The following is a 251,272-nucleotide window of genomic DNA, read 5'->3' as shown; positions in this document are numbered from 1 at the left end:
AGATGTGTCTTTGTCTATTAGAAACACCACTGCCTCTGAGAGAAAAACTCTATCCGGCTTTCTTTTTGTCTTTGTAGAATTTGTTTACTGTCATGCACATGCACAATTGTTCTCACACGAGGCATTGCATAAGGTCACAGTCATGGTTAATGGGTTTTGCTTGAGTGTGTCATTGGTCTAAATCAAAAATGTTTGTCGTATTGAAGATGTTTCTGTGGGTGTTGTAAGTGTATTTAAACAGAAATCTGACAGGATCAGCAGTGTACTGACATGATCATATGGTGCACACACATCTTCCCTGTGCAGTCCAATGAGCACAGCTCATAATTAAACATCAGGCCACTAATCTATTTTAATGGCCACCTATTACTTTTGAGACTGAGAAAATTGTGCTAATGTATGTCTCCAGTAGGGGGGAGAGGGGTAAGATGAGCCAGTGGGTAAACTGACACGTCCCTTGTTTCTGGGCAACTGTGAACATTTGTTGCGTTTGCTGTAACTTAGCTATCCAGCTAGCTGTGTTAGCAAAGCTGTCGACTCATGAAATCAGAAAAAAGCACACAGCTGTTTCAGTGAACTGCACTCTTAAACTGGGGCCACCAAATCACAAAAAACAACACATCTTACACAGAAATATGACTCTTTGAAAAGGGAGAATGTATTAATTAATTGCTTTGTTTTAAGTTAAATTTGCCCCCAGATGGCTCAACTTACCCACTGACTTGGGCAAGTTGATGAAATTCTTATTACTTCAATCGATAGGAGACATCCTGAAATAATAACAAAGCTTTTCATTGTCTCATTTTTCCTTGCCTAGAGGACAACATAAATAAAAGTTTACCTCACTCTTCCGTTGTTATGGTTCTTCTTTTTTTGCCCTTCATCTCAGACAATGTGACTCAGTTGTGTAAAGGTCTTGTTCTCCTCCAGCGTGTCCTTAACATGTGTCAGTTCCCCCAAAGACTAACAACATTCGTCTGTGCTTAAGGATGAAAGTGGGACACCTAACTCGAGTCCTGTAGAGTCAAATAAACATCCAGCCAAGGAGTCGTGACTGGCTTAGTGGGGGAGGGTATGAAAACAATGACTGACTGTCGCTGAAGTGATGAGCTCATGGATGTTTCAGTTGTCCTGTGAAAAAAATCTGTACATCTGTTTAACGGGTAAATAAAAACTACATGAGAAAGAATCTAATTAAATCAGTTTATTGAATTATTCTGCACTGTAAAAATATATAATTTCTCTTTAACCTTAAAAGGTTTTGGGGCTGTCTTAAAATTTTTAATTTCTGACTCAAATAAACTTAAACTTGATTCACTTGTACACTCCTTGAGAAAACATGTTTGCAGCGTTTTCATGATTGTGAGAACAAGCAACCATGACTTTTCTTAAAGTGTGTAAGAGGTAATGCATGCTGGGAAATCATGTTTCTTTAGAAACTTAACGAGTTTAATGAGTCAGAAGAATTCAAGACAGAAAAGTCATGATTGAAAGTTCTGAAGTGTTCTGAAATAAATACTAGAGATTTCAAGTTTGAAAAATAAATAAATAAGATGACTTGATTCCACTAAATTCCTATATGTATATATATATATATATATATATATATATATATATATATGTATATATGTATATATATACATACATATATTTTACAGTGTGTGTATTTTCCATTCATTTTGTTATGCATCTTCATACTCTTTGTTTTATATTCATGGAAATGTGTGCCAACTGAGGACTGGGGAGAGTTTTGTGTGGAGGGTTACCAATACAGTTTTGTGATTGCTAAACTCATTAACTAGAATGAGGTGGTCTTGACCACGACCATGTCTGCTGACAGTGCAAAAAACTGTTTTGGTTTTCCAACATGAAAAAGTCAGAAAGCAACCCACATCATGATGTTTACATACACAGCAGCGGGAGAGAATGGTGATCTGTTGGGGGCTGATTGGTGTCTTGATGAGGTTAGCTGAACTCCAAAAGGAGTGAAGGCAACACCAATAAAAAGCTGTTAATCTGGATGGAGTTTTCATAAACCACACACAGACCCAAGATAATCTACTTCAGACGAGAATGAGATGTTCAATTTTGTACCCCAGCTGTTTATGACGGGTAGTAAGTTGTCTGACGAAATGAAAAAAGTTTCTGAGTTTCAAAGTGGTGTTCAATAGCGCCTGAAATGTTTTGGATTCTGTGGTTGTTTCATAGATACCATCAGATACAGACAAATTCTAAGATTATTTTTAGAGCAATGTTTAGTCACAGCCTGTCCACAGTAACTCTACAGGGATCACAGTAATCATACTTTGTGCTCCAAAAAAAAAAAAAAAAGAAGAAAACTTCCATCTATTTCCACAAGTAACCAAATGAAAGAAATCTCCAACAAAAGTTGCATTTTTTAGAACAAGGACAAAAAGACAAATTACTACTGTGCAAGTCAGTTGTGCAGTCAACAGTGATCTACAAAAGAACAGTCAGACCAGACAAAATACACCCCTGCAGTGTCCATCTGCTGACCAAAACAAAGCTTTTAGAGAAATAATAGCTTAACAGGATTATCTGCTGATTATCGTCCGGACAGGTCATGAAAAAGGGCTGCACATGTTGTACATGTATAGAAAACATGTATGTGATGCCTGCATGCATAGAAACACACACCTTCCTCTCCTCCTCGGTCATATTTTACTTTCTCATTCACTCCATGCCTATGGTTTGATGAACACAGTCTAACTCCTCTAACTTGCTTCTATCTGCACTGCTGCTGCTGCGGGAAACAGGTAACATGCAGTGAAATGGTCTCACTGTCCGTCCTGCAGAAGTCTCTGCGTCTGAGTCTGTACACACTCCCACACACTCACACTAACAGTTGGCTGACTGCTCCTGCCAGAGCTGCATTCTGCTGCTGCTGACCGAGGCTGTGGTCTGCAGGGCAGCAGTGCAGAGAGATCCAGTGTCCGCCAGCAGGGATTAACGCTGTCAGATGATCAGCTGTGGTATACTGGGTAGCTTTATAAAGTTTAACAAAATACCTCTGTGACAAACAAAATACCCGAACCTGAACAACTACTAGGCATAGTGCGCTGACAGTGGTGAAAAGCACTGTTCTCAAAGGCATAATATGCAATGTTTTCAACCCCCAAAAACAGCAAAATATAAGCTCAGAAAAATAATCCCCATATTGACCCATACTGTGTGGTTGTGTCTGTATTTGCAGATACCCTGCCCTACCTTTATTTTCCTTATTTTCTCATTATTTTGCTGTGCTCTGGATATTTTGCCAACCCAAATAACTCAAACAACTATTGATTTTACGTTTAAAGTTTGTGTAAAGAAATAGTAAATGTGTGTTTGAGCTTGTCACACCAACAAACTGACAAGTTGTCAACCAGAAACAGGAGAAAGTACCCAAATGCAGACAGCATCCGGACTGGTTGCCTTCAAAAGATTAATACAAAAACAAACACAAAAAAAACATGCAGGGAAAAACACAAAACAACAAAAATCCACAAGATAGAATACTGACAAATTAACAAGGACGAACTAGCAACTAAGCAGGTAAAGGCACAGGTTTAAATACACTATGGAGGGGGAGGATAACAAGACACAGGTGAGGGCAGTCAAGAACAGGTGAAAATAATCAGTGATCAAAAAGAGCGGGAAAACAGACAAGGAGAGGAAGTAAAGACAACAAAGATAGACAACAGAAAACAAAATAAAACAGGAAGTGACTAAGAAAAACCTAAACCATGACAGAAACATGTTATTAACCACCCAGGCAAATTTGAATGGTTTAAAAAAATCTTCAAGTATATAAAATTAGGCCTCAAAATCATAAAAAATGAGCAGCTTTCCCTGCTCTGAAATGCTGGGGGTGTGTCTGCTTCACTGTCTCAGTGTCAAACACTACGACCTAAAAATGACTTGAAACGCGGAGCTCTGTCTAGCAACTTAATTGGACATGTCCAGACATGTTTGCACCACCAGAGCCACATAAGGCTGACGGTATGGTATGGTTTTTTTTCATCTGTTTCAGATTGTTGGAACTGAAGTGAGCTGAAGTGAACTGCTGGGATGTATTTGATTGAAGTTGTTGAAGTTTCTAATGGACCACTGGGGAGGACGAGGGGGACACGGTGTCATTTGTGTGTGGGGCTCATAACAGTTTAACAGTCTAACTCCACAACTCAGTACCACACAGTTCTCAGTCTTTTCATATGTTTTCAGAAAGAACTCTCCTCTACACAGACTTTAAGTAGATTTTACTTGTATATTTCCATTTTCTGCTACTTTATACTTCTACTCCACTACAGTTCAGAGGCAAATATTGTACTTCTTTACTTCATGACATTTATCTTACAGTATCATTTAATTTAATGTCTAGCAACATTAATGTGATGCATTAAAGTATCAATAATTTTAATCCAATACACATTGTTGTGAAACTGACCATACTGCATGATGAATGATTTACTTTGGTTTGATAGTCTGTACCATACTTTTCCTTTAAGGACCAGTGTGTAAGATTTTGTGGCATTTAGTGGTGAGGCTAGATATTGCAACTATATACTCCTGACCTCACCCTCCCCTTCCAAGTGTGTCGGAGAGCCTACAGCAGCCTCGAAACACAAAAAGCTGTATCTAGAGCCTGTGTTTGGTTTGTCCATTCTGGGCTACTATAGAGGCATGGTGGCCTCCATGGAAGAGGATCTGCACCTTCACCATGGCTCACTCTAATATAGCTAAAACACAACAATTCTTATTTTCAGGTGATTGTACACCAATGAAAACACAACTTCTGCCATATTCTGTCATTAAATCCCCATAAATCTTGCAGACTGGACCTTTAATCCCATTTGTCACTCCACCACGCCTCTTATCAAGCCCAATACAAATGCTTAATGTGTCAAACTCCCTGACCGAGGGGACAACAGTTTGGCTGTGGAAAAGAGTTAGGCAGCAGCTGACAGGCAGGATCGGTGTCTGAAGTCAGATAGGAGGGCAGCTGCCGAGCAAACGGGCGCTCTCCTATGAATGACAGCTATTCACCTCCCCCTTGAACATCACATGAGCGCTGCCTCCTACTCAGCACAGCGCAGCAGCACAATATCACATTGTGTCTTCTGATACAGTAGAGCCTGGTGGGCAGGCGGGGAGGGAGACGGAGATAACCTGCGCTGTGACCTTGAGGACGGGGATCGTCCACTGGCGACAAAGAGTTTGTGTAAACATGAGTTACCTGACCTGACACCACCACAGCGTAATGGTGCAGTGAAAGAAAAACAGCTACTTTTGGTCCTAACCTCAGAGAAAATAGAGCTCTGTGTCATGCAGCAGCAAGTAGGGCATCACTCGCCACTGGCATAACAGAAAACATCATACTCTTTCCCTCTCTAACCTTCACTCCCACAGATGCTTGTTCATGTGTTATAAACAGAGACAATGCCTGTCCGTGCCTCCTCTTTGTTACGTCACATGTGTCTGCTCACACACACATGTGCAAAATCGAACCTCTTCCTCACAACCCTTTTGTTTCTGCACCTCTACCTCGGAAAAATCAGGCCCTCACGACCTCACAACTGCCTCCCACTCTCGCTGTGTGTCCTGACGCCAGCGTCAGACAGAGAAATGAGAAAATGACCCAATTACAGAGCAAAGATAACCTGCGCTGAGAGGGAGAGAGGACGTAGAGGAGGAGGAGGATGGGGAAGAGAAGAGGGGGGGGCAAAGGAGCTGCAGTGACACCATCACCACTCACAACAAGAGAAGAAAGAGATGATAACTGTGACAGAAGCATGGGTAACACTTTATTTGAAGGGGTGTGCATATGACTCCTAATCATGTCATGACACCTGCCTGGTGCATGAAGCGTCTTTATGAATGTTTATGACTGTTGTAATTCAGTGTCATTTGGCCACTTATGTCATTTTTAATGCAAAGTTGACATTGCTTAACAAGTCTTTCTTGACATTTATCAACTTGACACTAATCAAGCAGATAATGACTTTGTTATGACAACTTGACATTAATACAACTTAACCTGTCAGTGTCTTTGTCATAACAACTTGACTTTATCAGACTTAGAGAAAGTGTTCAGCTTTATGTTTTAACGTGACATTATAATGTCATATGTTATTGGTTTTGACACTGGCTGTCATGAGATGATTATAGGTGTGTCATGAATGTTTTCCCTGACCTGACTGACCTACTTTAAAGATGTTATTAATTAACTTTTTATTTCGCTGTCAAATGGATTTGTAACAGTGTAATTAACAATTTGCCATAAATGTCACTAAATATTATAAGGCCACTTGTGGTGTTAAAAGCTTAACGGTTTCTTTACATCTGATAACAAAGACATCTGAAACAATGTCAACTTGGCATTAAAAATAACATAACTGACCAAATGACACATTATGACAACAGTCATAAAGACTCCTCCTTGTTAATAACAGGTGTCATGACATGGTTATGACAATCTTATGCTCACGTTGATTGTTACCGCATGTGCCAGCTGGCACATCGCTGGATGCTGCAGAAGATGCCTGTCTGCTGCTGCTGCAGTGTCTCTGTCAGCCAACCGATCCTGCTGCTGCTGCTGCTGTCATTGATTCACAGGCAGCAGCAGCAGCTCTGATGCTGTGTAACGACACGGCATGCGGAGCGTTTCATAATAAAAGAGCCATGCATGCTGGTAAACAAGGAGGGCGAGGACCACATACATCCTCCCACTGCAACACCACTGCAACTGCCATCGTCATCAAACCACAGGAATGTCTGTTTCTGACAGGCAGCTGGACGGACGACATGTGCTGTGGAGTCAGAGCGTACACACTGACAGACACTGTGCATACAGCACACACATGTCAACAAACATATACCTTGGTTACAATAACAAACAGTGTGGAAAGACATCCTCGGGAAATTCCTTCCTATTGCATCCATAAATTCCTGAGATGTGACTCTCATTACAGAACACACAGCTAGAAACACACACAGTCTACTCACAAGTGCTTCTGAAGGATCAGTGACAAGGCAGATATCTTCTTTTTCTCATCTGTCAAAGGATTTGTTTCACACTTCTTGTCCTCCTCCCTGCCCTGCTCTGTCTTTCTTGTCTTTCTTGTCTTTCGCCAGCTGACTAAAAAGCGAGAGTGTCTGAAGACAGAAGAGAGAGATCTGCAGTGCTGGAATTCTGTCAGTATGCTAATGCCTGGATCTGCTCTGCCTCCCTCTCTGTTTCTCTCCTCCCTCCCTCCCTCCCTCCCTCCCTCATACTTTTCTCCAAGGTCAGTGGGTAGAACTGCTTGTTTGACTCCTCCCTTTAGTGGACAATTGCCCCCCCCGCTCTCCATAACCTCCTACAGGCTGGACACCCGGGCAGTAATTACCGTCATGATCCAGATTAACTCCTGGGTGTGCTCTTGTTGTGCTACCCTGGGCTGGGTTAGACTTGGGACAGCACACAGACAGGATTACTCTGTGTCTGTGTGTGTGTGTGTGTGTGTGTGTGTGTGTATGTGGGGTTAGACCCCACAAGGAGGGCCAGGGGCAGCCAGACTCAATGGGATGGGACACTCTTAAACCCTGCAGAGGACAAGAGAGAGACAGAATGAGAAAAAGACACTGAGCTGGCAGCATGAATACAACAATACAAATGCATTTAGAAGGACAGAAACACACAGGCATGAGAAATAATACTGATAAATCAATAACACACAGAGGTGGCAAAAGTACAGACATTTTTTACTCAAGCAGAAGTTACTTGAGAAGATACCGTTCTATGTCTTTCACATTGTTTTTGTCTTGTTGCGTAGTTTTCATTTTGTCTTTTGTTGTTTTTTTGTCTTATGTTGTTTTTGTCTGATTGCGTCATTTGCATCTTGTTACCTTGCATTCGTCTTATGATGTTGTTTTCACATTGTTATGTCTTGTTTCGTCTTTTATGTTGTTTTTGTTTTGTTGTGTTGTTTTCATCTTGATGAGTCATTTGCGTCTTGTTATGTTGCTTTCGTCTTGTTGTGTAATTCATCCATGTTGTTACATCTTCTCTGTAACATTGTTTCTGTCTCGTTACACTTTTATGTTGTTTGCATCTTGTTAAGTCATTTTATGTTATTTTACATAATTTTTGTCCTGTCATATCTTATTAAATCATTTTTTAAATCTTTTTACTGTATTTTCATATTACATCGTCTTGTTATGTCTTTTTCATTTTGTTGTGTTGTTTTCATTGTCATGTCTTGTTATGTCTTATATTGTTTTCATCTTGTTAAGTCTTTTATGTCATTTAATGTCCTTTTCATCATTTTTGTCTTGTTAAATCTTGTTACATCCTTTTCATCTTGTCACGTTGTTGTCATATTTTGTTTTGTTACAACTTTTATGTAATTTTCATCTTATGTCCTTTACGTTGTTTTTTCTTGTTACATCATTCATCTTCTTATGTTGTTTTCATATTGTTATGTCCTGTTACGTCTTTCACGCTGCTTTTGTCTTGTTGCGTCATTTGCATCTTGTTACCTTGCATTTGTCTTGTGACGTCATTGTCATTTTGTTATGTCTTGTTACAGCTTTTTTTGTTGTTGCTGTTTTTGTCGTGTTGCGTTGTTTTCATCTTGATGAGTCATTTGCATCTTGTTACATTCTTCTGTCTGGTTGTGTAATTTGTCTATATTGTTATGTCTTGACTTCAACATAGTTTCTTCTTGTTTTTATCTTGTTATGACTTTTAGGTCATTTTGGTCTTGTTTCATCTGTCATGTGTGATATGCACTTGATATGTAGTCTTGATGAAAATAAAGTGCATTAAAACTATAGTAGAAAGTACACATATTTGTGTTAAAATGTTTTCAGATACCTTAAGTAGAGAAACAAAGTATTGTACTAAGTTACTCCCCACCTTTGATGACACATATGTAGATTAAAGCAGCAGTATTTATGAAGGTAAAGTAAAGCCTGAAGTTAAAGATGATTTGACACTGATCTGCTCATATTTACAGTTGATGATGCAGACTAAAATGTGAACACTACGTAAAATTTCATCTCTAGCTGCAGTTCTGTCCTGTGTGCATGGACCAAGAGTCGTGGAAGACACCAGAGTTAAATAGCTTAAGACCAGCAGGAGATCAGACCTGAGGGGACACAGCTGCAGTAGGAGGTAATCACCCGAAAAGTCAACAGTCCTTTCTTTCCTCTGATTCAAAGACTATACAAATTACAGTCAGGATGTGAAAAGATCAATGCAGTCACTGCTCTGTCTCATACTTGCTGACTTGTGTGCAGTCCACCCCCCTCCTACACCCTGCAGTTGGAGTTCAGGAGCTTTGCTGGCCGCTTAGCTGCTTCACTCAGTGGCTTTAGATCCTGTGATGGGATTAGAGGAGAGAAGCGTCTGATGGGATGAGACGGAACTCAATGCATGAGCAGGAAGTACTCCTTCACCACAAGAGGAGGCATAAACCCACAACAGGGCTCGTAGCTAATGACCTTGATTGACACCAAAGTAGTGACAGCTGATCCAATTCATTAGTCTGGGGAAAATGCGTCCTTGTTCCCAGCAGAAGTGCAAATTTCCATTTATATTTTATGATACTACCTAGTGAGCATCTCTGTTTCCTTATTTTCTGACTATTGTTCATAAGAAAATGACCAACTCATACCCAGAGAATATCAGAAGCATTGCTGATCAACATGGAATCACTCATCCGTCACAAACACGGTGATTCAACATTACATAATTATACACATCCCCCTTCATTATTCCATGACACTTTCAAAATTCCTCACTAAAGACCACATAAAACACTACAAAGATCCTTGGGAAGGGATTACGTCATCCAAAGTCAGGAGAGCAGCCTTTGTTGCGGAGGAAGCAGATCTGGTTTTCTTGTACTGTACTGACACCGTCTGGTTGCTTGTGGTAAGTACAACACCCGCAACAGTGCTTTGGATGTTGAATAAACAACATAATGATGAGTGCATATGATGTGTTTTAACTATTCAGCCAAGTGAAAATGTATTTGAAAAGGGCTCACTGACCATTTCTGAGAACTCAAAGAGAATTAAAGAGAAAAAAAAAGAAAAAAAAAGGAGAAATATGTAAAACGCTGGTATTCAAAAATGAGCACTACAGTCCAAATAACGAGTTGGAGCAACAGACAGTACATTAAATAGGTTAAATCCCTATTTAAAGGAGAAATCTGTACTATATTTAGTGTAATAAAATGACCATTATATGTCATCAGAGATCAAGAAAACATGTTAAGTTGAATTACTGGCTTCTCTGTCACTACAGCTGCTGCGTCTGCCTTTGAAACTTCTATTCTAATTCTGCTAATTTCAAACTAATGTTTACTGGAGGAAAAGTGTCTGTTCATGAGTCAGAAGAAATCATTAATAATCTTGTAGATGGAGTAGATGTTTGTAATGGTTAAACTGAGCAGTATGTTAATGGGGGTTGGTAGGCAGTAAACTCAAAGTCCAGAGTGTGTATGTTCGGCGCAGTGGGGTTTTTGTTTTTAGGATAATGGGCTTAGCTTTACATCAACAGACAACTGAAAGTTATCAAGTTCAGTCCTTGCTTGTTACTGTCAATTTACAATGTTGCACCCATCTTGCGCTCCTGCAGTGTCCCTGCAGCCTGCCTGAGCTTTCTTGGATCTGGGGAGGAGAGGGTGGGGGAAACAACTCGCTGTCATGATTGTACATTAAATTAGATTTCAACCTATTCCAACATACTGTCTCTGGCTCCAACTTAGTATTTGGACTGAAGTAATAATTTTTGAATGCGCAGTAGCTACATATTCCTCCTTTCTCTTCCAACCACTCCTCCCCAAACCTGAAGCTCAGGCAGGCTGCAGGTTACAGTTACACCGAAAATACAAGAGTCCAAGATGAGCTGAACCTTATATTTTGACCATGACAAATGATGAAGAGTCGACACCCTGTACATACACCCTGTGGACTCTGAGTTCAGTGACAGCCTGTTTCACTGCCTGCCAGACTCCATTAACATATTGCTCAATTTAAGCATCACAAGCATCTACTCCTTCTAAAACATTATGAATGATTTCTTATGACTCATAAAAAGACGCTCACTCATTTGGCGAACATTTGGCATTAATTTGAACTCTAATAACTGTGAATCATTGTTGGAGAAAACAATATTACAATTTACCATGTTTCCTTAATCTCTGATGACACATCATTGCCATTTTTTGATTTAGTACAGTACATGTATTATGTATTTCTCTTTTAAAAACAAGTTTCACAGTGTCAACACATCAAACCACCCAAGACTTTAAATCTGATGACACATTCTCTTTTTTTTTTTTTTTTGTATTTCAAGAAGTTTGGAACAGCATGCGCAAAAAACAAACAAAAGAAAAGAAAGAAACAAAAGAAGAACAATAATTAAGCATGCAACATCAATCAAACATAAAGTTGGGCCAGCCAACAGATCATTTTCACAAATTACATGACACAGAAATAGATGAACAAAAGGAACACCACTAAAAAAATAATAATAATAAAAAAAAGAACTGAGGATGAGCACAAAAGGATGGGCTGTTGTTACAGTACAGAACCAGCAGATGGAGGCATACAGTGTGAGAATGGTAACACAAACTGTAAACATGAGAGGTGAAATGCACAACCAGAGATTACGTCAGGGAAACTTCATGCAATGACAATGTTTGATTATGGTTACCTGGATGACTTTTCAACAGATCAACAGCCATAATGTCATATATACGTATTTTATAGGACTGCTTGTTGTGATGTAGACTGGAAATTACAGCTTTGGATACTATGTGACAAAATGAATGACAGTATGAAGAATTTCTGTCATCCTCATTGTATCTTCATCTGCTTAGATGAGTCCAAAAGGCACGTCACATTGCAAGCAAAAAAAAAAAAAAAAAATGTACGCTCTGGTAACATCTTTAGAGTGTTTCAGCTCACTGCCAAACATGGGTGCTTGTATAGGGAAGATTTATATTCCACCGCATAATACTGGTACACACTCCGAGACATATTTTAAAGCTCTGCTTTTAAAATCCATAATTTTTCTCTTTTATTTCATTTAAATAAAATATCACTTCAGGCCCCAAAACATCACAACATATCGGGGGAGGAGTCATGTTAAAAAAAACAAAACAAAAAAACCCCAACCTAGAATGATTTCAAACCAGTACAGTGACTAAGAGACATTTAAGGTGAGCAAAATTACATGAGGCAAGGTAAAAGAAATTTTAAAAAAGCACATAGCCATGACTGGTTGAAGTAAACCATAAATGACAACAAATACAGAACACATTTTTTCCTTACTGTGCTAACAAAAAGGCAAAGCAAACTTTGAATACTGCATGAAACACAGATTGTTGTTCAATACGTAGTCAATAATACAGGTTCATGTTAAAACAGATCACTGGTCTCTGTGACTTCCTCATTAACACTTCTTCCTCCACTGTCTTAACACTGATTTGTCCGCAAGGAATCTCTTTTAAATGACCTGAGCTGTACCAAGTAGTCTGCATGCAGTGCATCAAATCATACCAAATACTGAGTACATACAATACGCCCTAACTGTCGAGTACATACTCAAATTCTTCATTCATTATTTGTACCTCTGTTTTTAACATCTGCCTCTGAAGTCATGTTTGAAGATTAAAGTAATTTCAAGGCCATTTTTTCCACATTTCTTTAGCTGACTGTTAGCTACTAAACATAAATAAATAAAAACACAGGACATGAATGCAAGTTGTCGTCAAAAAACAGCATGTACTGTAAGTCAAGAGGTCAAAAAAATATCAACTCAGACTAACTCTGCTACTGCAGTAAGTACAGAAAGAATAGGTAGTGTTTATAAGTGTTGTTAGTCTCTACGGATGCCCCCTTGTGCCTACTGTCTGAACTGGCTCGCTGGCTGTGAACTATGACCTCACTCTAGGCTCGTACAGTAGATTGGGTCAGGTGAACCACAGACATATACATGTAGACGCTGCATTGGCCTTTGGATTGTATGTCAACGTCGCCACCCTGTAGGGCAAGACTGGCCTGTTAACAAATGCAAGTGAAACAGGGAGCTGTGTTTTTTCTGGTTAAAAAATACAAAAACTTTTACACTAAACTGATTTCAATGAGTCATGATATATTTAAGGGTTTAAGTGGGGAAAAAGGTTTTTTCTAACAGACCCCTTGTCTAGACTCATCTGTCCATATAGGATCGGTCTTGTCTGTGCATTTCAAAGCATCAGCAGCAAATGAGCAGCCAAACTTTATGTGCAGTTTGCAGTTTTCTTTCAATAAGTGTGAACTGTCCTGATCTCTTTTCTACATTCTCAACATGACGCATATGACTGTAGCATAAGCACAGCAGTGTGTGTGTGTGTGCAGTGAGTGTGGATTTGAGTTTATGCACTAAAGCTGTCTAGTGGCAGTAAATATACAGTTTGCTGTAGGGTTGCAAATTGTATACTGTCTTTCATCAATCATTGTAATTGGTTAATTGTTATTTTTAAAAAAATAACGTAAACATTTTGCTTATATCAAATACCAAATGTGTTTTTTCCTCCCTCAGCCAAGGTTTTATTTTCACAGCAACAGATGGAATATTCTCTGACAGTGTTAAATAGCCCATGTAGTGTTTTGATAGATGAACTAAATTTTACTTAATCAATCAAATTCTTAACAACTGATTAATCTACTATCATTTAACTGTCATCATCCCTAGTTTGCTCACAAAATAAAGAAGATGCTGTGTGTTGTTTCCTAGCTGCTGGGTTAAATGAAGGGAGTCTGTGGGATGACAGACTGGAGCAGAGTGAGCGGCTCAGTGGCTCTGGAGTGCACTCTGTTCTACGTTACAAAATGTGAATAAAATATGTTTTCAGTGCCTTTTTACTGGGCATCAATCTCTGGGTATCTGACTCGCTTACAGTGAAAACAGGGGGTTACTCCGTGTAAATCATGAACCGTTGAATTGAAGTGTTAAAGTGCTTTTTCCAGGAAAAAACGCAGCTCTCCTGTTGTCTTGTATTTATTAACAGACCAGTCTTGTCCTGTCCAATATGGAGACAATGTTGACGTATTGCAGCAGTGGGCTGAAGCGGTCAATGAGGCATCTAAATATATACGTCTATGAGGCGATCTACATCACAGTGTCAAGGCATAGCATGGCTCATCATGGCAGAAAACAGGAAGTAGCACCTGATGGTGATGAAGAGGTTAAGGGCCTGCATCGGAAAACAACAAATACCTGTATGGTAGTTAAAATAATGTAAGAAAAAAGTTTCTTAAAATGACGTGTGTCTCAGGGAGTATTTTTGTTTCGTGAAGGCAGCATGAGAATGAAACGATGACACAGAATACTGGGTCTGGAGAAATGCAGCAAAATCTCAAAGAAGTCCAGATTGTGGATCCACAGTGGCCAGAACTTGGCATGATCCTTCCCTGATCCACAATGAAGTGCAGGACAGACACATGGACAGTCCAGACATGTCATGTCATCTCATTTTGAAAGGTCCAGCATATACTGTTCATATAGTTCTTCATTTCATTACACTGTCTCTGATTGGACATACTGCAGCTGATCTGATTCTCAGGGCTGTATCAACCATCCTGTCGTTCAGGGCAGCCTCTTCAGGTAGAAATCTCTATTAGCCACCTTTTCACTTCACTTTAGCAGGACTATCTCTCTGCTGTACACCCTCAGGGACTTCCATGGGAAGTATTGTCAGATTAGGCGAAGCAGGCAGGCAGGGTCAGTGGCATGACTGGTTAGAGGCCGGGGCTTCAGCTGTGGTAGCTGGGTACAGCTGCTTGTTTCTGGGAGAGGCGCAACAGCTCCTCCCTGATGGCCTTGATCAGGGAGGCGGAGGAGTGGGTAGGAGGAGACGTATCCAGCGGCGGTGGGGCTGAGAGATAGCCCATCCCCGGGGTGTCTAGGTGGACAGGTGGCGCCGAGGGCTCCCTGATACCACTTCTGGGTGTCTGGAAGATAGAGGAGGGCGAGTAGTCAGGAAGACAGTCCAGGAACTGAAAGGCAGGAGGGAAGAGCAAGCAGCCGGAGAAAAAGGGAGAGGAGGAGGGAAAAAATAGATAAGAAAATATAGGAAACAAGTAAAGAGCCTATCAAGTGACAGAACCAAAGACTGAGAAACTGGAAGGAGCTAGAAAAGATTTTCAAAGCAGCATAGCACTTTGAGAAAAGCACACAGATATACTCACAAAAATATAACATTTGTATTTGCTCCCATTTTTCGTGGGTAGAAGAAAAGTTGTATTCACACAAAAGGTTTATTTTTCTCTGCATGGAAACAGGCTTACACTCCTCTCAGGTGCAGCACGTCTTTGTGTTTGGGATGGAGGAAAAGCAGCAACAGTTAGCTCTTATTTCCAAAAGATAAGTAATAATTTTTTGTGCACATATAATGGAATGACAACAAAACAAAAGAAGAAGAAGCATGGGAGCGAGTTATTGACCCCATGCAGTGTCACGCTCATCACAGTGGGAGGCACAGGGGGCTACAGATTTTTTTTCCCGGGAGAGCAAAGTGCTGACCCATCCTTCTCTGCCAGTCCAAGGCAATAATCCTGCTGTTTGATCAGCATGTCTATATGCCACACCTGTCAGGTGGATGGATTATCTTGGCAAAGGAGAGGTGCTCACTAAAACAGATCTGAACAAATTTGTGACCAAAGTTTGAGAGAAACAAACCTCTTGTGTGCACAGAAGAACCATTTTTTTTTACTTCAAACCATGAAAAACTGGAGAAAAAACTCAAGTGTTAGATTTATATTTTACATAAGGATAAAGCTGGCCTTATTTTAAATTTCCAAGAAAAGATCAAAACCAGCAATATCTTTCTCTTAATACTTTCTGCTCTCTCTAGCCTGGCTGTCACTCACAGCCCCAAGAACATTTGTTCCTAAGTTTATATTTGAAATTGGGTCACAAATATATAGCTTTATTTTTATAAAAAAGCACTGTAATTTCCTTAAATGGATGGGCACCAGTGCTTTTAGCAAACATTACTCAAACCAGATTAAATAGTAAATTTGGGACTATTTTTAACCACGGATTGATAAACATTTGGAAATCTAGTGAGTATTTCTTTACAGCAGCATGGTGTGTACTCAATGTGAGATCCACCCAAGATAAACTACAGTAACCATGTTGATGATAATTAAGAAACATGCCACCCAGTGGCTCACTGATGTGTTTTTAATAGTTTTTGGACAACAACAGAACTGCACGGCACAGGAGTACAGCTAAAAAAGCAGATTTCATATTGTTTATTGTTGATTTTTATTGAATTTGTTGACAATAATAAAAGTAAAGTATAAGACAAAAAAATGCTCTTGGCAAAACCAAAAACATAAAGTTTAGAATTTCATTTTCTTTCAGGTTTTGATGGATAGAAGACAAGACCCTGATCTGAACAAAATGAAATCTGTGATTCACTCACTGCATCTTTTTCAGGCTCTGTCCTGGAGAAATTGTCGTCATGGTAGTGGTTCCAGCCAATGCCTCCATTGTGGCCTGGAGCAGCCCTGACCCCTGCTGGGTAACCATTCATCCGGCTGGACAATCCCACCTGTGTAAGATGATGGAGCTGGGCGCCTACACACACACACACACATCACATCAGAGCTACAGTTCCTGACACTCAATCCTCAGCAGCTCCTTTAATATACTTTGATGCAATCGCTGAAGGTGAAAGTCTGAAAAGCACTCTGTGTCTCTGCTGTGCTGCACTCTGTATGGTAAATGCCAGAATCCATTTCTATTAGTGTAAGTCACATGACGGCAGCAGCATCACGCCAGCTCCCTCAATAATTTAAGAGAGAGACAAGGCTCTTTCAGGTTGACAAGTTCATGGGGTGGAGGTGTGTGTCTGTGCTGTGGCCCAGATCCTGAAGTGATCTCAAATAAACCGTCGCCACAGACAAACACAAAAGAAATAATTCAGATGTGTGGTTTTGTCTTTTCATATGAAAATAGTACTTACATGACACTGCAAGAAGTGGACCTTACATTAAGACATATGCATATAATGTGTTTGCAGCTTATTGCAACATCTGAACCCCACAGTATTAGCAGGCGTGAAAACAAGTCCATGTTTGTTTCCACTTGTACCTGTAGTTCCCCCTACTGGCCGCGGTCTGGCAGATGAGGGGAGCTCATCAGCGTAGAGGCCCCTGCTGGAGTACAGGCTGTCCGGCTGGAGCTGCTCACACTGCCCCGCTGTTTCTCCTGGTGGCAGGTAGCTCGAGCCAAGACCCTGCCTGAAAACACAAAGAAATGCATTTTCGTTCACGCGGTTGCGATTTAATTAAAAATGTATTGTGACAAATTGATATGAATTCTTCTCAGCTTCTGCCATATCGACAAATCCTTTAAAACAGTGTCCTACTCAGCATTTTCTTTTTTTTATCACTTAATTTTTTACTGTCATTTATACATATACAAGTACAACAAAAAACACTGAAACATGCTGCAAAGAGTGGGTTACAGTTCACAACTAATAATGAAGGTTACTTTATTGTTTGCTTATTAAGGAATGATAAAATGACTTACATTATTGTCAAAGAAATTATATGCCGCCAATATCTGATTTTTGTGAACCTAATCCATGTTTCTCATTTTCTGTTTAAAACATCTTCTTTCTCACTGAGAGAATAACTCATTGTTTTCATCACATATATTTCCTGTATTAAACCATTATTACCACTAATCCCTCATTCCATACTGAATTCACTCTATCAGAAAATGTGGTTGGCATCTGTATGGCCACACTGCCTCCAGCCTGTTTGTTGCATTCAAGGTTGATTGTTCGTTATGTTAGGTGTAATAATAAAAAAAACAAAAAACGTATGAATTCTATCCCTTTTTTCGGCATTTTTGTGTTTATTAGATAGGACAGCTGAAAACCTGGCAGGAAAGTTGGGGGAGCGAAGGGGGACGACATGCAGCAAAGGGCCACAAGCCAGAATCTAACCACGGCCACAGAAGAGGACTTCACCAGCAGAGCCACCCTATCGCACCATAAATTCACTCCATTTATTTTAATTTGTGGATGCCTGTAGTGTTACACATATGATGCCATCCTTCCTTCCTTCCTTCCTTTTAGAGAGAACAGTCCTAAGGGAAAGTTCACACAGTGCATATATTTGTGTGGGTGTTTGAAAGTCTGGCCATGTTAACAACAGGGTTATCAGTCATCCTGATATTTCCAGTGTCTTTTATTGTAAGATATAACTCAAAGGACAAGTGTGTAGCATTTAGTGACATCTAGCAGTGAGCTTGCAGATTGTAAACAACTCATCTCACTCTCTACTTCCAAGCATGTAGGAGGCACCTGCAGTGCCTTAAAAAACTTACGGTACAAACATGGCGGTGAAACATAACAGCCTCTGTGTAAGAGGACCCTCTGTATATTTTCTATATATATGTAAACAGCTCATTCTTATGAATATTATATTCAATATCTGCCATATATCCTCTGTAAATCTAACAAACTCCTCCTTTAAAATTATAAATTACAACCAAGGGGCTAAGAGTTACCAAATTTCAAGTGATGATAAGTTGTTTGACCCCAAATACATCATTTAGGCTGCTCTGTTTTCTACAAAATTACCTGATTTGATGTAAAAATCTGCTCAAAAATGCAGCACTGTGTTATGACATGAATGTGTCAGCGTGTATAGGCCTTTTTGGAGCCAGTTAAGAGACCAGGCTTGGGCCTGATCCATTAAACCAATAAAATAAAGATGACTCCTCTTTCATTATTCATGAGGCCCGACTCACTGGATGCACCTAAAGGAAAACATTCCCACCGGCAAAGTGGTGGAAATCAGGTCGTACTGATCAATAAGAAATCGTTTTGGTGTGGGAAGATGTGAACGTCAAATAAGCATATTACTTATTGATTTATACATGAATGCTCAATTTTCATCGACTGCTCTACTGACCTTGTTATCAGGCCTTGGACAGGAGGAGGGGACATGCCCAGCTCAGTGAACCTCTGGGGAAGACAAGGAAAGACAGACAGTGCTTAGGAGAGAGTGAGTAACAACGGTAATGAAATAAAACAGAAAACAAGTAACAGAACTACATTATATGTTTGTAATTGTGGCTCTCATGTGTTATCAATGTTCAAAATAGTCAATATACAAACTTAACATGTAACAGCATTAATTAATACAAAGAAAACTCACAGTGGATGTTGATGTTTCTTATAAATGCAAAGCAGTAGTGTGCCTTCATACACTGTAGGATACAGTACATTGTTGTTTTTACCAAGCATGATTTCTTGGATATCCTTCTTTTCACAGCTGACCTTTTAAAGCATATTAAAGCACTGAACCTGCAAAAGCAGAGCTAGCAAATACCATTTTTATGGCTCTACTGACTCTTTCTATATATGTCACCTGGGGTGAATAACGTTACTGGACAATAGGAGAGAGAGTAGTGATTAATGTATATTAGTAGCTGTAAAAAGCATTTAAGTATTAATATGAAAGAACCCATGTGAGAAGTTATCCCAATGATAATTAAGCTATAGTCAACCTATGAATGTGCTTAATTTTAGTTCCATAAAACAACATAACCATGAAATACTACACAAACCCCAATTCCAGAAAAGTTGGGAAAAGTGGGTAAACTGTAAAAAAAACAGAATGCAATTATTTTTTAACTTGTATTCAACTAACTGCTATACAAAGACACGATATTTAATGTTTATGGTTTTTAGTAAATACACACTGACTCTGATTTGATGCCTGCAACATGTTTAAAAAAGTTGGGACACACGCAACAAGAGACTGAGAAAGTTGTGGAACGCTCAAAAACACCTGTTTCAAACATTCAACAAGGTTAATTGGTAAAAGGTGATAATATCATGTTTGGGTATCAAAGGGACATCCTAAAAAGGCTCATCCATTCACAGGCATGGATGTGGTGACAAACAGTGTGGGAAAATAGTCCAGCAATTTAAGAACAATGTTTCTCAACACATAATTGCAAGGACTTTGAGGATTTCACTGTCTACAACCAAATCTCAAGAAGTCTTTGCACGTAAAGGGCAATGCCAGAAACCAACACTGAATGCCTGTGATCTTTTATCACTCAAGCGGCACTGTATTAAAAAGCCACATAATTGTACAAAGGATTCTACACACACTTGGGATCACTACGGAAAATCGTTGTTGGCAAACACAGCTTGTTGTTGCATCCACAAATGCAAGTTAAGACTCTACCATGCAAAGTGAAAGACATGCAGTATATCATATATATGTTGTGGAGTCTTTTTCACCTCTGCTTATTTCAGCAAGACCTGTCTCCCATCTAAAATGTTTGGTGCATTATGAAACGCAAATTACAACAACAGATACCGTGGACTGGAAGGAATTTCACTGTCAAAATTTCAACAGTTAGAGTCCTCAGTTCTCAATTGCTTAGTGAGTGTTGGAAAAAGAAAAGGTGATGTATCACAGTGGTAAACACGACCCTGTGCCAGCTTTTTTAGACCATGTTGCAGGCATCAAATTCAGAATGAGTGTGTATTTACAAAGAATACTAAAACAAAGTCAATCAGTTTGAACATTAAAGATCTTGTCTCTGTACTGTATTCAGTTGAATATAGGTCAAGAAGTATTTGCATTCGATTTCTATTTACAGCATCCAACACATGGTTGTATTTGCAAAACAATGATGAAGGTTTTAATCATAATGCTGCCAACATAGGCGTCACTGCCCATCTAATCTCAGTGGTTTAATGGGCAAAAATCTTTACAGCCTCCTGTAACTCTAATATAATGCTCTGCCATCTCTAATTTCTTTCTCATGTAATGCCCATGGGCACTGAAAACCGTTCTTTGATTTTAACTCAGCTTTACCCTTCAGAATTCCAAAGAAGGGGATATGCTATAGATAACTCCCCACACAACACGAAACATTACGGACACAGTATGCACAGTATTATGGACCCCTGGCTTAATGTGTTAACAAACTGTGGCATAGACCGACCTATGTATGGCGCTGCTTGGCACAGACCTCGCTACAATAAATATAAGTACAAAAACAACTACAAAAGCTTACGCTGAGCTTATTATTCAGAGCTGTTATATGACTGCACCTTCTTTGAAACCAGCCTGCACTGACAGGAGCTAATGCCGATCAAGCATATGCAGGGTATATTACTGTAGAGTCTTAGGAGCTGTAGATAGCTGACAGGGGCTGTAAGGTCGCAGCTCCATGGGGGTGACAGATGGAGGAATACTTAACTGATTAGTTTCCTAAGAGGACACGATTAAACTCGAAGCTATAGGCTTCATGCTGGGAATGAGCAGAGAAAAACTCGAGAAAGGGAAGAGATAGTGAATACAAGGGATTTTACATGTGTCTGTTTGCTTTTTTTTGCTGCTCTGCTTTTACAAACGTAAACAGGGAGCCTATTTCTCTCAGCATGACTCCTGTTTAGTGAAATGAACAGATGCATGACAGAATACAGCTTACTGGAACTTAAACTAGTAAAAGCTTTAGCTGCCATGGAGAACCAGGAAAGCCCTTTGATTTGATATTGACTGAATGGTTGACACTATTAAAAATATCCTGTAGATATAAGTACCAGCGATGGCTACTTACACCATTGAAAGGGCCAAGCGCTGGATAGGAGGGCCCCCAGGGTCTGGGGCCACGGCCCGGGGGGCTGGAGGCAGGGGGGTTGGTGTTGACCCCCGGGAGAGTGATCCCTGCCGTGCTGCCCTGAGAAGTGGGCGACACTAGGGCGAAGGCATCGTCCAGCAGGGAGTGCATCTGCTGCCGCGCTTCCTCAATGGAGGGCTGTGGAGGCATGTAGGGAGGTGGGGGAGGGGCATGGCCTGGAGGAGAGGAAGCGGGACCCATGAAGACGTCATCGGTGGGGGAGGGGCTCCTGTGAGGGGATGCTGGGCCTTGGTCAGGATCCGACTGGAATGAACACAGTGTATTTATGAACAGTTAGGTTACAGTAGATGCAGGGGTTATATAGTGGTATTCTCCTGTCCTACTCACCACATAGGCCACGTTGTTGACTCCAGGACACTTTCTGTAACCAGCGTCACTGTCTTCATTGATGAGGTGGTCCTTGTCTGCTTCCGTCATGCCTCCATTCAGCTGCTCCTTCATCCTCTGTTTGGGAGAGCGCCTTCCTCGACCACTGAGAAATAAATTGAGAAATTTTAATGAATCTATTTATGACTTTTTTTTTTCATTTAAACCAGCCAAGAGAAATGTATACAGTCCTGCACACCCGTATGCACAGATCAAGTGCAATGACCTAAAACAGAGTCTTAACCTTTTCTTCGATCCCATGAAGACTGGGGCCATCTGGGCGTCTGGATCCAGGATCTTATCGATCTGTATCTGTGCTTTCTGATAGATGCGATCCTGGTCCTTCGCATCTGCAATGCTGCTTGTCATGTCATCCATGGCAGGGAAGTCGTAGTGGCCCTTCCTCTTGGCACGCAGACGTATCTTGTTACGATGATGCTCAATCTCTGACTTGTGCCTCAGTGCTACCTGGATCTGGGGAGAAAATAATCTAATTAGACAACAATCTGAAAAACTGTAGATTAATGACAGAGTGAATTAAAACTTTATTGCCTTGTTATGCAGAAGGAGCATAGAAATACATTAACAACCATACATGACAGCACATAATACAACATAATGCACTGTAAGCAACATTATGGGAACTCTATAAAGGCCATCAAGTACAATTCAAGGAGGCACCAAATTCAGACTATGTGAACAGCGCTTATTAAGCAGCTGAATGCTGAAAGACATGATGCCTCTTTTAGTCCATATTCTGGCCATGCTGTATCTTTGTCCTGAAGATAAATGTATGTATTCAAACCACAGAGGGTGCAGTGGGTCTGCTATGATCTTGTGAGCTAAATTCACGGTGTACTGGTCTGTCATGTAAGTAATACTGCAAACTGGTTCCTTAGATAACTTGCCATATTGTCCAGCTTGTTTTTGTTTTGTACAGACAATGCTCCCTGCCAACACAGAGTAAAAAAGGTCAATGAATGTAGGTTAGACAGTAGATGAGACCTAAGACTTCTGCAAGCAGGATGAATGCTTTTACATTACACACTGTTTGTGAAGAATTAAAACAGCAGTACCAGAGAATACATAATATTATGTCTATCTTAACCAGTAAATTAGTGAATTACACCTCCCAATAGACTTGCAAGACAGTCATCTGCTTCTATTACATCTTCTTTATTACACTGATAAAATAATTTTTGGTTTTTGATTCTTCTGTACCTGGAAAAAGCCAGTGTGGGCTCAGGACTTTGTAGGAGCAGATAACAGTGTTGCCAGTCCTTCAGGGGATAATTCAAAGTGTGTTTGTTTTCTCTGGTTGAGCAAGTAAATTACTCACCTTTTTAATCCAAAACATTAGTTACACACTACACTAGTTAGATGAATTTACGAGATAGTTACGAGGGCCATTAGTGCTATTGTGCTCCACCAGTATCAACAAAAGTCATCAACTCAACCGTACCCTCCCTGTTAGTGGATGGTCTTTCATATGTGAGGAAAAAATACAGCGTTTGCACTTTTGGATGTGAAAAACAGATTTGTTTATTGTCAAGCATGAAAATCATAAGAGCCCTGACCTCTTTGTTGATTTGGTTGGTGTCAGACAGTTTGTCATTGATCAGGGGGCTGTGCAGCGGTGGAACAGGCATGGGCTGCATGGCGATGAGCTGGACTTTGTTGGGGAGTCTCCTGCTTGCATCTGTGGCACGAGACATCCGGTCAACATGTTCGAAGATGGAGGCTGAGGACAGCGGCTCAACTGTACCGTTCATAGGAGGAGGACCTGTGGAAGGAGGCAACAAAGTAGAAAAATATTCACAACTCAGCACAGTGTAGTCATTGCCAGTCTAAATGCTGATGTTGACTCAAACTAGGGGACACAGCACAGACAACTACTGCATAAGGATCTCTCATATTTAAGTGACATGATTTGAAGTTTGACTCATAACAAAAGCGTGGAGCAAATGTTTCCGGCCGTGACATGAGATGAAGACTGATTTCTATTTGCAAAAGCTGCACTTCATTTCAAACAATGGTTTCGCCTTTGTTTGTGAAGTGGATTGTCTCTACACTGTGACTGACAGCTCAGCAGACAGTGATGGATGGTGAGAACAAGCCGAGCACAAAACTACTACAGAAACAAACACACAGACACAGCTGCTGGAGGTCAAGCCTGGGGTCTACGGAGACACGGACAGAGAGGGGACAAATTCTTACCAATTCTATTCTTGCCTGCAAACAGCAGAAAAGAAAAAGAGTTTTACTGAGGCAAAGGAGATCAAATAAAAGCACCTAAGACAGAAGTGATGACTCTATGCTGACAATAAAAAAGCCTAGTCAGTCCCTCCAGGAAGCTGAAATGGAACACTTTACAACAAATAACACCAAATCCCTGTGAATTCTGCACAACATGGAAATTCTGTCCAATCACTGCAGCTTTTCTGAAAATTTGACCAATCATGGTAGCTTCCACCAATCACAGCAGCCCCTGCACAAACACTGTACATGTACATCTCAATGAATTGATTCAATGTTTTATTATTTACTGTTTTGATTTATTTTGTCAAATTTTGTCTAAAAAGAGCACAGTGTTTGTCATTGTTACTAACATCTAACAATGCTCTGTGCACATTTATATTTAATCATTTTATGCTTGTTGTTTTGATTGACTTTGAGCTAGAGCTGCAATAACTAATCAATTATCAATCGACTATTAAATTAATCACCAACTATTTTGATAATCAAGTTATTGTTCTAAGTGTCCAAAATTGAATTGTAAATTAAATGTCTTTCAGTTGTGGACAAAGCAAGAATTTGACGTCTTGGGCTTTAAGAAAAACTGATAAACATTTTACACTATTTTGTAACATTTTATGGACCAAACAACTAATTGATTAACTGAGAAAATAACTGATAGATTTAGTGTTACTGAAAATAATTGTTAGGTATATATATAAAAAACACAACTTTTTTTTTGCAATTTTCACTTGCTCCCCCAATTTCATTGCAAAAAATGCCTAAAAATGTTGCAAAAAGCATCACAATAAAAAAAAAAATCAGAATGCACAGAAATCAGGCATTTTAGGCCACAACAATCCCAAAACCAGCCCGCAAAAATACTGGAGGGACTGCCTAGTGAATTGAAGTCTGGCCACCATGAATGCTGTTTAAAACTTTAGAAATGAAAAGAAAAATAAAGGGGAGACAAAGACAAGTGAGTCATCTGGGAGTATACATTTCCACAGCTGATAAAAGCTTCTCATCTGGCCTTGTTAAGTTCATTAATCAGAGAAAAGAAAAGAAGGAGCTGCCACTGATGAGCAGAAAGTATACGCTGATCAAAATAGAAAGCTGAAAGAGCAACAAGAAAGGCAGTGCATTACATAATACTGAGCAGGTCTCATACACAACCTACTTCTAAACATTGTGGCAGAGCATATACAGTCCCAGGCAGAGATTTATCAATAACAAAACAGAGGCCATTCCTGTGTGGGTGAGTCAGGCTGCAGTCTGTGTGCCTGACTGCCTCTGGCTCCAGCACGTAGCCTCTGAGTGACGTTGCAGGCTTGAATCTATCAACAAGCTGTCAGATAGAGTAACTTCAGTTATTTTTTTTCCCTCCTATTCCTTTCTCCCCCTTCTGTCTGGACGTCTTTCGGCCACTGAGTAGACTTCCTACCAGGTGTTTCTTTTACCTTCACTGTTCCCCTCTGTAATCATTATGTCATTGCTTGTGTTGGATGGACACTGCTCTTTTCCTCAGTCTTTCTCTGTTTTGTCTCCCCCCCCCTGCCCTCAATCTGGCCCTCTTGTCAATCAAACCATGCTCAGCTTTAGTTGCTCTTTCTTTATCTCTTTACGTCTCCAAATCCCTTCAGTTTCTTCCATCCCCTCCCCCGCTCTCGCATTCGCTCTCTTGTGTTTGGAGGAGTGATGTGAGTGTTGCCAAGGCCACTTGCCATTTAAAACATTGATGGGGAGCTTACGGGTCTGCTTGCTGTCGCTGGGCGTGGCGTGGGCTCTCAGGTTCTCCTCGGTTGATTCCCGCTCGCTGGAATGGTCACTTACCACCGAGTCACCGTCAGATGGCGAGATCCTACCCGGAGAAGACACACATGAATAATAGAAGGCCAAGAACAAAATAACATGCTGAAAAGCCATGCATAAACAAAAAAGTGTTTTTCCCAGAAAGATAAAAGCTGGGAAACAATAATATGAATTAAAGCTTGTAGTGGTAAATGCACAAGAGTATTTCCACAAAAACAATGGTTAATGTGTCCCTCACATATATCAAGTCAGGAGACACAACAAATATCAATCCAACACTTAAAAAACAACAAGTGCAATGGACTATACTGGCATTTTTTTTCATATGTCTATCAGCCAGAGCAGTTAGTGAGCCGGGAGATGTTAGTAATGGTTCCCTCTAAATGTATTATTATTATGAAAACCTGAAAATAAAACACATGAAACACAGCTATGATAAAAATCATTTAATTGAACTAGTAAATGTAGGATGTGCATGTTATCATAACTTAATATAAATGATTATATACAGTGGACAAACTGACAGAATGTGAGAGTAAAGATCCCTCACTGTCTAGTGTATAAATAATTGATCTGAGGATCTGTCAAAAGCTTTTTGTCTGGTTGACTGGGTGTCCTAGATGAGTATCAGGTAGAGCATTAAAACTAACTTTAAGTAAATAGTGTTGAGACCAGATTCTGCATAAAGAAAAAATAACCAAAGCCTAAACATAACCTATATAGACAACTTGATGTAATAAAAGGGATAGTTCAGATTATTTGAAGTGGGGTTATATGAGGTACGTATCAATGATCAGTGTATTATCTGCAGTAGATGTTGGTCGACATGCCCCCAGTTTGGAGAAGCAGAGAGGAGCACCAGCACTGAAGCTAACTATGTACAATTGTGGACAGGATCAGCAACAAGAGGTATTTTAGCCACTTAAAAAAGGTCCACCTAAAACAATCTGAAGAATATTTTCACTGCTTTAACTTTGACAGCCTTTTCTAACAGGAAACCACCATTATATAAGCCAAACATTGCTGTCTCCAAACCAACCAGACACCATGGGCAAAATCAGTGATTTTGGCAGATCACGGGAGCTGCCGGTCTACTGACTGCCTCCATCTTTTAGTTTGCCTGTATTATCGTGTGACTAAGGCAAGTATTGCTCTTTCCAAAGCCACCAAATTCCATGGGTGAAATCGGTCATTTTATCTCGCAAAACACATGACTTTCTGGTCTACAACTGAACAATCAGTTAGTTTGTTTGGTGTTGTTGTGTGACTTTGGTGTTTTAAATGGTTGGTTTGGATTCGCTGAAGTCACCCAATAACACAAACAAGCTAACAGATGGAGGCAGCTGTAAACCAGCAACTCCTGTGTTCTGAAAGGCAAAAAACACCGATTTCATCCATGAAGTTAGGTGGCTTTGGCGAGAACAACATCTGGCTTATAAAATGGCAGTTTCTTGTCAGACAAGGCTGTCTGATAGCAAAGTAAAGTGGTGGAAATACTTGAAATACAGTGTACACTCAAACTGATGTTGACTTTTTTAAAATACCTTTTGTTGCTGACCCTGTCCACAGCAGTACTCAAGCTAATACACTGACTGTTAATAATAACTTCCTACAATTCCACTTCAAATTCTCCAAACTATCCCTTTAAATGTTTTCATTTCTTCATATTTATTTGAGCTCATCATGAACAGTTGGCCCTGTACTGTTAAGGAGCACTGACCTCTCTCGCCTTCCTCGACCGCTGCGTGACGCCTTGGTTGAGGAGCCTGAGTTTTTGGAAATGGGAGTGGGGATCTCCCCGTTCTCAGATGGACTGAGGCCATCTTTAATGGACATGGGCAGAGGTCCAGGGCCAGGCCCTGGCGGGACAGGCTCCTGAATCACCATGACATCATCCTTACTCTGCTGGCCAAGGTGCAGCTTGGCAAAGTCAAAGCCTTTCACACTGGGAGCCTGTAACTGAGGACAGGGTCAGAAGAGAGGCAAAGAGAGGAGGAATATATTAAGGGAACAAGGAAAGGAAAAAAAGGTGGAAAGAAGAGTTTCACAGTGATGTCGTTACTTCTATCTGTTCAACTAACAAGTTATCTGTCTCTGTATTTCTGCCTATAGTCAGTTAGACCAAAAAGCATTGGTCAATTGTCAATGATTTAATACTGGCATACAATTAATTGTGAAATACATTTCCACATCCTCTTACTGTGCTTTTCATCTCTTTTTAGCTAAGCAAAGTTTCATGAATTGTCTGAAGGCCACCACCAACTCCCCTTTAACTGTGGGATATTGTAAAATCAGAAACTGAAAAAAATGTTCTATGAATCAAAAGATTCTGTTTAGCATCAGAAATACAACATCTACAAGTATATGCAAATAACCTTCAGTTGAAGGGATTAGTTTTGATGGATTAAATCAGTGATTGATTAAAGTGGATGCAGCTTTCTTTAACTGTGCAGACGTAATCAGGGAGTTGACTTTTTTTTAATAATATCGAGCAACTTGTTTCCATCGCGTCATTTGTGCTTTCCTGAATGACGTATTCAGATTTGGGTGCATCCCTAGTGGAAAGATGTGGCAGAAGTTACAGAGGTCAGAGAGGGTGTGTGAAAAGATGAATACAGTCAATATTTAATGACAAGGACATATTTAATAATGTAGTGCTCATTATCTTCACTTTTAAATCATTAATTTCCAGTTTAAAGCTACTCCAAGGAGTTTTTAACTGGTATGAAACAGTCTCAATTTAATAGTGAGGAGTTTTTATGACCTACATAAAGAAACAAGACCATCTGTGAGCAGATTGGCTATTTCTATAGAGTTACTTGTAATGGTTTACACCAGGTTGGATTCTACTTAAATCAGATGAAAGAAGTGTTTACATTTTCCCAGGCAAAGTACAAAGAGTAGATGCTACCCAGTGAAAAAGAAGCGGGAGGAGATTTTTATGTAGATAATTTTTTATGTTAGATTTTGTGGTCATGGCAGTGGAAGTACTACTGCTTTTGTCCACAGGGGCCTCCAAAATCATCAAAATAGGAAATTTCATTGTAGTAGCTTTAAACCTCGGAGGCAAATATGCATTGAGTTTAAACTGTGACCAGCCAAGTGTGGTGTGCTGCAGTTCTCCCCAGACCAAGAGCTGTGTGTGAGTGAAGTGACATCCAGACAGACAGACAGGTTTGGAGTACATAATTAGGCTGAACGTCCGATGGATGGGTGTCCAGGAGGGAGACTCAGACAGACATTAATGAATAAAGTATATGAGAAAGAGGGACAGAGAGAGATGTGGGGAAACACTGAGCTGCTTCCTTCCCTTTGCGGTGGTGGTGGTGGGGGATGGAGGCAGTGAGACTATTTGAGTGTAAAGCCCTCGGGACTTTCCAACAGCAAAGGAGTAAACAGAGGATGTCAGATCTCGGCTCAAAACTCTGGTCCTGTGACACTGAAATGTTTATACAAGAGAGAGGCTAAGAGTGATGTGACGTGTTCCTGCTAATTCACTGAATTATACGTACACTCGCTGACTTTACTGATGCAAAATGTCTGGCTTAGGAGAGGTTTGTTGGTATAAAACTGCTAATCCAGTGTGATGCTTGCCAGTATAAAACTGCTAATCCAAGGAGAGAGAGAGAGAGTGTGTGTGTGTGTGTGTTTGTGTGTGCTGCTCTCCACGGCATATAAACAAGGCCAGTCTTTGAAAAGGAAAGCACTGAAAAAGCTGCAGCTGAAATAGCTGTTTCATTATAATTAACACTGAGGCTGAATGAAAGAAAACACACAGCTACTGATATCTCCCACACATTATACTCACTAATTACTACTTAGCCTCGTCTAATGGTAAACTGGGGAATCACAGCAAACAGCTGACACATGGAAAATGACATCTATAAATCTACTACTTCACAGCACAGTGATGCTGTACGTTCCACAGGATCAACAAACTATAAAACACACCAATACTTCAGTCCACACTGAAATCCACGATAACACTTCATGAATAAACGGTTAATTGATAGTTAATTAAACTTTAGTTTATATATTTTACTGTTGACAAACAGTCAAATACTGTTTAGATGCGCTTCATAATATATTTTATATATTTTTAATGTGTGCATCAATAAACTGTTAGTTTACTAATTTAATCACTAATTAATATATAATCTATAAACTAATTATTTCATATTACACAAACTAATGATGAAAATTATTGCATTACCAATATTTAGCAAATAAAATTCTTATTTAATTTTTTTTATTAACAGCTAAATAAATATGAAATGCACAAGATAAGTATTCAGACACTCAGGGTCTTTCTCACAGTAAAACAATAACAGACGTGGTTTGATGATGTCATAAAGCAGTATGGGATCATGGGAGTTGTTATGTTCACATCGTGCATCTGAACATTGTTGGCAACATTTGGGATAATTTCAGTACACGACTTAACGAAATAAATAATATATGTCAAGTGTTTTTAGACACTTTTATTCTAAAATGTTACATATTATGTATTTAAACTATACTAAAGTTTAAACTATCAATTTACCATTTATTAATGATGGTTATTATAAAGTGTTAATAAAATCAGCCATGATGTGTAACACTGGATTTTCTGTGTCTTGACAACAACCAGGTACAGGAGGATCCTAATGTCTATTAATACAGACAGACACTAGTCACTATGGCTACTGAACAATATACCTCATGCTTGGCTCTCCTCCCTTTAGTTAACCCTTTCATTCTGTCTTCTTTCTTCATCTCCCCTGTTTTCTTTATCATTGTTTTGCTCCCTTGTCTTCTTTGCTCCTCTGGTTTAATGCCTTTCTTTTTTAAGCTCTCCTTTGCATCATCTTTGTCTTCGTCTTCGTCTTCCTCCTCCTCCTCCTCCTCTTCTTCCTCTTCTTCTTCTTCTTCCTCATCCTCTTCTTCTTCCTCCTCACTGCTCATACTCTTTTTGCTCTTGGGCAGAGCTACTGGTGTCTAAGCAGAAGTATAATTACTTAGAGATGCTATTGTATCTTGGACAATTAACTATTCACTACTTTATATAACTGCAACATTTGAACAGCTGCTGTTCAGAAAGCGAATCTACACATAAACTAGGTCTCATCTACATCTAAACCACCAGACACTGCTCTGTACCTTCCCTCTTTTAACCTCTTTCTTCTCCTCCTCCTCCTCCTCTTCCTCTTCTTCTTCTTCCTCCTCTTCTTCATACTCATCTTCTTCTTCCTCATACTCCCCATCACTATAATCTAAACCCTTTTTAGTTGGAGGGAGTGTCTGGAGAAGGGAGGTCCTTGATTCTCTGAATGAGGTAGTAGACTGAGAGAGGGGGAGTGGTGTTAAGTGACAGATGATTGTGTTAAGCAGAGAGGGCAGCCTAAGTGGTAGTTACTTCAGCACATTAGAGTCACTGCCTTAACCCAATGCGGAGGGATTAGCTCAACTCAACAGAAGAAAAAAAAAACACACACACAAGTACAGAGAAATTAAAGCCAGACACAGACAGACAAAAAACAGTATTTCAGGAGGCTGAAAAAACACAAACCTCCAAAACAGGCAACATGCAAACAATCTGTTTTAGAATTCGAGTAAAGTATTCCTTTGTCAGTGACGTGTGACATGAGAAAGAGCAATGCAGGTGTTTGGTACTTCGACAGAGATCCGGTTATTGCTGGACCACAGAGAGCAGAAAGCTCTTTGCTATTGTTGTTGTTCATGGCAGCACAGTAGAGAAGCCTCGCATGTGCATAAAGTCCTACATTTCTCCTTGACATTAGACTTCACAAGGGATAGTCTGGACTATTTAATGTTGGGTTGTTTGAGGTACTTATCCATAGTCAGTGTATTACCTACAGTAGATGCTGGCCAGCATACCTCCAGTTTGGAGAAGCAGAGAGGGACACCAGTATGGAAGCTAAGCAAAGTTTTGCTGTGGACGGGGACAGCAATAAAAGGCATTTTAGCCACTTGAAAAAGGTCCACCTAAAAAATTTGATATCATTTTAAGTGTGCATTATAGTTGCAGTATTTTCACTTTTTTACTTTTCTGCCAGACAATTTTTTCCAAAGGGAAACCATTGTTATATAAACCAAACACTGTTCTCTCCAAAGCCACTTAACTCCATGGATGAAATCAATACTTTTACCTTTCAGAACACAGGAGTTACTGGTTTACCGCTGCCTCAATCTGTTAGTTTGTTCGTGTTATGGTGTAACTTTGGTGAATCTGAACTATCCTTTTAAAACACCAAAGTCCCACAATAACACCAAACAAAGCAACTGATTATGACAATGGTAAACCAGAAATTCATGTGTTTTGCGAGGTAAAATGACTGATTTCACCCATGGAGTCTGGTGGCTTTGGAGAGAGCGATATTTGGCTTACATAACAGCAGTTTCCCTGAAACTGATATTGATTGTTTTTTTTTAAGTGGACCTTTTTTGACATGGCTAAAAAACATTTTGTTGCTGACCCGGTCCACTGCAGTTCATTGCTTAACTCCCTGCTTCTCCAAAGCGAAGGTGTGCCAACTAGCATCTACTCTAGGTAATATGCTGTCTATCGAAAGGTACCTCACAACAACAACCCCATGTTAAATAATCCAAACTGTCCCTTTAATGTAGCTATCACAAACAAACTCCACTTTTAAACAGCATCACAAATGTTGAACTTGGGTCTGAAACAAAAGTTTGCATGAAAGACAAAAACACTGCATGAAAGCTGTCCTTGCTTTGAGCATCAGTATTGCTTTGATTAAGTTATCACAATAAATTAGCAATACTATGCAGTAGACTGTATGCCAGATACATAGCACTCCAGAGAGTGATTCAGGATCACACAACCCTTTCTTGGTCTCTGATCTTCTGGTAAACTTGATCCTGTTTCTCTCAAAGTGAACTGAAGTGTTTGCAGCAGACTATATAGTCATTTCATTATTGTTTAAACATATTTTGTTCATCTGAATATACATTATCTCAAACAGAGATCCCCAAGAGCAGAAAATATAGGGGGAAATGTGCTTTAAAGAGAGCAAGATAATACTGAGGCAGAAAGCAACTTCAATGCAGCCCAACGTCATGATTTATATTTGAAGTGAAGTGAAGAGAGCAAGGACAAGACTTTCAGTTGTCACAAACTGAAAATAAATGAGACAAAGGGGAAATGAAGGACTAGGCTGTTGATGCTTTAAGCGAAAGAGTATGTAAGAAAACATCAAAATAGTTTTAAATAAAATAAAAGACCAGCCCGTTTCATGTACCGGCAGCATCATGACGTCTAATCCAGCTCATGTCCTTTAATGAGACTCTCTACAGGGATCATTAAAGTTTTACTAACCCCGTCTAAAAGAAGAAATGATGAAGCCCAGAATCTGTGCAGTCCTACAGCACATCCATGGCAATGACAGATACACCTAATTAATTAGCAGTTCAATTGGATTTAGAAGTGGTCTCATCTTTCTGGCTTTCCACATCAGCTGCCTTGAATCTTTCTCTGTAGACCGCAGTAATGTTTGGAAAACTGGTTAGACCATTAGTAAATCAGGATAATGTAACCTTAAATAATTACAGAGGAGAGCTGTTTATGTACTTATGTGATTATCACTGTCCATCAACTGTAGCTGTACTTTTTGATTAAGTTTTTAACTGCTCTTAAATTTGATGTGCCAATGATTTTAAGGAGAAGTCTGACGTTTTGGGACATAACCTCATTCCTTTTATGCTGAGAGTTAGATGAGAAGATCAACAGCACTTTAAGCATTGCAGGGGGACAATTCTAGTTGTCTCCAAAGCTTAAAAATGCCATCATCTCTATGGCTTGTTATATCTCGTTTGTTTAACCTGAAAGCACAATAAAATTAAAAAATACAAGGTGTGGTTTTACAAGGTGTTATATGATGGAGCTACCACTGTAAAAGTGAAGAAAACTAATAATTTCAAGGCCAGAGTTTTGAATCAAACTCAAACTCTTAAGTTTAGAAACAAACTTAAAAAAAAGTTTGGTTGACCTATAATGTTTTAAGATAATTTCTTCTTAAAAAAAATGGAATATTTTAATTATAGTTAACAGTTTATCATTTTCAATTAACCATGTAATTGTACCCAAGTAATGACAAGTTAGGTTCATAGCTCACTGTGAACAATTTTTGAAATACAGAAGTATTTGGGTTTGGGAAAATTAAATTATCACAAAAAAGTTTATAGGTTGACAAAACTTCTTAAGTTCATTTCAAAACCTAAGAGATAGAGTTTCATTTAAAACAAAAAAAAAAATAATGGTTGCATTAAAATTATGAATTTCTAAAATGTCATATAATAACATCATTTTTAATACCTACTGAAGTATTCATTTTTCTTCTTGATTATAGTTGTGACTGTGGTGTCAATTACTGTCAGTTAACATAATCCAATATGCCATTTAAAGAATGAACTGTCCTGAAATATCTTTGGAGCCCTGACACAACACTGATGGGACTCTACCTTCTGCCTCTGCTGGATGGAGGTCATTGCGTCCGGCTGGAACTCCAGCTTGTCCGTCCGACACAGTTTCCAGTACAGGATGGAAATGATGACGATGACCACGAGGAGAGGAATCACCACCCCGATGACGATCCACATGTTGGTTTTCTCATCGTCAGAGGGTGAATATGTCACTTTCTCCACCGCTGTAGAGGAAGACATTGAGACAGTTTTTAGTTGAGCTACAGGCAGAAATACTCACCATGTTGAGTCATTTCATTTTGCACATGTGGCTCAAAATTTCAAGCATATCCTTTTATTCCCTTTAAGGATATTCCCAAACACATTGAAATGCAAAGCTAAACATGGCATCGCTGGAGTGCCAGCTCTTGTCTTACTGCTGTAATCTTCAATGCAGACCTTCATTAGTTTTAATTAACACTCATTTCATCCCTTGGGAAAGCACTGAAAGAGAACACAGTCAGTGCAGACACAGAACTCCCTTGAGCGGCTCTTGTTAGGCCTTCATCCCTTGTTTAGATTCTTAATGAGGAAGACAGGCTTTTGGAACAATGTGTACAGGAGAAGATAATTAGCTACTGTACTGTTACTATAAACATACAAAGAAACACAGAGTCAACAGTTAGCTTGTATCTTTTTTTATTTCTTATTAGGATCTAAGAAACAATTTTCCTACTGTTGTGTCCTTTCTTTCTGCATCCCTCTGTTCCAACACTTATTTAGCTCTACTTAGTCAAGAGTGACTAGACCTTGAAAAGTTATGCAACGAAACAACAAGGTAACCATATTCATGTGTAATAACTTGCAGCAGAGAGAGAGCACTCAGAAAGAGGATGAGAAAGGCAAAGTGCGAATATGGACAAAAGTGTTGACGTGTTAGCCTGATGTTACTTGACATTTCTGTGTTTTAGACTGCAGACTCTTTTAAAAGTGACAAAGAGCTAGATTTGTGTTATACGCTAGTCTCCTCTTCATAGCAGTGCTGGATGCACTGTCTCTGACTGCGGAAGCCCATTATATGTAATTAAAAATAAAAGATCCTGTAAGTCTTTAAAATGAGAAACTTTCTCGAAAAGGTTACTTATATCAAATAATGAGTTAGTATCTCAAAATAATTATTTAGTATGAGTTAAGTATCTCAAAATAATGACTTATTCAGAATTGACTTATTGTGAGTTAAGTTCTCAAAACAATGACTTAATGTCTCGAAATAATAACTTCATGTCTAAAAATAATTAGAGATGCACTGGTTTCAAAGTTCTTGGCCAATTCTGAGTTCCCATTTTTTTTAAGGGTCTGACCTGCTGATTCCAATTTTTAGTCTTTCTAAGAACTATAACTGACAGCACTTTTTGCAGCTTTTCTTGTAAAAATTAAATTGGATGTTCAAAATAAAACATTGACTGTTAAATATTCATTAAATACTATTTTACATTTTCTCCGAAGTCCTCCAGGTTACAGCCAGGCCTTATTATAGTTTTACATTAAGATTATAAATAGGGGGAACGCAATCTTAGGAGATCAATCAATCTGAGATTGAAATGGGATTTCACGGGACACGATTTCATGTGATCTCATCTGGAAGCAGATGTAAACAAACCTGAGACTGACGTGGTGCAACAGTTTGCTGCATTAAACTTTGCCAATGAGAAACACAGGTGCAGAAGTTAAATGAGTCTGGATGAGAAAATGTTTGAGGAGACACATCAATTTTTATTCTTCAGCCAGAACAGGAGGTGAGATTTTAACTGTCCCTCTGTGAACAGCAGTCTGCTGCTGGCTAACATTAGCCTGAAGAGCTACAAAGTTTTACGGCTGTTCTGCGACATTGTCAGCTGCTCTGTCACGTTCCTGTTCTTTCAATCTATCCATGATGCCGACTTCATGCAAGCATGTGTCTGAGTGTGTGTAGCTGTGATCAGCACTGTGGTGGGTCTGATATCACGGTCACGCTGAAAACCAGCCGGTTCCGGTCTCTGGCCAGTCGATCGGTGCATCCCTAAAATAAATGACTTATTAGGAGTTAGTTTCTTGAAATAATGACTTAATGTCTTAAAATAATGATTTACTGTCTCAGAATAATGAGTTAGTATCTCAAAGTAATTAGTTAGCATCTCAAAATAATGACTTAATATCTCAAAATAATGCATTGTTATTTCAAATTAATGACTACAAAAAATGAGAAGCCTTCTTATTATCATTTAGTGACTATTTCGAGAATGTTTAAATTATCTAGAATACTAACTCATTATTTTGCGATAATAACTAATTGTATATCACACACTATTTAGTATCATGTCATTATATAAACTGACCTCTGACTGATTTCCAGTGTCGCTGTAGCCTTAACAAATTCAGAAAAAACTGAATAAGAATAAAGTCAGTTAGACTTAAAATCATTGTATTATTTAATGGCCTTGCTGCCCTGACATTTGGCCTCTGTGCCTTCAAAAAATCGACAACACCAAAGGCCAAGAGGCCCTGCTCCCAAAATGATGAAATCCCAGGCCTGCTGGTAATAGTAACAACAACAAGAGTAAGAGAATAAAAAGAAAAGTCCTGTTTTTTTTGTCTATATCTACAGGTAAAGAAAACATTATTTCAACTCCATGCCAGCACCCAGGAAAACAGCAATGACTCAGTGTCTAGCTCTAAGATACTTCAGCAATGTCAGCAATGTTTAACTGAGTTCATGTTGAGCACCATATTGTTTTTTGAATTATGCTTTTTATTGTTTCGTGAAGAAAATATCAGAAATATCAAAATACAGCAACCTTAAACGTAGCAAATAGAGCAATATGTGCATATAATAACAGATTACAAGACAACAGATGGAATGAAAAATGGAATGCAAAATAATCTGAAGAGGACAATCTTGTTAATCACTGCATCACTCTGCTGTCCTTGAGTAACAGATATCTACTGTGCAAGAGGTACTCACGCTGTGCCAAAATGCCCTGGACACGATAACCCAAGACGATGGCAGCCCTTTGAACATCCAGGCTGTTGAGTAGGTTGGCTGCTTCAACTGCAGGCATCCTCCGACCACTGGGACCCTCCACAAAATACACCACCTCCAAGGGGTGGTCCCCACCCTCCAGCTGGCTTGCACTTACAATCTGGAAGGGGAAAAAAGCAGAATGATACTGTATGTCATTCGCCCAACAAAAGCATATAAACACATGACAAGACTAACATAACAGGTTTCTGAACAAATATCCAATATAATATATAATGTAAGACCAGCTTTCATCATCAGAGCAACTTTTATTGAGTTCTTTTTTGTAGAGTTACTGGAGTATAAATATTTCTTTAAGGGATGCAAGGAATAGAAATCTGTTTCCCATAAAAGTTCAGGAAGTTCGAATCTGGCAGATCATAGGAGGGTCTGAATGTGTCTAAGACTTAAAAAAAACTCCTCAGTATGTTTACCCATGTGTTTGGGAGCATTAGTGTGTTGGAATAATGTAGGAACATGCACTGTTCCACAGCACAGGACAGGTCTTGTATGTGGGAATAATGCCAGAGCCCTCTATTCCTTTGCTGTCAATTACACAGAGCAATCACAAGGTCTTCTAACTACTACAAGATGGCTGCTGGTAATGTCCGCCACTCCCTTAAACAGTTGGTAGACAACACGGCATCTTATGTCTTTATGCCAAACTTAAACATGCCCAGATGTAGGAAAAATGCTGAGGGACACTCAATAAACCTTATTACCTATTCACATTGCTCAGGGACACTGGCTTGTAATCCCCTGCTTTGTGGTTTTTAGCAATCATCTCATTAAGTCTTTTCTTTGTTTGTTCCCTTTTGTGTCTAACTTTGAGAACCCACTCACAATGAGATGTAGATTAGTGTGACTTTTAATTCAGGTCAAGCAACATTAGTTGTGTTTTAATTTGTCTGTAAATGTTTGCCCAGTGCAGCATTTGTGCATAGACAGTCCCCGAGTAACTGGAAAAGAAGTGCTTCCAAAAATGAACATAGGATCCATTGGAAGATGAAGCAAAACAGTCCCTATATTAAAAATGGAATGTCTAATGAAGACCCTAATGAGCAAAGTGTCACAATTTCAATAGTAAAAATGACTTTTTAATGGAGAGTGTGATACCTCATTTTCTATAAAACCCTGCAACATTAATCATTTCTGAGTTTTTGTGACCGCAGAAACTGCAATTCAGGCACCAACTATGACCTCTTTAGCTTCCATTTGCTGTATTAAAACTTGCCATTGCATGGTAATGGGAGTGACCTATTACCAAAAAGTGCATGACTTAAATGGATTCACATAATATGACCAACTTAAGAACTGTCTGCTGTAGACTTTTGTGGAAGGCATTATTGCACTCAGCAGATTTCCTTTCTCATTAGTGCCCTCACACATTAGCTCCGCCCCTTTCATAACGCATGAACCGTTTGTTATAGAGCCTTGTGGCAGGCATCGCTGGGCTTGGCAGAGTTCGGTGTCATTAAGTCCCACTCCTTATACTTAAGCCACAGAAGTCAAGTGTATGTGTGTGTCTCTGTGTGTGTGAGAGTGTGTATGTGAATGCATGAACATGTGGATGCATGGAACTATTCCAAATTAGTGCTTGTTTTTAAATAGCAGTACACATTCACATTCACTTATTGTCTTTAGAATCAGAAATAACACATGAAATATTTTAATTGTATTGTATATAGGGCTGCAGTTACATACAACACAATCTACTGACCATTTTCTTGATTAACTGATTAATTGTTTGGTCCATAAAATGTCAACAAATGGTGAAAAATGTTGATTGTAAAGCCCTTGGTAACCTTCTCAAATGTCTTGTTTTGCCTACAGCCTAAAGATATTCAGTTTACTGTCACAGAGGAGGAAAGAAACCTGAAAATATTCACATTTCTGAAGCTGAAATCAGAGAATTTCGACATTTCGTCTTAAAAATGACTCCAAATGATTAATCAATTATCAAAATAGTTGGTGAATAGTTGAATAGTTTGACAATAGCACTGTCACACACACACACAAACATACAGAAAAATATATAATGATAACACACTCATGATATATCAACTCACGTTCTGTATTCCCATTAGAGTATTCATTGTTTAAATATTTCTCCATGTTGTCTAATATGTCTGTGTGTGTGTGTGTGTGTGTGTGTGTGTGTGTGTGTGTGTGTGTGTGTGTGTGTGTGTGTGCAGTCTCCCTCTGGGTGCCCTGAGGCACAGTGCAGTCTGCTGTCTGCATTACTGGAAAGAGTAAAGCGCAGGTCATGCCTGGGTTGACACAGAAAAACGGCTGGGCAGGCTCCCTCATCCAGAGTCTAATCCAGTCCATGCACAGTTATTAGAGTGGAAAGATGGTAGCGTGAATGTGTGTGTTACTGCGCGACCCCAATTCAACCTCCTCTTTTATCTGTCTGTGCAGACTCATAAGGTATTCTCATAGGTGACAGCACCACACTGATTCTGTCATGACGGTCTGGGGCATCTGTCTGAGATATGTGTCTGTGCAAGAGAGCGAGACAAAGGATGCTTCTGAAGTTCAGGCTCTCAGTCTGAGTCACTTCATTCTCATTATCCAACAGACACTCAAAGATGAGTCTTTGAAATGTAAAAAAAAAAACTAGTCCACACTAGTCTCTGTAATCATAGCATCCTATCAAAGCTGGAAGCAAAACAACACAAGCACATAATAGAGCTTCTATATACAATCCATATTCATATCTGTGACTGTGAAAAATATAGCTAGAAATGGTGCCAGAGCCTAAAATTAGTGATGCCATTTTAGCAAAGACACAGAGACTGAGGGACTGGGTTGCATCAACAAAGATGAATTAAGTCTAAGATTAGTTCTAATCAGGCAAAACCAGGCTTAAAGTGAGTAAATCCAGGTTTTAAATTAAGCACACCTCTTGTGCACAAGTAAAATTATTATTACTAATAATAAGAGTAATTATTATTACGATTGCTATTCTATTATTACTGCTGCTATTATATATTCACACTGTCTATAATAACTATATTATTATTATTATTATCATTATAATTATATTACATAGTCACTGGGCATACCTTGTGTATTTTTCATGTACTTTTGGGAAAAAACTTGTTGACCAAATAAATGGAGCAACTTGATAATTTTGCTCAATCCTTCTCAAAAGCCTGTCAATTTAAAAGTTAAACCTCCTAAAGTGTAAGTTTAAAGATCACACTGGAACACATTTTAAATTGGAGATTAATATTTCTTTATTTTAAGATAGTTTAAAAGTTTGGTGAAACATAATTCAAAGTTAAACCATGATTTAATTGAGTTTAAAAAATAATCCTTGTTGGTGCAACCAGCCTAAAGGTTCAACATCAATGTGGTCATCTGTTTTCCTAAATTGCCCTGTGGGTTTATGGAGACAACAATGCAGGAGGCTGAAAGGTCAGAAAGAGTGAGGCTTCTCCTCATCCATGGATGATATTTATCACTCTGACAGCCTCCCTGTTTAAAGACCACCATACACACTCAGACTTCATGAGGTCGGATCAAATATGCATCTCCCCTCTCCCATAACAAGTCTCTTTTATCTGAGTGTTCTACCCTCCCTGTTCCTCTGATTTCTGAATCCTTTACAACCCCTTGCCTCTGTATCTCTCCCTCCATAATGTCTACCCTCACAACAACAGAGACACACTCTTAATCATCCCGACTGCAGGATACAGACAGAGAAAGAGAAACAATTAATAATTGATCTGCTCTTAGCAGCTCTGTGGCTCACAGGAGCTTGCATCAAGTAACAGGACCGAAGAAATGAGGAAGAGGAGAAAGAACAAGGACTCATGAGGTTGTGGTCTTTGAGTGGCTTGCCCCTGGGCTGAATGGGATGCTGTTGCCATGGAGACAGAGCCCTATCCTGTCCCCTTTGAGATGAGCAGAGCAGGTGCGGAGCGACACCCACAAAAGCTAGAGCCTGATTAGTAAAGCAGTGAAAGCAGGCTTTCAGTGGTTACAAACACTGCAACACTCACATAATGAGGCCTCAGTGCTCAGGCAAGGTAGTTAGAGAGAGCTTGCATCAGGGAATAATGATATAAATGGTACAAGAAAGGAAGCTTTTTCAAGATTTAGTGAGTAATCCATTAACAAAGTTCTTGTTAAAGAGTTTTAAACATTTTGTTGTGTAATAAACACAAAAATAAACAGGTTATTCTATTGTATACTGTTGCCAGGCACTGTAAACATATCTTGAACAAACAATGCTATGTCTGTGTTATATTAATTTACAGCAGTGCTCAAAGCTCTGTGTCGGATTTTTATAGTCAAGGTCTGGAACAAAATAACATTTAATCAACTCACTTGAAACACTGAAGCATTCAACAAGCAATTATGTTAGTTGCAGAAAACGTGTACTTAGAGAGTGCTGATTTAGGAGCTGATGGCAGATGCTCCAGTGTCACACAACACTCTGTCCAGGAGTTAACATCACCATGACAACATTGTCAACAGCAGGGAAATACAATAAACCCTATTATAACCACATTCATCTGGGGACAGGATTGTTGTGAACAGCATAACAGTGTAACTGCTAGCTACACTGTATATTCAACATTACTAACAATACCAGTCTGGACTTGAGAAGTCCCTTTTTTTTTTAGTCTATGCTTTTTGTTACTTTGAATGAGACATTTCTATCTATGTGGGTCCTTATGGCAGTGCAACATGGCAGAGCCCACCTTGTTGCCCAGAACAGACAAACAAACTCATGCTCTAGATTTTTTTTTGAGTTTTGCAGTAGTGGGTTTTCCATAATGCTTGGAAGGGGAGGGCAAGCTGAATGTGTTTGCAATCTGCAAGCCTGCTGCAAGATGCAACTAAATGTTACACACTGGTACTTTGAGGCTACAAATTCTGCAGAAGTGAAATTGTCTACACAGTACTTAAAGCTCGATAGATTATGCACTTTATCTTCTCCAAGGTCTATGCAGCTCTGAACTGAGTACAATAGTGAATAAATCTATACATAGATACAGTACCTGAACACTGCTGTTGCCTATGCCTATGATGGTGGCTCTCTTAACACGTCTGACTAATCCCATCGCCTCTCCGAGTAACATGGCCATCCGGCGCTCCATGCTGGCTTGGAAGGTCCTCTCACCCACTTTCTGGTCCAGCACACCCAGGAGCACTGTGCACACACAGACAGCAGAATAAACAGAGTATCAGTACAAAGACTCGCAGATTTAAGTGACTGTAGCAGCTTTTCACCACGAGGAAGAACTGAAACTGTCATACCTGTCCTAACCCAGGAGGAGCGAAGCAACTCGCTGGTGTTTAGCTCTGGGTAATGAAAAGCTGTTGGAAAAAATACAAAATGACATTTAAGTGGAGTAACGTTTAACTTGAGTTTACTGTTATTGTTACAAGTAAGTAGAAATATCTAAAATATAGACAGACAACTTTTTTAACTCACGCTCAGCAATCTGCAGTACAGGAAAGCCCATGTAATAGCTGAATTCCACCATTGTGAGCTTCATCAGTGCATTGCTGACCTCTGACCCAATCAGATAACCCCTTGAACCACGCACAGTGAAGGTGATGTCCACCGGCTGCCTCACTAGCCGTTGTTCCTGATATTTAGGAGCAGTCATGGTGATGTTTACAATCTAAAACACAATCAGACAGAGGTGTACTGCTCAGCGGAAAGCTGAATATAAACAACAATATGGACAAAACTTTTTCCATTCTGCTGTTGATGTAGTTTCTGGGAAAGCATGTTTGTCTGTTAAACAGTTACAATGAAGTTCCCATTCTGAAAAATATTGGCTTCAGTGATTGGAAAGTAGAGCAGAACACTGGGCAGTGTGGCCAGGGGCACAGTTTGATAGTTGTTCATAAAGCATTCCAGTGCTGCAACAAACTCTTTTGATTTAATCCTTACATTTATTCCAACTAAAAGAGTATAATACAGGCATCAGTGTAATAGGATTACACAAAACTTTACTGAAGCCAACTAACCACATATCCCAATAAGCTCTTTATTAACAAACAGCAAGCTTCTTTAATACTCAACAACTGGAGCATGAACTCTTTCAAGTACAAGTAGCCAAATGAAGTATCCTGGGGTCTTGTGCATAAGTGGTGGCAAGATGGAGAATGAGGAATACAGGAGGACTGGTGTGACTTCTATAGTGACGGTCAAGGAAAGGAAAGACTTGAGCTTTAAGGGCTGAAGGATACATCTGGCAAAAATGAGCTTCCTTAGCAGGATGTCTGTGCTCAAAAGGTGCGTCTAACAGATGTTTAAAGTAACATACGCTCTCTTTTGTGTTGGAAAGTGCTCAGAGAGGTGCTCTGTGACCGATCCACAGGGATATGGAGTGGTCAGCCAGTGGGAAAAAGAGACCAGCTACGGTGGTGGAGAAAAGTTTTGGGCATAGAAGCCTAAATTTGGTAGCCTCTCACATTCTAATGCCACTATTTCATCTTCTACAATAATCTTAATTATTGCATATTTAAATGAGTTTGCCTACCTGATTGTAAACATGTAGTCTCCTGTCTGTGGAATCACTGCCATTCTTACTGTGCTTTCTCATTAATTAATTCTCTAATATTTGTCAAATAATGAAGATGACTCTCTGCTCTGTACTCAGTGGGACACAGAAGCAGAGACTTAGGGTCATAAAATGTACAGCACAGCGAATCACAACTTGTTAACCAAACCAATTTTATTACAATGAAAAATTTATATAACAGCCTAATAAAGTAGTCGTCTGGACGTAAATGAGTAGTCGGCTGTTTGGCTGGCAGCCAGTGCTTAAGGAAAGCTCTGCAGATACAGATGGGGATAGTGAAATCTAGGCTACTATGTTTACCATGGCGATATCGCCACCCAGGCCTGATAAATTATGGAAAAAGAATGGATGGATAGACTGAGCACGAATCTGATTCTATCAAAACAAACTAGTAATTTAGCTCTTAGAGCGAACAGTGATCTTAATAAACTAGCTTTGTCCGACTCCCCAGGCAACCATTTCTGGCCCAATTCATTTACTGAAAGCCAAATGTCTCAACAATTGTGATTAAACAGAACACCCCCTGTTTGCAAAGCAATATCCCGATCAAAGTCAGCCTATGCTGCAGCAATCACTGCAGTCATCCACTGGTGAAGTGACTGGATGAGGCCTAGGTTCAGCTCAGTGTTATAGTGTAGCATTTTTTAAAACTTTCTTTGTATGACCAAAAAAAAAAAAACTTTTTACTTTTCACACGGACAGAAAACACAATATGATTAGCTAAGCTATAGCTTTCACTGGAGGTAATCAGCTCAGAAGGCTCAAGCTTATCAGCACTGTGTCTTTCATCTTTGAGGTGTGAAGCCAAAAAGAAACGCAACACAATAAATACATCTCATGTGAGGCTACTAATGCTTCCCTGCCTTGTGGTCCCACTCACATGCACTGTGAAGTTGGTTGACTCCTTTGAGCGCCGACGCACTTCTGCAAAGGCCTTGGTCAAACCTTTCTCAATGCTCTCACTGAAGTTGCAGTACCGCACATCTATGTGACTGGGAACAAACTGCAGCACTGCACGGAGTGAAGACAGGGAGAGTTTTACATCAAGTTTAAAAAACAAAAGGCGTTTAAATGTTGACAACAAGACAGCTTGATGAAAGGTCATTTACCTGTGTGGATTTGATATTTTTTGTCTGGTGTTGTCCAGTTTGGAGACACAGACAGGAAGCGGCGCCCGGACCTTCGTAGAGAATTGATGACAGATATGGCTGTGTACACAACCGGACCAGACACCACTCGAAACACAAACTTTGGTGGGGGGTCCACAACCTTCACAGACAAAGCAGGGATGTATGACAGAGACAACTCACTTATTAAAGTTATTCCTTTACAGTTAAACTGCTTGTGTTAAGTGAGCAACTGATGTGTTTGAAGTCATTGCAGCCCTGTGGATGCTGAAGTGATTACTCCTGTCCTGTGGTTTGTTTATCACAGAACCACAGATAAAAACCTCAGGAAGTGGTCAGGCCTTCATGGTTCATCTGCATCGCTGTGATGTACAGACACACACATAAACTGACATACACACAGTATATACGAGGGCCATTGCAAAAAAGTCCAACCACTTCAGTATCACTTTATATTTTAATAAGATGTTTTTAAATCACAATGTGTTTGTGGCTACGTTTCCACTCAAAGTACTCCTTAGGCTCCTTCAGCCTGGGGTTGTCCGCATTCTTCATGATTATGCAATTAGTCCGCTCATGCATGAAAAAGTGATTTTTATGTATTATTTTTGCACATCATTTGTCATTTATTGTTGGCCCATTTGTCATATACGTTCTTTTGTAACTCCATTTTGACGTTTCAAAGCACAACGAACAATACACAAACTGGTTTGCGGCTATGGATTTTTAAAAATCATGGCTGAAGTAAGATGCTGCGAGTTTGCAACCAATTAGAAATGTTCTGTGCTGGAAGCCCCACTCCCAGTGTTCCTTTGTTTTGGAAAGAACTACCCCCCGAGCAGGGACTTCTTGAGGGGTAAAATAATATCTCCGGAACTTAATTTAGACAGTGGTCCCTGTGGTGGAAATACATTGAGTTGCTTCAGAGGTTCCTAGTCCCAGGGGAAAGTTCCTGCAGTGCAAATGCGGCTTATGCTGCATTGCATATGCTTCTCAATTGCCAAAGAAAGGCTAACACTTTGCATGGTATTACTTTAAAATGAATACAATTGCTTAACCCCTGTTGAGATAAATTTACCTGCAGCTCCACTGACTTGTTGAATTCCCCTTTCAGTACGTCCCTCAATTGAGATTTGGCATATCCCACAGTGGCCCCAGTGGGAAAACCTTCAGAAGAAAGCATGAGAATGGTTACAGTATTAGATAGTGTTAAGTCACAATTTGCCCTCATTTCAAATATCATGTAAAATTTTGTCGAACTTACCAACTTTTACTAAATAAGCAGGCCTGTCAAGGTTGCAGAGGTACTGCTTTGATGTTGTTGTTGTAGTTGTGGTCTTTCCGCTGGTGGTAGTGATGATTTTGACACTAGTTGAGGGTTCAGTAGTGGCAGGAGTTCTAGTTGTGGCTTGATGAGAAGTGGTGGTGGCAGTTGTAGTTGTGGGTACACCAGCGAATGTATTAGCTTCACTGCTAGTTGGGATCAAGGTCATTGTGGCTGGGATGTCAGCTCCATCTTCAGTCACCCCCTGATCCCCCAGCACGTCTGGGGGGACTGAGGTAACATTAGATGTGAGTTCAGTTGAAGCTAAAGTGAAATTGAGAGTTTCTTCAGTTGTAAAAGTTGAGTCCTGGGGAGTTGATTCTGTTGTGTTGGCAGCAGGTTGAGTGGGAACAGGGGAGAAGGCTGCGGTTGCAGTTAAGACAGAAGTGATGTGTATGGTACTTTGTGGGAATGACTCTGTCACAAACCAATGGACGTCTGTCAGGGAGGAGGAGGACATCACATCATCTGGCAGCAGAGGCGTGGTGCTGGGTAGAAGAGCTTCTGTTAATGCAGTGCTATCCAGGCCAACAGTTAGCGTAGGTGAAGACCAATCTGTGGGAGACACATGACTACTCCAGATAGAGAAAGAGGGTTCGAGGAAGTGGGTTGAGACTACAGAAGGAGCCAGAAAAGGCTCAGAGAAATTAACTAGATGGGGACTCTCCTCTGTGGTTACTGCTGGGGTTGATTCGTCATGGGGCTCAAACCCCGACAGATCACTAGAGGACTCATCTTCAGTTAGTTTAGTATCATTGGTGAAGTTGCTGGTGGGTGTGATGTCAGTAGCGCTGATGGCCACCACGGTAACATTCCCTCTGTGTTCAGCTCCAGTGTCTGAACTGTTGTTCTCCTTGTTCATCTGGGTGGTGTAATACTCCAAGCTGTTCATGTCAGGTAAGAGGACATCCGTCGGCTGGATTGTGAAAGTATCGGGCCAGTCGTCTATGTCTGATAGGTTGGGTATATCACTGTTAGTTGTGGGCGTAGTTTCCAGTGTAAAGTGAACTGAAGTCGAAACAGAGGAAGGATAAATGGATTTTGTTGGAGTGATGGTGCTGTATGCTGTCATAAGGCTGGGAGACGGTGAGAGATGAAGAGGATGCAAGGATGAAGGGGATATACCCACTCTGGAAGGGAAGGATGTGTCATAGCTTTCTGTATAGTCCTCTAGATCATACGAGTCAGAGGGCACCTTGGTGACCAGAGAGTAGTCGTCTCCATCTGAATTTAAGAATGACATTGTCTCCAAGTAGTCTCCAGACCCCCAGTCCAATTCCATAGTGTTGGTGGGATAGAAGTCCTCTGGAGAGACCTCCGTGGGTTCAGATGAAGGTGATGTAGTAGGGTAGGGGGCAATGAAAGGCACGTTGTAGCCAGGGGCCAGGATTTCATCTGGGTTGTGTAGCATGTTCATGTCATATGCTGGTTTGTTCTCCTTTAAGGGGGCACTGCTGGGGCTCAGCTGGTTCACATCCAGGATATTACTATAAGATTCATCTGCTGGCAAGTCGGCAAAGGCCAATTTAGGGGCCTCAAGAGGCTGACTAAGAGGAAGTGAGGCCATGCTTGCCAGTGTTTGCTCTGATGCACCATCCTCCTGCTTGCTGGAAGTTGGTTTCCGCTCAGAGTTAAGACCTTGCTGAGGTATTGTTGACCTTGTAAAAGCAGAGGGGCTTAATGATGCTAAGGATGTATTTGACTGAGGCTGTGGCTGGAATCTTGTAGGCGTTGGGGAAACAGAGGAAGACAGCTTAGCAGAATTTGTTCTGGTCAGCTTCCAGTCTGTGGAGAGTTTACCTGGTAACTCAAATCGTGGACTAGACCCCAATAAAGGTTCGGGAGGTCTTAATGATGGAGTGGAAAGAGGATGTTCTTCTTCTGCAGGGAGGTCAGAATTTTCAGAAGCAATGTGTCCCCACTGAAAATGTGTGATGTCAGCAGTCCTAACTTCATGGTTTGGTTCAGAAATGGATGGCAGGACACCAGGTGGGTGTGGGCTGTCGAAGGCAGTGTAATGTGAGGCTGGTAAGGCTGATGGTGATGACCCTGTTGAACCTGGAACATCTCCAAGAAATCTCATGGGTTGGTGTGTGATGTCCAAGAGAGACTCATCTGCAGAGAAGCAAAGAGAATGCTACAGTTTAGTGTTGAATGAAAGAAAGATTCATGCCTGACTTCAAAGTAAATTACAGGCAGGAGGACTAGACTGTGATGAAAAATAGGCCACTTCAGTTAACTGTTATCATCCACAAATTCAATCTGGCTTCTTTTACTCACCAATATATATATGCTGATATAACAATATAACTTAGTACTGAGCAAATATATGGGATTGTTGTAAACACACAGCATTCAAAGCTGAGCCCTCCTTCCTAGCGCAATGATGAGAGAGTGGTTGAGAGACCTGTAGACTGAATGGAGTGAGGGAGTGCCATCAGTGAGAACAAAGCGGTGAATCAGAGAAATAAAATGTTAGTCTCTTATCATTTTCACAGCGGTTACGTTCTACAGCAGAAATAAATATGCCTCTAACACAATGGCAGATTTTGTGTGAATACAGCCTGTGTGTGTGTGTAAGTGTGTAAAACTCTTTCTGCAGCTTCACACATAGACAGCAGAGGAAAAAGACCGTGACTGCAAATGCTATGTAACTTTTCATTAATTGGCTGTTAATCAATTATTCACTGAGTGCCAACTAATTTGATAGGTGATTACTTGGTTTGAGTCATTTTTAAAACAAGTAAAAAATCTTATTTTCTGGTTACTTTTCTCCTTTATGATAGTAAACTGAATATCTTTCTGCTGTGGGTAAAACAAGACAAGAGGACATCACCTTGGGCCTTGGTAAACAGTGATTCATATTTTATTGACCCAACAACTAATCGATGAATCAATAAATATAATCATTAGCTGCAGCTCCACTACACACCACTGCCAAACAGGCTGAACTCCAGAATCCCAATCCATCTCAAGCACAGCTAAATATGAGAAAATAAGAAAACAAAGGCAGCAATAAGAGATGATTTATAGGGATTATGTATATGTCTATGCTTTTTTTTTTTTTAGAAAAATATTGCATATAATACCTTTAAGTTTAAATAATCTCTTTTGTTGCTTTCCTACACATGATAACCTGTCAACTCATTGCTTTTTACAAAAAAAGTGTGGCCATGTTGTTCAACAAACATGATTTTTTGCTCTTTTTGCAAGGGGGGCATGGAGGCAGGCACCCTACGGTAAGCTATATTGTATAACTGGACATGAACAACAATGACATTACATCAGTGGGATAACCTTAATTTGATAACACTGTGTTAGGCTCCCTGGGTCCTGGATGATCAAAATGAAGATTGATCTGTCAGGAAATAACAAAAAGTATTGGACCTGCTCACAAGGATGTTTTATAGGATTAGCCCTCATCGAAATGAGCCTGTGGTGGGTTTAGGATGTTATCTGTAACCTTGGCCTATATTTAGATGAAATCAATACTATATTGACAGATAATTTAAAAAATGCAAGTATTGACCCAAAGAGGAATTTGAGATGTATGAAATAGGACACTTGGTTTAGCAGAAAACACTAGTTGTTCAACCAGCTCATTCTATCTTATATTGCAGGTACCTGCAATGTGTAAAAAGTAGAGAACTGATATTAACCAATTCACTTTGTGCTTTTTGACTTGAAAGTCATTAGACCTGATCTCTAGCCTAAATAACTTATGTTGCATCTGCTAAAGTGGCTATGAAGTAGAAACATTAATTTGGTGGAAAATGACAATAAGAGAGGAGGCGCAGAAACACACAGGCAAATACACTGCCATGATAAAAAAGACCATACTAGGCTACAATAAAAGCTGACAATGACTGTTTTTCTCACTTACAGTTTTGAACTACTGTAAGGGAATACGCTGAAATGCGTGCACTGACCATATGTTCAGAAATGAACGAGAGGTTGTTCTGGCTCAGCACTTCGATGGCCAGGGCTTTTTACCGATGCACTCGAGGGAAAACATCTGACATCCTTTTTTACGGTACCTGACCTTGGAGTGATGGATAGAACAATTTTCAGCTCATCAGGAAGCGACTCTATGTCTTACAAACAACACTGAATCCTTAAGGGTGACAGTCATTAGACCAGCCAAAACAGAGAAATGGCAAATGTGGCTTACGCAACACATTTCCGACTTAATTTGAGTGCCAAAGGCCTTCCTCTCCATATTGCATAACATATCATGCATGATTTAATTTGAGAACTTCCTTGATTACACTACATTGTCAGAGTCTGAGAATGGGAAGGAACAGCACAATTCTTAAATAATCCATGGTTAATACTCCTTTTAAAAGTTGTAGCTGAATAAGTTTGTTTTTCTATTTGCGAAAATGTGTTTCATACTATTTCCATGAGAATAATATTCAAAGCCCCAATGGAAGTTTCATAGTTCTGATGAAAACAGGGCTGCATTATATAGAAAAAATCATATTATGATTATTTTGACAGATATTGTAAATTGTGATATGATTCACGAATTTCGACAATATTTCGATTAATTGTGCAGCCCCAACTGAAGGAAACCTCTATACATGACTCTCTCCACAGTACTGTGACACAGGAGCTGTGGGCAGATAAACAGGACTGATAAAGGGAGATGAGTTAAGCTGCCTGCTCACTTTCAAGGAGATGCTATCTCACGGTTCTTGGGGTTGTAGATAATCAGAATGAGCCTTAATGTGTGCATAGAGAATAAACATTAAGGAGAAAATACACAATGATTCTGTTAAATAAGCTCTTTTAGTCCCTGCATCCTTTCTTCAAGAGGCTCTTCTCTTTTGCCAAGCCACCATTGTAAAAAGAATTTGTTTTTAATGACTTGCCTGGTTAAAATAAAGGTTAAAAAATGCGCAATTTGTCCTTGAAAGTAGGTCTTGAACAGAGCAAGAAGACTTTAAAGGCACCATTATTGCCATTGCCAGAAGCAAGCCACCACCACCAACAGCCTCTACATAGTGACTCAGCAGCTGCTGCTAATGTTGCTGCTCTTTGTAGTGTACATCAGCTCTGCAGAATCATACACACTTGAAAATAGCCGCAGAATCAGCTGAGGGAGGAGACTATTTTTAACACTGGGAGCACAGAACAGATCACTTATGAAAAAACATCAACAAAAAAGAATACACTTCTGGAACGTCATCTTCGGTTTACTGCATCGCTTCATACAGAAAGACTGCCTCTGGCTTGGCCCGGGAGAAAACTCCCAACTTAATTATAACCTACACTGGTACCTTAATTGAGTCAACATGCTATTATAACAGAGCCCATTGGAAAAGAGTTGGGAAGGAAAAGCCAAGACTTTCTTCTCTGGAGGCGGGTCTGTGCTGCACATTCTCCGATCTGCCACAAAGCTCCTTGTCTACTGTGCCAAGTGTTTGAACCCCCTGGGATGTATCACACAGCTGGGCAGATGCACACACACTTAACACAGTCTGGGCAGACCAAATAACGTTCTTAGCCATTAGTAGGAGGATCTAGTCGCCTGTTCCATACAGGCTGTTTACTGCTGGCCTGATTTCCCCTCTTTTGTGGGGAAGTTATAAATAATCATAAGAACAGAGCATGGGAAGCAGAATTTGTTGTGCTGTGTCTTCTACGGAAAAGGGTGAGAAAGATACTAGAATCGCAGTCTCAGCCTTGTCAGTCCAAGAACAGTATTTAACAAATGTGTGTGTGTGTGTGTGTGTGTGTGTGTGTGTGTGGTTCTCCGTGCACTGAAACATTATACCGATCAACTCAGACTTTGCATTTGGCTGCAAACAAACGTACATTTTAAATGCTACCGATATATAAAAAGAACAAAGGCTATGCAGACAAGCTCTGTAGGAGACCATGTCTGCTGGAAGAACATGCTGATGTTTGAGGTCACACCGTGGGACATGACCCCAAAATGTCACCTCATTTCAGCAGACCCCTACAGTGACAACCTCATTCCTTTTTAGTCACATTTAGGACAATTAAACACACATGAATGGATGAAAAAACATCCAGCTAATTCAGACAAACACTACTATTGGCAGGTGATTAATGGTAATACTGATAACTGTACTGGTGACGACAATTGTGAGAATGATGGTGGTAGTTCTGCTGCTCTCTTGCATAAAAATGACAACAAAAGACATCATTACTGAGCATAGCATGGGATCATGGGAGTTGTTGTCTTCACCGGTAAATAACCACTATCACCGATGAAAATCGATCTGACATGACTCAGACAGAGATCATGTTCATTAATGAGGTAATTAAGTTTTATTCGTGTTACATTTCCTCACTCTCTAACATATCTGATGCATCTTGTGTTGTCCCAGAAGTTTTAGCAACTTGTAGCTCATAGGAAACGGACCGTTAACTTGAATAAATGACAGATTTCTTTTGGTTTCACCCTTGTTGGAAACATTTAGGATAATGTTTTTTATGAAAGAAAGATCAGATTTTGAAATGGCAGTATTATAAACTCATAAAACCATATTGCAGAACTTCAATAGTCATGTAAGAAGTGCAGACTGTCACAACAAAAGGAGGCAATACAACAATCTAATTTCACCACCTCGAGCTGGTTGAGTACAAGGAGAGCCAAAAGCTCCACAAGGGTTTTGTGAATTTTAGACCAAAAATATTTTTCAGTATTCAGTATATAATCTAGAATATCATTAGTGCAGAATACCCTTAAATATGTTGTTTGTAGTTTAGGGCCATATCTCCCACCCCTAAAGTCACCCCTAACATAGGTCTAGTTTAGGGGTCTGCAACCTTTACGATCAAAAGAGCCACTTTTGGCCAAAAAAGGGGGATAAAAAGACTTTCTTTGGCAGCCAGAGCTTACAGACACTCAAGAAGACGAGCCACCATCACAATTTAGAGGAAAAGACACCAAGCCATAGACAGTCTTCGTTGCATATTTTAGTTGATGAAACACTTTTTTGAAATTTGGTGTACAACATACTGCAATAAATTTTTTGAGTTTTGTGCCCAACTCAAACTTTTGCAAACTTTCTGCTGACCTTTAGTTGAGATAATTGACTATTCTTCCTTTGATAAATTTATAGTAAAAGTTGAAGTTAGAGAAACTCAAAAAAGTCACAGTTAATTGTGAACCTGATTTGTTGATATTTTGTTGCCTTAAAGTGAAATGGTTTACACTATAATTTTTTAAATACAACATTTTGGGGTTTTTAAATCTATAATGTTATTCATTTCCATATCATTTTTTGCCAAAGTCACAGGGAGCTGGAGCTTCAGGTTGCAGACCCCTGGTCTAGTGTTTTTAGACATTTTGGCACAAAAATGTTACATATTATAGCTTTTAAGGAGAATAGTGGAGTCAAAAAATTATGCTCTCTGCATTGTATTTAGAACCATTGTTGCAGTTTAAACTCAGCTTCATGAGGTTAAAACTAAAAATATTTTCACAGAAATATAAAAACCTAAAAAAATCCAAACTGTGCCAAGGCAAAGCTGACTTATAATAGAAAGACCTGGCAGGTTGCTCTTAATAATTAAGCAGGCGAGGTCTTAATTTGTGGTGGTTAATCTTAGGTAATGGCAGTCAGAGCTCAGTACGACAGACAGCAGCCAGGCGCAGAGCAGGTGAGACTGGACAGGAGTGTAGCTGACATTACAGTAAGCACTAACTGACAAAAGGCTTGAAGAGCAGGCAGCGCTGCCACCTGTCCCCCGAAACACGAGCGTGTCACACTCGGATGGCCACTTATTGTTGGGCCTGTCCGTGGAACTAAGCACTGAGGCCCGTGCCGAGGGAGACCTTTAAATATCAGGTCACGAGAGCATAAATGTCAAGTGCTCAGCTCATGCAAAATGAGTTGTACAGTTTTTTATTCTCTCTTCCTAATCTCACTCCTCCAGTCTGTCACCTTTTCTCTTTCTGGAGTGTGTGAATCATTTCTACAACAGATCCTCATTTCACTGCCAATATATTATTATAGGAACAGGGTCAGGCTTTTATTCCGCTACCAATAAAAAAACTATTTTTCTATAAAGATTCTAATAAGCAGCTTAAATAAATAAATATTTTCCTACTTCCTCAAAAGAAGTTTTCTCCTTGTAAAAGATATGAAAGAAAAAATATGGCACAGACTCATTACTCTGACAACACTGAAGAATTAATGCAGTGAGATTTTCATTTATTCATTACATGAAAAATCCCACGCTAATGAGATTCCATTTCCATTCATCAGGCCTTGATGTGTCTTTTAGCCCAGACTTGGTCTAATGAATAGCTGCCATGTACATGAGCTGTACTAAATTTGCATTTGACCGAATTGACAAGCTAACAAATGCTACAAGTCTCTTGTCAACTCCCAACTGGGTCTTCTCCTGTAAGTGGCTTATGAATAGGTAGATAGATTTAGAGCCGGGCCAGTATATCGGTTTGGCCGATATTATCAGGTGATATTGACTGATAACATCCACTGTCAAAATATCAGCAAAGAAACAAAACAAACAAAAAAAAAACAACAAAAAAACAACAACAACAAAAAAAAAAACCCATTCAAGTATTGCATGATGGGAAATATAATCATCACTCATCTTAAACTGGTACAATATTCAAAAGTTTTGAAATGATCACAGCAAAGTTTGTCTTTTAAGAATATATGAAGAATATCAGAATTTTTTACTCCCTAATATTTGTATCAGCATCAGCCCCAAAAATCCAGAATCAGTCGGACTCCAATGGGTTACCAATATATTACCTATATTAAAGCTACTACAATGAGTTCCTAACTGGTTATGAACAGTCTCAATATTTATTACTGATGCTATGACCTGCATAAGTTAATGAGATGATCAGCAAGAAGATCAGTTATATCTTTATAGTTTTCCTCACTGCCTGCCACCAGGTCGGATCCTCTGTGAAATCAGATGAGTCTGTGTTTACATTATTTCAGGGCAGACATGCAGTGAGTAACACTTTATCCAGTTCAAAGGAAGCAGAGGGAGAGTTTCATTTAGATGGTTTTATTCTGTGGTTATTCTAGTGGAAACACTACTACTTTCACTGGGACCTCCATAATGAACAAAATATGAAAGTTCCTTTAAGTAGCTTTAATTGATTAGTCACTTCATGCACAGCAGTGACTGGGAAGTAAGTGGAAGCATTAAGTGTTCTTCAATATCCTTGCCAAGTATCTATTTGCTGTAAACGTATTAATAAATTTCCATCTATAACTGCAGATTGAGTGAAAACCCGTTTGTCCATATTCAAGCAGATGATGACACACTTCTCGTGGCTCAGTTGGTTTGTTATGCTTCTGTTTATGCATCCGGTTGCAGACTTGGATCACTGCCAGCAATCATATAAAAAGGATTCTGACAAGAGAGGGATTATTACTGCTGTTGGCTGATCTGATGTTCCTTTCTAAAGCCCCCCACAATGGAATAAAAAAAAAAGAGATGGAACAGGGTAGAGAGAGACTGTGCTGAATGCAGACACAACTTCATGCATCTGAAATAGCACTAACCCATTTACCCAGGACGGATATTGGTAAAATCTTATAAGATCATGCAGTGGATCATCCCCGCTCTCCACTAACTACGTGAGTAGTTAGTGACTGTTTAGAATAGTTCTGCAGAAGTCCAGTGTGGCTGCATAGAGCAGTTATTACACATGCAAATTAAGATGACAGAAGAAACATGTCTTTTCTATTTGGCCCAGTCGCACATTCATTTACTTTGTTTAATTTAAACTTTGAAGAATGCAAACAGTTTGTTTTTTAAGGGGGAGATTTTATTGTATAGCTTCCTCCCACATATCAGTACGAATATGTTTAGATGTTATAATACACAGCAAGAAATGTTTCGTTCTCAACTAAACTGAACAAGACATGTTTTGCTTGGACTACAGCATTTATTGAAGTTGCTCTTTCTAGTTTATATCTTTATCATTAGCCAAACCATATTGCTTTGGGACTCGTGTGAACATGACACAAGTATCAGTGTTTGGATGTTTACGTAATAAAATTTTATGCAAGATTTTAGAATTACGTTCCCAGAACTGACACGCCTGTCATGTATTTTTGAATAGTTTTCTCTGTTTTGAATGTAAAATCTACAAGTGTAAACTATAAAAATACTGACAACTGAGAATGGATTACAACACACAAGAATTCTATTATGTCTTTATAATGGAGACTTGAATAAAGCCTGCAACAATGAACACAAACAGATGAAAATCATCCAAGTAAGATAAAATGTGATTTTGGCTTTGCTGTCCTCTCATGACTACTGATCCCAAGGCTGAAAGTGAGTTAACCTGATAATGCCTGTCTGCAGACAGCACTTTGCTGATGTCTGGAATTAAATCATAGAGAATACCTTCCCCTGGTCTGCTTTACTCAACCAGACCCTGCGCTCACATATACAGAAAAAGGAAACAAGGTAATACTCTAAACTGAATCCGTGTCCTTTAACACAGTGGAACATTTGGGCATGCAAGAGTTGACTGACGAAACAATGGACTTGGTAGCAGCGTTTGCAGAACATGAAAAGGACAACAAATGTGTTTCTGCTTGCATCTGCTTTAATAAAAGTGTTTGGTCGAAAGCCAAATAAGATTTGCCTGGTGAAAAGATGAATCTGTTCATTTTTTTTTTGAGCGCAAGAGACATTTCTTCCAAGCTAAAGGCAATCTGAACATAGAAAAACACAGCATGGAGATGTGAGGTACAACTCCATTGTTCAATACTGATTTTTAGGGAATTTTATAACAACCACCCTAACTTTAATCAGAAAAAGGTTTCTATTGAAGGTATCAGCAGCTGTGAAACACACAGACATACACACACACACACACACAATACACAGAATAATGCACACATACATGCCTATGTGTGTTGAGAAACCTGAGATACCAATTACAGAGCCCTCTAATGATATCATTTCCTATGTTTGCCAGACTCCTTATTGCAAAAAAAAAAAAAAGTAATTTAATGGTTGTGTAATTTGAAAAAAAAAAGAGACAGAGAAGAAAGGGTCTTTTGGTATTAATGCTAGCTAACTACACCCCCACACATGGTTCTGTTTTCAGCTAAGCCCATTGCGTGACTGGCTCTTTTCAGTTGGCAGGAGCTGCGTATGCTGAGTGCAGTTGAACAATCAAGATATGGCTGTGTTGACATTTGGTTTATCGGGGAAGCTTTTAAGATGGGAAAGATTCCATTGTTTTTATCAGTGGAGTTCAATTATATCAGGCTCTCTGTCAAAGCTGAAGCAGCCCCCCCACAGAATAAAAAAAAAGTTTGACTTCATTTATTATAAATTCACTACACCAGTTGCTTTACAGTGCACACTGTAAAAAAACATAGAGGAATTTAGTGGAATCAAGTAATCTTTTCACACTAACTTAATGTCAAGTAACAAGTTGTTTCAGAACACTTCACTGAGAAAGTTCTTGACTCATTAATCATCAACCTATCCATTTCTAAAGAAACATGATCAGCATTAGCAGCATGAATTGCTTGAGAGTTAAACCTCTCCTAAGTGTCAAATGAAGTGAAACAGAAAATATAAAAAAAATCTAATTTGTTTGTAAAGTTTGCCAGTGTGACTGAAGAGTTGTTGCTTCAACTTAATATCTTGAGCTTATTGGCCATGTTTTCTCAAGTAAAATTGAATTACTATGTTTATTTGACTAGAAAAGTTTAGAATCAGTTTAAAATTACTTCGACTTGTCTTTTGATATTGAGGCAAGCTAAAATTGTAAGGATGCTATATCTTCTTAGTTAAACTTACTGTAGTTTACATCAAAAACTAAATGATTAAAGCACAGTACAGCACAACCTTAAGTTTTATATGGAGAAGTTGGCCAACATCTACCATATATTAATTGAGTGGACTGATTTGGACAAAAATGAGCATGAGAATGGAGAACTGACTGAGGTCATGCCTGCACTTCATCAAATATTTATGTGACCCTTGTTTTGTCTTCCTGAGGGAATACTTTTTGAGATAAGAGGAAGGGGAGTGTAAAAAGAGGGGGAGCAGGATAAGGGGGAGGGAGGGGAGTAGTACAACAGTCCAATTGAGAGAGAGGTAACAGAGGAAGAAAGAGGGAATCTGAGTTAAAGGTACAGTTAGCTGAAGGAAAGCCGACTTTGAGTGAGTCTTCAGGGATTTGTAGCATGTGGTGCTACTGTACAACGGATTTAAGGACTTGAGTTCATAAAAGTTCCACAAACTAACGGGTCTCTCCCCAGAATTCATGATGGTATGACCAATTTCAAGAGTGGATTATGATGGTGCAATGCCAATGTGTCACTCTTTAAGAAAAGCCTGGCACTGCTCTGCACACCGGGACAGACTCTCACACACAAAATTTGGGTCCACTCCCTCACTTTCTGCAGTCTTGATTTTCTTCGAAAGACAGGAAGGCAAAGACTTGTAACCAGAGAAGCCCAGAGGACTGTGTCACTCAGCACCCTCCTCTACTTTGCCTCGGTCCTCCCAGCACAAGCCACTCTCAGGGCTTTAGGTCCTGGGAGAACAAACACTTTCTGCTGTGTTAGGTTAAGCTCTCTTGGAAGGAAGTTGTTTTCTTAACAGGCATAAAAGTCAAGGCAGATAAAAAAAATAGGGTAGAGATAGGAGATAGTGCAGGGTTAGGCAAAAATACTTGACAGTTTTTAAGTTTCTAAGTAGTTGTGATGTTGAAAGGTCCAAACCAAAATGATTTAGCCTGGAGTGGCTCAAAAGAGGCCGGGCTGAACCGTACCATCTGCTCTGATAAATATATAAATAATCAGCTGTAGTTCATCAGAGCACATAGTGATTTGGGCTCGGCACAATATGGCCTCAGTGTTGCCTTCTGTCAAGTCGTGAACTTTGCATTGCACATTTCAAGCTCCTGACACTGACAGGCCCCTTAGCACAGAAAACTGTAAGCACAGACAGGGCAAACTGTAAAAAAAATCAAGATTTGCTGCAGGCTTGTGTACCAACAATCATTGCTAAGACAAATGCTTCTGTCACAGGCTGAGAGATGTGTGTATGGACACAGACAATATTAAATAAGTTTAACATGAATAACCTGCCTTTGGTGATTCTCTAACAACACCAATTCAGGCTCCACATGCAACATACTAAAGGACATGGTTACAATACCAGCTTTTGTTCTGTTATCCTTTAAATGCTATGCAAGGGATCGGATTACGGAAATCAATATAAAACAAAATACAATAAATAATATATATAGACAGGCATCCTAAAACACTACCTTCTAACGTCAGTGATGCCTGTAATCAGTGAAAACAATCCCCTGCTTATCGTGTTCAAATTTACTGGTCTTGTCCCAAATTCACAAATTTATAGTCAAACATATTTCAAACTATAAGTCAGGCTTATGGTGCGGTCATTAATATTCTACCTGCCATATCTGGCGCTCTATCTGATACTGGCCTGCCTGACACAACCGGAGGAGCCCTGGATTTTACAACCTTGCTGGCCAGACGTTTGATTCTACTGAAATGTAAGCACCCTCCCCTGCACATGATTGATGGACTAAGAAAGTTTTATATAATATTTGAGTTGAGACACTTAGATTCTCTCATGGGCTTGATAAGAAAATGCCAAGACACCTGGAACCCTTTTTTTGGGATGGTGGATTGAACAACTCCCCCAGATCATCTCCTAACTCCTCATGTATCCTTTAACCTTTTTCTTACTTTTTTTGTTTGTTCTTTTTGCGTCTCATGACCTGAGCTATATGAGAGTGGGGGGCAGGGGGGGCAAGGGGATCAGAGGGTTTGGTGTCATTCAAGTGCTACACTGCAATGTCTCCACTTGATTGTTGAAAGATTTTTAAAAAAATCAATAAATGATGTCTTATACGATTATTATTAAGTGCAAAAACATTAATTAAAGCAGTTAAAAATCATAAGAAGGTAACTTATTAAAAACTAGTATTTATTTCTGGCAAACAGCAAAAGGAAACAAATAAAAATAAACACTGGCAAGTTGTTTCAGTCCTTGATCAAATAAGATGTTTTTGTTCTACACAATATTAATGCTATGTTTGGACAATCTTAGGATGCTGAAACTGCAGTGGAAAATTGTCTTGGTAAAACACAAAAAAGGGTACACAAAATCACTAACAGATGTACATTCACAAGCCCCCACTATGGTACATTCACATCGCAACCTACCAGTATGATGCAGGTAATAGCAGACAACTGGAAAAAATTAGGTAAATGAGACCGCAGCCATCTTTAGACTAGCTGACTGTATAATAACTGACGTGTGAAGGTGAAATCGGGAAAGATAATGATGCACACTGATTAGCCAGAGGGAGAATAACATAAAAAAAAAAGCTCTTTTCAAAATGTGTCTGTCTGCTATCATTGACCCACCCTTGACCAGCGCCACCAAATAATGCTTGGACGGGCCGGTCGGTGGACAGGCGGGGTCAGCCGCTTTCCAATGGATCTCTCTGGTCAAGCTGCAGGCGCGGTGCAAGCAAAAGTACCCACTGTTTGGCTCTTGATAGGTTCTACCCATTGATCTGCAACTGGCTCCCAGCTCTAATGAATAATGAATGGCCATATTGTCATCCCACAAAGATCACATTTCACATGGCAACGGGCTGCACTGGTAATTAGCCAGGACTTTGCTGGCCTGAAGCTTGCTGTGGCTGAACTTGCCAGCCACTGCAGTGCAGACTCTGACTGCTGAAGTGAAATTGAAAGGGCACTTTATGATATGACATATAAAGTTTATAATTATATCCCACATATTTGTAAAATATCTTTCATTTTAGATCTATTGGAACTATTTCTTTCACAGAAATTGGGCACTGGACCAAAAAAGACCATGAGAAGCAGGGAGGAAAGAAGGAGGAAAATTACTGTATGATGTCGGGTCTGGAGGAACAATTATACGTCGGTCGCCACGCTCTATTTGACCTAGAAACTATAAAGTGTGCTTTTCTGAGTGTGCAAAGAAGAAAGCTGTGTGACTGGTGATTTCACTGTTGAAACAGACCATGGAAACAGTTTTCATTCTGTGCATGAAGTAAGTCAAGTGTATAACGATGGGTAGAGATGATGAGCACATCTTGTCATATAATAACAGGTTATTCTAAGAAATTCCCACTTGGAGCAAGACGTTTACCATAATATTTAGAATTTTTTAGCTTCATTTTGCCTCATGGACTAATTAGAACTTTAGCAATGACATAAAAGTGGCAGTTTTTCAAAACTTGTAGTCTCATGTAACAGGAGAGGGCAACCATGTCCAAGCAGACACAGTGCTTGTTCTTAGCTTAACTAACTTGGCTCAGTAGATAAAATACTGATTCAACAGTCGAAGGAACAGTTCCTGCTGCAGAGCAGTATTTCACTTCATGTTGTGAGATATTCAATAACTCTTTAAAGCCATATATAGCAATATTAGAACTTAATTTCTTGACACAAAGTACACCAAATTAATTGTCATATATCAGTAATAGCTTAAAGTAATTTTCTTTTAAAGTATTCTTAAACATCAAAGTGCTGCTCTTTTAAAGAAATAGGCAAAATCCAACACCAGGGTAGTGATGATCCTACCCCTGACTGTTTCAAAAGCATGGACCAAAGACGGCCCAGTGAATCTGACATAGAAGCTGTTGTCATGATCAGCCAGTGGCAACTTACACTCATCCACTTGTGTCCTCTACGACAAAGGAAGCATTAACCATAAAAAGAACCAAACTATCAAACAATCTGCTGTTAAATCTGTAAAATAAGCTTAGGCAAGCTTTTTATTTATTTATTTTTTGTCACTGTAACTTTGGCTTTCAAGGAAAAGGAGAATCTAACCCGGAGGCAGGTATTAAGAACAGCTATACAGAACTAGCTAATCATCTTGCTGATGGTCTTTCTACTGTTTCATAACCAGTTAGAAACTCCTTGACCTCCTCGACTTTACAGACAAACAACTGTTTTTTTTTTGTTTTTTGTATGATTCTTAAATAAAAAACTACTAAAGCCATTTGATGCGTCTATTATGCAGGAATAATGTTCGCCTAAATTTAGGAATGCTTAAAACAAAACAGGCTAATTCAGAACAGCATGCAGCCTTCTGAATTGCATCCAAACCATGGCTGATACATCTATTCTCATGTGATGCAGTGGCTTGTTGTCTGTCACAAGAGAGCTGCTTGTGAGATGGTCTTCAAAGTGTCGCATTTAGCTGAGTGTGATCACAAAAAAAAAAAAAGAAACACATGAGTAAATATCAACCAAAACCTGCCTCTTTGCTTTGGCGGACGATATTTGTCTGTAAAAGACAAAGCGCTGACCCGAATAAATCCCTTGTCCAAATGAAGTATTCCTATGAAAATACAGAAGATGAAAAGCACAGCAAAATGTGTTTGAGCTTTCTATTTTTACTGTTCTATTACACTGACTGAGGCACTTGCTAAGTGACTCATCAACACATCCAGACGAAATGTTGGAATGAAAATACTTTGTAAAAAATATATTCAAGTAATATATTTAATATATTTAGGTACATGACTATAGACACCCCTCTGTGGTTTCTATGTAACGAGTTGTTAAGGTTTGGATTGTTATACAATTACTGACCATATTAACCACTGTAAGACCAACCTAGCTTTAGCAGAACCATCTCTACAGGAGGACTGAATGCAAACCAGTTCACAAACACATCTGATTGAGTATGATGAGCAAATGCAAAATGGCAGACACTGGAAGTAATACGCTTTATGCAAAAATATAAAAACTGCATCTGCAATGTTGTATTTTTTTATACACCGGGTCAGAAGAATTAAATATGTCTTGGGTTCTCTTACAACAGTTTCACACATGCATTAGCCTTAAACTGAAGAGAGTAGGTAGCCCATGTTATAGGTAATCAAATTTAAAAAGCTGTGAATGGAGGTGTTATGAAAAGAGTACGAGTTAAAGATTTACTGATTTCCTGCACAAGGCTTTCACCCTGGCATTTACTACATAATCCTATTACAAACATAATATCATGAGGTTTTGGCTGCTCTTTAAAAGTGTTCTTTTCACCGGGCAGCGCAGGGGGAGGGGTTTTGGTGGGATCATGTCACTATCTATAAAAGTAAGCCCGGGGAAAACACCCATCAAGTAGATGGATTTAGACCCTTTCTCTTTCTCTAATTACTGGAAATTGGTTTAACTCCACAGTCTGTAGGGATAAAGCCACTTCACCTCTTGTGAAAATCCAGAACATTTAACATTTAATGAGTATCACAACTATCCAAGGTCATGCAGCAGCTTTGACTTTGTTCATATGAAAATCAGGAAACTAGTAAGTCCATGCTGAGACAAAGTATTTGATGGTTTCAACACCGGATAAAGTAAAGACAAAACAAACAGAAGTTGTACTGCACTATGGTTATATGTCGTCTATCACATCATTTATTCTTACTGAGGCAATGACAGGCTTTAAATAGAAGAGCTGGCAACAGTGGCCTGACAGTTAAAGCAGCAAGTTCATGATTGGAAGGTCGCTGGTTAAGCTGGCCTTGAGCAAGGCACATAATGACCCCAACTGCGCCAGTGCAGCTGCTCAGTTGCCCACAAACAAGACTGTGGTTGTACAAAGCATCTCCCACATGTGACTGTGTGTAAGTGTATTGCTCAAAATGTGCCTGCATGCTCAGCAAATCTACTCTAAGTCAAAGGTTAAACAAAGAAAAAAGGATGGTTAAAACTTTTTGGGACACTTGCAGCAACTCTACACTAGAAGAGTAGTAGAGACAATGGATGGATGGTTGCAGGCTTCTGATTTCACTCTAACCTAATCCTAGAATAAGAAAAAGGCAACCATCAACCAGGGTCCAGGCTTTTAGATTTTTTAGATTGGCTGGTGAGCAGAGGTGGCAAAAAAAACACACATTTTTTATACATGTAGAAGTACCGATACCTGTGTAAAACTTGGGTAAAACAGAACCTGTTACATCTTTTTTGCCGTTTTCGTCTTGTTACTTTATTTTCATCATGTTACATCTTGTTATATATTTTATGGTGTTTTCATCTTGTTATTTTGTTTTCATCTTGTTACGATTTGTTACATCTTTTAAATATTTTTTGTCTTGTTATGTTGCTTTCATCTTCTTATTTTGTTTGCATCTTGGTACATCTTTTACGTCATTTTCATCATGTTACATCTTGCAACACCTTTTATCATTTTTGTCAGGACACGTCTTTTATGTAATTTTTGTCAAATTAGGTTTTTGTCTGTTGTATGTTATTTAAATATTGATCTATTCTGGTCATTTACCACTGTGTTGTTGCTTTATTTTATGTTTGTACTCCATACCATGTTGTGTGGTTTAGGGTAATTAAATAAACCTGAACTTGAAACCTGAACTGACAGATAGATTAAGATTAATGTGTTATTGTCCATTTAGGTTGAAATCAGTATTGTCAGTTATGTTGGAAAGGCAGCGCATGATGATGCAAAATGAAAAATAATGAATATTTCCCCTCACATGCAGTAAAATTGGCCTGTTTTTAAAAATGTAAGGAGTAGGAATTACAAACATTTGTGTTAAAATGTAGGGACTAAAAGTTAAAAAGTTCTCAGAAAAATAAATACTCAACTATGGCACAGACACCTGAAAACTCTAGTACAGTTACAAAGTATTTGTACTTAGTTACTTCCCAGCTTTCATGGTGAGTGAGGCAAGTCTACCAACCACTTGCATATTTTACTGTGGATTTATCATCTTTTCCTATGGATCATTGATGCAATTAAAAATTTGACTGCACACACACACTCAATAGTTTTACATAGCATTCAAAGTTTAGTGCAATGTATGCACATATTCAGTTAGATTAAGTGATATATACCATGAAGATGCTGGGTTGTGTTACATGTGGTATATGTGTATATTAATACATGTATATAATTAACTATATATATTTTATCATATGCTTTATTCATTTCTATTCTGATTTTAATTACCTCACTGTTTTGCCACCTCTTGTACTAAAATGATAAACTTATTCTGTTTTTTGATTAATCACCATGAACATGCAACTTGAACTGAGCCTGGTGTCTATTTCTTGTCAGTGCTGTCCTTCAAAGCTAACTGAACACTCTACAAAATGCTGATCTGTGTCAGTTATGTAACACAAGGGACAAATTAGTGGATCGTGTTTTGTGAGGTAGCGAAAGGTGTTCTCTTACCTCCAACAGGTGAGTCAGCTGCTATCATCGTTACCAACATCCCCAGAAACACTGCACGCTGGCAATGGGCGTGCATAAGAGCCTTGAGCATCAGCACCAAACCCACAGAGGAGACTAAACCTGCCATGGTAGGGCGGGGGTACGGTCAAGGCATTTCACCAAGTTAAGAAGAGAAGATACATTCCAAAGAGACGATCGGGATTTGGGCTATTTCTGGCTGTGCGGTTTGGTCTCCTTTAGTTTAAGGCCCCTCCCTCCATAGCATGTGCTCGCAATGAAGAATGGCTGTTGGAAACAAAAGAGCAACAGTGTGACACTCCAAACAAAGCAAGCACATGTACTGTTCACGCCATGACCAGCACTATGATTATGGTTACATTCCCAAAACATACTCGGTTTATTGTCATAAAGGAGTAAAGATGCCAGAAAATATTCATATTTAAAAAGCTGGAATAGGTTAGTTTGTAAATTTCTTAAAAAATAAAATAAAATCTCAAATACAGTATTCAGTTATCATAATGGTTGGTGATTGTTGCATCTCTAAGCTATACCGAATAAAACATACAGAATGTAGAATATGCATGTAAACACACATTTTTTGTAATTATCCTTCAAAGATATGTTATGGAGGCAGGAGATTTTACAGTTTAATGGTCAGAGCACGAGAACAGTTAAGTTTCACCAGTATTTTTAATTATTCTAAATAACTATTAATAAAAAAACACAAATAGAGCAAGATATATGTATATATTAACCCTAAAGTATACATAAAATGCTGCCAAGAAAGCTAAAAAATAAAAACAATCTGCATTACGTTCTCTTAAAAAAAAGTTGTCATCAGGGCCTGACTGATATATAGGTCCACTGATAATATCGGCCCAAAAATGGCTTATCACAAGTATATCAGTGTCAGCATATGTGTGTTTTGGATATATGCCACTGACATGTCCTGATATCATCTTGGACAATAAGTTTTATTATTATTATTTATAACTAAACTGTAAACATCCTGCCTCCAACACAAATCTTGATCACATGTATTAATAATTTTTGAGGGGTTGTTGCAAAAAATGCATCTTTATGTAAGTATTCTACATTCTGTTTATTATATTCTGTATAAGATATAACAAATCCAGTATCAGTCTGGCTCTAGTTTTCATATAGGTGCATATCAAGCAACATATATGCAGATACCAATATAGTCGGATATAACTATGATAGGCCGATATCAGGCCAATAATATCTGTCAACCAATATATCAGTTGGGCTCTACTACATGATATTTATTGTACTGATGTTTTAGAGAATTTACCATTTCTGTTTTACTAGCAGGTCATTGATTACATTTTGCTGACTCTATGCACTTCATTATTTCAGTTTGGATGAAATTCAGCCCATATGTTTGTTTGGGATTTGAAAACATACTGCATATTTTAGTACGTTCTCTCTCTCTCTCTCTCTCTCTCTCTCTCTCTCTCTCTCTCTGACTCACACAAAATATGCATGTCTTCACAAAAGCAGGACGTCATTAAAAAACTAAATTAAATGGCAAAATTGTCATAAGTATACGGCTGGTGCACAAGGGGTTGTCTCTTGTTTTTGTATTGTGTGAGAAACCAGACACATTTCATGCACATGGTCAATCTGGTCATTACAAGTTAACGCTAATAACATTAATAGTAGTCAAATAAACACAAATGAGGGAAAATTATGCCATTAGATAAACTACACGACATCACGAACTCTACATAAGCGTTGGGAATAAAGCATAAGAGGAGTGCACATTAGACCTAAAACAGACTCAGAGGGTCTCATCATGATACATTAGTCTCTTATTTGTCCTACATCCCGTCCCGTTACTTGCAAGTTTAACCGTCATGTGGCTCTTCATACGGCTACACAAAGCAGGTTACATCCCCCATGACTGTCACAGCAAAATGCTAAAAAGATACACATTAGAGAACAATACTTTGGTATTATTTCCCAAAGCTAGCTGCTGAGTGCACAGATAACGGGATTTTTTTCTCCTTTTCCCTCAGCCATTCCTGTCAGCCTGCTCATAGCTGCGCATTCAGACTTACCAAAAAAAAGGGAGCTCCAACTATCTATTCCTTTGTCTGGGTTACGAAAAATTATCCTCGAAATGCCATAAAATGCTGTCTGAGGCTCCGTCATTGACCTTCATGTAACCGCCTGCCCGCGTTTGAAGTTATTTCAGTGTGAATGTGCAGGAGCTGGTCGCAGTCTTTCATCTGACACTCTTTTGGTAACACTGTTACCTTCTCCCGTCCTGAGGATTGGGTTAGTCCCGCCCCCTGGCTGATCTGATTAGTTTCTAATTTATAGAAAGCCGCTCTCATTGGCCGCTGCTCTTTTCTGTCTGAGTGGGGTTTTAAAAATTAGGTTGGTCCTCCTCGACTGGCGTCTGCGGCTTCCACGGCAACGTTGCCTCATGCGATGATGCACTTAACAAGGTATAGCCATGGATTGATATATCGCTGTCAGCCTTTTTACTGGCTGAGAAGACTTTTACCTTCCTGTCATGCTAAGAGAAATATCATACCAAGAGCTATCAAACTGAGACCATCTATTTTTCTGCAAGGATTTTTTTTTTTGGCACAGTCCACTGGTCGATGGAGGCTATTCCTATGCATTTTATTTTGCAGTTCCATCAACATTTATAAACACATTCAAGCACGTTTACACTTAACATCTGACGAGACACAACAAGAATACACACTTAGTTTCTATAATGCATGATTTCTGATTGGAAGTAAAGGCCTCAAATTACAAAGAGCTTGAAATATGGCTCCGGTAGACTTCGTGCTTAGCAAGGTTTTGTGGTTTAAAATAAATGGGAGATGATCAGCATAACCCAATCACGTCAGTGCCAGTTAATGTGCATCAACATTTTGGTGCACACCGCCACCTAGTGGCAGTGCAGTAGGCCGATAACTAATATTAACTGATCAATGCTTGATCAATTTGGCTTTCAGTTATATCCTTCTGTATTACAATTTTCTCAACATTAAGCAGATGTTGTGTGTGCCATGGTATCATGGAAAATTAAATCATAAGGCTACTTTATCGTTTTTTTTATGAAAAGACTGTAATGGATCCAGTCTGTTTGTAGTGGAATGTAACTATGGCCTACTGTACAGTATATAGATACAACTTTGAGGTACCCATTAGTATATCAACTATTATATACTGCAACTTACATTTGCATGAATGCATTAGTGTTTAAGATCCTATAATAAAATATATAACTCTCATAGTGGTCTGGTGTTTGTGTCAGTATCATAATGACTTTTAATTTACTCTACACAATGTTGTGCTTTTGGACATTTTGGTCCTTGTAGTTTAATAATCAGGATTTGAAGAGTTACTTCAAAAATCCATTTTGATACAGTTATTAATTACTTGTTAAAATATGTAGTTATATAACATAATCCAAGTATAACAATATAAAATTAATGAAACTTGATTACTTTCTCTTACGTTTAGATTATTTTCTAACCTAAAATGTTTTTAGGGCTGCAGCTAACCATTATTTTCATCAGTGATTAATCAGTTGATTATTTTCTCAATTAACTGATTAGTTGTTTGGTCCATGAAATGTCAGAAAATCGTGAAAAATGCTGGTCAGTGTTTCCCAAAATCTGAGATGACACCCTCTAATGTCTTGTTTTGTCCACAACTCAAAAACATTCTGTTTTCCGTGAGAGAGGAGTGAAGAAACCAGAAAATATTATCTAAATAGATGCTCATTCATTTAACAGTTGATTAGTAATAGATTGATCATTGCAGTTTTAAGTGTTTTATGTTCGTTGTTAGGTTTATTAGTTTGTCCAGTTGTTCTTTCCTTTGTTGTGTGTGTTTCATTGATTGATTGATTAATTTAAAGACAAAAGTGGTGAAATTACCATCCAGTGAAGCGTTCTTTCACTTGAGACCATGATAATGAATTGTGAACTGTGTGGGCACTTTGCATGACAATATAGTGTTCTTTATTTTAAAATTGCAATCCTACTAATAATCCCCATTTTTACAAAATGTATCTATAATCTGATTGTGTTTTGTTTTTGTTTTTGTATCTATAACTGTTATGGAATACATTTACCTTTTTGTGTATGCAGATTACGTAATCCTGTTACATGTAATCCATTCCCCTTCAAACCTGTTCGCATTTTCCACAGTAATAGTAGTGTTATTTTATTTTTATTTACATAAGAGGGGGTTCCTTTGACCCCGGATCCACAATATCTCTCACCAAGGAGTAAAACATGCTTCAAAGAGACCTTTTTCATGGCAGCTATGTTATTATGAAATAGCAGGGTAAACACGGGTCTCACCAATGATACTAATTAAGGCTGCATTCCATCAGAGTTTTTCCAGTGAGCCAACATGCACAATAGTGGCGTCCTGACTCTGTTTGACCCGAATGAACCTTAATTAGCATCACTGCTAACACCTGTGTTTACCCTACTATTGCATGTCAAAATGGCTGCTGTGAAAAAAAGTTTACAGCTCAATGAAATAAATCCACTTTGGTCCGTATCCCATACACAACCATGGTATAGGAACACAGGTGTTTTTATTTAATGTACCTGATTAGAGCTCTTTTTTTTAATGACTGTGTGCTCATGTACACACTGTGCTTTATTGTCGTCTCCATGAGTCTGCTGTTAGCTTTGTTGTGGGCCAACCAACACCTCATCACTGTGATAGTTACGTGAAGTTTGGTGACCTCATGTAATTGTCATGATCGCAACCAACATCAACTGAAGGTCTAATCAGACAGAATAAGTGAAAACACATGTGTGGGTGTGCATGGAGTCATGGATAACAAACCATGTTGGAGCAATATACCTTTTTCATGTAAGTAATACTGATATATAATAGTAGGATAAACACAGGTGTTACCAATGATACTAATTAAGGTCCCATTCCATTTAGTGTAGCAGAGCCTTTCCAGTGAGCCAACATGCACGGTAGCAGCACCCTGACTCTGTTTGACCTGAATGGAACGGAACCTTACACTGTTTGAAATACAAGTTCAGACTAAAACTATCTAGGGTTCTTTGGCTTGTCCCTATGGATGAACCCTTTTTGGTTTCTGGTAGAACCATTTATAAAGGTTCCACTTGGAATCGTTTCAGAATCCTACCTACCACCCAGTATGAAGGGTTATATCTAGAACCACCTGTGTGAGGTTCCACCCAGAATTCCAGATGAACGGTTCTACAGAGAACCCTTGCGTGGCGTAATGGCTTCACCCAGAACCCTCTCTGGGCTTTCTACTCAGAACTCTTTAGTATGTTAGCAATAACTCAAGGACTTCTACCGAGAACCTTCTTTATATTCCAAGAGCTTTGTCTAGAACCCACCTGGGAGGTTCTATTGAGAACTCTTTTATATTCCAAGAGTTTTATCTAGAACCCACCAGGGGGGTTCAATCGAGAACCATTTTATATTCCAAAGGTTTCATGTAGAACCCACCCTGAACCCTCTACAAAGAACACCTTATTCTTTTACCACCGACGCCTTAACAGTCTTTGGAGAACTGTCTTCGTAATGGGTTCTTTGCATGACAGGTATTCTAAATAGAACCTCTGGTCTTTCAAAGAACCCTCAACAAACTTTTTCTCCAAAAAAAAAGAGCTCTTCAGAAACCAGTGGTTCTGGAACCACAGCCCTTCATAGTGAACCCTTTTAAATCCTAATTTCTTAATTACAGTGTAATTAATTATATTATTAGTGTATAATTTTAACAAACATCAAGCACACACACACACACACACACACACACACACGCACACACACACACACACACACACACACACACACACACACACACACACACACACCCCAACCACAGTAGAAAAGAGGAGACTGGTGCCGTGACTTAACAGTTTAATGTAAATCCAAGACAAAGTGTGATTACATTTCTACACATATACAATATGCATATGTGAGCATACAAATTCTCATTAATAACTCGATTCACCTCGGAGACCGAAAAAATGATCAAAAGTAACAGTGAATAACAAGCTATAACATAGTTCACCACAACGCGAGCCCCTTCTCACCCTACAGTTAGTAAAGAGGACAATTAAAATAACTATATTCTTCTATTTGACGAAGCTGTTTGTCTGTTAAAATCCTCCTGTAAAATTTACAATGCTATCATTAGTTTTTTGAAGCCTAATATAAATTCACTCCATTTTTCTACAACGAAAATGATTAAGAGAAGCACACAACATCATAATGGTAACACAAGCGCTTAGTAGCAAGTACTCAACTTGTTAGGAGGTTTAATTAATCCTTCTTCTTATTGTCATTATTATATTTATTTAAACATTCTATAAAGCCAGTAAAATATCCATTCTCATAACATACTTAATAATATTAAGCTAAGGAACAGGGTATACATAGAACGCTACGTCAACAGATTGAAATAATGAGACATCACACCCCAAAAAACAAAAAGTAAATAAGAAAAAGACAATTAACAGAGAAGTATACTAGGAAATACTGCAGCACACATTAGCTTTATCGACAAAGAATGAGATTTTACACCATTGAAAAACCATACAGCAATGGACACAAAAGGGGGTCAGGGTTTGATGCGCTCTTAGGTTTTTAGAAAAAGACAATACACTTGCATTAATGTTGTTGCGCAAGCGGCTGTTTAGGAACACTAATTTACTTTTAGAAGATTGAGAATGTACCAAAAGGGTTTTGGACTTGAAGGTGAATATTTTTGTGGTGTAAACGGGCAAATCTGGCTTTAAACGTAGCTTTGGTCTACCACTTCTAGATTCCATTTATTGACGCCACAAAAATGACTATGTTTGACCTGAAATCTCGCTGAAAGTCAGATTGGAAAAGCTACATTTTTCAGTTGCGTAAAGTCGGACCAAACACAGCAAATTGGGAATTGAAGGTGGTCGAAATGAATCCATGTCTTTGCCTGATTTTACACAATTTAGAATAAAGATTGTAGGAAAACAATCGCATTTTATTCACTTTTGGTTCTTCTGATTCATACTTTGTAATCAAATGACAGCCCCTATCGGTGATGGCATCAAACCTTGACCACCTCACCCTGAATTCGCTCAAGGAATAGCCAGCAAAAGGAGCAGATCTCCTCAACAAAGGTTAAAAAAAAGAAAAGAAAAAAAAACATACACTCTCATCCAAAAAGGGCTTTAAGAATGCTTTGTGTAGCTAGATTATGAATTTTCCTGGTGACAGAAAGTACAACAGCTCATGATTAATCCGCCTAACACCTGTTCCTAACCCCTTTGTACTTTGGGAAGCAGCTGCGACTTTGCCGACCGGTTTTCACACTGTACGAGTTTGTGGGTTGTCTGTTCACTTCTTGCTGAGCTCGAAGGAGTTTGTCTGAAGAAGACTGATGCAGCACAGTGCGCCGTCTCACTCTCAGGAATGTTTCTCAGTGTTTCCAAAGCTCCAGGAGAGGAGTGTTCACCATAACACCATGAGCAAAGTTGGAAGTTTGAGTGTATTTTATATGAGAATGCCAGGCTTCATGGAGCGTGAGATACTGCCTTATAAACTTTTCTCTAATTTAAATGTCACCGTAAACGTTTGGAGGTATTGTTGGTTTATTTGGAAGGCAGTACTTTACACTGTAAAAGCTCAAAATTTCAAGACAACTTACTTCAATAGATTTTTGAGCTCAACTAGAACTCCTTAGTTTTGAAAAACTTTCACCAACTAACAATGTTTTGTTTAAATTTAAATTTATTCTTTAAATAAACTTGATTCTTTGAGTTTCAGACAACCAAAAAAATTTAAAAAAATTGAGTAAGCTGATAAGTAAAATTAATAATGGTTAATTTTTAAATTGCAACCATTTAAATTTCTGAAACAAAAAGTAAATTATCTCAACAAAATAACTTTCAAAGCTTAAGAGTTTCAGTCTGATTCAAAACTCAACTATCTATTGAAGGTAGTTGGCTTGAAATTGTTATTATAATTTTTTTTACAGTGTAACAATAAAGTCGCTAGCTGCGAAGGCTATGCTCACCTCAACAACACAAAACATTTTTACACTCTACTTAAGCACATTTTGGTAATTGTAAGGTCACTCGATCTACGTTAATGCTCACATTTCTGATTCCCCTTCTTTCTTATAAAACACAAAACATTGGTTAAGTGAAACAGAGCAATAGACAAAGGTATCATACACGTCAAGTCATTTTCCACAATGTTGCGCATACTGGGCTACTCCGAACTGGATGTTTTATTTGAGAAAATAGCGATTATTTGATATTCCCGTTATCATGAGGCTAGTGGCAATTTTACATTATTCCTCTCATAGGAGTTTGCTGGAGATCAGATGTATAATTATTGCATCATGCATGGCCACAAACGGTGTAGAAATTAAATGGTCACCCACAGAGAAAAGATCTAAAGCCATTTCAGATGTCGCAGGTCACATATTACATTCATTTTGTGCAGGTGACCATGGTTTTTAAAGGTATAGTTGGTACATTTTTGATTAACTCATTTTTACAGGTCATTCTATTCCATGGCACGCTAATGTAAAACAATTTTTTTTTTGTACAAATTCATTTTCATACAACACCAATAAAGCTACAACATCAACAATGTAAAAAATAACTGGCTTAACAATTTGGAGAGAGGTTAGGTGATTATTGATCATTCAGTCTAGACAAGGGGCCAATGAAAATAAAACAGAAAAAGCTTTAAAACAGACTGCAGCTCTGCTCACAGTTGATTCTACGCAAATGAATGACTGTGCTGTATGCATTAAGTATGTCAAATCCTCCCTGTGCACACATGCATTCGCGTGGGGGGGTGGGGGTGGGGTAAAACAACATGTCCTCAAAAGCACTTGTAAAGCGTTTAAAAATGAGACCGGAGGTTATTGCCTGTCTGTTCTAGCGACGCTGTGGAGGATTGCTTGTACTGTCCTGTGCTGTGCTGTGCTGTACATGATGTCTGTTGTATTCTTTGGCGGGAGGAGCGAAAAAAGTCCTAGTGTGACGATGCTATCCCAGGCGAGGGGACAGGACAGCAGTGTAGCATGGGTAACGCCAAATTCCCTCCAACAGTGGAATGTTTCAGTAGTCTGAGGAGCCAAAAGATTTCAATGGAAAATCATCTCCCTTATGCATGTGTGCTTAGGCCCCAGTGACCCAGAGGAAATTAAGTCGATACAATAAAATAAAAAGACAACAACAAAACAGAGAAGAATGATGTAACCAGCAACGTACTATGTAATCACATCTTCAACCGCCCGCACCCGAGGCTTGCATGCTGGGAGTGGAGAGTTTTGGGGAAACAAGTACCAGGATGACAAACCACTCAAGAGCCTTCTTTAAGATATTGTTGGTTCTCAAACCCGGGTGTGGCACCTTCAAGCCAAAGTATCTACCTATCTATGTATAAGGGCCCCATTGGATTACTATCAACTCAACACTTCAACAGTGTTGCAACACTTTACACAGGTGCACCCACCTCCACGGAATACTAAATATCACTGTACATCAACCCCCCGGTTACAAAATAGAAATGAGCCTGACATATAATAAAAACACACACACGCACGCACACACGCGCGCACACACACACACACACACTCTGATAAAACATCCACAAGAATTATTGCAACAATCTCTAAAAAATAAACACAACATGTACTACAGCCATGTCAAAAAAGTTCAAGATAATGTTAAGTAAAAAAAAAAAAAAAAATCACTTCAAATGCAAGTACTATGGCATACCATGAAGGAGAGGGGAAGGCTTTCACTAAAACCACCAGCAGTTCTGATGTGCCCACGTTCAAGAGTAGGGTGTTCAGATCAGTTTCGATATTAATGAATGCATACAGAGGAATTCACAAATGTATGTCGGCATTTACATAGAAATGATTCTGTCCACAAAAAAAAAAATTAAGGTAAAAACACAGTAAGGTTCACAAATATTTCTTGAGGAAGATGTTATATATTTATTATACTAAATCATGACCATATGTCATCAGAGATCAATGCAACAGCCACGGTGTCCTCCTTTGAAATGTCTATCTGGTCCATATGCTAATTAGAGTTAAAATTAATGCTGAATATCTGCAGAATAAATGAGTGTCCGCTTATAACTCATAAGCAATGATTCATAATCTTTCAGAAGGAGGAGAGTTTTGTAACGCTTAAATTGGGCAATATGTTAGTGGAGTTTGGCAGGCAGTGACACAGGCAGTCACTGAACTCCAACTCAAGAGTGTGTATTTTTGAAGCAGTGTGCTTTTGTTTTCAGTGTAGGACTTGTCATCGCTTGTTATTGTCAAGTTACAATGTTGCGCTTGTCTTGTGCTCCTGCAGTGTTCCTGCAGTGTTCCTGCAGCCTGCCCGAGCTTCCGAGCTTCAACCATAGACTGTAAATAGGATTCCAACCTATATAATATAACGTCAATGGCTCCAACTCACTATTTGGACTGCAGTACTCATTTCTCATTGTAGGATGCAAAAGTGGTATATATCAGTCCTTCAATCTATGTAGTAGAAATCCACAAATATGTATTTAAAAGTATTTGCATCAAAAATATATTTGGATGTTGTTGCATTTATATCAACTACTGAACTGGCTTTTACAAACTACTTGTCATGTGTGACAAGTCACAGAAACCTGCAAATATTCATATGTGAGATGCTGAATTAAGAGAATTTGCACATTTTTGTTACAATTTATCTCAATTTAAAATTTTTCAAAAATTTTTCAAATTTAACAGTGGATTAAAATTAAATTAATAATTAATCATTGCAGCTCAATTTATATGCAACAGTAACTGTTTTTGTGTGTACTGCTAAATATTTATGTGGAGAGCCATTTATATATAAAAGACAAAATACATTTGTGAATCCATCTGTGTGCATCTCTTAATATTGACCCTGGTCTGACTCCTTACAAGAGGACAAATGAACAGAGGAGATTATTTGTATCAATGGCTACAAGAAAAAAAAAAAACATTAAATCAAGCAGCAAACACACAAAGCGACAGCCCTATTGGTTCTCTAAGTGTTCAGGTATCCCGTTCAGCTGGCGTGGCGATGTCTGTGGTGTACCTGGTTCGAAGACAAATGGACAGTGACAACAAATCGGCCACAAGGTGCCCTTCCAGGTGTATGCTGTGGCGTTTTCCCTTCTGTTCTGCTCTGCTCTTTGCAGCTCTGAGATGCTACCCAAACCTCAAGCGTGACAAATAACTTCCAATTATCTTTGCAGGAGAAACAAACAACAAATGACGACAACAAAAGGATTCATGAAAGAATTCTGAGTGTGCATTCAGGTAAGGTAGTGACCCCTCTGCGGCTCCTACCGACCACCCGGGCTCAGTGTTACTATCAACCTGCTCAGTGCCAACTTGCTACCATTTTAGTCCCATTTAAGATAGAGAGTTTCACCCTGCCCTCCGCAGTCCCTACCTAAACTGACCCTATGCTTTCAACCAGCCCCCTCACTCGTGCCTACACAGTGTCTCTCTCGAACAACCCTCGATATTCCGTCTCTTCGCTGCAGCCTGGCTAATATCTCCAGCCTCACAGTATCACCCTCGTGGCAACCATCACTTTCTGTCAGGCCCTTCTCTCGGACTAGCTTTTAACCTTAAAATAAAACGACCACTACTGTGTCTCAAACATTGTACTGTAACTCATTCCCTGTACATGAAAACTGAGCTAATATCTCTGTAATCACGTTGCATGAATTTCCTTGTGTGATTTAAAAAACAAAAAAAAAAAAGAAAACACAAATATATTCAAAACTAAAGCCACTATTTTGGGTGATAGAGGTTTACAGCTACAGCTATACTGTACATTTTCATATTTACATTGATATCCAGAGCAAATGTAACAAGAATTTATCTATGACTTTGGTAAGTACCCCAGGCAAGTTATCTCATGCACACATAGTAAAATAGCTCAGCGCGATATCAACTCTGACATTAATCTTCATCACTTATAGTACGCTGTCATTAAAGGACAAGAAACAGCAAGGGCTGAGCCTACACCTGGAAGAGAGCTACAACTGCCCCGACTGGGATGTCAAACCAGGGAAACACGTCTCTCTAAGTATAGCTATAGTCTCTTGTGGCTTTCAGGATCCAAGCCGAGTAAACTGTGTCGTTATATCTGTAAGGCACTACAAGGGAACAATGGTCAAAACCTAAAGACTGAAGAGAGTTTTCGAGGAGGTGGACTACACACGCATGGCTGACAGTAGCACACACAGACAATCACGTTGTACATGCCTATGTTATTATAACCACTTTGTGCAATCACATTGAAAAAGAGGAACAAATAAATCTATTGGTATCGGGAAAAGAAAACGTCTTAAAACAAACAGGTGCAGACTGCTACATTCTAAGAACGGGGCCCAGCTAAGACACCTAGCTAAAACTGAAGTATCATCGTAAAGGTGAAACATAAAAGGAAAAAATATCTATAAATACACTAAAAAGTTTGTTGTCTTCTGTTGGTTATATTTCCAGAAGCCTCCTCAGCTGGAGAAGGTGGAGTGGGGGGAATTGCCTCTCTTTTCCTCCCCCACACCATGAATGATTTGGAAATATTAAGACAGTTCAAGGCCATCAATATTTTTTCTTTGAAGAGCAGCAGGTTTCCGTATTTCACCTTCTCCCAAATCCCTTGGGATTCCGAACTTCCAGTCAGTAACCCCTGTTCGACAGTCACTTCCCAAATTTAAGAGGGGAAAATAAAAAAGAAAACAAACCAGAAAACCTCCACTGTCCCGAAAGGCCTGTTTCGAATTTCCCTGTAAAACTAATGAGACGTTACTTTCCTCATAATGTAAAGCAAAGAAGAGACAAATAAAAGCAAAAACTGGCCCTTTCAGGAACAAAAACATAATGAAAGAAACATCTTGAACTGTACCCCTCTGAAATTCAACCCCATCTTTCCCTTCTAGAGAGGCTGTGAAACTTTTTTTTTCTTTTTCTCTCTGTCGTTTCATCTTCAAGTTATACGTGACAGTTTGACATGAGGATTGCATGTTCCTCTGTCTCTGTTTATGTCTGAGGTCGAGGAGAGGATGTTCAGGGTGTCGACGGGGCTCAGGGTGGGTGGGTTTTGGGGGGAAGCAGCAGAGCTGGGTCGGGCTCTCCAGTGTCAGTCAGTGTCTTCTTTAGAGGTAAGGGTACTGGTTGACCTTGGTGGGGCTCAGCGGGTATCCAGTGTAGACAGTGGAGGCGGGCGAGGCGCTGATGTAGGCCTGGTGGGCGAACTGGGCCTGGTACTGGCTGTGGTGCAAGGTGGGTGAGGGCAGCACGCGGTGGCCCATGCTGACTGGGACCTGGTGAACGATGCTCGGCGGGTAGCTCCCATGCTGGACCGCGTGGCGCGCCGAGCCCTGTGACGCCACTAGGTGGGCCACGGTGCCGGTGGAGCCCAGAGCGGCGGGGGCCGTGTAGGTGTAGAGGTGGGGCTGGCTGGGGAGGTGCGTGGCAGCCAGGTGTGGGTGGACGTTGCCCGTGTGAGAGGGACTGTTGTGATGGAAGGAGTACGGGGCCTGAGTGGCGATGGTGGGGGTGATGTAGGCCTGCTGGCGCCGATGACCTCCATTTCGCTCGGCTACCATGTGCTGCTGGGCCTGGAGGAGGAGGACATGATAGAAAGGCTGAATGACAGTTTTACTTCTCCTCAACTAAACATTTTTATTAAAAGATATCACAAACTGTTGTTCATGGAAAGCCTAAAAAATCCATAGGGTAATATCAAATGCTTTTTTATATTTAAAGGAATAGTTCAACATTTATTCAACAGTAGGGGTGTTGTGATATACTGCTATTAGCGACAACCGTGATATTTAGAAAATTAAACACTGATCTAATGCTAGTAGTACAGATTATATAATATTGATAATATCTGTGCTTCTTCTAGATCTTCTAGATCTTCTAGATCTATCTAAAAATGTTAGGCCTGTGTCATATGTATATTTTGTTGAGTTGTATACTTACATTATCCCTAATGCTTCCAACAAGTGTAAAACACGGAGAAATCTGGGATTTATTCAAGGTAACAGTGTGTTTTCTATGTTGTACTAGCTAGTTCCAGCTGATATGTCAGAGAGGAAGGAAGGAAGCAGGCAAATGTAATTAAATGCAGCATGAATAAATAATTGAATATATTACATTAAAGGTGCTGGTCAGCAGGGTACCTGCTTTCCAAAGTTTCAAGTCTTTGTGCCAGGCTAAGCTAACTAGTTGTTAATAGGGGGCTTCATAATTAATTTACACACATGAGAGTGGTATCAACTTTCTCATCTAAGTCTTGGCAAAAACGTGAAGCAAAAGCATATTTACCAAAATATTAAAAGATTCCTCTAACACACGATCCAAAAAAGTTTCAGGAGCTGAGGTTTTACACACACACACATATTCCCACATTGACAGTGATAGCAGATGTTTCATCATACCTGGCTGAGATTGAGAGGCTGCTGCTGGAGGGGGTGAGGCCCTGAGCGCTGCTGTCTGTAGGACCCACCTCCAGTCACGCCCCCTGGTACGTGATTATTGCCAGACACCACTCCATTGGAGGATTTGAACTTGTAAGCTGAATTCTGATGGTTCATTGCATCTGCAGAGGAGAGGATACGAGTTTGGTTAACTGGGAAGCAGCAGCTTTAACAGTTACTTGCTGATGCGCGAGGCTGTGTTTTAGGTTAAGGTAAAGCGTCACAGCCCTTTACCTGGCATCAGGCGCTCACACTCACTCTGGACCTCACTGTTCTGGGTTTTGAGAGGGGGAATGATGATGGTGCGGGGGTTGCCATTGTTGTAGTTATCCAGGATGGTGGTCTTTGTGTCATAGCTGTTGTTGTTGGGGAGTCTAGACTCCACTGTATAGGGGCTGTTGTTGCTGGAACAGTCGGAGTCGGGCGAATCGTGGACCGTCACGCAACTGATGACATTCTTCCGCTGCTTTGAAGATGAACTGCAGGAAACAGAGGTGGATCAGAGAGAAATGTTAGTGAGAAATTAGCTCCAGAAATTAGTCTTTCCTATATTCATCAATATCAGATTCTGCATAATCTCTTTCATCTTATACTGTATACTGCAGCCAAACAGACTCTTAGCATGTGTCACACAACATTGTTGTTTATATCACTTTTCTGTAATGCAGCCTTTAAAACCAGGAAAAGATTACGTTTACGTCATATCACAATATAATGATATATATAATGATACTGCCCAATGCTTCTACCTACAGTAGCCTTCTTTCATTTCCTAATCTGCTTGCTTTCTTGTGTTTCAGTACAGCATATCACACCAGACTTTGACACATCTTTGTTTTTCTGTTGTCAGATGACTGCATGGCTGGAAATGTGATTTTCAGTCACGGCTCAAAATACCACTGCCACAGAAATTACCACTGGCCTTTGGTGGCCTGGTTAGCATTTATTGACTTCAGATCAAATCACTTTTATAGCCACACAGTCATCTGATATCAGAAACACAAAACTGTGTGCGTAATCAAACATGTCTTATATTGTACACAACCAAAATATGTGATTGCAGAAAAATACAAAACAAGACGGCAGAAAGTTGGCTTCTAAGTTTTTGCTGGCAATGGCGAGAACGTATCTCTCTCCTGCTAAGTCAAAGCAGACACATGCCATGGCTCAATTTTGGCAGAGGTCTCAGTTATCTCCCTTCTTGGCCAAGACTGCAGACTGCAGCCGTTTCTGGTGTGTTTGTTGTGCGAATTCATCTTGCAATTACAAGCTTGCAAATCTTTTACCTCAGCAACAATTCACAGCAGTAACATGGCAAACACTGGCAAACCCTATGATAAACTAAATTCTTAACTTGTGTTCTGTGAGATAAATAGAACCACATTAATTCCTCAAAACTATAATATGTTACATTTCCATGTTAAAATGTCTAAAAAAGCAAGACATATGTTTTATGTTGAGCTGTGTACTTTTTAAAAATATTCAAACCCAAAGAAATATGTTATTTATTCAAGGTAATGGTGTGTTTACTGTGAGATGTTGCTAGCTAGTTGGTACTTGTAACTTCCAGGAAAACACAGGATACATGAGTGAAGAGGGAAGTCGGCAAACATGGCTTAACATAATGTGAATAAAACTTTAATATTACCTCATCAATGAACATGATTTCTGTCATGTCAGATAGATTTTTATCAGCTATGTTGGTTGTTTAAAAGTGAAGAAAACAGCTCCCATGATCCCTTGCCACTTTATGATGTCATCAAACTACATCCTTTCGTATTGTTTTAATGTGAGACAGACCCCTAGTAGCAGAATTGTATATTGTGTGTTTGCAACCCAGAGCTGACCTATTATTTTGTTTGTGGTCTTCCTCCTCATCGGTGTCACTGCTGATGGTGATAATGCTGACTGCAGGGCTGGGCGTGTCGGGGATGATGATGGTCTGTCTGGGGACGTGGTGCTGGTGCTGATGGTCACGGGTGGTACTGGAAGCCTGCTCTGCTTCGCTAGCCCCCCACCCGCTGCCCCCGCAGCCCTGCGGGGGCGGGCAGTTGGAGGCCGGGCCGTTCTGTAGCACGGCGCAACGTGGGGGCGTGTTCTCCTTCACCCGCTTGGAGCGCTGCGGGGACAGCACCGCTTGAGAGGACGACACCTCGTAGGCTGACATGTTCCTTATACAAAGACAGAGAATAGGGTTGAAGTCACAAACAGGACAAAATGCACAGATGCTGAAGATCAGTGACCTCCAAATCAAAAGCTATGAGATATCATAGTCTCTCTGGAATGATCTGCAGCTGCCAGTTTAAAAATTTACAGCAGGGGTTCTCAAACTTTTGTAACTTAAGACCCACAGCTGATTGCTAAAAATGAATGCATTCCATATTACCAAACCACAAAAAAATCCGGTCAAGTTGGTATGCAGTGTAAAAGGCTAACTCACATCTGTGGAGGCACCACTGATGCTGAAAAGTACATAGGTTTTGGAGCGTCTTTTTCAGGAATGTCCCTGCTTATTTCAGCAAGACAATGCCAAGAACATTCTGTACATGTGGGTACTAGATTGGCCTGCCTGCAGTCCACATCTGTCTCCCACTGAAAATGTATGTTGCATTATGAAGCACAAAACAGGTCAACAGAGATGCCACACAGTTGTACTCCTGAAGTCGTATATCAGGAAAGAATGACAACAATAATTAGTGTTGTCATTTCCAAAATGCTTACTGAGTAAAAAGGTCATTTATCACAGTGGTAAACTTTTTTGTTTGGCATCAAATTCATAAAGCGTGTATATTTCAAATAAAAAAAATAAGTTAATCAGTTTAAACATTAGAAATCTTGTAGTCTATACAATTGAATATAGGTCAAAAAGTATTTGCAAATCATTGCATTCTATACTTGTTAATGTTTTAAACAGTGTCCTAACTTTTTTGGAATTGTGGTTTGTACTTTTTTGTTTCGTTTCTTGTCACTGCCTCTGAGGGAAGCTTGCTGATGCTGGAAAAACACTCTACCTGATCATGTGTCGTGATTCAAATGTACCTGTACATGTTGAATTATGCATGTAAAGTTGCTGATTTCTTCCATACAATGAAATGACTAGCCAACTTAGATAACTAGCTCTGAATAACAAAAAAAAAACATTAATATAACAATATAGCAGGACCACTGCCTCTGCTATAGTCATTTGAGTGTTTGAATACCTGGCAGACATCTGGTGCTGTTTGTTCTTTTTGGAAGAGGAGTTGTTATTGGTTGAGGGCTGCCTCATGACATGTGCCACTCCTACATTGAGCGTCTGGTTGGATGGGAGTGTGACATGGCCAGCCAACAAGGCTGGCTGCTGCATGATGGGATTATAATGGCTGCCATGAGGATGGGAATTCCTGTAATATAACACACAGACAATAAGAAACCTAGCAAGCAAAGCAGCAAAGCACTGAATACATTGATGTAGCAGTATCATCAGACCCAACATCGATGAGGAAAAAGAAAGAGAGGTTAAAGTATTTCCCACAGAAGCCAGCGGGTGGCAGCAGCTAACTTTTCTAAAGAGGAGGGGAAGAGGAGAGGGAACGAGCATGGGAGAGAGCAAAGAGGGAGGGCAGAGGAGCTGACACCAGCAGCTGTGGAGCGATAGCTCTGCAGAGGAAGTGCGACACTTTCCCAATCGTCTCTCTGAGGACAACAGAGCTGCCACTGGACAGGAAGGGAGGGAGAGACAAGGGTGGGTTGCTGGGGGGGGGCGGGTGTCTGGTCACAGATGGACAGCTCTGAATGAATCTGAGCATACATGGCCCGAGCAGCCATTATATACCTGCTGCATCCTCCTCACCTCCCTGCAGATCACCTTCTCCCATCTATCCATCCATTTATCGAGTCATCGCGGTGACAGGCTATACTCGACATGATGTCCCTGCATGTACATATATACCATCTCCCTGAGGTAAATCTGCTATTACAAAAGCACTGTGGGGACGGTGATTCACTGAAGATAAAGGACGAGCTGTCAGAGAGCGACATGCTCCTCAGTCAATCAGTCTTATGTCATACTATTGTCCTATGGCACATTTTGACCAATAAAAGCCATAAAACCACTGCTGGCCTTTGAAATCAATTTATCTGACCTGAACTGGCCTTGATGGTATGTGTATAAACTTCATTTCATAAAGTGTGTATTTTCGAAGCTTTAAAATGTCAGCCTATTAGATTTATTTGTCCACTGTGTGAAGAAAGGCGGATTCGAAAAACTGTAGGCCGCAATGTTCACACATCAGTAAATGCAGAGAGCCGCTAAAAGTCAGGAAGCAGTGTTGCTCACCTCCAGTTGGCGAGAGGCTGTGTGCTGCTCATGGAGTCGGGGATGACAGTGGCATGCTGGACTGAGGTGTGGGTGAGCTGCTGCCAGGCTGGAGGCAGCAGGATCTGCTGAGTGCCGCTGGGCCAAGCCTGCTGAGGTAGGAGAACACAGAGAGACGAAAAGTGGAGATTGAAGGACAGACAGAGGACAGAAAAACAGTAAACTGCTGTGTAGTAAAACATGCAAAGTTGTAATTTTTTCAGTATTATTTTATGCATGGCATGGCCAATACTGGGGCATATGCTGATAATAGGGAGTAAAAAATCCAATATTGATATATCTGCTGATATTCTTTCTAGAGAAAATATTTAACATATATATGAACATTTTGCAATGATCCATTGGAAGTGTTTAACACTTGTGACAGATGTGTAATGGAGGCAGGACATTTTATGTTTATGTGTACCAAGGAGCAAATAGGCACATGGCAGCTATTTAGCTATTTGCACTATTTGCATTTTACTTTGGCTATAAAGACTATAAAGACAAATTGCCAAGAGGCTGCAGTGGATGAATGGGTTAAGAATGGGTGGAAGGGGTACTTATTACTTATTATATAGGCAGCTACTAGGTTTGTCTGCCATGTGTGATAACAGCCACATTGACTATTTACACCCTTGTTGCAAATAGCATTGTTGGCTAGCCTCTACCTAAACTTTAGCATCTGCCAAAACTTTATTATCCTAAATATATCAGGGCACTGAAACAGTAAACTTTCAAAGATACTGTTAATAATTATAAATAACTATAAATAAAAAAAACACAAATAGAGAAAAATATATGTTCACATTAAACCTGAATGAAGAAAAAGGGCATATTGGACAACATGTACACTAATACTAATACAGCCCAATATAGCTGTGACAAAAATTTGGTTAACCAATATATCGTTCAGCTGTTTTATACAGGCTGTCAAAGGACTGCAAAGTTACTCATGATTAATCTGATGAATTAACTTTTGCGTCTTTTAATTTAAACATTATAAATTCATGAACAAAGGGAACTCGTTGAACTTGGCTGATAAGTCTGAGGGTGTTGTGATAAATCACAGTATGTTTTCAAAAAGTGCATAACAGCTGGTTTAAACTCGCCACTGGGCATGGAAAATGAACCCTGCCAGCTTCAAGGAGACATCAATCGACGAAAGAGATAAGACCTAATAAATAAAGATGTACAGCAGCTCCTGCCTTTGTCTGCATGCGTATGACTGAGTGTGTGTATGTGTGTTACTGCGATTATGAGTTTGACTTGAGTCAAATCAACCTATGCTCTAATTAAATTCATAGCCCTATTCAAGCTGCGCTGATAGAGGCTACTTTGTATTTCTGATGCAGAACAGGAGTATCAGGCATAATATGCCCCGAGATGTGCCAAGATGAGTGTGCGTGCATGCATGCCCGACCGTGTTTGTGTGTTACTGTGTGTGTAACCCTAATAGTTTAATGCAGCTCTATTGATTAGCACTTTAATGTCAGGGCTAATGAATTGTTCCTTTAATACCATTTGCACATCTATTTACAATGGCATCAGTATGTGCTGCAGCACACACACGTTTAAACAGAGGAGGAGAAAGACAGAAGGAGAGAGAGAGGCAGCATACAAAATGTAAACCAGGTAATCAGATCATTCATTTTCTGTAACCACTTATTCGGGAAGGGTCGCAGGCTGCTGGAGCCTATCCCAGCTGACATTGGGCGAGAGGCGGGGTTCACCCTGGACAAGTCGCCAGTTCATCGCAGGGCTGACACATAGAGACAGACAACCACTCACACCCACATTCACACCTACGGGCAATTTAGAGTCACCAATTAACCTAGCATGCATGTCTTTGGACTGTGGGAGGAAGCTGGAGAACCCAGAGAGAACCCACGCAGACACGGGGAGAACATGCAAACTGCCCCAGCAAGTCAGGGGATCAAACTCAGGACCTTCTTGCTAAGAGGCAGCAGTGCTAACCACTGCACCACCGTGTCGCCCTAATCAAATCATATGGTACACTAACTTTGTTTACCTTCATCTTTTCACTTAAAGGTGAGATCTGTAATATATTTTGTGTAATAAATCATAACATGACCATGATATGTCATCAGAGATTAAGGAAACATGCTTAGTGGAAGCATTGGCTTCTCATAACTTGTATTATTGTTTGCACATTTCAGTTTAATTAGAGTTTAAATTAATGCTGAATGTTCGTCGATTGAGAGAGTGTCTGTTTATGACTCTTAAGGAATCCTTAATGATCTTTTAGAAGGAGTAGATGTTTATAACGGTTAAATTGAGCAGTTTAAATTAAACATCTTTATCACATCTTGAAAATGTTACAGTTCTAAACCTGAATGGGAGAAGTCAAGTTTCTTTATTTTATACAGCTTTGATAACATATGATAAAGAGCCCATTATTGATAGACTCAAGGCATGGAGACTTCAAGAGGACATAGAAGAGAGTGATTGGAAGAAAGCATGTTTTAAAGCTTAAAAACAATCAAATAATGCAAGAATGAAATTACCCTGGTCAAACTGAACCACTGGTCCCCTGACATCCCAGACACTTGTAACAATAAATAACAAGAATACTGGAAAACAGCTGTTGAGACTATTTCTGAAATTGTTGGAGTGAAGGCATCTCACCAAGCAAAGTTGTGTGTACTCAGCATATATCCAAAGAACTTTATTGTTAGTTCAAAATGGATAACTCTAATTGACTTTGGGACTCCTGCAGGCCAGGAGGATGATAGCTCTGTCTCGGAGAAAAATGGACATACCTTTGAGAGGTATGTGGGTGAGGGAGACGGCATTTTGTGTTGTAGTAGAAAGGCTGACTTACATACAGAGGAAGGGCAGGAGAATTTGAAAACCTTTATTGGTGTTCATATGTTGTTATTGTCTTCAATCTTGTCCCTTTTTTAATCTGATGTTTTTTTTTTGTTTGTTACTTATTTATCTTTTTTAAAAATATGTGAGGCATTGTGACTGTTTGCTTTGTTGTCCGTGTTTGTGTGAAATATGTGCAAACTCCCCAAAAATATTGTTCAAAATAAATTGAGCAGTTTGTTAATGGAGTCTGGCAGGCAGTCACTCAACGCCAATTCCAGAGTGTGTGTGTTTGGAGCAGTGGACTTTTGTTTTCCAGATAACAGGCTTACCTTTACATCGACAGACAATTGACAGTTATAAACAGCTGATAAACTCATACTGTAGGACTTGTCATGACTTGTTATTGTCAATTTACAATGGTGCGCTTGTTTTGCACTCCTGCAGTGTTCCTCCCCAGACTTGAGGAGGGGGTGGGGAGAAACCACTCGCTATATATGGTCTACTGTATGTCTCCAATTTTCTATCTGGACTGCTATACTCATCTTTGGACATGCAACTGTTACATAATGCTCCTTTACTCTTTATTTTAACCTTTATCTTTGTATTCACATCTTTGCTCTGCTCTGTCTGTTTCCATTATATTCTCACACAAAGTAGCTGCTCTGTTCTGTGGTCTGGCTGCAGGCTTGTGGAAGTTGAATTGTTTTTGTCTGCTGCAAAGTCCAAACCAACCGTCCTGTGGTTGAAGTGCTGCAGGGGGGCATCTGCAGGCCAGCAGAGCTCCCTTGTCTGTGCGCCCATGACTGACGTCTCTAATGGAACATTCTGGAGCTGGTGATGGTCTTTACATCTAAGACCACATCCAAGGCCTTTTATCAACATGCCATTAAGAGACTCTAATACATCCATCCATCTCCTGCTCCTCCGCCTCCTGCCCACTCTATCTCCATTCCTGGCACTCTACATGCCTCTCTCGCTAGGCGTCTGCGTTGTGTAACCAGCCTGTCTGCCCTGAAATGGTAACCCAGTTAAGAGGCCGTTTTCTTTCTTCTCAGAGCCTACCATCACTATCAGCGGCCCACCGCCTCCCACCTCGACCTACACTCCCTGGGTGAAAACCCTTTGTCACCTCGGGGCTTTGAAAGCCCCAGCTCTCACTCCCCAATTGTTTCCACATTTTCTGCATTCCTGCTCCAGATAAAGGTCCTGCTGGTTTCCCTGCCTCCGTGCTTGGAGCCTCCTTCGCTCTGCCCCCTCTCTGCACGCCCCGGGGAGCTCGGGTCTAAACCCTCACAGGTCCGAGGTGGGCAAAGGGTTCATGGGCAACGGCGAGCAGTGGGTGGGTGAAGGAGCAGGTGGGGAGAATGCAACCAAGGGGCAAACAACAACTCAGCCAAGCCTGCGAGACCTCCCACAGTAAAGGAATAAACACACACACCACACACCCAGTTATTAGGTGTGCTGCTCGCTGGCCTATATAAACCATCTGCCTGTGTTAACTATTGCCTGTCTTTGTTTAACATGTGTGCAGACAGAGGTGAATACCTGCAGAGCATGGCAGCTTTGTGTGGGCCAAACTTCATGTGTAATTTCATGTAATTTATTTTTCCTTAAAGCAGAAATATGTAAGACCCTTGCAATGAGGACTGCAGTCCAGATTGTGAGTCAGAGCCAGAGACAGTGTAGTAAATAGGTTTAATGTAATATCCTATGCTTCAAGCGAGTTGTTCCCCCGTGCCTTGTCCTCCCCAGTCTCATGCAGGTTTCCTGCACACTGCACTGACACTTAACAGGAGCGCAAGACGAGCACAACATTATATTATTACTATTTTTATTATATTATTTTGATAATGACATGTGACAACAAGTCATACTCTGTAAACTGTTCAGGTGTCAGTTTTGTATCTATACAAAATGAAGCCTGTTATCCTGAAAACAAAAGCCCACTGCATTGACAATATTTTGGAGTTGGAGTTCAGTGACTGCCTACCAAACATTAAGATATTGCTCAATTTACCTGTTATAGCCATCAGCTCCTCCTGCAAGAATGTTAATAATTTCTTACAACTCATAATCAGACACTAATTTATTCTGTGAACATTCTGCATTAATTTTAACTAATAAATGTGAAACAGGAAAAGAAAAACAGTTGCTGTGGCCTGGAATGAAAATTTCAAAGGAGAACTTTTTAACTGCTTTGTTGTTTAAAAGTTGGTCAATTTAGCATGATTCCTTAATCTCTGGCGAGATGTCATGATAATTTCACGATTTAGTACAATCAATATATTACATTTTTATTTAATAACACATAGATGTTTTATTTTATTTTGCCTCTGATAGATCCATCACATCCATAGATCCGGTGGTGAATTTTGTGGTCATGCAGAGCCTCATCCAAGCTTCCCCCTGACCTCCCAGGATCCTCTGAGGCCTGTAATTTGGAGCGCCTGACTTGGAAGCAGCCCTGGAGCTAATCACCATTTGGTATCTGACAGATTAACCCACCATAGAAACATAGGCGCGCGCACACACATACACACACACAGAGCTTTGCTGCCTGCCTGCCTACTGCATGATTAACTGGAGATAAGGGAGTGCTTCAAACTCCCTGGATTCTCAGGGATATTTAAAGCCTTCATGGAAATTTCCATAGGGAAAGAGGTGGTGTGGTGATGGAAGTGGTCTACAGTGCATGCGTGCGTATGTGTGTGATGCACAGTCACTCTCTGTTACTCCCAACAACTGTATACTAGCAGCTAAAGCTCCGGCTCCACTGTGCAGGCTCCAGTGAAGGCCTTCTCTGTGTGAAAGGCTCCTGCCTTTGTGTGCATCAGACCGTGGCAGCCTCAGCCTCCAGGAGAGCAGGGCAGCAGAGACAGCGAGTGAGGAGAGAGAAAGGGAGAGGCAGGGAGCAATGCACAGGAGAGCTTGGCCTGAATGCACTCAGGAAAAAAAAAAAAACAGCTGCCAGCAGGGGCAGGGTCACGAACATGGAGTGATTTCCAGCCTCCATCGATAGATACTATTCTTAGCGGAGGCTTATGAAAAAAGGGATGCAGAGAGCTTTGTTTGAATGCGAGCAGTTCCAAGTCTGACAGGCACTATTACTGTTAAGACCCAAAAAACTCTATTAGTTCCATCTCTGACTACGTTCACACTGCAGTCAAAAGTGGCTGAAAATCTAATTTTTTGCTCGAATGTGACTCAGATCTGTTTTTTTTCATGGCAGTGTGAACAGCACAAATGATCTGGAGGGTCTGATTTTTGCACTGCTACGGCGGTGTCCTCCTTTCTATTCCAGCCTGTAACTTGTGTTATTGTTTGTTCATTTCATGTTACTGAGAGTTCAAATTAATGCTGACTCACTAAATGAGCAAGTGTCTGTTCACGACTCTTACAAAGTCATTAATAATCTTGTAGAAGGAGAAGATGTTTATAATAGTTCCCACTGAACATTAGCTTATAAATGAGACAGTAAACGCTGGCTTCAGTGGTTCCATATTTACTTGTGTCCTACAGCATGCTGCATAGTCTTTCACCACATTTACACCTGGTATTAGAATGCGATGGGAGCCTGGATATGTTGTCCAGATAGGGAACAATGCTTGTTATTAAAAGCTGTAAATGATTTGTGATCAGAATGTGATCAGATCTGCCTGACCACATCTGGAGGCAGTCTGGCTTGCCTTGGTAGGTATAAGCACACAATAATCTGGATAACATATCCCAGTACATATCTCTTTTTAATATCAGGTGCAGATGGGGTGTCTATTGGTTTTTTGTACATGCATGTCAGTTCAGGACCATGATCTGTTCACACTGGAATCTGATCTTAGCCACACTTAAAACACAGTGTGAACAGCCAAAAAAAAAAAAAAAATCAGGTCAGAGCAATAAATTCAACTGAACGCTACAGCTTGCAATGTGAGGGCAACTATTGTGATACTTAAATGTCTTCCTACCTGTGTAAGCAGGCCAGGTTGGATCTGAAGAGGCTGGGCACCAGGGGCCTGGGTCACTATGGGAACAGCATTCTCCATCCGCACAGAGTAACTGGTGTGCTTGGAGGGGGACGCCTGCAGCCCTGTGCACAAATAAAGCACACGCGTAGAGGACGTCAACAAATACAGTAATACCCTCCTTATCTGACACTTACAAACAACATCACGCCATCTGCACAATGCAGAGATCAGATAATGTGTTATGTATGCACTGCACTGATTTATCTGCATTCAACAGATGTCAAAGCTCTTCTGCTATGTGCGAACATAGCAACCCTACTTAGAAAAACAAAAACAGTAGTCATGGCAATAGTATAAAAACAGTTGCTAATAATGGAAATGCTTTTTTATCACCCATTCCACAGATAGAATAAATAAACAAATAGAATAATGTCTCAGAGCTCTTCTGCCCTCCCAGTGCAAACACAGAGGAGACAAAAGAGGGGTGAGTAAGCATTACACAAAGATATTACATTTCCTTTCGAATGATTAATTGCCTCATCAAGTTATCATTGAATCACCGTTTGTATGGTGCGATTGACGCTGCCTGTGGGGTGCTAGGCTAAAGCTGCAAAACAAAATGACAAAAAGCTGGCAAGTGCACAGAGACAGGCCACAGCGTTGTATGTATGCTACCACGTAATTGCTGTTGTGTTTTATCCTCATATCATGACTTTGAACTTATGTTTTGCACAGATGACCAAAAATCCTACTTTATCTGTTCACACTAATGCATTCTGACTGGTGAGGCCTCCTTACCTTGGAAGCCAGGTGGGCAGACGATGAGCGCCTGCTGGAAGGGGTCGGGCCGGGCAGCGCAGAGCTGAGGGGCCCCCGGCTGCAGGGGCATGCTCCTCTGGGCCACAGCTGCCATGGAGGCAGCGGAGGGCTGGTAGAGTGCAGATTGGTAGTTTAGTATGGAGACATCAGGACTTGCAAAGGAAAGGGTGGCATTGTTGGTGGAGGAGGGAGCCAGGTTGGTGGCCTAAAGGAATGATGGGACCAAAATAAAAATCATGAGAGTGGAGGTACTGATGGGAATGACAGGGAAGTGGAAGTGCTCCAAGGAGGGAAGGGTAGAACAGCAGGCATGGTACAAAAAAAAGACAAAAACAACAACTAAATCTAACAAAATAATGCACACATGAAGATGCAAAACAACCACGTTGTCATCAAGGGAAGATGGATGGCGGGGCATCCATCATTGATGAGAGCCGATGGAAGAATAAGGAAATTGGACGACTGATTTGAAAGGGTCTTTAAATATGCGGACTGTTGATTTGATTAATTAGAGGGAGAAAAAAGACTGTGAGGAGGGATGCAATCAATTCAACAATTCTTAGAATAATCAGCCATCAATGAGCAAAATGTCACCAGAGCGCATTTAGACTGAGACTTTGGTAATTTTGCATAGTATTTACTGGCAAACAAACCTTTTAACAACAAACTTTTTTTAGACTAGAACAGTTTTCAAAGTCTGGGGCTGTGGGACTCCCCTCAAACGCTAGGAAAAAAGTTTCTAAGTCTCCTTAGTTTACTTGCTCAGTTTAACTCAAATCCTGGGTGTCTATGGGATCATGATTATTTTATTTAATCCCACAGACACTCAATAAATGAGTCAAAATATCCTAATATGGCTGTTTTACATAACTTCAAACTCCACCAGGTGTAAGCCTGGAGAGGATCATGCTAATTTTGCATACCACTGGACCAATTCACCTCTATTTTTGTGCACATTTATGAAGTTATGATGACATGCATGCTCAATGACCTTTTGTGGTTGTTTTGAAAAATCTTGAAAAACCCATATTTAACCAACTGCTCATTCCTCACTTCTCTTAACCAGCCAGTAGAGGTCAGACATCATCAACAACTGCTAGGCTAAAAACAAGGCTCACCTACTAGCAGTGAACACATGTACATGCAACTAGTTACATTTAATTTAAGGCACAATATGCAAGTTGTATGTTGTATTTAAATACACAGCTCAACAAAATATATAACATTTTTACACATTACATTTTACACATTAAATGTAATCTGTCACAGTTGACAAAAATACGTAATTAAATCACAGCTACTGATCAAAATGTTTGTGATAACTAAAGGGGTTACATTCGAATATTGTTTGAGAGTGGCAGTCAGTCTACTTTTGATAACTAATGTAATATTTTTTCACTTCCATTCAATTATTCTCCCCTGAAACAGCTTGCAGCCGCCCTCCAGAGGCCCACCTCCCACTTTGAAAACCTCTGGACCAGAATAACGTGCCGCTGGACAGGAAATGTGCACTGTCTATAGTGACAATGTCCAGAACATGACTTTATTGGTGCTCAGTTTATACTGCAGTATCACAGTATTTAGTAACAATAAACCACACAGCAGCATCTCCCTTATTATCACGCTTATCATAAGGAGTTGATATTATTATAAGTCTGTTTAAATGTAAATGTTACAGAATCAATATGAGCCAATATAGTGAGCAGCAGCAAAATTTGACATTTTCTGTCACAGCTTCACTATCTCGCCTCTGAATCAATACGCCTGACAAGAGTAATATTTCACAGCCAAACAGTCGTTCTATAATTGTAAGCTTAGGTAACTCAAGTCTTGACCATTAATAAGACATGTGGAACACTAAGACAGCCTGGGAACATCCTCGATACAAACAAATGCTTTTAAGAGACACCGTTTGCTCGGCTCGTAAGTAGTATTTGCTCCACAAGACACTGTCTAATTTTAGCCCTTTCATTAAGCGTGCGCAGGGGTGGAGGGAAATACAGAGACAGCGCTTTCATTTTTCATTTGCTCTCTTTAGCGTGTTCAATGAACACCAGGGGAGGGAACATAATCAATAAGGCACTGTGGCATTCATCATACACAAGCACGGAAGCAGCAAAATACAAGCCAAAGATGCATTCCAGCCTTGCAAATGAATCGAGCTGAATAAATCACTAACTTAAGTCTGTCTATATGCCCTGAGAGCTGGGCGCAGAAAAGACAAGCTGAGGGAATGTTAATCCATTTAAATCACAGCAAGATGGGGTTTTTGTCGCATGCTACACAGTGTGAGCCGGCTCGATAGTGTTGGTGATAAAGAACTCTGTTTACTAAAGAGAGGGGTGCTGGTGGGGCAGGGGGAGAGAGCAGGAGTTGTAACTAAGCACAATCTGGAAAACCTTGCAACCCGACGCTCGGTGATTCCGGCATAAGCCAAAAGTCAGCAATTTCGATTCACAGACCATACGGGAGCGGAGCGGTAAAGCACCATGGGCTCAACCCAGGGAAACGGGAGGAAAGAGGAGAAGACAGAGGAGGACAGGAGCGAGAGTAGGGAAAAAGAGAGGAAGCCTGGTAAAGGGATTCTTAAGGCCTGAAAGCCCCAGAATGCAAGGCAAGCAGGAAGTGGGGCTTGTCATGTGTGTAATCAGCACTTTGTGACAATCCCACAGGACCTGGGGCACAGACAGAAATGCAGGCAGACAGATATACATGCACCAAGGCAGAGAGGCAGGACAGCGAGCATGGAAATGTGCAGACAGACAGGAAGGAGAACGGGCAGAAAAAAATAGAACAAAGAGACAAACAGCCGCTCACAAGCTCCTAAGCTCTTCAGCTACTGACATTTGGGTGTTAAAAATGTAATTATTTGGTTATAAACAGCATTTGACTCGAGGTGTAAGCGAGATGCATCTTTCATGCTGTTGCTTTAATTATCCATTGTGATACATGTGGATTTACATATACACACATTAACATACAGAACATGCAGTGTTCTCCAAACAGGCATGTGTGATGATTCCTTCATTTTAGAATAGAGCCTGACCGATATATCAGTCAAACGATATTATCAGCCTGATATTGGGCTGTCACAGCTTTATCAGTCCATATCAGTATGAACATATATGTTGTCAGCTAAACGGTGATAAGAAAACTTAATAACTTAATATACTTGCTAACTTAATATAACATGCATACATATAACAATGCATATGTTACTGTTTTAGTGCCCTGATATCATTTTGGAAAAATGGTTTATTATTAAACTATAAAATATCCTGCCTCCGTTTTCTATCTTTGTCATGAGTGTTTGATAATCACATTTGAGCAGTTATCACATAAAATGTATGTTTATGTATATATTCTGTATATTATACTGTGTATAAAGAGTTTTTGTCCTTAATATTAGGAACATCGTCCCATAAATCCAGTATCTGCTGGCCTTTTTTATAGAGTTCACATGAGATTTTATTTTTATCTGTGGTTTTATCTGTGGAACCTACCATGGAAATATAGTAAACCATAACTAAAGTAATTGACATACTTGCTTGTAATTCCTGTGGGATTCCAATGGGATTCAATTTCACTATTCATCATGGGACTGGGATCGGGAATCATAACAATAGGTTAGTTTTTTTATATAGAAATTTGCACAGACTCTATTTTGTTTATTTTGAGCATAGTTGTTTATTCTTTTTTTTTTTATCGTACCCTGCCTGCAGGCTGGTTGCCGCCACCTGACCAGTGCATGACGTGTGGATTGATGGGAAAGGCTGAGAGGGGAGTACATTTTCCAGGATTTTGATGGGAAAGGATTTTTCTTTTACTTTGTCATGGGATTGGGGTGAACAGGGTGAAAATCCACTCATGTCACCCTCTAACTTGGTAGCCTATAACAGTGGTTATCAACCTTTTTGAGACATGACCCCCGAGAATAATCAGTTTAGTGACAGTAACACTTTCACCCCCCACATCCGGCTGCCTAAGAAAACCAAATACAAAGACCATTGCTCTGACTCCCTCACTGTGTAATTGATTCTAACATCACGCCTATTGCTGGGCTGAGTAGCTTGTTAAGTTTGCTATTTTATTTTACAGAATGCTAATGTTACTTTTTGTTAGTGAGGTGGCTGTTACACTTGTCGAGGTCAGCTGTATTTTATACATTTTTGAGTGCTTGAACCTCATGTTGAATGTCTTTAAGGCTGATGTTGCTGAGCTGCTTCCTGGCTCTCAATCTGTGCTGCTTGCTCCAATATTTTATGATTTTTTTTTTCACAACCATCTGGAGACACCCAGAAATTAACTTGCAACCCCTGTGGGGGTCCCGACCCACAGGTTGAGAACCACTGGCCTAAAAGCTCACAATCAGTGGGTGCCTACCTGGCTGTGCACAGTGTTCAGCTGGTTGTTGAAGGTCATGGTGAGGTTGGTGGAGGTGCTGGGGGCCACATGGGTGATAAAGGGCGTCTTGCTCTGGTTGACCGTGTCGTACATGTTAACACGACGCTTACAGATCTCCATGTTTTGGAAGCACGACTTCACACTGCAAGAGAAACCAAGACAGAGAAGGAATGCGTCTTATGACAGTGGCAGATGTTATTTCACTGTTCAAAATTATAATTATACAAAGAGCGACGGGGCATGTCCGGCTCGTACTGTGTGCTGTGAGGGAAATCCAGGAGATGTGACATGGTAACAAAGGGGTGGTTGAGCGTTTCGATGGGGGTGATCCTCTTGTCCGCGTCGATGGTCAGCATCTTGGTCAACAAGTCGATGAACTCCCTCCTGTCAGCCTTCTCTGCCAGCATGTCGCTCCCCTCCAGATCTGATGTCATGTTCACCTGGAAACAAACACACAACAGGCATCTTAGCACTTCAAATACTCCTTCAACAGCTGATTGAATATTTAAGGTCTCTAATGTTTCTGCAGACAGACAAAAATCTCTCCCACAGCTCATTCCCATACAGAGAGGCCTATTAATACTCACAAGGCCTCATCAGTTAGGGTGTCAGTGTGTGCATGTGTGTGTGTCACAGAGCCCAGTGATAACCTTGCACCTTAGTGACATTATAAACATTTGCACTGGTATTTATAGCGCCACTTGGAATATCTCCTGGCGCCTTCACTGAGATTTTTATCTATTCCTGAGATGTGAAAACAAACAAAAAACACGAACGCAATAAATACTGCCATTGGCTGGTCGTTCAAAAAAAAAACAAAAAAGAAACCTTTCATAAAGGACAGCATTTTGTGAGAGCCTCTTAGAAAGCTGACATGAGACAACTTAACCTAAATATGTTCTGAGGCAATTCTGGGAAGCTGCCTTGGAACATCGTGTTGCTTCATCTGTATTAAACATTGCGGCTTAGGTTTGTGGATAAATACTGGGCAAAGCAGATTTTTTTTCTCTAATGAAAAGCTACATAATAGAACTTGACCAATAATGGTTTTCTGGGGCAGATACAAATATTAGGGAGCAAAACCCTTCCAATATCAATATACTGATGTTCTTTATACAAGATACAGATTATAGAATATGTACAGACTGAGACAGGGGTCAGTGCTTTTACAAGATATGTAATGGAGACGGTATATTTTACAATTTAACCTCGATCCGTATTGTTCAAAATGACATCAGGACATGAAAACAGTAAACGTTCACAGATTTTTTTTTTTTATGGATTATAAATAACTATAAACAAAGAACAAAAATAGAGTGAATTAAGCCTGAATTAAGAAAAAACAGATAGCCATAAAGCAAACAAATAAAATTAATATGCATGTTCTGTTAAAACAAAGGTTTTCATATAGACACAGGTCAAACAACATAAATACCGATACCAATACAGACCAATACAGCTGTGATAGGCCAATACTGAATTGATAATACTGATATATCAGTTGGATCCTATTAATAACTGTAATAAATTATATATTATGTAAAATATATACATTAGATCCTGACTGATATATCGGTCAACCGATATTATCAGCCTGATTTTGTTATTTATAATTATTAAAAATACTGGTGAAAGTGTTGTGTTGTCATTTTGGACAGTAAAGACTGTTGTTAAACTGTAAAATATCATGCCTCCATTACATATCCTTGTCATAACATATGAGCCGATACTGATATGGACCAATATAGCTTTGATTGGCGAATATTGGGCTGATATCAGGAGGCTGTCAGGCTCGACTATATAATAGAGTTTATTTGTTAGACAATTTCGGGGTTTACTTTTAGGGTTTATTGTATGCATTGATGAATGAAGCAAGTGGGACAAGGTCGCGATACAGCAACAAGCGAACAAGCACATTGTCAGGCAGCGCGAGGACACAGACAGGGACGGAGGCAACAGACAGGCAGCCTTGTTTATTGTGACTGCCATGCAGAGGTAGCAGGCCTGTTTTTAATAAAGACGCAGCGCTTATCTGTAGGCCTGCTCCAGGGGCTATCAGATGTGCTGCCAGTCAACACAGCAAATCTGATTCAATTCTCTTTCTCTATGCAGGTTATTCGGGCTCTGTAACCATCCCTCTCTGCTTGCCATCTCCACTGGCTGTGATAAAGGAATAATCTGCAGAATGAGGTGAGAAATAATCACATCGTCCTCTGCTAGTGGAAGAGATGACTTTGGAAAATGTACACAGTTTGGTTGCACATGCATAGTAGCAGGTGGGCGTTGGCTGAGGTGATCAGACTGGATAAGAAGAAGCCCTGAAGACGAGACTGAATTTTTCTATCATCCATTAAATGAAAGTATGTGAACTTGCTGGATAGAAAATATATTTTCATGCTTCGATTTCCTTCAATAACAGCAAACGGCAATGTGTGATATTTTCTAATTCTGAATTAAATGGTCACTAAAAAACTTAATACAGACTTAAAGGGATAGTTTGAATTATTTAATGTGGGGTTGTATGACATACTTGTCAATAATTATTACCTATGCCTCCCTAGTCTGAAGGAGCAGAGAGTACCAGCATGGAAGCTAAGCAATGAACGGGTATTTAAGGTATTTAAGCCATTTAAAAAGGTCCACCTAAAAAAATTACATCACATATTTGAGTGTATGCCATATTTAGAATATTTTCGAATATTTTCACTGCTTTACTTAGCTATCAGACACCAACAAACTAACAGATTGAAGAAGTGGTGAACCAGCAACGCCCTTGTTCTGTGAGTTAAAATTCCTGATTTCACCTATGGAGTTTGGTTGGTTTGGTGAGAGTGATATTTGGCTTATATTTCCCATCAGAAAAGGCTGTTTGATGGCAAAGTAAAGTGATGAAAATGTTCTAAATATAGTGTAGAAGCTGATATTGATTTTTTATGTAGTTATGTTGCTACAAGGAGCTACAATACTTTTTGTTGATGACTGACTGTCCACAGCAGTACATTGCCTCACTTCTGTGCTTCTCCGGCTCGTGTAAACCAGAATCTACTGTAGGTAATAGACTGTCTATCAACATGTACCTCATACAACCCCACTTCAAACAGTCCGAACTACCCCTTTAAAGGGCTTCAGCTAACATGGTCAGCCTTGCATGTCTTGCATGTCAACGGCTGTTTACGGAGCCACATCTGTGCCACTGACACGCCACTCTGGGGTAAGGGCAGGGGCGGCAGATGTCGAGCAGTGAGGCAGACTGGGCTACGCCTCAGGAGATGGCGAGCTCGGCGTGCCGGATGCAGGCCCGTCTCCTGCTACAGCACCGCTACAACATGTGCAGATTTTACCCATAAACTTTATTTTCTCAGCAGGATGGGTAGCAGGGGAAAGGAAGAGTGTCTTTCTAAGTGCGCGTGATAAAAGAAAGATAAGGTGAAGACCACGCTGCGCGTCCTGCCGTGGCTTCACTCCTATCAGCAGAGATATTGAAGGAGTGCAGATCAAAGTGAATCCATTTTCGAGCAGTGCCGGCCTTCCTTCCGTCTACATCAGGGCCTCAAGCGGGGTCCTGCATTTGCTGTAAGTTGCTCTCTGATTTAGTCAAATTAGATATACTTGTGACTAAAGCCTCCCCACATTTCCCACGACTGAAAGGAGGTTCATTATCTCTTCCTGGCACCCAGCCCCTCTGTCTTTCAGGGCCTTCAGCTATATCATCCATTATACACGCGGAGACAGATGTCCACAATGCTGACTTGTTTATACGGTCGGGATAGTGAGATAGGGCAAAATGGGCAGTTTTCTCTCACACTAAGCTTGTGCAGCTCTGTTGTTACCTCCTCTGTGTTTTCGTAGTAAGCTGAGTCTTGCTGCAACAGTGAGAGGAAGATGGGACACAGAGCTTGAAGCGTAGGAGACAGAGATGACCCAGGGGATATCATACCAGTGCAGGTTGGTTTCATTAAACTCTGTGCTGCATGTGTGTGTCTACGTGTGTGTGTGTGTGTGGTAACTGTAAATTCAACAAGCCCAGGCAACGATACTATCTTGTCCCAGCCGACTGCATGTTATTCCAGACAGGCCTGACAGCGGCCCTAGGCGCTACTGGACAACCATAATTGTCTCCATCATTTCAGTCACTACATGTGTTGCGTATCCACGTGGACACTTTCCAGAGGCTGCTGCCGCTGCCGGTTGTGTACCAAGGTGGCCGTATTCCAAAAGAAATAATTCACCTGCTTAATTCTTATCTCTTGGCTAGTCATTATCAGAGGCAGGATCGAGGTACATGATGACAAGGGAGCGCTGTCACAGATTTGGAGGGCCCTAGGAAAAACATTGTAATTTTCCATCACCGCTGCCATATCTGCCAGCAGAACCAGTATTTGGCCAAGCGAGGGTGAACCAAACACTCACTATCGTCTCAGTGTCAGGCGCGTCCTATCAAAATGTCATGGCTATATGTGAACTTTCCCACTGTGGAGAGATGAATTCAGTCTGAGTCATAGAGGAAAGTGACATTAGATAACATTAGTGTTTTCAGCAGCACTGTTTTTCTATATGCTGCTGCATACGTCACTTCCCAGGGGTTATGTAAGATCTTCTAAACAAACAGATTCCCACAGGTGACGCGCAGGGCTGCAGAGGGAGAGGGGCTAACCAGCTGAGTCATGCAGACACAATATAGTGCGGGTCCCACTGAGCTGGTCTGGAAAACCGACATAGACCTTCTGGAATGTGTGGGTGTGTGTGTGTGTGTGTGTGTGTGTGTTAGGGTTATGTGCGATACTGGATCTTTGGGGCTGATGATGATGCCGGTATAAGGGAGAAAAAGAAATTCAGATTAGAGGCCAGCAGATGTATGAAGTTGCTGATATGCACTTATCACAGATACATTGGTACCAGGTATATGTTTACCAATATGCACCAATATGAAAACTCTCTCAGCTGAGCAGAAACTTTCACATGCTTTCAGCGGGCAGGAATTTCGAAGTTCATCAGCTTTTTTTTTTTTTTTTCAAAAACTGTCAAACTAACTAAATCTATCTCCTCCCACATTTTTTGCTCAATCGACACCAAACCTGCACCACCACATGTTCAGACAGTTCTCCAAAAACAACCCAGCCAGATTTGTGATGATGCATTAAATTGTTTTACTGTAAATAGTAGTGTAAACAGCTACTGCAAATTCTTGCAAAATAATCCTCTGATGTTCATGGACAAAATTTTGATGTCATGGTATGTCATGTAGTATGGTAATTTTTTTTTTTTTTAATGTTTGACTTGTATCCTCATGTAAGCTGTTGCAGCCAATGGAAAATAGAGCATCTTTAAACATCAGTTACAGAGCAATAAGTCTTTGTGAAAACTAATTTCAGCCATCTATATGTTGTCTAGAAGAGGTACACAAATTCTACGATTTTTTTTTCTTGAAAACTGAATTTTTGATTGATTTTGCCTACATGCAGCCCTGTGGTTTGTCTGTGGTTTGTCTCTTGACATGTAGCTCAGCAGGGTCATGAGTTGCTCTTGGAGACAGAAGTTGAGAGTTTGCATCCTGGGTGATGCAGAAGTAATGTGCTAATGCTTACTTAGGCATTATGCTTTGGGGATTAGAGACACATGATTTGAGACATTTTTAATTTTAGAAGTTTTAAATAATTATCGGTCCAGGCAGTTCTGCCGCCGGACCCTCATGTATTTGTCATCTGTCTCTTCTTCTTCCTCTCCCTCTTCAAAATGCCTGCCCTGACCCATTCCTATGCAGCAGCTATAATTTAGCTATGTATTTTTATTTATTCTTTATTTTCTAATTGTTCCTTCCTAAAGTTGGTTGGCATATGTATATGTTACATTTTTAAACCTGTTATATCAAATATGTAATATTCTTTAATAAAGTTATTTGTTTAAGAAAACAGTCTTCCGGGTATTTTTGCATAATTATATCGGTGCAAAATCGCTGCATAATCCATATTCCAGCTCAAACATTCACTTTGTCGGCCGCAATATCAGTATTTGGTGAATTTTGCCCTCTAAAACTGGTGTCTGTACCAGTCTCAAAAACTTCATATCAGTTGTGCTCTGATTCCAACATTGATGGGTTAGAAGTCACGACTTTCCAAATCTATGATTCGATTTCATTTTCAAGTTTAAAGTCATGATTCTTTTTCGATCTGATTTAATGCCATTATATTATGTTATATTATGGAGCCCCAATTTGTGAAAATTAACACATTACTGTTTTTTTTTTTTTTTCTTTAAAAATGTGGTGATGTGAATGACTGGTAAGCTACGCTGTGTCGTATTTGAATTGTGTGTTTTTAATTACAGACATGCGCCAGACACGCACAGGTAGGCCTGGGTGGAAAAAAAAGATATTTTCTGGGAGAATCACAGATTCTACAATTATTTAAACTGAAAACATTTTCAATTTAATAATGAAATAGTGACATAGATATATAATGAAGAAAGGATATTTTATAACTTAACAATAAACATTACTGTCCAGAATGATATCAGGGCACTGAAATATTAAACTTTCACCAGAATTATTAACAATTACCCATAAATATGAATAAAGATAACACAAATAGAACAAAATGCATGTAAATAAGAAACCTGAAATAAATAAATAAATAAATATCAAATAAAGCACTGCCTACAAAGTCAACCTATAAAAACAATATGTTAAAAAAAAAAGTTTAAAATACAGTATTCATATATGCGCATATTGGACAATATATATGCTGATATAAACCGATAAAGCTGTTAAAGGCCAATATCAGACTGATAACATTGGACGGCCAATATACTGGCCTCTGCTGTGTGACTGTATGTTGAGGCAGAGAGAGCGCAACAGTTTGAACCCTCACTCAGAGGGGGTGAGAGCATGCTTACATGCACTGTAGATGTACAAAGTGAAGACATAGCCACAACACTCGCTCAAGCTTAAATAAGTACACAAACTGTACATATAAAACACGTTAACCAACCTCACCACATGTTCAGCTCAAATGTCTGTCTGTAACTTATTAGATGGCGGTTAAGCAAAATGAAGAGCAGAGGCAGAGCTGAGGAGGGGTTTCAGCGAACAGCTGTTTTCATTTCACTCTGTAAAATTCTATATAGCAGCGGAGCTACACGGCATCTGGAGATCAGGCCTTGGCAGGATAAATATTTTAAAGGATCGCAAATATTTGATAGATAATTCTCGGGATGTGATGGATCAAACTGGCCTGGCTGGGACCTGGCTAGACCCATCATCGGAGGCTTCAAATGCGAGGCAGGTAGGTGTGTGTAAAGCAAAAGATGGAGCGTAAGAAAGGAAAACGTGTATTGTCCATGTCATGCTTTGTGATGCTGCAACAGCATACCTGCGCCATGTCATCCAAGCAGTTGAAGATGTACTTGCGAGCCTCCTTGGACTTGATCCCCGTCTCACCCTCGTGGTCCTCCGGAGTCTGCGGGAGACAAGAAGCAGATGTTCCTCTCAAATCCCATCACACTTCCCCTCTGGAAACGCACTATTTACATTTGGCTCATTACAGCCTCTTGTTGTTGATGTGCAGCAGGACTGAGCTTGCCCTCTGAGCAACCCTGGGGTAGCGCACAAACACTCATCTAACAACCAGGGAAGATGGGGGAGACTGCATGTGGAGGCACCACTATATCACTGAGACAATATACAGAATCTAAGCTGCACCACACGCACAAGTTTCAAACAAGTCCACACAGACACACTTTCAGGTAAACCATATGAAATTGCACAGACAAGCATAAACACATGCAATCATTCTTTTTCAAAGGCTGCAAATTTACACAAAACTAATGTGTGTTGACTATGGTAACCTCCTGACAGAACACATGATTTGTAATTACAGTCAGCAAAGCCATGCAGCTGCTGTTACATGGAAACACATGGCAAGGTCAAATTAAAGCTGAGCAATCTCTCTTCAGAGCGGAAAAAAAAGAGGTCAAGAAGCCTTGAGGTTTGATTTTCTACATACCAAACGCACAAAATCATGAGGAGTTACAGCAGTGGTGTCGAGTGCAAGCTAATAACCTGTCTCTGTGTCTTCCCCACAATGCTGCTGTCAACTCTTATCTTCAAGAACTCAGAAACTCCCTAGTTTCAACTGACAACAATGTGTTTTAAAAAGGCTTCATAATCCCATAGGTCATGCAGTTGAGGCTGAGCAATGACCTGCTGTGGACTGGGTCAGCAGCAAAAGGTGTTTTAACCACTTCAAAAAGGTCCATGATCAGTTTAAGTGCACACTATATCTCTCTCCAAACTAACCAAACTCCATAGGCAAAATCAGTTATTTTACCTTACAGAACACAGGAGTTGCTGATCAACCACTGTCTCAATCAGAGAGTTTACTGTACTAATGTTCAATCAGTGAATCTAAACTATCCTTTTAAAACACCAAAGTCACCCAATAACACAAACTAACTAACCAATCAAGGCAGTGGTAGACCAGCAAGAGAAAGCAGTATATGGGTTATAAAACGCTAGTTTCATGCTGTACAAGGCTGTCTGATGGCAAAGTCAAGTGGTAAAAATATTCTAAATATAGTGCACACTTAAACTGATATTGTTTTTTTTTTATCCAGCCTTTTTTGAACTGGCTAAAATATCTTTTGCTGACTCTATCCACAGTAGTACATTGCTTAGCTTCTGTGCTGGTGCTCCTCTCCGCCTCTCTGAACTGGAGGCATGCAGACTGGCATCAACTCTAAGTAAGACACTGACTATCGATAAGTACCTCATATAACCCCACTTAAATTAATCCGAACTATCCCTTTAACGCCAGTAAGCATCATCAGTTACTGTCAGTGTGGTATGTTACTGGGATTCTTGAGAGACAAAAGTACTCGGCTCTTCAAAACAGATCAATCTTAGGCACAGCCTAGGCGGAGCAGACATGGTGAAAACATTCCCGTACCCTGCAGAGACGGATCAGTGTTTTGCAGTTCGATACAGTCAAGAACTCGATGTGAAAGTTCACTGCATGGCAAAAAGTTCAACTTAAGTCATCAGTTCATCGGGGTAAAAAACTTATTGAGTGGCCTACACAGAGGGACAGTGGGAGGGGGTGGGAGCACACGCCCTCTGACCTGGAGTCACCAGGCAAGGCTCCCATTTGTCAAATCCTCTCGAATAGATCCATTCTGCTCTCATTACCCTCTCACTTTGTCTATAGCAAGAAACATGGATGAGTTTCTGGAATGTCAATTACCCACGTGACCAGCAAAGATATCACCTGTTACTAGAAGGATGCCGTTGATGCTACCAGCTTGGAATTTGTGTGTGTTGTGTGCATGCATCTGTATCACTGCAGCCGTACCTTAAGTCTCCAGAGAGGATAGGTGGAGTCTGGGTCTCTGTTGAAGAACCTGGTGGTCTTTGTCCCTGCACTCAACAGATACTCTGCAGGCAGACCCTGTGTCTGCGAGATGTACCGGATCTGAAGGACAAGAGATGAAAAATAAATGTGAGACTTTTCACATCATATGCGTGATTGAACCATAAGTTGCATTTAATTGGGGAACACTGTGAATCTTTCCGACCAATGCCAAAGAGAGGCTAAAACTTTCAGATGAATGTTCTCTTGGCAGTTTGAAAATCTAGGCTGACACTAACTACTCCAGACTTATCTGGCTGAAATATGCATAGCACCCAAACATGACCTCAGCTCAAGAGTCTAAGATTGATTTGAGACTTGTAAATGAGACACTTTGCTAAGTTTTGGGGCTTGTGAAAAATCAGGCAAGCTTGTTCAGAGATGGAGCACAACTTGCTCAAGGTTTTCCCACTGAGCCTCGTCTGACTGATAGAGAGAAGGGAACGCGGCAATGTCTTGCTCTGGAGCACAGGGGCTGCGCTAATTGGACAAGTGGCTCTGTGGCATCTGTTCAGATAAACAGGGAGGCTGCGCAAGAATCATCAGGGGCTGTCAGGGGGATTGGAGAAGCATCCCACCCTCCCAAACACACTCACGAGCACACGCTCATGGAGAGAGAACACACACAAATGCATAAACATAACTGAGCATGAACTCTGGTTCGTGGGTATGCTAGCACACAAACAGATTGAAGGGCCAGGCAGGCGTTAACACGTTACCTGATCGTACTCTGAGGCTCCGGGGTAGAGGGGCCATCCCAGGAAGAGCTCGGCTATCACACAGCCCAGGGACCACATGTCTATGGCCTCACAGAACGGCAGGCCCAGGATGATCTCCGGAGCCCTGTAGACACACAGAAAACACACAGGATGCTCAGAAATCAGAAAGTTTTTTTTCTCTCACAGTAAGACTGAGTTTCACCAGCAAACATCAGTTCTAATCAGAGTTTAGTAAAACCAGGTTTAAATTGAGTAAATCCAGATTTAACATTAAAACAGCTCTGTTACGCAATTAAAACTAATCTCTGTTTTTTTAAATCAAAGTTTACTGATCAACATGGAGATGCTTGCTTATCCAAAATAATAAATAAATAAATAAATAAATAAGTATTTGGCTGCTCAAACTTAACTTTGTTTGCTAGCTAGCTTAACAGTTAAGGAAAGGCTACATTTTTTGTTAGCTTGCTAAAATGTTAGTTAGCCTAGTTAGCCTACTCATGATAGCTTGGAAGAGAAAACCTATATAAGACCTATATTAAAAATACACAAAAGTAAGTAAAAAGAGACTGGCAGACTGTTTTAACAGATCAGCTGGAGTGAAAGAAAGAAGAGATGTATCATAAAGTTTTGATGACAACAAAACTGAGGTTTAAATTTAAATTTCTTCATTTTAAGCTGGTTTAAAAGTCTGGTGCAACATAATATACAGTTATATTATGATTTAATGAGGTTTTAAAAGCCCATCCTAAATATTTAAGAGCGAGAAAGAGGAAGAAATTAGATCTACTGTGAGTATGACGTGACTACATTGTCATTTTCGATACTAAGTCATATTTGCAGAAGCCTTGTGAGGAGCTTCTTTTCACACCTCCTTTGAGCTGATGGAGAGCAGCCCAGTGTAGTACGCACAGGTCAGAGGAGGAAATAATCTACGCTGCATATGTAGGAGTGAGCTGGAGAGCGTCCACAAATTTTAGCAACAATCCCGAAGCCAATGCGATTTAATTTCACATACACACACACAGATTCGTGCGCACCGTTACACAGTTCCATATCTACACAATTCATGAATCTTCAGTGTCTGAAGGCTGTTATGTTATCTTAACGTTAATCACTCAATGCAGCCTTGACAAAAATCTATCCCTCACTAAAGTTGCAGTCAATAGGGTGTTCCTTTTTCAAGGAACATGTTTAGGTTCTTTCCAAAGTGCATATAACTGATTGATAACCATGCAGAACCAATCCCTGAGCTTCATCCCTGATAGTCAGACACAGGGACGGCACTGAGGTAAAGGAGTGTGTTCACGGAGTTTCACGGGCCACAGCAACAGAGCAATGTGGAAGCAATTATGCCACGAAAATAAAACCAACAAATATTCTGTAGAGCATGCAATGAGCTTCATCAGGGCAGCCACATACACACATACACATGCAGCAATACACAAAGAGACAATTTCAGCGGTAGAAGAGATAAATATCTATGATTTCATAAAAAAGAAGAAATATTGTTTCGGTTATTTGAGCAGCACTACAGTCCACAACAATTCCCAAGTTTCATTCAACATGTTTTATATCCTGTCAGAAAGACTAATGCACTTCTTGTGAGCGCACGTCTCTGATGGGGCTTAAAATAACCACGAACACAGTGACTCTGCTCTCTAACAATCCAAAGCCCTTTCAAGAGGTTCTCTGTGACTGTCATCACTGCAGGGAGGGGGGCATTTTTGGTTTACCGTGTTACCTAGTGGGGAAATTTGTCACTTAGCTCCAAACGATCTCCACTAACAGAAACAGGTCATGTTGAATCTGTAACTTCAATATAGACTGCTGAAAGTGAAACCCCTCTCGATCTATTAGTAACATTAATAGCATGACACACAGATCACAGGAGCTTAGGGCTGATCTTGCAAAGTTGCTCATTCATAGCCGAGTTCACAATGCTGATTGCCGTGACCATGGTAACTAGGCTAGCGCTCCCCCCCTAAGCCTAGGCGGGCTCTGGCAGGGTTTTGGTCGCAGAGAGAGAGAAGTGAGGGGGCCTGGCCTCGGTCCTGCTGGAACTGTAGGTACCAGGGAAACAGAGAATGTGGAAAACAGCATGGGGGGGGACGCTATAGGACTTTATAGGCCTGCAGGGGGGTTGATGGGTAAGAAGCAGTCTCGGGTTTAGCGGAGAATGAATGAACATACCTCACGTACTTAAAAGCAAATTTCCAACTGTAGCACACTGCCCTCTATTTGCCACTCGCTGATGAAAAGGCAAAGTGAAAAGAGGGCGCAGGCAATTCTTTGTATACTGAGATGTGTTTAATATGGAAAGGCAGACGACGGGATTGATGATACGTAAGAAAAACAAAATCGAAACAAGTGGAAGAGAGTTCAAGAGCGGCGGAGACACAAATAAAGCAAATGAGGGGGAGCAGGGCTCCGCTCAGTGAGGAGCTCCTGTCACACGGGGTGGTTATTGGGGTCTCGGGGGCAGCAGTGGAACAGACACCAGGACAACACTCTAGCAACAGTATCTTAGGGCACCATTACACACCAATACAAAGACACCTTCACACACAATGAGCCGAGACGTCTATCAAGGGGCTGCCAAAGAGGCATAAAGGAGCCTGCCAGGAGGCGATAGCAGAGGGAACAGCGAGGTCTAGTCTAGGAAAGAGACGAGATGGACACTGGGACCGAGGTCAGCGTGATCCTCCTCTAACAGCCTGTTAGAATTGCTGGAGTTTCACTGCGGACATGAGGGAGAGGGAACAATAACACCTGTCCTGCACCCATGTGGACACGTACAGAGAGGCAAGCACACTAGAAAAATTTAAGTTGAAAATCAGACAGAATAAGTGGACGATGTGAAATGTCTTAAATCTGCATTCCCTCTAACGGCCAGTGGGGGGGTGACTCCGCTGGCTGCCATAATAAGTCAGGTTGTGTGGAGTCTTATGAGAAAATTACCCTGATTCTCACTTGATTTATTACCTCAGTAAATGGTTTCCTAATGACTTTATGGTCTGAATCACTAGTTTTAAGTCTTCTTCAATACAGCATGACATTCATTTTGTAAATTAGTCCTATTTAGAGTAAAATAGACAATAAAGTAGGGTCTGCTTTAACGTGCTGTACGATGATTGACAAGCCATTCTCAGTGAGTCTGTCCAATGCAGCACAAAGGACTCATAGAACTCAAATCAAACAAACACAAATCAAAGTTGTAATATGTGAAAGACTGTGACCAGGTAGGCCACTATTATTTCCTACTTCATAGACAAGTCAAAACTAAGCATCACCCAAGTCATAGTGCATCAACCACTAGTTCCACACTCTTGTCAGTGCTGCGTAAGCTCTGGTTGCAAAAGAACAAGACGACAACCTCCTGGATGCAAAACTTCTGGCTTCAACTGTCTGTAGTTAAAACAAATAGCAGTGGTCCTCCATTAAGGCTGTGTGTCCCTTTTACCTTCAGCAGGAGATGCGCTCAATCAAACTTGAGGAATCCATGAGCACTTATTCATAAACACACTTAACCATCTTATTATCCAGCATTGCCTTGGAGTTTAGTTCAATTTGAAGTCTTCAGAAACTAAAGTCAGATCACTTAAACACTTAAATGACAAAAACTCTTAGACAAACACAAAACAACAGACAGAAGTTTGTGAGGATTATGCACTATTTATATATTCAAATACCACTGTTTGTACTTCCAGCTCTTGGCTTATCATGCTGTCTGTGCAGAAGTTGATAATGGAAGCAGCAGGCAGCACTCCATCATCATCACAGAAAGTGTGTTCTGCAGTATTTTTATGATATAATGAAACCAATATACTGTAGCCCAGCCCAGCGCCACGTGCCTGATCCAGCAGCTCTGCAGCGCATTTGTCATCGAAATAGGATTCACACATTCCAGCACAAAAACACATAACATATACCCCCTTATTTGCATGAGTATGAGTTCTCCAAAAACCTCTTTGACTTTGAGAAACCAAAAAAATGTATGAGCCTTTGTGGAAAAAAAAAGTGGATGCTGTTCTCACAATATCAGGCTGTTTTTGACTGAGCTGCGAGGAAATTCTTTCCTATCAAAACGCATTGTGGAGATGAAAGCCACAGGAAACCCTTTCATCAGATGGTCCTTCAGATCACTGTGACTCTAGCGGACACATGCAGACCACAGGACCTTCAGCTTTCACCCCATTTTTAGAAACTAAGCCAGTGAACTAAGTAACTTCTAACACCAGTCACCGTCATGGTATGTAATTCATACTAGCTCAATAACAAACAAAAACTGAGCTCAAGTGGAGCTGACCCAGTGTAACATTTCATATGAAAAAAAGTAGAGACAATCCAATATAAGTATCAGGGCCTGTAGTGATGTAAGCAGTTCAAATTGCAAGCTGAATAGCGATTTTCACATCTACTTTGCAATTTCTAATATAAGGAAACACCTTTAAAATTGTTATGATACAATGCAGCTGGAGTAAAAAAAAATACTAGCTGCCTCACTCATGATGTAACAATAAACAAGCACAAAAATTACAATTACCACCATATTCCAAACAAACACATTACAAATACTAATAAAGATTTCGGAATAAAAAATGGAACATTTAAACTCAGCAGTGCATCATGGGAAACAATGCAAATGAGGGCTGTCTCTAGAAAAGTTACATTACAAAAACTACACAGCCTGTCCAGACTGAAGTTTAGTTTCAAGCCCATGTAATCTACTACAACTACTTGTAGTAAAAATAAATACATAAATGAATAATAATAATAATAATAATAATAATAATAATAATAATAATAATAATAATAATAATAATAATAATGATAATAATAAACATAGAGCAAAAAGTGCTGCTATCAGTATAGTATCAGTATTGGATCAGAAAAGACAAACGTGGATTGATACATCTCTAAAAGAAAGGTAGCTTTCACAACAGCCATCTTCAACAAAACCCACTTTGATTTGACTGTGATTAGTGTTACGTCTTTCTATGCATGTGTGCAAAGCTGTGTGCCATGACCACATGACTTTGCCCTTGTGTGTGATGGAGAGATTTGCTCCTGTTGATGTTATGCTTGGATCCATTTCAGCCTGAACCTTCCTGGGTTATGCTCCAGTGCTCTACTTAGGCTGTTCTCATGGCTCCTCTGCCTCTCACAGAAAGCTCCTCCCGTTCAGCAAAAGGCCGACAGACAGAGCGAGAGAGAGAGAGAGAGAGAGAGAGAGAGAGAGAGAGAGAGAGAGAGAGAGAGAGAAGAGCGAGAGAGAGAGAGAGAGAGAGAGAGAGAGAGAGAGAGAGGGAGGGAGACCAGAGGATGGGAGGAAGGAAGAGAGAGAGGGAGTAACATCGTTGCTCATGATATGAAACCACAAATGCAAATTCGCCTCTACCAATGCACCGCTGCCATCGCATGCAAAGCGGCCCACAGCTGTTGCTGATGCAGGCCTTTCACTGGCAGTGATAAACAGCACACACATCTGCGCAGCTCACAAACCTTGCTCCTTTCCTGTCCCCCTTTCCTTCCTAAAGTAGTAGAGTATAAGAGATTGACAAGTCATGCAGATATTACCATTTCAGTTTTAGATGCTAAATAAGATGCCAGAGTTAATCTCTACTGCAGGTAAAACAGCACACGAGCAGCCAGGTGTTAGTGGTCAACAGAATTCTGGGGTATTTCAACACTTAACTAAAACACCAGGAGAATCGTGTCTTACTCAAAGTCTATAAGGAGTTACTGTTTTGTCTGTCAGTGTCTCTTTGTGGGTCAAAGTAGGTCAAATGGCTCTTTGAAGTTCTTAGGCACATGTGGGTAACTGCTAACATCAGCATGTTAACATAAGCCATAATGATGCTGCTAACATACTGATGTTAAAAGACACTTCATCAATATCAAAAAGAAAATTGTTCAATAAAATGTTCAATAGTTTCACTTAATGCATTAAATGAAAACCACCATGAAAGCACATAACAAATATGTCTTAGCTCATAAACAGCCAATCATATCCCTTGATGCTATGAGTGATGCACAAACAGCCAATCATTTAACAGGTGTGTTGGTCACAACAACAGAAACACCTTAGAGTGAAAAAGTTTTTGTTGTCATTTTTTAATCTCTATTGACTCTATTAACCTTTGTCACTTGACAAATAGTGTAGTTAAATTCAAATCAGGTCATTTAAATTCTAAATAATGTGGTTATTATTATTATTTTTTAATTCTTTCCTAAAAATACACTTGGAGTTGGACAAAGTAAAAAAATCAATTGGTAACACACAAATGAATTAGTTTATTTTTTTTTAAATCAATTGTGTTCATCTAACTTGTTAACTTTATTTTTGAAAAAAAAAACAAAAAAAAAACAAAAACTGAAGTAATTTAATCACCAAACTTTTTTCAGTGTGGTTATACACAAAAAAAGAAAATTGTTCACAAATGTATTTTCAAATCAAATCAACAGGTTGATTTAACATAATTGCTTTGAAAATTATTAGAAAAAAGCTTTATTTCTTTGTGTGGATCCCAAAGTTCTATTTTTTCAGTGTGGATCATTAAAAATGATAAATATCATCTCTACTGACTGAAATGAAATATTTCATCATGATACATTTTTCAGCTAAATTGCTCAGCCCTAGTTAGTATGAACACAACCCACAGCTGAGACAGATGGAAATGTCCTTACTTTTGCATTTGGTCAAAAACAACAAATTAATTTATTAATTTATCTTCATCTGATGGCAGTAGATGAAAAGTGAAAAAAGTAATTACAATTCATCCTGATAAAATATATGTCTGTACCAAATTTCATAGCAGTCAATCTGACAGTTGCTGGGACATTTCAATCTCAGCCACAAATGTAAACTTCACGATGGAGAGCCACACCACCAGCGAGGCTTAGAACTACACTCTTGTCACCTGGTAATCTCCAGAGTTGAGGTGCTTGGATACACACCATCTGAGCGTGCTACATTCAGCTGACACTGCCAATTTATCAACCTTTAAGCTGCACCCCACCTCGCTCATCTCCAGTTGGCATGGCTACCACAGACGGTGCCTCTCAGAGGGTGGTGCTGAGCTTCTCGCTGCTGCAGACCGTAGATGTCACATACAGTACAGACGGTGTGCAAACCCCCGACTAGCCAGAGGCTTTCTCTGCTTTTCAATGGGGACCCGGCTGCATGAGAGGCCTCAGTGTTCGGGCTAGTGGCTCTGACAGCACTGGCCCTTGACAAAAGAAAGAGGGAGGGTGGGACGGAGAGGGAGACTGAGTGAGGGAGGTGGAGGGAGAGAGTCTGCATGCTGACATCCTCCCAGCTGGCCTGGTCATTGATGAGCCCCAGTCCCCTTGGGAGCCAGAGATGGCACGACTCATGAATGGACTCTTTCTTCTGCCACCCCAGTGCACCCCCCTACACCTCAGCCCCTTCAACCACCCCCTCTGCCAGCCCAGCCAACCCCTACACCTCGCCCTGCCCCGCCACCCTCCCCCTCCTCACTGCCCCGCTGCCAGCAAAACCCCCTTCAAACCCCTCAAACTAGGGCGCCGAGGCCAGGCTAGCGCCTCCCTCCCCGCCCGCTTGCCTGTCCGCCCTCTGCTCTGCTGAACCGTGCCTGCGCTTGGCTAGCCTGCCAGCCCCCGCACACACATAAACACACACGCGAACACACTTGCGCAGACACACACACACAGCTGACATCACAGGCTGTGTGCATGTCAGGATGTATCCATCAGGCTGACCTTCCCTTAGCTTGGCTCCAGACGGAAGACTGATGGATCCCTGGAACCCTGCAGCATTTACACACACGTAAATGCACAACACACACACACACACACACACACGGGTCAGCCAGTCTATGGTAATGGGTTTGATCTCTTTTCTTTCCATTTCCCAGAGATCATCATTGGTCCTTACGTAACTGTGTTTTATTCAATAGTCAGGCAGGGAGTTGTAAGTAAAGTACCTATACTAGTAAATAATGCCATTTCTCCACTGCATGGTACAGCTCGACTCAACTCTGCTTACTTTTGGTACCTCTACCTCCACTGCAGATAGGATCCCCCTCAACGTATGCGGACCTGGTCGTCATAGCAACACTATTCCATCAGTTGGGAAACAAAATACAAGCTGCAGCCTTCAGCAAACCTAAACCGTACATTTTCTGCCATATTGACAGCTTCACTTCTTGCCTTTTCCTCTGTTCAGCTCACTCAACCACACACTAACTAGTTTGACCAATCAGTGGTCTGTGCTGTTTTCTTTTTTTGTATCGCTTCAGCTCACTTTGAACCTCGACCGAGGTAATACAAAAAAAAAAAGTACCAGGCACTAGAGCTGAACAATGAATCAAAATTTGATTGAAATCGCAATATGGTCTGCTGCAATTTTCAAATTGCACGATGCACAGCATTTTTTAAAGATGAAAAGTGTCTCAAAATACCATTTTAAATTAAATATTGTGGTGCTGCAGAGATGTTCTCATCAACACATTATTCTCTAGACTTCAGAAAACATCTTTGTTTAGTACAGATCAGTGAAAAAGATAATACTATATTCGTTTTAATGTTTTTTTCAATGAATATGAGAATAATCATGTAAAAATGATCATTTCCAAATCATAACGCAATTGTAATATCAGTCAAATTAATTGTAATTATATATTTCTTCAAAATCATTTAGCCCTACCAGGTACTATCTGCAATGGAAAACCAAAAAAGAGTAAGCAGAGTTGAGTGGAGCTGAGCTGAGCCAAGCTGAGCCATACCATCCAGTGGAAATGCTGTATAAGATCTTATGCAGGGTATACTGAGAGCTTTGTTATGACTTCATGCTGGTGGGGGAGCGAGCTAGATGTCCGGTGCTAACAGGAAAAAGCACTTCATGAGAAAAGAGCCCTCCATTAACTTTTCTCCCCTCTATCTCCTTCTCTTCTTCCCCATTCCACCCTTCTCTTTGCCTCTTCCCCTCTCTTCATCCCACGCTCTGCCCTTGCCTAATGTAAAAGGCTGTGGTCGGCCCTGTGAATGACTCCCTTCCTCCCCCGGGGTCTTCATCTACATATTCATGCCCTCGAAGGTTCCTCCACAGCCTCTTTGAAGATGCACCATAGAGAAACACTTTTCTAGATATATTGCATGGTGGTCGCTGACTGTGAAATCAATGTGCAGAGTTACATCCCCTACTGTGCACCTGTGGCTCGCAGGAACCCGCCCCAACCCAAGACACACACACACACACACACACACAAATGCACAAACACAGTATACATTCCCAACTGCGTCACCTGCTCTCATCACATCAGAAATTGCCACACGGTGCACAAGCCAGGGGCTGCACTCATGTAAATGCACATTCATGTAGGCAGCGGCAGTAGATGGCATTTAAATCTTAAGACTGGGTGTTCCAGGTGGTTCAGGGGTAGAAAAAGAGGGAGGGGTGGGGGTATCTGGACAAGGCAAACTTTTTCACAGAGTCCTTGAGAGATGTCTCACTCCCTGAGCAGGGGCAACATTCCTGGTGTTCAAGGTCCTGAAAACAAGCCTCCCTCCATCTTTTTCTTTTTCTGACTCTGAGATGAAGGCACGGCGAAAGTGCTGACAAGGCTGCCACTGTTTCACCTGTTGAAGGTATTAGCATTCTTTGTGAGCGTAGCCATGCATTACAACAAGGAAAATCAAAGCATAGAAAGGAACGATGGTGAGAGTATGACTACATTCATGTGGTGTTGTAATAATAGACCCTTTTTCCTTTGGTAATCATTATGACTTTTTTGTGGACGCAGCTAAGGTGGAGGCAGGATAACTCCCTAAACACATTAGCTAGCTCGCTCTTCTGAATATATACTGTCACTCACTCTCCAGGACCATGAGTGTTACTTGAAAAAGTTCACCTTAACCAGTGGGAGCAGACTGACCGACCCGCACATGATGACTCACTGGATGGATGACCGCACCAGAGGACAGGTGAGAGGAAAGCAGCCTGTAGGAGCAGACTTTTTTCACATCTTTCCCATGATTCCTTTCAACCAAACCAGAGTTGGTGATTATTATAACAGCGGGAAGACTTGACCAAGACAGTTTTGGTGAGTTTTATTTTGTTTGTGTAAAGCTTCTCTAAGAAAAACTGCATTCAGAAGGTTTTCGGTTGCATTTTTCTGTTTTGAAAGTGATAAAAATAAGTTAAATACACAGCAAGATGACATTTTCGCTTAGTTATGTGACCTGCTACTCCTACATGATTTGTGTCTTCCCCAGCTAACACGGAGAAACAGACGGTGAAAACTTTGTTCCACAACTTGACGAGCTGTTGACGTCACATACGTAGGAACACAGGGAGCGCAATAAAATGTTTAGTTGACCCTACTCTACCTTACTCTACCCTTTGTAGTATTCATGTTTTCTTAATATACAGATAAATATAAAACATAATAATGTTTGCAAACACATCATAAAGATAGCTGACTGTTAAATCTTATCCCCTGGACGTGAAATACTGATGTTTTGGGTTGGTAAATTGTCCTATGCACAGCAAAAGAAAAAAAAATGATAAAAAAGAAAATATAGCCAGGTGTCTCTACAGATGCAGTAACCACCTCACTTTTCTAGTAGGCCTTATGTTATTGAGAGATATTATGTTTATGTGAGTCTAAACTTTGTCTTTTTCAGGAAAATGTTGCATATTATTCCTTTAAAAGCTCATGGACACACCAAAGTTGGATTAATCACTTCCCAACTGCAGACCATCTGTGGATCACGTGAATGCAGGGTAAGTTTAATGCAAAGAAAGAGATCGTCATGCAAGAATTAGTCACTGCAGGGCATGATGGGACTGCCAGGATAACAGGTAAATTGCATAAACAAACTAGCAACTCAACTTCAACAGAAAGTTGTGATTACAGCAAATCAAATGCATCCCAGCAGGTTAATGTAAAATATGGGTGACAGCTGTGTGTAGGCTGGTGCTGATTCAACACAGTCCGAGGCACGGATCGGCTCAGCAGCCACAGAGGAGTAAACTGTAACTGAGAGCTAACATACTTAGCATTTGTGTATCAAAGGTTGTCCCTCTGCCCTCACCATGTCACATGTAACCCCACCCTCCTCTTTGAGGCATTTTATATAATGAAATATTCAGTGGGCAGGGAGCCGGTGGCACACATGGCACATGGAGCCGTGTCGTCACAGCGTGGAACGGTCAATATTAGCACACAGGATAATATACCACATTCTCTCACATGGCATCACCCTGTGTCATTACACACACAAGCTGTTTTTCAAATGACTGTGTTTATAGCAGTGTTAGATAACATATCAGATTTACTGTTAGGTAACATCGAACATTAAACACATATTTTATTGGACTGGCAATACATTTGCAGCCATGGAGACCCCCCCCCCCCCATAACAGGGGCTGTAGCACTCTTTTCCATCCACCCTCTCTCTTTCTCCTCCCTCTGTTCCATTAGCAATGCTAACTACAAAAAACAAACAACGAGAGTAGCTACAGCACAGCTCAGTTGTTCGTTTCGACGTCTATGCAGCGCTCCAACATTCCCAGTTGGTAATTACCTCTTTACTGTGGTTGTTAATATTCTCCAGCACGTGGCTGATGCTATAAGTAATACATCTCATTTCCACCTGCAACTAGCGGTTCCCTGCAGTACCCTCCGTTCCCCCAACCCCCATCGCCTTGTGCAGGGGTCAAAGGGACAGACCTCTTTCAACTGGGAGGGAGAAATGACAGAAAGGAGATGAGGCAGGGGAAGATGGAGAGGGTGGGGTGGGAAAAAACAATGTAAGATGGATGCCCCCCCCCCGCCTCGATCAACACCCACCCACCTACACGCACGCACACATATTCTGTCCCTTCTGCCGCTCTTGTCAAAGGGAAGAATGCCGGGAAGGATTTGCGATCGGGAAATGATGGGTATCTGTCATGCGGTGATGCTCTCTGCAAAGACAGCCTGGCGAGAAGATGTAGGGGACGCAGAGACGGAGCCTCGAGTCTCTCCAGCCCTATTAGGGTGGTGGACTGACAGCCAGACAGTATTAGGCCATGCAGTCTACCAGCCACTGGCCAGACACTGACCCAACCCTCAGGCATGAGAAGCTTGACTCTGACTAACTCGACTCTCTATGAAAATCAGACTTTAGCAGAATCTCTAAATAATAACTTGATAATGGGTAACTGATATCACATCCTGGCAGTAAAAAGTACATCAGTTTCTTGGAAAGTATTAAATCGCTGCTGCTGATCCTTCAGAATGATGCCATCGCACCCTCATACTCTGTTAGTCACTGCTCTCCACTGTCAACAAGCCCAGGGGAAATATGTGGGTCACACAGAGCGCTTGCTAGGAGTGGGTAAAGCCAAACTAAAGGCAGAAATGCGGACAGATGATAACACATTCTAACATGCAGTCACTCAGTCAACCAGCTTAACCAGCTGGCGAGCCTGTCACTCTGGCTGAGACGTTCACCGAAACAGACAGGAGGGCAGCACAACAGGCAGCAAGACGCAGTCTGCAGATGGGCGCAGGCGGTCAGTCAGGCAGATGAGATTGTGTCTGCTCGTAGCAGGGGGATGCTTAAACCAAAGCCTTTACCACTTCAGCAAATTAGAGCCTACGAGGGATTCAGTGAGCTTGACTTAAACCTTTTGCTGGGCTCCGATCCGTCTAGCATGGTGCAAGCAAGCCGCAACTATTACCGCGATCTCACAGAAAATATAGGCCGATTTAATCACAATAGGATTGTCATAATACAGATATTTTTAACTTTCATATGATACTAATATAAAAATGATACATGATGGGGTTTTTTAAATTAAAAACTAGCACACAGTGCTGGTCCTGAAAAAGTCACCGAACCCTGTCTTGTTTTGTTGTGCTGTACGCCAAATTTCAGGCAGGAAAATAAAGATGTCTTGAGTGAGACCAGTTAGGTCTTTTCTTTTTTATAGCTTTGATGTTTTCAGCACTATCAGCTGTTTGTACTATATTGTTTTAAACATGTGGAAATGACATATCATTGCTTTTGACAACCTTAAATTGCAAGCAATCGCATATACCAATATTTACATGGAAAAGCACACAAATGAAGATATCTCAACTCAAAAAGATTACATTATTGTGGCACATGAGCAAAGCGCTTACTAGAAATATCTAAAAGTGGGAATAACAATTTTTAAATCTTCAAACATTTTTCTTTATACCTGTCTTTTTTCATAAGCCCAAATGTGTTCAGAACAGATGATTAAATTATATGTGTTAGAGCATCTAGCATCTCCTGCTGCATTTACTTGCACCTGAAAACTATATATGAAACAGAGTTTCATATATAGTTTTCATATGTATATTTTGAACTACAACTGTCCAAAACTGGGGTGGAAGCCAAATTACAAGCAGTTGTCCCAAATCCTGATTCGTAACTGTTAAAGTAATAGATGAAAGGAACAACATATGAATTCATGAAAATATTCCTGCCACTGCAGGAGAAAGTTGTAATAAAAAAAAAAAAAATCTTTTAAAAAATGTGTTAGTGAGCTCTGACAGCATATTGAAAATTTTAGATGTTGGAAAGATGTTTAAAAGGACTGTCACCTGTTCCAGGACACCGTGTTTCATATCATCCTCAGAATCTGTACCAGATCTTCATAATAATAATAATAATAATAATAATAATAACAAATCATTCTATTTTAATCCCTCTGACATGACATGCCTACACCCAACGCCTTGTCCCGAATTTCACCCATCCTCATCTGGTCACCTAAGCTCACAGCCATGCAGGCCAAAACTGCAAAATAGACTGTTCATCATATTGTCATATTCTTTCACTGCCTTTCAGTCAAAAAGCCCAGTATGACAGTTATGTAAACTGCTAGGCAAACCAATCACAATCTCATCTGCGTGCTTGGCTGACTGACTGTCTGTCTCTTTCTCTTGCGGTTTGTCTGTATTTTCTGCTGTCTGCTTGATGGGCATTATTGTCTTTTTATTGTCTGGTTTCCTCCAGCAGTCACTTTACTCCAATACGGTCCAGAGCAAAAAAATTGCAAGGCTTTGCATCGATACGCCCCATTCTGTTGATTTAGGGTGACTAAGACAGAGATCAAGTGATATCGGAGAGAAAGAGGGGGCACAATCAATGTGGTCGGCTGCCGGAGCCGTACATACTGGAAATGTGGTAAAACAACAGACGCCGAAAATCCATTTGAAATGCGGCGCCTGAGAACATATAGCTAGGAGCCATGGGGGCGCCGTCTTACTGTTGTAATGACATACGTCTCCCTGCCATTCAATACACACAAACACACACATATGCACATACACAGTTTCAATCATAAACGCTGCTCTGGTTGACTAGTTCCTTATTTCTGGGGCAAGTGAAAGAGCACATGGGGGAAACATTTGCAAGGCAGACTAAAAAATCCCCCTCTACCCCAGCATGCGCTGACATACAGTACATGCGCTACATTTCTCTACCTCCTCCCACCCCCACCCCTTTCACCCCTCCTTCCTCTCTATCACTATCCCTTGTTTGACTACCGTCTTCCTTCCTCCCACCCAGTCGGGCAGTAATACCATCTCCTGCCTAATCAAATTCTGCTGTGTGTGACATGAATTCTTGGTGCCCAAGGCTGCGCTGCCTCGCGACAAGCTACAGGGCCACGGAGAGCTGTAACTAAACCTCACACAGGTCCTATAGAGCAGCTCCACACCTCTCTCCAAAACCTAACACAGGGAGGTAGAGACCTCCTGGATACGACTCCACGAGCTCGCTCCTTCTCTGTTTCTTTGCCTGCCTCACTGTGTGTCAGTCTGTCTGTGTACAGGGCTCCTCTCTTCTTTGTGGTGTATGTGTGCATGTTTCAGTGAGTCCCTGGAGTGTAGCAGGCTCATGGTTAATTAGAGAGTGGATAGGACAGACTGACAGAGGCTGATCACCATTGTCACCCAGATGTGGTCAGATCTTAATCCAACACAACGACTTGACCCCCCTCCATCCCTCTGACACAATTAATGTCATGCATGCATGACAGCAATCACATAAGCATACAAGAAAAAGCATAGATCCCTTAACGCACACGCCCCCGTCCTCCAGAGCGTCCTTCGGGAAAGGTGAGGCGACTGCCGATCATGAGCCTGTCCTCCTCAGACTCGTGTCCGTCTATCTGCGCCAGCATGCCGCCTGCCCGCTGTGCCTTCAGACACTCTTAACGCCGTTTGTCACGCTGCATTCTTCCCTGACAAGAATTAGAAATGTCATCACGTAGAGAAACAACAGCAGGATTATTAAGGCTTTAGGGAGGAATTTGGACAAATAGGCCATTCCTCGTCTCATAGCCTCATTAGAAGCCAGTCTTCATGTGAGGACAAATGAAGGGACACGGATAGTGTTGTGTGTGGTGTGATTTCAGACCTGTAAATAAGAGCTACACTTTCTTGAGTCAGGTTCAGTCTTTGAAGAGACAAAGCCATATCATGAAGGAGACAGGTGTTTGCTTTTGTTTTTGCGCTTTCTTCCTCAGTGCTTATGCCACATTTATACACTAACTTGCTTATAGGAGCAATATGCAACAATTGCACGTCCGAAATCATTCGAGGAAGCTCAGGCAGGCTGCAGGAACACTGCAGGAGACGAGCATGACATTGTAATTTGCCAATAACAGCTGTCAATTGTATGTTAATGTTGTGGTTGAACTTTAATGTCTGCCTGCCTTACTGCCTGCCAAACTAACAACTTGCTCAATTTAACTTTCAGAAACATCTACTCCTTCTAAAAGATTATTGATATTTTTTTACAATAAACATAAACAGACAGTAACTCATTCTGCAAATATTCAGTATTAATATGAACTGAGCAGAAGTGAAAAGAGCAGGACTGAGGACACAACAGGAGTTGTTTGGAAAGTAAGTATTTTAACTTAAACTGTCTCCTTAACTGCAGATTTCACCTTTAAATATTTTAATCTATGTGTATGTGTATGCATGGATTTATAAAAGAAGAGTCAGGTGATGTTTCTCACATTCATTCCATAACACTAACAGTAAACCTCCATCTGAGCCACATACGAATCAGAAAACAGGTGCACAATATGTATTTCAGCCTTTAATCACTGCTATTTGTGTTTATGTTGCACGGTGAAATGCAGTGAAACTCTTTTCATGCGGCAGGCAATAATAATAAGAGATGTCTTCAAAAACAATCAGTCACAATGACAGGTAATTAATTTGGCCGAGCAACAGAGCCCTGCAGTCATTTGTAAGTATAGTCACAGTTAATCACCTCTCGATGACAATACCCCCGTATTGTTTTTCCTTCCCTCTGTCATATAGAGAGTGATAATTTTCTCCCATCCATATACGGTCTACCATGACAAACAATGAAGGCATGCTCGGCATTTAATATGCCATACATTGTTTATTGAGGGAAAACAATTACTGCACAGCAACAATCAATACGGCATTATCCTTTTCATGTAGCCATACTTGAAGATTCAATTATAATGGACGAAATGACAGTGTTATTTCTGCTACTGTGGCCTCACTCAAGGAGAAAGCAGACAGCTTTGATTCCATCTAAACAGTAATTTTAACAAAACGCAGATCTACTGTGGCTGCCATGTGCACAGAGGGGGAGCTTAGATACATTTATTTGTCTGATTAGGGAAGAAAGTGACATAAATGTATTATCTTCATTAGGCTTTGCTTTGGAAGTATCACTGTGGTGGACTCAGAGGGGGGGATCAATGTAAGGAGACGCATGCTGTTGATTTACGATTGTTAAAACAAGTGACAATCAGGGTTAAAGCGTCTGTTCACCTTAAAATCAAAAATACATATATTTGCTCTGACCTGAAAAAATATTTATCCATCTTGGTTGTTTTAGTGTGAGTTGCTGACTTCTGGAAATATCAGCCATAGAGATGCCTGTCTTGAACTCCACTTGTTATCAAATCTACAGCTTGATTTGATGAGGAACTACTTTCTTTCTGCAGTACAAAGAAAGTAGTTCCTATATGAAACTGCTCATGCCCTTGCGTAACTGCGTCATTCCTTCTGGAAAAAGATGTTCCTCCTTTTCCCCCCTTTGAGCACCATAAACCAAGTGTGATCTAGTTCAGTTTCATTCTAGATAAGGCAGGCTGATATCTCCAAAACTCTAGATGGAATCTAGATGGATAAATAGCATATGTTTTTTTGATTTTGGGATGAACTGCCCCTTTAATATCCCAAAAGATCAAGGGGTTCAGACTATAAATCAAAAGGCTGTGCTTGTTCTGGGCAAGCTGGCTAAGAAAAAAAGCTGCAATCAACTTATTTTAACTTAATCCATCAATTGTTTAGTCTACAAAATGTCATGAAATAGTGATTTATTCCCAAAGAAAATTAAAAACCATTATATTCATTAAATGTGACTCTGAATTTTCATTCACTCTACTGCACTGCATTGTTAACCAACACCAACTTAAAACTTTTAAGTATAGTTGTAGAAAAGTTGGTAGAACTTAAAAACAAATTTTAAGTTTTGACCACTTATTACAACCAATCTGAGCCTTCAGTTCTACAGCGTTCCCTGCCGAAAACATGAATAGAAGCGCTGCACGTGAGACATAATGAATGGAGAGCACATTTTGTTTTTATGGTGGCTTGGGAAGTCAAATTGCCCTTAAACGTGACAGCCTTTGGTTTCTATCTCCCTCTTATGTTAAAAACCTATAAACAAGGGGGAAAGGTCATGTTTACAAGCCAAATGACAAAGTATAAATAGAAGTGTTAGCACCACCTGAGACTGGAGACTGTTGTTCTCAGGAGTCTAATGACAGACAGACTCTTTCATGGACGCATGAGATTGTTTTTTTCCATGACAAGACATACCAGGGAACAGGTGACAAATATGCTTTCATCATGGTTTGCATGTGATAAAAACATTCCAAGCAGATATGTATGTCCTGTGACGGCTCTATAACTGATGGTTGCCTGCTTTAACCAGGTGTTTTCCTGTCTTAGCGTACCTTGCCCAGAGGGAAGACCATCCCTTCTCGCTGAAAAAACACACACACACACACACACACACACATACACATACACACACACACACAACAAAGGCGTTCCAGCTCTGAACATTTCCTTTTGTTGTGGAGTCGGAGGCAACAGACAGTTTTACAGTACAAGCAGAAACTGTGCTGAGCACCAGCACTGGAGGTGCCTGCACACTGGAGTCAATGTGAATTTTAAACCAGCGCTAAACATGACACATTTACGATTTCTCAGGCAAGAAATCACATCGCACTGAGGGCTGTGTACAGAGGAATCCTCTCTTTCTCTTCTGTTTGTCTGCCTCTTCCCTCCTTTTCTTCCCCTCGCGCGACTTTTCTTCTTCGGCTGTCTGTGTGAGGGTGCTGCTGGAGGGAGTCCAAAAGGACACAGTGTGAAATGAACACAGCTCTGACCTCCCAGACACCCCCGACACAGCCAATCAGATCACTCCTCCCCGACACATAGGGCACTATAATTGGTTGGTGGGTGGGAAATATGACCAGTGGGGATTCGAGTGGCGGGAAAAAAAAAAGGGAGGGAGTGAGGGGGAGCAAGGGAGTGGTGCTACGGCTCCTCTGTGCACTTTAACCGACCCTTTGCCCAGGACAGGACAGGAAATCTCCAGAACAAAAGCTAGCTGTCATCTGCGCCTGACAGGCTCGCTCTGAACAAAGCTGCTCTCAGCTGACTGGCAAACCCACCAATCCTTGAGGGAGGTAGCCTGTTGTAATCTGGTTCTGTCTCACATTCCAGACGTCTCTGGTGAGCGCGGCGAAAGAGCGTGCCCTGAACCCTCAAACAGGAAATGAGTCCGAATGTCGTTCCTTTCCCTGGGACGGGGCCTCAGCTGTGGCCGATAGAGGGTTGCAAACAACATGCCATGTATAAATACACACATGCCCATAAGGTGACATGCACACGGAGGCACATCTCTCTGTTTCCTCTCTTCTGCTTATTTTTAAAAAAGAAATATTATTGCACTAAATCCTAAAATGACTATGATATGTAATCACAGATTAAGGACACATGCTAAGTAGAAACAGCAGCTTCTAAGACAACAAGGCTGGATATCCTTCTCAAATTTTCTATATCGCCAGTGCCATACCAGTGCCAGTACCTTGGCTACAATACCAGTTCCTAAGCAATACTTTTTTTTTTTTAACAAAATCTATTTTAACAAAATTAAATTACTCCTTGAGGTAGAATTGCCACTTTTAAATAAAGAAAGTAGCTGTTCAAAAACCTCGGAGCAGCCCTATACAGCAGGCATGTTTTCCTTTATAATTTCAATTCTGGGCTAGAACAACTGTTTTTATTTGCCAGTTTCAAGTTTATTAGTGTTAAAAGTAATGCTGAAATTGTGCTTAGTTAGTAATTGTCTGTTTATAAGAAATAATTAATAATCTTTTAGAAGGTGTAGATGTTTATTTAGGCTAAATTGAGCAATATGTTAATGGAGTCTGGCAGGCAATAAGACAGGCAGTCACTGAACGCCAACTCCAGAGTGTGTATTTCCAGATAATTGACAGTTATAAACAGCTGATCGACTTAGACCGTAGGACTCATTGTCGCTTGTCACTGTCAAAATCTGGGCTCACTCAATCATTCACTCACTCACCAAAGAAAAAACATGTTTGAACACTACTATCTGCCCTGTTACTTATGGCCATGGTTTTTCTTTCAGCACAATGCATTATGGGATATAATGGCTGGTTAGTGACCCTTAGTTGTACACTACTTTTCAGGATGCATTGTGGTATATTTTCAGTCCACTATATGGGGTGCAAGAATTCTCACTATTATTTTTGAATGCTAGGGTCTTACATATTTCTCCTTTAACAAGTAGGTATGGACACACACACACACACACACACACACACACACACACCCTTCTCCCAGACATCACTGCTCACAGCTGCATGCCCCGGGCCTTCGCTATCTCCAGCCCAAACTCAGACTCGCATCAGCCACATTCCACAGCCTCCCCGGGCCCCAGGGGCAGCTTCACAGCTGGGCGCCGAGCTGGGCTGTTCCCTGCCTCCCTGGCTCAACTTTCACCATCACCGTCAACCACCCCCCCCCACCCACACCCCCGCGCGCTTGCCATATCACACCCCCTAGAACAGAACATATCCTTCTTTCACCCGTGCATTAGTGTGTCAAATTGTTCTGGAGGAGATCTTGTCCCGCTCTCACTCCCATCAGCTCATTCCCCGTGTACATGATGAGGTTCGACAGAAGTGGCTGAGGCCGCAGCAACAGCAGCAGATCAAGATGACAAAGAGCTGCCGGAATGTTAATGAGTTCTTTCAAATTCTGCTCTTATTGAATATCATTTTATTCTCCTGTAGCTGTGGTTTCTTTTAAGGTGTGTCATGTTGACAGCAGTAAAAAGACATGTCAGCAAACAAACAGCAACGGCAGTCGATATATGAACCCATCTCGTAATGCAAAAAATAAAAGTATGAAGCAAGAAGCAAAGCACCATAAAACAGGACGCTGGTGAGATCGTAACAGGGAAAACTTCAATACAACACTTCACTCAATCAGTTCCTCCCCCTGTTTTGTGCCAGTTCATTAAGAGGGTGGGTGCTACCATCAATCAAAGGTGAGAATGAGGTGACTGATACTTAAATCAGGTCTGATTAAATATGAGCACCAGAATATACTCCAAAAGTTCCCACAGCAAGTGTAAGATCCAGAAAAGACACATTCCAACAAGATCTTAAATAAGAGATGAGAAAAAGATTATTTCTCCTGAGAGAAATTCGCTGTGCAGCAGTTTTAGTACAAAGCAGGAAGAGTGCAAATATAAAATTGAATATGAAAAAACAGGTGGATGCAAATCCAAAATATACACAATGTTAAAAATGTTAAGAGGTTAGCATAGAGGGGGGAATTTTGTGGAAACAACTTTTCTCATTAGCTTAACATAAACATGCAAGTTTAATTTATTCAAATTAATTAACTTAAAATTTCTAGTATTTATTTTCAAATCACTTAATAAAATATAAACATGAGTACTTGTAACTTGAAGTCCTGAAATGATGAGTTGAACAAAAGTACAGAACAAAGGTCAATCAACTCATTAAATAAAAATAAGCAGACCTCCCAGCATGCATTGTGTGAGAATTAAAACTCTCCTGAGATCCTTCTTTTCATTGTTTAAAGGAAAACTTGCTGAATGTATATATAATACACTTCAAGATAAGTTTCTTTGGAATCATTACAAATTACAAATTACAAAATTATCTTTTAAAATTCAGACAACAAGCAGCCCAGACACTATCTTTTATTAATTAAAACAAATGTTTTTTTTGGTTTTTGTACAGTGTATATGTAGAGATGACCCAGTAGTTACGTATGTACAACATCAGATCTTAAGCACAGGTAAGTGTATAAGCTTACTTTAAAAATTTCAACGCCTATGTCCATGATATTGCGCTGAATGTCCCATAATTGCACATTATGTCCCATAGTGTGCCATAAGTCAGAGTTATGATGATTGTAATCCACATAGGAATACAGGGAGGAGCAAACCACTGAGGAATGTGCAGATCTGCATTTTGGAGGAAAAAAAAAAACCTGTCAAGGGATCCTCAGCGACATATGTCCTTCCTGTTCACCAGTTCTCGCTGGCTCCAAAAATGCAAAAATAATTATATACAGCAGGCCAACTGGACAGAAACGCTGAATCCACACACCTGACAGCAAAATACCCCCAACTGGCACGCATTTACATGTCTCTGAACGTGAGGGTGCGTGCATGCACATAAGGGTGTATTAGCACGCATGGATGTGTGTGTAAATAGTTAAGACCAGGTTCTGTTTCATCATTTCAGTAAATGCCACGTAGTATATCAGTCTAACTGCATACGTCTCGGGCCATTTCCATATCTGTAATAGAAAAAGCCCATCTCCCATCAGGGCCGCTCAGGGAGCCCAAATAACACACACGTGTCTGCACAAATGTGCACACACACACACACCCCGCATCTCTGATGAGCTGACACAGAAAACCAGATTTATTAAGGGGAGGGAGAGAAGGAGAGATGCGGAATGTGTGTGGGGGTGTAATTTCAGCGACGGACACAGGTTGCTATAGACAAAAACAGACACACACACACACACACACGAGAAAAGGGATGACGCCCCCCACAATGGCAGCCGTAAAGTGCATCACTCTCCTCTAAGAGACCTGTTTATTTCAGACCTGTGACACAAAAGCCACAGCGGCATGCAGGCTTATCTCTCCACATCCCTTGAAACGCAGCACAGCCCCCAAAGAGCTCCCCGGCACTCCACATGCCACTTTCAATTAGTTCCACAAAGAGAGTCTTCCTCCACCAAAAGGAAGATGGGAGCTCATTACTGAATTCCTCTCTACTCGCCGCTTTGAAATATAGATCAGGAGGCTATGTCTGACTGCCGGGGCCCTGGATGTGCCACTCGTCGACCGTGCCACACCAGTCCAGAGCAGACGAGCGCAGAGTGCCGTCTCATGGATTAGCCACTCCTCAGGTTTAACAGCCCCTGCAGCTTTACCCTCTATCTCCCCATTAGCCCTCTGCCTACCCCTCCTTCTCTCGTTCGCTTTCTCTCTCTGCTCCCTGTTTCTATCTCTGTCTCCACTAAACAGGCTCCCTGAAGCCACAGCTCTCAGCACTAAAACCCACAAATGGGAAAATACCAGTTCTAATAATCTGATGAGAGCGTAAGAGAGAAGCAGCGGAGGAAACGTGGATATCATATCACACAGCAGTACTATTATAGTAAGAGGCAGCTGCTGATAAGGCAATGCAAATTCATTCAGGTATTCTAATGACACTAAAGCTTAGCAAAGCTGCAAAAGGTGGACCTATGGGAAATCAGTATGAGGGTTCATTAAGGTTAGATTTTCAGACATTAAAATCCATCGCCTGGATACGCAAAAGCATTTAGGCAAAGATTTCCCTAAAATTTTCATCTAAAGATGCTTAAAAAAACTTGCATAAAATCACACAATTTTATAAAAGAAAACCCTTTAATCTTAAGACTTAAATATTCCCTTATGTATTGCTAGAGGTTCTTTCGAAATCATTTTCCTCAGAACATTTTAAGGGACTCTTAACAGTCTCTTAAAAGTGAAATAATTTGTTCAACAGAAGACTAATGGCTGATTTTATAGTGATTGAAGAGGAGGAGGAGATAACAAAACACATTTTTCAGTACATGGAAAACCCACTGGACATCTTTTCAGCAACAGCTTTCTAATATGTGTTTAGAAAAAAAAGTTTTTTAGTGGTTTATGCAACAGAAATTCAAAAGTACTCAGTGATCACAAACCTGGCATGACTGCTAATGAAGTAACACATGCCAATAGTGAATTAGTAACACTGCTGTCATAAAACATGGCAGCTGCAGTTGCCCTGAGATTAAACAGTCAGCGGGAATCTATTTCTTATCTGGCCAGAGCAGAAAACACAATAGCCACCACGAGGCAGTGATGTTAGTTAATGGTTTCCCCTCAGGAACAAAAACAGCACGTTCACCAACATCTAGCTGTTTACTTTTTGACTGATAATCTCATTAACTACACGCAGGTCTCCACGCCGCTGCTGAACCACATTCAATGCATGTGTGTGTCCAGTATGCACGTAGCCGGTGTGACGTCTTCATATGTTTATACCTTCAATTAACATCTTCCATTAGCACCATCCTCCAAGGAACGCCACCAGCTAGGTTATGAACAGGCAGTTAATTAGAGGGTATTGGCTCAAACTTAGAGGATCCGCCATTAGGGATCGAGACATGCGCTTTTTCTTGGGGAAAAAAAAATAAAATCATTGTGTTGTGCCCTCCAGTGGGTCAATTCCACCTCTGCCAATCAGCCGCAATGTACAGAGGTGTCAGACGGAGGTTGAAGTTTTGGTTGCTATAGCCACTGATGGAGATTCAAGGGGGATAGAGGGAGGGGAGGATGGGAAATAGGTGGGAAGGGAGGAGTGGGTGGCTGTAATGGCAGTGAGAGAAGAGGGGTATAGGGTCTCGATACTCTCTCTGATTCGCTCTCTATGCAAATCACAACAATCACAGGAAATGCCTGGGCCTTGGCTCCAACTAATTGCCACGGCAATAACAAAGGAGGGCTTCCTTTGAGCGGAGAGGCAAATTAAACATTAGTTTAGAGTTTTCTTGGAGACCGAGGGATGTTATAATTACCCAGAAACCAACACATCAGCACTTTGCACGCCACGCGTCCCACTCTCGCAAGCCTGGCAGAGGAAAACAAATGTATCTCATATTCTGGGAGAGAGGCGTTTGGGGGGTGGGTGGGTGGTAGGAGTACCAGGAGGGAGATGGAGCAGGGAAGTGAGGGGGGGGGGGGGCGTGGAGGAGAGAAGATAGTGAAGGGCATGGAGAGGGATGGGGGAGGACAGAGATGGAGAGAGACGTGGGGGTATAATGAGGGAAAAGGAGGTAGAGAATGATAGCCCGTCTCTCCAAACCACTCCATGCTGGCAGTGAGGCATCAAAATGTACACCCACTATTAGCATATTGACCCCACCCCTCTCCTCTGGCCTTTTTCCCCCTCATTATCATCAGGCACGGTGCACAGGACACAGGAAACACAAACCGAGCTCATTTCCCATAACATGTTAGCCTAAATGTCACGCCAGTGATGAAATGAGAACACAGAACAAATGGCGCGTCTGCGCCGTGCAAATGTGTGCTAGTTTGGCCGCCTCGCTGCTGGCCACCGAAGGGTTAAGTCTGCGAGCACTTTATTAATGTGGGTCGGTGCAGCGGAGCATGTTGCAGGCGAAACAAACAAGGCTGGATCGAGCTGAGATATGCAACCATGGAAACTTCAGGAGACGTCCTTGGATCTCCTTCCCTCCGGGGGAGGGAGGCAGCGTCCCTGCCCCAGTCAGGAGGGCCGACGCTGGGCCTTGAGCGATGTGATGTGTCCTGGATGGCTGGTTCTATGTTTGATCTATGTCTGAGGGCAGTGGCAAAGCCTGACACATTCACCCAGTCTGTCTAACCTAAATGTTCATCCAAAAGGCCTGTCGCTCCCTGCAGCCAGACCCTGCCCTCTATCTGTCTGTCGGTCTATTTGGTCACACTTTATTTTACATTACACTAACAAAACATAACAAGATGTACTTTGTATTAAATTAGACCTGTATTAGACCTTATTAAAAGGTAATTAAGGACACATTACAACAAAACTGTGCCGTGAACTAAGCTGTGTTATTTCCCATTGTTATACTCTTATTAGACCTTATGAGAGGGTAATCAAGGACACATTCCTACATAACTACACTGAAATCACTTATCTGGCTGGTCCAATTTACCTCTAATAAAGTCTAATGCAGGTCTAACAGTGGGAAATAATATGCTTTAATTTACAGTACAGTTCTGCTGAAAGGTGTCTGAAATTATCCTCTAACAAGCTGCCAGTCTGTCTGTCTTCCTGTCAGTCTGTCTGCCTTTTTTGTTTGTCTATATGTCTGCCTGACTGTTTGTGGGTCAGGTCTGAAAGTCTGCCTTCCCTCACACTGTATGGATGCATGATCTCATACGAGCCGCTGACCATGCCCTGGAAATCTAATCATCCAGCACAGTTGGATGTTTGTTTGTGCTTGTACACACAGATGTGCATACAGGAGTGCAAACAGCCAGCCATGTACACAAACAAAGGGAGTCCCACCAAGCTATCATAGGAGCATTTTTTTGTAAAGCAGAGCCTGGCTTTTATGTGCTCTTGTTAGTATATGTGCTCAAAAAGCGCTGGTTGTGTGTGGTATTAGTCACACAAGGCAAACCCCTTTCTCTCTCTCTCTCACACACACACACCCATAAAGACACACACACACACACAGATCCCTCTACGTCAGCGAGCCAAACTCATAAAACACTCACTCTCTAATTGGCATGTAGTAATTTTGCTAGCTCCTATAATAAAAGAAACTTTTTTTCTACCCCAATTACTCCTCCATGTTTATGTAATGGACCTTGTTATTTTTTGACTTAATATCCCCCCCATATAACTGTAAGCTACGTGAATAACAGCATTAATAGACCACAGGCCCTTAAGGATTTGTTACTTTTAGGAAAATCAGGGCTGCGGTGATACAGTGTTTGCAAGCAATCCAGAGCGGTGACATCAGTTAATTACATAAATTGGAGCGGGATCAGGCCGGCCATGAAAGAGATTATGACACAAGGGCAGACTGAACGGCTTGAGGGACACAGCCCAGTGTTTCTGACACCAGCATTCAGGGTGAGAAGGAATTACATCACTGTGTCGGGGTTATGTAAAACACTGGACCTGCTGTAGGACTTCAAACCCCCCTCTGAGAAAAACATTTAAAATGAAATAACTCCTTAAGAGAGACAGAGAAACAGATGGCCTATTCCGCTTAAAGGGATAGTTTGGATTATTTAATGTAGAGTTGTATTATCTTCAGTAGATGTCTGTTGGCACGACCTTAGTTTGTAGAAGCAGAGAGGGGCACCAGCACGGAAGCTAAGCAATGAATTGCTGTGAACAATGTCGGCAAGAAAAGGTATTTTAGCCACTTAAAATAAATAAAATCAATATCAGTTCAAGGCTACACTATATTTGGAATATTTTCACCACTTTACTTTGCCATCAGACAATCTTTTCTGAGAGAAAACTGTTATATAAGCCAAATATCGCTGTCTTCAAACAAACCAAACTCCATAGGCAAAATGAGTAATTTTACCAAGCAGAAAGCAGGAGTTGCTGCCTCAGTCTGTTAGTTTGTTTGTGTTATTGTGTGACTTTGTTGAATCTGAACTGACCTTTTAAAATCCCAAAGCCACCCAACAATACAAACAAGCTAGTAGAATGAAGAATCAGTAGACCACCAACTCCTGCGTTTAGTAAGGTAAAATTACCGATTTACCCTGTGGAGTTTGGTTGCCCTGAAGAGAGCGATATTTGGCTTATAAAACAAAAGTTTCTCATCAGAAAATTCTGTCTGACAACAAAGTAAAGCAGTGAAAATACTCTAAATATAGAGCACACTTAAACAGACTTTTTTGTGTGGCTAAAATACCTTTTGTTGTTGAATCTGCCCACAGCAACCAGCTTTCATGCTGGTACTCTAGCACCTAAGTACCACATACACCCAACTTCAAATAAACCAAACTATCCCTTTAATCAGACCTTGTTCTCAGGTCAGCTATGAGTATCAAGAAAAGCAGAGTGAGTGAACTTTTGCATCATGCTCATGTGAATGAAGAAACCTGCAAACACCACCAGCGCTTCCAAGAACAAATATCACCCAGGCTAAAGATATGCTCTGTGTGGTAAAAAAAAAAAAAAAAAAGAGAGAGACCTGCTAGAGAGCCGGCACTAGAGGGGGTGTGAGATCTCCACCTCCTCATCAGTAGGCCTAAAGTCTATCCCATAGTCGCCCAGAAACCCAGAGGGAAGATCAAAGCCTGTGTGATCCAGTGGCTGTTATATCACCCCCGGCCTGCTCTCCCACTGCGGGGCCTCCTGTTACGGCGCAGGCAACAGGGAAGAGAGGGAATACAAAACACTGACCTGGTCCCGGTCTATGTGTGCAACCTTCATGGGTTTCTTTAGCACGGATTTAATTTCCCCCTTCTGTCTGCATCCACATTTACATTCCACTTTGCATTCCATTAATTTCCATTTGACCACACTTGCATGTTTTTGCAGGCGACATGAATAGTCATGAGCTGCACATGCACTCACAGAAAAGACACACAGCCTCAAGAACAAAAATGGGTTGAATCTTTTTTCAGTCATTGTTCACACTTAAAGGAAACATGTTCATCTCCGCAGATCCAATTTGGTGTTTGTATTTTAATTCAGCATTTATTTCACCAGGCTTGTCAATTATGAAACGTGCTGCCTCCTGCTGTCTCCACTCCTTTGTTCACTCCGTTATAAACTCTGATTTAAAATCAGCGCTTCCTCCCTCTGACTCTCCTTTCCCATGTGCTTCGGCAGATGAAGCGAAGAGAGACACGGCGCGATTGGACCCTGTTTTCTTCCCTCAGCGGAAAGGCATCTCAACAGGCCTGCTATTGACCACATCCACCAGGGGAGGGAGTGGGTCAATGCAACAGAGAGCAGGGGACCATTTTGGACCACTTAACTATAATCAGTAAATGCACCCCCGTCGCAATTAGCGCAGGGCCACCCTCAGAGTGTTCGTTTTGCTCACAGCTCTGTCTGCGTTTTATTCTGCTCCACAGGAACCTTGTAATGCAAATAGCACTCCTCACTCCCAGATTAACAACGGGAGAGGAGGCGGGAGGTGTGCTGGAGCACGCTGCTGTCCTTACTTGGTGGTTGTCTCAAGGAACACCGTTGCTCCCGTGTGTTTCTGGAAGATATGTTTGATAAATTCTTATATATTCTAATATATTCTTACTATTAATCAGTTGTTTTTATTAGAGTTGCAAATTCTGTGCATTTTTCCTTTCCTGCATACATAAAAACATTTTTAGCTTTTTTTTCATTTACATTTTGTTCTTGTTTTTTCTCATTTCAAGTTTAAGTTTCAGTATGCTAAATAGGTCGAATCACCATTTAATATACAGTCTATGGCTCCATCCCCCTCCTTCCCAGACCCAGGAAGCTCAGGCAGGCTGCAGGAACGCTGCAGGAGAGCAAGACGAGCACAACATTGTAATTTGACAACAAAAAGCAACGACAAGTCCTGCACTGTAAGTTGATCAGCTGTTTATAACTGTCAATTGTCTTTCGATGTAAAGCTAAGCCTATTATCCTGAAACGTTCCAAAAAAACACACTCTGGAGTTGGTGTTCAATGACTGCTTGTCTCGCTGCCTGCCAGACTCCATTAACATATTGCTCAATTTTACTATTATAAACATCTACTTCTTCTAAATTATTATTAATGATTTCTTATGACTCATGAACAGAGACTTGCTCATTCAGCAAACATTCTGCATTAATTCGAACTCTAATAAACGTGAAACAGGCAAATAAAAACACAAATTATAGACCGGAATAGAAATTTCAAAGGAGAACATGCTCTCAGAATGTTTCTTTAATCTGTGATGAGGATGATATCATGTTCATTTTATGATTTATTACATAGTAATAATATATGTTAGAGTTGGGACATGCCCAAGATATTTGACAGAGGTTATCTGGCTCTTGGTTGCATCTTAGACAAGTCCTATACATTCTGACCAGCCTATTCTCAGACAGGTGAAGCCTATGGAGCACCTTAAATTGCAATAATCTGTGTCTGATACATACTGATGATTAGAGCACCAGTTCTCTTGCCCGCAGCCAAGATGAGTCCGATACCACCATTCCCGGTTCCTCTTCTGATTGCCTTTTCTTATATATATATTCTCATAGCACACTGTCCGGCTCCAGCTGACTTGCTGTGAAATAAACCTTTCCAAACTGGGCTCATGCGGTGAGAGCAAACTGTGGGTTATCATCTCATGCTCAACATTCGTGACCAATGATTCGGCCCTGGTTCAGCTGTCTGCAGTATATCTAAAAGGGCCGTTATGACTTGTCCTCAGATGCTTCAGCAGCCGGCTTTATGCAATTAGCCCCACAAAATGGCTCCTTTTCATAAATCAAGACTTTGCAGAGCTCGTGGAGGAAAAAGAGAAGCTTCTTTAGGCTGAAAACAAAGAGGAGACAGGAGTGTGACAGGTAGCTGGTGCTATCACACTGAGCCTCTCCAATGCAGCAACACTCTCCTCAACTCATTTATGATTCACTGCACTTAGTCATCCATTCTCCTCCTTTTTCCCCCTGCTCCCGTGAAGAAAAGGCAAACAAAACCGACACAGACAGACAGACGGACAGACAGACAAACAAACAGAGGGCCCTTTTTAACTGATGCTGGCATTTCTGCAGAACAGGTGCTGTAGTTATGATTGATTTGAGCTGCAGTGCGCATTGACGATTCAAAGGGAGGACTGGAGCACAAAGACGTGCACACGAGTTCAAGGAGTCTGCTAAACTCTCTCCTCCTGCGGTAACGCTCGCCTTTGACTGGTTCGAGAGAAGCAGAGTTAACTCCGTCGGCGGCACGGCTGTCTGAGAGGCTTGTGGGTGCAGATATTTGACTGTAGGACACCTGTAAGCGCACACACACACCTGCACAAAGGAAGGCACATCAGAGGATGTGACCTCTTTTTCCCTTAACCACCTGTTTACTGTGCGGAAAGGACAGAACAGGACCCATATTTACACTTTTTCCACAGCTCCTCTGTGTTGTATAACATGTACACATACATATACATGACTATACTAAAACAGGGTTTTTGAGACTGTGGCCCTCCCTTCAGACAAAGCTTGGAAAAAGGCACCTACCCTTAGCTTTGTTTCACTCAAATCCTGGATGTATGGGATCATGCTTATGTTATTTGATCTCATAGGCTCTCAGCAATTGAGCTAAGATGGCTTAATATTACTGCAAATTCATAAAAAAAAGACATAAATAAAAAATCTGTCCAAAGGCATTTATCTCTGCTAAGAGAAAGCCTGAAGGGGACCATGTGATCAGTTGTGTGTTTGTGTGATTATATGATCCTTTGTTTGCAGTTAATCTTGCATATTACACAACTGATCAACCTTAAAAAATTGTGCAAATATATGACTGTATGCTCAAGGACTTCTCATGACTGTGGAGATTCACAATTTTTGAAAATTCATTAAAAAGCCTATAAATAAACAAAAACAACTGCTGACTTCTCACTCCTCTTAACCAGCTGGTAGGGACGTAAGTGATCAACAACTGCTAGGCTAAAAACAATGCTTACATACTAGCATGTAATTGTAATCCCTTACAGTTGTTGATTTTTTTTTTTTTTATTTACTGTTTTCAGCAGTGATCCAGAACTAAAAGGTGTGACTTCTGCAGTGTTTTTGCAGTGTGACAATATTCATTTAAGATAACTAGGGTTGCAACCGATGGTTATTTTCATAATCGATTAATCTGTTGATAATTTTCTAGATTAATCGATTATTAATCACTTGGTGGTTTGGTTTGTAAAATGTCAGAAAACAGTGAGAAATGTTGATGTTGAAAATATTCACATTTGAGAGGTGAAAATAATTTCTTATTGAAAAATAAGTAAAAACTATTAATTATCCAAATAGTGGCAATTAATAAAAAAAAGATTAATAATTGATTAATCTATTTATTGTTCATCTCTAAAGAGCACAGAGAATACATTAGAACAAGACAAAGTTTGGTAGATTAATTTGGTAGATTTTAGTGGAACTTTTACATTTCTGATTTTTTTATTACCAACAGCTCAAAACAAAGTGTGAACATTTGTTGGAAGTCAACTCGCATAAAATGTGGCACTAAACTGCAACGCAAGCAGAGAGCAAAAATTAATCGCAACACCATTAATCATTCATCCCCTAACAATTATCACTTCACACAAACAAATACATTAATACATAACGTAATGTGCTTGATAATATTCTGAGTTTTACAAGCAGCATCTCTGTTTAAAATCTGCAGAAAATGTGTGGAGATCGAATATTTTTGGGGGGTTTCCTGGTGGAGATCTGCACTCTACTGAGTTCTAATTATTCTCAGACTTTGAGCGAGTGGTTAAAATTCCAATACTGAACTGGTGAACTATCTCTTTAAACAAACCATGCACATTCAAGCTATTCTATGTGATCTACTTTTGATAACTAATGTAATGTTTTTTTCACTTTCATTCACTGAGTCTCCCCTGAAACCATTTGGAGGCCCCCTTAGGGAGGCCTGCCTCACACTTCGAAAACCTCTGGGCTAAAAACTTTCAGTTACATTGGCTATTTCTATTTCTATATATTCTATATCTTCAGAGCATCTCACTAGCTCCAGCTCTGTTGAATGTTCTGAAACAGGCTCGTACAAAGCTGCTGCTCAAACATGCAACCTGTAAGCAGAAATACTTCTACGCTACTGTTGCATACATCGACAATGAAATATATCTGCCCCTATGGCCAGCTGAGGCGGATGAGGCTTTGTGATCCCATATGGCTTCTGGATGTGATGATTGAAATGCCAGGCAGATTTGCGTGAGGGACAGAGGTCAGGACGAAGGAAACGTGGAGAGGAAGGGAGGGATGGACAGAAACAGGAGGACATTGCAGAGAAGGAGGGTGGGAGGTTAAGGGAGGATGGAAAGATGTAAAAAGAAGCAAGGAGGGGCGGAAAGGGGACAAGGGGGCAGGGATCACTAATGAAAGTTCCCTGCTGTTTTCTCAGCTGTTTCTTCACAGTGCCCTGAGAAGGGTTGTGTACAAGGCCAGAAACTCGGGGCATGCCAAATGGGCCATCTCTCCCTCTTCCTCACTCTCTCATACACAAACACACACTCTGAGTGAATGGTGAGCTAACACACCTAAAAACCTCATCTTTGTGTCTGACTTGAAGTCTTATTGTCACCATGGTGACCCTGGGAACAACGGGGCTGGTGTGGGACTTATAGGGCCTTTGGGGGGTTTTGTGCTCCTCCTGTACCTACATGTGTTATGTCAGGGGTTTGGCACGTGCATACCTTTTTAAAATGTATTTTCTGAAGTTACCTCGGCTCACACGTCAGTCTAAAGCACGTGTCACGCTCGTATCAGGCCTCCTTACGTGTCCTGTGCAAAGAGTATAATTTGCGCAATACAATCGTATGCTGCGTTAGGGAAGCACAACGTCCATAAACTACATGTACCAAAATGTGTCCCAGTTTTGTTCTTCATGCGTCAGGGGTGTTCAAACCAGGAAATGTCAATATACCCTTGCTGGTGTCTCAATATCATGTAGTCATTTTTAGCAGTAGCACTATAGTTGAGTGGTTGTAGCTTGTAAATTTCATTGTCGCAGCTGAGCAAAATGCAGTCATTTCACCTTTAAACGATTACTGGATTTAGAACTTTGCTTGCAGGCTACACAAACTGAGACAGACTTAATTGTTTTTTTTTTAATTTTTTAAATTTATAGTTTCACACTTGAATGTCTGTTTGCCATTATTTTTCTTAGACTTCTGCTTTCAGAGCTAGTTATTAATTATTAAGTTATTACTAAATCCAATAATAATACAATTCAGAGGCAATTACTTAATATGATGAACAGTGTAAATCTAAGTCTTACATTTACAACTGGCTCTTGAGGGCAACCATAATGCTCATGGGGCCTGGAGAAACTGAAAACTGAAACTGAGTTTGACACCCCTAGAGTAGAATGCTTCTCTCAATAGAGACTGTGGGCCATCTCCCAGCTTTCTTTGCAAAAACTGCGTGGAAACAATGAGAGGGATCAAAAACAGCCTGCGCTACTGAACAAATCCTTCATATTTTGGGCGGCAACATGCAAAAGTCATCTGCCCACAACTGAGGAGAATGGGAGGAGAGCATCGTTTCTGGTAAGACATGTCCTTGAAAAAAAAAAACAACAGAGGCGTAGATTTGTAAGTGGCTGTTCTTTGGGCTGTTCAAGCAACTACCTCGCATTTAGAAATCCCCAGATGATCAGTAGCTCTCTGGTATTGAGAGACTAGAACTTACCAGTGTCTTCTAGCTGTTCTATTATTTGCTTTCACCTGCTTTGTCAGTATGTCCACATTACTGGTGATTATATATCAGAAATCTCATTGTGCTCATATTATGTGAAAGTGCTTACAGTCATCCTCACACTATTGTCGCAATATTGATAAATATCGATAACAATGTCAAAAATGTCACAATATTTGATTGTGTCCACGTGTCCCAGCCCTGTTCGCAAAATCATCCTGTTTTTGTATTGAAAACCTGCTTCAAAACCAGAAAGACGGGAGCGTTCTTGACAGCACTGCTAACAGCAAAGTCATGCCAAAGACTTAAATAAGAAATTAGAAACCGACTCTCGAGTTGTCAGAGAAGAAAGTGTTCCTGCAAGAAGAGCTACGACTCAAAGCCAATAATAATAACAGTGTCATGGGTAAAATCTATACTTTTTCTGCGCTGAGAGGGAGCACGAATGCACAATGCACACAGCTGGTAACAGGCTGCAGATGAAAGCCAATTTGGTTTCTTTGTGTAACTGAGAGCTTCAGTTGGACCACAGGTCCCTGTGGAACAAAGACAGAGAGAAGCGAGGGAGAAAGAGGAAGAGAGCGAGAGCCAGAGAGGGAATGAGACAGTGAAAGGGAGGAGAAGGAGAGCTGGGGGGGGAAGAGAGAGAGGGAGAGGAAGAGGTGGAGGGGGGGGGGAGGGAGAAAGACAGGGTGTCCTGGCCCACCTGGGCAAACAATAGCAGCGAGATGAGAGTGTGGCTCAAGGGCCCTCCCTGTCCCTAAAGTACACAGCTGTCGGTCGGGGCAGGCAGGCAGATCAAAACAGCCCCGGTCTAGTTCAGGTGTTGCACCTTCAGAGGCGAACGGACAATTTTGGAACAAGAACCTTGGTTGCTATGGCGACGGCCGCAACAGAGAGACTCTTTTTAGAATTCATGTGAAATGATGCGTGTTTATGTTCTGCATTTATTTTTGACAAAGACACAGGAGAGAAAAAGGGTAGAAAAACCATTTCTGTACACTTTATTTAAGTCGCTGATGTTAAACGCATTTCAAGCTCAAATGAGGGCATCACGCTGTAGTTTATTTGCGTGCTGAAAGCAGCTTGTGCAAAATCCAGAGTTGCATGTTAAAGGACTTGTGTAATATGTATATACTGAGTATACTGAGCCTTGATTTCTATTTAGGGTGTTCAAGCGAAGAAGAGTAGTGTTGGTGAATGAGATGGTATTTATGTTGAGTCTGCTTGAAGCCAGCGTGTGTATGGAAATGCCATCATAAATAGAACCACAGAGAGGGGGGGTGCATGTAATTGCCTTTTGCTGGGTACATAGACAACACTGTGGCAGGATCAGGAAAGATGAGATCTAGCACACGTTTATAGCGAGAGCGGCAGATCTCATCTTTCCACATCCTGCCTAAGTTGTCCTGTCTGTCTGTGTGCGCGCATGTGTGTGTGTGTGTCTGTCTGTTGAGCTTTACGTTGGCTGATGCGCAGAGACTCCTTCACCTTCAGACAACAACACTGTGTTTGTTTAAAGAGATGCCATCTGTTTGATGATATATAGATTCTGGCTGTAATGAAAGACTGTGCCGTGGTGGTGTTGTTGCTGCCTCCCTGACGTCCCCGCTGTGTTTAAAGGGGTGATGTGTGAGTTTCGTCCAGTTCATGCTGATAACACACACTGAGATGCTGTGTTCTCTTAGCTCGGTGATAGCCAGCCTGGGTACACCTGATGCCACATTGCATATGTTTACATTATATGTGCTTGTATGTGCACAAACCCTCCCAGTACGCTGTGAATCAGTCCAATCGTGCAGGGACATTAGCTGGTTTTGTGAACTAAGACCCAAACAATACTGGGCACAATATTAGAAAATTTTTAAAAATCCATTATCGATACATCAGTTGATATATTCAATATATTGTACAAAAACATCCAAAATGACATCAGGGTACTGAAATAATTATCTTTCGCTGGTATTTTTTAATAACTGCTAATAACTATAAGTAAAAAACATAGAAAAAGAATCAAACACACAAAAAACGCTGCCTTTAAAACAAAAACAACCTACAGAAAATTAACAAAAATCTATATTATATTTTGTAAAAAAAATAATGGGATAACATATACACTGATACCAACATAGGCCAATATAGTTGTGCTTGACCAATATCAGCCCAGTATTCAGTATTCTTCATACAGAATATAACATGAAGAATATAGAATATATGTATAAACACACATTTTTTGCAATGATTCCTCGACACTTGTGACAAAGAACAGTGTCACTGATATATAAATAACAATAAGTAACTACAATACACAAATAATATATAGATATGTAAAATATATGAATATATTAAACCTGAATTATGAAAAAGCAACAAACATACACAGAATGCTGCCTATAAAACACATAAAAAATAGTCTGCATTATGTTCTGCTAAATAAAAGAAAAAGTTTCATATGGTCACATATATGCTGATACCGATATAGGCTGATATAGCTGTGATAGGTCAATATTGGTCCAATAATATTGGTCGTCCTCTAGACAGTCATGGGGGTATTGATGAAATTCAGAGTGGTCCAATTACAGAGGGGACCAAAAAACCTTCCCAATATCAGTAAATCAGTTTAGAGCTGCAACGGTTTGTTGATTAATCAAGAAGTTACCAACTATGAGATTAATCACAGACTATTTTGATGGTTTTATTATTTTCTTAAGAAACAACATCAAAATTCTCTGATTTCAGTTTCTCAAATGTGAATATTTTCTGTTTTTTTTTTAGCCCTCTATGACAGTAAACTGAATATCTGTGGGTTGTGGACAAAACAAGACATTTGAGGACGTCACCTTGGCTTTGGAGAAACACTGATTGACATTTATCCCCATTTTCTAACATTTTATGGACCAAACAACTAATCAGTCAAGAAAATGACTGACAGAATAATCTCTGCAGTCCTAAATCAGTCTGATCCTGCGGGGACATTAGGTGGTTTGAGGATGTGAACTCTGGAAAGGTTGCAGCAGGACAGGACATAGCCTCTGTATTTAATCAGCCAGTCACACACACACACACACACACCAAATTGCCTAGTACGGTTGAGCAGTTACTGTTCACATTTATAGTGATTCATTTGCCTCTTGCTCTTTTGTTTTTCCCTCTTCTTCTCTTCTTTTTTCATTGTCGTATATTTGATTTTCTTTCTTTGTGTAATCTAAAATCTCACTGGAACATGTTCCCTCTGTAGGCTGATATACAGCGTCTTAATGCTCTTTGGTGCCTCCCAGCTTGTGCACCCAATAACCAGCTGAACTCTACAGACAATCTGACGCTCCTCGCTCATAAAACACTGGGATTAGTCTTCAAAGCTTGGTGGCCAAGCGCACAGCAGAAGTTCATTAGTTTGTGTTGCATTTTTGTGTGAAATTTAGCAATGTAGCAGTTTGAATAAAGCAATAAAATATAGCACTTTTCCCCTCTCTGTGGCAGCCTGTCTGTAGTAGTTATAAAGCAACGCGTTCGCCCAGAAGTCAACTAAAGCACCCTTGGATGCTGCCCCATTCCTAATGCTAACCCTTTTAATATTTAACCAGGATCCAATACAGGAGTAATTATTTTTCCAAACAAATTACGCCTCAGGCCGAAACCAACGCAATCTGATACACCACAGCGATACATTCTCTGTCACAAGGCGCTATTAGTCATTTTAAATTATTTATCAAGCTTGGGTGAAATAGGATTTGCTTCAGACTCCTTTTTATGACGAGCATACTGCTTGAGCAGAATCCTGAGTGGCCTTTAAAATACAAAAAAACCCTTTTTTTTTTTTTTTAACAAAAGCTTCTTTGGCTCATCCTCAGATACCCCCGGAGACGTCCATATGTGAGGAGTTCTCTGAGACACAAGGTCAATAAAAGAATGATGATGCTGACGTACATTCTGTGGAAAAAAACAGCCTTTTCTTATGACATCCAAACAATCTTGCTCTGTAAGACTTCACCAGAGACTTCTCAACAATGATAAGAGATAGCTAGGTCTGATCCTCTGTGTTGATAAATGTCAGGTCGTAAACTTCCCTTAGCCTTTTAGCCTTTTGTTGACCCATAAATTTTTTAATGGTAAAAAAACATCCTGTGAATCAAGGCTCTGTCATGTATCTTCAAACCTGAGATACTGTTTTGTTGTTGCCTTGGACCAGTGGTTCTCAACCTAAGGATCAGGACCCCCGAGTGGGTCGTGGGATAATTTCTGGGGGTCACCAGATGATTGTGGAGAACTAAAGAAATATCAGTCCCTTTAAGACATTCAACATAAGGGACAAACACTCAAAAATATGCAAAACACAGCTCTAACATCAACCTCAATAATCACTATAATAAACTATAAACCAGCACCTCCAATCTTGTTAAGCTCGGTACCTCCATCAGCTTTCTCCTTGCCTGTTTCCTGTTCTTAAATATGCTACATGTGCCAAGCTTATCTACACTGAAAAGAAAACCAACATTTGAGGATGGTTAAAATATGTTTCTGAGGGACCTGTAAAAGTGACATACATTCATGTCTGAAGTTACCTGATGTTTACACGAGCTAACTAATTAGATAATCTACATAAATCATTAGCTAGCTAGTTAGCTAGAGTCTTACCAACATTAGCTAGCTAGTTAGCTGGCCTTTTGCTAACATTAGCAAAGTTACGATTTTACTATATGGCATTCTTACAGGATAAGGACAAAGTTGACCAAGTTTGTTCAACTGCTATTGGAGCACAGACCAAAAAGGGGCGGGATTTAGGTGGGGTCAATTACCAACATAAAGCACCAGGTTCTGGACAGACAAACACTAACAAAAGTTAATATTTGCATTTTGTAACATAAAATAGCAAATGTAACAAACCACTCAGTCCAGCATGCATGATGGGAAATGAGAGTGTGACTTTAAACTGGGGAGGGGGTTGCAGCTCAAAAAGGTTAAGAACCACTGTGTTATACCGCACTTTCATTTTATACCTTCTTTCACATCCATACTTCTCACTAAAGTGAAATATCTTTAATAAAGCATTTCTGATCCGATCTGGGATTGACGGCCATGAATGTGAGCAGAGTGTGGCATTAATAATTGGAATCTGAAAGTCACACAGCAATGTTGCTTTATGACTTTATGAAGTGGTGCTGAAAATAGCCTGTGTGGTAAGAACAGAGCCTCATTTAATTCAGCCATCTGCAATGAAAAATAGCAACATTTTTATAGAGCGACAACTGTCACCATGAATGTGAGCTATGTTTAACTGGACTGTCGAACATCTTCTATCAAACGCGACAAACACATTTAAAAGCCAGGGACATAAAAGTGAGTGGATAACTTTGTTAAAACGCTAGTTAGAGGAAAATCAAGTTATTGTATCGAGGCAAGGATGATACCAAATGAAGAGGGAGAGATGGGAGAGGAGGGGTGGGGTGGGGTGGGGGGGTCATCAAAGCCTCTTTTTCTCTCTATACAGGGGCCCCAGCTGGCTGGCTGAGCGACGGAGAGCTCTGCCCACTTGCCTGCCGCAAATTAGCCAAACTATTTACCCTCGTATATGCACATTAGCAAATTCCTTCAATTGAGAAAACAAATGCATCTGTTTTGTTCTGTTGAAAACTTCATGGGAGCCTGCATGGGCCTCTGCACACCAGGCATTCTCTGTCACAGTGGCAGTCAGTCTGAGCACACACTCACACACACACACACACACACACACACACACACACACACACAGCCAGCATGGAGCCAATTGCAGGTCCCTGCCGGGCCTCCCCAATCCCCCCAATCCTCTCCCCAGCTGGACAGCTATAGCTTGGATCAGTCTCTCTCTGTCTCTCCTGCCCTCTGTCCGACTGTTGTTGATAGTCTCTGTTTTTCTCTGTCTTTATAGCCCTCTCCCTCTGTAAATCGACCACTCTGAATTTCACCAATACCCACATGACCTGCCTCGAATGAGGAAATTCAGGGTCCCAAAATGAACATTTCTGTTTTTCTTTTTCTTTAGCAAGTCTTCATTGCCCTTGCTGCATATTTTCCATCCTGGTGTTAGCTTTTAAATATTCATGTAAGTGGATGGAAGAGGTGAGGAGAGGTGGTGGGGGGCAGGAGGGAGGTGGGGGGGGGGGCAAAGGGAAGGTGGGAAAGAATAGAAAGGGAAGGAGGGCGGGAAGGATCCGAGGAGGCAGCACGCAGCGGTGGGGGCTACCCCCCCTTTCTGGAGCTCCCTGCGGAGGGATGGCGGGCATACAGGAGTGGTGGAAGGGGGGGATCAGCAGGAGACCTCATGATTTATTTAGACCCGGGGGCACCTGTGCCAGTCAGCCGCTGATGGCGGCCATCACCCTGCCAACCCACTGGTGCTTGAATCCAGAAGAGAGAGACAAATCTGTGGTGAGCAGGAAAATTAATATACGACTACCGCTGTGAGATATTTCACCTGTCCGGTTAATGATTTTCAGACTTAGGTGAGAAGAAAATTCCATTGTTCTGTGGCTGTAACCCTACAGTCGAGTCTGGACATTTTAATGACCTCCCAGTTTATGATTTTCTCAGTTAGCCTGCGGTGCTGTGCAGCAACTCTGCAAACACCTGTAAGGTTGAACAAGTTCCTGCTTGTGTGCTGCAAGCACTCACTAACCACCCAAAAAGCTTAGGTGAGGGAGAAATCCTATGTTTCAAATAAACCAATCAATATAGAACAGACAGATTGCAGCCTTAGTGAGCTTAAGTGGGCGGCTCACTGCGTTTTATCAAGGCGGCTTAATTTCCGTCAGCTTAATATCCTGGGAAATGTATGGAAATTGAACTGCAAGGGAGAACAAAGACGAGTAGCCAGGATGAAACGATGTGGTGAAACTCAGAAAGCTCCGTCTTATCGTGCAGGCCCACAGTAGAGGGGCTGCACAAACACACACATACACACAGCAGAGGTGGCAAAAGTACACACATTCTGTACTCAAGCAGAAGTAGAGATACTTGTGACCAAAAACAAAGACTTGTAAAGGTACAAGTACTGATTCACCTTCAAGTAAAAGTATAAGATCTGCAATGTGTAAAAGTAAAAAGTAGCTCTCTGAAGGACATTTCTACTGACTGTTTCTGCACAAAGCTACCTGAACCTCACATTTTCTCTGCAAGCGAGTCTCCTGTCTGCTTTATCCTTTTATGTGTTTTCCATCATTTTCTTTTTGTTATGTCAGTTGTACATGAAATGCGTGTTATTATCCGATCAATTTAGGTTGAAATCAGTCTTGATGCTGAGAAGGCGGTGTGTAATGATACAAAATAATAATAAGAATTCCTCTCAAATGCATTAAAACTAAAGTAACGAAAGTAAGAGTTCAGATATTCGTGATAATATGTAGGGAGTTGGCAGAAAAATAACAAATTTAAAGTACAGATTAGTTGTTTTTTTTTAGATTTATCTGTCAACCATTTTCTCGATAATTAATCAATTAGTTGTTTAGTCGTTTAAGAGTTGTTTAAGACGTTCTTAAATGCCTTGCTTTGTCCACAATCCAAAGTTTACTGTCACAGAAGGGTAAAGAAACCAGAAAATATTCAGAATTATAAATATTATGGAGAATAGAGGTATAGAGAATAATAAATAGAGAATATTAAATAGGTTGAATCCTTATTTAATATATGATCTATGGTTGAAGCGAGTTGTTTCACTCCGCCCCCGCGCGAGAATAAGCCGGCATCGTAAATTGACAATAACAAGCAACGATAAGTCCTGCACTGTAAGTTGATCAGCTGTTTATAACTGTCAGTTCTGTGCTGATGTAAAGCTAAGCCCGTTATCCTGAGATCAAAAGCCCCCTGCTCTGGAAATACAAAAATCTGGAGTTACAGTTCAGCGAGTGCCCGTCTCACTGCCTGCCAATCCCCATTAACATACTGCTCGATTTAACTGTTAGAAACATCTACTCCTTCCACAAGATTATTAATGATTTCGTGCGACTCATAAACAGACATTTACATTTGGCAAACGTTCTGCATTAATTGTAAGCCTGATTAAATGTAATGGGCAGTTTTTCTGGACGAAATTTCAAAGGAGGACACCACCATTTCTTAGCATGTTTCCTCAATATCTGATGGCATATAATGGACATTTTATGATAAATTCTCCTTTAAAAATGACTCAACATGATTAATTATCAAAATAGTTGCTGATTAATTAAATAGTCCATTAATATTTGATTAATCCATTAATTTTGGCAGCTCTAGTACAGATAGAATCTACTGAAGTACAGTGACAAAGTATTCGTACTTAGTTACTTCTCATCTCTGCCACAGCCTGTCAGAGTATGTTGATGGGTGTATCCATCAGCTAGGTGTTTAAGCTCACTGGTTCAAAAGACTTAAATAATTCCCATTCATTATTTGTCATTAATAATAACTGTGAGGTTGACTGCTGTATATATTCTGATGCATATGCTTGACTTCCGGTAGTTAATTAGCTTAGCTGCTACATGTCTCCCACTCGCTGGCTGCTCTGTGGAGACACATGGAAGAGCTGCCCAGAGGCAAATTATAAATGAGAAACAGGTTATTAGGATTCTGTCATGCATACTAAGGTGTTATGACTGTCATAAAAAGCACAGTAGTGAATACAGGGAGCAGTAATTATCATTTTAGGGGTCTTTCTTTTATACGCCACTTCCCGGTAATAGCCGATGATTTCCAGTCAACAACAACAGGGTGGCCCCGGCCCTGAGTGGCCACAAGCTGGAAACACAGAGCTAAATAAATAAATAAAAAAAACAAACAAACCAGAAAGTCAGCGAAAAAAAAAAGTCACAGCAGCCACCCAGTCAGGCTGAACCTAATGAAAGCTCATCTGCATTAGTAATAATCTGCCACTGCTCGGGGGAAAGAGAGCGCTGTTCCAGGTTCTGGTGAAGAATGCAAAACAACGACCTTCTGCACACCCCCACCTCCGTCACTCAACCTCCCCGCTCCCCCCACCCGTTCGAGATACTTTCGCGAGAATCTTCACACAAACAACACCTGCACTATTAACGGCGCCGCTGCCGCTGAGCAAATCTGCCTTTTCTAATTCATCTTTCCTCTGTATAGCAACCCGATCCTGGCGTTTACCTCTCTTCCTCTCTGGCACATACACACTTAAACACACGCTTCACAGAACAGTAACTAATAGCAACCTCATTCATTAAAACACCCCTTGATGTTTCGCACGGAGGCAGGGTAAATGTGCTGGAACGCCTGCCCTGTCTGTCTGGTTGTGCAAAGCTAACAACAGATAAAGAAACAGATAGACAGGTGGGGCAGGGGCTCGTCTTACACTCAACAGCGACTGCACCACCCCTGATGGAGACAGATACATATTTCATCAGTTATTAAGCCTAGGACATAAGCCCGGCGGTGTCAGAGATCCTACTGTAGCATCAGCTGCGCCCATCTTTACTGCCAACATGAATAAAGATACGGGCTCTAAAAGTAGAATGAGAAAATGCAGAGAGTTCCACAATATGAGCTCTTTGTGAAGTTTCCATCTGGATGCATTAAGATCCCTTCTGCCAGAGGCCTTTCATTTCATGCTGATAGCACTGGGAATACACAGACACTGGCCACTTCAGACCACTGGTGACATCAACAAGCCCAGTCCTCGTTCTCAGACACTGTTGACTCATTTTCCACTCACCCACGAGGCCTTAACAGGCTAATTCTTCAGGATCTAACACTGTCTGTACCATATAGGCTGCTCATGCATGTCGAAGTATGAAGTCTGTGATGTGTGCGTGTTAAGTAACAGGTACAAGCTGGCAGGTGCTGACATGTGTGCAGTATGTACGATACAGCTTCAGGCTGATCATATTAAGATGTTTAATTAGTAGAGGAAATTGTTCTGTTGCTGTCCCTTTGTCTGGTGGCAACTGAGCAAGCCACTCTAACGTCTTTCTGTGTGTTTGCAGAAAGGGTGAGGTATGCTCAAAAAGAACTTATGGAAGTTAAGGCAAAAACAGCTTATAGCTGTTCCACACTCCAAGGCAGGGTGAAAAGAGAGGGGCTAGACACCATCATTAATTATTTAAATATGAGGATAAAGGCTCTCACTTTCAGACAGTCACCCCTGAAAGCCATTCATAGTGATTTCTTCATTTACACACACAAAAAATAAGAATGAAAAGAGAACTTGAGTATTAACAATTGAGAATTAAGTTTCATTTCTCAACTCCACACACCAGCCACTACGTGAAGTGGGTGTGATTGTGAGAAAGCCAGGTTCCAGCAGTTGCAGAAACTGTTTCATTCCCACCTAATTCTGATTTTGTAAAGGTGTGTTGGGGGGGGGAGTCAAACATTTAAAGGGAAAGTTTGGCATTTTTCATGTGGGTATCTAGGCAGTGTATGTAGTCAACTGAAGCAATAAATTCCTCAGTGTGTGCTATATCAACTCCTGCCAGCAGTGCCTACGTGGACCAGGATGCATTGCATGAGAGCTTCTAATGCTCATACTCATATTGTCATATGCCTATAGCTGTTACTTTGTCAGCCAAAACATAGCGTTAGGTGACAAAAATTCTCATCTAGCACGCCCACTGGCTACCCAGAGGTGGAGATTAGAAACCCAAGCTGAAACAGCCCGTAGTTCTAATGCAGGATGAACTCAGCTTTCTCAGTCAATATAGCATGCAATAAGCAATTGTTTCAACTGACTACATTAACCATCAACATTGATTTGATATCCATTTTAAAAGTGCCAAATTTCATCTTTCAGTGTATGTCTATGTGTGGGTTCAGACATTTATCACACCTAATCAAGACATAGGGAGAGATTTACTAATTGGGTCACCCACATCTTTTTGTTTTCTGCCTACTGTACCGTACCTTGTCATGCAAATAGTTTGGGTTGTGTTTGCTGAGGGTTTGTACTTGTCTCTGAGCTCACTGCCTCCACCATGGTACAACATTTTGTTGGTGGCCCTTAAAGCAATTAAAAATTAATCAGTAACAATGTTCCTGATGCTCTGGATAGTCCACACATCTTGACGTGAACAGTTTTCTTTAGAATTATTTTCTACAAAATAAAGAGCCCCTCTGAAAACAGTTGACTGTTCGGAGGATAATCCAAAGTATCAGTGTAGCAAGTACCACAAAGTACCACAAATCCAATTAATCTGTATTGCATTTAGGTTGAGACAAATCTCAGATGGTGCTATCTCAAAACCTGGGAGAAAAAAACAATATTCATGGCTGTAGATACAGCTAAAGAACTTTTTTTTTTAATTATTTGACCCAAATTTAACACTCGTTTGGATTCAGATCTGAAAATTGGGCGGAGTTGGTAGTTGTGTCTGAGAGTGGCAGCTATGGCCCACACACCAGCTTCAGTTCCATGCAGACCTCTACTGGATATACATAAAGACATGGAAACAGTGCAGTCCTCTAGAGACGCCAAAATCGCATAGCTAAATCAGTTTTTGGGCAGTCCAGCAGACTCCATGTAGGGTGAGAGGTACATTACAGCTCCCTTTCAATAACAGCAGCCACCACAGGGCTGCCGCCTGCCAGCTGCACTGCCTCAAGAAACTTTACATAAACTTAAATAACGTCTTGCTGCATTCCCTCGTCTCATGGCCTTTACCTGATGAGATAAATAGGACAAACACACCAAACGGGGACAAGACAATAATCCCTTTATCTGGCACAGGGTAAGCTTGACTAGCCGGCTTACCTGTTACATCATTAGCGATAGACAAGAGGGGAGAAGGGGCAAAGGAAATGAGACGCAAATGAAAGACGTAGGAACAGGGTTAGGTCACAAGTTAATGTAACGAGGACATAAACAAAAAGGCTGAGAGAACATGTAGCAGGAAGCTTAAGGTAATAATAGATTCACATAAAAGTAGGGAGGCTGTATTCAAGCACAGTGGCACCAAGTGTGGAAGTGCTACAGACAGGCCTATTTGACAAGGATAGATGAGCTCAGCTACATGAGCCTGTATTCGCTAAGCACTGAAGCGAACAAAGTTGAAACCCTAAGCACCCTGAGAGCTGTTCTTGCAAAGAGCGCATCACTTGTTTACCTTGACTACTGGTGTTTTATTTGCATGAGTCAACCTTGTGGAAAATCCATAAGTCATTGGCAAGGCCCTTACAGCACATACGACATCACCGGCATACGCTATAGACAATATCCAAACAGCCAAATGTGAGGGGGATGAAGTTCCCACCAAATAAATGGATGCAAGTAAAATTGTAATGATGACTTTGAAAGTATAATGTTGACAATGGGCTTACACTGACGTGTAATTCAGTCTCTTCTGTGTGAAAAAAGAGGAAAAGAAGAAAGACAAACACACTGCTCTAACTAGGGCTATGACAACAACAGCATTACCACAACACCGCAGTCATGTGATGCCTATCACAGGGTTGAGCTCATTACTGTCATAACTGCAAATTTTATTTTGAAGGGTCAATCTCATGTTATTTCATTGTACAATGCATTTTGTGCATAGATCTATTAATACACCTATGGATCAGCACTGTCACGCAGCTGATTGGTTAACACAGTGGTTCCCATACTGGAGGGCATGGATGACCAGGGGGTAAAACATTGAATGAAATAAAGTTTAATTAACAAAGATTAAAGATTAAATATTAAGGATTTATGCAGGGAGAATATACAATACACTTTTTTATCAGTTGCTTCTCCAGTTATTGTTAATGATTATTACAGGCCTGCCAGAAAAAAAATTGGAAACCACTGGGTTAACAAGTCAAGAACAAAACCTCCGACTGGTCATCACTCAACCCAAGGCATCACTGGATTGCCAGTGGAAGGCTAATAACATGCTTACAACAACAAAGACTTTTTTCAACTTGGAAAAATAATGTCACAGAAGACATTAAGTCTCTAAAAAGACACCTCAGTAACAAAACCTTTGAAAAGGATATAATCATACTGGAGCTGATGTAAAAAAAAATCCATAGCCCTATTCCTAACAATTCCTCCTTGCCATCATACCTGTCTCATGTTATTTCACCTCATCAGTCCAAAGCAGGCTAATTGAGAGCACACTAAGGCAAAGCACCAACATTTTACTTGATACAAATCAAAGAAGACGAAAAGGGGGATGTTTTCGTTATTGTGGAGGATATCCAGTAACACAGCCAGCAGGTTGGAGCTGGTAAATCCCACCTGTATGTAATTTCTCCCCTGTAAAGGTAGTGCCTGCACAACAGAAAAAGAAACTATCCTGTTATCTTCTCATCTGAAATCATCAAAGACGTTCTGACGTTCTCCTCTAAGCTTTTGAACTCACCATGAACTCTACCCACAACCAAAGTTTGTTTGCTGCCCAAACGGCATGCAACGCTGAGACGCCCGTAGTGCTCGTCTCCCATGAGCTCATTCCTTGAACTTGATTCTAAGACTTGCCTCATTCCTCACAATGAGTCCTGGTAAAGCACACACACTCTTGTTACTGACATACTGTACATGCATGACATTATGACAAACACTCACACACATACACACACACTAACACACACCACTCCCAATGCCTCAAACCAGGGTCACCAAGTCCCTGGTCTAGGTTTTGGTGGCTGGTGGGTAATTTTCTGGTCAATGTCAGCCTTTCTTTTCCCTCCTACGCTGCCAAGAGGAAATGAAGGGATGATCTCTCCGCTCTCCTCCACTCGTCACTCCCAGAGAAAACAAACAGGAACATTTTATGGCCTGCTTGTTGACCTACAGCCCAGGAGCAACAACAACAGGCTACTAGTGGTGTTTACCTCAGGATGAGCTACTTAAACTGATATAACAGCACTGCCCTGTTGATATGGACAGTCCAATTCCCACACAGGGATCTTAATATACTGCAGGTTTACAAAATAGATTTCAGTGAACACTATAGCTCAGATAAAATAATACACCTGTCAGATGTGATAAAAGATGATCAGGATCTGAAGATTTCTGATCTTAAAGGGATATTTGGATAGCTAAGCTAAGCAATGCACTGCTGTGGACAGGGTCAATAACAAAAGGCCTACCAAAAAATCAAGGTCAGTTTAAGTGTACACCATATTTAGTACAATTTCATTGCTTTACTTTCCCGTCAGACAGCCTTCTCTGATGGGAAAACACAATTAAATAAACCATCATTCTCTCCAAACCAACCGAACTCTGTAGGCGAAATTGCTCATTTTACCTCACAGAACGTGGTAGTTACTGGTCCCCTACTGCCTTGATCTGTTAGTTTGTTTGTGTTATTGTGTCACTTTGGTGAATCAGAACTATCCTTTTAAAACACCAAAGTCACACAATAAATCATGGATTGAGGCAGCGGTAGACCAGCAACTCCTGTGTTCTGCAAGGTAAAATTACTGATTTCACGTACAGGGTTTGGTTGGTTTGGAAGGAGTGATATTCAACTTATATAACGGTAGTTTCCTGTTAAAAAAGGCTGTCTGACAGCAAAGTAAAGCAGTGAAAATATTCTAAATATTAGACTTAAAGTGATACAGATGTGTTTAGGTTGTCCATTTTTTACACAGCGAAAATACCTTTTGTTGCTCACCCTGTCCACAGCAGTTCATTGCTTGGTTTCCATGCTGGTGACCAGCATCTTGTGTAGGTAATAGACTTTCAATAAGTGACTCATACAACCCACTTCAAATGATCCAAACTATCCCCTTTAAGTTTTTTTTAATCTTCTGAGCACAGCGGTTTGAACCATTACCATTCGCTCGACTGAACGCTCTGCCACCTTCTCTTTTAAACAGGAAACAATGGTCTTCAGTGTAGCATATTTAAAAAGCCAGTGATAAACTGTAAAGATAACAAAACCAGACTCTTCCATCAACACAATCCACTATATGTGGACCACAAACTTCCCTCAACAGAATCTGCACTATGCGCAGTTGCAGAGCCACCACCTGGCATGTGTGTGTGGGTATATGTGTGTGGGCGTGTGTGTTTACGTGTGTGGTGCCACACACACACACCTGTTCTTCCCTCAGCCCCGGCCTCGGCCCCCGGCACCAGGCCTGAGCCCCAAACAAAGCTTCTCTCTGTACGGACATGGACACTGTTTGATTCCTCGCACACAGTTCCCCCTGACGCTGCCTCTGCTGAAACCTAAACACACTGTTTGCTGTGGCCGAAAAAAGACTGTTTAAGAAGGACTGGAAGAAGAAAGAAAGGCCTTCCCAGAGACTCATCTGGTTCTAATGCAGGGCCCGCTGGTGTGGATTACAGGCACATATTACAGGAGAACTCAGGCTGACCCCTCATCTCTATCCCGGGGGAAATGGGAGCCAGCCATGCTGATGGGGGGCTGAGGGTCCAGGGGCCTGGGGAGCAGAGGGGTGAATAGAAGCCTGTGGGCAGGCTGCCACCCCACATGATTAGTGCCCTCCTTCAATGAGGGAGTTTCTCTGAGATCTTTTCAAAAACCCTCTATTGAAAAACTGTGAAAAAAAAAAAACAAACCCCGAACATCTCAGTGACACTAAAAAATAGCATTGCTTCATATATTTCCTGCAGTTTGTTGCGTCTTCACCAAGTTGTCAGGCTTTTGATAATCTTCAAAGTAACACTAAAGCATGTTTTTTTTTTTATCACATTAACCACAATAAGCAGCTGGCTACTCAACAAGCTTTTGAGTTTTACTGTCCTATCCCACATTAGAAAGGGGGGGGGGGGGGGGGGGGGGGGGGTTAACTACGGGAGTAAACAAGCAAAATCGGAGTGAGGAGAGAGAACTTCAGCAGCAGCTCATACAGCTGGCAGCAAACGTGGGTGTTTGGCCAAATAATCAGCTCAACTAGGAAAACATTCCTATTAAAGCGGGGATAAATCAAACAAGATGCAGAAAGAACAATCATTATCCAAACAGGAACAAACAGACGGACATGTCTCTTTATGCCATTTCCTCTTTGCATCTGCAACGTTACATAAAATGCCTAAATTAAGTCTTTCATATCTGTTTCATAACAAGCTAATTATTATTTCAAAGTCGCAGCTCTTACCTGTAGTATCTGGACTGCAGATAAGTGGAGCAGACTGCTTTGGACACATGGCTGGCTGAGCCAAAGTCAATGACTTTGACCCTGTAGGGCTGTCGAGACGGGTCCACGAGCATGATGTTCTCCGGCTTGAGGTCAGCGTGTATCAGCCCCAGGCTCTTTAGTTTCATTAGCGCTGTGGCCACTTGCTGCAGCACGGGTCTGATGTATTTGAGTGGCAGCGGGCTGAACTTGTTCTGCTTGAGGAAGTCGTACAAGTTCTGCTCCAGCATCTCAAATACCAGGCACGTGTGGTTCTTGTGCTGGAAGCACTCGTAGGCCCTCACGAAGTTGTAGTCATCCGCACTCTCCGTGCTGAGACGCGCCAGGATACTGACCTCGATCTGACCCTGCCGTGCGTACGACGGGTGGTTCTTCAAGATCTTGATTGCCACGATCTCGTTGGTGCCCCTCTTCCAGCACTTCACCACCTGCCCGAAGGTTCCTCGTCCCAAGAATTCCAGCACTTCGTAGGTGTTGGTCATGGAGCAGAGCACCTCGTGTTGCACCAGCTGGTAGTCCCCCTCGCTGTTGGAGCCACTGTTCTTGGATGTAGCCGTGGAGGTGGCGGTGGCCACCGTGGCCACCGTGGCTCCACTGGCCGCTCCGTTCTGGATCATCGGCGGGCCGTGCTCCTCAATGATCTGCACGCTGCTGTTGTTGTCAAGCTCCTCACTCTTGCGTTTAAGCCCACATCGCTGGTAGGTATCCAGGAGACTGACCGTGCTGCGGCGTGTCAGGTTGTGAACACCAACCCCACCGCCCAAACCGCTGCCGCCGCCGCCACCTCCTCCGCCACTGCTGTTGCTGCTGCTGCCTCCACCCCCGCTGCCCAGCAGAGACCCCACGGCCCCCGAAGTGCTGCTGGCTGAGGCGACCACGATGTGGCCCGCGCTGGCTGGGAAGATGAGTGCCTGCTCGTAGGGCAGGGTGGAGCTGGCGACCTGCAGGGAGCTGTTGATGCCGAGGGGGCCACTGGCGGCCGACAAGTTCTTGCTGCTGTTGTGGCTGTAGACTTTGCTGTGTGTGCCGTACCCTGTCATATCCCAGTTGCAACTCTGCTCCACCTTCAGTTTCTTCACGCTAAAGAAGGCACTTGATTGGAGAGTGTGAGGGGAGAACACTTGCACTTGCGAGGCCATACCTGTGACAAGAGGGGAACAGAGGGGAGGAGCAAAGAGGGGAATGAAAGTGAGAGGTTAGAAATTGAGAGTGTCTGAAACACGAGCGGTTGCCAGAAGCTTTAAATAAAGACAGCTTGGGTCAGAGCAGGTCATTAAAACACCAAGCGTATATGCCGATGTGTCAGCATGTTAACCTCTTGAACTCTTTAACATCAAAGTAAAGTGCCATGCATTAAATAACCTTCAAAACGTCAATAAGAGTTTGTTTCTTTAGCATTAAATTGTTTCTGTATAACTATCATCTAGAACAGTGGTTCTTAAATATGGGTTTGAGGACCCCCAGGGGTCCTGGCACTCTGCCAGGTGGTCTGTGAAAATTTTCTGATTTACTCACTTAAATTATCATTACATAAAAATGTTTATTTATTTATCTTCTTTATCTTCTTTAATTCTATCATGAATTCACTTTATGATTACACTTTTGGCAATCAATAGAGAATTACACAAACTTTAACACTTTAACACTTGGAAGTGTAAAGAAAAAAAAGGTTACATTAAATTATTCCAAGGGATACATGAGGATGTCCCCACTATTTTTTTCTATCTTGTAAGGGGCAGAAAAAACTATGAACTTCTGATCTACAATTCTGTGATAAAACATCAGATACTTTGTCATTAAAACTGTTGAGAAAGGGATTGTTATTTTCACTACAATGTAATGACATTTTTTATTTTCTTATATAACATAAATAAAAGTCAGAATGTTTAGAAGAAAGATAAGCAGGTTTATATTAAGTAGTGCTACAGCAAACCACTGCTTCATGCAGAGGAAATGCCATTTCCCCGCTGTTCCCATCTGCAGCAAAGTAAATAGGCTGAGTGAATACTAAAAGAATACCCTTTCATGAGACACTCCACAGAGACAGCAGCGCAACACAAAACCGTACACAAAAACAGGCCCACAAAAAAGTCTCAAGGAATGATTGCAATTTCCTTCCCAACTACACAACCCAGCCCTTGCATTTATTGGTACACAATTACTCAGTTTAGGGAAGGTGGTGGTAGAAGATTTCGTTCAAGTAACTCTGAGAACAGGAGAGGGGCACTGAACTCCCTCTCAACTACAGATCCCGAAGACAACAAAACAAAAGCAAAACTGCAGCGAGCCTGTGCTCTGAACTCCTGGGAACAAGCTGCCTCAGAATAAGCAAAAGCTTCTCCAAGCAAACAACTGCCCAAAAATAGTCCCTTTCTTTATCTCTCTCTTTGCAAACAGGCTTGTTTGTAACAGTGAAATGATTATTACAGCACAAGGAAGATTATACGAGACTTGTAGTAATGCTATGTTTAAACAGTTTCCAGTAAACCCGAAATTAGTTTACTGCTAACAAACTAAGAACTTCCACCTGGCCGTGCCAATGCCCGCACAATTAGGTCTCGCTGCTGATCAACTGATGCATGAATCAAATGCTACAGCTTGCACACAAACTCTAATGCAATCAATGCATGCAAACATGCCTTAAACTTTGTTTGCTGCTGGAAAAATTGCTACTTTTGTGTGTTTAATGGACATATTGAAAGCTGGGAAGTTTTGCTCTGTTCAAACATAATTAGAGGCCCATTCCCTGTAAGATGGGAGGACTTCCATAATTGTGGGCTCTATTCTGCGGACAGAAAGCGGAGAGGAGGGGACACTTTGTCATTATTAGCCCTTTGAGTAGTGATGATGATTAATTCAGTAGGAAGTTGGCAGCCCTCCACTATACTTTGCTTCATTTGTCTTTTTTAACTCCCTTAACCTCTCTTCCTCCTCCATTTTTAGATTTTTTTTTCAGCCTCTCTGTGGCCTTGCTTGGACTTTATCCGCATGGTCATCTGGTCTTAGCCCTAATGCTGCAGGATTGAAGCTGTAGCACCCATTAGAGGGCTCACTATAAGCTTGGTGTTTTTTTTTTACAGTAGCTGATGTAGTATAGCACCTCCATGCCTCATGCAGTGCTTATTTAAGCCTCATATATCTGCATGCATGCTCTGAACACTCATTAAGATTTGGTCCCTTTGTTGTCACTTCATGACCAGTCCTGTAGGTATGGCCCGTCCAGAGAGGTAATGAAGATCGTCCGCTAGGCTATTAGGGGCAAGTCTCTCTACTAATCACATAAGCCCTGAAGGCCAGATGTCACTCCTTGGATTACCAATTCCTGTGCCTGGACTTTACGCTAAAAATAATTTGAATGATGGGTTGCGTCACAGAGCGGCGTCAACAGTGTGTGACTGAGAGCCTGACGGGATAATCACAGGAACAGACTGATGGACACAAAGATGGATGGACCGACAGACACAGAGCTGGCCTGTTCCTGTTATGGAAAATTCCAGCGATACATAACTGGCAGCATGATTATGGATAGCTTGGGGGTTTTTCAAGGCCAGATTGAGGCTAGCTGCTCTTTGCATTAGCATCACATGGATTCTTCCTCAACCCCCGATCTTAGTCACTCATTGACTCTCTGTCAGCTTTAACGCTGTGGTCGAAGAGTTCACTTGACATTGCCTACATGCTGCAATGAACTGAGGGACACATGTGTTCCTCTAAAGTAGGGAAGCCTCTTTGTGGTCTTCAACAGGGGATCTGTAACCCCAAGGGGATCCACAGAGATACTGCAGGAGTGGCTTAGAAATTATTGTTTGATCATTTTAATTAAATTTATGTCTGAAAACACACATTATCATGAGTCCAACATGCTATTAGCAAAGATAAATCAGCCTTCAAAAGGCTATAAATCCTCATGTAATCATGTGAGCTCGCTAACTCACTAAATCACTGTGCAGCACCTATCCATCCTCACTCTTATGAGTCACAATGGACTGTTTTTATAACTTCACAACTCTGACATAACCCCCACCTCAACAACCACTGGCAAAAGTGCAGAAGGTGATGCTAACATAGCTAACATTAACCATGCTACAACTGCTGCTGACTTAGCAGCCGCGGGTAAGTGAGAGAAGACCTGAAAATGTCCTTATTACCTTAGGAGTCCATGGCCTGAAAAAACTTTGCACTGAAACACAACTTGCAAAAATGTTTAGAAATGCAAAGGAAATTCTTCAAATTCGGCTTTGATTTGTTAAGACGGTCTGCACAGCTGCATTTGCAACAAAACTCAAAAGCTGTACGAACAGCACCACAGTTTTGAGGCCTGTGCCAAACACAGATAAGTAATTAAATGAACCAAAAGTAAGAGGTCAAATGGCTGGAATGTTATCTCATGACAACATACACAAGCAACAATGTGACCAATTATACTTCATTGGGAAAGCGGCTCCAGTCCTCATGAATCACTCCTCGCCCAAACTGAAGTTCAAACATATTTATGATCTAGAATCTGAACAACCAAACCCTCTATAATGTTGTCAGAGAAAAGCACAGTGCAAAAGACCTTCCCTTGAAAACGTCCTGTTGAAGTTTATTTGAATTTCTGAACTCTATGCCAAGCGCCAAAACTGTAAAGGTCCATTGTTGTACATTTACAACATTGGAATGCCTTCAGTAGCCAAGGCTTTCCATTTAGCATACCTAAAGGAGCGCTGTGTGTGTATGTGGGACCACATACTGCAATTAAGCATGCCAGAGAGGCATTTTCCACTGTTTAGAGGCAGCATGTTGAAATGGTAGTAGTCAATGTTTTCAGAGAGATTACTCCTCTGTCAGGGGTTTGTTAATCTTCTTTTTGGGAGGATCAGGGCCGTTCTGCATGCCATGTGAGGGTGAGAGACGCACTGAAAAGGAGGGAAGGAGAATAGAGCGTGGCCACGAGTGGCCCTCACATTCTAGCCTGTGACCTGCTTCTGTTTGCTCTCTTTTATTAAAGCCGTCATTTATTCTCCACTGACAACATGACAGACAGTATTGATGAGGACGCCTTTAGACGCAACCAAACCTGCCAGGCAGCCCTTTGTAATTACAAATAGTCTTTTAATATAAAACCTGCTCATCATTCAGCTCATCCATGACTGTCCTCAAAGTTCTCTGCTTTATACAAGTCATAATTTCAAATGATCTAAGGTTGAGGTAAAACAACGTTATCTTTGTGCACTAAAATCAGGCTCACACGTTTAAATATACACCCCCGCCGTCACCTAGGAGACTATCCAGAGACAGCAGTCAGGTCTGTCTGGTCGATGTCCCCTGGCCTGGATATATTAGGACTACATCCTGAGGCCTAATGGCTACCGACACCGATGGAGCCGCTTTGATGACCCTGTCTCTTAACTGGACATCCCAGTGTCTGCAGGACTGGTTGGTGTGGTTGGGAGGGGGCAAATCACTGGCTAATGACACGACTTCTGACTGTCTAGACAAAGCATTATCTCACACTTCGCAACTGTTTGCATGTGGGAGTCACACCTCCATCCTTTTTCTGAACTAAAGGAAACCGAGAACCACAGCAGCTTCAATTCAACCTAATATAGATTCTCAAAGTCCCTGGAGATCTTCAGGAGGAATGAACATCAGTCTTCCAAAAGACAGTCTCTCCTTTAGTATTTTGATGACAGTGGTGAAGAGGGCTGTCTGAACTCCAAACACTCTTGACTGCAAATGCAAAAGCATATGATCCACACCGAGCAGCCACATTAGCTTTTAAAAAGCACAATATGTAAGATCTGCTGTTAGGTGTTTGTCTCATATTAAAAATAACAAAAGACCTAGTTAGATGATGTTTTGGAGAGAAGGAGACAGACTATAGCCAGTGAAAATCTGTCTAAGGTGACTAAGGCAAGAATCATGTTCATGGGTAATACTTTTCTTTTATTCATGTTATGTTACATTTTTTTACAACTTTATTTTGAAATCGCCGGTCTTTAACAAATGTTGCAACTCCTGCGATGTGAAAATTGCAGAAAGCGTTTTACAGCCCTTAGCTTAAATGCCTTTACTTAATGCTGTTATCAGCTCCCTCCTCCTCCTGGTGTCTAAATATTGTGGAAAATTAGTATTGAAATTGTTTCAAATATTCAGAGTTCATATGTATTGAAAATCACTATTTTTGACAACACTAATCTGCCATATCCTGAACTTATAGCTTTAACTCATTTAGTCTTACACATCCTTAATTTGAGTGATGTTCCACAAACATGGGCATCATGGGAAACCTGTGGAGGGGACAGTGACAGAGACTTTGGCGGTTAAACACAGCAGTGAAGGCACCACAGAGGAGGAACACACTGTCCATACAGAGCAGGCCGGCCTTGTGCTCCTGCTCTGCCCTCAGCGGGGGGAGCTGGAGCTTGACACTGCATATCTCTCCCTCTGTCTCTGTCTCACCCGTGGCTACTATTGACCATCCTGTCTGCTTTTTTAGCTCTCTCATCTCTGCTTATTTATAGAATAATGCATCAGACAGGCTTGCAGGGAGATAATGTCACGCAGGCTGCTGCTCCATCAGCCTTTATGCTCATCCTGACCACAGTGTTTGACCAGTCAGAATTGCCTCGCCATTTCTCTCCGCTCTCTCGCAAACACACAAGAGGAACATGTAGCATCCATCCAGCATATGGACAGCCTAAGAGGCCAGTATGAATGCTGCTTGACAGACGTACACATGACTTCTTGGCTCGTAAATCAGCAACATGCCTGCTGTAAATGTGACACTCCCTCAACTCTCCCCTTCCTGGAAGCAAACAGCCAAAGATACAACATGTTGTGTTAGCTGTGAGATAACACATTCGCTCAGCACTTCTGCATAGATACATGAGCAGGAACAGACGCACACGAGCAGTCACACACATGTCCACATGCTGGTGCACACAGCAGCACCAATACAAAGTAGAGGTGCCACAGTACCAGAATTTTAAACTTTAGTACAATTCTCAAATAAAAAAAAACGATACTCAATACCTCATTTGATACCAGGGCAAAAACAGATTCTTTCATTAGATTTCTTTCATTAACAATCTGTCCTGCAAACAGTGCTGGTACAGACAAAGACACTGAACATTGACTTGTTTTGCTGTGCTGCAAGCCATATTTTATATTTGAGCAATCTGAATGAATAAAGATTTGGTACTTTCAAAAATACTTTTTCTCATTTTTTTCTCAGTTTCACTTTCTTCTTTTTATTTGAATTTGTCATTCTAGTTGAAAGAAAATAGTTCTAGTAGATTCTAGTGTAGAAAGAAAGTAGTTCCTACATGAAACTGCTCACAACAAGGTATGTGGATTATCTTAAAGGGATAGTTCACCCAAAAATGGAAATTCAGTCATTATATTCTCAGCCTCATGCCGATTGGAGGTCAGGTTTAGTTTTTTAGTCCGCAAAAACAGCATTGCAGAATCTCCCAAACACTTAGTGTGTGGTGACCAGCTTTCAAACTTAAAAAAAATATTTAAAAAGTCTCAATGCTGCTTATTTGTTGCAATCCAAGTCACCTAAAGCCCAAACATCCTAAATTAACAAGAAAGACCTAATTTACACCATGTTTCTAGCCTAAATCTTCACTTCAGATGCTTACCTTGGAGCCACGCGCATGCACGCTGTCTGAACTGGGTGTGTGTGGTGTTAGAGTGTGTGCACGCAACTGAACAGCATGTCGGGGCTTTAGGAGACTTGCATTACACCAGACAAGCAGTATGGAGGCATTTTATGTTTTTTTTTTCCCAATTGTTTTGTCCATTTGAAAACTGGTCACCACTCACTAAGTGTTTGGGAGTTTCTGCAAAGCTGTTTTCCTGTAAAACTCCAGCAGTGTTTTGCAGACTAACAAAATAAACCCGACCCTCAATCGGAATGAGGGTGAGCAAATAATGACCGAATTTTGCATTTTTGGGTGAACTATCCCTTTAAGTGACTGGGTCATGATTTCTGCTATTTAGTGCCATTAAATTGGAGAGCAGGCAGACACCTCAGTGGCAGATATCTCCAACACCAAATTTATCTAGATGAATAAATAGCACTATAGGTAAAAAAATATATATATTTTTGACTCTGGGGAGGACTGTTCCTTTAAGTTTAGGTTTCCTTATTCAACAAATGGCTACACCATTTCTTGTCAATTGATACACTTTTGAAAGGTTAAATTCTTAATGGCGATTAATCGATAAATGAGTAACATCTCTGCTATGAAATGTTATTATTGCATTGTTTTTAAATCTATGGTATTGGAAAAGTCTCAATACTTTTGAAAACCTTAATAGAGAGAGTTGGATACAGCAGCACCAAGTGATGTTAAACACAACTCTGAATACTTTAGGATCTACCTGAGCAATGATAACATGCAGTTACAGTTAAAATATTAACACTTCTAATCTAAAGTAAAGCTGAAAAACCTGCTCCCACAGCGTAACTGTCAGCAGATAAGGAGGCTGCTATTCACATCGTAAGTGTGGTCATAAAACGGCTGGTGTGAGAAACACATTTGCCTTGTTTATACTGCCAGGTCAGCCTAACCAGGCGCTGAACCGAGACACTGCGGGGCGGGGGAACGGAGGATGAGGAGGAGCGCGAGGGGCAGGAGAGGAACGGGTGGCAGAGTGGCTCCGCTTGAGCTGGATTTCTTATTAATCAAATCACGAGTGTGGCAAGTGTACAAAGCACAGCGGTACCCAGCTTCCTCCCTAACGAAAGAAAGAAAGAGAGAAAGAGAGAGAGAAAGAAAGAGGCCTGGTATGTGCCCTTTAAAGGGACAGTTCACCCCAAAATCTTGTAGATACCTGCCATAGATTATAATGGGACTAAATGGCACCAAAAACCACATTTGAAAAGGGAATTATGTTCTTCCTCGAAAAGACAAAAGTTCCGGCAGATTCTACCATGGAAGAAAGTAGTTCCTACATAACTTTGCTCACAAGGTCTGTGGAGTTTTTTGTTTTTTTGGTGTTCTTTTAGCAGCAGAATCTGAGTGCCATTTAGTCCCATTATATTTGAGAAAAGGAATACATCTACATGGTGGACATCTCCAAAACTCTGCAACTCACACCACAACAGGCCAGAGGACAAAATACATTTTAAATTTTGGGATGGACTGTCCCTTTAAGTAAGTAAATAAGAAAGAAAGGAGGAACTAAAGACAGAGGCCTGGCAGTATAAGTCCTTGCTGCTGCAGAAGCACAACTTTGAATGTGTAACAGATAAGACACTATTTGTTCATGTGTACGGCAGCATGGAGAGAAGGACGTAGCTGAAAACGTGCCCAACCATAAACCAACAGCACCTGTTAACCCGTGGCTGGACTGCACCGCCATTGACATCCACTATATGCATCGAGCCGCAGAGCGCTGACTACAGTTGCAGTGCAGGGCCATGCAGGGACACACACCTGATAAGCAACCGTTCTCCAGAATGCTTATCATGTACACACAGCAAGAAACGCCCCACTACACCGCACTTCCTCTTATGTCATTAGGATCAACAATGACAGCTGGACACAATGTACTCTAATGAGATCAACATATGAGAACTGCAGGCACGAAACAGTAACCAGGCATAGAAAACACTGGGGGAAGACACACAGATGAGCTCAACGTGGGAGAAAACAGTGTACAAGGACACATTGATTTGAGAGGGGCCAGCGCAGTATGGATTTTGTTGTGCGCCGACTGTGCTGTGCTACAATCTACAAATGACGCAGGCCTATAAGGTTTTACTGTGAGTGTGAATGGCGGCCTTGTTGCATTATACCACAACCTGTGGTTTTGAAAGGATAGGTCTTCAGTAAGCGAAGGACAAGAGGCAACAACAGGCAAAATGAAACACTGATGATGCTCATGTTCGCGCGGGGACACACATACCTGCACACACAAACGCAAGGATCTATCAATATTTGAGTCTTTACTCACCCTAATGTTCATTCAACAAAAGGCCCACGAGGAGGACTGCAAAGGGACCTTTCAGAGACAGAGGCCCTAATTTTATTTCTAAAGGGCCAACCTCTTCCTGGACACCCAAATATAATTATACTGTCAGACAAAAACAATCAACCGACTGACAGAGAAAAAAAAAACAATTCTTCAACAAATCGCTTTCCACATTTCTTTTTGTGTGATCCCTTGTTATTTATGCATGGGTTACCTCATATATTTGGAACAGGTATTTACTTTGTGAGAATTGTATTAACCTCAGTAATAAGATTATCACAGCTGAAGTGTTGAATGAGTTGATAGTGTTTAATCCTTAACTCATTTTTGGAATATGGAGACTATTTGAGGTTGGTAAACTATTTAATTCAATTTTGCGAAGTAATAATGAGAGAAGAGCCTGACTGATACTGGATTTTTGGGGTCGATACCGATATTAGGGAGTAAAAAAATTCTGAAATCAGATGATATTCACTGAAACAGTTAACTTTAACTCAAATTGAACAATATATAGTATTTGATGTATATATTAACTTTAATTAAAATATACTATGCTGCCCATGAAACTAAATTAAAAAAAAAGTTTTTATATGTCTCCCTCTCTTCATATATTCGTATATATCAGACAATAGACCAATATAGCTGTGATAGGCCAATACAGGGCCAATAATATTGTCTGACCGATATATATGTCTGTCTACATGAGACAGTCAAACAGCAGGAGACGGTAAAAACTGAAGGCAAAGACAGTTGAAGGGAGCACAGTGTCTTGAGAGAGATGGCATCATTGCTCCACCCTGCCCCCCTGCCCTGTCCCGTGGAACAGACGACTAAGATTTGGTTTTGGGGCGTGCTCTTGAACTCGGGAGTCAAAGTCTGCCGCTGCATTAATATCCAGCAGACACAGCTGCAACAGTGCCAGTCCTGCTCGCCACGCCTACCTCTGCATGTGTGCAGAACGTGCGTCTACACTTGTCAGCGGGAGAGAACCCACAGACATGCATGTGCGCACGTCTGAGACACCACATGTGCGTGTGTTTACAGTGTGTGCGTTAACTTCATGACTACTGGTGCTTCTTCATACTTCCTCAACTGTCAAAGCTCTAACATCTTAAGTATGTGTTAACAGCATGCATGTAAGCACCACCCCAAACACACACACCTAGAGGGATTAGTCTGGTGCCCCACCCCATCAAAACCCTGGGATGAACCCCAACAGCAGAGGAACCAGTCCAACCTGACCAGGCACCTGTGGACCAATCACACACAGGCAAGATCAGCACTTCCTGTATTTCCAAAACACGGCTGTATTCAAACAGCAAACTGATAGAGATATCTAGCTTTAAAAACAGAGAGGAAAAAGTTGCTACACTCTTAGAAATAAAGGTGCTAACTAGGGATGATAATGATTAATAGATGATTAATTAAGCGGTTGTTAAGAATTTGATCAATCAAGTACAATTTAATCAATCTACTATCAAATAAAGATCTAAAAAAAAGATTACTTTTATGAGTGTACGTCATTATCAAACATTTAAGTATATGTGTACATTTGGTATGTCTGGTATTAGCAAAATGATTGATTGATTAATTGATCATTAATGTTACCGATTGAGGAAAGTGCTTACACTTTGCAACCCCAATGCTAACTAGAATGATAGAGCGTTCTTTGGCTTGTCCCAATAGGAGAACGCTTTACAGTTCCTGGCAGAACCTTTTCCACTTGGAATCCTTTCATAGGTTCTATCTTGAACCAACATAAAGGGTTATATTTGAACTGTCTGTTAGGCATTTTCCACCAACATGAAACCAGGTCTGTTCCCGTTCAAGTACCTAATTCCTAATTTTGAACTGTCCTGAGCATTTCTACCTCAAATAAATTGGTTTGAAACCTGAAAATTTGGTTCCCAGCTGGATACCCCCCGCCCCCATGGCCTCTGTTAATGACAATCTTGATTACAATGGTTCTACTGAAAAATGGTAGAAACTTGGGCTGTTTCACTAAATAGAACCAAGTTCCCAAGACTCTTGAATGGAACTGGTCCAAGAACCAGAGCGAATTTGGTTGAAAAGGGCACTGTGAAAGGTTTGACCCAGAACCCCTGAGGACAGGTTCTACAGACAACCATCAGACACTTCCACCGTCTGTGGGTGCTAACATAAACCCATGCACAGGGTTCTACTGAGAACCTTTTTCATATTCCAAGGGTTTTATCTAGATCCTACCCAGAGAGTTTTACAAAGATCCTTTTTGAATTATGGTCCAAACAATCCTGAACACTTGCCGAAAGAGTTCTTTGAAGATCTCAACAATCCTTAAAGAAGTCTTTCTTCAAAAGAGGTTCCTTGGATAGAAAGGGTTCTTAATGGAACCCTTAGCTTTACAAACAATCCATGGAGGACCCTTTCTTCAAAAAAGGCTCCTTCAGAAGTAAATGGTTCTGAGTAGAACCTCTGCTCTTCAGGAAAAACCCCTTTCGAACCCTTATTTCTAAGATTGTAGGGACAAACATCCATGTATGAAAATGCTTTGCAGATTTCTTATTTGATCTTGTTTGCTTTGTGCACAGCTGGTGAGAAACTACCAACGCCCGGCCACTGCTTTCAGCTCTCTGTTGCTTGCGAGTTGTCAGCTTGAAACCAGGATGGCGCGGGGTTTTTTTGAACGACGAGTTGTGACGCACGGACCCGTCAGTGTGTTTGATAATTATAAGTGCTGATGCTGGTGCATGGAGCCCCACTTTTTCCTGCCTTGAAGATGGCAGACAGAAAGGAAAACTTCTATCCACCTCACATCAGAGCTCCTCATAACCCCCATATGTGGTCTGCTCCCCGGTCTCTCCCCACCTCCCTATGCTCTCTGCTATCAAATACAAACTGGGGATGGTGCACATGCCTCCCCAGGCGACAAGAGTGTGTGATATTTCAACGGGGTGTGTGAAGCTGCTGCTCCAGGCCTATTAAGGCCACAGATCAAACTAATTTAGACTACAGATGCCTTTTTCTCCCTCTAAAATGCCTCAACATGCACTCCTGCCTTCATGCCGCAGGTGACTCATCCATATGAACGCTCAATAAATTGTTTTAATCTCCTAATCTTTCCTCATCTTCCTTTTAACCCTCCTCTCCCTCCGTAGTCCCTCTCATTCTGTCTTTTCTTTGACAAAGTGTGGAGGCCCACCATGCTATATATTCAAACAGCTTTTAAAAGATTATGACACACACACACACACAAACACGTGCTCACATACCAATTTAGCAAAGGCATATGTGTCCTTAATCCAGCTGACAGTGTCTTGTAAACATGGCTGTTGAGTCTTTCTGGCCACAGAGCTGAGGAAATAAATATGGCCGGCCAACTCAGCCCTCTGCATCTGATTCAGCGTGAAAATCACGGCTTTAGCCGATTATATTTACAGTGTCCTGACAGTCACAAATAGCAAAACCAGGCAGGAAATGGCTATTCTGACCATCAGTTTAACACCCACATACTGAGCAGCTGTCTATGAGGGAAGTGCACATTTGAAATGGCTTGTGAAAAAGGTAGACACCTTCAAAAAGAGAAAAAGAAGTGTTAATTTTACAATATAACCATTACACATGCATGAAAAGGTAAATTGCACAAAAGAAGATCCATCTAAGAGAATTTGCCAGTTTGGGTTTGTTCCTGAGGTCTGAGTTGTTTCTAACTCCCATTTGAGTAGTAGCTGAGAGGGATTTAACAGATGGAAAAGATGAGCTGTGGGAAGCCAGTAAATAATGATTCATCATACTGTAAGATGCTTGACTGTGAGTAAAGATAGAAATGCTAATAGTCTGTTAGCCTAGCTGAAGTATTTTTTGCTCAGGCTATTACTCTCTTAGATATAAGGGTTTCCAAAAGGGTTCTCCCTGAATGGCTGATGTTCTACGCAGAATCATTTGCTTCTGAAGAAGTTTCGACAACGGTTCTTTATAAGACTATGGGTTCTATTAAGAACAGTTTACATTCAAAGAACCCTCTTTGAAGAAAGAGTTCTTCAAAGACTGTTGAAAATATGAGCGTCAAAGGATGTTTTCTCAGTTTAAACACTGGTAATTGAAACATACATGGTTTATCACAATAGACATGGGATTCAGTAACTTTATTGCCTGTACAAAACAATATGGTTCTTCGTAGAACCCATGGAAGACAAGGTTATAGGTGAAACCTTTACAAAGTATATTTTAGATACCTGGGTAGGTTCTACATGAAGTCCTCGGAATATAAAAGGGTTCTTGGTAGAACAGCCTGGATGAGTTCTAGATGAAACCCTTGAAGTAAAAAGAGATTTTGGTAAAACAGGCTTGTTGGGTTCTAGATGAAACCATTTGAGTATAAAAGGGTTTGCAGAAAGACACTGTGGGTGGATTCTCGTTAGCACCCTTTAAAGGTGGAAAAATTCTGGATGAGCACCCCAAAAAGGGTTCCTGGGGGAACCATTACTCCATTGAACTCCATAGTGCTCTGCAGAACCTTTTAGGGAAAGTTCTGAGTGCAACTTTTCACAGAATGCACTGCTCTGTAGTGAGTCTTTCACAGAATAACCCTTTGTACTGAGGGTTGCAGCTAGAACCTTTATAGAAGGTTCTACCAGGAACCAAACATGGTTCTCATATGGGGACAAGCCAAAGAACCATTTATGGTTCTAATTAGCACTTTTATTTCTAAGAGTGTTACTGTTGAGAGGATCTGAATGAGGTCCATGTTCCCGCGATGAATGCCACTTAACGCTGCCATGTTTGTGCCCCAGAAGTCTTTAAGTTGAACGCTTATGAAGGCAGAACTCCTCCTCTCACACTGTCTCTGTCTCACAGAGGCCTAATGAGGTAAAAACAACGTGCCTGGCCCCGACCGCTCTGGAGCAGCAGAGGAAAGAGAACAGGTCCTCATAGCTAAAGGTCAACTTTTGGCCTTTTTCTGGGCCAGCTTCTCTGAAAGTGATGGAGGGGTGGGAGCATGTTTGTGTGTGTTAGCAGCTGCTGGGCTCCGTCAGGGAGAGCTGTGGAGACGGACACCTCATTTGATCCCAGATGTAAGAAGGAGACAGGTTAAAGGAGAGGAGGGGTGACATCTACGACCCCCAACACCACCACCACCGCTGCTGAAATCCCTCTAAGACCAGTGACCCCACCCCACCCCTTGACCAACCGCCAACACCCCCCGTTTCCCAAGCGCCCCTGACCTCAGGCGGTGCCCCTAAGACCCGTGGGCCCCCAGAAGAGGGTATTCATCTCTCCACCCCAGCTCCACTGCTTCCCTCCCTCCATTTTCTGACTTTACTTTTTCGATCTGTGTCACTCCCAATCTCTCTGCCATTCTCCCCTCTCCCGCTCTCTCTGCGCTTCAGGCTGAATGGAGGGGTCAGTTCAAAAGGCTGCCAGGCAGAGAGCTGCTGGCTGGTCATGATGTGCCTGAGGCTTTGAAGTGAGGAGTTGATCTAAAAGGTGTGCAGCCATTTTTTTTTTTTTTTAATGCTGCAACATGTTTGGATTCAGAAACATAAACAGGTATATGGCTAATACTCTTCTTGTATTCTGTGTAAAGTTTACCATGAATGCATACTTAAATAAAAAGTTTGGATTATTTAATGTGGGGCTGTATGAGGCCAATAATCCGTCTATTACCTACAGCAGATGCCAGTTATCACACCCCTCTTCACTTTGCCGTCACACAGCCTTTTCCAATGTGCCGATACATGAGCCAAATATCTCACTTTACAAAGCAACCAAACTCCATCGGTGAAATCAGTAATTTTACTCTTCAGAACACCAGAGTTGCAGGTTTACTGCTGCCTCTGTGTCTTAGTTTGTTTGTGTTATTGTGTGAGTTCAGTGTTTTAAAAGGATGGTTTGGATTCACAAAGTCAAACAGTAACACAAACTGACAAGCAGCAGCAGACCAGCAACTCTGGTGTTCTGCAGGGTAAAATGACTAATTTCACTAAAAGAGTTTGGTTGGTCTGGAGAGTAAGATATTTGGCTTTGATAACAACTGTTTCCCACTGAAAAAGGCTGTCTGACAGCAAAGTTAAGAGTTGAAAAATATGCTGAATATAGTGTACACTTAAACTGATATTGATTTCTTTAGGTGGACCCTTCGTAAGTGACTAAAATACCTTTGATACTGACATTTAAGTAATGCACTGACTACGGATAAGTTCCTCATACAACCCCACATTAAAGAATGAGAGCTACCCCTTTAAACTTTATAACAATGCTTACATGAGGAGCGCATGAGGAACATTCTCACCAATAAATGTCACGATTGTTTCTGTTTTGTGACCTCAAACAAAAGCGAAGCAAACTAGAACAAAATGGCTGAGTAAGTGCTTTTTAAAACTTTCAGAATAAAATACAAGGAAAAGCAAAGGCATAAACATATTCTGAAGATCCTAAATATTGCTTTTTTTTTAATTAAAAAGGTTCATACTGCCATTAAACAACCATAATAATTCACTTACGCTGCAACTGAATGTTACTAAATGTCTCCAGAGAAGTTCATGCAACTGTGAGGAAGCATTTCTTACATTAAGGACTTTCAGTGTTTTCTCATGTCAGTACTGGAGCAGTATTAGAGGAACCACAGGACTGTCTAATTGAATCAATGACTTTTTAACATCTCTCCCTTTCTGCATTATCCCTTAAAAGCTCATAAAAGCTTGCTTTCCAGCCCTCAACAGCAACGAAGAAATCATTTCCTATGTATATGTGAATATTAAAGAGATATCGAGAGCATTTTTACTACATAATTCTCAAAACCTCTGAGAGATTTCTTTCCGCACATTTCGTCACTTCCACCTCCTGCTCCTTTTGATGTGTAACTTGTTAGTTTACTGCGTAGAGGAACTGATTTTTCACAGGGAATACAGGATTCCTGAGAGAATCCCTGATCTGAACCAAATTAAGGAGAAAAAAAAAAGACACCACTTGAGAGGGAGCGGCGTCTATCTGTAACAGTGACCGTCACATTTTATTTCCATTTCTGGCTCAGGTGGGGATGTGTCATCACAACTGCTCGCAAGGTAATAGAATAATGGGAATCACACAGCAAGCAGAGAAAGAGAGAGACAATGATAAGAGATTGAATAAGGAGATGAGAAGTGGAGAACGTACGTGAAAAAGAATCTCGGCGCAAATATTGCAGAAAAAGCGAGCTGAGGAAAAAAGGAAAAGGCTAGAGCTGCTCATTTCCATGCCTGTTGACTCTTTTGACTACCCCGGTCCTTGTCTATTGCTGTCTCCTTTCTCTGGTCTGTGCCTTTTGCCTCCTGGCTCTGGACAGAAATGGGCTTGAGCGCTCGTCTGAGCTTTGAAGTCCTTTGGTTATCAGCCAAGCGTGGCGTTGTACCTGCAGCCATCTGTGAAGGGGCCGCCAGCAGCCACCCATCGCTCCACTTCCCTTCCATGACTGAGAGGGGCCGGAGCCAGTAGTGGTGATGGGGCTGGTGGCGGCACTTAGTCCACGTTGGCTGACCGCACACGGTCAAGTCAATGAATACTAGAGCATATACCCTTAAAATCCCAACCTCAGTGCCCTAATCTCCTCTGCTCATTTCAATATCTGCCTGTAAACACTCTCTGTCCTCCCCCTCCCACCCTATTTCCCTCGCAAGGAGAGGAGGAAAAAATGTGGAGGATATGAAAGGCTTGATTAAAAACTGCAAACCATTTTTCACTCCACGCTTGGTGTAATATGAGGAGACAGTTAGGATCTTTTGTTTAAATGAAGTGGCGGTGAGAGTGGTAGTTGCCCTCGCCATCCAGCTGTAGCACCTTACATCATCGCTGTTGTCTTTACGGCGCATTCGGGGCTTTGTTTAACTTTTTTTTTTTCTTACTTGCTTCGTGTGACGTGTCAAGTTGAAAGGCCAAATGAGCCGGTGATAAATACAGCACAGAGGCGGCAGCTCTCTCCTTCAGAATGTGCGATGTCAAGTGGACTGGTATGGGGGGGGGGGGACATTATCACAAATGATAGGATTAAGACCTGGGGCAGTGTGCACCAAAAACAAGCCAGCCCGGTGGCGCGGTTTGGAGGGTTAGTGATGGCAATAAGACAAGCCAGGGGGAGGACTGATTGAGGCGGGAAGAGATGGGGGAGTCTGAGGGCTTTTGGGCAGGGGGGTGGAGGGGGGGTCATGATTACAGGGAACAAAAAAGCTACAGTAGTTAGACCTCTTCTCAGACCAGCCTCCAATTACACTCACAGACACACACACACACATACATGGGGGCTTCCAATCTGGCCATCAGGCTGTTGCTGAAGTGTCACATGGGCACCATGTGTGCTGGCCAGTGGCCTCTCGGCTTATCAACAAACAGAGCTGGATGGAAGGACAGATAAGAGATAGATGTGGGGGTGGGGCGGGGACACGCGGGTAGGGTGGATAGGTGGGGGTGGGAATTGGCGGACGATGATTGCAAAGTGAGCGTGCAATATATGGTATGCGAGCAAAATGCAGATCATGCTGTGCTGCATGGTATTATTCACATATATAAAAAGGAACGATTTGACACCTTCGGCTTATAAAGTGGCCTTTATGCTCGAGGAATCCCTGTGTAATTATTGCTTAACAGGCCTAAGTTAACAAAAGGCTTCATTCACTCTGTGCTGTGTTGAGGAGCAGTAAAATGTGAACCTTTGTTTGAACCATGGTTCTCATAGCAGATCAAAGCAATGGATGTGTCATAAGGTGCAGAAACTCTCAGCATCACGCTTTTCAACAGATGCTACTCTCATCCTCGCTGGAGAGCTGTTACTTCATTACTTTTAGCAAGAAGAGGTTATTTAAATTTGAGACGGACATTCATCTATTTTTTTCTCTCACGCTGATCCTCAATTACAAGTATGTGAACACCTTTTTTTTTAGCTGATATGGCACCACACTAAGAACCAGAACATCTTTTGCAAAATGCTACAAATCCATTTAGGTTGGGTTGCACCAACAAAGATTTATTTCTAAACCCAATTAAATCATGACTTAAATTTAAATTAAGTTGCACAAAACTTTAAAACTAGTTTTAAATGAATAAAGATGCAACTTAAACCTCAGTTTAGTTTTCACTTTAAATCAAGATTAAATTAAATTCTGTTGCACCAATATTTTAAACTCCAATTTAAAATGTGATCCAGTATTAACTTTAAACTTAAGCTTGAGAAGTTTTAACTTTTATAATTAGCAGCCTTTTTTTTAGATGGATTGAGCAACATAATCAAGTTCCTCAAAGAAAGTTGAGGGACAGACTCAACCCAACTGAGTTTCATGATGTGTCTCTTCTTTCTTTCACTCTAGTTGATCCGTTAAAAGTCTGCCAGTTGCTGTCAGGCAGTCTCTTTATTCCTTACTGTGTTGTTGTCTGATTTTTAATCTTCTGTATCTTCCATACTGCTCCATTAATTCGGATGACAAGTTTTTCTCAAAGGAGGAGAAATTAGGGCCTTCTCTGTCAAGCCATTATGAGTGCACTAAATAGGCTCACTGACATATGAGCTATCTAGTAAACAATGTGGCATTTTGTTAACTTTTTAGCTAGCTAGAAAACAATGTAACTTTTAAACTTTTTTAATTAGCTTGCATAAAAATTTGTAAAACATTTTGTAATTTTGAGCTACCTAGAAAACAAGACAATATTCTGTTTACTTTTTAGTTAGCTAGAAAACAGTTTAGTATTTTGCTAACTTTTTTCATCTAGCTAGAAAACAATGTAACTTTTTTTGATACCTTGCACAAAAAATTTACATTTTGTAACTTTTTGCTACCTAGAAAACAAGTAACATTTTGTTAACTTTTTAGCAAGGTAGTAAAAAGTTTGTGAACTTTTTAGCTTGCTAATAAATAGTGTGGAATTTTGTTAAGGAACACAGAGCAACCAAAGACCCCCCCCCGCTTATACTTACTAGGTCCTGACAGCACACAGATGTAATTTTTATTAATTTGCTAACTCAGCATCTTCATAAAATTAAACTCTAGTTAATGTCAGTTTAGAATAATCTTTGATTTAATAGTGCAACAAGCTCTGCTTAATTTGAAATCTAGATTTATTCATTTTAAACCTGGTTTTGATCAACTCTGACCAGAAATAATCTTAGATTAAATTCATCTTTGTTGGTGCAACTCAGGCTTAGAGAATAAATGACCCATTCAGTATTCAAATACTCAATAATGAATGTTCAGTGTTTATTCCATCAATCAGCGGGGTGTGATGTCTTTTATGTCATCATTTCAAGATTTGTAATGCAGATATCACAATTTTTGCAACTTCTATATAAAAGGTGTTTTAACTTTTATATTACAGGCCAGTAAGTAAAGCAACTGTAAGATGCCTGTTACATTAGTTTCCTCCTCAACAGAGCCTGGAGTCGTCACACTGCGAGTCAGAGCCAGAGGCAGCTGTTCCACACAAGCTGACACCATACACAGTGTGAAACAACAGTGCAGGGGAAAAAAGGCCCTTCACACATGCATGACAACCAACACGGAAATGCCTTGTGTAAGCAGTCGACGGGGTTGAGGCTCCATCCCAGCCAGCCTACCCCCCCCTTCCACTTCGATAAAAACGAACTAATGTCAGCAACTGATGTGGTCTCCCGCTTCAAGGACCTCAGAGCCCGGCTTTCAGAGTCGTTTTCCGAGAGAGGCCTGAAACATATGGCAGAAGCACTAAAACAGGAGGCTTACTGACTGAGGAGAAAATGAGAATTGCAAAGTCCCCTCGCATCTCGACTGAATTTCCTCCACGCGAGAAATAGAGCCAGAAGAATGATGTGCTGGAGTACTGGAGGCAGTTTTACTCCAGAGAAATTTGCTATAAAGGAGTATATGAAAAGTTGAGACTGTTGAAATAGCCAGAGGTATTCTGCTCATATTCAACCAGTCTCAGACTGGCCTCTCCTAACCTGTCATTTCAGTTCAGGCTGACGTATCCCCCCTCCCCACCCTTCAACCCCCACCCCCATCTGTTTCCAAAACCCTCAGATCACACCTGTGAACTATTTCAGCACATCAGAGAGCTCGCATATTCCCCCGTCTTCAACCGTGAGCTGCACACACACCTCATCTCGAATAAAACTCACATTCTATCTCCCTCCAAAGCCTCGGCTTCTTCTACTAAATGCTTCAACAAATCAATAGCACAAAGAATCCCCCAACACTGGATTTCACTTCCTTTTCAGATAGGAAGCTTTGAATAATGCAAAAGCGATACTTGTAAAGACAGCTTATCCATTTTCATAACCCTTTCTGCGCAAACAAGTCACGAGGTTATGCATCAGGTCAACAAACAGATCAAAACGGCCACTGAGTGGAAGTGAAAAACAAGAGATAAACATTCACAATGGCACCTAAAAAGGATCTGCAAGAGTGATGACTGTTCTTTCCTGCGAGCTATTTACTCCATCACTCCATCTCTTACCAAGTGTTTAGCTATCCTCCCTCCCCAGGCCTTTCTATTTCTCAGCTGTGGACAGTGAAGAGCTAAACACACCACCCTGCTTGTCATAACAGTCAGGAAGAGAGACCCTCCTCGGTTCCCCTGACTCTGCCACGGGGTGCGGCCCCGCCGTGGCCCCCGAAAGCCCCCAGGGTTCTTCCTGCAATTCTAATCAAAGTTTAAAAAGCTGCAACCTTGGACTCGCAGCCTGGGTCGCGGCCTGTGAGGAAGATATCAATCAAGTGGCTCCAAACAAGCGTGAGGGGAAGAGGGAGGGAGACGGAGGGCAGTTTCTGAGAAAGTCTGGCTCTCTCTGTCCTTCTGTCCTCAGAGGACAAAGTTCCCCTCATTCCCCATACCTGGAAACCACAGGGTAATTCAAAGTCGCATTAACACATAATGGCCGTGTGGATGGATAAAACATTAATCTGCCTGAGATGCTGCAGCGCCTGTCACCACTGCCATCATCATCAGCCTCTGAGTCATACTTCGTCCATTTTTCCAGGCGGGAATGAATGAATCCACTCTGGAATCGTACTGGTTGACCTGTGAGAGGCAAATCAAGTTGCCTCCCTGCCCCGTGCCCAGCTCCACAGCTGTCTAATCCTCTCGCAGGCCTGCCCTACAAATGGGTGACGGCACATGTGTACGGACGCATGCACAGATAGAGACATGTGCACACGCAGGCATGAGCACACCACAACATCCATATCTAGCCAGGGAAGAGGAGGGCAGGCAGGCAGACAGGGTTTGGCGGTGTCTGAATATTAGCTTTTCCACAGCTGGGGGCTGCTGGACCTGCTCCGTTCATCAGACATCCATCAAGGTGTCAGTTTGGGTTATGAGACCAAGCTCCCAGGGTGATCAGACCGCTGCCCTGCCTGCCAGCAGGCCCGCCTGATGGCCTTCTGTCTGGGCCAAGAAGGACCAAAGGCAAACACGTGAAAAAAAAAGAAAAAGCACAACCAACAGAACATGGACACAAATGCACACAAGCACAATGACTACTATCTCAAGAAAATACTTCCTAATTAGTTCATTATAGCTGTATTTTAGGGGGGTTGGGATTTTGATGTATGTAAAGCACTTTGTAAACTTTGTTTTAAAAAAGTGCAACACAAATAAAGTTATTATTGTGATTATTCTTATTATACTTATCATTATTATTATTATTATTTTTTTGAATAGGGCTGTGTATTGCAAGAATGTGGTGATACAATAAACGATTCAGTATATTGTGATACCGTTCGCAGGTTATTTTTAAACCAAATTTTAGGAAAACTATCAGTGCAAATAATACACCACCATATGCATAAAAACTGAGTTTCAGAAGTTTATACAGTGTTTTAAGAATTAATATAGTATCACAAACATATCGCCAAACTGAAGTGGATCAATATTTTCTCACACCCCTAATTCCCTAATAAATTATCATAAAAGTGAAGTGTCTATTGTTTTTTTCTGAACACGCTCAACTTTAAACCACCTAAGGAAGTAGTTAATCATATAGATTAAAGTTATTAGTTGCCCTGTAGCAAAAGGTGAGTAATCACCATAATAGTCTCAGTCTATGTGAAGGGCCCCCTCCCCTAAAAAAAACCCTATTTTCCGCTGGAGACTTCGGTCATTTCCATGACTGCTCTACATAACAGCCCTCTCCAACACTGAGGAGGACAGGCAAGGTAATTAATTCCCCCTGCCGCCTCTTTCTCTTCCCTTCTCCTCCTTCTCCGCGGTGAAGGGAAAAGCCGGGGAATGTAATTTACACTAATTACCTTTTGCATAGGAGTCTCATTTCAACTTTCCTTTTCATGTTGAAACGCCGTAGTCTCGGGCTATGCCTCTAAGCTTCAACACCACTAATGAAGAATCACTACAATATTTCTATAGTGACATAAGACTTAGTGAGGAGTTTGGAGCAGCATTATTATACTTCATCATAATGTATCTTCTATAGTAGCCTGTTAAATATTCATATCAGAAGCCACTGACATTTCCTATAATGTCACTTTAAAGTGTGTTTAAGTGTTACTTTTCAACAGTTCTTTTTCTTGATGGTAATTCTGAATGGAAAAAAAAGGGCTTCCCTTTGACACCACCAGAGGGACTAGAGAGTAGACAAGATGATATTAAACATGAGGCTGCTGAAAAATAAATATTGGAAACATGAAGGGTCATCATTTGCTTTGTGCAACTATTCACTTTGCATGCACTTCTAATCAGCATGTTTTCTTTAAAAATACTGTTAGAGCTTATCTGTTCCATTGTACGTCAAAAGCATCTGTGCATACTACAGTGCAGCCTACTACAGTACTTCTGACTGATGCATTACTACAGCTGAATTAAATCTAAATCTTGCATAAAAACTGCATGCAATCTTATCATGCTAATGCATTTTTTTAAGCTATACTATTTAATCTGCTGGTATTGTTGTGTAGTTGCAGTTGGACCATTCACAGACTCGATCATGCATGGATTATAATGGGCCGCTTGCATTGTTTTACATTAACCCACCTTGCAACGACATTGCAAAGCAAACACGTTATATATGTGTGAATTTCTCTTTTAGAAGAAAAAAAAAAACTGCATGACAGCAAACAATTTAGGGAAGCATGCGGGCTTGCATTCTCTCAATTGGATTAGTCACAGCTACAATGCTGCAGCGATAGCGGATCTGCTGTATTTAAGCTCGCCTCTGGTTTTTCTGGTTAAATAAAAAAAAACAAAAACATTTGAATCAATCCACCGAGGCGCATAAAGTCAGTCAGTTTGAAGATTGATGTGGAATAATCGGAGATAGAAGAATGAGAGTGAATAGAGGCGAGCTCTCGGACCGATCGGTCTCCGACCTTCTTTCATTCCCCTCTCCTTTAAAATCCACCAGAAACAAACATGAGGACAGAACACAACATTCTCAGATGTTTGGACACATGTAGACTGCTGTGTGTTGAACATACGCGTGTGTTTTGACCTTATTCAGGCGCCTTATCAGCGCTATTTTACCAGGCACAGCTCAAGACTGGCAGCAGAGTATTTACTGATATTCTTTAACTGTGACCAAAAGCACTGATGCACACAGCTGTGGCTGCACATCCTGCTCGCGTTAGGTCTGTCAAACATAATGAAAATAAATGTTGAATGATTTTGTCTGAAAGAGCAGAGGGTGCAACGCATCTCCCTCCGTATCAGCCGCAATTCAATTGTATCACAATTGATACAGTAGGCTGAGTGACTGAGCCCCGCACAGGCAGAAAAAACAGCACATTTCCAAAAACCATCTTACCTTCGTATACAGGGGCCATCGGTGCAAGGATTTCTGTTATTCATGGCAAAAAATAAAGCGAGATTTCTGTTCAAAACTCAATGAAAATCTGCCATCTTGAAACACTGATGAGAGAGTCGCCGCGGTCTCCTGCATTACTGGCCCAGTTCATTAGTGACGAAAATGCTCATAATTCATATCCAGGCGGTTTCAAACGGAGGCTCCGACGCCGGAGAAGCGACAGAGGAGAGGCCGTGCAGTTCAAGTCCCAGCTGCGGTGGATCTCCGGAGGCTCCGATGATGAGCCGCGATGACAGGTTTTTACTTCAGCTATTGTGCGACATGTCTGTGGAGTGAGGAGTCTCTGCAAAAGTTGCAGTGGTCAGAGCGCAGCGAGTTTGGTGTACAGTGTGCCAGTCGAGCGACGAGCGAGTCGATCGATGGAGGCGACGACGAGGAGGAGGAGGAGGAGGAGGAGGAGGAGGTGCATCACTCTGTCTGGGCTCCAAAACAAACACGATGAGGAGAATAAAGATCATATCATTGTCATTATCTTTTTTCCCCCCCAAAAAAATGTTATGATAAAAATAAGAACAATAAACATCATTTCATCATATTTTACAGGTGAATATTATGATAAAACATAAGAATAATAAACATCATTATCATCACATTTTACAGAACAATATAATGACAGAAATAAGAATTATAAACATTATCATCACCATCATCTTTAACAGAACAAGATTTGACAAAAGAATAAAAAATCATTATCATTATCTTTTCTCTGTGAATATTATGACAAAAACAAGAATAATATACATTATCATCGTCATCTTTTACAGGAGAATATTATGATACAAATAAGAATAATAAACAGTATCATCATCATCTTTTACAGAAGAATATAATGCCAAAATAAGAAAAGTAAACAACAATATTAACATACCCAAACTACTACTAGGCAAGGAGAATATATTTTTGTAACATATTTCAAATACAGAGGCAAAGAAATGCATTGGTATGGCAGCGTGTGGCTGCCACCACAGAAAAAGAAAAATGAACGTGTATGACGTTATAATGTGAAAAGGTTATTGTTGTAACAATATGTTTTTCACGTTATAGATGCAAACTTATGTTGCATTTCAAGATGATATGTATCTTGTTACAATACGACAAAATTTGTTATATCTAAACGTATATTTTGAAAAAAAAAACGTGAGAACGTTTAATCGATAACTTGTTTTTACAACAACATATCACAACAATGTTATCACTTTATAAAAAGAAATGCCTGACGTTAAAACAACGAGTATATTGTTAACGTGATTGTTTTTCATGTCATAGTAACGTGAACATGTCTTGTTATAACGATAATCTTTTCACGTTATAACGTCATGCTGGTCCATTTGTTTTTTCTGGTGTGGCAGCAATAGATTACACTTCTGTACACTCTGTAAATACTCAAATACTAATATGAGAATAAAAAATAATAATAATAACCACAAATAGACAAAAAGATAATAGACCAGAACAGTTGTACAACCAGGCCTTACTGTTACCACTACTACTACTAGTATTACAGCTACTGCGTTTTTGCATCATGTTTCTATTTTTTTCCCCCTCTTCATTGGGAATCTGTGCATATGAAAATAACATAACTTGAATACTGATGGTGCATAACACATCTTTTCATTTGGTTAATCCACGATACATTGTGGATGTACAGAAACTTCCATTCACACACTCACATGTCATAAAGTGAAATAAATAAACAAATAAACAAACACAGACAATAAATAAATAAATAAATAATGGAATAGAAATACAGTCATAGTGTAGTATTATAGTACAGCCAGGCCTAGCTATTACTACTACTGCTACCACTACTGTTACAGACACTACTTTTTTTTGTTTTTTCCTTTTTTTTATTCATTATGCATTCAATGCATATGAAATACTGACCCTGCCTAACTTATCTTTTCAGTTGTGCAATTCGCTATATATTATGAATGTACATATATTTACATTCACACATAAATTAAGTGAAATAAAACTAAATGAATAAGTGAATGATAATGTATAGTTAGTCTGCACGCTGTCCTGTTACAGCCAAAAGTTCTGAGACAGTAATGAAGATGTGCACTTATTTGTTAAACATTACAGTTTATATTTATTATTATATGTGAGAGCCTACTACTATAAAAATAATAGTAACAACAACAACAACAATAATAGTAGTATTAGAAAAATGTATGCAAATAATTTAGATGTTAGTGTTTCCTAGTTTTTGGACACGATGTGACCAGCTGTTGACATTATTGACAGGCAGCCGTGCAAAGTGCATCTGTGTTGGATGACTCTGCGGTGGTTTGCTCATGCCTGCTGAGGCTGAAGCGCTCCTACAGTAGGCTGCTACAGTATGACGACATGAGATTTGCACAGAATGAACTGGAGCGGAATCGGATTACATAGGCTCACACAAATGTGAGTAATCTGTCATTTACCAGCGACCCTAAAACGCTCTCACAGCAATACGCGCACCAGCCTCTAAATTAAACATGTCGATTGAGACATGTGGGCGGCTGTTCATGTTAATACAGCAGTGCATTAGAGAGCCTATAGCCTACCAAAGTACACAAAAATAAATTTGAAAGCGGGTCTCCATAAAAGTGCTTTGAGCTCAACAGAGTGGGACAAAAACATAAAGGAGTATTAAACAACCGCATATTTCAGCGCAAAGTTACATTGTGTCACTGTGAAAAACCCATCAGTGATGATCTATCTTCAGCACATACCGTGCATGTTCTCAGCCACACAGCTTTGCAACGAGTTATGCAAGTACTCATTCAGTTGAAGTATGTCACACGGCCTGCAGCCTGCAGCACACGCATCATATAGAGCTGACCACTGCACGTCTAAGCCGTGATGTAACTGCAGGACAGGCGTAAAATGAGGTCTTCGAGGCCCACAGGCTGTGCAGACCTGTATTTGTTTAGCATTAAAACACGAAGTAATGCAATTCTCCCACCAGCAGTGTATTGTTTATTCATGCTACTTCCCCAGCAAAAACACAATGTTCCTAAAGGGACCTATACTGTGTACTGTACTGTTCAATACTGAGAGTATACTGAGTATGTAATGGATAACCATATTAAAACAATGTGGAAGCCTGTTCAATATTAAGAATATACTGAGGATGCAGTCGGGTAGACTGGGGGCAGTTGCAACAGGGGGTGGTTGCAACAAGTTTTATTCCTTCAATCAGAAACATGCTAGAGTGATGATATTCATCCTGCACACTCTCAGTTAGACACTCTCCCCACCAGGCACACAGAAGACACATTCAACATATGTTGTATGCATGCATTTTAAAAACAGGTTTTTTTAAGATAGGAATGTTTTTTTTTTTTTTCACGAGCTGTATATTTGTTCTGACCCTTTGTATCAATTGACCAAAACTTGGTTTGAAGCCGTGTCTAAGTCAATGTTTCTAGCTAGCAGGTGATGTTCTGTCATGGCTGATAGAGGGGGGACGGCTGCAACACATTGTTGCAACTGTCCCCAAGCTCAACATAAATACAAATGTACATATTTAATAAAAGTTTGTTGCATTGCAAATTGTTTTATAATTCTGACTCACCCTGAAAAGTAGAGCGAATAGCATCTGTAACATCTGCACATTGACTCAAGGTAGGCCTGTGTTCTACACACAAACAAACTCAACTATTATATGATGAATGTTACAAAATAATAAAATAATACTATAATATTATTGTAAAACAATGCTTATTTTTTAAAAATTACACTGGTTACTCAGACAAAGAACCAAATTTAAATAGTGCAACTTAATGTATTTTTCATACGTTGCGACTGTCCATTCAAATAAATATTGTGTATGATATGTCACATGTAATAATTTTTTAAACATGATGGGTAATCACAGGTCAATATGAGTTTAGAAAGATTTAGTTGGTCTTGTCCAAACAGTGTCTGAGTAACTGAGAGAAATGCAAAAAGGGTTGCAACCATCCCCAGTCTCCCCTATAAAAACATAACAAGTCCACATGTTTAGTCCTTTCTCTAATTATTCATAAACTGTCTTACAGTGTGGTGAAATTCTTCCAAGTCTTTTACATGTTTATTTTATAGGTTTATATTGCCACACATTTTTTTTGTAGTTGCATTGAGGCTTAAGCCTAAACAGACCAACAGGTTGTACAGGGCTGTATTGGGGATTAGGCAGTAAGGAAAAATGCTATGTTTCTTAATTGCTGGCTTAACAGCAGTCTGCCAGTCTTTCTCACAAAGAAGCGCATGTGCTATAAAGGCATGTAAACACTACGGTGCCCCCCTCAGGACAATCAACCCTGAAATAGAGAACTGATACAAATCATTCTGCTGTGTCTCACAGATCTGACCAGAAAGTGATTTATTGTGAATGACCAAATAAATTTTGTAACTATTGTGCCTCCCTTAGGCCTTTCATTCCAATTATAAGATCAGACAAATTGAGCAGTGAGACATATCCTTTCTTTCTTCTTCTATGTTTCCTAAAAATCCAATTATCCACACCATTTTTTCATTTTTAAAATCCAATAATAATAATATTTTGCTACCTAGGTTAATTGGAAAGATTCTAGATGTGGCAACAGAACTTTACACAGTTTGATCAAATTATCTAAGTTATTCGGAGATATAAAAAAATAAAATGCGAGCACACTCAAAATGTTCATTACAGTCATTGCAGAACTGTGTTAAACTGTGTGTGTCTGCTGTGAAAGCACACACTAGGCCAAAGTTGAACCAGGATGTGGTTCGGCAGAAGTCATTTCCCAACATTTTGGGAAATTACTTAAAAGTTCAATTTCACCTTTCACTTCCCAACAAGTGTTTTATGTGAAACTGTTGACTTCAATAAAATATTTCTGCCTGCTTGTGTTGCCTTCCTGAATGATTGTGAAATAAAAAAAGATCTTTCCTTTACAGTTTGTGAAATGTAGCACCCTGCTTTGGCCAGCGACTTAGGCTGATTTTCAAAATGTCCACAACACCGCAATCGTGCCCCGAAGTTTCATTAAAATCAGTCAGGGGTGTTGAAGCCGTCGCCCGTGACAGACAAACAGATGATGACATGTTTAACGGACGGACTGACAGACAGACAGATGGTCCGGGGGAATTACACTGGATTAATGCGTCTCCGCTCCGCCAAGTTCATCATGTAGGACAATTACTGAATGACTCACAGGGCAGAACTACAAATCCCAGTGAGTGACGATAACAACAGGTTGATATGGTGCTTGTGGACAGATCCTAAAAAGGTGGATGCAAAACCTAGCCATACCTAAGTATAATAATACTGAAAATGTGAGGATTGTCTATCAAACTAAAGGTTAATAAAATCACCTGTCAACAGCGTCATAACCCCTTTACCCCCTCTAGGTGCTATAACTGCTGAGAAAACTCCAGATGACATGTCAGAGAGTGAGAGGATGTTGGTGAACTTGACTTAATAAAATGTGATTAAAACTTTAATACATTACTGTGATTTCTGCATGTCAAGAAGATTTTCACCACTAATGATGGGTGTTTAAATCTACTGCAAGTAACTTTCAGATTGTGTTGAATTTGGAGGCACCTGTGGTGTTTCCTCCACCATGACAACAAAATATTTTACCTTTTAACTGGTTAACGTTCAACTCACTGAAACTTTGGCTGAGAAGATGTAAACACAGGCTCATTTAATGTGATTTCAGGAAGAATCCCACCTGGTTGCAGACATTAGGAACAGCCATATAGAAAAAGCCAATCTTCTTGCAGATGGAGGCATCAGTATTAAACTGAGACCATTACATAATCAGTTAAATACTCCTCATAGTGGCTTTAACAGTGAAGACAACAACTCCCATGATCCCACGCTACTTCACATCATCAAACTATGTCTCCATTTTGGTTATTAGTCTGTTAATTTAATTGTGCTACGTAGAAGTTTATGGGTGTTTCTTGACCACTGCAAAGTTTTCAAGCTCCATTTTCAACGCAGATTAAAACAAGTTGATCACTTAAAACATTTGCATCCATGGCAAATGTGTTTGAAAAGAATGTGTCAACGCCTGCGAGCTAGTTCATGCAGTCAACCTGAGCTGCACCGCCAATCACATGTGACATCCCTCACTCTCAGTAGTTCATACCAAACGCACCCTTCCAATCTGGCGGTCTATTTAAAATGCTAAACCTCCTGTCTCTCCCTCTGCCTGCCAATGCATTGCTGCTGGGAGGAGAAGGGGGGTTTGCTCATCACTCCCCTAATATCTCTATGTAACTTAACCTGCAGGGAGTGATGAAGTTGGAGCCAAACTCAAGTCATGTTCTGCTGCTGAACAAACATTCTAAAATGTGAGTTTCTCATGTTACCACGAAGAACCAGTATATTTTACACACTCCTTACAAGAGTTTTAATTGAGTAACTGAACACAAATTAATTTGCTAAAACATGGTTAGACATATAATTCTGTGCAGCATGTAAGGAGGAAATATTACAGCATAACAGTATAAAACTGTGCCTTGTTATGACCTGCTTTTCCATTTTTATTTCATTTTCCCAGGTCACCTGCAACAAGAGCCTCCTTGTGAGATTTGTTTTCAGTCTGTGTTACATGACACCACACTCTCTGGGTGAGTAAAGTCTATAAACTGTTATTATGTACAAAAAATATGGAACATACGCAGCAGATGGAATTAAAACCACTGTAATTATAGAGACTTACAGCATGTATTTACTCACTTGTGAGTTGTACTGAGTATTGGATGCTCCTGTTTGTGTCGTTGACACAGGACAGAGTGCAGCCTGCAGAGTGAGAGGACACACACGTTTTTACCACTGCTAAAAACACAAGTTAAGTTTGGTAAGAGTGTGGTTGTGTCAAGGATATACAAATACCGGCCTAAACTTTCATGAGAAACACAATATGAAAATAAATACTTCAGCTCTGTTATTACATAAGGATTGCCTGTACTTGCGCTTCATATACTCTTGGCAGCAACTCTTTCATTATCTTGTATTGCCTCGTAATTGTTCAGGTGCAAAACGCAGTTACGTAGGTGGCCTTTATAAATAAATACCTCCTCACATCTCTCATTATGTGCATTTGGGCGTCTTTGAAAATGCATGTTATGGAAATACAAGGAACTTAAACATGTTTCTTATGTTTTCCCTCCTGAGTCAGAGGGATGGAAAACATGCAGAGCTGTGTCTGACCTCTAACCTCTTGTATAGCACTGAAATAGCCTCTGCGCTGATTCAAACCCCTAACTGCTGTGCTACTCCACTCCTCATTCCCACAGGTCCAATTATTACCTCACACATATTAGGATCAGGGTTGCTTCTTGGTTCACAGACATGGATGACATCATTGACTATTAAATGGACATTTCCATGGGAAAATCACTTTTACCCAGTTGGGCTGTGGTGGCAAGATTTGTTTGAGAAATACAAAACGTGCCTAAAGTAACAAGTCAGCGAGTGAATTCTTGTTTGGTACCAATCTGATTTCATGTGTAACATCAAAAAAGTGATGCAGAATATGTAAAGTAATATTTGTAAGTCAATGAGTGATTACAATAGGTTATATAACATCCAGTCACAAACACTGGTGCCTTACAAACATTTATTGTCTGCATGTTATCAGTCTTGTTTAGTTCCATGTTCATGAGCTCTATTTTTTTTTTAAACATTTTGAGTCTAAGTAGTATTGTCAGGCTCAGCCTATCAGTGGCATGAACACGCACTTTTATTAGTGAGCTTACACTGACGGGTGCACTTGTCCCCAAGGTTTACGTTTCAGCCATTGCAGCCTGTTTCGTGGCTCGCGATCTAGAGGACCAATTCCAATTTTTTTGTACCTATTAAGTTCAATCAGAACCAAAAATATATATAAAAATAGGACAAAATAGTGTTTAAAAATTTTAAATCTATCCAATTACTGTTACATGACTAGTTGATGTCGTGAACATGTTTGAGATTTAGCCTTACAGGACTTGATTATTTTAATGAATTTCCTCTGAATGACAATTAAGCTTCATAATTAACTCAGTAAGCGGTTCCCACTTATATGCAGCTAGAGTATTCATTAAACAGTCTATTCATCTTACAAACACCTGATAAACACTTGATCAGTAAATATTTTGAAAAAGAGGAAATAAAATTATGACAAAAAAACATGCCTTTTCTAAGTTGCTATATGAATGACAGCTCTTCTACACAAAAGCTGTGTTTTCTTTAGTGCAAAAGCCCTTTTGTGGTTTTTGTTGGTATGTACGAGTGTGATGTTTTTCCTGCCTGTGAGAACTGGTGGTTTACCAGGCGTCTCAGCAGAGTAAACAGAATTTAGACGCGTCTGACAATGATTTTGGCACTGACTACCTTTTTGATTGAGCTATGGTATTTCTTTAACAACAAACAAGCCGCATAAATTACAACCCAAAGCTGTAAATGATTATCCCATATGCTTCACATGCACCAGTGCTTGCAGTTCAACAATCAAGCAATTTGTCATGCCTTATAAAAATCTAGAGCACACTGAATAGCTTCTCTTCCTCTCCTTTTTTTCATTTATTTTCTGAGTCTTCAGCAATATGTTACTCAAAATGTTCTTTTCGTGTTGCAACATCTTGTCTCGTGTCTCTCTGTGCCACCACAGCGCTGCCTGTTCTTGCCGCTACCGGTCTTTGGATGTTCCTGAGAGATTTATCATTGACACGGTGTTACTGAGGACGGGACGGACATGGCCTCCCGGGTCACAGTTGGAAGGGAAGGGTGAGAGCTCCACCGGCCCTCAGACAAAGCTGCTGGAACAAATAATTGACAGGTTGCCCTGGAAACGGACCAGCTAATCTGCATGAGACAAATCAGCCTCGTAGCACGCGGTCCAAAGAGATGTAGCAGAAGAAAGTAGCATTTACAGTCTTCATTTCAAGTAGTAAGAGGTTGCTTATTATATATGCTCCACGCTATGACTAATACACTTCATGTATAATAGCTGAGACATCACATAATCATTACAGAGTCATCCTTCAAAATGTTGACACATCAAGTATAAACAGCTCTTTCTGCGTCTCTCTGTCATATGATCTCTTGGCTCTTCTTCTTTTTCATCCATCTATCTGCAGTTACGTGGAGTGTCATTGACGTGTGTGCGCTGCAGCAGCGCCTTCACGATCATCTCTTTCTGTCTTCCTTCTTTCTTTGCAGGAGCCTTGATCAAGTGCTGGTAGTATGCCACTAAGGGGTGGTTCTCCCATCATTGAGGCTGTAATTGATTTCTAAATGTATTCCATGTCGAGGCCAGTGGGTTGTCCGTGTCAATCAAACTCTTCCTCATCTTTCTGGCGCTTTCTGCCGGTGAGTAAATATGTTCAGCCTTGAGCTCCCTGACAAAAACCAGCGGAGACCAGCTAAAAGTGGTTACCGTTCTTTCACTCATCTGAGCTGGATTTTAATGGACACTGCTGGTGAGATGTTGTTGACTGTAAATTCATCAGTTGACCAGACAGAAACAGCTGTTAGCTTGTCAAAACGATGCAGCCTCTAACCAGATGATGGTGATGATGGTCAGTTGACACTCCTACGCTAAGTGTCATCATGGTCATCAGCTTGATCAATAACATATCAGAACATGGCTATCAAAGATCAGTAGACTATCAAAAGGTCTGGAATTTGGTACAAATTGTTCCTGTAAACACAATTGCGCAACATTAAAACTTCCTACACATACAGATCTTTAAAGGGTCATGTTTTTCTGCTGAGTAAACATTGCATAACATGAATAATGTTGTGGACGTGAACGGAAGTCCTACTTAATGATGTAACAGAAGCATCACAGTGGAAATCAACAGCTACCCTGTTTTCCCAGTAGGAGGAATAGCTGTTAACAGAAACATGTTACAGCTAACAGACTTTTAAGAGGCTACTAGAGGATTGAAGTTAACTGAGTGATGTCAAAAATAGAAAGTGGCTGAATAAGAACTGGTGCCTGTTAAAACTGAGCTGAAGTATGAGAAAATAACCCTGATGATTTCATCAAGGTCACTTAACTTGAGTCAGAGTTGGACTTGAGACTTCAAATATTTGATAGAAACCAGTTATAAATGTTGGGCACTGAGTGTGAAAGATGAGACAACCAGACAGGAAACATCTAATGAAAGATGTGGTTAATACATATATGCATATAAACACATACACGCACAACTACAGCACATAACATACACATAAAGCTGTACCAACTACAACTTCTGCAGCTTGACTCATACAAGTTCTCCAACTTTACGGGGAAGTAAGACCAAATTGCTGGAGCACTCCTGTCAGCCATCAAATTTGTCCAAAATATCATACTTAATCATGAAATTCTTCAGTTGAAGCTAACTATAAGTTGGGTTACACTTACCCTTCTTACCCTAACCCTAACTTTAACACTTTAACTAACCAAGCCAAACAACAGTGGAAAAAAACTAGCCAATCAGAAGCAGAGTATGACTTTGCCCTCCTAGGGCAAAATGTTTGTTTTTTTTTCAAAATAAAACTGCACATTTGCACACACAGTGGATTTTTGTTACGACCAGTCCAAGGCACACCTCATGCTGTTTAATCAGCCTCTTTATACGCCACACCTGTCAGGATGTATTATCTGGGCAAAGGACAAGTGATCACTAACATGAATTTTCAACAAAATTGTGAACAAAGTTTAAGAGAAATAAACCATTTTTGCACACATAAGAAGTCTATATTTACTGTGCACACTGTATCTCTGTTTAACCCTACTTTACTTGTCTTGTTTGAATTGAACCTGCATGCCAGCTTGGGTTTCAAATGTCAGACAATGTCTTTAAAGGAAACTCAAGACTTTAAGCCTTGGTATAATCAGTATGGACTGACCAAAACCAACCATGCTGCTGAGAAATGTCTTTGCAAAGTTAACTACACACGTAAGAGCGAATGCAGCCCCTCCTATGCTCTTTCTTTATCTCTGAGCACTGTTTTGTGCAACAACAAAGCTCATATGCGAGCAGAGTGCTTGCCGTGTATAGCGTACCTTAAAGAAACACACCAGGTTTCAGCTCCACTATTGTGGGAAGAACATTAACCACTTAAGACGTAGCACTTTCCTTCAGTTGGCAAGACACTGTGTAAAGTGTAAGTGCTTTTGATCCGACTTGTGCCACTGCTGAAAGTGCTGTTTTTATTTCCCTTTTGCACTAATATCCCTTGTGCTTGTGTGCATATACACATATACACATGGGCACGTTTGCACACAGTCACAGGCACACATTCTGCATGCATGCGCAGGGAGACAGAGGGGGGAAAAGAAACCGCGTCCAGAACATGTAAATTCCTGTCTGTTTGTGAAGCTGCAGCTGCTGTGGAAGTTATGTAACCTTCTATCAATCTAAATGAAGATTTACATGCTAAAGAGCCCTGAAGATGTACATATGAGCCCTCATTGCATGAAGCCACTGTGTATGAAAGGCAGCTGTGCCCCCAAGATTAGAAATGACAGGGTTCAGGGAAGTTGAAGTCCAGAGACAAATAGAGAATTACGCCCACACTTTCAACTTTACTCCTCAGCAAAACAAACTAAAGGTTGTGTCCTTGAAACGCAGCCTGTCAGTGGTTTCTCAAGTGCTGTAGGCCCGTGCACCACCGTTTCTTTCCTGTCTGACATACTGAGCAGCGCAGGCCGTACATGCCCTGGGAAATCAAAAAGCTTCCCTCGTTTTCACAGGAAAAAAATGTCTCTCCTCTTCCATTTCCTTCAGATGAATGCTCTCACGGTCTGCACGCCAAAGCCGCCAAAGAGCACTAATGATCGTTATCTCGATGTGGCTTAAATGCTCAGCTGAAGCAGTTTAGTACACACACACACACATGCACACAAATACAGAGGTAGGGGCGTTTTTTTTTTTTTTTCAGTGGCGAGGAGAAAACATTTCCTCCCCCTGAGGCCGGGGGTTCAGCAGAGTGTGGCAGGCAGACTGGGTTTCACACTCCTCTGCTGGGCAGGCTTGAACCCCTGGTGAACTCTCCCGCGGTGGAGGCAGAGCAATGACTGAATGACTGATTGACTGACCCCACCTCTTGCAGCCCCAGACAGTCCCAGCCAGGTTGGACTGGTGGCTGCAGCACTTGTGCCTGTACCGGAGATCACAGGTTAGAGTGACACCTGCTGGAGTCTGCAGAAAAATGATTGGGTAATCTTTTGTGATTTATGATTCTTGAAGCCTAGCCACATGTATTGAATGCTAAATAATGGAACGGTAACATGGATTTAAAATAATCTAAATCATGTTTCTCTGTAACTGAGACACCTGGGATGTAAAAGAAAAAAAGCTGGCACAAACCCCTGCCTGCAGTACTTACTAGAAACCAGCTAATGGATTACATATAATGGAGTAACATGTAATGTGTAATTAGGATACAAATTACAGTTTTAGAGTATATTTGAAAAAATAAAGGACAACATTCTACCCTGTGCAATGTGCACGCTGACAACTCAACTGTTGTTAATTCATCATCCTTGAGTGAAAGAATGCTTTCACTGGGTGGAAATTTCACCATTAACCTGCTATTAAAGAATAAATCTGTAATATATTTACTGAAACTGATCATAAAATGGCCATCATATCCATCAGAGATTAAGAAAACATGCTAAACTGAAATATTTGCTTTTCAGACAACAACAACTAGAAACTTTGTAACTAGAAGCCACTAATCTGGTCAAGAATAACTGTTTTAGTTTGCTCATTTCATGTTAATTAGAGTTCAAATTAATGCTGAATGTTTGCCAAATGAGTAAGTGTCTGTTCTTGAGTCGTACAAGAAATCCTTAATAATCTTTTAGAGGGATGACAGTTACAAACAGCCGATCAACTTACAGTGCAGGACTTGTTATCATTTGTTATTCTCAAATTACAGTGTTGCGCTGGTGTTGTGCGCCTGCAGCGTTCCTGCAGCCTGCCTGAGCTTCCTCGAGTCTGCAGAGGAGGGGGATGTGGGAAACAACTCGCTTCAACCGTAGACTGTATATTAAATAGAGAACCAACCTATTTAATGTACCCTCTACGGCTCCAACTCACTATTTGGACTGCAGTACTCATTCCACAAAGAAACATTTACGGGTAAGACCAGCCGCTAACGTCAGCTAAACAGAAATCCCATTAGCTACAGCTAACCTGTCAATACTACTACTACTGTGCAGTGTGAATAGTATGCATAACAAAGTATATTTAAATGCACATAATTACTGCTATTAATCTAAACATGAATTTGTGCATGAGAAGCAGCTGGACAAACACTTGATAAATTTGCAACACACATGAAACATTGTATTAGGTTTAACAATTTTGACATATTTGGTAATGCAAAAGTAATGGAAGGTAATCAGTTACTTTACTACTGTAATATTTAGTTTAGGTTATTTATTATATATATCTTACCAGGTAATTATTGATTGTATTGGAATACATTTTTAAAGTAACTGTTCCAACCCTGCTAATAACCAGCTGGCCACTTTGCACAAGACAACCTTCCCTACAACTACATATCCTGTTTTATTAAGGGAGAGAGGTATTTGTTGCTCTGAAAATAGAAAAGAGAGGTGTGCCTTTACAGCTCAGGGCAGTGTATGCTTTGGCCAGCATGCCACATGTGTCTTCCTCACACTGACTCCTTATAATAAGGAAGCTGATAGCATGATGAATGTTGTCTGAAATACAATGCCCTGCGGCACAGTGACTACCTCTGTAATCCCTCTCCTCTCCTGCTTTCTCCCATAAAATGCTCTAATGGTAGCTAATCACTTAAGCTCTGCAGTATGCTGTGTAACTAAAGCAGGGTCCACTCAGGGTCCCAAGGTTGCAAGTGGAACCGATGACATATTCTCAGATGATCTCACAACAAGTGAGCTTTAAACTGTTTTGCTAATCCAAATGGCTCCTTTTGCTCACGGTCAGAGTGACGCACAGGTCAGAAAGACGAAGGTGATGCTGATCTTAAGAGAAGAAGTTTCATATAGGATAATCGGAGTTACTGAAAAGCAGACTTAAACAGATTGCATGTAACAGGATTACGTACTGAGGATGCCAAAGAAAGGTAACTGAATTCCATCATAGTCACAGAAAAAAAGACAAAAGCAGATTACAGTTACATTTAATAAAACTGGGGATCATTAGCAGGATTACAATTTTTTAAAATGCATTTTAAATAAAAAATCAGATAGAGAAGCAAGTCAAGCTCCTTCCAGTGGACCACCATGGGACCTAACTTTGGAAAAAGTGTGAACCGTTTGACCTGGTTTGAATTGTGCCACGAATAACACATGGGATGTTTGTCACTTTAAAAGACAATTTTACAAGTGAAGAAAGTCACAGTTTGTCGTAAAAATGTTGAAGTATAAAAATGTGAAGACACGTAATTAGAAAGACTACACAACTAATGGTCGGATGACATCATGACTTTCTCCCTCCAAAAGCTAAAGTTAGTCACTGACACCAGTGTATTTTTGTATCAGGATGTAGTCACACAACAACGGGTCTTGCTTGTTCTTTCTCTTCACGGCTGTAAAAAGAACATTTTAAGGAGCAGTGAGATTGGTGCTGATGACGTATATTGTGCAAGGCAAAAGATGTAGTTCACTGAGCAGTTTCACATAAAACTAAACTAAACTACCCTGAAATGTGACTTTCTTGACTTGTAAAATTATGTTTTAAATTGACAAAGACCATATGTGTACTATGTGGCACAGTTCAAAGGGAGTCAAGTAATAATTTGTCTCTCGCCGTAGACTACTTTTCATATTTTTTCTGATGTTATGTCCCCAGGGGACGCACAGGAAGGTGTGTGACTTCGCTTATCTACACTACGATGTGCAATGCACACACATTGTTACACTTAAACACTTAAAGAGTCTCACAACACCACTCTGGTCTGGTCCAGGTAGTCTTACAGTCAGTTCATTATCTCTTGGAAAAGATGCTTTAATATAGGTGGAAATTTCTCCATTATTTTGTCTTAAAATCAAAAAAGGGAACAACATCACAGTACAGTTTCAGTTCTGCCTTCGCCTGTAAAAATACTGTCATCATTCAAGAACTCAATATCTAATTTAAAGAAATATTAATGTGCATTCACACAGAACAAAGGTAGGAATCTGGACAAACAATTAAAAAACAAAGATAAAACATTCCCATATTTCATATTGAGGTAATCCAGATGTAATAGACAGTAATCAAGTGACATTATTTTAATATTGTGATACTTGAATTAGGTTATTGACTACTCTTGTATCAGAATACATTCTTAAAATAACCCTCCCAACCTTGGCAATGAGTTTCAGTGCAGTCATGAAGTCGTGTCTTGGCAGAACAAACCACCAGAGTTTCCAGAGTTTAAATTAGACCTTATAAATCAGCGCAAACTATACGACAAAGAGTCTCCAACCATGATTAAGATGAAGTTACAAAACATGACTTCACAGTAGCAATGTGCAAGAGGTCTTTTCCTGTTTTTCCAGAATACAGATAGGATGCTGGGAACAAGCAACTGGACGCCTCCATCCGCAGTGTAACTGCTGAGTCCTTGGTGGTGATAAAACGCTCAATGTCCTGTCCAGATTGTTCAGGAATGCTGGAGAGGAGCTCAGTGATCCATATGTTCTTTTCCACATGGCGCAGCTATCTGGACTCTTTAGATCACATCCAAACCAATGTGTTTCATTAGAGCTGGCTGTACACGCTGCCTGTGGGGGATTAAGTCTATAAATCACGGCTGAGTTACTTATTGAAATCAGCAGCAGGCTTTTGCAGAGATATTCCCCTGCAAATCTGAATCGACTGATTGCTGACATGAGTGGCTGCACGATTCTGTTGTTCACCGGTCTGCAGGAGTGTTTCATTGATGGCGACAACAGTTTGTAATGGGATATGTTTCTCAGTGAGTGTGTGTGTGCGTGTGTGTATGCATGTGGCATGGACATTAGGATAGACCTACAGGAAGTACGACCAAGCACCTGAAACACAAGCAGATTGTCCACATTTCGTAATGCAGTTCACTTAGGAATTACTCTCCAGTGGAAATACGGCTGCATCACTCATCCCCATTTAAACATTCACACACAGATACTCATTTCTTATAAGCTAGATTTATGTAGAGGTTTAGCAAGCAATGGAAAACAGCACAGTGAATGTACTTTTACTTTATTTTTATTTATAGTTAAAAATATACCCACCAAGATAACTACAGCAAACATGAATGTTAAACAATATTGTAAAGTATCATCTGTTTCAATAAAGTAAATTCTGGCAGGTTTGGTTTATCATACTGCCAATAAAAGGCTTAAGAAGAAGAGCTGAGGGAAGGAGAATATGACCATAAGAAACAGCTGAAGTTATGCAGAAAATTGGGCTATTATTAGCTTGCCACAGCTGGCTTGGTTTAGAGTTGACGTGTTGATAGACACAGTGTTCTGCCTTAAAGGACCAGTGTGTAGAATCTAGTGGCATCTAGAGGTGAGACTGCACATTGCAAACACCTCATCTCACTCCCCGCTTCAAAGCGTGTAGGAAAACCTACTCTGTACAAAACCCAAAAAGCTGTTTGGTTTGGTTTTTGTCTGCGCTGGGATACTGTAGAAACATGGTGGTGCAACACTGCAACCTGGAGGAGTAACCACACCCTCAATAGACAATAAATTCATTCCTTTAAAGGTAAGAAAAACACAACAATTCTTATTTTCAGGGGGTTATGTTTGCCATATTCTGCTAATAAATCTCTGCAAGTCTTACACACAGGACCTTTATTCATTTATATTTAGCAGCAGTTAAAGACACACCTTTTTAATCTAGCCTTTCTACTACTAGAAAAGCAAAGTTAGCATATTTTAGTCTATGCCCCATGGGTTGCTTTTATTTTTTATTGTTTTTATTCCTATTTTTAATATGTGAAGCATTTTGAGCTGCATGCTTTGTATGAACTGTGATATATAAATGAAGTTTATTATTATTAATGTTATTATTGAACTTTTTATTAACTTTTACTTATGTAAAGTTGCTCCAGATGTTTTTTCGTTCAGTGTTAATGGCTGGAACATGTGATTCTACATAGCTGAAAATAACTGAACAACTAAATTTCTCAAAATGGCACTTCACTTTCTGGTCTAGTGCCAATAGAAAGGGGAAGAATTATAGTCAGTCAATTTTTTCTCCTACAAATCAATTCTAACATCATTTTAGCAAATTATATTCTGGGAAATGAAAATTTCTCTCAGGGTGTATTGGATGGAACATTCAAAGAAAATTACACAAAAGTGTGTTTTTCTAATTCAAACATTTCTAACTAAATATATTCCTTTAGTGAGGGATAAAAAGGAGGCTACTAAACCATTTTAAGTTTCAGATAAAATTCAGGGTTAAATAATAAAAACAAGACTGAATGGGTCTGTAAGGCAGTAATTGTGGGAGACAGGGTTGATTCAGCCTGGCAGGGACAAACAGTCTGTTCTCTGTTTTAAAGCTACAGACGTGCTTCATACAACCACTGAAAATAATGGCTCAAATGAAATGGAGCCACTGTATAATCTTGAAAACTTGCTCAGGCTTTGTTTTATCAAGTTCTATGTCATTAAACTGATTTTTAAAGCTGGTGTTCGTCAGTATGTCACAAAAAAGACTCCAATAGAATAGCCGTTCAGAGATAAGTAAATGGCAAAGTGGTGCAGTGAAAAAACTATTTTGGTTAGTCATCCTTTTCAGTAAAAGGAATTTACCTTTGTAATGCACTAAATTAAAAAAAACAAACAAAACTGATTTGTAAACGCTCAGTGAAAAGGTGACCCGCTGGCTGAAACAAAAACAAAACTGTGACCACCAATTATAGGTTTCTGTTTATGCATTTCACTATTTATTATGTACTTCATTCCACTAATTAATTCTTCTTTTTTATTATAACTAGAAAAGCCTAATCAGGGACAGGGGTTGTAAATTAGCCTTTGCTATAAACCCTACAACACATGTATCTTCTTATTGTAACCTGCTGCAATATTTCTTGCATTGTCCCTGACAAATAAACTAATAAATAAATAAACCAGTGAACTGATAATCAAATAATCTTTTTAGAATAATAGGGAAACCTTGAGTACTTCCTCTAATTATTCACTTTACTTGGCATTTGCAGTATTGTTTTCCAGCGCCATTATGAGGGGACAGGAAGGCCTACAAGTTACTTATTGTTAGCACAACATCATCTATTTTTAATCTTCCTCTCAAAACACATTTGAAAATCAAACTAAGCAAGATCTTTTAAAACTGCTAGAAAAAAAAGCTGTCCTCTTCATGTGTAAAATACTTCCTTCACTAATGCATATACATGCGAGCCCATCTGTGCATCTGTTTGTTCAGTAAGTGCGCTAAAGAGGAGGAGCTGCCAGCATTTACAGCCGCTGTAATAATCAGGATTTCTCTTTGCTCACAAAGGGTGAAGCACTGACAAGGGAGTCAGCAGCTTCTGCTAAGGTGTCAAAAGACTGCGTGCATCATAAAGCACCCACTGCTTCCACCCTGCACACACACACAAAAACACACACACACACATACAAAGACACGTGTGGATCACCATGATAGTGGACATTGGACAGGTCTGCTGACTAGGCAGCCCCATTGACCTTCCACTCTCCACGTGCAGTTCGACTTGTGTTGTTATTGGCTGACCTGGCAAGTGCTTATTGTTTAATTGGGGTTCACTGTATGGCTCACACCTATCACAGCACATAATCACATCAACTCCTTCACAGTTTCCTTAATGAGCAAATGACAAAATGCGATATATAGTAAATCAAGAATCAACCATCAGAGAAGTATATCCTCTACCATCTAGAAAAAAAGATTATTTTCTAGTGTAGTCAAAGTAAAAGCAGATCCAGTGCCTTATTTGACATTTTCACAGTTTTGTCCACCGTCGCAGAAATACATAAATGCAGATACTACTGATAATGTTGAACTTTTTGATCCCATGGAGTGATTTTGGAGCTTTATGGAGTTTCATAGATAATATCTTAATCCACAACTACCTGATAAACCACCACAACTATGCAGCCAAAGTGTGTTTTTAGGGTAAATGTTACAGCTTGCAACACAGAAGAGAGAGAGATGTGTAGTTTGGGGAAAATGTGGAAATAATTTACTCTGAAGGTCTTTTTTAATGGGTACTTTTTATTACAGGGTATAGTATGATCTACTGAGCAACAATCTGGTATTGTGGGGAAATTAAAAATAACTTACACTGTAAGTACTCTTTAATACTGGTTAACCATTCTAATGTTTTATTCATTCAGGTCAGTGACACTGTAAAGGAGGAAGAATTACATTTTACATTGCATTACCCATTTTTAGCTGTTATGGTCATATTGGTATTTCGACAGGGGTCAATGGGCTGGATAAGCTCATAAAAAGAATGTGACGTCCAACATGTGTTGGGCATCACCACCTTGGAAAAAACACCTGTGCTCACAAAGAGTTCACATTAAATTAAAAATGGGGTCATTTGTCATATAAGTCCTCATAAAAGCAAAATGATCTACAACATGGTTTTCATTTTTTAATAGAAATTAACAGTCTATAACAAAACTAGAAGAGTGCACTGAGTAGAGTGCAGATCTTCACCAGGCAACCTGAAAAGAATATTTGGATGTCAGCTCTTTATAATCATCAATGTTTTAATTAGTGACAGTAATTTATTTACAGTTACTGTAACTGAGACTAAGCTGTCAACTTTAATTTACTTCAGATTCACATTCCCGGCCACACCAACACAGTGAGAAAGAGATGTTTATGAAAAGAAATTCTTTCTATTTCTAAATCTTTTTAAAATGTGCTTAATTTAGTGGGTGAGTCCTTTAAAGACAGAATAAAAGCATTGTCCAAATAATGAATCAAAAGGCAAATCAGTTCACAGAAATGATGGATTCCGAGATACCAAACAGTCCAGTCCACTGAGGTCCGAGAGTGGCTCCACGTTTTCTCTTGCCACGTTTTTTTTTTTTTAAAAATTGGGAATCACACTTAGGCTGATGGGTCCAGTAGTATGATTCAAAAGCTCCTGTGCAAAAGTCAACATGTTGGTAAAATATGTATTTGCCTAATGGTTTGTGTGTGCTTCATAAATAGCAACTAGCGTGCAGGAGGGCCCCTCATAATTGTGTGCACTTGAGCCTAACGCCACTGTATATAGATAGATTGTTACTTGCGTCAACAGTCACACCTGATATGGTAGAATGAACAATAGTTCCTGGTAAAGTGAAGCTGTAAAGAACAGTCTGACCTGACAGAGGAGCCTGTTATGTATTTCGGCCTTTGTCTACCATTCTCTAAATATTTCTGTCTTTTTTTAAAGACAGTCCTCAAAAGATGAGACACCCAGCGCATCCTAGCAACAGGATAAGGGTCTACCCCCCTCAGTGAGCTTCTGTTAATCTCTACCCTCATCTCTGTCTTTACGACCATGCTGACGTCAAGGCCAGGCCTCTGTTATTGTTTCTCGAGGACTGAAGTGCCTGTGATGCGGGATTCACACCAGTGTCGTGCTTCCTGTCAGGAGTCTAGAATAGCTGTCCTCTCCCTCAGACTGGCAGCGATCGTTGAAGTCACCTACAGTACTGCATGTGCTGAGAGGGCCGGCTTCGTGACAAGAAGCCCGGCCTCCCGGGGGGCGGCCTGGCTGTAAATATCGCTGTTGTTGTTGAGGTGGATGATGTGCTCTGTGGGGAGGGGATGCACAGGGCTGCGTGTTCATGTGTGTTTGTGTGTGTTCTTGTGGGCAAGAGCATGAGAGAGATGGCACAGGTAGGGGGGATCCATGTGACTCACAGCAAGTGGAAAGGCTATGGATTAAGGTTCACATGCATCTTTTGTGTTGTCATAGGAAAAGAGAAAGGCAGGTATGTCATGTCCTTCTGTTGTCTCAGAGGACACCTGGCTGATGACGTATTTACCTCCTTGGTGATTAAAGTGAAACAAAAAGTGTCTGTTTAACCCTTTTAGATCACATCCCCAGTCATACTGGTCACCTATTTAAGAACACCAAAAAGTACAAATAATTGATTTCTTCATCAAAATCCTGGTAAATTAACTTTTTTGCTGTAAAACAGAACATGGACAGTGCTTATGCAAGCTGGAACTAACCAATATCATGACATCCAACTTTTTAGAGATGCAGAGTTAAGGATAAGATACATCAGTTAGCTAACAATCAACAGTGTGGTGTGTCGGAATGTCTTCCAAGATGTTCAATACCTCAAACCTTGGCCTGTCTCTCCAAAATACAGTTGCTATGGCCAGACAGCTAAAATTTGCTCACTTTGGGAAAGCGGTATCCATGACAGCAGCTCATGGCGTTTTACAGTGGACTACTTCAACAACTAACATTAGCTACATGGAGCATACAATGTGCAGGGGGCCTTTCCTGAGCATTCTGATAGCTTTATTTGTTGCTAAAATAGCTGACTGCTAATTGCCATTAGCTCAGTTAGCCACATAGCTAACTTAGCTGACTCAGCCTTGGGGTGCCAGGAGCCAATCCCAGCATGGAAACCACCTTTTTTTTTGTATTCCCTGTCGTCAATCCTCCATTGGTCTTGGAGGCAGATCTTGATGTGTTCGCGCTGAGCCCGGGAAGAGTCAGTGGTTAGGACCACTGCCCTATAGCTGCATGGCTGGTGGGAGGGTGCATTGCGTTAATGGTCATTCAGCGCTATTGGCTACTGCAACAAGTCCCGCCCTAGCTGCCTGTAATTACAAGAAATATGTACATATTCTGAAGCAAATAGCACTCTGCTTTCCATTTCATGTGGACATATGAAATCAAGAGCATAACAAATGAAATCATAAGCATAACCTTTCTCCTTTTCTGTTTTTTCCCTTTCCATTCTCTTCTCTATTGTCTTTTTCTCTGTTCTCCTCTGTGCTTTGTCATCCGTCTTCTTTCTTTTAGAGGAAAAACATTCCCCCCTTTTCTCCTGCCTCAGTGGTTCATTTCTGTCTTGTGTTGTTTGTGGAGGCTCAATGGAGCGTCACTTACTGGCCCCTCGACAGATTCCAGACTACACACTGCAGCTGCGGCTATAGAATAGACGTTAGGGCTGGCACTGCGTTGCTCCAAATTACTCGCTCTGCTTTCAGTGTTTAAATAATGGTCTTAGCACAGAGTTAATGGCAGTAGTGGGAGGCCAAGTGATGAACACACTGTTTTCGGTGCAAAGTGTTCCAGCTAGTGCGAGCTCAGGATGGCCTGGGTCCCCGGGTTAATAGGGACCGGGGAGTGATATGTTGTCTTAATGGAAATGAAGGCTGCTTGAGGGAGGACATTACTGTGATTCTTCCATGTGTGATGTTTTGAAGAAGTGAATGTGGCCATTATTTCCTCCCATCGCTTTCTCTTGTTGCATCTTTGGGGGATGGGTATTACAGTGAATGGGTTACAGTCAGCTAGTGCCCCTTTGTTAATGGCGTTCCAGCCAACATGCAAAAGAACAAAAAGCAAATGCTCCTTTTTCTTCACCACTGTGTGTTCTTCATTGTAATTGTACATATTTGAGAGACAGTAGCATTCCTGTCGCCGTGCTGCCTCTTTCATTTTTTCCCCGTGACTTTCAGCCCTGTGTTGCGGTAAGAGATTGTTTCATTAGGGGAATATTCATGGGTGGGGAGTGCAGGCTCAGTTATTGATGCAGCTCATTGGCTTTTTGTGAGGCACAATGGGCTCTCTTGATTGATTGCGCTAGACGGCCAATGATGTGACACAGAGGAACGGCAGACATGTATAACTATGAGCTATAGACGGAGATAAACCCCCACTGAGTGCACACATTCACACACACTCAGTAGCGCACATAAGCAAGAACATGTCTGCGTAATGAAGACAGCTCTGTGATGGTAATGAATAACATCTAGTCCTTCATGGTAAGGAGATTGGCCCTTACTCGGACGAAACAATTAATATTAACGCTTGGCCAGAAATTGAATAATAACTGAGATTCTTGCTCAAGCCCCAGTAGGTTTCACTGAGGACAGGGAGCAGTTAGAGATTATTTGTATCTGTTCAACCAACAAAATAATCTGTCTTTGTTTCTGTATTCAGATAGAAGACCTTTACTGTGTGTGGTTTACTCCTGAAGTCAAGTTAAATCAGGAAAATATTTTATTTTCTAACCTAATATTAATTGGCAATGCAGCCGGTTGCCCAAAGCATCCAAATGATTTAATATTGGCATGTAATTAATTATTAATACAGTATCAATTATTTCCACATCCTCATACTGTACTTTTCATCAGTCTCTCTCCCCTTTTATTGTTAGTTCCACTAAGTCACACGAACTGTCTGAGGCCCACCACCACCACCTCCCCTTTAACTGAGGGATATTGAAAAATCAGAAACTGAAAAAACTGTTTTATAAATCTGTTTTTTATTAGAAATAGAGAATCTACAGTAAAGACTTACACCTATATAAAAACATCCATCAATGCAACTCATGACCCCAACCAAAAGAATCCATATTACAGAAAGGTCGGGTGATATTTACAAAGCTTGGTGGGAGCTCCCGCCATCTTGCACTTCTCGGTCGATGGTGCTGCTGTTGGATTTTCAGGTGACCCACCATTTCAGGTGACCCACCATTTCCTGTCCAGCTCAAGACCTGTTGACCCAGGTCTTGAGCTGGAATACTTCTTCTGCATGCATACCTTGACTCTCACAAACACACAAAATAAAAATCTATTTTAAGGTAAATTATCTCACTGGTGCAGGTCGTGTTGTAAAAAAAAAACATTCCCTAGTCTAAAATGTGGCTATCATTTCCCATCATGCCTACTGCTGGACTTTAAACCACATTATTTGAGGCCAGCTGTATTTTGCATACTATTTTTCAGTGCTTGTCTCTTATGCTGAAAGTCATTAAGGGGTTGACATCGCTGAGAGCTGCTTCTTGGCTCATTCTGTGCTGCTTGCTAGAATATTTTATTTTAATATCCACAACTATCTCAGGAAACTCAGAAATGATCTTGAGACCTCCAGGTTGAGAATCACTGATTTAAATCATTCATTCATTAAGGTAGATGCAACCTTCTCTTTAACTCTGCTGAAGTAACATGGAGCTGTTTTTTTCCAAATAATAATGACCGACTTCGGAGAGAAGAAATATCTGTTTCCATCGATTACGTGCTTCCCCAAATAGCGCATTAAGATTTGGGTGCATTCCTAGTTCAGAGGATTCTGGGTGAGTTGATTTTGGAATGAAACTTTTGCAGACTGGATAGGCCAAGCCAGACTGGTCTGATCTGGTTGTGGTTTCCCAAAAGCTTATCAGGACTCAGTCATCTTCAATTTTCTGAGGAGCGAGATCAATGTTCTGTTTAGTTTTTGTTCATTTTTGGGAAGGATTGCAGCCTGGAGCTAACCAGATTTGGTTAGAGCAGATTCTTTTGGCTTGTGACTCTGCAGAGCAATAGCTTATTAATCAGAGGAGTGTTCTGCTCTCTGTGATAAGCCTGCGTATTGTGTCTGTGTGTGTATCTGTGTGTGTATGTGTGTGTGCGGTGGTGCAACTGTGTGACCACCAGCCAGGATGTGGGATCCGGGGCTGAGCTAATACAGACAATGCTCTACAGTGCAAACACTGACACATGCACACTCACACACACACACACATTCATTCACATGTGACAAGAAGCTACGTTTCGCAGTCAGCGCCGTGCGGCATCCAGCGGCGTCGGGGCTCGTCCACCTCTCCCTCCAACACCACCCCCACATCACAACCTCCTTTTTCCAGCCTCCCCTTCCTCCCTCTCTCCTGCCCATCTGGACACATCCATTTATTCAGGCTTGAGTCTCAGTAGGCCAGTGTGGGGGTCTCAGGCAGGCAGATCTGATGCTGGCATCCTCCTGTCCATGTGACTGTCTCTGCACACTCTTTTTTCCTTGTGTGAATGGGTGTGTGTGTGTGCAGTTGTGTATCATGTATGTTCACCATCTGGGGGGCTTAATCCGGCCGTGCACAAATCAATGGTCATGTATCGATGCTGTTTTTATGAGGCACTTAACAATAAAAAAGCAATAAGCTATGACATGGATAATGCGCTGGGGCATCACAGGCATTGCAAAGCAATTATAACAGCTCTGCTCCTCTCTGTATGATTTACAGACACGCCTGCAGTCTTAAAAAGCTCTTTGATACCAACAACATTTCCAGGAAGTGAAAGCAGGATTTATAGAACTGTTTGCCTCACTCATTCCGCGCCACCTCGTATCCATTTTCAGGGTTTTAACTGATATTGAGCTGAAGTGATATCATTAATAAATGGAGTGACTTTGCTTCTCCCTGGAGCCTGAAGTGCATTACACTCTGCCGGTGTGTGTGTAGGTGTTTTTAAATTGTCACATATCACTCTTCACAATCCATCACAGCAGCAGATATACTTTATGTTCACCACTAATATTATAAAACCCAGTGGTTGCATGATTGCGTGTGGGTTGATAATATTGTTTGTGGATTTGCCCACAGCTTGCCTACCCGCCGATCATAATGCCGGATTATTCATGAAGTGAAACTGCAGAGAATTACTGTGAACTGAGTGTAATTATACAGCACCTCAAATCGGCCTTATGTGGGCGACTGAGATGCAAAACTCACATGACAGCAACAAAACTCCATTTGATTAAAACCTTTGTTTGCAGAATGTTTGTCTGTTTTGATCACAGCATGCTGACAATCTCAACATTATTCATTGTCTCATATACACAGTATATGGTTTTGATGTGTTGGTGTGTTTTCCATACAGAAATGTATAGTTGATTTTATTTTAACGATAAATGATTTGTCTTTAAAATGTATGCTTAATCTATATCTTGTCAGTATGTGGTGAAGATATTTCACATTTTGCCCAACAAAAGTTGATTTTACTAAAACACAGTGCACTTACTGCCTGTTGTCTTGTCACATCACTGTCATCAATGCAGTTTAATTCTGTTTCACAGAGACAACTGATCATAATTCATTGTGATAATATAAATAAGTTTATGAGGCTTTCAAGCACAATATTTTGAAGTATTTTGAAGTAGTTCAGATCATTTGTTGTGGGATTGTCCAAGGTCAATAAACAGTAGAAGTCTGTTAGCATGCCCCCATCAGAAGCAGAGCAACACAGAAGCTAAGCAATGAAGTTCAGTGGTCGATGGGGTCAATGTATTTTAGCCCCTAAAATAATGTCCACCTAAAAAATCAGTGTACAAGTACAAATGTGCACTGTATTTAGACTATTTTCACCGCTTTACTTTGCCATCAGACAGCCTTTTCTGACAGGAAACCATTATTATATAAGCCAGATATTTCTCTTTCCAAAGTAACCAGACTCCATAAGCGAAATCAGTCCTTTTACCCTGCAGAACCTGGAAGTTTTTGGTCTACCGATGCCTCGATTGGTTTGTTTGTGTTATTGCATGAGTTCGGCAAATCCGTATGTAACTTTTAAAGTTACAGTAACACAAACAAACAAACAAAGTCCTGTTTTCTCTGAGGTAACATTACTGGTTTTGCCTATGGAGTTTGGTTGCTTTGGAGAGAGTGGCTAAAATACATTTTGTTGCTGACCCTGTCCACAGCAGTACATTGCTTAGATTCTGTGCTGGTGCTCCTCTCTGCTTCTCCAAAGTACCGTAGGTAATACACTGACTATCAATAAGTACATAATGAAACGTCAGATCAAATAATCCCATCTATCCCTTTAACTACAGTACCACTTATTCTTACTAAATAATGAGAAACTCAGCATCAGTGTCTGAGGTTAAACGCACCAGCAGCATCTGTTTCAAAGCACACAGACATAATTGGCTGTTGATATTGTTGGGTTATTTTTTATTGAAGTTTTAGTCTCTTTCCTCATGTGCTCAAATGCACTGCATGAACCCTGGCAGCAGCTCAGCCATGTATCCCTGGAGGAGGAAGTGTGATTTATGATGATGATGAAGCTGTGTACTCAGGACTCGGTTAATTGACATTAGTGATCGAAATGTGATCCTAAATTATCGGCTGGCTCTGAGGAAGAAAATTCAACCCCAGTCATAGTGAACTTCTTAACCCAGGCCTGCAAAGATGATGGTTTCTTCCACAGGTTCTTTTACAGCTTTTGCAGGTCACATGTCATTGTGCCCTGCTCTGCAGCATGTAAATGGTGTGTTAAGAGGTATTTATCTGGAAGTGCCTGCAGTCAGTGGCTGGTTAGAAAAGGTTAATTATCTGTGATTTTGTAAAATGCTTCAGTGATTTGCCTTAAATGTTGAGATCAGTTCAGTGTAATTTATTGTCATTATAACACCAGTTCAGCATAACAAAAAGTCTTGTTGGCTACTTTCTCTGGTGCAACATAGAAACATGGGGCACACAGTGACACAGTAAGAGACACACAGTGGTGCACGAAGTATTCAGAGCCTTGACTTAAGTACAAGTACTACTACCACACAGTAAAAATACTCCTGCATTGACAATTCTACTTAAGTAAAAGGATTTAAGTATATTCAAGAAAATCTTCTTAAAGTAGAAAATGTCCTTTGTGATTGTTATACTACTACATATTATATATTAAAAATAGGATTTTACTGTTGTAGTTTTGGAGGTGAAGCTCATTTTGAAAGGTTTTTCAACTAATTTTTATTTTCATTATGGATTATCTGCTGATTGTTCTCGCCATTAATTGGTTGTTGGTTTGTAAAAGTTCTGAAATGTGCTCCAAATTACCCAGAACCCAAAGTGACACCTTCACTTGTTTTGTCCAACCAACAATAAATACCTCAAATTTATTATTATGTTTATTACTATTATTATTATTAAAATACTTCAAAGAAAAAGCAAAAAAAAATCTCCACTTTTAAAAAGTAGTTTTTATATGAAGAATGACATTTATCAAAATTAGTTCCCAATTACTTTTCTGTCCATCGACTAATGGTTTCAGCTGTAGTTATATAAACTTTTGGGTAGTTTAATTTATCACAAAATAAAATATTCTAGAAACTCTTTATATGATTATGTGTGTAAAAATCTTACGTACAGTATTTTGCTCTGATATGTACTGGAGTAGAAGTAGAAAGAAAAATGGAAATACTCAAGTAGAGTACCTCATAATTGTACTGCACAGTACTTGAGAAAATGTACTTAGTTACATTCCACCATTGCTTTCAAGACAGTTTTAGACATAAAATATACAATAGAAAAAGAGAAAATTAAAGTAGGCCCAATATAAAGTGCAAGTTGACAATGGCAGCATAATTACATACTCACTGTGGAAAGTGCTGCTGGTGAACAGGAAAGACAACAAATATATTTAGGTGCCTTTCAGAGCCCAGTAAACTTATGCATCATCTTTCCTACTGTGCACCATTGCAGAGCTTGTCACCACTGAGTGTAACTAATTTGAGCAGCTACGTGGTTCATCTGCAGCATAAGACAACTGCAAAGACACATTTGATCTGTTCAACCTGAAGTGTCTGTGCTGTGCTAATGTTATCTTTGAATCGAAGAGCAACCAATCTGCTGGAATCTAATCTAAGAGCCCTTCACACAATCTGAGCCCCCTCATCAAGGGTACACTGTCTGATTAACTGCTATATATGCATATTATCATACATGCAAGCTCTTATCTCTTATATTGCAAGCTTTTGATTTAATTCAATTTACTAATGATGGCTGTTGTGATTACTATTTAAAGCTGTCTGACTAAAAATATCTCAAAGTGACATTCAGCTGAAGATATGATTGCTGATTATCAAAGTACTAAAATGTAGAAATACTTTAATTTTATGGCTCTAAAAGGTATCATTTGGCAGTGCAAAGCTGTGGGAGCTTTGGTCCAGTGTGCGAATACTCTCCATTTTCTCCTAAATTTGCTTTATCCCCTCTTAGGACAAGTGTTACATCCACTCAGGCAAAAACATATTGAGAGTCCTCTTCCTATCACACTCCATTAGACAGTACCAGCAGCTGCTGCGTGTCTGTACGAGGTATGGTTTATACTGTATACACTCTGCATCCTGATCCCACACTCGTCAGACCTCAGCTGCAGTCTGATGAAGAAGAAACACTTAATCTATCTTTGTCTGACCACTTAATTACCTGTGGTCACTTCTCACACATATCTGTTTTATAATCAGCATGTTTTTAGTCTGAGTGGTGGTCATTTTTCCATGCATTAGGCAAAGTAGCTGTGACACATGAGCGTGTGTGTGTGTGTCCTAATGTGCGCATATGTGTAGGTGTGACGTCTGTGGATGAATCACTGACGTCACACAGTCTCCTCTCACGCAGCACGCAACCAGACGCCCTCATCTCTCCTTCCCTCCCCTCTCCGCTGACCCTATCTATCCTCTGTCTCCTCTGTGTCTTCATGCCAGACTTCTGCTATCTACACTCTGTCTCTCTCTCTCTCTCCACAGTCCTCTGGTCCATTCACTTCACATTTGCTCTCTCTCTTTCCTCTCTTTATGCATGCGTGTCCATTACACACCTTCTTCTTCTCTTTTAATCACCTCACATACCTCCCATATCCTCCACTTTGATATCCTGTACCTACAGTACCCTTCAATTGATAAAGTTTTTTTTAAAAAAAATAAGGAAAATCACAGGTTCTATGTATTTTGGCCATAGGACTCAAGACATATCACTTTGTCTAGACTATTTTCTAGCTTGAAATGCAAGCAAGTATACTGAGGTCCAAGCTCCTGATGTGACGCAACTTCAAACTTCAAACCAATAGTGCACAGTCTCAAAGCTGTAGTGACTAATATTCATTATCTACAAACTGGAATTACATGATATTATGTGCAGAATGAATAGTGATCACAGCTGTCATTTTGTTGTTTCATTTAAACTGTACTGACGTGCCGTTCATGGTTTGTGCAAAGCTAACATTCTTAAGCTAACAGATTCCTGTTTCCCTTCATCCAGCATTGTGAAAACAGCCTCTCAAACTTAATAAGTGCCAGAGCTAGTGTCGTCCACCTGTCTATTTTTTACACAGATCTTTAGCTAGCTAGCTATCTGAAATTAAGTTAACTAAGTATAGCTAACCCAAATCTAAAGTCACATACCTGAGTTCGCTTTACAGCAAAATCAGGGTTCATTTAAGAATAGGTGATTTAGTGGCTGCCTAGCAACAACAGAAAAAAAAAACGCACCGCACTGCTATTTCTTTTTTTTTTTTTTTTAAACAACAGGTTCAACAAAAAAGGCAGTACAGTGCGCCCTCCATTTTGCAACCTGCCAGACTCGCTCAGTCTGATCGGGCCCTAAAGGCAAATGCTTTTTTACAAAGGCACCGAACAGTCTTATCTTTGTTGGCAATATTGCACATCTACAGTGTGTGTTCAACCCAAAATAATTTAACACACTGCCTCTCAAATACTTTGGTGTCCTGGTTATCCAATCAGAACAGCTTCGTTCGCAAGTATCTTCCTCCATATTTGTTAATTATCTTAGTTTATTGATCAGTGGGAGATGCAGTAGGTCAAGGTGGATGACAAAGCAAACTACTTCAGATGATCTGTTGTACTTATAAATTTTGAACTCATTATTGTTCAGATACTTTGTTTTTTCCACATTCAAATGTGAATAAAAACTAACATCCCCACTAGTGATAATGAAGGATAATGACCAGAAATAATTGACATAAAACTGTGTCTAAACTTACTTATCTATAAAAGGTTAACCTAAGTTTATGCAGCTTATATCCCAGCAACCTCAACACCCCCCCATCCCACTCCAAGTCTATTGTGCTAAAGTAGTGGATGCAGCTCCCAGAGGCTTGTTCCTTATCCCTCCCTTCGTCCTTCCACCCCCACTCCTCTCCTCCTGCTTTGTGTGAGTGCAGGAGATGCATCTCCCAGAGAGGTTTGTTGCTCATCCCTCCCTCCCCGGTAAGAAATGAGTGTCTCTCTCTCCCTCTCACTCTCTTTCTCTCCGTCCCTCCCAATATTCCTCACTCTCCTCTCCACCTCCCCCCCCCCCACCCCTATTGCCTTGTTTTGAGAGAGGGAGAGAGATGCTGGCTCCCAGAGGCAGACTGCTCATCCCTCAATAACTCCAGCTGGCTCCCTGCGGTGCTGAGCCCTGTCCTCCACCACTCAATTACTCCCCTCCATAAAGACTTACAGATGGGCTGGGATGCATACGTGCACACGCACACTCACATGAGACTCTCAACACACACACACACACACACACACACACACACACACACACACACACACACGCTTAAGCAGGCCTGTGCACGTGCTCATGCCAATTTACACACAGTCAGAAAAGCCCATACCTGTCTGCGGACACACATGAACTGATGCACACAAACACACACACACACACACGCACACCCTGATCAACCAGCAAAGCTCCTTTTGCCGGTTGCTCTGTGCCCTTCCTCCTCTCAAACACAGAGAACGACAAACCTCCTTTCCTTTTCTTTATTTACAGGAAAATCTTCCGTATTGTTTTTTCCTTTCCTCTTTCCTCCCTCTCTCACAGCAGCTCTCTTCTTGTCTTTTTTCCCCTCATTCACTGTGCATCCACAGGCGGTTAATGAGAACACAGCACAGATTGGCTTACCTGCCTGCCTTCCTGCCTCTGTTCAGCAGAAAACAGCTCAGAGTCTGACAATGACTCACACCCAGTACATCAAAAACACCAATAAAGGCCTTAAAATAAAGACTACACCACTTAAATACAGATGCATGCACACACACACACACACACACACACACACACACACACACACACACACACACACACACACACACACACAGGTTAATACAGGGGCAGGAACGTAGCTAATGGTAATTTCCTCAGGTTATAATGGGATGGTAGCACTGTCTTTTCTATGTACTTCCAGAGGTGTAGCGTTAAGAGACTATTGCAGTCCCCGAGATATACCTCTCTAAGTGTCTTCTTAAAGGAATAGTTCACCGAATCAACTCTTACCTGTAGTGTTTACCAATTAAATTGTTTTGGTGTGAGTTGCAGAGTTTGTAGGGATGTCTGCCTTCTCTCCAGTATAATGGAACTAGATGACATTTGGCTTATGATGCTTAAAGCACCAAAAAATACATTATAAAAATTCAATACCAGTGTCTCTTTCCAGAAATCATGATCCACCTACTCAAGATAATCCACAGACCTTGTTATGAGCAGTTTGATGGAGGAACTGTTTTCTTTCTACCAAACTACTCCTGCCAACTCTATCACCGTACAGAAGGAGGCATGTATCTACTCAAGAGTGAGAGACTTGTGACAGCAGCATGAGATGTAAACATTTATGGTGTCCGTCTCGGTTGATCCGTAACCTCTTGTCCATTTTTTAGGCGCATTGAGCCCAGTGCAGAGTTTTGTGATCGCTGAAGTTTATTAATTTTCTGTTTTTAAATAACAAAATTCTGCTGATATTCTGTATGGAGATCTCAGCGTCGAACATGAATTTGAATTAGTAATGCTCATACTGAATCAGTGGATTTCAGAATTTAAAATATTGAAAAGATTAATTCAAAATTTCAATAAAAAAACCTGTGGTATCAGAGTGTGCTGTGATTGCATCTTCACATGTCTCAGAGGGCTCAACTTTAACATGAGTTGAAGAAAAAGATTTTTAATTGAGGAAGCTGAATGTATAATTCATTTAAATGTAGTTAAAAGTTCAATTCAGCGATCAGAGGGAACTTGGCAGGGTATTAAATTTAACCCACACAATAGTTTGCACTGTTTATTATCTTGGAAGTGATTTTCCATTACAGCAACCCATGATTTTTTTTTTTTAATCAAACACACACTGGCTTTCTTGAAAAGTGATTCTATTGGTTTGGCATTACATTTGTAAGTGACCAGACAATAAAACAGTATATGAGATGTGAAAAAATGATGGTGATCTAAAATCATCCAGGCAGCATTAAAGTGGGTCGATTTATTTAAAATTTTGTAGATTAAACATTATGGTGTTTGACTCCTGTTTCATGTTTCAAGGAACACATTTAAATGAATGTTTTATGAACAACACACTCGTACATGCTGTTGTTTTTTTCAACACGAGACGTGGTTTAGTGGGGCAGTGCTGAACATGGGTCATTGCAGATGTAAGGATTTTGGAGGCTGGCTGGATGTCTTTTGTAAGTGTAAAAATTACTGCATCATCTGCATACACTGACATTTGAACGTTTGTAAGGTAGGTCAGTAATATAGAGCGCTATCTTACTGCAGTCTAAAGCACATGGTTCAAAGCACAGGGGTTTTAATTTTTCCAAGATGTGTCCAAATCCACCTTTGCCATCTTTCACCATGGGTGCACGGGGGTATCCTGCCTTCAAGGTCAGATATAACATCTTGAGATTTATTAGATTTATTGAGATTTATAATTATAATAATAATTATATCTAATCTTTATTTGTTATTAGTGAGAATAATTTTAGACACACACAGATATAAATACATGCACACATGCTATTTACTTCAATATTTACACTTTATTTCTAATAGAAAATATTTTCAAAGCAGAATTTACTAATCCTCAGTCCTGTGTGGGGAAAAATTGAACATAAATGAAAGGTGTTTTGTGATTGTGGAGACGTGTGTGTGCGCCTCAGCCAAATGCATTGTTTGCCATCTTGTGCAAGGCGTACCTACTGTGCCACAGACTTTACACTTCAACCAGGTTTCAGCAGGTCTGTGGTGCAAGCGATTTTGACTACAGTGAGTCATGCACAAGGTACCAAACGCGCCTAACCACACCTTCATTTTTAGAATTCCCGCCTGTGGGCGCACAGACAGGCTATCTTGCAAATGTGGGGAAAATGGCAACTGCTAAAATGGGGCCCATAGTGTGAATAGCAGTGGCCCTAGTCTGACTCACTGGATGCGCACCACGGCATTGCGGTGTCGACTATTTACATTTTCAAAGTCCCCGGGAAACAAGAGAACAACCTCTTAGTTGCTGAAAACGGCAAATTAGAGCCTGGGAGGTTAATGGTATGAATGTGAACAGCTGTTACCTTTTCTTTTGCAGTCATATAGTCATTTTAATGCCAGAGCTCGCCTCCTGACATGCAAAATGAGTCCCCCCTTGACACTATTTTGCTGCATCCTCGGCTCAGTGCCACCCAAGACGTTTGTGATTGGTTTAAAGAAATGCAAACAAGGCAGGGCATTTTTTACCCCCCTATAGTAGAATGTACATGTGTGGAGCCAGACATTTCCCCTGCATTGAGTGCTGTTGAGAAGGGTCTGCAGGACTAGACTGACTAAAAACAGAACTTTGCAGGACCCCTACAGTCAAGGTAAGGAGATCTGGTACTGTCAACACATCAGAAAAATTTAAATGTGTTAAATTAGATAACAGAATCTAGTTTAGTAGTCAACATACAATCTTGTTAGTATGGTAGAATCTCACCAAAATCTAACCAATCAATCTTTGAACCGGGGGCTCTCTGTCCGCTGGATTTCATGCAGTCCATTTGCCACTATTGGAGGTAGTGTGTCTTGCAAACAGACAAAGCATTCAAGGGTGCACTTGATTTTAAGCTATTTTAGCTTAGGGAGCCTTATTTTGTTACATTTTTAAATTCCCACCATCAGCATCAGTGTGAAAACTCTCATTTACATATGATGTCTGTCGGCATATTTTCCATATTCATCATCCTATAGTTCCTCTGTTTCTTCTCTCTTATGATGATCATTATTTACGATTTCTGTGTTGCTTGATGAATTTGTTATTTGGAAGGTGTTACACAAGAGGCAAATGTTGTGTGCGTATCTTGACATTAGTAAATCATCGGTGGAATGGATTAGTGTTGCATCTTGTCATTCAAAACCTTGCAGCGCTGATCTTGAACACATGCTGCACGCAGAGGTCTCCACACAGACAGTCTTGACTACAACACCACCATCTGCTCCGATCAGCCTGAGATGCAGTTGAGCAGATACAAACATCCCTGCGCACGGGGCTCTATAGGACTTTTCATTACCTCATGTCTGCTGAGTCTGTGTGTGTTTGTCACGGAGGGAACGGTAATGTGTGTTTGGACCTGATCGGACTTAAACTTGCTGTGTTATTACGCATTAAGTAATGTGTTCCAGTGTGTGAGCACTGCTTGTTTACAGCTGATATTTTCATGTCACATACAAAATTGAGGTTGCTGGTTTTTTTTGTTTTTTTTTTCAACTGTAGCTGTTTGTACGGCCTCGCGTTTGTTGATTTTCTCAAATCCAAGTCAAGCATGGCACATGTGTACTGTTGAAATCAAGAAAACAAAGCATCTCTCTCTCTCTCTCTCTCTCTCTCTCTCTCTCTCTCTCTCTCTCTCTCACACACACACACACACACACGGGCTTCTCCACCACAGCAACAAGGGAAACAAACATCGTTTCTCACCCAGTCTGCAGCGCTTACACTCACATTAGACGCCAACCGCTGTGTCACTCAAAGCCACAGAATACAATCTATTGAACACAATAGCAGCTTAGTGTCAGACACAGAGCAACAGTAAACAGTGTACGCTATATTATATCTGGGCTTCTACAGCTTAATAATGAGCACTCCTGCTGAGATTATCCCACACCAAATGCTGTTTATATCAACACAACATTCTACAGATGTTTTTTGCTGTTTTTACATTATTCAGGCCATTTTGTTTACTGTTTCCCACGGGTTCTGGGGTTATTTGCAGCACCGGGTACGTTGGGTAGGCGAAGAGATGCAGGAAGCAAAAAATGATGGGTTTTAATGTGTTTGTTTTGTGATTTTGAAGAATCTTGTTTCAACCAAGTCAGGCACATGAAAAGGAAACACTTACTGCTGTTTGAAGTAAGTGTCCAACAGTGTCCTGAACAGATGTAATCTGCTACCAATAGCATCTACATCACCCTCCTCAACACTTGTCCTGACACGCTGGCCCTTGTCTCAGTGCCACTTAGCAGGTGAATAAGCCAATTTGTCATTTTCTGACCTATTTATAATGCAGGCAAGTTGATTAAGGCCGAAGCCTATATTTAACACGTGGAAGAAGGAGAGGACAGTGTGTGTGTGAGTGTGTGTCTGTGATGTATGCAGGAGCCCTGTCTGTCAATTTTGACACATGCAGTTATAATTATCACACTGTCATTAAAATGACTCAGTGTGAGTGCCTGGCAGGCTGCTTTATTGCCGGGTTTAATCTATGACCGGTTCACATCTCATTATTAATATGGTAATGGATCTCCTTGAAGAGATTAAGGGATGGAGTGGTTGGTGGTGACAGTAAAAGCTATTTTAGATTTTAGAATCAGAGAGGGCTAGGAAGCAGGGGAGTGCGCTGCTGTAGATGAGTACTGTCTGTTAATGTAGTGCGGGTTTTTTTCATAGCTGCTGTGCTTTTTTGTGGTTGTAAGTTGTGATGCAAGATAATGCACTTGCATGTAACTTAATAAATACAGCGGCAGATCAAGAGAAATAGTCACGGGACTTTAAAGGGTGGAAATAGAAATATCTAAAGGAGGTACTGCAAATCAATTGTTTTATTTCTTTCCAAATGCATGTTTTTCACTGAGCGTAAGCCCAACATTGAGACTAAAATATGCAGAACATTAAATTGTATATTGAATAAGATGGTGATGGCGGTAGCAGAGCCGCAGCAGCAAAGCTGTCTCTGTGACAACTACAAGCATGTGAGCTGCAGCAGTTCAGCGAGGTAGCACACAGGGACACAGCCCGGTGATTCCACTGGACACACCACAGTTTTGTTCCATCCTCCACGTGGCTGCATCTCACCAGCAGCATTTTGGAAATATTTCAGCAGAGAGTTTTGCTCGCCTGATTATATTTAATTGCTCAGATTTTGTTGATTTGGTCGTCTTTCCTTCATTTTTCTGGTTCTACTAAGTAGGCTTTATAGTGAAATACGTTTTTTTTTTGTCTGTTTTGTATTATGGCTAGTCTGCACAGAGTCTTTGATTTTGAAAATAGTCCAGATTCTTCCTACTTTTTCTGTGCCTGACGTCCTGTCTGGTCGATCTGCTCTGTGCAGATTCGATGCAACATCCATCAAAAATAAACTGGAAGCAGAGCAGAGCAGGGAGCCGCCTCTGGTGGAATCACAAGCTTTGCGTAGAATGGCAGCGATAATGTGAAAATGTTGTAATGCTACGCAGGCATTCCCAGTGGAATCAACCCATAAAGGTCTATAGGGAGAGTCAGTTCTTGTTGCATTCACTTGCAGTTGGACATTCGAGTTTTGCTCTTGCAAATTTCCATCCAGCCACGACTTTTCTTAAATATAACTTCCAAAACTGTGATGGCAGCTGGAGTTCCACGGCATCTTTTCACCCAGGGTGACCAGATCCCAAAAAACAAATGTGAGTATCTTTGTGTGGGGCAATTTGGGACTCAATAGCAATGCTGAGATGGAGTCTAAAATTTTGATATTAAAAAAATAAGCATGTCTATTCTGCCCATTGGCCTGTAACATTGCTAGATTTTGCCCTATCATTGATTCAGTAGCCCACATACAGTAAATTGTTTCCTAGTCTTTGTTGTAGCTGCATTTCTTTGTGGTAGTTTCCATCATATTCTGCCTAAATCTGCTTGGATTGTGACTTTGTGTTGACTCACAATTTTCCCTGTGGGTGACGGATCAACCTGCCTTTGACCTAGGTGTGTGCAGTTTGACATCAAACATGGGCCCATGATGGCAGTCTTCCTTGCTTTCTTCAGAGCCATTGGACAAAAGCCAGATTTTAGAAAACCATCTGTCCTGCGGTGGTTTGACTTTTGAAAATTAGACCCTGTCTCAATATGTGGGACGTTGGACAAGGGATAAAAATGCTGTGCAGTCCCACATAAACTGGGACACCTGCCCACCTTAATGCCACCCCAGCAGACTGACCCTCTGGATAAATATAATCTGATATAAGATTTTTTATTGTTGTTGTGAGTGAGACACATTTTTCATGTGTTCTTGTGTACAAGCTGATGTCTTCTGTCTAACAGCTTTATTTGCTGTCTGTAAATGCCATCGCTGTGCTCCCCCCGCCCCCCAGCACACAGCGAGGAAACCCATCCAGTAATTGGCCTTTCATCGGTCAAGGCATCCACTGCTGCCGCTGCTGCCGCCGCTGCGCTCCACCAGCGAACCCTCTCTTTCTTTCTTTTTTCCTTTTCCCTCTCTCTGCAGACAGACAAGGCACATTACATGACTGAATAACGTCCTGCCACATCCCATAATGCCCCTCAAACAAAGTCCTGTACAGAAGTCCTCCGAGCACGTCCAAGGACTTGCACGTCAGCAAAAAACTGTGCCGATGTATATGAATAATGCATGGAGGAGGTTTTAGGAGTCTTGGGGCAGAAGGGTGGGAGTGCGGCTTGGGGGGGGGGTTACATTCCCCTGAGCAAATAAATCCTTCAAGTGTCATGATGTTGTTTATGTGAGCAGATGCTTATGTAGTATATCCAGGATTAGATGTAATGTTGGTCGGAATTTCTCCTGTTAGTTGCTTTTACGCGTCACTCATCAGGACACTTCTGCTCTGCACTCTTTTCCTCTTGTCTTCCTCTTTTTCCAAATCCCAACCATCACAGCCTTTCCCTGGCAAAACATCCGTGTTTCGGCAGGTAGGATTAGACCGAGTAAGGACTGATATAATCTCTAACATCTGCTGCACATTTCCATCCAACTTTTTCCCCTGGCTGTCTTTTCTTTTGTCTTTAGCAAAGCATTTCACCCATGTCAAAACTACTTAAGTCCTTGAGTCAAACCCACACACGCACACACACACACACACACACACACACACACACACACACACACTCACACACCCAGAGAGGCATATCACCCCCCTAAGGTGAGAGAAATCTTGCTTCTAACATATTACTGCACTTCATTAGATTTGTTCATTAAAGAAGGCTCACAAGTAATGACTTTTTTGCACCATGTGACCACCAAATAGATTACAGTATTGATAATTGCATTAGTTTTATGATGAATATGTAAAAAGAGGAAAAGGAGAGTGGGCGTGTTTAATATCGCAGAATTAATAACGTTTTATTTCGTCTCAGCCTCAATTTCTCCACGGTGACTACACTGAGATTTTTCAGCGGCGAGTGTTTTACTGAAGGGATTATCGGCTTGGATAGAGAAAATATGTCTTTACTGGATAAATAATATTCAGGCTGTTATCGATGAAAGAATCCAATAACAGAGGAAGATAAACAGATTTACAATCTTATATATATGCATATGTATTTTTTCATTATATTAAAGCTCCACTGCTTGGTCAGGACACTAAGATTTTCCCTTCACCTCTCTGTGCTTCACTGTCTTTCTTTTTTCAGTTTCAATTTAAATTTGAAATGTAAAGAGAAAAGAGAAAGGGGTGATTATATTTCTATATTATAAAAGGATTATTAGAACATAATAGAATGTAATTATATATCATGCAGACCCTTTTTTCACGTGTCATGCTCATCGAGTCTGATACAAATTCAGTCGTATCAGAAGCTCTGTATGAATTCATTTAATACTGTATAATACACATATTTTATGCATTTATTATGCCACCACAGACAAATGCATGTTTGCAGGCTCTTTGTTTTCTGTCTGCCTCATCTTGTGGCAGAAGGGTTATGACTGAACTGCTGACAAAACTTTGATAACACTGATCTTGAGTGGACACACACTGAGAAAATGTATCTCAGCAAGTGGTCTTTTATATAGGGCTCCCATAATCGCCTCATAATTTTTTGTTTGGCATCTGCATTGAGATTTCTTTCATTCCAGTGCACTGCCACATAGTTGTTATATATACTGTAAATAAAGCAATACACAGCAGAATACTCCACTCACATCAAACAAATGAAAATTGAAGAACATTTTCAGCAGTTTCTCAGATCATTTGTATTTTGGTAAAGATAGTACCACTTATCTCACTTTTTAGAGGTTGCAACGAGACATTTTACAAGCGTGAATGACATCAGTAAAACAAGGATCTCCCTCTGTTCTCCATCACTTTCTGCCTCAGACATTATTTCTCTTTTCTTTTTTTTTCTTGAGTATTTTTGAGGTTTTTCATGACAGTAGAGAGATGACACAAAGGGCAGATATATACAACCCAACACCTTAACCCCAAAGCCATCAGGGTGCCCCATTATTTCTCTTTCCTACTGCAGCTTTAATCTTTATTCATCCTCAAATATGTACTTCAGCTTTTATTGTGCTTTTTATCTCTTTAAGTTAATTTGCCAACCACAAGTTGTCTTCTTATCACTAAGCATTTTTTGTGTTTGAATGAATATAAGAATTAAGATGAATGCCAGTCTGAAGTGCAGTGCAGACTCACAGAATATGGAAATCAACAATAAAATTGTATTTTTCATGTTTTAAGGAGGATGACAGCTGTGTCTTTTCCAGAGTCTTCTGGTTGCGCTGCTGCTCCCCCTCACTGGAAAGCTACAGATGAAAGTCAAACACACTGTTATACTTTGCCTGGTAATGAGTTTTCATACACACACAAGCAAAATAAATTCAGTGTTTCTTAATGTATATACAGGGTCCATCAGCATCACAACCTGTGCGCGCACCCACATGAAAGCTGTTAGCTTTTGTCTCTGCAGCATGCCTCTACACTGGCGCATGCAAATAGAAAATCCAAATATGAAGCTATGACCTGGAGTCCAGAACAAACCGGAGAAAAGGCGATGAATGGAGGAGTTGTGTTGGCAGTGGGTTTGGCAAAACACAGCAGTGGAGCCCTCTTGCTGCGTGATGGCAGGGAAAGCTGTGGCTGTGACAGACTGAGAAGGTGTTACTGCTGCTCCTCTACAATTTCTAAGTCTATCACTCAGAGGGAAAAAAAGTAACCCATCCATCTGGCCTTTATGGAAGATGATTCAATTTGACCAATCCAGAGAAAAATACAGTTCAAATGTTGCTCAAATGAGAAATCTGTGATATATTTACTGTTGTAAATCATAAAAATGACATGATATGTCAGCAGAGATTAAGGAAACAGGTTTATTTTGAAATACTGGCTTCTCCAACAGATATGCTGTTTGCTTGTTTCGTGTTTTACTTTACATGGAGTTCAAATTAGCGTTGAATGTTCGCCAAATGAGTAAGTGTCTGTTTATGAGTTGTTAAAAATCATTAATAATCTTTTGGAAGGAGTAGATGTTGTTAATGTTTTTAAACTGAGCAATATGTTAATGGAGTCTGGCAGAAAGTCACTGACCTCAAACTCCAGAGTGTGTATTTTTGGAGCAGTGGGCTTTTGTTTTTTTAGGATAATGGGCCTCACAAGAAGGTTCTGAGTTCAAATACCCCAGCTGCTTCGGGGGGGCTGGAGAGTTTGTAGCTGGGGCAGGATCTGTCTGTGCGAAGTTTGCATGTTCTCCTCATGATCGCGTGGGTTCCCTCCGGGAACTCCAGCTTCCTCCCACTGTCCAAAGATATGCAGTGTAATAGGTTAACTGATAACTCTAAATTGCCCGTAGGTGTGAACAGTTGTCTATCTCTGTATGTCAGCCCTGCGATGATCTGCTGACTCGTCCAGGGCGTACCCCGCCTCTCACCCAGCGTCAGCTGGGATAGGCACCTGCACCCCCACGACCTGTCAGGATAAGCAGCTGCAGACAATGGATAGGCTTAGCTTTATATTGACAGAGTTATAAATGTAATACAATGTAGTGCTCATCTTGCGCTTGTGTTGCTTCAGTGTTCCTGCAGCCTGCAGGCAACCTGCCTGAGCTTCGAGTCTAGGGAGGAGGGGGAGGGGGAAAACAACTCGTGTCAACCATAGACTGTATATATGGTATATTAGATATAAATATATAAATAAATTTACTATGGGGCACCCCTGTAGCTCAGTTGGTAGAACATGCATCCATATACTGAGGCTGTCAGTCCTCTGCAGCGGCCATCAGGTCGACTCCTGCCTGTGGCATGTTTGCTGCGTGTCAATCCCTTTCTCTCTACCCACTTTCCTGTCATACCCTTCACTGTCCTTATCAAATAAAAGCAGAAGGGCCCAAAGAAGAAATTAATTTATTGTATCCACTGCACTACCCATTTTTGAAGGTAAGGGTGTTGCATATCACTCCTTTTAAATAAGGAACAAAGGGCCAGCATGTAATGACTGCCTTCCTGTATTTCTTTTCATTCATCAAACAAAATAAGAGTGACAGAGGACAACAAAACATTCTCATTTGACTGAACTTGTTTCCAATGCAAATCAAGTGATGTCATCTTTATACCACAGCAGGATCTTGTTTCATGTAATTCCAGGCGAATCTGCATCAAAAACAAGTGAGTTTACAGGATGTTACCCCATTTAGTAGAATAATCAGATGTTCAGACTCATTAAAGGGCTAAATGACGTGTTAAGATGGACATTTTTTTTCTTGCAGGGAGGGTTCACTCAGCCTCTAACCCGCTACCACCCCCTCTGTTCCCTGAATACCCAACAGTACATTAGCCAGAGAGCTACTATTACAGAGTTCCAGTTCCAGAGAGCAGCTATGGAGAGCTGAGTGTTACAGTAAGCCCCCACAGGTTTAATGGCGAGGACTTCTCTCGCCACCTCGCCAGTTCATAGCCAGCTCTCTCCAGGAGCACCAAGGTCACATTAAAATGGAGGACACGGCAGCCTCCATGTGTGTGTTTGTGCGTGTGTGTGCCTCGGACTACAAAGGCAGAAGATCATTAGTGGGGAAAAAGCACAAAAAAGGGGGTGAGATTTTTTTTTTTTTTTACCCCTGTAGCTCTCTCCAGTTTTCTCTCTCTAAATGTGGTTGAGAACGAGGTCCCGCCATCCTCAAACACAAATGGAAGTGTCTAATCCCCCTCGGTAAAAGAAATTCCGATAGGACAAACTTCAGATCATTCTGCGTTGCGCGGAGTCAAGAGTGCCATATTGATCTGCTCTGTCTGTGATGAATCCACAATTAGAGGCATGGCAGCCCGCTGGGGAGTCTGTCCTCTGTTTGATTGAGCCTGCCCTCTTTGCCTTCACAGCTACAGTATGTGGATGAAACATTAAGCAGCACGGAGAGAGCTGTAAGTGCATGGGTGTGTGTGTGTATGTGTGGAGAGAGTGTGTGACAGCTGTAGCAGGCAGGAGCTACTTCTTGCGTGACAGCAACACAGAAAGGAGGAGAAATGAAGACAGAGGCGATAGATTGCCAAGATGCTCACCAACATTACAGACAAGGACAGTGGCTTAGATGAAAATTGTTCTGTTATGTGACTTAGAGAACAACTACACCTTTGTAATAAACACACAGAGGGAACTATGTAAACAAAGGACAAGCACATAGAGGCCAAATAATTTCACAGCATGTAGGGTGGCTGATATGCACTGCTTTGCATTTTATCCACTGGAAGGGCAATCTAGATGACACGTTATCATATTTTTGTCCATTGGAAGGGCAACCCAGGGCACTTGATCATGTTTTTCCCACTAGAAGGGCACACTAGAGGGCACTTTATCATGTTTTATCAACTGAAAGTGCACACTAGAGGGCACTTCATCACATTTTGTCAATTGGAGAGGCAACCCAGGGCACTTTATCATGTTTTGTCCATTCAAAGGGCACTCTAGAGGGCATTTTATCATGTTTTATCCACAAGAAGTGCTTCCTAGAGGGAACTCTACCACGTTTTGTCCAATGGTGGGGTACTCTAGAGAGCTTCCTATCACATTTTGTCCACCAGGAGGGCAACTAAGGGCACTTAATTATGTTTGATACACTGATAGGGCACTTTAGAGGGCACTTTATTACCTTTTATCTACCTTAGATCCGACCAAGATGGCACTTTCGTGGTATTTTTTCGAACATGGGGCCAACAAAGAAGGGCAAGGAGACATTCCTTTTGCCTGATGCAGTGCTACAGATTGAGGGGATTTGGGTGGCGGGGCACACCTCTTGAGACAGAGACAAAGATGTGGACAAGAGAGAATATTGCCAAGAGTGGAGACGGTTATTCTTAGAAAGAATTTTTTTTTTAGGTGATGCAGTGCTACAGTGTGAGGCCATGTGTGACTTGTAGGTCCACGCCCCCTTATGAATTGTGGGTGAGATGGTTGGAGGGGTTCAGGAATGCCGGTGTCAGAGCTCAGCAGTGCAGAGAGAGAGGACATGGGGGGGGGGGGGGGGGGGGGGGGGGTTGGGGCGGGGGGGCATCCTGCCAACTGGGTCTGCAGCTTAATTAACTCTAAAGCAGGCGAGCTGCGGGGCTGCCCCGTCGCCTTGCATATCAACGACCTGAGCGCTTTCTAAGCACCTTAGCAGACAGGCTCTCCTTTGTGAGCCGGAGGAGTCTATTCAGCCGGGGCCAGTGGAGCCCAAGGAGCTCCCCTCTTGTCTCTCCTCACCGTGATGGGCATGTATTGGTTTTGCTCACATAAACATTTGAATGGAGAACTGTGGCTTGATTGAAAGTCTCATATGGAAGTGAGTGTCAAAAAAAAAAGAAAACAGACTTAAAGACATTATTCTTTTGGCTTATGTGTGTATAATAAAGCAATTTTGCTTCAGGGGTAAAACTGGTTATTAGATTTCCGAATTGATTCGTGACTACATCAGATTCGATCAGAATTCGAGTGTTTGCAGCCACAGTGAATGATCAGTTCTGTGGTGATCTGTTCTTATCTTTGAGAAGGTCAAACCTGTGCCTCCTCAGACAAAGCTTTCTCTACTAAAGCGCAGCAGTCCTATTCAGTTCAGTACTGGAATCAACTTGACTAGCCACTGACCTCTAGTGGCCAGGGATGGAATTAATCACTTACAATTAAGCCTCTCTAATTAGAGGAAAATGAAGGGGATGGTCAAAAGCAGATCACAAATTTAGATGACAGACCCCCAGTTTGGAAGTTTTTTGTCTCTTGAAATCTCCTCTGAGTAGTTCTGCACAACTAATCAAAATATTATCATCAAAATCACAATATGGTTAAGTGCAATATCTGAATTACAAAAGCAGCAATTTTTGATAGAGGAAAAATGTGACAAAACAGCATCATAATGAAGTACTGTAGTGCTGCAGAGATGCCTTGGCCTACAAATCTGGCTCTGCAGATGTAAGAAATTATGTTTGTTTTAGTACAGACCCCAACAAACATCACATCATCATGATTTTACTAACATGAAAATGAATACTGTGATGAAAAAAAGATTATTCCCAGTAATCGAGAATCATATTCTAATCAAAGTATCTGTCAAAATAATCACATTCATTTTTTACCATATCATGTTTTTTTTGTTTGTTCTTTTTTTTTGTTTTTTTTAGGTTTGAAGGTAATTTAGGCATTCCTTTTTGTGCCAAAAAATGTGATAAAAGTGAAAATATCCTATGCCTCCTTTGGCTGGGGACCCCCAGCAACCTCCTCTAGGACCCCTGTTAGGCCCCAGACCCCAGTTTGAAAACCACTGGTCATTTAACATTCATCATCAATGTAATTTTCCCTAAACATTTGTATAGCTCTGCATTTTCTATTAGCTAATTTCTATGAGCAAAAGCAACACACTTGGCGCAGTGCAGTGCACTAATTTTGTGTTTTCTCCTTCTGGTTTTCTGCATGTATGTGTTTGTATTTCAGGGATGCTGCATGCTGTTCAATGATGAGAGATTATGTGTGCACACACACAAAGACACACACACACACACACACACACACACACCTCATAGAGCAGCAGTGCAGAGGTCAGGACTGATATATTCTGCTGAGAGCTCACCATGATCTGTGATGAGAGCAAGTGGGATTATTAAATTTGGACCTGCTGGCTCCTTCAGGCTGGTTGGCTGGCTGACCTTGAGTTGCCGGCTGGCGGCTAGCGCGATGACGGACTGGGCTTGTGGTGGTTGACCATTCAGCAGACTTATTGACTACATGCACGTCTGCAGGGAGGTCTGGCAGGCTAGCTGGTAGTTTTCACTGACTGACTGGGAAGCTGATTGATAAGCTGCTGATTTGTTGGTTGGTAGTTGGCTGACTGACTAGCTGGCTGGCTGGCTGCATAGATGTCTTTCTGCTGTATATTTCATTAGGACATCAGTTCCCTGGCAGCTCTACTGTTCCGCCGCCAACACTTCACACACATCTGCTATCGTCAACACACCTTTATCACCCTGCAGAGCACTGCACGTGTCGAGGGTGCAGATGGACAAACCAGGCTTTTGTTCAATTTTATCTTATTTTATCAAACATATCTCACACAGATCCCTCTCAGCTTGGTGGCTCATTTACCCTGAATAATATCTAGATCCCGATGATAAAACTGAACATGTTAATTGGTATTTTTTTATTTAATGAAAAAAAAAACCTCAAATTGTTCAAAGTGTTCATTGTGTATCCAGTTTTCTAGTGTGCATTTCATGCGTATCTTTTCCTATCAAACACAGAAAATAATTAAGTAAATTAATGAAGGCATTAATTAGAGGCATGTGACCTGAGAGATAAAACTGATTTAGTGTTTAATGAATGTGTGCAAAAGAAATAGTTTGGCGGTTTGTTTTTTATTATGCTAAAACTCATCTGAGCTGCATCAGCACCTGAGATCAAAATCATCCATCATCATCAGTGCAATGTTTAATTTTATCTTCATTTTATTTTGTACTTTGAAGTTGTTTGAGGCTGTGATGAACGAGTAGGATGGAAGAAAATTAAAAGGCATTTTATTTGATGCAGTTAGAGAGACGATTGAAAAGCATGTACTTAGGAAAATATGTTATTATCACATTACATTGACAAAGATCAACCTGCTGAATTCAAATGAGCTGCAAGTCCCTTACTGTCTATTAATTCAGATATACTGGAATATCATGAAACTATGGCACTTGGATGCTCAAAGCACCAAAAATACATTTGAAAACTCAAAAGCAACATCTCTTTCCAGAAATCATGACGTGGTAACTCGGGATAATCCACAGGAACTACTTTATTTGTATGGTAGAAAGAAAATGTTGATGCATAAAATTGCCCACAAGCTCTATAGATTATCTTGAGAAACCGGGTGATGATTTCTGCAAAGAGAAATTGCTGTTGAGTTTCAAATTTTTTGTTGTTGTTGTTGTTTTTGGTGCTTTGAGCCCCACAAGCCGAGTGCCATCTAGTTCCACTATGTTCAAAAAAAGGCACCCCTTTCTCCAAAATTTGGTGACTCACACCAAAACAGTCTGGGTCATAGGTCTTCAATGGGGGGGTCCTCAGAGTTATTGCTGGATGTCACAAAATGATTGTTAGCTGCATTTGTACAGAAATTCAAGCCACAATGGATTGTTTTGTAACTTCATGAGCAAGAGACTCTGACATTCACTCTACCTCAGAAACCACCACCAAAAGTGCATAGGGCGAGGCTAACACACCTAACATAAACCATGCTTCAACTGCTGCTGACTCGGCAGCTATATGTAAGTGCAAACAAGAGAAAATCTGAAAATATTCAGTGCCATATGTGTAGCAGGGGGCTCCTGTTCCATCTCTCAATCAATTAAAAGGTCTATGGCCTAAAAACCTCTGGTCTAGATGGATTAATATCAATACAGGTAAGAGGAAAGTATCTGTTTTTGTTTTAGGGTGAACTGTCCCTTTAAGGCTCTTAACATATGTCCTGATATTGTGCTTTATTAGTGCATACTCCCAAACAAAATTAGAATGAATCATATAGCCAGAAACCACACGTGCTGTAATACATGTACAGTACATGTGTAAAGAACAAAGATAAAATCACTCCCCTTCATTTGTTTCTTACCCCTCTGTGGTTTCAGGTTCAGTCCGGGATCAGAGTTGAGTTCCAGTGCAGCGTTTATTATTCTGCTGTTGGGTGCTTATATGCAGCCTCACAGAGACAAGCAAAAGACTTACAAAAATATTTCTTGCTGATCAATTCAGTTGTCACCTCGTTTCCTGCTCTGTATTTTCCATTAAGACAATCGGCTGTGCCTATATGAATCTATCTCTGACTGGAAATTATCTCATTTAAAAAACATTCTGACTCACATGTCCTCTTCTCAGGTTTCTGTTTGATCTTGTGTTTTCATGTTTTTTTATTTTATTTTTCTGGGTCTTGCAGTTATTTCTGTTGTTGCTGATCAACTGCATTTTCAGGGTTTTTACAACTCTGTAAATAAAAGTCAATTAAACTTTAAATCATTAGCATGTACCAGAAACATAATCAGCCTATTAGGAGATTTCCCATCATACACTGTTTAATAATATGGAAACACTCATTTGATGATGACATTAGTATTGAATTCAGTCCTACCCTCTTACACTTAAAATTTAATAAATTCACTGAGAGATGTTTTCTCAAGTACAAGTGAATTAATATCATTTTTTTTTTTTATTTGACTAGAAAAGTTTATTTATTTTGAATCACAAAATTACTTCAACTTGTCCTTTTCACTGATCACATTTAGGAACATAGTAGAGTTCACTCCGCAGTATCAATCTATTTTGCAGTTTTGCAGTTTGTTACAGTTTTGCAAACACTGCACTGATTTCATTTCTGTCACAGTATGTGGTGAGATGAATATATGCAAGGTGAGAAATATATGTTGTTGCGATACAAATTCATCCAATAAACACTTCCAGCTGAAGGAAAAGAACGACTTTTACTCCAAATCATGTGAGGTGCCAATCTCACCCAACCTAAGGAATAAGACATGACTAAAGTGTATGTACACACAGTCTTGGGTTTGCTCTCAGAATACTTGTTAGGTATCAGAGTGTATCATGAGTAGCACCCCACCATGACAGCCTCCCAGTGGGGACACCGGTATTAAAGTGCCACACTCTCCGATGCTTCGCCTGATCAGTCTGGGTAGAAAAGACGGGGTGCTTATGAAAGGCAGATTTCTTTCTTAAGAACACATCAAAGCGAGCGAGCCCGCTCACTTCCCTCCTTCCACACTCTGCCTAGGCTGAAGAAAGAAAACAAGAAAGGAAGCAAGGTTGGGAGGAATAAGCGCGGCAAATTGGGTTTGCCATGGCTGGATGTGATGCCAAGACCGGACGAACTAAGTCAGAATTCAGGGATATATGCCAAAAGAAATTACTACAGCCTTCAGTGAGCGTAATCCACCACTTCAGTGTGTATTTCCTTTTCTTTTCACAGCGAGAGAAGCTCATGGCATCTTTATTGAACTTCTGCCGTGTACAGTATCAGCTGTCAAAGCATGAAGCATTCAGTGATTTTTTTTAACAGCTCTTTCAAAAAAGTTTATGTTCCTCTCTGAGGGATTTATAATTTATAAGTGCTGAGGTGAGATTTGCATTGATTTAAACACTATCAGTTGGTGCTGGCAGTCTCGACTATTACAACTCCTCGTGCAGGAAAGTATTGAATGAGAAAATCCAGTCAGACTGGGATAAAACAAACTCTCCCTGAGGTTCCTGCAATTACAATATATACCACCACCATTAGCTATTCCAACATAAGCAAAAAGGAGGTAGGATATGAGCCTTATAATAATAAATAGAGGCATATAATGTTAATGACCTTATGTGGCATTTAATAAAGGCACACTTCCCCCTGGAATAGCTCATTATAGCCTTACTGTTCAAAAGCTGCTGACTCACATTAAACTGCACATTAAACTGGAGGCAACTTTGTGTCTATAGGACCTGAAGAATAACTGTAGTGTGGACACAATGTGGTCACACTTCATTTTAAATTATACTAATAAAACATAACAAGCTGTACTTTGTATCAAAATAGACAAAAACTGAAAATGATATGTTCTCTATGAAACAGTCCCAGAAGTTTTGTCAGGCTTTCTTAGAGGGACACATAACAAAAGAACTGTACTGTAAACTAAAGTGTATTGTTTCCCACTTTTAGAGTTCTCTCTCACACCCTGCGCAAAGCTGATGTGCTGGTGGCATTGCTATCTCACAGCGGCGCAGTTGCCATTTTTGCAATGCCTGCAAGATAGCAAATGAACTTGCGCCTAATCTGTGCGGGCATGGGAGGGAGGACTAAAAAGGAACTGCTTTAGACCGGCTTTATCCTAGTCAAAGCACAAAGTCTGCTGTGTGGTAGGTCCACCTGCACAAGACAGCAAGCGACGCATTTGGCCCGAAGCACGTCTCCACAACCACAAAACACCTTCATTAATGTTCATGTTCATGTGAATTACTATTATGGATATAAAGTCTAATAAATCTCAACAGACCTGCAAAGGACACACAGGATGGGATCACAGCTGTCAGATCATCAGGTGAGTGTTCAGCCGGATTGAGGTGCAGCTTCAGCAGAGTCTGGGTCGGCTTACCTCTCCTCTCCCCGGCTCCTGCCCAAGGACTCCTTCTTCAGAATCTTCAGCAGGCGGAGCTGCATAATAATGTTGATGATGATAATAATGAATTAGAAAATACAACGTAATTTCAAGGTGCTCAGTGTAAAACATAACCAGTTACATATCTGCATGACATTTACGGTTCTCGAAGCAGGAGACCTGTCTCCTCACTTCCTTCTGGTAAATCCACCATCATGTGGACTTGCTTCTTAAAGGTGATGAGAGTTGACTTTTCAGCCAAAAACGCACGAACCCATGAATTAATCAAGGCACCTGTGCACAGGTGTCCTGCTTGTCCTGCTTGTGCATCAGGAGCGCAGGGGCTGGGACAGGTTAGGATACACCTGCACCCCTGACCCCCAAAATGTGTTGGACTTATTAGAGGGTTAGGGACACATTACAACAGAAATGTACTGTAGACTAAAGTGTATTATTTTTTAAATGTTCTAATTCTAGTCTAAAAAAGGGTCTAAAGAGTGAAATACTGCCTGATAAAGAACATATTTCTGTCTAGTTTTTGTCTAACTTGATACAAAGTACAGCTTGTTGCGTCTTATTAGTGTACTGTGCCATAAAGTGTGACCCATGATGCTTTAGAGAACTGTCAGTTCTTTACAGCAGCAGAGCCTTTGATTCATAATTTGTGTGGGTGTGAGTGTGTGTGGCCCACCGGCAGTTAGAGGGCAGCGTCTGCAGGGGGCCTGTGGATGAGCATGGTTGTCTAAATCAGTACTGACAGCCTCGCTGCTCTTCTGAAAGTGTGAATACAAACTGTGCGCAGACAGCTGAAGACCAGCTTAGCCTGTGAAGGATTCTTCTCAAAGATTCTCCTCAAAAATATTTTCTACAATATCTGGAGCAATCTCTGGGTATTCTTCACACCTCGGCTATGAAAATTAAGCTTTTTTAACACCATCATGCTCAATTAATTGTTACCCCAATTGGCAGAGGAGATTTTATATCCAATTATCACTTCAGCAATAAATGGTTTAAATTACCTACGTGTTTCTTTTTTTTCCTTCCTACTCTCAACTCAATTTTTCATGTGAAATTGATTCTCATTTAAAAGGCTCCTGAGAATAAAGACGGTCTTGTGTTACCTTTTAACCTCCATTTTTATAGTTAACACACTCAATATTCAATCCTAAAATGTTAAAATATTCATTGTAGCTGGACCAAAATGTACAATAGCTCAACTGTTTAACTTTATTTTATACTTTATTTCTTAATTGTATCATTAGGAGTTGCTCAATTGCTTCTCACAATGAGTACTGTTTAAAGGTGATAGTTAGAAAGGAATTATCAGACTTCAGGCCTTTTTTTCTGTCTGTGTGTGTGTGTGTGTTATTTTGACAGAAATGATCAAACTTTCTCTGCCTCCTCTCCCTCACGGATCCCTGGATCAATATGTCAATGCCTATATCAGACTGACAATACTGAATTCCTGCATTCATGTGGAGTTGGAATTCCCGACAGCTCCGAAAGTGCAGGAAATTCTGTTACACAACTTGGCGAGCTGGTGTCTGTTGAACACATCGAAGTCAGAAGATAAACCTCTCAACTCAGGCAACAGGACTTTACGTCTTTGTTGATCTGCCATTATGATTCATTCATGCTTGCCCTGCAGGTGTCTGAGTATATGAGCGCATACATAGTGCACATCCGCATTTATGTGATTCTGTTTGTTCCTGTGGGTCAGGTCAATAAATGAGGTAGTGGGCTTTTGTATTCTTAGATACTGGTTGGTCATTCAGCTACTATATTATGAAAGTAAAACACTTATGCCTCATTTCAGATTCTTGTCTTTCTCTTAAAGTCCTCACATCCGCTGAAGGTCAAAATGTTCTTTCAGAAACTTGTCACCCTGACCAGAAACAGTGAAGGCTTGAAATTTCTTGGTCACAGAATTGTCAAGAGTTACAGAAACTGGATATCAGCACAAAATTTCTGCTCACAGCAGTTTCAGTATAAAAAGTTTTATTTTCAGGCACCTTGAGGTCAAACCAGTGTGGGCTCATAATGTCCTCAGACTCCAATTATTTCACAATATCAGGCTGGCCATTTGGTTCAGCACTAAAGCTATGACACTGATCTATGCTCGGACAGGTGCTGGTCAAGAACTTAAGAGGTTTTCCTATCAGACTAAACACGCATACGCACAGACAGCAATGCTTTTGATATTAACAGAATCCTTGAGTAAATAAGACAGACAGAGAGTCTACAGCTAGTTGCTCTGTGAGGCTAAATTTAGACACAGTGATGCTAAATACTAATATGCTAATATACTCACAGTGACAATGCTAAGATGCTTAATATGTTTCAGCTGGTAACAAGTTATTTAACCCTAACTGATGCAGTGAGTAGCTTCTCATTTCTTAAACAACCATGTCAGAAGACATGTCCTGTGGTCGTGGGAAAGATGTTACTCTGTTTCAGAAGGGTCAAATTATTGTCCTGCATCAAGCAAAGAAAACCACTCAGCTAAAACTGAGTTAAGAACTGTCCAACACATTGTTAAAACCTGGAAGGACAGTGGTGAACCAAAGATCGTGATAGGAGATCACGATCACGTTTGGTGAAATTAAATCATAAAAAATCAACAGTAGAACTCACAGCTATGTTTAATAGTGAAAGTGAGAGCATCTCCACACACACAGTGTGAAGAGAACTCAAGGGTTTGAGACTAAACAGCTGTGTGGCCTTAAGAAAAACACTTATGAGTAGAGCTAATCAGAAAAAAAAGGCTTCAATTTGCTAGAGAGCATAAAGATTGGACTCTGGAGCGATGGAAAGAGATCATGTGGTCTGATGAGTCCAGATTTATCCTGTTCCAGAATGATGGGAGTATCAGGGTAAGAAGAGAGGCAGGTGAAATGATGCACCCATCATGCCTAGTGCCTACTGTACAAACCTGTGGGGGCAGTGTTATGATCTGGGGTTGCTTCAGTTGCTCAGGTCGAGGTTCAGCAATGTTATGAGCCCAAAAAATGATGTCAGCTCACTACTTGAATATACTGAATGAGCAGGTTTTTCCATCAATGGATTTTTTCTTCTCTATATTCCAAGATGACAACAGCAGGATTCATCAGGCTCAAATAGTGAAAGAGTGGTTCAGGGAGCATGAGACATCGTTTTCACACATGGATTGTCCACCACAGAGTCCAGACCTTAACCCCACTGACATCTTTGGGATGTGCTGGAGAAGACTTTACACAGCGGTCCGACTCTCCCATCATCAATACAACATCTTGGTGAAAAATTAATTAAACTGTGGGCAGAAATAAGTAAAGCATTAGCTTATCGAAATGATTCTATGGCAAATGTATGCCAAAATTGAAACTAAAGGCGGTACAACGGAATAAATAGAAAAGTGTGTGACTTTTTCTTTTTCCTTATCCAGGCAATGTACTACTGCTAGCTTGGCTAAAATTAATAAAATAAACACTAAAACTGAAGTATTTAAATGAAATGATTTCACCACAAAACCATTTAGTTTTACTCTTGCAATTTCTAGGGAGACATTTACTGATTTAATGGATCCATGCTGAAATATCTCATTTAGCAGGCCCTAAACTACATTGAACCACTGGACTCAAAAGCTGCAAAAGCCTATTTCTCTCTGAAATGAATTGTATTCAAAAGCCCTTAAGCAAACAGTATCACTGCGTTATTTTCTCATACAATCCCAAATGAAACCCTCTACAACTTTTTCTATCAAAGCCAGCCTTGTGTGTGCATGTGTGTGTGTGTGTGTGTGTGTGTGACCCTGCATTGTGAAAGGATGATGTGTGTTTTCTGTACAAGTTCACGCTCTGTGATTTCAGAACAGTCTTTGGGGCTTTGGTGTCCTCATCCTTGGATCCCACAGCTGAACCTAATACAGGGGAGCGGTGTACGGAGGGAAGAGGGCAGTGAACAGAGCGTGAAGGAGCAAAGCAGGGCAGCGCAGGGTGGAGGAGAGCAGGGCGGATGAAAAGGAGAGTTTGAGTACGGCAGAACAGAATAGAGAGAGGCAGATAGAAACAGAATAAATACTGAAAAACCTTGAGCATAATATAGAATCGTCTGTATGCAACACTGTAGTGGAGTAAATTGCATAGTAGTGGGATAGTGTTAAGAGTAATGGGGGGTAGTAGTTCTGTCTTCAACAGTCCGAGACAATTAAAGCCCCTAGACTTAACTATCTGTAACATAATTTGGGGGCTCATCCGAGATCTGAACCTGCGACCAATTATGTCACAGACTAGTTAGGTCTAGTAGTTTTCATTTTCTAATACTACTTTAGTTGGTGTTGAAGCTGGTTTTCATGAAAAAGTCTTTGAGCTGGAAGGTGGTGAAGCTGTAGTGTGTCCTCAGTGGGGCTCTTCCAGAAGCTGATGTCTCTGTAATACCGATTTAGCCGCCGCGTGCTTCCCACACCTGAGCCTTGTCACATAATTAACTACTCCGGCGGATCCGTACACACCTCACAGTGATGTCATTTGATAACACACAGTTTAACCACACCTCGTTATTATTTCTTCATAAAAACTAGTCCAAAGGGTTTGGAGAAAAGGAGAAGAAAAAGAAAAAACCCCGCTTTCACTCTTCACAATAACTGAACAGAGACGAAAATGGTAAATAGAGGAGATTGAGGGAGACCAGAGGAGAGACCAGGATAAATCAGCATATTGCAGTATCCCAGAATGCTGCAGTCACAGCTAATGATAGGCTGAGACGTGCATCAGACAAGGTTCAGAGGTCACAAGGCCACCCTGGCTTTCATCATGCTGTATATTGGCTCTGGGCTGTACAGTGTCTGTGAAATGTCAAAGGGGGATGAAGCCGACTGGAGGAAAAATCAATGCACTTTGGAAACACTGTTTGGCTCCTGCACTTTGTTTTCAGCGCACACAAGCACACACTCACACAAACACACACAAAGCATGACGCGGACCTGTTTTGACATTTTACCTGAAATAAATCGGTCTGAGCTGTGCTTTCAAGCCAGTATTGTGAGAGGCATCTGCTTTAATTTGCTATATGACTTTCTTCTAATAAAACGCTCCAGGAGCTGCAGGGGTGAATTTTCTTGAATAGTGCAGAAAATTTTGGGCCTCTTTCAACGTGTAAGCACAGATTTACTCGTCAGTAAAGCCTCATGTTGAATTGTTTGTCGTGTATTGAAGCGTTGATGTTTTGAGCCACAGTATGTTATGTTGCAGCTTTTCACTCTCGGTGTCTGAATCAGACAGCGCCATTAAGAGACCCATAAAGAGTCTGTGGAATTACTAAAAAATATTAAATTCCCCACTGGCTGTTGTGTACATAGGAACTCTGAGCTGAATAACATTGATTTAGTTAAGTCAAGTGAGTGGATTCGCTGCAGTGTAGAAATACAATGTGCCAAGCCCATGCTTTACTTCTGCAGCTGTCAAGTTCAAGTTGAGTTACACGGCCGGGGAATGTGTCTGACAAACTGCTCTATTTGATATTGTGCTGCTGATGGCCTCTCCTGTGTATTTAATCTATATTTCTTAGAGAAGTTATTACACAACCTCCTACGGTTATACAACTGGCAAAAATGTACACATAAAGTTAGAAGTCAAACATAGACTTTCTGACTTCAGATGGGTCAATGGTCAATTCCCAGTCCAAACATGTACGTTGTGCTGTCATAATAACACAAAAAGGAGTGGTAACAAGCAAACATGAAATCTAATTTAGCTTATAAGGACTGGGGCTATTGATCGATAGTCCTGCCCTTTCTGTTCAATCAGTGTACAAATAACATGACTTTGGACTTTGAAATTCACCCTTCCTAAGTCCAGCCCCCTTTTCGCTCTGTAATCCAATAACAGCTGAGTCCATTGCATGCACTGCACACACACTATAGTCCACTTTTGCATGCAGCTGATATGGCAATTTTTCTCATTTAAAAAATGCGGGAAAGTGCAAAAACCTACATATGGAGGAAGTGAGGAGGTTGAATGGGTCACAAACCCATTTGTCTCCCTTGTGAAACCAAAAGTCAACATTATGTTAAATTTTTAAGTTACATAGTTTTCAGTCTGTCAAGTGACTTGTGTCATTTTAACCCAAATCATGATCCTAAAACTTTTCCTAAACCTAACCAAGTAGTTATGTTGCCTAAACGTTACCAAACTGCGTCCACTATGTCAACATGTTTGTATTTTTGTTACAAGGAAAATGAAGGTCACCTGATTATCGATGCTGGAGAAGGTCACCTGACTATAGATCTATTGGGATGGACTGGTGTATCATGAGCAGGAAACAATTGTGCATGTAAACACACTCATCCACTCATCCCACACTCTTCCAATATTTTATAGATCCATATTTAAGCCAAATTTCCATAAAATACCTTCCAGGCAGCAGTTCGGTTTCTATTCCTCCAGAGTTCCTTGATCTCCCGTTATACTCGTAGTTCTGTCTCCGAGGCCCAGGGATGGAGTGACTGAGGATTTAGCGATGATCAAACTCACTGGACTGGACAGGAATAACACAACAGGACTGGGGCTCTGACTCCTCCATCTATTGTCGAGATGATTTGACCATCTGGGGTGCTGGGGCCGTGGTATGAAATAATGACCCGGAGAATTGCCAATGGAGGATGGGAGGAGGGAGTTTGATGGAGGGGCCAGCAGAGGTGTGATGGGTGGGTGGAGGTGTAGACAGAAATGGACGTTTTTTCTATTTCTCAGGCATTCTGATTCCCTCGTGTAATGTGGACACAATTAGGAGGAAGAGTGTCCCGCAGCAGCTTTATCCCATCCTCTGGGATGAAAGAGATGAGTGACTTGTAGCTTTCTTTAGGCAGCGATGCTCCTTTTTCTTTACATCTAACCTTCACCTTTTCTCCACCTTTGTCCTTTTCTGCTTCTGTTCTTTCTTCTTACATCCTTACTCTCACTCAAGCCTTTTATTTTTACCTGTTTTCTCTTTGTCTCATCTCCTTCACCCTCATGACAGACACCCTAAATCCGCTGTATTCATTTCTTTCATCTGCTTCGGCTCTGACACCCATAAATATTCATCCATTCAGTATTTATTTTAATAATGTGATCCTTATATGCATGACCACGTTCACATGCTCATCATATGCTCATCTTGCATGTCCATTTACATCTGCAGCAGCTGTTTCACTTCACTGTTCATGGTTTGATAATATCCCTACTTGATGCATGGCGCCTTGATTCCAAATTCAGAATTTTAGTTGTGCTGAAGGTCGTCAACCCAGAGGTCTTTGACACTCTGGGACTGGATCTGCATTGCTGCTGCTTTTCAAACAAGCGGAGCAGTCTTGCAAACATATTCCCACTGGGGCTTGTGTGTCAGTGAGTGGACCAGAGCTTCACAGTGGATTTACAGGTTGTAAATGTGCCAAAAATGACACCATACTGCCTCCACATTTGTTATTTCTTTAAAGGGATAGTTAGGATTATTTGCCATTGGGCTGTATGAGGAAGTCTTTGATAGTCAGTATATTACCAACAGTAGAGGCTCACCTCCAGCACACCCCGAGTTTGGAGAAGCATAGTGCAGGTACCAGTACAGAGGCTAAGCAAAGTACTGCTGTGGATGTCCACTGAAAAAATCTGTATTGTTTTAAGTGTACGCTAGATTTAGAATATTTTCACCACTTTACTTTGTTGTCAGACAGCCTCTTCCAATGAGAAAATGCTTTTATGTAACCTAAATATCAATCTCTCCAAACCAACCAAACTCCATGGGCAAAACAAGTAATTTTTTTTGCTCAATTTTTTGCTTAATTTTTAATTTTTGCTGGTCCACCACTGTCTCAATCTGTTAGTTTGTTTGTGTTATTGTGTGACTTCAATTAATCGATACTCTTCTTTTTTGAGACAGAAGAGACAGAAGAGAGCAATATCCATCCATCGTCTGTAAACGCTTATCCGGACGGGTCAAGGGGGGGGCTGGAACCTATCCCAGCTGACATTAGGCAAGAGGCGGGGTGCACCCTGAACAAGTCACCAGTTTGTTGCAGGGCTGACACATAGAGACAGAAAGCATGCATTCATGCTAACATTTACACCTAAGGGCAATTTAGAGTTATCAATTAAACTATAACACTGCGTGTATTTAGACTGTGAGAGGAAGCCGGTGTACTTGTAGAGAACCACGCAGATACAAGGAGAACATGCAAACTGCACAGAAAGACCCTGCCCCGGCCACAAACCCCCCAGCCCCCAAGCCAGCTGGGGGATTCACACTCAGGACCTTCTTGCTGTGAGGTGACGATGCTAACCACTGCGCCACTGTGCCACCCAGTGAACAATGTATTTGGCTTTTATAATTGCAGTTTCCTGTCTGAAAAGGCTGTCTGACTAAGTAAAGCAGTGTTTGCCAACTAGCATCTACTGTAAGGAATACACTAACTATAGGTAAGTAGCTCATACAACCGGACTTCAAATAACCCAAACTATCCCTTTAATGGTGTTTAAATTCCAGCACATGTGAACCAAAGAGGAATTTGTTCCTTTGGCTGCTCTACTGTGTTTCAGCCTCTCTCCTCATCGCCACTGTATCACTCTGGGTCCCTCTGTCTCCTTGACCACTGCATGGGTTGTGACACCATGACAGAGTGCCATTTGACAAGGGTCCTTTTCATCCTGGAACATTCCAGCGAGGGTCTACCGCTTTCAGTGCTTTTGTAGTCCTCCCTCTTCACTTCTTTTTTTCTCTCTCTCTGCCCTTCTGCGATAGAAAGAGAAGTGGCGGTAACAGCACACACCTTTGTGCCTCAGACCTCTACCTGCTCTTTCATTTTGCAGGTACAACACACTGCATTTTTTTCAGTTAATATTTATGCAGGGCGAACTGATGTTGATAAAAAGTAGCATATAAACATAGTGTGATATTCTTTTAGCAGTCTTGCCCTGCTTGCATGAATAGGGAAGCTGTTTTCATGACCAGTTCAGCGCTCAAATGTGCAGCGCATATTGATTTTAAAGCCGATGATAACACTGGCACATTAATGTAATGAAACAGCAAACAGGCCTTTTAGCCTTGAAGAAAATAATTCTTTTTTGCCTCCATTGTTTCCAGACAGGATTATTTAGCTGTAAAATAAAAAAGAGGCCAACCACAGTGCTTGGGTGAGCTGAGCTGAAGGCTATAATTACCCAAGAGACACAGGGGGAGAGGAGAGAGAGGTGGTCATTTAGATGGGATGTTAATTGTAATTACCGTTCTGGTGGGATGTCGCCATAGCAACCTTGGCCACCTTTAGTCTCGACCTGACCATGGAGACTGTTTGTGTGTGTGCGTGTGTGTGTGAGTGTGTGGAGACTCAGATGTCCACAGACGAACAGTAGTGCCAGTCAGAGTCCATTTTCAACATCCAGCTCAGACACTCCTCCATCCCTCCCTCTTGTACTCCTCCACTCCTGCGCCCCACTACTCATGCAGCTCCTTCACCTCCTCCTCCTTGTCCTCCTCCTTCTATCCATGTCTTGCTTCTTCCTCAAGTCGTCGCTCCCTCATCCCAGTGACCCGGTGTTTTCATTTCTGCTCCGCTGCTTCCTCCTCTTATGTCAGTCGTTAATCATACGCAAGTAGTTCATGGACAGAGTGTACTTACTTGGTTTCTGTTTACAGCATATCAACTAAAGGCTCTTCTATTTTCCACATTCAGCACATAGCAGTGTGTGTGTGTGTGTGTGTGTGTGTGTGTGTGTGTGTATGTGTGTGTGTGTGTGTGTGTGTGTGTGTGTGTGTGTGTGTGTGTGTGTATTTTAGCTCCTGGGGAGGAGGGCTTTGGTTGAGAACTGTACCTGTGATTCATGCCATGCAAAAATAGCTCATAAAGGAAACAAGGCGAGCTGGGAGCTCTGCACAACACCAGGATTGTGGTCAGTTCAATAAGACTTAATTACTATTTACTGATTTTGGTTTGCATTACTCCATTAGAAATAAGGGTTCCAAAAGGATTCGTCAAGGGTTCTTTGTAAGACTGAGGGCTTCATTGAAAACCCTTTTCATCCAATGAATTCTTCTTGGAAGACAGAGTTCTCCAAGGATTATTGAGATCCTTGAACCCTTTCATCAAGGGTTTCTCAAGGGTTCTTTGTGCCATAATATAAAAAGCTTCTTGGTGAAACCCTCTATGTGGGTTCCAGATGAAAACCTTGAAATAACAAGGATCTCTGTAGAACCCGCGGGTGGGCTGTTGATAGAGCCCTTGAAATCTAAAAGGGTTCTTAATGCAAGACCATGGGTGGGTTGTTGTTACTCTTACAAGAAGGAAAGGTTCTGGACAGAACCCCCAGAGAGGATTCTGGGTGGAAGAATTACACCATAGAAGGATTCTCTGTTGAACCTCTTACATGAGATTTTGGGTGAAACCTTTCACAGATGGTTCTGGGTTTAATCCTTTTATGTTGAGTTGAGGTAGAACTCTCAGAACTCTCTTTATAAAAGGTTCTACAAGGAACCAAAAGGGTTCTCATATGGGTACAAGCTGAGGAACCTTTAATGGTTCTAGTTAGCATCTTTGCTTCCAAGAGTGTATGGATGTTGCTTTTTTTTTTTTTTTGCATAAATATGTTCTGCTGGAGCTGATATTAGTGGTCAGTGGTTTGTGTGTGTGTGTGTGTGTGTGTGTGTGTGTGTGTGTGTGTGTGTGTGTGTGTGTGTGTGCGCATGTGTAATTGTAATGCTACACTGTAAGCAGGATTGTGTTATCTTTTGTTCACTTCACATTCTTGTCCAGCGGATTAATGAGCACCAATTACAACTTGGTCTATGACATCAGAATCCAAGGCTGGGTCGACACTTTTATGTGTCTCTTTCTCTCTCACGCACACACACAGACACACATGAAACACTGATCCAAGTTTTAACATGGGAGACTGATTTCAGTGGCAATGATCTGGTGTAGTTATAAAAAGCATCTTAAATGGACCTTACAAACCCGGCCAAACAAACATATTTGACTCTCACAAATGTTATCACACTGGCCAATGCGGTTTCTGTTTACTGCTTCATGCCTGCTTGCTGTATTTGCAGTGCAACAAAGAGCGTCCCGCGATTAGGACTGTGTGCAGCTAGTGTGCACCAGATAGTCTGGTCACTGAGGTTTTCAGTGACACACATATTAGCTTTGTGAGTCCTGCCACTTGACTGTAGCAAAATATTCTGAGCTGTGTGCCAGTTTATTTGTATTATTAAGCAAGCGTGACAACCAGTCAATTGAAGTGGAGGACTACAGTTCTGTGTTTAATATTACATTACACAATGCTGTAAAGTGAAATATTGCAGTGATAAAAGTTGTAACAATATTGGATAAGTTGCAACAACAAAGACTAATTTTTAACCCCAATTAAATCATGGTTAAATTTTTATTTATGTTGCACCAAATAGCTCAAACCTCCTTTTAAAACTCATTTTAAACCAAAACCAAAACACCACAACTTTAAACTGTGATCTAGTATTAACTTTAAACTTGGCCTTGAAGTTTAACCTTTAAAATAGCTATTTTTTTTAGATGGATAGGCTGACCAACTGCTTAGCAAGCTAGGAAACAATCTGATGTTTTAACTTTTTAGCCAGCTAGAATATAATATAATGATTAGTTTTGTTTACTTTTTAGCTAGCTAGCACACAATATTAATTTTTTTAAAACAACTTTTTAGTAAGCTAGCTAACAATATAATTTTTAAAAACTTTTTAGCTGGGTAGCAAACATTATAACATTTTGTTAACTTTTTACTAGCTTGCAAACAATACAAGGTGTTGTTTAATTTTTTAGCTACCTTTTTTTGACTACCTTGCAAACAATAGACCTACAATGTTTTGTTATACAGAGCAGACAAAAGTTATTGGTTAGCCAGCACTCAAATTTATTTACTGTTGTTCGTGCAACCCAGTCATAAAGTCCAACGAGGAGAGGTAAGTTGGAGGCTCAGATTCGAAACTTCTTTTGAGTAGCTAAAAAAAAAAAAATCTCCCCTCAACCCCCATTTATTACTATAGTAGAGCAGATGAATAGATTAAGATGACTCCCCTGGTCTACTGGATAATACGGACTGGGAGATGAAAGCCTTCCTCACAGCTCTGGTAAATGAAGGTCTGCTGTAATCAAAGTGTATCTTGGTGAATGCAGACCAGGTAACAAACAGCTATCAGGGCAGCTATTAAAAGAATGGTGGTGTGCCCTAATAAAGGGCACTGATATTTGCTTATTTTATCCCTCAAGCCAAAGGTGATTGGTGAGTTAATCATGCATATCAAGTTGGAAAGTGATTAAGTAAACACACAGGAGCAGAAGAGAGACCAGCTCGCTAATAATTAGTGTTTTTAGATGAAGCCCAATATGCAGTAGTTGGAAGAGGTGAAGTGTAAGAAGTATAACCTGTATAATAATGAATAAAAAAAATTGTAGTAAAGGAGCAGTTTTACAATCAACACCATGATATGTTGAAGAGTGTGACCGGTGGAATTAGAAGGTGCCTCACTTCTTGAATCCACATGGAAGAAACTCCTTGCACAATAATTGCTGCAGCAGAGTGAATCCTCAATGATTGTGATGAATATTCATCAGTGGAGAGATTAAAATTTTTCAAGGACCAGTTTGAAATGCTGGAGAAACCAAAATCTAGTTGTAGGAAGAGAGCAGGATAAGATTGGGAAAAGAGCAGAGGAGGGGCTGACACGAGGTCTGACCTTAAGATATTGAAGCTTGGACCTGGAGGTGGGAGACTGAGATTGGATGCAAGCAGCAACCACAGAGCAAAAAGAAAGAAAGAGAGGCTGTGTGGAGATCAGAATAAAACATGATATCAATACACCTTCAGGCAGATTGAAATTGGCAGAAAAATGTAGTAAATCTAAAAGAGGTCAGCGACTTTTTGGTGACCACAATATACTGCATTTTTAATATAATAAAATATGAATAAAATAAAATGTTTAATTTAACCACATAAAATGGCTTATTCATACTCTATTCGCTTTGTGAACATGGAAAATTAATGCATTAGAGACTCATACTGAGGTCAAGAGCACCAAAATGTCATTCCACATAATCCACACTTGAAATCTGAATGGAAAACTACCACAAAAGAAGAATAAAGCCTTAAACAGAACACAAAGCAAGGTCTTTGCTCTTTGAGGCTTCTGACACCTTTCTGCATCAAGATTAATGAACTGATTCATCTTTAACATGTGAAAAAGACAACAAGCATCACTGGCGTCACTACAAAGTCATGGGTCCACCTTCAGTTGCTCCACACCAATGTTCATCCACATAGTCTTCTATTTTCGTCTTTCGTCTGTCTTTCTTAGGTCTGAGTCCAGACACTCACAGACAACACTGTCCCCAACAACGACCATGGTGGGATTAAGGTGTATGACTGTCAACTACAAAACATTGGAAGTATATACATTCTGAGAGGAAAGTCTGCCTAGAAACCAGCATTCACAACTTGGAGAAGTGCTTTAATTTTGAACCTATGAAACAACTTAACACTTGATGTAATGTGTAAGTAGTTTACATGTGTACGACTGTATAATATAAGTGGATGTAACCTCTCGGTCTGAAAGGGGTGCCTTAAAACTGTGTTATTTCTAATAGCCAGCATGGATACACTCCACTGGTTGCAAACGAAGTCTATTTGTATGGAAGTCTATGAGAAAATGACCCTACTTCTCACTTGATTTATTACCTCAGAAAAAATGTTTTCAGTCACTACTTACAAGTCTTCTTCAATACAGCACGATGCTCATTTTGTACATTATAGTCCAATTTAGATTAAAATTGATTGTGGATTTTAATGATTTTCCCAAAGATGATCATTAACCTGGGAGATGGGTAATGCTGGTGATCAAAAGGAGTGAAATTCACAGACGTTTTGTTGCATTACTGCAAATGTAATGTGTGTTGGAGCTAGTTCTGGGTGCCTTTTCATTAACCTTGTTGACTGATGGTAATTTAGTTTGTGTTAATGCCTGTTTTTGGTTATATTGTGAATATTCCTCACTTGGCAATAGCTGCATAGTTTCAATAAAAAGCATCAAAACAGCAATGTAATATTAAGGACAATAACAGCGGTACAAAAATTAAAAATGTCTTTCAGTTATGGGTCTGGCATTCCTCTGCCATTGTGTGTCTGTGTGACTGTGGGGCAACAGGGCTGTGCGAGCGGACTGGCTGGCTGGCTGGCTGGCTGGCTACCCTCGCTGGCACCTGTGGCACTTCTCAATTCTGAAAATGTTGGAGAACATTTTTGATTCGCCACCAATTTTCATGAAACTTCCAATATTTGAAATCTAGACAGTTGATTTCTCATCTCAAAAATGATAAGGAGTGAAAGTGGTTAAAGAAATTGTATATAGAATTTGTGGGGGAAAAAACTTCAAAGTAGACTGGAGAATTTTTCAGAATCAGTATGACATCCAGGTATTTTTTGGCATACTGCAGATTTTGCTTTTGTTGGAGTATGTACTGCTATTGTAGCAGTCATTTTCAATTGCAGTGACAGTGAACTTCCACATGTCCCCATCTCCATCCATTTGTCCTTATATGGTCACTTCTAGTTCCAAAAAACTCCAATGGGGATGGCAAAAAATTCTAAACACGAGGCTTTAAAACAGTCCACAAACCAATGGATGGCATCACGGTGGCTGGGTTCACTTCTTTTATTTATTCTAAGTGCTTAACAAAGAGCTCTGATGAGGATGAATGGCAAAAGCTGCAAAAGCATCTGACACGTCAGCTTGCACTCTGATCTGCTCCTTTGATCTGTGTTGTCTGCTGGTGAGCATCAGTGAAGAAAGGAGTCGGGAAGAATGAAGCTTTTTGCCTTTCAAGATGCCAGTTGGAAAATACAAGACCAGAAAGAAGAAAAGGCTCAAAGGAACAAATCAAATACCTTTTATTGACTTCTGGAATTTTCTCAGGCTTGTTCACATCAAACTCAAAATGACCCAAACTCCAGGCAACCCCAGCGATCCGCAGGACATTAAAGTAAGATGTCAATGACAGGGCAGAGCTGGTACGTGAGCAGGCAAGTTCCAGCTGAGAGAAGAAGAGAAGAGAAGAGAAGCAGCTGGTTAGACTGGGAAGGAAAAGGAAGTGGGACAAACAATAACATAAACAGACATGTGTTTACCCAGAGAAGAAGAGGGAAGACATTAGGGAATAATAAACTTCTGACAAACTGGCTACAGGTTCCAACCGATGAAACGTAAGTCAGAGGAAGTGAATTAGCAGTACAGTTGTAGATTAGCAGGGCAGCAATCTGGATGGTACTTTCAGGAATCATACAATAGATTTTGTGGTTTCACCCAAACAGTGCTCAACCGATTTCAGTTGCAGTTCAGGTGCTGAGGCTTAGTGTAACTCTGAAGTCAGACAAAGTACCTGAATGAGGATCTGAGCAGAGGATTGTGTTTAATTGTCAAAGGCAGATAAGGACACGCCTTCAGCAAATAAGTGAGTCTCTAGAGGCTGAATCGACTGCTCCCTTGACTTGCAAATTTGATCCCTTTAATCAGAGATGATTTTGACACTGAATGAGCGCAGTATCAGGTAGAATATGCTGGCAAACAAGTGTGACTATGGTGACTAAATGCATATGAACAGAGGAGGTAAACTGCATTTAAGTCTGGACCCTTCTCTGACAAAAAAAACAAAAACAAAAGGACCTTAAGCATAAGCTTTGTTAGCTGTGGCTGCAGGCTGAATGAAATCTTTGTATTAAGAACTCTGAGCTACCTTCGGTCTGTCATGTCTCTGCAGAGAAAAGGAAACCTTTGGGAAAACAATTATGATGATTACTTTTTATTGTGAATATTGTCTCATTATTTTTCCTTGGGTATTCACATGTCATCAGTACAGTATGTGATTTATTCTAATCTATTCTATTTATTTATGGATATTTCAGAAATTTGCTTGGACATTCTCAGAGAACTCATACTGTAAATCTCTTGTCTTCAACAGGAGGTCCATGTATGTATCGTGACATTTCAATTTTGTATGAGACTGTTTCCTTGTTCTAGATGTACATATGTTCTATTGTCTTGTATGTTCTATTGTCTTGTATATACCTCCTATTGCTGCCTGTTGGCCAGATCGTCATTGTATATGAATATTGGTTCTCAACTGACTTATCTGGTTAAATTAAGGTAAAATAATTAATAAATAAATAAATGAATAAATAAATAAAAGGGGTGCCCAGGGTTACGGGACCACCAAATTACTGTTTGATCATTTTTTGAAAGTTTTTGAAAGTCCCTACTGTATCCATGGCCTGACGTTGAAGACTGGTGTATATTACAAAAATATTAATGATTGTCAGATGATCAAAGCTACATTGTAAATAGTCATCAAGAAGAAAAAAAGATTTGATCAACTGATTTAGGTCTTCAAACAGCTGATTAGTCGAGTCAGGTGTGCTGTTGGTTGGTTGGTGGGAAAACTTGCAGCCACTCGGCCCTTTGTAGAATAGTTTGGACAAGCTTGGCTTAATATGATGTACAAGTTTAGTGTCATTCACTCGTTAATACTGTGTGGTTATGCATCAACATATATACACAACATGTGTCTACATTCGACGCTTTAACGTTCTGTTCTTAGCTCTGAGACGGAGTCCATCAAGCTAGCAGCACAACACGCAAAGGCAGACCAATCTGTAAAGTTTCCCCAGCAATTCAAGCCTACTCGCTGCACTGGAGAGCGGCCATGAACACAGGTGGCTGGGGTCCCGCTGTGACTCAAGGGAAATCGGCTATACATCCCTGCCCCCGACTTGGAAAAATACAGGTAAAAAGCACTCTTTGACCTGAGTGTTTTTTTTTTCTCTTTTTAGCTGCTCAGCTAAGGTCAGTCTGCTTGTAGGAACAAAATGCACATGCAGCTTTATTTCTCTCCACTCCTCTTTTTCTTGCTGGACACATGACCTAACGGGGTTAAAGCTTCATGCCTCCATGGGAGAAACCTTTTTTTAAACCCAGGCCAACAGCATAATGACTGGTAGAGATGAGAATCTGTGGAAAAAGCTGGACTTTCTTCTGTCATGTATTTCCCTCTTTGAAACAGCCCTCTTTTCTAAAGCATCATCATTGCTTATATGTGTGTATATAGAGATGAGCATGTGCATGTGTCTTTATGTGTCTGCATATGTGCACTGTGGTCCACCAATGGCTGACTGACCAGTGGCCCCCTCTAGCCCATGACGGTCTGCCACCAGCGTCATGCTACATAGATTTTCATTTGGGAACTCTTAGTGCTGTAGAACAGGAGGACACTGCTCCTGTCACGTCCAATCAGCTCGCCTGTTCTTCTTCATCTAACCCCCCTTTCTGTCTGCCTCAGCCCATGACCTGGCATCCACTCTCCACCCAGCTGCACCCCTACATCTCTGCTTAACTTTGAGTCAAATCCCACTTGATGTTGAGGAGCAGTATTTTTTCAGGTCATAGTGATTAAAGTCATCCTGGCAACGACAGGACTGTGGCCTGCACAGACTCTTACCCTAAACACGGCATCATCATATCTTGCCCATCGATGTAAAGATCCCTTCTTTCATTTGATCCAACATGTATTGATTACTGGGTAGTGCTGTGTGCCAAAAAGGAGGAAAGGGGGAAGCAGACTGAGATAGTGAAGGTAGACAGGACTGTGATGTGTAAATGTCCTCCAGCTTTTTGTTTTCATTTGAAAACCTACACTCTTAGAAATAAGGGTTCCAAAAGGGGTTCCTCCTGAAGGGCTGAGCTTCTACTCAGAACCATTTTCTTCTGAGGGACCCTTTTTTAAGAAAAGGTTTTCCGGTTCAGGCACATAATTTTGACTGTTGGGTCAGAACCTGAAAATTTGGTTCTCGGATGTAATCGGGGGGGGGCGGGGGGGGGGGGGGGGCACTAAGGTTTCAAGAACACTGAACAGAACTGGTTCAAGAATCAAAGCTAAGTTGGTGGAAAGGGCCTCCAGAGAGGTTCTGAGTTCTTTGATTCTTTTTGGTACTTTGAATTCAGGGTAGAACTTCCATTTGGAACCCTTATAAATACCCGTATATCTACCAGAAACCACAAAGGGTTCTCCTATGGAGACAAGTCAAAAGACCCTGTATTGTTCTAGTTAGCACCTTATTTCTAAGGGTGTACAGGCAAATATACAGAACCCCACACCTGCAAGCACATATGCTCCCTCTGTCTGCCTCTTCTCCTCTTCCTTCTTTATCTTTTTGTCTCTCTCGCTCCTCTCTTATGCATACACACTCCCCTCCACCAGCCCCACGTCTCCAGGCTGAGGAAGCAACGTAGCATGTTTCTGTCATTTCCTTGGCCTCTGGTCCCCGAGCCATTTGAGAGGGGATCAATACCAAACATTAATGTCTGCTGCTCCCTAATCACAGCTCCACTGGTGGGAGACGAGGCAGAGAAACTGACTGTAAAGCGATCCCTCTTTTTGCCTCCTTTCCTCTGTCTTACCCTGCGCTCTTATTTTCACTCTTTCTCTGCAACCGGTCTGACACCTAGTGTGTGAAAGCAGCTGAAAGCAGCTGTCCTTTGTGACGCCTGGAAAAGTCTGTGTGTTTTAGTGTCCTTCGAAAAGCAGCCAGTACCCTACATTGGCAATAAGTTGCCTTTGATGTTGTGTTCACGTTTTATATTAATATTTTCCGTCTCATGTCAAGTTTTGATGTTTCTGCAGAGACGCTGCCGGAGTCTCTCTTTCCATTTTCATTACATTGCACTAACCATGCTTGCACGAGAGCTGCGCCTTAATGAATAAATGAATTAATTAGATCTTGTTTGATCCACCATCATCATCAGGCATCTCTCCCCCTTGGTAATGACCTCAATAATGGTGCTGACTTTAATGGGATTTTAATTGATTTAGCTGCTTTAGTTTGCTGCTGTGTGTGTATCCTGCGCTCCTCAGACAGAGGTGAGCCGAGGAGCTGATCCTTAACTGCTCAAAACATTCTCTCCCGTGTCCTCTTTTACTAACACGGTTCTAAACTGCAAAACATCAAATCGAATCAATCCAACCTTTTTATATGGCACCATTCAGGCAGAACTACTCTTTAGAGTAATTCTGATTTGATCGACTATAGAAATGGTAGGATGAAAAGACATTTCCTGGTTTTATTGGAATCTGCTCACACATTGTGATGCCCTCTGGCTGGCTGCTCAAGAGGTGAAGACAAAAGACACTAAACCTACATCTCCATAGGTCTTATTACAGGCCGGTGTAACAGGATCATCCGATATTTATTCAGGCACTAATCCACTGAGTGATTTGCAAAGCAGGAGCAGGATCTTAAAGGCTATTACAAAACTAAAACATGTGCATTTATTATGTTTTGTTCACTTGTGATTTTCTTCAGCTCACTGTGAGAAGAAATAGATCATTTATGAGACTCCTAAAGAAACACAAATATAACATTCAGTCCTTGAATGTGTCCTAGATGAGCAGCATACTATACTGGGCTGAGCTAGATGAAGTATCATCCTTAATTTTTGTACCATCCAACAGCTGAAAATAGAACATGAAGAAACATCTCTAAAAGTTCTCTTGGGGAGTATGAAAGAGGTTAGCGCAAACAGGAAATGTATTTAAATTTAAATGAATTTGACTTCTCTTATTCACAAACTGAACCAACAAATTTCTACAGTAAATTAAGACTTGAAAAATGTACTGCAGCTCTGATTTTAGTGGAAGCCTTTGGA

At 40.8% G+C, this 251,272-nt stretch overlaps 2 protein-coding genes across 10 annotated transcripts; both read right to left on the bottom strand.

The window, feature by feature from the left end:
* Positions 1 to 11,503: 11,503 nt before the first annotated feature.
* Positions 11,504 to 66,131, bottom strand: LOC146316135 (UPF0606 protein KIAA1549-like). Of its 5 annotated transcripts, XM_084734385.1 has the most exons (22): positions 65,852 to 66,131; positions 46,568 to 48,742; positions 46,382 to 46,470; positions 45,286 to 45,445; positions 45,057 to 45,187; positions 43,075 to 43,267; positions 42,897 to 42,956; positions 42,638 to 42,789; positions 37,566 to 37,743; positions 34,625 to 34,809; positions 31,283 to 31,465; positions 30,842 to 31,120; positions 27,864 to 28,102; positions 26,056 to 26,192; positions 23,674 to 23,879; positions 22,341 to 22,570; positions 22,058 to 22,202; positions 21,650 to 21,973; positions 18,976 to 19,028; positions 17,141 to 17,289; positions 16,470 to 16,624; positions 11,504 to 15,036 (listed from the first exon to the last, which is right to left on the bottom strand). In XM_084734385.1, exons 1-22 carry the CDS (start codon positions 65,976 to 65,978, stop codon positions 14,794 to 14,796), a joined length of 5,793 nt encoding a protein of 1,930 aa, XP_084590511.1. In that variant the 5' UTR covers positions 65,979 to 66,131; the 3' UTR covers positions 11,504 to 14,793. The 5 variants fall into 5 exon arrangements, with proteins under 5 accessions (XP_084590511.1, XP_084590508.1, XP_084590507.1 ...); XM_084734382.1 differs by lacking the exons at positions 30,842 to 31,120; positions 31,283 to 31,465 and adding an exon at positions 24,314 to 24,328 and having other exon boundaries at positions 26,083 to 26,192; XM_084734381.1 differs by lacking the exons at positions 30,842 to 31,120; positions 31,283 to 31,465.
* A 12,483-nt stretch (positions 66,132 to 78,614) lies between these two features.
* On the bottom strand, positions 78,615 to 181,613 carry hipk2 (homeodomain interacting protein kinase 2). Of its 5 annotated transcripts, none has more exons than XM_084735104.1 (15): positions 181,219 to 181,613; positions 156,474 to 157,653; positions 106,851 to 106,974; positions 106,075 to 106,194; positions 104,098 to 104,184; positions 96,986 to 97,170; positions 96,710 to 96,872; positions 92,306 to 92,531; positions 91,508 to 91,629; positions 84,693 to 84,823; positions 83,575 to 83,757; positions 82,222 to 82,545; positions 80,633 to 80,853; positions 80,336 to 80,496; positions 78,615 to 79,510 (listed from the first exon to the last, which is right to left on the bottom strand). In XM_084735104.1, exons 1-15 carry the CDS (start codon positions 181,235 to 181,237, stop codon positions 79,046 to 79,048), a joined length of 3,711 nt encoding a protein of 1,236 aa, XP_084591230.1. In that variant the 5' UTR covers positions 181,238 to 181,613; the 3' UTR covers positions 78,615 to 79,045. The 5 variants fall into 5 exon arrangements, with proteins under 5 accessions (XP_084591230.1, XP_084591228.1, XP_084591231.1 ...); XM_084735102.1 differs by having other exon boundaries at positions 80,609 to 80,853; positions 84,693 to 84,820; XM_084735105.1 differs by having other exon boundaries at positions 80,609 to 80,853; positions 92,306 to 92,435.
* Positions 181,614 to 251,272: the final 69,659 nt, after the last annotated feature.

Source organism: Lutjanus erythropterus, chromosome 13, assembly GCF_056507025.1.
Source record: "Lutjanus erythropterus isolate fLutEry1 chromosome 13, fLutEry1.hap2, whole genome shotgun sequence".
In the NCBI taxonomy this organism is placed as follows: domain Eukaryota; kingdom Metazoa; phylum Chordata; class Actinopteri; order Lutjaniformes; family Lutjanidae; genus Lutjanus; species Lutjanus erythropterus.
The sequence above is the reverse complement of the archived record's forward strand: the minus strand, read 5'-3'. Positions and strand labels throughout refer to the sequence as shown.

What these genes read in the sequence shown, in the direction of transcription:
- LOC146316135 (XM_084734385.1), bottom strand. Translation starts at nt 65,978, where the DNA reads ATGGCAGGTTTAGTCTCCTCTGTGGGTTTGGTGCTGATGCTCAAGGCT. An exon ending in CCCCATCAATGTTTTAAATG is followed by an intron (nt 23,880 to 26,055) that starts GCAAGTGGCCTT and finishes CTCCTTCCACAG; the next exon opens with GTCCTCCTCCTATGAACGGT. An exon ending in CGCTTGGCCCTTTCAATGGT is followed by an intron (nt 19,029 to 21,649) that starts GTAAGTAGCCAT and finishes TGTCTTCCCCAG; the next exon opens with AGGTTCACTGAGCTGGGCAT.
- hipk2 (XM_084735101.1), bottom strand. An exon ending in GAGCCTCAGAGTACGATCAG is followed by an intron (nt 106,195 to 106,850) that starts GTAACGTGTTAA and finishes CTTGTCCTTCAG; the next exon opens with ATCCGGTACATCTCGCAGAC. An exon ending in AGCCTCTCAATCTCAGCCAG is followed by an intron (nt 79,511 to 80,335) that starts GTATGATGAAAC and finishes CTCCTCCTCCAG; the next exon opens with GCCCAGCAGCACATGGTAGC.